The 234,649-nt window shown below is 30.8% G+C and overlaps 3 protein-coding genes across 5 annotated transcripts; 2 read left to right on the top strand and 1 right to left on the bottom strand.

The window, feature by feature from the left end:
• The first annotated feature begins 5,455 nt into the window (after positions 1 to 5,455).
• LOC142331113 (uncharacterized) lies at positions 5,456 to 98,691 on the top strand. 2 transcript variants are annotated; one of them, XM_075376791.1, is made up of 11 exons: positions 5,456 to 5,605; positions 40,313 to 40,424; positions 40,948 to 41,054; positions 62,596 to 62,724; positions 69,082 to 69,245; positions 79,329 to 79,459; positions 82,848 to 83,095; positions 86,768 to 86,902; positions 93,238 to 93,465; positions 95,115 to 95,172; positions 98,308 to 98,691. In XM_075376791.1, the coding sequence occupies exons 1-11, from the start codon at positions 5,495 to 5,497 to the stop codon at positions 98,526 to 98,528; spliced, it is 1,644 nt and encodes a 547-aa protein (XP_075232906.1). In that variant the 5' UTR covers positions 5,456 to 5,494; the 3' UTR covers positions 98,529 to 98,691. The 2 variants fall into 2 exon arrangements, with proteins under 2 accessions (XP_075232906.1, XP_075232907.1); XM_075376792.1 differs by lacking the exon at positions 95,115 to 95,172.
• Positions 98,692 to 102,297: 3,606 nt separating this feature from the next.
• LOC142331419 (uncharacterized) lies at positions 102,298 to 139,253 on the top strand. Of its 2 annotated transcripts, none has more exons than XM_075377308.1 (6): positions 102,298 to 102,406; positions 123,906 to 124,008; positions 126,399 to 126,540; positions 132,199 to 132,284; positions 133,602 to 133,734; positions 136,206 to 139,253. In XM_075377308.1, exons 2-6 carry the CDS (start codon positions 123,934 to 123,936, stop codon positions 136,355 to 136,357), a joined length of 588 nt encoding a protein of 195 aa, XP_075233423.1. In that variant the 5' UTR covers positions 102,298 to 102,406; positions 123,906 to 123,933; the 3' UTR covers positions 136,358 to 139,253. The 2 variants fall into 2 exon arrangements, with proteins under 2 accessions (XP_075233423.1, XP_075233424.1); XM_075377309.1 differs by lacking the exon at positions 102,298 to 102,406 and adding an exon at positions 102,428 to 102,797.
• Positions 139,254 to 207,815: 68,562 nt separating this feature from the next.
• On the bottom strand, positions 207,816 to 221,846 carry LOC142330901 (uncharacterized). Its single transcript, XM_075376368.1, has 6 exons — positions 221,768 to 221,846; positions 219,661 to 219,813; positions 219,434 to 219,568; positions 217,290 to 217,415; positions 213,844 to 214,387; positions 207,816 to 207,862 (listed from the first exon to the last, which is right to left on the bottom strand). Exons 2-6 carry the CDS (start codon positions 219,808 to 219,810, stop codon positions 207,816 to 207,818), a joined length of 1,002 nt encoding a protein of 333 aa, XP_075232483.1. The 5' UTR covers positions 219,811 to 219,813; positions 221,768 to 221,846.
• Positions 221,847 to 234,649: the final 12,803 nt, after the last annotated feature.

Below are 234,649 nucleotides of genomic sequence, written 5' to 3'. Positions count from 1 at the left end.
AAGCTTCTAATCTTTTCTTCTCAGATACTCCGATCGTCCAAGTTTCACTTCCATATAAAGCGACACTCCAAACATACACTTTCAAAAATCATTTCCTGACATTTAAATTAATTTTTGATGTAAACAAATTATATTTCTTACTGAAGGCTCGTTTAGCTTGTGCTATTCGGCATTTTATATCGCTCCTGCTTCGTCCATCTTTAGTAATTCTACTTCCCAAATAACAAAATTCTTCTACCTCCATAATCTTTTCTCCTCCTATTTTCACATTCAGCGGTCCATCTTTGTTATTTCTACTACATTTCATTACTTTTGTTTCTTTCTTGTTTATTTTCACGCGATTGTTCTTGCGTAGGACTTCATCTATGCCGTTCATTGTTTCTTCTAAATCCTTTTTACTCTCGGCTAGAATTACTATATCATCAGCAAATCGTAGCATCTTTATCTTTTCGCCTTGTACTGTTACTCCGAATCTAAATTGTTCTTTAACATCATTAACCGCTAGTTCCATGTAAAGATTAAAAAGTAACGGAGACAGGGAACATCCTTGTCGGACTCCCTTTCTTATTACGGCTTCTTTCTTATGTTCTTCAAATGTGATTGTTGCTGTTTGGTTCCTGTACATGTTAGCAATTTGTTAAAAACAGTTTATTTATATTTGAGATTATTGTTTTTTAAGCGTAAGAAATGATATCTGCGAGACTTATAACGTACGGTTTACAATTTCATTCTAATTTTTTTTGATATCATTGCGTTTTGTTACATTATTCTTTCATTTTTTTTTTATGATTTACTGTTTGTTATCTTATGGATTTATTATTAAAATTTATTGCCTTAGAAAAAACAAATTGAATTTCACGGCCAATTTTTTTGTATCGTCCACTTCATACGATATTTTTCCTGTTTTAATAAAACTAGTATTACCTTCACGAATCGAATATCCGTGATGTAATATTGCAATAATTACTTTGTAAGTGTCACCCTCGATTTTTATCGTTAAATTCGATTTTACCAATCGAATTTATTTATGTTTTCTGTTTTATTAATGGAACTAGCAGTTAATGATGTTAATATAGTTATAGGCCACATACTAGAGCATCCTGGAATAGTCGCTTTAATATTGGAAGGACAGGTAGAAGGGAAAAATTGTGTAGGCAGGCCACGTTTGGAATATGTAAAACAAATTGTTAGGGATGTAGGATGTAGAGGGTATACTGAAATGAAAGGACTAGCACTAGATAGGGAATCTTGGAGAGCTGCATCAAACCAGTCAAATAACTGAAGACAAAAAAAAAAAAGTTTTATTTATTCCTTTTTTTAATAGAACTAGTATAATCTCTTGTAAACTGATACTTTTATTACTTTTTTTAAAGTGTTGGGAATTAAAAAAATTCTTTCATCTTCAGTACAGCATTTACTATTAAAAGAAGCTGTAGTATTTTTTCTTTTAAATTTTATTATTCCGAGAACATTTTCAAGTTTTTCTACGCTACTATCAAGTACTGATATCTAGCAGAGCGATTCATAAAGGTACATTAAAAAAATTAATATAATGACATATTCGAGTCCAACGGTTCATCAAATGGAAAAAACATCGTCTAAAAAAATTCGAGGTAACTGAAATATAATGTTTTCACGCTTACTTTTCCCCGTTTTCATTTCACTGTTAGGTTAGGTCGCGTTTACAACTGTAAACGTACTTTGTTGACTTCGTCGCTTCTTTCCGAATAACTAAAGTACACAGACCTTAGACGAGGAAAACTTAAATTTATTTCTGTTGCCGTGGTGACAGAAATTAAGTTAATTTTTAGTTTTTTTTTTTTATTTAATGAATATCTATAATCGACATTTTCACCCCTCAGAGGGCTTCGTTCTATGGCTAAAACCTTCCCTGGGATTATACAAATGATCCTGCAAATTTAAAAGCAATCGGTCAGCTGGTTCTCGGATAATGCAAGAACATACTAACAAACAAATAAACAGACGGACAAACAAAATACTTTCGGCTTTATATGTAAGATCTTTTTTGATCTCGTGTAAATTTTTGCTCAAAAATAACGAAATTCTTTGTCGTTGGAGTATAATATACCTTTCGTAACTAATAATATACTAATTTTCATTTCTATTGTATTTCGATTCCTTCAATTTAATTTATTTTCAAATAAGTTTTTCTAACTTTCTGATAATTTTCATTAATAAAATGGCGTAACGATAATAAAGCACCGACGCAAACCTAATAATCGATAAAAATAGAAAAACAAAATTACGCATCGGAATGGTAATCCTATCATTAAATTAGAAAAAAATATTTTAAAAATCTGAAACATACTGATAAGAAAAATTATTACAAAATTAACCGCCGAAGGTATGATAGAAAGTGTTATTTCAAAGAAAGCCGGCAATCAAATGCATGACTTTCTCGAATAGGCCGGTTAAGTTACAATATTCAGTTCCGAAAAAACTTAAAAACTTGGGTTTCATGCATCGGGGAATCGTATTTAACGATTAAAATATTCAGTAAAACTGATTTTAAATAAATTAACATCGAAGTTTAAAAAAATATTTTTATTTAGTTTGGGAGTTCCCCCATTAGAAGACGGTATTTTTTTTTTTTTTTTTTTTTTGCTGACTTAATTACTTAACAGGATACGTTTTGAAAAATTAAAGATTTGAAATAACAAAAAAAAAAACACTTTTTTCATTTTATGGGCTGCCATATTCAAGCGGGGAAAGCATTTGGGTAAAATTAATTTTTAAGAAAATAATCTCCAAATGATAATAAATTTGATAAGATAGCTTTTTAAATACAGCGGTAATTTTAAATAAAATTGTAATTTTCTAGGAAGGGGATGAAAACTTTGGCTAATTCAAAATTCAAGAAATACTAAAGACTAACGACTATAAAAAAATTAACATTTTTAAATTTTCGACGGAACGGGTAACTTTCGAGATGGATTTAAATTAAAAATAAATTTTTAAAAATAAAAAAAATACCAGACTATTGAAGTGGGAAGAGAAAATTTGTTAAGTGATTTCAAGGCCTATTGATGTAGAAAATATGATGCAAAAAATTCCCATTAACTCCTTTTTTGAAACAATATATAGATAAAAGAAGAAAAATATAATAATTTCTTTGAGAGGGGTAAATATTAAATAACAATTTTTAGTAATTTAAGATCTTGATAAAAAAAAACTTAACTTATATAAGTAACTTTTTTTGCTAAAGTGCCCTAATAAAAATTTGAAATTCAGCTGAAACACTCCCACCCCCGTTTCCAATTCTTTCAAAAATTTAATACTTTCTTTTCCTTCGCAGGTTGCCTATCAAGTTCAAAAAAAATCGGTCAACGGGGTCCACATATATAAGAACAAATGCAGGTCAATCAATATACATACACACTCACAAACATTCGTCTGGTAAAAAAAAGGCTTTAGGACTTGGAAGCATTGGAATAAAAAAATATTTTTTGCAGATTATTTACAATTTATTTAAATCTATTGTTACTTTCCCATCTATATAGCGCTATACCTCTAGAAGGGAAAATATTGTAATCTGTCCACTCTTCTCTTATGTGGTTTTCACCGGATGTTGACGTTTTGACACCTAAGAAAACCAAAAAACCGAATGGAACTTTTTCGGATGTTAATTTTCGTATATACGCTCGCGCGCGCGTGTGATTGGTGTTGGCCTCTGAATAACCTTATATCTTCAGAGCTACCGGACCGATTTCGACCAAATTTGGTCGATTACTTCTATATATAGGGTATTGATGTCATTAAATTTTCAACTTAAAAGGCCAACAAGGTGAAGCTCTAAAGCAAGATCACCCTCACTATTTCGAGATTTCGCCTAATAAACTTCATAATTTTCTTAGCCACATTTTTTAACAATTAAAAAGCAACAATATTTTTAAAAAAACATTTTTTCAATCTGCACACCTATCCCAAAAAATGCTCTAAACTAGTGACTATGTGAGCATACTGGGTTGCTCACCACAAGGTACTGGGTACCCCCCTGCCACCACAAGCAGCGCTAGGGTCATAGTACGCCAACTTGGAATTTCCATTTTCCCTGTGGGAAATTCTCTTTCCCTTGTCCTCTTAGACCGGGAAATTTGAAATTCCACACAAATTTTTTTTTTTTCACTTTAAATATTATTTATTTTTTAATTTAGTTAATATTTCAAAGGCTGGTAGCACTAGCGCAGTCGTCTGCTATATTGCGATGCCATTGGTGAGCGGTAGAATTAAATAAATGAATAATATTTCATTTGTAAAAACTAACTCGGTCGGCTTCGTCTCGAACTCGATCGCCCGATCTATTCGGTACCCGGTGCGTTAAGCCTCGTGGTTACACCAGTCGGACGATCGGACAAGCGAAATTTGTTCTATATAAGTTATAAAATTACTCTAAGAACACCATATCCGCGAGAATTAAATACGGTATGCGCGCGACCTGTAGTTACAATCATTAAATTAAACGAACAATTATATTTAAATAAAATGATAAATATTTTTAATTAAGTTGTGTGTGTATGTGTGTTTAAGCCACGCATCAGAAACAACCCTCAGTTGTAGGAATTTCCTGGAACGCGGCTTTAGCCGCGTGATGGCTTTGGCTGCTTTATATCTAAGGCAGCAGAAGAACAAAGGCAAGCCGGAAGAAGGTAGTCAATTAGAGTCAGAATAGCCGTTGCCGCTGCCGCATGGTTGTGGGCGGCCAGACGCGTGGGCCGGGCGGCAGGGGCTCTCCGGAGTCGTCGCCCGTCAATGGCCCCTCGGGTACGCTGCCTGTGCTATCCCAAGGTGGTAATAAGAACCCCGGGGTGATCGCGCAGGGGTTGTGTGCATACAATATGGATTAGGTCCGGCCCCTGTGCGAGTAGAAGTAGAGGTTTTTTAGCGGGTGAGCCCCGCACTTGCCGACAGAGTGGGCCTGGCGGCGGGTGGCACAACTTATTTCCTCCCCAACCGAAAACAAAAAAAAAACTGTGTTGTCAATTTTTTTCTTATTAAAAGTAACTTTCTAAATTATATTTCAATTACTTTTATCTTCTAGCGAATTCCACCATTTGATGCTCAATTAATAAAAACTGCTTAAGAAATGCAAAATAAAAAATATAAAAATAGGAATATAAAGAAATAGAAAAAAATAAAAATACTGATGAAACAAAAGAAATATCTCTGAGTTCTTTAACGAAAAAAAGCTATTTTTGTTGCCAAACTTTATTTTTCCAAGTCAGAAAGAAAATATAATTTAATTTTATTCAAAATACGTAAAAAAGATATACCAGGTAAAGAACCATTAACAAACTTGAAAAATATTTATGCCTACATATAATAATTTATATTAATTATTTCCCTAACAAAAAATATAGTTCTTAAAATTATTTGTAACTTAATATTTTCCTGATTCGCTGATAATTTTTATTTTTTTTTTTTTTTACAGACAATTAAAAAAGGAAGATAAATTATTAAAATAAAACAAAAAATAATGATTTTTGAATATAACTTAAAATCAAGTTTTCATGGATATATTCTCATTTGGATCGCATCATTCTTAATACAAGAAAGTTTAACTTTAAATATTATCAAAAAACATCAGGTAAGTTTACTTACATAAAATTTGGTGTTATTATTATTTTATATACATACTGTTATTATTGCTTAAAATATATTAAGATTAAATAAACATAGGTATATTAAAAATTATAATTGTAGAAGTTACATAAATCTATTTCAGATGTTTCATTAAATGAAGGAAACAAGGGAATAACACCGATTTTTTCTCGTGAAATTCGAGTAAATAGTATTCAAGAAACAAGTGCAAACACATTTTGTGTATAACTAAATCTCTGAAATCATTTAATTATTCTACTTCTGATAAAAATTTACGTATTTAAAATAAAATTTACGGAACTGGGTGAATTCGTAGCCTGTTACCGCGCTTTCGCTCCACCCAGTTCCTGACGTGTTAATGTGTTTAGAAAATTAATTACTAAAGTTCTGAATTAGACTTTACCTATACTGCCAGGGTTCTTTCTAATATTTCCTTAGAAAAACCCAATTTTAGCCGATTAAAAATTTTTTTAAATTCGTTTGAACAGAGATATAATTTGAGAAATAGTAAAATTTGAATAATTTGAGGATTATATGAAATAACAAATGTAATTTCAATTAATTTTCATTAAAAATATATCTAGTAGGTCTCTGCTAAAGAACCGATTCTGGGTCTTAAGTTACATGTTGAAATCCGTTTCGATATCTGAATATAATACTGATTTCTAATTGTTAAAGGTCTTTATTTAATTTCATTTTTCAAGGAAAAACATCATACTATAATGGAGCAAATTAGAATAATTTCAGCGGTGTACTTAGCTTCTTTGTCTACTGCCTCGTTCGAAGTTACTAAGATCATTTCCTAAAAATTATAAATTTTATATTATTGTTATAGAATAACAGCTAATTTTTACGAAATAAAGTAGCTTTGTGGTTTAGTCGGCAAACAAGTGAAGACCCAGAGTGAGCCTTGCATAAGTACGCCGGCATGAGTTTTTACTAAATCACTGTTAGATACATAAATTCTTTTATTTTTATTTTTTTAACTGCTACTTTTATTAGAAATATCTTATTTTTTCAAAGTCAAAAGTTTCTTTTCAATTATGTTTTATTACAAAGTGTTATATAAAATAAAACGTTGAGTGATACGAGAAAAAAATGGACGTAAAATATTTTATCATGTGCAGTTTTGCACTGTGAACCACAAATAAATCTAAATTCTGTGAATTTATTATTTCAAATGACTGAAATAGGTATTTTCTTTATTTCATCCTTGTAAATAAAACGGTGCACTAACACCCTTAAGTTAAAAGTCTTAATTATAAGACCTTTAATTTATGTCTCATTCGCTAAATTTATGTTTTATTGGTACCAATTTCTATCTTATTATTTTTTTTTTATTATATTATTCAGAATTTAAGGTAGAATGAAATTTTATGCAGAAAATGTATAATATTTAAGTAAAAGTAGAGGGGGAATAAAATTTTTGTTTGAGAGTACTTTCGGATGTATCAATCAATCTGTTACTTGGTACCAAAATTATAGTTTCATTATTTGCCAACCCATCGGGTTCGTCTAGCGGTGAACGCGTCTTCCCAAATCAGCTGATTTGGAAGTCGAGAGAGCCAGCGTTTAAGTCCTAGTAAAATCAGTTATTTTCATACGGATTTGAATACTAGATCGTGGATACCGCTGTTTCTTGGTGGCCGGGAATCAATTAACCACACATCTCAGGAACGGTCGAACTGAGAATGTAAAGACTACAATTCAGTTACACTCATACACATCATCCTCTGAAGTAAAACTTGAACGGTAATTCCCGGAGGCTAAACAGGAAAATGAAAGGTTGTAGTAGATGAAGAATAATTCAGTGTTTGAGATAGTAAACATACGAGTAATATTCTGCAATTTTAATATTAATCAGATTATTATTTATCCTACCCTACTACAGTGCATTTTGCGTCTGTCTGTGTATGTGTCCGTCCTCTTAGCATAGCACGGAATGTACGGATCACAAGCGGAAAATCTCGATTCGTTAGTACATGTCTCCTGGTGGTCAGGTGTATACCGATATATATATATATATATATATATATATATATATATATATATTATTTATTTTTTTTAAATTTATTTGATTATTGTTCTTCATAAAATAATGAACTATAACCCAAAAGTAGGCACTGGAACGTACCGATCACTAGCGGAAAATACCGATTCGATAATATCAATTTCTAGAATTAAATTTCTAATTTAACTTTCGTTACATCAGTTTTCATCAGTCAAAAAAAATATATATTTTTACACAGAGGTAATCAATTTTGGACACCCAATAATCCAATCCCGAGACGCCGCCGGCCAGAGCAACCCGCCCGGAGGGCCTAGCTGTGGAGGGCGTGCCTCTGCAGCTAGTTTTAATAAAAAAATACTCGATGTTCTAGTTTTACACTTAACATAAAAATAAAAATGCTTTAAATACAACGATATTTAAATTAATTTAAACATCAATTTGAGGGCAGACTGTAAACATATATTTTATCGACATACATTAAAAAAAAATTTTAAGTTAGTATTTCTGTTATTGTAAAGATGTAAATTAAATAATTTTTTAACTAACTTTTTTATTCCTTTGTTCGTAATTCACATTATGAATACTAAGCCAGAATTACTAAAAAAAGAGATCATTTGATTGAATTTATGTGTATATACTTTACCTTTAAAGAAACTAAACGTAAACGGTTTTAATAATAGCTATAATTCTACCTTATAGATTTAATTTAAAAAGAAATTCAGTGTTTTATAATTTTACGAACAATCCGAAACGGTTTTCTTCAGTCGATCTACAATGATAACGACTCCAGCTGGATTATGAACAAAGATTTAAAGCGCTAAGCGAGTAGTGACAGTACGTTATATATTTTTTTGAAAGTAATTTTTACATAGCAAACAAGGCTACGGTAGTAATCCGAGAGAACTAGATAGAGGCTGGACTAGAAAATATATCTAGATTCTGAAAGCATTACTATCGGTTGACCGATCAATATAAGGAGGTTTACCCAAGAATTACCCACAGTTCATCAGGATTCAAAGAAAATTTATTTGTACAAGAAATCAATTTTACAACCCTTCAATATTATAATCCCATCCATGTGCAATACAAGCTCATCATCTGTCTGGCAGCTTTTGGATTACCGTCAGCAGAATTGATCTTTGTTGAGGAATCGAATTTCCTGGGTAACCCGTAGTCGATAAATCTTTCAAACTACTAAAAAATATTTCCTCGAGATGATTCTTTCAGCTTTGAAAAGAAATGAAAGTCCGGCGGAGTCAAATCAGTGCTATACGGCGAAGCCATCTAGCCATCAATATTATCTGGTCACCGATGGTAGATGGCGAAGTGTTTTCCAAGCAAAATCGACGAAAATATTAACGACAGACCTTGCAATATGCGGGCGCGTATTGTCATGAAAAATTGACAAGTTACTGTTGATTTCTTCAGGACACAATTTTCAAAGTTTCAGTCGCAAAACCTTCCGAATAAAGTTTCTGTGGTAAATAGCAGCCACGTAACCACCGTCTGGTACTCTGTACGTAATAATTACACCCTCTTTATCGTAAGCGCAAATCATCACTTGCTTCACTTTTGACTGCACGTGACGACATTTATTTCGTCTAGGTGAAGGATGGCTCTCAAAACACTGCTTTATTACTTCGAAATCGTGTATCCATGTTTCATCAATAGTAATTTTTCGATTCAAGAACTGCTTGCCTTCCCTTTCATATGGTGTAATTTCTAAACCTGCCGCTTTTTACTGCACATTAAGTCGGTCGGGTACTGATCGTGCTCTGACTTTTTGTGTAAATATTCCGTTAAAATGCTGTGCCCTATAGTTTTTGGTATTAGGTTTACAATTTTGATTTCTCTTACTGTCATGACACGATTTTCGTATAACAACGTATCGATGCTTGCGTTGTCAATTGCAGTAAAAGCCGGCCTAAGCGTGGCTCATCTGCTGTCCTCCGTTAATTCTTTTGTACTTCTTTTGTCCTCCGTTAATTGTTTATGCTAAATGCTCTACGACGGTTTTACCTGCAGTAACATCATCGCATACTTCTCACACAAACGACTGAAAAATTACTGCAAAGTATCGCCTCTTAAAATTTCGATTTTGATATATGCGCATCGTTAGAATTTTGTTACGCGATCAGAATTCATTTCTACCTCGACTTCGGACAGCATTGGCATCGTCCATCGGTGATCCTTCCTCTCATATCTGAGAACCGGTGACCCGATTCATATCCCGCTGACAATTTCCCGCGATAGCTCACGGTCCTCTGCTATTCGATTCAATGTGCCAAACGTTTCTCCAGTAGCTTCTTCAATTAGGTCCAGCCATCTTTACGGCGGTATTCCACGTGACTTGTTGCCCTCGATTTTTCCCTTAATGAGACTAGCTTATCAAGATTTTCGCCGGGCCTACGGACTATATGGACGAAAGAACGCAGAATGCTATGGAAGCATATTGCGGACAGCCTCCTCGGTATACCTAGCTCTTTTATAATAAAGTTGTTCGGCCTCTTTTCCGTCCATGCGGCGCGCAGCACTCTTTTGTAGGCCCGCATTTTGAATACATCAAAACTCCTCCGGTCTTCCACCTTGACCGTCCAGGTTTCAACGCGGTATACATGAATACTAGAATGGCCCCTTCGGTTTGAAACAACCCACCCGTTTAATAATCTCCGAACAAACTTACCCGGTCTGCTTAGTGAAACTTAAGTCTACAAACTTCTGGTCTACGCCGCGAGTCGTTCCATGTCTTCGTTTCTGCGCGCATGTGATCGGTACGTTACTTTTGGGACAACCCTCTAGTGATTTATAAATAGACAAAAGATTTTTCACGACTGCCGATTGAGGTTTGAGGTTATGCGTTTGGGTCATACACAAGGACCGCCCGGATTCACCTTTGATTCTTGTGTACGAGCATTCAACCCGATTACGGCTTCTCGAATTCTCCAATCAAGGACTTCTCGACCTTGATTCTTTCATCAGATTTCAGGTAATTCTTTCTACAAATGGTTTACTTCGTCCCACGGATCTGGGTTGATTCCGGTTTAAACATGTTCTCAGCCGGATGCTTCATACTGTTTTCACTCAAATTCAGGACTTTGGATTGTGTTTATGATACTTGCCCCGGTACTGAATGTAATAAGATCAGAGTGATATTTAGTAAATGTTAAATCCGTTTGGTTCGCGTAGTACTAACACACCGGGTTGGTCTAATGGTGAACGCGTCTTCCCAAATCAGCTGATTTGGAAGTCGAAAGTTCCAACGTTCAACTCCTTAGTGAAGTCAGTTATTTTTATACGGATTTGAATACTGGATCGTGGATAACGGTGTTCTTTGGTGGTTGGGTTTTAATTAACTACACACCTCAGGAATGGTCGTATTGAGACTGTACAAGACTACACTTCATTTACATTCATACATATCGTCCTCATTCATCCTTTAAAGAATAATTGAAAGGTAATTAACGGAGGCTAAAAAGGAAAAAGAAAAAAGTACTCGATAAACTACTCTGTTCATTGGATTTTGACTTGGAACTTGAATTCTAAGTGAATTATGTTTGGATTTTTTCATGGCACGATGTAATACTTAGGTAAAAGAAGATAGCTTAAGGCCGTAAAACGTTGATGACTGTGAAATTACAATCGGGGTGCGAATACAAGATACTGTTTCTAATTTTTAATTGTATATCTTACCGTCTTATGTGAGTGGGGCTCTTCTTAATATCGTTTATTTTCTGTGGTTAGAATCGCCATTAACAGAGCAAACGACTAATAAGACTGAAAAGTTTTTTTTACAAACTATTTTCAAAGTAATTGAAAGCGAGTTGGAAATGAGTTCTTTAACGTGTGTTCAGTGCAATGAAACAACGATAAATTTTAATTTAATCTCTTTTTTTTAGGTGAGATATAATAGGTAAATAATAATAATACTAAAATAAGACTTAAAAATAATAAAATAAAATAATAATATATTATAGACTTTATTCGTTATAAAAAGAGCATATTTGACCGATTAGACGAACAAGAAAGTTCATAATAAATTTGTTTTACGGTTCTATGTTAAAAATAGAAGAAAAACTGTATTATTACAGTATTGTAGATTTAATCTTCATAAATTTAAAAAGGCAGATAACATTTTTTTTTAACAATAAAGTTATTAAAACATTAAGATATCAAATTATGATAAACCTTTGAGGACGGTTTAACTAACTCTAACAAGCTATGTTTGTAAACCTGTCGTAAGATATTCATAGCGAGTTCATATTAATAAATATGCGGTATTAATTTATCTATAAAACTGAGAAGAAAAAAATAGAAAATAATGAAATATTATCGCTTTTTACTGATAATTTTTTTTTTATTTTTATATATTTTACATGTTGCGGTTCTTTTATAAATTATATTGGAATAAAAACTGTTAAAACAAATGTTTACTTTTGAATGTTGATTTTTTTTTCTTTATAGAAATTACCAATCAAAATTTTACAAAACAGGCTTAAATAAATAATATATAAAAAAATAAAAATAATTAAACTTGTATTTAGATAAATAAAAATAAGTATTAAAATCGTAAACTGGTTTGTTTTTTAAATTATAAAGTAGCAAAAGAAAGAATAAAATATCATGTAATAAAATATCTCAGGAGTAAAATAATATCTTTTAATAAGCAATTGTTTATTTTTAATTTATAATTTACTAGAAATAATAAAAAATAATTGAACTTACTTCCTTAGCCTTAAACTTGAAAATTGGCTTTTTTTTAAAAGCCAATTTTCAAGTTTGAGATAGAAGCCAAAGTACCGGGTTTTTCGTTTAATGATTTTATCTCTTAAATAATACATAAATATGTAATATATTATAAATCATGATTACAATGTAAAAAAGAAAGAAAGACTTTTCACAGACAGATATTGAGATTAATTCTTTATAAAAATCTGTTCGAACGAGAATATTTTGAAAAATATTTAAATTATTTTTATTAAATGTGTAAATCAAAATTACCGGATTGCAGCACAAATTAATTACCGTATTTTCACATTTCTCTCAAGTATATATTCTCGCAAGTATATAACTAGCTTAACCTTAAAACGACCTTTATTTTCAGTAAAGATGATATCATTAAAAGACCGTTCAGAAAGTATGTACACAGTGTGTCACAAAGAATGTAACAAACTTTCAGGTCGGTAAAATTAAGGATAAATTTAGTGGTTTTAAAACAAACTAGCCAGCCCGTCTATCTAAAACTTGGACCCTCAGAATCCAGATCGGCTCAGGCGAACCCCGAAGCCAATTCAGGGGCTCCTCGGGGCCGCGGAGCTCGCTTCGCTCGCAATTCCTGTATTTTAGGGGAGAATGTCGCTGTAGACACCTGCAGAGCTCGCTTCGGTCGCCATTCCCGTTTACCCTGAAAGCTCCGCCCCCTGGACCCCGCACTCCTTCTTATCCTCACGGTTGTGAGAATAATAGTGATAAATAACAATTATAGTATTCAGGCTTTATAAAATCCCGAAAAAGAAATTAAATTACAAAAGACTGAATAACAGTAACCATGGTAACTAAAGTGCACACACCTGTCACGACGAAAAATTCATTTCTTTGCCACGGTGGTAGAAATATAAGAATGAAATAGAAGGATTAATCTATTCTTTCCTTAATGAATATCATTAATTCACAACTTCGCCCTCCTTCGGCGAGAAGTAATAATGAATATTTTTAATATCTTAACCTTAAAGGGAGAAGGGTCTTGGTCGATGGCTTAAAACCTTTCCTGAGATAGCACGAATGTATTTTGCAAATTTGAAAGCAATCGGTCGGTTGCTTCTCGTGTGATGCGATAAGAAACAAACAGATAATAAACAATATATTTATTACGTATACGTATTTGATTGGTCTAGCCTTCCACGAGGTGCTCGCACACCTCATTGGTCTAGCCTTACGTGCAGTTCCCACGGGAAGTCCATTATTGTTAAACTGAAATTTTTGTAATTTATTTAATATTATTTTATTTAACGTATATTTAATTCTATTATTTTTGTAATATTATTCATTCGATCGATTCGAATCATTCACTTCAAACGCAGCGCACACACTGATAGAGACTCACAGTTCATTAATTCAATTCATTAAGGTTTGTGCTTCAACCGGCAAACCTCCACTAATATTTTTTCTAAATTTTTCGAGATGAAATATATTTAAAAACCTTCTCAGTTATGCTAAGAAACACGGGTAATAATTTGGTTACGATTGATCGAGTAGTTTTTTGTGCAGCCTGAACAAACTTAAACCCTCTTCTTTAAATATAATAGTATAGATCTGGCCTGAAAAAGTGAAAAAAAAATACGATTCAGAACTGTATACTGTATAGTTATTGAGAAATCCGGGGTAAAAGACAAAGGATTAGGGTTGAGAGACACACTATTTTATGTTTGACGTAAAATAACTTTGTTAAACGAGTAATTAATCATTGGATCCTCGTCGTCGCAAATCGGTTGTTAAACAGCTGATTTTTGAAGTCGAAGGTTCCGAGATTTAAATTCTAGTAAAACCTAATTGCATTTGAATACTAGATAGTGGATACCGGTGTATTTGGTGGTCGGGGTTCAATTAAACATGCGTCTCAGCAACGGTCGGCCTGAGTCTAATACTACACCTTATTTAAATGTCGTACATATCATCCTCACCATATCGGGCCGTGGGGAATCACTTATTGTTCACTAGTTCAATAGATTGCAACGTAAACGTTAGGAAAATAAAAAATTTTTAAAAAACACAAACACGTTTCAGACAAAACTTGTTCCTAGGTAAAATGGTACGAATAAAGTCTACAGAAACTAAATACAAACGAAAGAATTTGGAAGTTGTCAGAAACAAAATATATAATGAACAGATTTTAACTACGTATTAAACGAAACAAAATTTTCAATATCATTAAACAAAAGAATTAAATATTTAAAAAAATAACAAACAATAAAATCGGTTTACAAATATTATATTAATATAATATTATGTGACTTTTAATTAAAGTCACATTATATTTTATCTCGTTTAGTTTTTCAGTTTTTAACCAACTTTATATGATTTTTACTATATTTTTAAAGTATATTATCGGGGTGAAAACGAAAGAAGCGTCTTTTTTGCCATGTCGACGGATAGTAATACTTTCATCCGTTTAATTTATTTATTTACTATACTGAAATTTCAAATCATTATTTTTTGAGTTATCATTCGTTTTCTGAAAATAGTTTTCTTTTCTCCGATTATAAGCGATTTATAATGACGGTTGAAGATTCGTTTTGTTCATTTCATCGCAAAATAAAAGAAAATTAGGTCTGGATTGAGGTAGCTTAATCACTCTTTTCTTACCCTCACTACCTCTCCGTCAATCTGTCTCACTCCCTCTTTTTCTAATTCTCTGTGAATGAAGAAAATCTTGTGTGCCAATACTAATCGCATAGTACTTTTTTCAATGTGCTAAATAACGTATTCCATAATTACAAAAAGAAAAAAAATCGAAGGTCGTCTTAATTTAAACCTTAATCACTTTTCTGTTAATCTGTACCTATTTTATTCCAATTTTTTTTTTCAAAAAAAAAAAATTAAAAAAATAGACTTTTCTTTTTTGAATATTAAATCTAACACGATTACATATCTGAAAACAAACAAAAAAATACATACTAATAAGTTAATATTTTTAAATTGTTGTTATAAAGATTCCTATTATCTTTTCTGCTAAGGTCACCTGTATTGAGTACTGCTTATCATTCTTAGCTTCATTTTTTTATCACTTTTTTACACGTTTCGAAACCACTCCGTTGAACTCCATTAAACTTATTAAGTTTTGACAATGGCGCGTCAACATATAATAAAAGAATGAAGCTAGGAAAGGTAAACAATACTCAGCATAAAAATGTAATATTTAATTAATCCTCTCGTCTAGTAAGGGCGTTTATGAACGAACAGTAAGACAGTAATTGATAAGGCATATTTTCTAGAATTATTATGCAACGTATAACAGCAAAGTAGAGTCGACTAAAGTTGAAAATTAATCAAAAATTCTTCAATTTAAGATAACTACGTACAAGGAACGAAATGAAATCGTATAAGTCCACAGAAAAAACGTATTAGAAAATGGAGTTGACCGCTTCCTAATTTTTAATGATGAAAAATAAATGAACAGTTTACTATAATAAAACCTCAGCAAAGATAATACTATTAGTTTTTAAATATAGATAACGGTTTAACTATTTTACAGAAAAACGAACATGCAATGCCAGGCAAAAGAATGCGAGATTGTGAAGTGGTAAAAACTCCAAATTCTCTTCTACCGAGTTGATTATAAATAATTCACATGACCAAAAGCTCATATTTTTAACTGCTATTATTATAAATTTATACCAAGGTAAACAATACTAAGTAAGTGTGTTTTTTTAACTGAATTATTCATTTATAATTTAGTATTTATTTCTTGGCGTATAGCCAGCTCTAGGCCCTATACTGCAACAATGAAAATATGGTAATCAGTCAAAAGATTGGGTATTTGTTTTTTGATTTCTCGACGTTTCATGACCCAGGGACCCCCAAAAAAAGTGGGGGGTAATATTCATATGTATGTACATAATGTTGGCGTGTTTGAATTTTAATAATTTTTGACAGGATCTACCAATTTTTATGAAATTTGGCACAGAGACTCGTGTACGTTTGGGGTCAATATCTCCGAGGTCTGGGATAAATGGTTTTTGCGGTCGATTTTCTCAAAGTAATCCACCGGGCTGGTCTAGTGGTTAACTCCTCGTTGCAAATCAGTTGTTTAACAGCTGATTTTCGAAGTCGAAGGTTCTGAAGTTCAACTCCTAATAAAAGTTAGATGCTTTTATACGGTTTGAAAACTAGACAGTGGATACCGGCATATTTTGATGGTTGGGGTTCAATTAACCACCCGTCTCAGGAATGGTCGGCCTGAGACTGTAAAAGACTAAACCTCATTTATATGTCATCCTAATCTCATCGGGTCGCGGGGAGGGGTTGTTTATTGTTCACTAGTTGAACAGATTGCAACGTACACATTAGGAAGAAGAAGAAATGTTCTCAAAGTTTTGTAAACATAACCCCACTTTATATTAAGCTCAGTATATGGGTACATCTTACCGTTTAAAAAAACTGTCTCCAAATTCTACTCTTTTCCGAAAATCAAAAAAAGTTACCTTTTTATTTATTTCATATTTATTTTTTTTGGGTGATGAAAGTACATTTAAGCTTTAAACCTTGTACATGGAATATGGAACTTAAATTGATTAGCGTATGAAAAATGACATGCCCCATGGGAACTTCCGAATAAAATGCAGAGACGTTACTTCACGATCGATTTTTTAACCGAATCTTTTTTATGTCTTCTTAGCATAATATTAGTGCAAGTGGCTCCCCCCCCAAAAAAAAAATATTTTGGGGACCGTATTGATGAGGGGGAGGAAAAAGATTTAAAAAGTCGATTTTTTTATTTGATTTTTTAAACGTTTTTTAAGCATAATCATTTTTCCAATCTATAAGAATAAATAACTAGTTCCAGGAAAATATACCAACTTCGTTGTCAGGATTTTTTTATATGTACGAGGTTAAGTCAATAATAATGTAGTTATAAATTTTATTGCAATATATATTGGAAACTTACATGTACATCATTTTTCAACATAGTCCCCTTGCATTTCAACGCACTTGGTCTATCGCTGCACAAGCTTCCTGATGCCCTCATAAAAGAAGGTTTTCGGTTGAGCTGCGAGCCAGGAATGCACAGCTTCTTTCACCATTTCATCCGAGGTAAATCGACAGCCCCTTAATGCCTCTTTGAGTGGACCAAACAAGCGGTAGTCCGAAGGGGCAACATCAGGACTGTACGGAGCATGAGCCGGTACTTCAAAGTTGAGTTTCTGGAGCGTTTCAGCAGTGCGGGCAGCAGTATGTGGACGGGCATTGTCGTGCAACACACCTTTCGACAGCAGTCCTCGGCGTTTACTTCGAATTGCAGGCTTTAGCTTGGCAGTAAGCATCTCACTGTAACGCGCACTGTTTATTGTCGTGCCCCTTTTCTCATAATGTTCCAGTACCGGGCCTTCTGAGTCCCAAAAAACCGTAAGCATCAGTTTTCCTAAACTTTTTTTGCAGGGCGAATTTGGATGTTTCCATTCCATACTCTGTCGTTTACTCTCCGGCTCGTAATGATTGTTCCGTGTTTCGTCACCGGTGATGAATCTGTCTAAGATGTCCCGTTCGTTACCGTAGCGATCAAAATGTTTTTGGCAGATGTCCAAGCGCGTTTGTTTATGCGACTGTGCGAGTTGTTTTGGGACCCGTCTTGCACAGACTTTATGATACTCAAGTCTGTTGTGGATGATTTCGTAGGCAGAATCGTGACTAATTTGCAGACGATGTCCCGCTTCATCGATAGTTACTCGTCTGTCTAAGAAAACCGTGTCACGTGCACGCTCAATGTTTTCTTCATTTGTGGCGGTCGTCCGGCTCTTTCGTCGTGCGTAACACTTGTGAGGCCGTTTTTTTAATTTTTCAATCCATTAGTAGACACTCCGTTGCGGCAACACGCTGTTCCCGTAGTGTACCGAAAGTCTTCGATGAATTTCGGCCCTGATACACCTTCCGACCACAAAACACGGATCGCTAAACGTTGCTCTTCTTTGGTGGAAACAGAAAGCGGAGCAGCCGTGGTTAACGGAACTAACCTAGCAGCATCAAACATGCACAGACATAACAACAATTAAACCACGCATGCGTCATCTACGCAACACGACAGTACTACCAACATAAACAAAAGTATAACTAAATTGAGGATAATAATTGACTTACCCTCGTATAATTTTATTATTAATTAAATATTCCTGAAGATGACAGCTGAAGAAACTAGCTGAAGAATAACAATAAAGAAAGAACAATAATAACTTGTGCGATGATTTAAAAATAATATATAGTGATTTAAAAAAAAAATCATTTTAATTAACATATATTGAAAATTGTATTTTCTTTAAGCTTTGAACAACGTACCTGTTTTTAGCTGAATGAAACACGTCTACGAAGCATATTTTCAAAACATCTGAAATCCTATAATTTTAATTGATAATCAAGCTTTTCATCCATTAAAGTTTTATTTAAGTCGGATCAACAGTTCTTAATTTGATAGACTTACAGATTCACGTACTGGAGAACTAGTTTCTAATACATAACAGGGCAATCGTCTATAAAAAAATCGTCTTTAAAAAAAAAACAAAGTTATTTATTTATTTGCTCATACGAATTGCGCAAGTACAAATATTTATTTTACACCATAAGTTTTAACTTCTTTGGTTTTTATATTACCTTTTGTAGAGGTTCAAGTTTTCTTAGTGTTTAAAGCAACTATCATTACTATATGATAATAAAATAAATGCGATAACCTTTTAATTTAATGACACGATTAGCATAATTTAAATTACAAATTACATTTTCTATAAGTGCATTACATAATTTAGATAAAATTAATAAAACCGTTTTGCTTTTTTTAGACTTATAATATTAGCTTACCTCAAAGGGTTATCAGATGCTATCTTTGTGAACGAATTATTATTTTTATTTTATGCATTATTTTATTTGACAAAAATTTATGCAAATACTGTTAATAACATGATACTTGCTTTAATTGAATACATCAACTTTTTTAACCTATATATTAGTTTATCTAAATTTCCTTTTAAATAAATTTGTATGATTTCATCGATTGTCATACAGTAAGTAATCTACATTACTTATTTGGTATACTCGTATTTAAACAGTAAGAAACGAATGAGTTGTCAACAAGTATTAAAAATATAATAGAAGATTGCGGTTCACGTTTTTTTTTTTTTTTAACATCTGTTTGATTATAATATTACTTACGTTTATTTCATTTAAAACACACACACACACACACACAAAACCTTTCTTTTACTTTCCCGTCTAGCGCTATAGCAGAGCTGTAGTTTTAGAATTGAAAGTATTGTTATCAGTCCAATTTGAGCATATGCGGTTTTCATTAGATCCTGACGTTTTAACACTTAAGGAACCCAAAAAACCGGGTTTTTTGTGGGTTCGGTTTTGCACTCCTTATATCTCCAGAACTACTGAATCGATTTAGACCAAACTTGGTCGGATTACTTCTATATATAACGCATTGATGCCACTAATTTTTCAACTTAAAAGATCAAGAGGGTGGGGCTGTAGTGCAAGGTCACCGTCAGTATCTCGAGATTTCGTTTAATTAAGGTCATATTTTTCTTAGGCATATTTTTAAAAATTAAAAAATAATACTTGGAAAAAATGTTTTTGCAAAATCGTACCCCCGCACCAAAAAATGATCTAAATAAACTAGCGGCTAAGCGGGTACAATGCCTCAATAGTACCCTCTCTCACCATAAGGAGCGCTAGTTTAGCACTGACGGACAACTGTTGTAGTCGTCTAATATGTTGTGACGTCACAGATGAGCTGTAGAATTAAATAAATTAATATTTATAGTGTAAAAAGGTATTTAAGTGTAAAGGTTAAAGTGGCCGCCAGTACCGCTACACCCGCGCGAATGAAATACGGTGTACGCTCGCGCTTTAATTAGAATCATTGAATGAAATAAAGAAAAAATATTATATTTAAATAAAACGATAAATATTTTTAATTAAGTTGTGTGTTTAAGCCGTGCATCGCCGGCCTCCATGGCGCGAGTGGTAGCTTCTCGACCTTTCATTCCGAGGTCCCGAGTTTGAATCCCGGTCAGGCACAAACGCTAAAAATAATTTATCTCATCATTTGAAGCAATACCTAACTGTGGTCCCGGAGGTTAAACAAAAAAAACGAAAAAAAGCCGTGCAACAGTAAATAGCCGCGTGACGGGGAAGTCCTATAACTTTATTGTCAGCTTTTCCCGTTTCTTTTAGTGAAGTCTCATCAATAATTCTGTAGATTTGATGTTATTTTTCCTAACTCTTTCTCTTATATACTAATACTTTAACCTTAACCTGCTTATCGCATCCTACTTTTTCGGTTTTCTACATTATGCATTTTAGTATTTTTCTTTACTTTATTTTAGTCTTATATAACCCAGGAAGTTAAACTATGTTCACTTTGAAGGATAGTTTCATCCATAGTCCGACCACCTCTCCATCTTGTCTCTGCTAATGAACATAGCAGTTTGTAAAGTTTTTCTCCTAGTAACTTCTCAAGAAAGATATGTAAGCTGGTTATACATTAACCTTTCAGCCAATTACCAGAAAACAGATCGGTGATCCAGTTGGGTGTTAGTTAGTATAGTTTAGTATCTGCACCAATAAAAACTAAATAACTAATCTTGACAACTATAATTACATAAAAAGCTGATTTCTAAGTAAATACTCCTCCTAAGTATAGATCTCTCTCTCTCTTTCTTTTTCTGTTTAGCCTTTGGAGCCGTTGTAAGATTATACTTCAGAGCACGAATGAGCATGATATGCGTGAATGTAAATAAAGTGTAGTCTTGTACAGTCTCACGTCGACCATTCCTGAGATGTGTGGTTAATTGAAACCCAACCACCAAAGAACGCCGGTATTCACGATCTAGTATTCAAATCCGTATAAAACTAACTGCCTTTACTAAGATTTGAACCTTAGAAATCTCGACTTCAAAATCAGCTTATTTTTGATGACAAGTTCACCATTAGACTAACCCTGTGGGTTAGATCTGGATTTTCAGAATGTAACTGTAAATATGGCAGGAGATGCTTCAAAGATTATTTTATGAATTTACACCAAATATTAAATGTTTTTTTTTTTTTTTTTTTTTTTTTGTTAATGAACATTGATTTAAATAGAAAGTTTTCTCATGTTGAGAAATTCAAATGAAATTCTCTTTAAAAGTACTCCATTAATGAACTCACCTACACAGGAAGGTAGATATCATTTTCACAATCATTTCATAAATGTATCGTCAATAATAATTATCTTTCCTTACCGATGATTTAAATTATCATTTTTGATCAATATCTGTGTCAAAGAATGATTAACGACAATCCACCATTAAAATAATCTCTTCTTATCCCTAGATATATTCCCTATATATTAATTTTGACTAATGTTGAATGTTTTAACGTGCCCGCTAATTAAGTATGCTTGTTTATAAGCAACTATCACAATTTTTCTCTTTTCTTATCCATTTTGCGACTTTTTTTTATTTTTACCCGATCAATACTCCTAATTTTCAATATCCTACTACAAAATCTCATGGCAGTGGTTTCCATTATTTTCCCTTCTGATGTTTTGATTGTTCATCTTTCACTTAGATAAAGTGCTTCATCCAGAAAAAAAACTGTAGAAATATGTTAGAGAATTTTTTTATTAAATTCCTAGATCTCTATCAGATTCTTGCAGACTTAGATCACATGAAATCTTTCCTTTTTCTATCTTCTTTTTCTTCTTACCTCTTCCTGCTTTAAATTTTTCTTCATCCTTCCTTCTTCTCTCACTGTTATTCCTCCAGTTGTTTAGTATCACGAGATGGGCAATGAATTATAGAGTGCAGTCTTGTTCTGTTCTTTCCCCGCTTCTTTTATATTACACCTTATACTTTTACATCCTAAATTTTAATTACCTCTATAATTGTATTCGGTTACTTTTTATCTGTCTATCGTATGATCTCTTCTCATTTGTCTCTCAGTTCAACATTTTCAATTCTATTTTTTGTTTCCTCACTAGACGGTGAAGGAAGAAAACCCCTAACTTCTAACTATTTTTCCTGCCCGTATCCTGTTCGAGAAACATTCAAAACTTGTGATAATCATTATTTCTGCATTCTTCAGTATTTATTATATTACTCTTAGTTGATTTTGTATTATTCTTATTTTTCAAACTAATTTTTCTCCAAGAAACAAATCCACGCCACTCTACATTTTTTCTGAATTATTTTTTGGTAAAAAAAATTTCATTAATGAACATCAAATCTTTATTTTTTCTCTATGTATTTTAACTCCAGTCTCAAAGTTTTCTTTAAATTTCTACATTTCTTTTAATATAGTAATTAAAAAATAAATGGTGTTGGCTAAATTCATGATTCAATCCTTTATGTACTCCAGCTTAACATTCCTCATTTTTTCTTATTATAATTTCCTGATTAATGTACAGATTATAAATAACCACTCTACCAATCTTTGTGGTGAAGTGGTAGCATCTAGTTGTTTCATCCGGAAGTCCTGGGTCCGAATCCTGGTCAGGCTTGGCTTTTCATACGCTAAAAAATTACATTTCTATTTTCCATGCATAAACTTTGAGCTTATGTGGCAAAATCATCAAGCCCAAAAAAACTCCTTTTTTCTCTGTAACTCGATCAAAGTTTTCTTTAGATTATAAAGAAATTTTAAATTTTAACATCAGTATAATATTTTTATTAAAAATATTTTACGAGCGTAATTTACAGTTAAATAGAACATAATATAGATGATGCATTAGAAAAAAAACCAGTTCAATTTCAGGAAGAGCATAGTTATAAAACAAAAGAAATTCTACCTCAGAATAACTTTAGAAAGCAGGTTTATAAAGAATAACATTACCTAAGTGACATTTTAAGATCTGGTAAAAGCACTTCATATTATAAAGTGGAATAAAATTTTGAAAAATTTTAAGAAAATCAAGAATTAAATATCGGAAAAGAAGAGTTATTTATAATCTCCACAAGGATTAAACAGCAGTCATAATAAAAAATGAAGAAAGAAGGCTGTGGTTCAGAAAGGAGTAGAAGGTTGTAAATTAATCTCACTGCTTTTCAACTTTTATAGTGAAGAATAAAACAGAAATTGAAATAGAAATTTACGAGTAGCATAACTATCCAAGGAGGAATATAAAAATGTTGATATTCACTGAAATTACTCTTTTGGCAGAAATAAAAGATATAATAAGAAATACTAAATGCCACTTATATATTGCTAGGAGAGAATTTCAGTCGGGAAATAAACAGTAATTAAACGTGTCAAAATGGCGGATAATAAGGATACATGTGCATTAAGATAAAGAAACATAATGTAAAAGCAGTGGAAGAATTTTATAATTTAAATCGTAAGATTACAAAGGATAGACAAAGTATGTAGACATCAAAAGTAGATTGGCACATACAAGCAGAGCTTTCACGCAGAAAAAAAATTTGTTTCAATCAAATATAAATTTAAGAATTAAAAAAATATTTCCGTGGATTGCAGTACTTTATGGTATTGATAGTAGGCAGTACATGACAATAGTAAAAACAGAAAGGAAATGGAGTGCTTTGAAATGAGGTGGTACTACAGGAAGATATTGAAAATTAGGAGGATTAATAAAATAAAGAAATTAATAGCTTTTAATATGAGCAGTAAAGCAGAATATGATAAAAACAAACGAGGAACAAAGTTGGTATGCTATATTAAGGTAAACCGTGTAGACCAAGTCAAAGAACAGAACATATAAAATAGATAATTAAGGACATAAGATGTAATAAATAGTTAAATTTAAAATGTCATCGCAGAATATAAAAGAATGTAGAATATCACAAACCAGTCAACAAACTGACTGATTACTACAAACAAAAAAGTAAATGAATTTCTACATTATAAAATATCCGCTCAGGTCAACAAATTATTTAAGCGGCCCTTAGTTTTAAGCCTGGCTGCTGAGACTCATTTGAGGATCAAAATGGCCTCCTTATATCTTTGAATTTTATAAACTGAACCAATTTTCAATTTGTTACCCTACCCACACACTCAAGTCATCTCTATACCAACCAATTTAGTATTGAAATATGTGTAACATGTCGGATAATAAAAACTGATTCTGCTTTCTTTATAAAATCTGAGGACTTTTTTTTTTAGTCTGATCAATTCTGCACATATTTCTCTGTACCTCAGTTAAGGAAATAATTCTGATTGCATTTTATCATTCTTATCCTGTCCTGTTTTTGTTTAATTTGTTTTAGATATTAAAAATATTACCCTGTAACATCATAATTTATTTTTCCTTTTTATAAACATTATTTGATAATTTATTTATTTATTTAATTTTATAATCTGTTTTACTCAATCTAATAATCGTTTTCAATTCGTATCATTCAAATTAATATTTTTTTCGGGGGTGCTGTTCATATTCCCAAAAATTTCCTCTTTATTTCTTTATACACTGTACGCATATACCTCTTCATTAAACATATTTTTCTCTAACTGACTGTGCTTTTCCTTCAACCAGTTTTCCTTTGCAGTTAATATTAAATTTATTTCTTAAGGGCCTATCTGTTTTTGACACTTAATTTTTTTTTGTAATTTCTATTTTCAATTTTATATTAAAGGAATTATCTGTTATATTAAAAAAAAATTATAGAGTAACTTTTTTTCATAGATTCCTAAATATACTAATTGTATTTCATAGTAATAGTTATATTTGAACTGAATCATATTAAAACAAATTTTTTTAAAATTCACAAATCTTGAATATTATTAGGATTAATTTTATTGGCTTTTTTCTATAATTTATTATCTCTAGCTCCCTTTATCTACCTGTTTTTATCTTTTTAGATTCTGACGGTGGCAGGTGAAATCTCTTTACCTTGCCAAAACATTGTAGCAACACGATCAAATCCTTTAGTAAAAACCTTCCTTTCTACATTTTTCCCTCAAACCACCCTTTATTCACTAAATCCTTTGTCGTGTTTTCATCTCCCGACTCTGTCACTACATGACTGAGCCGTTTTAATCTTTCTCGTTCTAAGCCATTCACGACGTTTTCTTCAATTTCCGCTCTTTCCTGTATTTAAAAAATCTTCACTTCTCTTTATTGAATATTTAAATTGTATAATATACAAAATATGTTTACAGTAACGTTTTATCATCTCCAATACATGTATTTGTAAATTAACTGTATGAATATCAATCGGCAAAAATAAAACTGTAACCCTCATGATATAAGTGCGTACTGAATTATGAATTGTAGGCTTATTTAACTTACTTTATTATTTTGTTTTTTAAATAAATTTAACCACCGAACTCTGATTTTAAGTTTTTGAAAAAACCCTACTTTTTTTGAAAAAAGTCAAACTGACTCTTTATCGATGAACAAAGCAAAGAATAATCAAAAGTAAAGAAAAAAGAGAATATTTATACAGAAAAAAATCTGTGTGTAGATCGGATATAATTTTAAAAATTAAAAATACATTTAAAGAATGTAGTAAAATCATTCTAGATGGGTCATCAATAAAGAAGACGATTATGAAAGCGGGCAAAAAATTGAAGTGTCAAGCACTTCACAATCTACAAAGCTCTTAATAAAAGTAAGATGGAAACATTGAAATTCTGAAACGAAATCCCTTTTTTAATCTTTAAAACATTAAAGCAGAAATAAACAATTTTTTTGAATTAGTAATGACTTCCTCAACTTTCTTTACTTCAAGTTGTGTTAATAAATTTAACTTTTTGGTTAACAGTAAAAGTCTTTAGTAGTACTTAAATTGTAACAGAATAAGCTCTACACCAAACTTTACAAGATATAACTCCCCCCTTCCAAAAATATCTATTTTGTTATATTAACTTCACACTTAATATATATTGTTATATTAAGCACACACTTAATATATCAGTATAAAATTTAATTGTCAATCTCCCACATACTAAAAAACCAAAGTAAAAGTACACGTATTAAATAATCAGATTATATTTTTTAGTTTAATAAATGAACAAATCAATTACTGAACCGATATATTAATGCATTTTATACAAAAATAAAGCATAGACTTCGATAAGCAGAACAAATATTCTTACGAAAAGATCAAGTAAGAATAAAATAAAAGAAAGAATGAGAAAAGAAATGAATGAGTTTACACTGGACGTAAAATCACGTCAACCGTACATGTATGTTGAATTCTAAGAATATGAAGAATAGAAAAGTACGTCTCATAGCCAAATTTAAATAGTTTTTAAATTTTGTTTTTTATGACCCAAGGTTATCCGTTTTAGAATAATTTAATAAATTATTTATTTGGAGTAATCGATAGAGTTTAACAACAAAAAATCCAATGGACAATAGAAAACCAGAAAACAGAGAACAATGATTTTTTTTAGATGCTGTTATGTAAGAAAATTTAAAAAAAACCAAAAACACCTTGTCCCGTTACACGGCAAAAGCCGCAATCAGGGAAGCAGTGCTTTAGCCTTCATGCAGCTAAATCTGCGTTCTGCGAAAGTCCTACAACTGTAGGTTGTTTCTGATGCACGGCTTTCACACACATACAACTTAATTTTAAATATATACAATTTTATTTAAATATAATATTTTTTCGTTTATTTAATTCAATGATTCTGACTAAAGAAGTTTTTAATTCACGCGAGTGTAGCGGTACTAGCGACGATGGTCGGCACTAAGTAAAATAATGTAATTTCACAACTTACGTAGAACAAATTTCGCTTGTACGGTTGACAGGCCGGTGTAGCCGCGAGGTGCAACGCACCAGGTACCGAGTCAACCGGACGATCGAGTTTGAAACCCAGCCAGAAAGAGTTACTTTTTTACGCTTCAAATATTATTAATTTATTTAATTTAACCATTCACCTGTGACGTCACAACATAGCAAATGACTACAACAACATTTTTTGAGAAGAAGGTGCGATTTTGCAAATAAGCTTTTTTGCAAATATTGTTATTTTTTAATCGTTAACAAATGTGCTTAATAAAAATATGACCTTAATCAGGCGAAATCTCGAGATACTGAGGGTGACCTTGCTTTACGGCCTTACCCGCTTGACTTTTTTAGTTGAAAATCAAATGGCATAATTTATGCCCCATAAATAAAAATAATCTGACCAATTTTGGTAAAAATTGGTCCAGCAGTTCTGGAGATGTAAGGTGATTTTGAGGCAAACACCGAACACATATACGTACATACGAACATTAACATCCGGAAAATTCTCATCTGGTTTTTAGGTTTTTTGGTTCCTTAGGAGTCAAAACGTCAAGATCCGGTGAAAACCGCTAAGTAGATCAACAGAATAGGAAATTTGGAAAGTTTTTAAAATTAATTGGAAAAGAATTAAATTTTTGGACGAAATTTTATGACAAGACAAGGTGATTGATAAAAACACCAAAGTTTAATGAATTCGATTCTGAACTAAATGTAGAAGAAAAAATAGTAAATATATGATGCAGATTTATTGGGAATGCATATATTGAGGCTGAGAGACTGAAACGAATAGAAACTGAAGATACAAAAATATCCAATACATCATTTTTAATTAATAGTTCTTTATATGATTTTATCCCGTAACTTTTAGAAGGTATATCCAGATCACTAAATGCAGGGTAAGCAGCATAAAACCGAACGTAACCGCTGCAGAATCAGTAGGTTATGTTGGAATGACATTTTAAGAATGATACGGATAAATTAAATAAGAAAAACATAAAACCTAATTTAAATGTTGCATTTATTTACCGTATTGTTACAAAAGATGTTCAAAATGGCCACCCTGGGCATCGATGCACTTTTGGGTTGCTCGACTGACCATATTGAGCGTCGTCTGACGCAAAACGTTATTGTCAATTGCGTTGATTTCTCGTTGAATGTTCACCTTCAGTTCATTAATATTGTGGGTATTAGATGCATAAACCCTCACCTTTAAGTAGCTCCAAAGGAAGAGATCGCAAGTAGATAACTCTGGGGAAAGTGAAGGCCACCGTTATCTGCTGACAGCACGTAATTTTGAGAAAGCTGCATGAACGCGATTCAGTGAAACGTTTGATGTGTGACACGTTGCTCCATCTTGTTGGAAGAAGCTGTATTCTTTCGGTTAATTTCGCATAGATTTCTTCGAAAGTTGTGAGGTAATCTTGTGTATTGACAGTTCGGTCAAAAAATATTTGTCCCACTATACGATTACCGGAAACGGCACACCAAACACCAATTTTCTCATCGTGAAGTGAACGCTCGAATATCTCGTGAGGATTCCTAGCCATCCAATACCTGGCGAATTAAAATGGCCGGGTAAATGAAACCGTCCCTCGTCTGACATGAAATACGACATCGGAATTATTTGTTCACCAACAATATTTTCGAGAAGGCAGTTACAATAAAGTCGTTCTGGTTGGTCTGTTTCCTTCAGTCGTTTCACAGTTGTGACGCAAACGGTTTCAATTTTAATTCATGAAGAATTTTACAAGATGTGTATTTAACACCGTGTTGGGATAACTTGCATAGTGATTTTTTTGGACTAGTAGTAATTCTCCTTTCAGTATCGGCAATGACCTGTTGAGTCCTAACGGAAAGTTGACTATTTCGTTTTACATTTGAAACCGTACCTGTTCTACGCCATTTTTTAACTAAATCGTATATGCTACTCTTCGCTGGGATACATGCATTCGGAAATCTTTCTACGAATACTTGACGTGATTCTTCAAACGATCCAGAACGAATATAGCCTCAACTATAGCTATCCTCTGCTGGAATGAATAAGGCATTTTACACGAACACAACTGCACTCACAATACTGCACTGCATCAAAACGTATACTGCACTGACACGTAACCACCTGACAAACGGCAGCAACAATTAGTAGTAACATATACATCCACTAGTCGCGCTAATTGTGTCTTTCATAAATATTATTAGGTAGCGGTTCCATTATGGGTTCGGTTTTATGTTGCTTTCTCTTTATTACAATGTCCAACTATCAATTTGATATAAAAAATATAAATGAAATATGCGGAAAAGGTTGACTGTTCCGTAAATAATGAACGTAAGAAGTAGTAATAAGAAAAGTATAATCAGTTTATATCTTCAAACTGAAAACATAAAATTGAATTAATTCATTGTATAAATACATATTCTAGTTATTTATTTCAACTTTACCGTATAATTTATCTATCGAAGAATTTATAATAACAACAACATCAAAATATAAATTTTATGGACTATTATTACAAATTTATAATTGGCTGATGTTAAAATACAATTTAATATTATTATTATTATACGGATCTCCTTGTTAAATTTATTCTCATTCTTAGCACGAATCAATTCTTAGATTTTAATCCTAACTTACGAATTAAATTTACATTGATTCCCTTTGTTATGTATATAGTTGTTCAACTTAAATCATCTGCATCGTAGTTGTTGTGACATAACAATGAGCTGACCTGAGTTTCAATCAAATTCTATCTTGCGTGCTGAACTTGTAGCAAACACACACATACACGTAAATATTTGAACACATCTAAAATTTACATCACATATCTAATTCTAAGCAATAAATAAATGGTAAACTAGAATTCTTTTCTTTTCATTCTCTTTCTTGATATTTAACAATTTTCTTAAGTACAAGTATACAACAAATACCGAGAATATTTTTATGAAAATTTTTATATTTTAATAAAATAAAAACTGATGGAAAAAGATTACCGTATTTATTCGAGTGCCCCCGCACTTTTTTCTTGGAATTTGAAAGAAAAAATAAGAGTGCGGGGCTTACTTGAAACGTAGCCTTTAGCCAGGATAATTTATGTAGAGTAAACGATTTCTTAGACGTACCTAAATTCAGTCGCATAAATATAGTTACATTTGGCTTTCCTTTATCAAAACCGGATGCCGCTTATACAGAATACATCCTTAATTTTTAACATCCTGTTCATATAATCGATAGGAACGAAGTTACGGTATTTTTACAAAACTGATTCATTCTGTATAGGCTGCATCCGGTTCTAATGACACTACAGTTACAGTATCGGTTACCCATCGTCGTCTTGTCTATTCGCCATAGTCATTGTACTGTTTGTATATGTGGACGGTTATGTGCATTTTATCTGTTTAGTTTATCTTGTAAAGTTTAATACGGTGATTTATTTTAAATACGGTATTAAAATGAGTACAAAAGAACAGTGTCTACGATCTTTTACAGTAAATGAAAAACTGCGCGTTATAGAAGAGGCTGAAAAAATTGGAAATCGGGCGGCAGGAAGAAAATTTGACGTAGGTGAAAGCTGCATCCGAGACTGGCGTAAGAAAAAACAACTTCTGGTGAAAGGCACTGGTAATAAAAGGGCTTTTCGTGGCTTAAAACCAAAATAGACAGACATAGAAAAAAAATGTACGACTTTGTTATGGAAAAAAGGAAATGCGGTTATGCTGTTACGACAGAAATGTGTCGATCATATGCTCGTGAAATCGCTAAATCGTTGAATAAAGTTGATTTTAAAGCAAGCCGTAGATGGATAACACGATTTTTGCACGAAATGATTTGTCAGTAAGACGAAAGTTTCTCAACGACTTCCAGACGCTTATGAACAAAAAATATTACATTTTCACAAATACAAAATAAATCTTAGAAAAGATAAAGGCTATTTGCCTTCTCAAATAGGAAACGCTGATCAAACCCCCGTATATTGTGAAATACCATTTGACTAAACCGTAAACAAAAAAGGTGAAAAAAGTGTTACGATTCGCACCGGCGGTAATGAAAAACAAAGGTGTAGTGTTATGCTTTGCATTACTTCTGATGGATCAAAATTACCTACATTGTTTTTAAAAGAAAAACTCTTCCTACCGTACAAGTAAATGGATTTATTATCAGAGCACAGGAATCAGGTTGGATGGACGAAACCTTAATCGAGTGTGTATGGGAAAAGCGATCAGGTTTACTTAATAAAAAAATATCGGTATGCTAGTAACGAATAGTTATCGGGGGCATACGACTGATAAAGTGAAAGACATTTTAAAAAAGGGTATGACAGACCAAGTAATAATTCCAGGCGGATTGACATTTCTATTGCAACCACTAGCATTAATGATAATTCTGCATTAATAAACCGTTCAATTCTGCATTAAAACAACTGTACAGTAAATGGATGGCTGATGAAAATTTCTTTCTCACGCCTACAGGAAGAATCAAACGCCCAGATTTTAACCGGATTTATGTTTGGATGACGCTTGGGAAGGTATTTCCACGGAATTAATAAGGAAAGGTTTTAAAAAATGCGGAATATCTAATGAACTTGATGGTAGTGAAGACGATCACCTTTGGCAGAGCGACGTGGAGACTACCGGTAACTCTTCTACAGACATTGACAGTGACAGTGATTAATTAAAAATAAAGTCCCATATTAAAAAGCGTATTGAAATGATCCTTTTCAACGTGATACTTTTTTTCGTTTTAGTGGCCAACTAATTCTGAATTAAACTAGTACTTACGGTAATTAATTATTAATGTAATAATAATATTGTTAGGTGAACGTTAAACGCTTTACTTTTTGAATATTTTCGTATTTACGTATTTTTTTATCATATCTGTTGCACTTTAAAATACCGGTATATACTCGATTTTTTTTTTAGAGTTTCGGTCCGGAAAATCGTGGTGCGGGGCTTATTCGCGGGCGGGGGGTACTCGAATAAATACGGTATTCATACTCGTATTTACTACTGTAAGACAATTGTAGCTAGTATTATATAAGTAATACATCGAGTTTAATATTTATGCATTTATTCATATTGAATTCTTAAAATTTCTTATAAGGTCATTAATGTTTAAATATAAACTACTCCAAGGACTGCTTTCTAATATTTTCTTAAAAGTGAGAAGAGCTAAGAAAAATTATCATCTCCATTTGATATGAAATTTATAGAATAAACTAGATACACACAACAAATTAAAAAAATGTAAAACTTTTGGCAACATGAATTTAACATTTAATAATCTAAATAGATTTTAAATTACTGAAATCACATTATCATTTATTACTGGTAAGGTTATTGGTATATACTTACATAGGTAAAATAATCGCGCATATAATGAATAAAATGCTTGTCGGAAATATTTGTTTTTTTTTTGTTTTTACATTGAATATAATATATGTGCATTTCCGTCGCGGCTTCATCCGTCTGTTTGGTTATCATATGGTACTAGATGGTACGTTCTCTTTGTACAAAAAATTGACACGACGGGAAACACGGTCAATCTTTTTTTTATTTAATGTTTTTTAGTCAAGTAACCGGAGACAGGTGCAAACCAGTCGTGTTCGCGCATACAGTAATACTGGCAGTAGCTGTATAGGCGGGACCCCGCGCTGTACACCATCGCATCCCTTAAAAAATAGAAATTCAGAAAAACCCGAAAATGGTTTTTAGATTTGTCTGAAGAGTATTTGCAAGCCCCAGTCTAGTGAATATCTCGTTTAGCAAAGTCGGAAAAAGGCAATCAATTGTTAAATTTTTTTTTACTTTTCTTTTCCCCTTACAAGGTCGAATTTCAAATATCTAGAAATTCTTTTTTAGATAATTCACATGAAGATTACACACACCAAAAATTAAGTTTTTATTTTCAATTGTTAATGATAAATTAAAAAAAAAAAAAAATAGCAAATGTCATTGTTACTCCATTTTAACCCTTTAAACTCGGAATCTCAAAAAATCCTTTCTTAGTGTGCACTTACACCGTAAGAACGTGTATACAAATTCTCATCAATTTATCTTCAATAGCTTTAACTGGGCGTTAACTACGAATGACTCACGGCATGTTATTTTATATATAAACTAGCATCCCGTCGCGGCTTCGCCTGCGCTATGCGGTTACTTGCGTTTCCCGTCCCGAGCAGAGGATATTCAGCCGATCACGCCTCGGTTCTCTTACCCTTCCCGTCTGGCCAGAGGGCTCTGCCACTTGGATCCCGCTATATTCATTAAACTCATGCTTGTGAAAATAACAATGACAAATAGAGATTAAAGCCTGTTCAATTTATAAAAAATATTAATGTACTGTAATTTCTTCAGAACAGTTTGGTCAGTACTGAACCCGAAACTTTGAGCGCTCTAAGAATACGGGTTTCAAAACAGTTGTCCTCTATCTTAAAATATTAGTTGCAACCGGTTACTTGTACTTCGTACGGATAAAAATGTATTTTTCCCCGTTCTTGGCGTTACCCGACAAACACCAACAGGAGGTGACCATACTTCGTTCATTTTTTTATTTTATGTTTTTTATTCAAGTAACCGGAGACTTGATGCAGCCCATCGCGTCGCACATATGTAACAGTGGCTGTGTTGGTTAAGCCAACACTGCCCTTAAAATACCAAAATTTAAAAAAAAAAGCCCGAAAATGGTTTTTATATACATAACGTATTTATCTGAAGAGTATTTGCAAGCCCCAATCTAATGAATATCTCGTTTTGTATAATCGGAAGTAGGGAAAATTTGCAATCACTGTTCAAATTTTTTACTTTTCTTCATCCTTTTCAAGGTCGAATTTCGAAAAATCTACAAACCGGTTTTTATATATTTACATAAAAATTTCACATACCAAAAGTCAAGTTGATATCTTCATTTGTTATCGAGAAATTAGAAAAGTAATAAATTTCATTGTTATTCCATCTTAATCCTTTAAAATCGGGATTTCAAAAAAAATTCTTTCTTCACGCGCACTTCACCGTAAACAAATTTTCATCGATTTATCTTCAGTTGTTTTTGCTGGACGTTGATGAATCAGTCAGTCAGGACAAGTTGCTTTATAAGTAGGAGATTGTGTGTGTGTGCGCGCGCGCAACCTTTCAAGGATGAGTTTTATTCACGGCTGTTGTTAACTTTTGCAAGAAAGAACAAATTAATGAACCAAATGTTGTTATACCACTCATGTAGAGACTATAAATAAATTTTTTTTTAAAACACACATAATACTGATTTTACGCCAAGAAATTTACCACAAAAATTTATTTCAGCCACGAAAATTACGCAGTTATAATAATATAATATAAAAATATTTGTCCTTTATGAAATAATACGCAAATCATTACGAAAATGAAAAAATAATGCGTTTTTGTTTTTATTTTATCAACGTATAAAAAAAATACTTGACTAAAACCAGATGAAAGAAATATATAGGATAGCTGACTATTTTTAAACAAAACCTATGCATAAATAAACAATTATGAAAAAAAATCATAAATACTAATAACTAAAGTACGTATACCCGATGCTAATCGTCACGATACAAGTAGACCTACACATCCTTTTTGGTCTGATAAATTTTTCTTTAAAAAAACAAATTTCAAAACGAACTATATATTTAAATTCGACCTTCAGTATATATTATTGTATACAAAACTTCCAGTATCAAAATGCAAGGAAAATATTCAAATTTACAATGCAGGTATATTTCCGGAGCAAATTGTCAAAAAATTATTTATTAATTTAATATATGATTGTACAGATTTAAAAGAAGATATTCAATATTTTGTATTTTATATAACATTTTATTACATCTCCTGATACGTATTGCAACTTTGTTAATCTGGTTTTTGTAAATAGCTACTTCTCTTGTTTGTGTAATGAGTTTACCAGTAGGTTTACAATTTACTTCATTTGTAAACCGTCGGGCCAAGATGTGTTCTTAATTAGAATCCAATAACAGAATTATGGTTGTGAGATTGTGTCCAGAAATAATTTAATGTAAAGTGTAACCGATCCGGCATGGCTTCGAACTGTCTACCTCTCGCAGAGGGAGTTAACCACCCTTACTATTGATATACGGTTAAAAATAAATTGAGGTGTATTATGATTAAAACTATCAAGAAATGGGATTTAAATATTCTGAAAAATTTGTCGTCAAAATAATAAAAATACAATTTTTACAAAATAGAATTACATAGTTACAATTTCCTGTATTGTTAGCACATATTTTTACTTCTTTTTACGAAGTAAAGAAACTATTGTAATCGCGAAAAATAATCCCCTTCAAAAATTAGAATAGATTCAACTTGAGTAGTTAGGGACTGACAGCAAGTTTATATTAGTAGTTTTCCAACATTTCACCTACTATTATACTGGCTAAAAACATTATAAATTTCTACAGCACATTTCCAGAAACTTACAACATACATACGAAAATATAAGATTAATTTTTATTTTAGCAGAGGGACTTAATCGACAGAACAGAAGGATATAATTCTTTTTTTCTATTTAGCCTCCGGAACCACCGTAAGGTAAGGTATTACTTCAGAGGATGATATATATGAATGTAAATGCAGTATAGTCTTGTACAGTCTCAAGTCAACCTTTCCTGAGATGTGTAGTTAATTGAAACCCGACCGCTAAAGAACATCGGTATCCACGATCTAGTATCCAAATCCTTACTTTATTACGATTTTAACCTTACAACTCTCACTTAGAAATCAGCGGATTTGCGATGACGAATTTATCGCTAGGCCAACCCGGATGTTAACCGGTAAAAAAAACATAATGAATTTTCTTGTTTTACGGGTTAAATATTTTACTCTATTTGTTAAATTATTTAAATCTATTTATTTTATCCTTGATTATATAATCCTTGGTGTCGATGTCCTCTCCAGCAACCTCCGCCTAAGCTCTGTCATATTTAACTTACACCATCCTTTCATAACCATTGCTGTCAAGTCTCCAGTCTTATTATCCATCTATCCTTTTGTTGGTCTACCCTTCTCTCTTCTTCCTTATTACATCCATTTCAAATTGTCTTGAACATCCTAATTTCTGATAATTAACGTAGATTAATCTGTTAAATTTAAATTCTTACAATAACCAATCGTTGTTTCAATATTTAATAAATTATTACTTGTTTTTATTAATAACAATAGTTTTAAATAATCTCGTCTTTCCTTCAAGACCATTAAATACGAGTGAACAGCTTTTACTTCCTTGTACTAATCGCGAAAAATTTCAATTTTCAGACTTCAACGGAAATGTCAAAATGGATTCAGGGATGGTGAAAATGGATATTTTCACCGACACGCCTGGTTTCGGCGTGTCGTCAGTACGTATGCAACTCGCATAACTCAAGAACAAATACACGTGCGATGTTGAAATTTTGGATTTAGGACTGTTTTAACAACTAGTTGTCCACCTCCCATTTCGATTGCAACCGACTGAACCAAAAGTGTTCAAAAAAGCTCAAAATCCACAAAGGTTTGGATTTTGGACTTTTTCTTAACTGCAATAATAATCCCGCATCGAGAGCTTTTCAACGATATATCATAAGTGGTACTTATTTTCAGCGGTTCCAGAATTATACCCAAATAAAATTTTAATTAATGAAATATTTGGTTCTTACGAGGAGAAGGCACATCGGTTCGAATCAGATTTCATCTCCTTTTTTTATATTTAAGTTTATTGATTTATTAATAATTATTAACCTCTGTTATAAAAAAAAATTACGACAAATAATAATTCAATAACAGTAAAAAAAAAGAAAAAATATCAGAAGTTATTAATGAAATAAAATTTTATGTACTTTTAGTATAAAAAAATGTATATAAGTAATTCAATAGGAGTACAAGAAGTCATGTTGTGTCCACATCAGATTTTATAATTTACATTCTTAGGATGTATTTTTTATAAAAATGAACTACTATAGAATTATTGTAAATAACTAGAGTAGAATTTTTTTCACTTTCAAATGGAAGCTCTTTCTCCATCTTTTGAGATAGTATTTTCTGATCAACACATGATCTGAATGAATTCTAGTAAATGATTTTAAAAAAGGGTGGGCACAAGAAATGAAGGAAGTAAAATCTAAAACAATTTTTAAAAAAAAGAGTTTGCTTGCAGGCAATAAATAATTCTGGTACCCGGAGAAACACTGGGTAGTTTAGTTTCATATATATATATATATATATTGATAAAACCTTTTTCATGTTAGAAAATGAGGTAGGCTACGTAATGAATTTTTGTTTATACTAAGTTACATTTACTTAATGAGCTGAAAGTAAGTTGTCACTTCTGCTGTAGTGAACCTTTTTGTAAGTCATTAATCTCTTTTTAGATAAATCCCTTTTCTTTGTAAGGTTTTTTGGTAGATTACTGTTAACATATATTTTATACGATATAGTTACTACGTATAAAGTACATTTAAATAAATAAAATAGCTTAGTAAGATTTGACCTACATAATATTCAACTACTGACCTAGAAAACTTAACTTTTATTCAAATTTTCAGGTTAAATGTATAGGGCCTACGTGTATAAATAACTAAAAATGTCATAACGACATTATTTTCAAAGCGCCTTATTACGTTTGGGAATCTAGGTATTCATATCACACGCGTATGTTAAATTGGATGTAACAAATTATGTTTATACAGTCATGAAATATGTATGACCTCTTCTTTTATTTGATAATAATTTACAAGATAATATAATTACGGTATCGCTACAGTAAACGCATAATAAATTAATAACAATTTTAGTATTCAATTTATTACACAAGTCAAAATTAATTCTGCTTCTATATTTATTTGTAAATCGCTTGTAATATTTTAATTCGTAACTTTCTAATAATTAATTATAAATATATTACACATCTTATAGGAGTATTGAAAATTTAATCTCTATACGACTTTAATAATAAATTATAATATGAAAAGTATTTATATCAAATATACAACTGTGTGAGCTGAACAAAACTGATTTTAATATGAAAAGTTTTCTCTAAACTTTCCACCTAAACTTTGATAAGTTAACAAAAAAAAAACCATAATATAATAATTGGCCTTTGAAAAATCATAAGTCATGTCCAACATCAAAAAGAACACTCTCCCAAAAAGAAAATTAGTACAAAATACGGAGACCTTAAAGTTGGTGGTTTCAAATATTTAGTGGAAAAATAAAATGTAACAGTCCGGATAGAGCGACAATAGAAAAGAGAAGAAACAGATTGCATAAATTATGTTTCCTGACCAAAGATATTTATTATAATAAAATCCTTTCAAAAAGGACCAAACTCGGACACTACGCCAGAGTGGTGAGTTCGGTGATACTATACGGAAATGAAACGTTATATCTTACCGACATGGAACCGTTAAAGAAAATAGAGAGAAGAACACTAAGACCTAAGCCTAAGCCCTAAGAAAACAAGACTGAAATCCAACCGAAAACTGAATAAAGAAATAAAGAATAACGAAAAGGCGATAAAAAGAAGGAAACTGAGATCCCTGGACCGTTTATACAAAATAGAAGAACAGAGACTAAATAAAAATATACTCATTAAATCTGACAACACAAGAGCACCCACGGGTACCTGCCTAAAACCGATTTGAAGGTGACAAAGCAAGCGGCAATTAACTCCTCTACGTTCCCGTTTTATTCTTGCTGGGGCACTGTAACAGGTGCCGATAGATAATGAAATGATGCTTTTAGTAGCGTCTGTGAAAAGGTTCCGCGCCTTACTGAACCCAGAATCTTTGGATGAAAGGCAGAGACGCTATCGCTTTGCTACGCAGATCGACCAGAAACGTTATACAACGTGTGGAAGTAAAGACGTTATTAAACGTCTACCTTAGTACTGATATAAACTGAATTATTCTGCTAGTTATAGCGTTACGTGGCAGAAAATGGAACTATTGTTTTCTTGGCTCCAAAATTTGAATATACGTATTAATATAAATATAAATTGTATAATTTAGATTTAATATATTATTTTCCTAATCCGATCGTGATGTTAAAATTTTACTTATTCATTAATAAAACATATATTGTTACTATTTACTTCCTTGCACGAAGTAAATAAAGTATTGTGATCGCAAATAATTTCGGTTTTCAGATTTCAAAAGAATTTTTGACCATCCCTGAATCCAGTTTTACTAGTTTCGGCGTGACGTCTGCACGTACGTATGTATCTCGCATAACTCAAAAACGATTAGCCGTAGGAAGTTGAAATTTGGGATTTAGGACTGTTGTAACATCTAGTTGTGCACCTCGACTGGACCAAAAGTATCCAAAAAAGCCCAATATCCAAAAAAAAAAAAATGAATTTTGGACTTTTTCTTAACTGCAGTGATAAGCCCGGATTGATATATCATAAGTGATATTTATTTTCATTGGTTATATACTTGGCTATATAAATTTGGCTATATACTTTCTTTAATCTATTATTTTAACTTTTATATTTTATCAACTTTGTCTGTGGTATTAGTTTTGAGTTTTTATTTTGCATTCTTAGCTTGTTTTAGTAAATTTTCATTATATGATTAATATTATGTTTACGCCTTGTACAATTTATTATTTCGGAGTTATTTTACCCTTTTACTAATAGCTACTGGGCGATAATAACGCCCAGGCGTTTTTCGGCCACAAACAACAAAAAAAAATTTTTTTTTTAAACAAAATTTTAATTAATGAAATATTTGGTTCTCACAAGGGCACATCGGTTCGGATCGAACTTCATCTCCTGTTTTTTCTTTTAACTTTATTTTTTTAATTTAAATTTATTGATTTATTAATAAATATTAACCTCCGATTGTAAAAAAAAGTTTTACAAAATTATAATAATAATTTAATAATAACAATAAAAATAAAAAAAATGAAAAAATTTCACAAGTTATTAATGAAATAAAATCGTATGTATTTTCATTTCAAAAAAAATCTGTATATATAATTTAATAGGCGTACAAGGAAGTCATGTGTTATCCACATCAAATTTTTTTTACCAAACATATTATGACGGGAGTTAATGAATTTAAATCTGTTTTATTATTAGTCATATTTTCATGTTTTCTATACAAGCTGAATTTTTATTTATTTATCCACGTATATTAATATTGTCCGCATTTTTTTCATATGTTTCTTTCGCATCTAACATAGATGGAAAAAAAGGAGATAATAAAACATATAAGTAAAAATAAATGTAATATTTATGTTTCAGAACAGCTGCCCTCAAGGTCAAATATGTTTCCAGTTTGGAAGAACAATACAAAAAAATACGCCGGTTCAGCAAAGAAATATCCAAACTATTTTAAGAAGAACGGGTGACATTGGTTCGTTAATTAATTCATCTAATAAGTTAATTATCATATATATTAATACGTATGTCATTTTTAATTCATTATTATAATAATAATGACAACGTAATAATAATAATACATGCCGGAATAAAAAAAAAGAAAAAATGACAATAGAAAGTAATTTTTCAATAGTAAATGCTAAATATATATATATATATATATATATATGTGTGTGTGTGTGTGTGTGTGTGTGTGTGTTCACGCTCACGCGCGCACATATAAACAGATTAAAAGCTTATTCATAAATTATGTTATCACACCACGTGGCATGTAATTAATGATTTAAAATTTGTTAAACTTCATTTAATTTTTAAAGGTATTTCCTGTTTATTTTGTTACAGTTACATTTCTTTAAACTGCGATTCACTCTTCACGCCTTACAAGTTAACAGGATTTTTTTTTTAAATTACTAAGTTCATTAAAAGAAAGAAACTTAATTCTTTTAAATAAAATACGTATATTTTACTTTTAAGCAGTTTTGTTTTAATATTCGCAGGTAAAACAGTAACAGAATGGAGCCAGTGGTCAACGTGTCACAAGGTCAAATGTACACAAACAAGAAGGCGATTATGTTCTTTAAATTGTAATGGATTAATACTCAAGGTTGTAAAATATTCAGTACTTCCTTAATTATTACTGTTTCTTTTTTAATTATATTATAGGTCTAGATTATAAGATTTATACATCTTTAAAAAAAATAATTTCCCATTTTGTTTTCGCTGAAAAAATATAAAATTTAAAAAGTAATATGAAATTTCTATTATCCAATAACAAATAAGAAATCGATAATACAATTCTCTAAATTGTTCATCAAACAAAGTAACCTTTGTTCAAACAAAGTAACCTTTGCGCTTACCTTTGTTCAACAAACAAAGGTAAGCACAAACTTACCTTTTCTGTCAGTTTGCGCTTTAGTTTCCCGTCTAGCACTTCTACTTCCCTCTAGATGGGAAAGTATTGAAATCGGTCCAAATTGGGCGGTTTTCAAGGGATTTGACGTTTTGACACCTAAGGAACCAAAAAAAAACTAAAAAACCGGATGGAAATTTTCCGCATGTTAATGTTCGTATGTACGTGTACGTGTTCGGTGTCGGTAAATCACCTTAAATATCCAGAACTGCTGGACTAATTTTGACCAAACTTGGTCAGATTACTTCTATATACGGAACATTGATGCCATTAAATTTTCAACTTAGAACTCCAAGGGGGTGAAGCTGTAGAATAACGTCACCCTCAGTATCTCGAGATTTCGCCTGTTTAAGGTCATATTTTTATTAAGCACATTTTTTAACGATTAAAAAATAACAATATTTGCAAAATTGCACCTCCACCTCAAAAAATGTTGTTTGTCGTCTGCTAAGTTGTGACGTCACAGGTGAATGGTAGAATTAAATAAATGAATGATATTTAATCTTTAAAATTTAACTCGGTCTGGCTGGGTCTCGAACTCGATCGCCCGGTTGACTCGGTACCTGGTGCGTTACGCCTCGCGGCTACACCGGCCTGCCGACTGTACAAGCAAAACTAAGTATATGTAAGATGCGAAATTACATTATTTTAGTTAGTGCCGATCGTCACCGCTAGTATCGCCACACCCGCGCGAATTAAATACGGTATGCGTTAGTACTTCAGTCAGAATCATTGAATTCAATAAACATAATATTATATTTAAATAAAACGATCAGTATTTTAAATTAATTTGTGCGTGTACACACGTATACACAAGATTACAGTACTTTCCCAAATTAAAATAAAATAAAATAAAACGATCGATCAAATAAAAGGATAAATATCTTAAGTTGTACGTGTAAGCTGTGCATCAGAAACAACCCACACCAGTAGGACTTTCCCGGAACGCACAATTAGCCGCGTGATAACAAAGTCCTACAACTGTGTTATCAGCTTTTTTTAAGAGTAACGAAATCACATAATAAAAATATTTTCATAATATACTGTCTTACCCATTCTCCGTGCGCGCGCGCGCGTGTAAACAACTTGGCAACTCGGGTAAACCGTGAACCACAAAAGATATTTTTTTTTAACGATGAAATTAATTAAATGAAAAAAATTAAAGAGAATTAAACTTTAAAAATTTTTGTTAAAGTAATTTAACATTGCGTTTGTTTTAACCGACTTTAAAAAGAGGTGGGAGGAAATAGTCAATTGGAATCAAATTTTTTTTAATTTACGTATAAACAAGTTTGTTTAAAAATCGAAATTGTTTATTGAAGATTTTTGAATCTTCACTAAACAATTTCGATTTTTTTTATTTAATTTAACGAAAAGATTTTTTTAACGAAAAATTACGTGTCCTATAGATACGATTTGAATATTTATTACCATTAAAAAAAAGGTTAAATGGAATTTTTTTTAATCTATTAACAGTGAATTGTTATCTCGTATTAATATATAGTTTGATGTAATTGATAACCTAACTATTTTCACCTAAAATTAAAAAAAAAATTAAATAGAAAATCTTGAATGAAAATATTAATAAATAATTCCACAACCAAGAGAGCCCTCATGTATTATTTCTACACGATTGTCCACTGGAATGTAATGTATTTAGGGTGTATGTATATATGTTTTTTTCACCGTAAAAACTCAACGGCTGAACCGATTTAGATGAATGGAATCTTTACGTTAACGGGAGTGTCATAGGAGATATATATATATATATGTAGTAGTGGAGATTTACCGACTGAACCGTAAACTTTAATGAATTGAATTAATGAACTGTGAACCTCTTTCATTGTGTTAGTTGGGCTTGAAGTAAACGATTCACATGAATCGAATGAATATTACAAAAATGATAGAATTAAATTTACGTTAAATAATATTAAAAAATGTCTGTTTAATAATAATAGGCTTCTCGTGGGGACTGCGTTTGAGGTTAGAGTGGTGAGGTGATACGAGCAGCTCGTGCGAGGCTAGACCAATCGTCACCATCAACTGGTAACAAACGGGTGCTCCTAGGGCGCTGATTTAGGAGGTGCAATGAGGTTCTCTTATAATTCTCTGCAAACGATCGTCCGATTTTTAACATTCAAACGGGCTATTTGCTAGTATAATCATACAAAATCACGACGGAACCAAACCAGAACAAAAATTAACTGATATACTCAGAAATGGAACTTTTACAATACTGCCCAAAAAGGAGTGTAATGTATATAGGATACGTGTATGTATGTATGTTTTATTCCATCGTAGCTTTTAGATAAAAAAAAGTTATACAAAATTCGAATTTTATTTAGACTAGACCAAATTGTATTATACGTATCAGTTTCTAGTAACTTTTCAAAACATTTCTTGGCATGCTTCTGAACTGCTTTTTTTGCTCTTTTTAGTTCTTCAGGGCTATCCTTACGTCGCTCAATCACATCCGTGATGTGGACAATTAATTTCTCGCGAGAATATATTTTTGTTTTGTATACAATTTTTTTCATCCAAATTTTTTAACATCAATTTTCAGCAGTAAATTTTGGTTTTACAAAACATTACCGAAATAGAATTTGGGTTTTGCTTACATTAAATATGTACTTTTCTGACAAACGTACTGATTCTAAGTAAAACACGAATTTTTCTTACTTTTGTTTGTTTTATTCAACTTATAGTACACTTTATTCAAAATTAAATTCTCTACACGTTTTGTTTAAATTTTTACGTCTTTATTACCCATTTAATAAAGTTATTGTACGTCAAAGATAAAACACAAGGTTTTTTACCCCAATTTATTGGTTGTCACCCTAGATTATTCAAAAAATACTACAGATATGGTTCTGGAACCTATTTTATTCTATTTTTTAAGTCAAAACCATAAGATATCACCAATTTTACCTCTTAATTAACGCCGTATAAATTTCACTACGACCTCGTTTCACCGAGGTACCTGAAATCCGAGCGAAATTTTTCACTAGCCGTAACTCGCAAACGCATTTTGTATATAAACTTTTTCCACTATTTTCACAAGTAGAATAGCTTTAGAAAGTCCCGGGAGAACTTCGTGATACACCTGTATGCGGTCCCCGATCGAACGAGACAATTATTATAAAGGAGTATATTAGACCTAGGATGAATATAATTTCTGATTATTGGTGTAATTACGATGATCTACAAAGTTACAATTTTATTCATCAAACTGTTGTTTAACTTTCGAACTCCAGTTACCAGGGACGCATACACAGTGGAAAATTTACGGGCAGCAGCGAAAAGACTGAATCGCAAGAAGTGTATGATGGATCGAGATCTACAATAGATTTCTATTTATGCGAATTATCTGACGCCAATGTAACATTGAGAGGGACCTGTTCGATAAACCTTTTCAGGATATTGCTTTGTTTTGGTCTCCGCAACAGTGAATGAATATATGTAAGAGTTATTTTTTACTATTACATTAGCGATTTAGGAAATGTGTCCGTTTTCAAAATAAGACTCGATTCTATATTTCTCTTCTTCTCTATTCTTCTTAAGACCTCTTCATCTGTAACTATACCGACCTATTTTATTTTGAAAATTCTCTTTTAAAGCTATATTTCAAGTCCTCTTTATGCTTTTCTATTGTATATCATTAACATAAGCGCACTATTTCACACAAATATTTTCCAAGAATCTTTTCAAGTTTTTTTTTTTTAATTAAAAATTTTACCGTTTTTATACGTCTATCTTTTTTCTTTATCTAATATATTATATGAAAAAAATATATATATTAATTCTTTTTAACTTGAGTTTATTTTTATAATCGTTTGACGAACAAGTTGAAAATAATATATGATCAATTTAAGCACAGTTTTATTTGTTTTCCACAAAACAACTCTTTAATCGTTTAACTAATGATAAAAAGTAATCTAATTTGTAATATTTCAAGAAAATATTTCCAAAAATAAATGGGGCTATATAATTTAATGAGTCGTTTCAATACTGCTTAATTTAAATATTTAAATAGTTATAAAATATTTAAAACGCAGGAAGAACTGTTCGCTTTGATAAAAATTTCTTTAAAATGTTGAATTCTAAGAAAGTATTTATAACAGAGTTCTGTTAGGTATATATAATAACGAATTTCTTACTGGAGTAAAAGAAAAGTTGATAGCCTCATGGATATGAGAAATTATTAAAATGACGGCTACTTGCACCTAAAAAATATGTAGTTATTACTTATTGATTAGTATGCTAATTTTTACTTTCACTGATACGTAAGTACCTACGCACATACGTACTTATTTTTTTTTTTTTGGTCTAGATGAACTAGTTGGACCCTAAAACAAAGATTTTCAAAAAACCCCACTTTTAACACGATCATCATACTTTCCCCTAATACAGCTATTCTAGTTATATTGCCTGGAAATTAAAAACGATATACCGGAAATTAAAAAAAAAAAAACCGTTTCGGCATGCCGGAAAGCGGGGATAGATTTCACCGGTGCTAAGTACGGGATAAAAAGATTTCCACCTTAAAATTAAGAAAAATTTCAAATTTACTCGATACGATAATGGTTGCACGTGAAAAACGTTTCACATTTTTAGCGTAGGTCAAGCCCATCTTCTTATAATTCCAGTAAACTTTTGGTCATCCCTTGCCGTAAGCGTTGGTCATATCAAAAATTTATTTTAGGCGAAGGTTTTAGGTAATGTTTAGAGGACTAATGACCACTTTAAACCGATTCGATACTGTGCCTATTAAGGAAGGTATGATGTTTTTGTCTTTAAAACCCCATTTTTTACACCCCCTGGGTCAATGGTTGGCGATATCAAAAACCTTTACTTTCATAAGTTTTAGACCCTTATTCAAAGAATAATAGAATCTTTAAAAAGAATTGGATATTTTACTTAATAAGAAAGTCATAACGATATTTTGTTTTTTTTAAAAAAAGCCCCCTCATTCCCACCCCAACGATCCGATTTTGTCCATTAACAAACTCGACCGAGATTTTGGGTCGCTATATTTTATGTATCAATCTGAAAGTGATTCGCAAAAAATTACGGCAGTTATCGCGTCCACAAGAAAGCGAAATAAGTCAAAAATATATGGATAATTCATTCGGTTTGAAAAATTGATATTTTACATAAAAATAAAAACAATAATTTAATTTTAATTATTAAAGATCTTTTATTTAATGAAAGTCCATTTAAAACCGCGATCTCGTTTATATTCAACATCGGACTTTTAATTATTAAATATCATGTTTTCAAGGCATTTAAATATAAAACGATGCGTTTATATTAAAGTGTAAGCTGCCCTATCCCTATCCTATTCGTATTATATTGTAATATAATATAATACATATTAAATTTAAACTTGTTAATCGTATTATTATTATTTATTATAAGCCTCTCATTACATGTGTATTATTCGTATTTTTTTATAAATTTTGTTTTTATAAGATAGACATTTTTAATATTATTACGTTCAATTAAATGAAATATTTTATCTCTTTAATTTTTAAATAGCAAATGTAATAATACTTATATTACTTGAACACTCGTTTATAATTCTATTTTTCAATGTCGACATTAGAATATAAACAACAAATACACACACACACACACACACACACACACACACGCGCGCGCGTAACCTATTACTTCAGGATTATTATATTTTTTTCTGTTTAGCCTCCGGAACTACTGTAAGGTATTACTTCAGAGGATGAATGAGGAAGATAAGTATGAGTGTAAATGAAGTGTAGTCTTGTACGGTCTCAGGTCGACAATTTCTAAGATGTATGGTTAATTGAATCCCAACCACCAAAGAACACTTGTATCCACTATCTAGAATTCAAATTCGTAAAAAATTTACTCTTGTCTTTGCTAGGATTTGAACCTTAAAACTCTCGACTTCGAAATCAGCTGATTCGCGATGACGAGTTAACCAATAGACCAACCCGATTACCAATTAACGGTGGGTTTACCGATTAAACCTGGTGATGGTGTATGGCATCACGCTTAGTCCGCTTACACTGTTAGGTAAGTTCTAGGAGCTATTTACGACACCGGTCGCTAAATTGTTTCGAAGCTCAGTAGCCGTTTGTGGCACAGACATTCGGTATTATGCTTTAGGGCGACCGAATGGGATGGTGGTGGAAGAAACACCAAGCAAAAAAAAAAATTAACTGTTACTTATAAATCCTTGTAAGAAGTAAAGGAAATATCTTGATCCCGAAAAATTTCGGTTTTCAGATTTCAACGGAAATTTCCATTTGACCATCCGTGAATCCATTTTGACTATTTTCGGCGTGACGTCTGTACGTACGTATGTACGGATGTATTTCCCATAACTCAAAAACGATTAGGCCTAGAATTTTGAAATTTTGGATTTAGTACTGTTGTAACATCTAATTGTCCACCTCCCATTTTGATTGCAATCGACTGAACCAAAAGTGTTCAAAAAACCCCAAAATCCAAAAACTTTGAATTTTGGAGTTTTTCTTAACTGCAGTAAAAAGCTCTCATTGAGAGCTTTTCAACGATATGTCATAAGGGGGATTTATTTTCATCGGTTCCAGAATTATAGTCAAACAAAATTTTAATTAATGAAATATTTGGATCTTAGAAGGGAAAGGTACATCGGCATCGGTTTGAATCAGATTTCTATTCATTTTTTTAATTTATATATATTGATCTATTAACAATTATTAACCTCTGATTTTAAAAAAATGGACAATAAATAATAATTCAATAATAATAGTAAAAAAATATGAAAAAAAATCTGAAATTATTATTAAAATAAAATTTTATCTAGTTTTCATTTAAAAAACATGTGTATATGTAATTTAATAAGCGTACAAGAAAACCCACCGAGCTGGTCTAGTGATAAACTCGTCATCGCAAATCAGCTAATTTCGAAGTCGAGAGTTCTAAGGTTCAAATCCTAGTAAAGGCAGTTACTTTTATACGGATTTGAATACTAAAATCGAATACTATAAAATACTATAAAAAAAAACTGATGTGTGTCCACATCAGTTTTTTTTTTATAAATAATTCTTGACCGTTTTCTCTTTTGATTATTTTTTCGATAATATCTCTAGTGATTAAAATAAAATTAACATTTTTAATTAAAAAATAAATAAAATAATGAGGTAGGAATAAAGATAACAAATAGTCGAGGAAAAAATATTTAACCAAAAATAATTTATAACACAATATAAAATTCCGTTCATCAAAGGCCGTTCATCTGGCCTAAATGGAAGATATAATCCGGATGAACGAAATCTCGGATAATCCTGAAATATTTTTAGCTTATTATTATTATTATTGTAAAGTTTATAAAAGAGAAACTTACCAGAAATAGTGTTTATGTACCATCAAATAATAGCAAAGTTCATACTTTACTTACAATAAGCTCAACTTTGAAGAAAATATTCACAATTCATTGAACGAGAAACAAGTAAGTTTAAAGCTATTACTACGGCTTTAGCAGTTCAAGTTTCTTTTTAAAGACACGCGTAAACCTATAGTTTATACCCTTTCAATCTAATTATGTAAGATTATGATATATAAAAATTTACCAAATTGAAGAAAAAAATTAATAAACTCAATTAAATAAAGTTAGCCAGGGGCTTCGCCCCCTGAACCCCTGCTGTATTCTTATCCTTATGATTACGAGAGTATTAACGATAAATAACAATTAAAGCCTGAAAAAAGGTGTTTTTCCTCTGACGTTTCACGACATAGAAGCACTCATTCACTTCTGCTGTAGCGAAGCGACACCTCGAGTCTGGGCGTATCGCTGTCGATCAGCAGCTAACCGAGAATCAAGCACTTTAGCTGTTTCAAAGGACCGAGATACTCTCATCGTTTTAGCAGCCTTTGAATAACTAGAAAGATTATTTCTCTTCCTTGAAGGTATAATATTTTTAATTTTTGTCAATCCGAAATCTACAACCGAAATAAATAATCAAATCCCATTACAGTTCGCTAAATGCGCTTATTTAAGCTAATTATATTAATAATAACAGACTAATAAATATTAAATGTTTTAAAGATATTAATTAAAAAAATAATTATTCGTTGAACTCTATTACAGTAAAAGAAATACAACGAAGTAAAATCAGTAATTTTTTTTCTTTGATGAATACCTTTATTAGGAATATCGCGATAATTCTAATCGGCGAACCTAGTCTAAATCTACAAAATTTTATTAAAATCTGTCCAGTTGTTTTTGCGAGATGCGAGTTCACTGCTTAACATTTTATCGTAAATAAAATGTTAAGATATAAATTTTAAATGACTCGTGTCACCGAATCGGTGAAGATAATAGGTCTTAACGAATTGCATCCGGATAAAATAGTACACTACAGTAGGAACAAATAAAGATTGCGCAGGAGCGGTGGGAGGACATACGTCACATATCTTTCAATTTATCTTACTACTGCTGCACTGCAACTGCACTCGAAACTAATTATTGCACCGTAGAAATTTTACGTGGGTAAGATATTTACTAGAATAGAGATCAAAGACGGGTAGTAAAAATAGCTCGGCGAGGAAGATAAAGCATTTTAAGTAATTAAGCTGTCCGTATCACAGAAATATACTTTCACACTTGTGACCTTCAAAATTATTATTGTAGGTCATCGACCGATTACTCCCACTACTTACAAACATCCCCCACTTTTCACAAAATGATATATACTGTTGTAATAATAATAATAATACGACTGGGAATTGCTCCTATTCTATTTCATTCTGCAACCCACGTACTGATAATGAAGAAGAAAATTAATTAATTAATTTCCGTAGGAGTAAAAGATGAAGCGAATGTAAAAAAAAAAATTATTGGCGTAGGTTATAGTAAGTTGGATGGTTAAAGGAAATCTTGTCACATCGTTGAAGTGTAATATTAATTTTACATCTGAGTAAACTCTTTCTTTTAATTATGTCATTATAATAGAAAAATTATAACATCATCAGATATTTTTAAATTTATTATATATAATATATGTAAATATTTAAAAAATCTAAAAAAATGTTTTTAAAGTTAATTTTATTGGCATAATAATCTTAACAAAATCTTGTGAAAACAATTTCACGACTAATCGGTTTCAGATTGGATAAAATTTTTTAGCTATACTGGATTTAATTAATTTTAAAATCAATGACTTATATAAATTTTTTTTCCACAGTTAATAATTAAAACCATATCTAAAATTAGCTGGATCCCCGCCGTGTTCGTTATCCTCACGGTTGTGAAAATAATATTTATAAAATCTATAAACGAAGCTATTTGCAATACGTTGTTGTAGGCTCTTATATCGTTTAGAAAATCTTTGGATTTATGATGGTCTGCATTCAGCTACGCTTCAAGTACCTTCGGCGGTTCTTGAATCGGAAGTAAATTAATCTTTCCTGACGCACAACATATCCCTTTTGGTTCCCCTTTCCATCTCCGAGCACTACTGTACGAACACACCTCTGTCATGGCGCCAATATTTCTACAATCTAATCTGTACGTTAAATAAAGTCGCATCTATTCTTATGCGACCACGGTGGCTCTACAGCGACAGTATGAAATCGTGTGGAATTTAGTGCGATTCGCGTTGCAAAATTATTGCGGCTTGAATCTGGGCGTAGCGCTCTCGATAAGCAACTAACCGATAATCCCGCGCTTCAGCTGTTGTAGAGAACCGAGACACTCTCATTGTTTTAGCAAACTTTAAATAATAAGAAAGGTTATCTCTTTATCTTGAAGGTAACTTCTTTATCTATGATAATAATTTTATAATAATCGCGTATTAGAATATTTAAAAGTATACAGATCTCAACTCGGAAATCTTTGTCTTTTACCGTGCTAACACAAATATAACACAAATATGTTTTCCTTACATATTTTAACCCGCAATAGTAACATCGTGATAATTCTAACTGGAAATAACGATCAAGCCTCTTAGGTATAAATCCACAAAACTTTATTAAAATCGTATCCAGTAGTTTTTGCACGATCCTTGCAAATGGACGACCCTAGTTATCATTTTATTATATGTATAGATTGCTAACAGCAATATAAAGAATAAGCCGTTATAGTTTAGCGTTATATAACATTATAATTTTATAAGAATTTAAAATTTGCATTAAACTGTTCAGGCGCCGTGATGTGTAAAATATAATATGTGTATAAGCAAAAAGAGTATTTATTTTCAAAGAGTATTCATTTTTAATTTAAGGAAGTAAATATAATTTTTATACGTATCGCCTAAGTCTATTATCTTTCAGTGGAAATCTATAATCGATAATTACTTCGCATTATATTGAAAACAACAACGACCTTTCTTTCCATACGCGTCCTTAACACCTGTATAATCTTTAAATAAATAAAAGTAATGCGGGGGTTGTAACAATGTTACGTACCTTTTTAAGAAATAAAGCTAAGGTAGATTTAAGACGATGAAGTATCTTCAAATAAGTTTATAATATTTCACAAAAATTTCGTATTATCTAAACACTCGAAGATGTTAAAGATTTCCCCCGATCGGCGTGTTACAAAGTTTCTTTCTGAACCGGATGATTTTTAGGTTGGCCAGATTTGGTTCGATTAATTCAGACTTGCGTCCGGAGTGTAGAACCTTTGAAGATGTGAACCGTGTCTTATACGTCTGCCCCGGATACATTGATGTGCAAGTTAATCGGAAAACCGAAAGGGATGGAACAAAGTTGTTGGCTTCCTTGGATTCTTAGCCCTGCGGAGGATGGCTAAGGAGGTCTGATGCTGTTATAGATGTACGGATAGAATAGCAACCAGGATGGCTAGGGGTCCGCCTGGGTGCTTACCAAGGCATTTTGGCATTGAGCTCCGGTTACCTGAAATATTCACTGTTAAGATGTGTGGAGAACTTTGTGATAGAGCTGGGTTGTGGGAAGGTGTAGTAAGTATTGTCCTCGCTCCCGAAAGCGGATAAGAGCAGAAAGAAATAAGGTATATTTTCATTAGAGACTTATTAAAGTCGTGAATCTGTTTCTTGACTTTTAAGTAAATCAAGAATACTTAGAATAAATTGAATCGCAGGACAACGATTAACACTTGTTTTGTTGCTAGTTGAGGATGGTATTTTTGGTGTTTACAGACACCATCAAGTAACGATCTGAGCGCATAGTTTAGTTGAAGTTAGATATAGGAAAAGTTTTTGTGTAAAACCTTCGATGTTAGAGGAAGCCGTGGGGGTGCGTTTCCGCGAAACGTTAACTTGATAATGAAAGGTTGTAAGTTTTAGTAGATGGTCGTAGTTGTAAGAGGACATATAAAGGCCAAAGTAGATCGTGTAAATACACCGATGGAAATGTCTGCCGAAGCATTTACAACGGTAACCTCCTGACAGAGGCCAAACTGATGACTGTGTTGTGTTATCGAGTTTAGAAGGTCCAAAAGACGACCTCCAGTAAAGCCCAACAGGGCTGTACGTCGATGTGTTAAGAGTCGTTCTTCGATTTTAAGAATGTACGTCAACAAAATTGTTTGTGGACTAAATATACGTTTGACTTAAATCTAAAGATAAGGTCTTTTCACCTTTTCATCTCAACGGTTTGTCTTTTTATTGTAGATTATTGAATTTTTTTTTAACTCTTGTCTTTCAAAAGGATGAAGTAGTGAAAATGGTTCGTACGGTTGGTATATAATTCGAAACCTGGTCGAACCGGTTGTATTTTAACACTATTAGTTCGATGATACTGACCCAGTCATTCCAATCAAAAATTCTGCTAGTGGCTTCTAATTAACATTACAATCTCGCGTGGCTATCCGTGGATGTACCAATCTGCCGTACAATTCAATAAATGAACAAGAGTTGCAGCTGCTTGTGGACCTTGAATCAAGAAAGCATCATTAGATGTCTGAAGACCTCCGGAATATCATACGAATAAAAAAAGGACGACTGTAAAATTTCAGGACTCTTTGGAACAAGGAAAAGATCATTTAATATTTTACCTCCCCGTTTTTTAACTACAGAATTTTTAGGCCGCATTTAAAAAAATAAATTAAAAATATTTAAATTAACGAACTCATCATTTTTTATTTCCTAGTACGAAGGAAAGGAAGTTTGAGATTGCGAAAAATTTCGGTTTTCATATTTCAACGGAAATATCCATTATGACTAGTTTTGATATGACGTCTGTACCTACGTATGTACGAATGTATCTCGCATAACTTAAAAACGATTAGCCGTAGTATGTTGAAATTTTGGATTTAAGACTGTTGTAACATCTAGTGTGCGTCTCCCCTTTTGATAGCAATTGACCGAACTAAAAGTGTACAAAACAGCTCAAAATCCAAAAACCAAAGGTTTTTGGACTTTTTCTTAAGTCCAGTAATAAGCCCTCATTGAGAGCTTTTCAACGATATATCATAAGTGGTACTTATTTTCATCGGTTCCAGAGTTACAGCCAAATAAAATTTTAATAAATGAAATATTTAGATCTTACAAGGGAAGGCACATCGCTTCGAATCAGACTTTATCTCCTTTTTCTAACTTATTTTAATCTATTTTTTTAACTTTTTTTTTAATTTAAATAAATTTATTTATTAACCCGTGATTGTAAAAAGAAAATAATAAATAATTATTCAAAAATAATAATAAAATATGAAAATAAATCAGAAGTTAGTGAAATAGAATTTTATGTACTTTTAAAAATGTGTATATGTAATTTAATAGGCGTACAAGGAAGTCATGTGGTGTCCACATCAGATTTTTTAATATTTAACTTTTTCTCGTACGCATTTTTATTTTTGTTTTTTAGAAAAAAACCCCATGAAATAATATAGCTAGTACTACCTATGTTGAATAGATTCTTTTCGGAAATGAGAAAGAATGTTTAATTAATATTTTGAGAATACTAAAATATAAATAGCTATTTCATAAAAATTTAACAAAAATTTCTTATTAAATTTATATTTTCAGTAATTAAAAACAGAAATAGGCAAAAATTTTCATAAATCTCACATTTTTTTCTTTAACGAATCCCTCCATAAGCCACACAGAGCGGCTAAATAAATGCGAGATACAATTTAAAAAAATATTATAAATTACATTTGATCTTAAATATAAACTATATGAAATCTCCTTTTACGTTTATATAGGTTGCGTTCTAAGTAAGAAAGTAGTTTGTGATCAATCGGCTTACATAATCGCTCAGCCGTCCGACTTTCGCTTAGAGTGCAGTAGTCCATTTATAATCGATTAAAATACTGTGTAAATCAGATCTTTTATTAATTTTGTGCCGAAAACTGATTTCAAAAGATTTCGTAGAATTTTCCGTGAAAAAGATATTTTACACAATGATTTTAGGGTTTACAAATAAACGATCAAATTATGAACCTAACTTATTTGAAAAATATTGACAATAGTGTGTTATAAAAGGACCGCATAACAGATAATATGATAACTTAAAAATAAATGTCTATACTGAAGCAGATTATCCTTAAAAACAATAATTATTACAAGTATTCATAGGCGAGAGAATATATGTCAAAAAAATTTTGTGGACTAACTTTACATTTTAATTATATCTAAAGAAGAGGTCTTTACACCTTTTCATCTCATCGGTTAGCCTTTTTATTGTAGATTTTTGAATTTTATTTTTAAGTTATAAAGCTTATTTGTTCAAGCGGGAAGGTAAGACCCTACAGATTTTTATTTTTTTAGATTATTTTGTAACTTGTTGTGAATAAAATTTGTGAGCACTTATGCGGGGAGTACACAAGCGAGAAAGAAACCGGTTAGAATATGTTGTTATAGGAAATGAAATCTTGTCAGTCGCAACGGAAGGATCAGTAAAAGGGAAAAGGAAGCGAGGAAGAAGAAAGATGAAATGAAGACTGGAAAATATAAGGGGAGGAAAGAAAAGGCTTGGGACAGATACGGATAGAAACTGCAGTGGCGTAAGAGACCTACCGCCCGGCAGAACACCAGATAATGATGATGATAACTCTACATGAATGATGACTGCATAACAGACTAGAGATAAAAGAGGTTTTTTCGCAGATTCACTGCTAAAAGACTCCTACTCCTGAGATATTATAATAATTTTGAAAAAGAATAAATAATGTAGTATATACTTACCCTTAACAGTAATATTTTTTTTTATCATCTGAAGGCAAATATTTATTGAACGCGGTTGATATCATAAATCTAGCATGTTTTTAAATGCGATTTAGGACTATATAGAATACGGCAAAATAAACCGTCTGAGTTGCGGAATCTTATCCGGTCATTAAAAAAACACTCGATATAGATTTTTAAAACAAATCTTTCCTAAAAATTCATATATCCGGTCAGTCTAGATAAGCGTACTACAAAGGCAATTTAGGAATCGGAAAAGCTCCTTAATCACAAGTAATGTGAAATAAACAGACGCACGTTTGATTTTTACTTTTCAGAATTTTTTATAGAGAAAAACGCCAAAATACAGAGCTTTACCAACAAATACTGGAAAGTATAACGTTTTTTTAAAAAAAGCAAAAGAAATAGTCCTATTTTTATTTTTGGTAGTAAAAATAATTTCTGTTAATCTAATGTAATGGAAAAATGTTTGGTCTCTTTACAGAAAATATCACAATTCTCCAACAAATAAAATATTTCATTACGTTTGAATAATCGTATTATAATAACGAATATAAAATTCCACGACTTCAAATTTAATTTCTTTTTCCGGTTTCTAATTAATACGTTAAATTATGTTTGATTTACGAAATTATTAAAAAAAAGCATTATCAATGAATAAGCTAATTAATATTTATCGTTTACCCAATTCATTAGCTAAACCGACATACGTGAAAAGTAAATAAGCATTAATATAAATTTATAACATTTTTACTATTAATAGATTATTTAAAAATAATTTTCCATTACAATTTATATGAATAGCATCAATCAACCGTACTTTTAATAATAAACTTACCGTAAGACTACGTCAGATTGACGTCATTCGCTCGTAATTTTAAAACAAAGATTCATCTTCGGTAACGTTACTTTATTTTTATAAACTCGGTTCATTATTAAAATACGAAGTAAATTTTTCGTAAAAAAAAAATTTTCACAGTTTAAATTTTTTTAATTTTACGATTTTAAAATGTCACAAAAATATTTCAGATTTAGAAAAAAGATTTATGAAAGATTATTTTTACTTTACTTTTCTCTTATAATTTTTAACGTTCCAAAGAAATTAAATCATTAAAAATACAGATTTGTTAAAATGTGTAAAAGCCCTGATTTAAAACCTTAATAATAAAAAAAATTTGAAAACAGAATCGGTTACAATATTTCTTTATTTTACCAACTTTTATCTAGTGAAACGTTTTTCTGTAATCTACACATGTAAAAGAATGCGTCGTGAGCGATTCATGTCAGCGACCGACAAAGACTGCTGAAGATAAATCGATGAAAATTTGTATGCGCGTTCTTCTTTTTGGTGTAAATGTAAGAAAAGATTTTCTTAAAGATTACGAGTTTAAAGGGTTAAAATGGAGCAACAATGAAATTTACTATTTTTTTTTTTTTTTTTTTAATTTTTCGATAACAAAAAAAGATATTTACTTGATTTTTATTGTGCACAATCCTCATGTAAATATCTAAAACCCCATTTCTACATTTTTCGAAATTCCAGTTTTAAATGGGTGAAGAAAAGTAAAAAAAAACTTTGAAAAATGATTGCAAATTTTCCCCCCATTTCCGAATATACTAAACGAGATATTCGCTAGATTTTGGCTTACAAATACTCTGAAGATAATTATCTAAAAACCATTTTCGGGTTTTTTTTAATTTCGATTTTTTAAGGTGCGAGACGTTTTACGGTGCGGCGGCTCAACCAACACAGCCGCTGATACTGTACGTGCTACGCGACTGGCTTCACCTGTCTACGGTTACTTGACTAAAAAACTGACCTGTACGGGAAATGCAAGTAACCGTATAGCGCGGACAAAACCGCGACGGGGATGCTAGTTAATTATAAATTATAATTAAATGTTTCATTAAGAGGAAGTATATAATTGGCGTTCCTTAATGTTAATAATATTACTGACGTGCGTTCAAAATATTAAATAATACGTAATATCTATTAACGTATAATTATTGTCGCGTTGTAATATGACAATAATATACAATATTGTCGTATTGTGTTCGGCGTTTTCGTTCGGGTATTGCATCTTAGGAGATTATTGAGGCTGAGGTGCGGCAGATTGTTTGCGGTTTTGCAAGGCAAAAGGCTCCTGGGTAAGACGCAATCAACAACAAGAAGCACTTTCAGTGTCGCTAAGAAACCGTGTAATGCCTTCTTCGTCATTCGTAGGGCGATTCACCCCGATCGGGATCTAAATTTTAAAACGACGAAAATTTTGAATAAAAGTGTACGCTAGCGATTATGCTATACGCAGTCCCTGTTTGGGCAAGCAGAACGAGGTATAAAAGTTATCGCGATATTCTGTTTAAAACTCACAGTCTCCTGTTACCGTGACCGGGAGCTACAGGACTATTTCACGTAAGGCGGTTCTAGTTATCGCGGGTGTTAAACCAATTGACGTCACTGCGTCGGAACGTCATCCAAAAATTAATAAAAATAAAGGAATTAATCTACACTAAAAAAAAAAATAAAAAATCAATTACGTTACGCTGCGAAGATGTCGGGAGAATGTCAGTTACATACTGCGCAGCATATTCGGGAAACAGAGGAAGAAGGTTGTGGTATATTTGGTAAGACAGATGGGATGAGACGGCAGATGGCGGTATACGCACGATCTCTTTCCGGACGTAAAAGCGTTGAGAGTCGCTTCATCGATCTCCCGGAACCGACATGTGACTTCCTCGGTTCCTTTCGGGACTAGCGCATTTCAGACAGGCCAGCTCGATTTGGTTTGACTTACTCGGGTCAGTGTCCTAGATGCTTAGTATCGGATGATGCGTATCATATGCTGTATGTCTGCTTAAAATATGAGTTTAGGGGTGCAGAGGCATGTCGATACATGCCTTGCGGCATAACTCGTGGCAGAGCTTTTCCCTCCTCCGACAAAAAAAATTTATGCCTACTACGCATACTAATAATTAGGGATCGATAGTTACTGCCGATCTTTATGATCAACATAACATAAAAATTTCTAAATAATTATATTAATTATTTAGTTGACAAAAAGTATTCTTCTAGATCATCTATTTAAAAAAATATTATTTTTGCCGTCATTTATTTCCGGACAAAAAATTTTAAAAGACTGCCTTAAAAATCTTTTACCATATCTATTTACCCTTCATACGGTACATATTTAAATGGAGCAACAATGAAAGGTGATCTGGCTTGTACATCAGATAGTCCCGGGTTTGATTACCGGTCAAGACTCAAGCATTTTTTCACTTTTTTCATCCACCTCATTTTCCAAAATGTTTTCAAAAGCATCAAGATCGTAGTATTAAAATTAAAAATAAATAATATGAAAAGGAATTGAAGATGCGTAAAAAGTTTGCATGGAATATTGTAAGTGAAAAAAATTTAAATTGGCGAATAAAAAAATTATGAATTAAATAAAAGAAGAATTATTATATATATCTATCTGAATGTAAAATCTTTAGATTGTAATAGTTCATCTATATTTATCTCTTATTAATAAATTTGTTAAAACAGAAATAAAATCTATGACTTTGGGCCCGATGACTACGTTAAAAGAAATCATAAACGTATTTTAAAAGTATAAATATCATAAATACTTGTATAATAAAATAAAAATCGGTTATTATAAAATAAGGTGATGCTGGAATAAATAAACAAAAAATTGTATTACACGATAAAATCTATGAAGCCTAAAAATAGTATAAGAGGATTATTTAAAAATATATGTCTATTTTCTTTTGTAAAACTGTATTATGTGTAGTCTAAATAACTAAAGTAACGCGATGAGTAATTTAAGGATAAAGTAGTTTGATAGAGATAAATAGAGGTATTTAGCTGTTGCCGTGGAAACGCATGCTTCCAACCAATACGGTAAGTCGATGGAGTGTGTTTCTATAGCAATTACTCCCACTACTTGATTCAATCTTCAAGTCTCCGCCTATCTTTGATACAAATATCTCGGAAAAAACTGACGCTTCTAGTATCCTGGCTGCTTCACAAATGCCCTATAAATCATAAGAAAAACCGCGAAAAGTAATGTAAAGCAGCAAATTAATTTACCGTTTCATCTATGAAATAAAAAAAAGAGATTTACCTCGCATGATATTTTATAACTAAATCGATTCTCCGGTGCATAATTCATTTAAATCACTAACGCCGTAATATTGTAGAAAAACTATGAAAATAATTATTTTTTTTTCAATATTCACATAAACCATATCTTTTCCATTATGGATAAATAAAAAGTAAATAACGATTTAATTGTTTTACGATCATTTTTCGTACCTAAGACTGATTTAATCACTTTATTTTTTCAATCGGATATTTAACAAAATTTATTTTTCACAGAAAAATTAATAATTTATCCGACTTACCTGGCGGAATGATAGCCCCTTCCTTCCATTCAGAAGGTTCCGCGTTCAAATCTCAGTCAACAGTGGAATTTTCTGGAAAAAAAATTCACCTCGTTTAAAAAAAAGAAGAAAAAAATTAAAGCGACTATAGTTGAGCATTACTCTGTCATTGTGATCATTAATAAAAAATAAACAATAAACATCAAACGCACAAAAAATATTAAACAAGTTTTTTTTTTATCTTCAGTCATTTGACTGGTTTGATGCAGCTCTCCAAGATTCCCTATCTAGTGCTAGTCGTTTCATTTCAGTATACCCTCTACATCCTACATCCCTAACAATTTGTTTTACATATTCCAAACGTGGCCTGCCTACACAATTTTTTCCTTCTACCTGTCCTTCCAATATTAAAGCGACTATTCCAGGATGCCTTAGTACGTGGCCTATAAGTCTGTCTCTTCTTTTAACTATATTTTTCCAAACGCTTCTTTCTTCATCTATTTGTCGCAATACCTCTTCATTTGTCACTTTATCCACCCATCTGATTTTTAACATTCTCCTATAGCACCACATTTCAAAAGCTTCTAATCTTTTCTTCTCAGATACTCCGATCGTCCACGTTTCACTTCCATATAAAGCGACACTCCAAACATATACTTTCAAAAATCTTTTCCTGACATTTAAACTAATTTTTGATGTAAACAAATTGCATTTCTTACTGAAGGCTCGTTTAGCTTGTGCTATTCGGCATTTTATATCGCTCCTGCTTCGTCCATCTTTAGTAATTCTACTTCCCAAATAACAAAATTCTTCTACCTCCATAATCTTTTCTCCTCCTATTTAAACAAGTACGTAATAATATATTTTTGTGATTAAAAAAAGAAAAAAAACGAGTTATTCCCGTTCCACGGACGTACATTTTTATTAAATGTATTTTAAAATCCCATCTTCTGATATTTAAACAGACCCCAGGGTTCCCACGGGACGCTGTTTGGGAGATGCTATGGGATGCTCTTATAATATCTCTGAAAACAACAGTCCGATTTTTAAAATTCAAAATAAAATTTATTTTTTTATTCCCGAATATAAAGAATTTCAGACAACTTTGAACTAGATATACTTTTTTCCAAATTTTAATCTGAATTTTTAAAAATATACTTACGTTTTTTAACGTATTACTTTATTTTATAATATATAAATGTATTATATTTTATAAAAATCCTAACTTATTTTCTTAAAAATAAATAGAAGTAAAAATAAAAGTTGTAAACAGCGGAACTCAAATCAGATGTTTGGCCTTTGCGGATTTTTTAGTAAAGACCACTATATTTATTTTTTTACTGCTTTTAATTCTAGTTATGCTTAATTTATTTACGGATTTATAAACAAAAAAATTCGCCGTCTACATGAAAAAAATTAGGTTGAAAGATATAACCCACCTAGTCTAGTGGTCTAGTGGTGAACGCGTCATCCGAAATCACCCGATTTGGAAGAGGAGAGTTCCAGCGTTCAAGTCCTTGTAAAGGCAATTACATTTAAACGAATTTGAATACTAGATCGTGGATATCGGTGTTCTTTGGTGGTTGGGTTTCAATTAACCACACATCTCAGGAATGGTCGAACTGAGACTGTGTAAGACTACACTTCATTTACACTCACACATATCATCCTCATTCATCCTCTGAAGTAATACTTACGGTAATTCCTGGAGGCTAAACAGGAAAAAGAAAGAAAAAGGTTAAAAGATATGAAAAAGTAAGAAACCTGTATTTTGAAAAAAATAGAAAAAGGAATGCAGAGAAACGATATTAATTAATCGTTAGCAAATGTGAATTTATGTTATTAATTAATTTTTTTTAAATATTAATACTTCCAGTAACAATAATTTTAAGAAAATGAACAAAATAAAATTTATAACCCAAGCTCCTCAAAGCTTTTAAAAAAATCAATAAACAATAACTACAAATTTTTAAAAATGCTCAAATCATTTAAACATAATACTTTAACCATTTTTTAACAGTTCACTTACCACCCTTTATTAGGCTTCAAATTTAAAAAGTCAAACTTTAAAAAAATTGAAAACCTTTAATCCTTTTATTCTTTATTCTACTTTATTAAAATTTCTTTTTGTTTTATTTCAATTTAAAATTTAGATTAATTTACAAAAACCTGCTCGCCTAAAAAAACTTATTTGTAAAATAACGCAAACATCAGGAACTTGGTAAAAGAAAGAAAAATAAGGTAGAAAAATTGTATAAAGATGTTGAAAACGAGCGTAAAGTACAGCTATTTGGAATAAGAATTATTATTTTTAATTTTAGCTGAGAAATTAGTTACTTTAATCTAAACAAGAAAGTATTACAAATATCATAATGACATCAGACTATGTATCGTTAAGCGTTAAAAGCAATACTAACAAAATCTTCAAATCGTTTATGTAGAAAATATAATCTTTAGTTTAAAACATCTTCCTATTAAATTACATGGAAAACTTACAGCTGGACCACCAAAGAAAGTTTTTCCACAAAATTGAAATAGTCATCGAAAATCGTTCCACTTTTAAAGAGTAGGTCTTGAAAATATATAAGTATATATTTTTTTTAAATTAAAATATATGTAAGGATAGAATTAATTCATTCTTTAAAAAAAAAAAATTTAAATAATTATTATAACGATTATAATCGACGAAAATAATTTATTTTATTTTTTTATATTTTAAGGAAGAAAGAGCGTGCAAAAAAGTATCTGAATTTGGATGGCGTTTAAACTGCAAAGAATACTGGAAAAGGGATTTACCAAATCAACATCTAAGAAATAACAGAAAAAGAAAGAAGCCTCTATCTCGTATGGTCAGTAGGTTATCAGTTAATCGATCTAGATGTAAATTAAAAAGTAAAAAATATATAAAACGGGTATATATTATGAAATAAATCATTTTTTTACTATAAAATAAATAATATCAACAGGTAAATTATTACGAAATAATAATTAATTTTTTTAATATTTCGTCAAGTTTAAACGTAAAATTAAGTTATTATTTATTTAATAATAGTAATAATAATATTGAATAAATAACTCGTTATTTAAATTAGTTTAATAACCGACGAAATATTTAAATTACAAAATTCTATTAACAAAAAATTCAGTATTCTTGGCGTTTAATTTTTTCTGAATGAAAATTTATTTTATTCATAACATATTTAGATGTTTAATTATAGAGAATTTTAATATTTAAAGTACTATTACGTTGCGCTATACACTATTATTCAAAATCGAGTTGAAATGGAAAATAAAATAATTTTTCAACCGTCTAGACAGTATTATTCCCCACCGTATGTGAATATCACCAGCTATGCAAGAACAACACATGCGTAGATAACTCATTGTAATTTCAAAAACCTCAACGTTATAAGAAAGAATTTTGGATGATGAAATTGTGGGGTTCAAAAGATATGAATATGGGGTACCTTTATAATAGGCAATATTTAATCAAAAATGATAATAAAATAAATTATTATCCCCACCGTATTTTAAGGTTCGTTTTTCCTGTATTTTTCTGTCCATTCTGACAATTTATGAAGATGAGTTGGCCTCGAGTTTCATGGAGGGATTGTTGGGAGCGGCGATACCTAAAGACACGGGTAAGGAGAAAAAGTCATTCTGGTGGTCGCCGGAGCTCTACGAGCTGCAGCGGGCTATGAAGAGGAAAAGGCGGAATGCTCAGAGAGAACGTGATTCGGTCCGTCGCGAGTGGAAGTGTGGTGAATATCGGCGAGCCAGGAATAAGTATTTCAACGCAATAAGAACAACGAAAAGAGATTCCTGACGTTCGTTCGTGACGGATCAGGGTAATAAAGACCCGTGGAGTACAGTGTATCGTCTGGTCGCAGGAAAAAAGAAAGAAGAGGTGCTCCTTTTCTCGATGGAATTCGGTGGCGGAATGGTGATCGACAAGAAGTTCGTAGTAATGCGGCTGCCGGACGATAATAAATATGAGGAGACTGCTTACCATCGGCGAATTAGAGAAACTCTACTGGAGTTTCGGACGGATAGTCATTCGGAAGAGATTACAGAAGAAGAAATTGGGGCTGTGGTGGCGTCTCTGAAAACAGGAAAGGTTCCTGGGTTTGATGGCGTAACAGCAGAATTGGTGAGAGCATTACAAGAAGAAGTTAACAACGATTATTTAACGTGTTACTAAAAACTGGCAAATTTCCAGCTTGCTGGAAGTTTGGGATAGTGAAAATACTTTATAAAGGACAGGGAAGGATCCGATCTCGCCAGGATCATACAGACCCCAACACTTACCGGTGTTGGGGAAATCGCATGAGAAAGTCCTGTTTAACAGGATGTATAGTAGGATGAACAACGAAGGATTTCTCCCCGATCATCAGTATGGATTCAGGCCCGGAAGAGGGACTGAAGATTCAGTGTCGTCGTTAGTTGAGGCTGTAGAGACATCTGAGTGTCTGTATGTTTTGTGTGTATTCCTCGATATCTCGGGGGCTTTCGACTGAATAAGGTGGCGGTCGGTTATCTATCATCTAGGAAGACGGGGGACTATATAGGAAGAATATCAATTCCTGTGTAGTTACTTCGCTGACCGTGAAGTGATTCTACGGCATGGATCTGCGGAATGGAAGAAGTTTCTGACGAAAGGTTTTTGCAAGGAAATGTGCTGGGACCCCTTTTGTGGATAGTAGAGTTTGACTCCTTCCTGAGACTTCGGTTACCGGAGGGTTGTCAGCTCTGTTCATACGCTGATGATGCACAGTTGTTGGTGGAAGCCAATTCGCGGAACCGGCTAGAAGAAAGAGCGACAAAAGCCGTCGAGATATTGGGGAATTGGAGTAACATGCACAGGATGGAGTTTAGTGCAGAAAAAAATAAGATGTTGTTAAAGGGTTCGTTACAACGAAAACCGTTGGTAAAGATCGGTGAGAAGAATATTAGGTACGCCAAGACCCAGAGACATTTAGGAGTTATCATGGATGAACGACGTGACGATAAGGAGCACGTGCCTCAAGTCTGTGGGAAGACATACGCTGCATTTAATAACAAAAGGGGAGTAGTCAACTACAAGTGCGGACTTGACTTCCGAACGTTGAGGATTCTCTAAAGGCTTAGCGGAAGGAATAATATTATATGCAGCGTCGATCTGGGCACATAGGATGTTGTTGGTGCACTTTCGAAAGAAACCGTTGAGCATACAACGTTTGATTCTGTTAACGGTCATATGGCGTTACAAGACGGTGTGAAGCCGTTAGACATAACAGCAAGAGAACGGTTGAAGATTAGAGAGTTGAGGAAGTCGGGTGCGTGTGGAGACAAGGAGTTGTTGTCAAGAAGAGAGAAAGCAATAATTGAAGAGGGCTTCGAGAAATGGCAGCAGAGGTGGGATACATCATCGAAGGGTCTATACACGTACGCGATTTTTCCAAGAGTACGAGAGAGATGCAGTAGAAAGTGGCTAACAGGTGAACAATCACATGACGCAGGACTTGACAGGCCTAGGTGATTTTAACAGCAAGTTGCATGGTTTTGGTCTTGTGCCGAGTCCTAATTGTGTGCGTTGTTGAAAGGTGGAAACGGCTGAGCACGTGTTTCTGGAGTGCTAGGGATTCCAGGAGGAGCGGCGGCAGTTCGAACGACAGCTTAGAGAAGTGGATGTTACATTTATCTAAGAAGAGATTTGCAGCGGTAAGATCACCTATAGTAAGTTCAGTCAATACGTAAACAAAATTTTAGAACAAAAGAGTAATTACTGAAGATTGTCCGTGGGCGCGAGGGGTAACGCGATTGAAGATTGTCCGCAAGATCATTGAAGATTTCCGAGGCACGATGGAAAAATAGTTTGTTTAGACATTAGAGGTAGGAAATTGAATGGATTAGCAGAAACAGTTTAAGTAGATTATAAGTTAGGAGCAGGAATTTAGTTATGAAAAATGAATCGGTTAGAGAAATTAAACAATTCGTTAGGTGTAGATTAGGTTAGGGATGGTAGAATTGTAGCAGTTTTTAAAGTCAGTATGCCCTGTAGGAAAAAAAAATTGTAAACGGGAGCATACAGCAAGTAAGAGCGCAGAAAAGAAAGAAGATAAAGCGATCGAGGAATTAAGCTACAGCGTAGAAGAAAATCGTTGGAGTCTCAAAAGGAAGGCGAAATCGAGCGCAACTACTATGCGCAAAAATATACCCGATGAGGCGAGAAAAGTAGTAGCTGATAGAAATATCAGCCTCGGTTTTGATGAAGGCTGAGGGGGGGACATCTTTGCCCAGTGCCAAGTGCAGTGTTGTACAAACAAGGTATAAGGGCTTAAGAGGACTGCTGACAAAAGCCAATGGCTTAGAAGCAGCATGCGTGGTGGACCGCCGGATAAGGTCCATGGTGGGATCCTCTTCACATCATTAAGGATGACCATTTCTGTAAAAACTTCTTGACTCTCATAATGGTATGCTACTGCCGTTTACTCTGCAAAATATAAAGATATTTTAATTTTTGCAACCTCCATCATCCCCATAACTGCCGAACTCACGCCTTTCTCTATTTAATATTCCTTTTCTATGTATAACTTATCTGTTTATCCTTTTGCCTATTTATTATTTGTTATTACATTCATTTTTAAAGTTTATTTTTTAATGATTTTTTTACAACGTACATTTAAAATTAGGTTATTTTTTGAGATAAAGTTTGTTTCGGTAAATTACCTTGCAAAATAGGAAAAAAAACAATATTTATTAAGTTTCTTGCATAAAAATGAACATCATAGTGACTAAAACTAAACAGATAAATAAAAACTAACTAAAGCAATTTTTAAAAATACGAGGTCTGTAAATAAAGGAATGAGACGAGTTTTTTTGGCAGCCTAAGTGGCAACACTGTAAAGTTACTAGTAAACATATGGTTAAATATTAGGTATTAATATTTTTAGTTTATTGGTTCCACGTGCGACGTAAATAAACTTTTCGTGAATCGAGTTTTTGTTGTGCGTTACAAAAATGAGTGATACTAATTATGAGCAACGTTGTGCGCTCAAGTTCTGTGTTAAACTCGGTGAGAATGCTACTGAAACTTTTTAAAATTGAAAAGGGCGTATGTAGGTGACGCTCTGTCACGAGCCCAACCTTTTAGGTGGTTTAAATCATTTTCAGATGACCGGGAATCAGATGCGGACGATCTACGCTCTGGAAGACCGTTAACGTCAAAAAGTGACGACAATGTTAGCGAATCAGAGATATGATACGGTACGACCGGCGATTAACTGTCAGAATGATTGCAGAACAGTTGAATTTGAACCGTACAACAGTCCATCAAATTTTGACAAACGAATTGGAGATGAAAAACGTTTGTGTAAAATTGGTCCCAAAAAACCTCAATGTTAAGCAGTAAAACAACAGGGTAGAAGTGTGCCGCGATCTTGTAGGGCGAATTGAAACTGATCCTGATTTTCTGAAAAAGTTGTTACTGGTGATGAATCTTGGATATTAGGGTACGACCCAGAAACAAAATGCCAGAGCAAGGAGTGGCACACCTCAAAATCACCACGTCTCAAAAAAGCAAAAATGAATGAATCAAAACCGTGCTAATTTGCTTCTTTGATAGTGACGGCATTGTCCATAAGGAGTTTTTGCCTACAGGACAGACTGTAAATCAATATGTTTACCGAGAAATTCTTGAAAGACTGCGGAAAAGAGTTGCCCGCATGAGACCAGCTATCAAAGACAACTGGATGCTGCATCATGTCAATGCACACTGCACTCTCAATTAATGAATTTTTTACAAAGAAAAACATTTCTGTAGATCCTCAACCATCTAATTCACCTGACTTGAGTCCCTGCGACTTTTTCCTGTTTCTGACTTTTAAAAAAATACCTCAAAAGACATCATTTTGGAACAGTAGAAAACATTTAAAAAATGTAACCGACCATCTAAAGGACATTCCTGTTTCTGAGTTCCAACGCTTGCTATGAAAGTTGAGAAAACCATTTGAAGCGATGCGTGGCTTCCCGAGGGAACTATTTTGAAGGTGAGAGTCCATTGGATTGTAAATAAAAACTTTTTCTGAACCAGTCTCATTACTTTATTTTCAGATCTCATAATTGGCTTTTTTATTGGTGCCTAGGAATGCTTAAAAAATCTTTTACAAAAACTAGCCTACATTATTTTGCAAAGTAAAGAACAAGCAGTATTTAATAACTTTGTTTGCACAAAAATGCTAAGAAACACAGGTTTCAATTCAAGAAAGAATATATGTACGATCACAAGTTAAAGGAAAACTAAAATTACTGTGACTAAAAGTAATACAGATAAGAAAACTAGAACAGAACACCCTATTTTATAAAGAAAACAAACATTATCAATATTTCTCTTTTACCATTTCATCACTCTTCATAAAAAGGATGGTGGTGCGTGGGTTTGTTTGTTATATGTGCTCACATTTTTATTTTAGCTGCTATTGGCACAGAGTGGAACAATGGTGGTGCGCAGGGCGGCTGCATCCAGCACACGAACGATTCAAATATTCAAACAGTTTATACTTCTGGAACGATTCATTCATTCAAACGTTATATACTTCTTGTTACAATTGTGTTTGTTTTTTAGAAATAAAAAGGAAAACATTGATGTTAAGAGCCGTGTTAAAAACTCACAACTCAAGAAACGGCTAAAATATTCAGGATTTTGAAGCTTTTTGTTGTAAAAGTTTTTATTGTTGTTAGTACGCTAAATTCATGAAAGTTATTTAGTTTCAATTAGCCAAATCATTTATTAGTGATTGAAATGAATTTATTTATTTATTGATTATTAAAACAATTTTTTTAACTGCACTGTAAATAAACATGTTTATCAACATAGTACAAATAAACCAATAAACAAATAAGTATGACTTATTTAGAGAATAAATTTAGCTATTGTTGCAGCAAAATGATATATAGCAAATACGACTCGTACAACAGTCAAAACCACAAATCTTTTAAAAGAATAATTAGAAGAAAAGTTAAATAATTAATTTAACTGTTACTCAAAAAGATAAATTCTTTGGTAATGGTTAAGTTCTTGGAAATTTAAAATTGATTTACGTTTATATTTATTCACACTTGCTTATTTTTTTGTAATATTTTCATATATTTAATTTTAATTATGTAATATAAAAATATTATACCTATTCGTGTTTTTAATAGCAAATTCTAAATTTTATTGTTGAAAGATTCAAGAATTAAAATTAAAATCTACGAAAATAGTAAATTTTCAACGGATTATGACAGTTCGTAATATTAATGCAACCGAGATGCTAAGAAAAAGGAAGAAACCATATAGTAAATGGAGTCGATGGACAGTATGTTCTAAGTCATGCACAACTCAACGATTCAGGTAAGTCCTTGGTAAAATAAGTAGTATAAAGTCCAACTCACCGATCATATCTCTTTAATTTACTGACGTTAAAAAGCGATAGTAATTCATTCACTTTTATCAAACAAGTAATTAAGCTTTTAGAATGACACCTAACTTAAGTGCATTATTCAATAACCAGATTCAGTAATGTTATAAAATAATAATATGTTTCTGTAGCAGTAGTCAAAACCTACGGTAATATGACAACCAAAATTTACACGATTCATAAAACAGTAGTAAATGAAATTATCCAAATTTTAAACCAATTTTCTATGATTGTGTTGATATTAAATCATTTTTGGAATATATTTTTTTAAGGAACTTTATGCTAACTTACACAATAAAAGTAACATAAACACATATCCTGCAAATTATTTTGTTTTAGTAAACTGAACTCTAGTTCGTAGAACACAACTTAGATTTCATATGATAAGTCATAACTGTGAGATAAAAGGTAACAAAATAAGTCTGCTTAGATTCTAAAGTATAAATTATTTGAATAGATTTGGTACGCATTTAAAATTTGTATTTAGATTATATTTTCTTAATTAAGCTAATTACCCTAAGAGAAGCATCACGAATAAAGCAAGCATCATTTTCATTATAAGATAAATCATTTGTCAAGAAAAGAAGGAACTTCACAAAGGGGAGAAAAATGAGTTCTGTTACAATTTTAAACTATCCTAGATGTTTTAAGTTATCTTAAAGTCATTTAATGATATAATAATTTTTATAGTAAATAATATTCCATATTTTTCCCCTGCTTTTTGAGTGTTTGAGATTAATGTTTTGTTACAGTTCAATTTGTAAATTTTTATTAGTTATAAATTTTTTGATTCGATTTAGGTTAGTTTGAAAAATTTTGTTATTCGATGGGTTTTAACACCGTTGGAAATGTCTTTCGAGGCATTTACATCAATGCCACCCTGATAGAGGTTGCACTGATGACTGAAATATGTAATCAGGCATTGAGGGTCTGGAAGATGACCACTGGTAAAGTCCATCAGGTTTAGGAATGGAGGGGGTGGTGTGGTACGACCAGGATTGTCACAAAGCAGGATTGTCTTCCCCTGTGGGGTCAGGATGGATGGACTGATGCATATTTTTTTTCTCAATATACTTTTATCTTTTAGAATTTTAACATTAATTCTAACATTTAGAAATTTATGAAAATTACCATTTAAAAAAAAAATATACATTTTTCACTGCGATCAGGCTTGTTACTAAACCAGCCAACAAAGAGTACTAAAATGTTTATGTCGATAAAGATTGTGTATTGCTTATATTTACAAAGTAAAGAAATAGCACAAATTTGAAAAAGTTATGTTAGGAAGAGGAAGGAAATCTCAATGAAAATTAAGGTGCTTTGTTGAAGAAAATGTAAAATGTTTATTGAAGACTTGAAAAAAGTACATCAGGAAAATTTAATGAAGCGAAAAAAATTATCAGATGAAAACTTTGAATGAAGAGGATCTGCTGAAAGAAAAGTCAAAGAAAAAGAAGAAAAATTCGATGAAAAAACTAGGGAAAGATAAGGTGGTTGAATTAATTCATAATAATAGATGATTCTACTCATAGTACAAGTAACCAGAATTTTTTTTTGGCTTGATATCACTACATAAAAGAAAGAGAGAGAGAGAGAGAGAGAGAGAAAGGGATATACAGTCATTGAGATACATTTTTAAATGAAAAATGCTCAAAAATGATTTACAAACAGATATCTAAATCCAAATAGTTGTTTTAAATGCTTAACAGTCATCGATAAAAGGGTTACAGAGAAATTACCAAAAGGTAAATATAAAAAAAACTTAAAATAATAATTAAAAATTGGCAATTAAAAGAAAAAAATTAATAATAATAAATAAATAACCAGCACTCATAAAACACAACAAAAAGGATCTTTTCCTTTGCTTATAGAATAAATTAAAAAGCTGAACTGTAACTTGTTGAACAGTCCAGGTTGAAAGTAAAACTTCAGCTAAAAGAAAAACATTTGAAATAACTTAATGTACCCGCTGATACTGGCTGCTCCACCGTGACGTGTACCTCTAATATAGGGTTTGTATGACAAAAATTTATCTTAACTTAAACTAAAATAGCAATAATCTTTAACCAGTTATAGAATTATCTTCTACGTTAAATAAAATTTACACGACATAACTTTTAAAGTTCTTAAAACTATCTCCAATGATTTTTTTATAAATTTTAAAAGTCTAATAGAATATTGGTCTCACGATAATATTCAATAAAGGATTTCTCAACCGTCGCTAATTAATAAGTTTCCCACCAACTACCTTGCTTCCTTTTAATACAGGCTTTTTAAAAACTTTGGTCTCTAATAAACTTACTTTATGACCAGTTTCTAATCAATGCTGGGCCACAGCCAATTTCTCTTGTCTTCTGTACTTTTAATGAACTAAATTTTCCTCTCTAGTTTCAATTTTTCTTTTCAGTTTGCCCCGTGTATTCTAGACTCCAATTATAATAGTTATTCTTTTAAGGCAATAATTGCAATTTAGGATATATCAATTTTTTTTAAATGCCCAAAAAACACGTGAAAGATAAATTAAAAGAAGCAAAGGAAGAAAGAAAAATTGAAAATTTTTATCAGTTTTTCTTATATTTATTTCATAATTTTTTTTACCTTTACTAGTTCTTTTACATCCATTGATAATGACAGTTAAACAATCAAAATATGCATTTGGCTTTAAATTTTTGCACAATAGATGGTTTTAAACATTTTCTAATTATTAACAAAGACGATACAGATCAAATACTTCAATATTTTTTAATGTAATTTTGACCATATTTTATTATTAGGATTTGCTAACCGCTTCAGGATGGGCACCACTAACATTTCCAAGTATAGTAACTCCAGCAATACGGAGCTATATAATTAAGTATAATTTTTTTTAAAGTATCATTTTAAAATGAATCTATAAAACATTTTAAATAATTTAAAACTGTTATATTTCATCTCACTGATCAAACCATATATTTTAATTTTGCAATAACTTTAATGTCTTATTTTGTATTACAATGTTATTCTATTTTTGTGACTACTAATTTATATCCCATACATATTTATATGTGTATATTTATATATGTAACTACATATTTATATATGTAACTACATATTTATATATGTAGTTTGGATAAACTACATTATTTATAAATAGTAAAAAATGTACTATTTATAAAATTCATTAAATTATATAAATATATATTTTTAAATATATAAATACTTACATTTTTTAACTACTTTTAATAAAATTCTACTAATCACTGACCATTTTACTGATACTGTCAACTGTAATGAATACCAGAAGGTTAAGGTACTGTAGTAATAGTAGTAGTAGAAAGTAGTAGTAGTAGTAGTAGTAGTAGTAGTAGTAGTAGTAGTAGTAGTAAGAGTAGTAGAAAAAGGAGGACTTAAGTAGTGTAGTTTATATTGGACAGAAAAGAAATTACTTCAACCCAGATTAGAAGATTGAAGAAAGGAAGACAAAGAGGTCAACAACAAAAGAACAGTGCAAAAGAAAAAGGCTCTATATTGCACAAGACTCTGATTAGACAGATTACTACCTCACTCAACCAGTAACGTTTTGCTCGCACAACTGCTACTTTCTTTACATCAGAATGCTTACCTTAAAATCATCAGTATTGTTTCTAAAATACATGAAAACAGATTCAAGTTTTTACGTAAAGTTAATTATTTTTTACGGATAAACTGAACTAAACTAATGCAACATTTTAAAAAACTCACGTCAAAATGTTTCAATTTCTTTTGAAGCCATACTGTAAATCATAAAAATTAACACAGATTTTCGTTCATGAACGCAACACAGCAGAACTTAAATATGATCCAGCCAACAGAATTCTATATCACAGTTTAAAATGTTTTTAACAGATTATATCAAACTCTCAAAACGTTTCCTAAAGCAAATCTCTCCATTCTTCAAGTCTTTACAAAAATATTACAAATCCAACATTCCTTAGTTGTAAATTATCAAAATACTACTGTTTATAAACTCACTCAAAAACACTGACAACACATTAGAAAATTCATAAACATAAATTCTAAGTTGTTTTTAAAAACGACCAGACCTCATAAAACAAATAAAACTCATAATTCAACATAAGTATAATTTGACAACAAATATGTATATTAACATTCCAGTAGCAGAGATATTTTCCCATCTTAAAAAAGAATAGTAATTCAGTAGTAATAAAATAAATGTATTAAAAATTAATCAGTATTATTTTTATTATCAAAGAAAAATTTCATTATGTTTCAAAATTAATAATACACAATCCAATGGCCTTCCTATGGATTCCCATATTTCTAGCTGTAACAGAAATATTTTAGAATATAGAAACACGTGTGCACACATGCCCACACACACATACATACCTGCTCACAAACAACAAACATAATCACAAAATAGTTTAACTGAATAGACAAACACCATCATATTATACCAAAATATCAAAGAAATATAAAAAATCTGTAGCATTCACAAATAAATTACATCATGAATTTAAACATTACAGCTGAATATAAACTCAATAAACCAATATATTTTCTTAGCTCTTCATTGAAGAAAAACTACCAACTAAAGCACACTTAAAAAACATCCAAAAAAAAACACATACTGAAAGAAACTGATTTGCAATACCTTAAACCACCCAGCTTCACACACAATTTTATTCAATATCATAAAAAAATCACTGAGAACTCAGCATTACAAAATATCCCACACAAACACACATAAAATCACACTCATTGATTCATTCCTGTACAAAGTAAATAAAAAATAAATCAGAATAAAATATGTATTTAAAAAAAGACTCAAAGAGAATAGCTCATAAATTTAAGATAATACAGAAAATAAATAATAAAAGCAATATTATACACCAAATTTGGAATATTATATACTTGTCTAAAGAAACAGAACCCAGTTTCAAGCAAGGATACACTAATTTAAAACTATCCAAAGTAAAATAGGATCATTTGCTAACTTTCTCGAATTAATCGTAAACTACTATCATTAATAACAGCACTGTTTGGAATCCAAAAAAATAGTAGGATTACATTTTAACAAACTTGAACGTTATGAAATAAATAGAGAAACAGAAATAAAAACTTAAAAAGTGGGCTAAAGATTCAAAACATTGTTTTGAATTTACAATGAATTTTATAAGTTGGCAACAATAACGCATTGTTTAAAGAGTGGATGACAAATGGCAGCACAATACCAGAATAAAGCATTTAATAGTAGATTAATAAAAACATATAATAGTAGCATAACTGTGGTGTAAATATTTTGGTTCTACTTACAATATCCACAAAAGAGAGCAGCATTCCGTCATAGAACAAATGCTATCAAAGAACTTCCCAGTTCACAAAACAATTGCTGTAATGACAGACATACATCACCATAATAAACTTTCTATTCAACAATAAGTTTTGTTGGGTTTCACTCCTTTAATATACAAACAACAAATGGCAGAATTCTGTTCCTAATTGGTGCAAGTCACAAGTGGAACACCGCCTTTATAGTTCTGCTACATCACCATGTTATACTCTCATGCTATGCTGTCACTTGTTAGCAACTCTTATCAATTAATAACAATTACTATTCAAAATTATAATTTTATGTAATTTTTTATTGCCAAAATCATGAACAAAAATATCACTAATTTTATGTTTTTAATTACAAACAAATCGGTTAAATAAATGTTGTTCACAATAATCATTTAAACTGGCTGATGAGTTGGGTTGGTTTACTTGCATTGTAAATATATTTATTAGATTATGATGTAATAAGGATCGATTGATTTCTTGGTGTGGTTATATGAAAGTGGATTTTGTAACGTGGTTGAGAAAATTGTAGTTGTGCTATACTGGTAGAAGAATCAAATATGTTGAATTTTTTGAATTTATTTTGAATTGTATTTTACTTGTATAATTTTGTACATCCATCTACACAAAAAAAAGATTAGTTGACTTAGAAAAAAAAAAAAATAGAATCATTTATATGTTTTACACTGTCGGCACAAAATAATTTTTTTAATTTTACAACATGAAGGACAAAAGATTTATTTACTACATTTTCTTATATTACAAGATGACGTTCACTTGTATACTTCAGCATTCATGGATATAACTTTCGAATCCTAATTTTGTATTAAAGAAAAACAACCAGCAGTATGTTTCTAGATTAAAATAATCACACAACCGAGAAAAATATTAACTATTATTATAAGTATGACCTTGTCTTTAAATCAAGCGTACTCAAAATAGATAACAAACATACCTTTATAATACATTGAAAACCCATTATTTTAATATACTTATCCACAATATATCAAACCATCCCATGTAGCAGAAACATGTTACTTACATTAATTTCATCATCTAATACACAACCATTCATCAATTGACAATTACACTGAAGAACTGAATGCAATAAAATATCCAGTAAAAGTTAATAGTTTAACTAAACCTAATTATGGATAACATGTTACAAAACTAAAGTCATAGTTATTGACAGAAAATTCATGATATTAACAGTCACACAAATTTTTTGTAAGAAAGACATCACTGTTTTGCTTTCAAAACTAACAAAATTTGCAAAATCATATTGCTTTCAAAACTAACAAAATTTGCAAAATCATAAACAAACTAATAAATACAGTAACCCAGAAGTATAAAAAATAAACTCAAATGAATCCATTAAGACAATCTAGATGAACATTCACCTACAGACACAAGGAAAGAGATGCAATAAATATATCAATTTCTGCCAACCAGAAAATAAAAACAGAACACACAAAGAACAAAACATCACAACATTCAGATAGTAAAAATAGCACATTAAAACCAAGATGTCAACTTATTTGAAAAGTATTGAATTTGATTATTTGGTTAAAAAAAATAACAGAATGAATACAACATGGATTGACTGTATTATTTGATTGCATACATAAAAAGGTTCTAAGATTTCTGAGAAGATTTCATTAGCCTCAGTTCTATTGCAAACTGAAAATGGTGCTAATCATTAGCTTTAAAAGAAAGAAGTGGATCTATTTTTTGAAAGTGAAATCATTTAAAAGTCTTAATAAATTTTAAACAAATCATGTCTTGACGAAACATTTGACATCATTACTCGTAAAGTAAATATTAATGGATTTATTTTGACTAATAATGGATTAAAAGCCATAAGAAATAACTTTTAAGTACTCTTTAAGTTGTGATGTAGTAAAAATATTTTAATCGCAAAAACATAAAATTAAAGCTTGAATTTTTTTATATCAATCTTACCAGTTGTATGAATTTTTATTATTACACATTATACCTTATTATTACACCTTATATGGAAAACTAATTTAAATTAATTTGAAAATAAAATTAGTTTTCGATTGTACTTTGATCATCATAATTAATGGTCTGTCTCAGTTATGCCCACCTGACTAAACAAGATCAAACTATTAAACTTTAAATTGGGCTTAATCAGTATTGAGAAATCACATGCTCAATGTAAAGTAAGAAATTAAATTCCTAGTGGAGATTTAATAAAATATATTTTAGTATGCAGGACTGGTAGCTGCAGATGATGTTAAATTGATAAAAACAAAAAAATTTAATCGATGTTAGGCTAATACATAGATATATTTAGTTTATTTTTTATAAGTTTTTCTCACTTTTATGTGAGAGTACTTTATAGTCCTACCTGAATCATTTTTATGTTTATTCATTCCACTCTGGTAAATTACTAGCTTATTTCCTTTCAATTTTTTATAACTAATTAATTTTATAATGTGTAAAAAAATGTTAAGCCTGGCTGGGATTTTACCTCAGAATCTTCTAGCTGAAAGGCAGAGAAACTACCAGTCTGCAATATCAATCGTTGTAATAAACATTATTAATCAATTATTTTAAATATGTATTGGTTTCTAATTTTATTTTTGTTTTATAATTGCATTTATTTAACTTCATAATTATTAAAAATTGTAGACAATTAATTTCCTAACCAAATGAAAACTGCGTTTAGAGGAGTCTCTAAGTTTAGAGGAGTTTAAATGAGAGTCTGGTAGAGACCCCTTTTTAACAGAATTACCAGTGGCAATCCAATAAATTCACCGGTACTTAAGAAACTACTATTGTAACTTTAAAGAAGAAGAAGCTCAATAATTACCTTTGAAAGTCCACAGGAAGAATAATTTCCATATGGTCCATAAGTGGATCATTCAAAATCTATAATAACTTCAAACATTTATTATCTCAGTTCAATTATGTATGCACATTCTCAGAGAGTTTTTTATGCCTATATCATTTATTAATTTTTTATCAGCAGGGTCCAATTATGACTCCTTACTGTTGTTTCTTACATTTTAATTCACATTATATTATCAAACTTTTGGTCAGAAATATCCCAAATAATCTAAAAGTATTTAGTGCAATGTCATTAGTAACCTATAAAAAAAAATTAATGAATGGCTCTTAGAAACTGTACTACAAAAATCAAACAATATCATCCACTCAATAGAACTAAACATTTTAGCTCTGATAACGATTTAACTGGTGATATACGTTAATACTTTGTATAACATACTTACTTTAATTTTGTATAGTTAAGTAATGAGCAGTTTATAAAATAGATTCTATCAATATATACATACTGTTACAATAACTGTTCATATTCTTTAATTGTTTTATAACTAATTCATATAATTATAGCATTGTAATGTATACTTCATCTGTAAATACTGTAACTGATATGTTTTTTGAATGATTATGAATGTAATTATGTACTACTTTTTGTATAGGATTCCTATCCAAGCATATACTGCTAGGCACATTTGGATAGTAATTCCATTTTACTTAATTAGTTATATTAAAAATTATTTTACAAAAATTACATCTTAAGTTAATTTCAAACTTATAAAAATAGAATTAATTAATTTAAATGAATGAGAATTATGATGTAAAACTATTTATTTTAATGGAATAGATCTGATTTATAGTTTTTATACACTTATTTACCACTGTTTGAAAAAATTGTATAATATTTTTCTTTTGTTTTTTTTTTGTTTTAATGCCGCAAACAAAATCATTTAATCTATATTTAATAAATCTTTATCCATTTTTACTTCCTTGTACAAAGTAAATAAAGTATGAAAGTATTGTGATTGCGAAAATTTTCAGTTACTAAATTTCAATGGAAATACCCATTTTGACCATCCCTGAATCCACTTTGAATAGTTTCGGTGTGACATCTATAAGACTGTATGTATGTATGTATGTATGTATGTATGTACATATGTATCTCGCATAACTCAGAAACGATTAGCTGTAGGATGTTGAAATTTTGGTTATAGGACTGTTGTAACATCTAGTTGTGCACTACCCGTTTTCATTGCAATTGACTGAACCAAAAGTGCCCTTTTGGACTCTTTCTTAACTGCACTAATAAGTCCTCATTGAGAGCTTTTCAACGATATATATCATAAGTGGTACTTATTTTCATTGGTTCTAGAGTTAAGCCAAACAAAAATTTTAATAAATGAAATATTTGGATCTTAGGGGAAGGTACATCAGTTTGAATCAGACTTCTCCTTTTTTTATTTATTTTTCTTATTTAAATATATTGAGTTATTAATAATTATTAACCTCTCATTGTAAAAATGTTTTACGATGAATAATGATTCAACAAAAAAAAAGAAAAAAGTATCAAAAGTTTTTATGAGATAGAATTTTATGTACTTCTCACTTAAAAGAAAAATGTATAAATGTAATTTAATAGGCAAACAAGTAAGTCATGTGTTCACATCAGATCTTTTTCGGTGTTCAGATGAGGAGAAACCATTTTGGTCGATCACTGAAGTTAATAAAAAACCTTTCACATCTTTTATTCAAATTATAATTTTTCTTTACCTAATTATACTTCACTGTTATTATTAGTATATTTTATTTTAATTATTTACATTTGAAATAGTATTCTAAAAAGTATTTTTCATTAATTAAAAGTATTTGCTAGATTTTTTTTTTTTTTGCAGATGGTGCAAAAAACCAACTGTATGTGGAAATGATATTATACAAGAAACAGCATATTGTTACATAGAAGGTACTTTTTGCCAAAAATGGATTCAGAAAAAAATCGAAGAAAATCAAGGCGAAGATAATGAAGGTGACATGGAATAAAGGTTTATAATTTATTTAATTTATTGCACTAAAATTATAGATTAAACATAAACTATTTTCCCAATATGTTCGGACTAAATGACAGCTTTTTCAATATACAGTAACTTCCTCAGATGTTACATACAAAAAGCTGTCATGTTATCGAAAAAGCACTCATTTTCTAAATAAATCTTGTGAAAATCAAAAAGCATATTGTTTTCATTCTCCGATTTGTTATTATGAATTTTCACCAAGTATGGAGATGGTAGGAAGTCCCGCTCTCTCCATACTAATAAATAAATCCAGCTTAATTGGGCTCTACTGCTACCAATTCTCATCGGTGACATTGTTCACTGCTGCTGGAAAAGATGGGGGTGGATAAGCTATAGTGGGAATCATCTGGTGTGTTCATTCATGGTGGTGGGTCGTAGTCAAGTGGGAAATGATGGTAGATACAGTGTATTTACTGTCAAAGAACATTTGTTAGTTTTTTGTGTGGATCCACAAACATTCACACACTGTTAAAACATTGGAGAACATTATGAATGACTTTTTTGTGCGTTTTGGGAAATCGTCACAATCACAGCAAACATTACTTTCACGGGAGAAGAAGGCTTTTGCAACAGGAAGTGTTCTTGATGCGCCATGCAGTGGAAGGCCAAGCACTCGAGCTGAGACATGTGCTGCGGTGGAAACATCAGCTCAATGGGATCATCGATGAAATCAATGCACAAACGTTCTGCAGAATAGACATTCCAAGATAGAAAATGTGATACCGTATGCAGAAGAACTTAAAAGTTAAATGTTTTCGTCTAGCCACAGTTGATGGGTTGAGTGACAATGACCTTGATCAATGTATTTATCCATGTCAGTTATTGCATGAACGCTTTCCAAGAGCAAATGATAAAAAGAATATCATGTTCTCAGATAAGTTTGTGATTTATCAAAGCTCTCTTAACTGAAATTTGTTTCTGTGCAAAAGACAATCCTCACTTTTTTGAGGAACAAACACCATCCGCTCATGTTATGATTTGGGCTGGGATGACAACTGAACATCTCCTTGGTCCTTATTTTTTCAATGGTACAGTTAATCAACACAGTTATCTGAAAATGATCAACGAGTAGTTAATTAACAGTAAAAGGGATTGCTGAAATCATTACATTCCAGCAAGATGGTGCTCCAGCGCATTTTGCTTTGAATGTCCACAGAATTGCCTTCACCATCAAGAAGCCCTAATTTTACCATATCTGACAATGCACTCTGGGGTTTTGTAAAAGAAGATATCTGAAAACACAGATATGTCAAAAACGAGCAGCTCTAAGACGCTGTTCATTCAGCATTTGAAATTATTACTCCTGTCATGCTGTTGCAAATGAACAACCAAACATAAAGGCGCACATAGCTGTGCTTTGAACATGAGTTAACTCTCACAGACATTTTAGATCCATAGAAGATAAGCTGCACCTATCCTAATAATTTCATAACTATTGTAAAGGAACTTTCCACCCAACCACTAAAGGCACCATCCATTGATTAATGCATGAATTGACAGTCAAGGTTTTATTTGATAACTTTTTATGTTAATTTTTGTTTACATAAAAAGTAAATACACTACAAAATCATTATAGAATTTATGTCCATTTAGCCATCTACCAATTTTCACCACAGTTCTTGTATGTCACATTGGATCATCATGAAATTTTCAGTTCAGCATGATCTCATAAATACCCCTGTTGAGTTAAATAATGAGTCAAGTCCACTGTTAATTAACTACTTTTCTTTTTCTGTTTAGCCTCGGGAACCACTGTAAGGTATTACTTCAAAGAACGAATGAGGATTATATGTATGAATGTAATTGAAGTGTACAGTCTCAGGGTGGACCATTCCTGAGATGTGAGGTTAATGAAACCCAGCCACCAAAGAACATCGGTATCCACAATCTAGTATTCATATCCATGATTAACGTGTTAACTACTAACTATTAACAGCTAATTAACTAGTTTTACAGTAGATACATACATGTATAAAATAATTCTCTCTGCAATTTATGAAGGGAATTTTTACTTCAACTTTGTAGCATCTTGCTGGCCAAATGCAGGTGTTTTTTAAAAGACAATTAAGTTTAGCATAAACCCAATTTTTTATGATAATACAACATTTGTTTTTTTTATAAAATCTGTAAAATTATTTTTATTTATAAAAAATTTATTTAATTTTGAGTATCTCTCTTATAGGTAAACATTTACTTTTTTAAAATACACATAACATTCAATGTAAGTTCAGTCTATGTTACCTCACAATCAAATGGGTGCATTTATTTTCTGTTTACATTATCTTAGCTGATTTATCTGTCTTTCTTATAGCTAAAGTAAAAGTTACACAAAAGCTGCTTTCTCTAAGAATAATGAATGATATTCAGAGTACACAATCAGTCCCTGTCATGTACAGATAAAGATGTCACTTTTAGGGTTGAATATATCCTGTATTTGGTTATGCTGGCATGTTAATATTTAAAAATATATTAAGCTCAGTGAAGAAGAAAATAGGGAAACTGTTTTATTTTTCCTAGAAAACCTGAAATGGAAAGCTTGCTTTTCTCGAAAGTGGCTGTGTTGTTAAATACTCATATATCAGTTCTTACTTTGATTGTTATTTTTCTGAAAACATTAATATTTTAAAAAATTTTATCATATGAAATAGCATTTTGTTCAGAAATGTTGGTATAGAATTGATATAATCCTGCAAAAACAGTTTTTAAAAAAAAAATTTGTATTGCAATGAATTATTTTTATATAATTTTTTTTTTATTTTCCCTCATTCAACTCAGTTGTTTTCAAATTATTCCACACTCAAGATAGACCTACATAAAATTAACAGTTTCTATGCTGCTTTCATACATTTACTTTAAAATAAAATAGCTGCATAGTAACTGAAATACATCGGCCAAGAGTTGAACAATCAAATGATTTTCAGCTGCAGTGACAACTTGCTAAACTGTATAACATCGAAAATTGACTTATTAGACTGCACAGAATGGAAACTCTCAATTGGTACCAAAAATAAAATAACTGAACATGAGTTAGTGATCCATAGATATGTCAATTAGTTCGAGCCAAAAAAAAAAAAATGTATTCAACTTTGAAAAAATATATATTAAACTAATGAATGTTGGATGTAAACACTGCAATATTAAAAATAACATTAAATTGTAGATACAAAAACATATTAATATCTACATGAAATGTTCTTACCTTCTGCAAGACTATCGGAGTAACTGAATACTTTATACTATGTTATTTGATGAAACAAGTGAACACAACTTTTTTTTCTTTTCACATAATCATTTTCTTATGACACTTTTAGCATGCACCTAAATTATGTTTTTTTTTCACAGCTAATATAAACTTCAACGTTGAATATTTTACAAAACCAGAAGAAACAAAATTGAAAAAACCAAAACAACCTAATCCCGCCTTTACCGATTTTGTGATACAAAATGATAGGAGAATATCTGATTGCGGAGCAGTTAACGTCAGTATATTTACTTCTGCTGGTGTATTGAATATGCTGAGAATTATTGGCGGGCATCCAACACAAAGAGGTCGTTGGCCATGGCAGGTTGCTTTGCTTAACAGATTCAAAGTAATTTGATATTTTATTTCATTATATATTTTAAAATTGTTAATATACTATTTCTTGGAAACTTCTTGAATACCTTTGGTACTGGTGCCTTGAACAGGCCACCAGTGCCAATAATATATAGTGAAATCTCCTTTTTCGCGCTTCCTATATACTAGATTTCGTTATTCGCGGTGCAATATTTTTTGATGTCTTTTCTCCATTCGCGGCTAAGATTTTCCGTATTCGCTTACGTTAAATTATGTAGTAACATTAAAAAATAAAAATATTAAAAGATTTAATGGCGCAGGTAGAGTAAGAAGTTGAAGAGATAGAAGATACGATCCATGGAAAACAGTTAAATGTCAAACTTACCGAAGACATTAAACAATCTCGTGATCTTACCCGGTTTTTTGTAGATGCTGATCCATCTTTGAATAGAAGATTAATCTTTAAGCGCAACATTGAAGATGCCATGTAAGAATACACACGGATTTAAAAACAAAAGCGAGACAAGGAAAAATTACAATTTTTTTTAAATGCATTCTAAAATATTGCAGGTTAGTTTTGTAAATTTCCTTTACAGTAATTTTAGTTTTAGTGTACGTAGTACGGCAGTGATGTTTTCTTGATATTTTAAGACGATTACCGAGTACGATTTGAACATGTAATACAGTTTTCTAATACAGCGGATACTGTAGTGAGATTTTAAATCAAACAATTCGGTAAGTGGTTACGAGTAAATTAGGAATTTATGTATATTGTATTTTGTTAAATATTTTTTGCGTAGTGTACCTACGTACTGCACTAAACCAATGCTTATAATTAATGTTGCCGTCTGTATTTCATCAATAACATCGCCCTAAGTTAGTACGCTTTATTTTTATTTTTTTTCATTTTACATAGAACCTAACCATTATTCCATAAATTAGTATTAGTCCCGTTACATATTCGTGGTTTTCTGTATTTTTACGCTCTCTAACCTCCGCGAATAAGGAGATTCTATTGTATTACATTAGAATTATGATATTTGAATATATCCTTGTCACTGGTATATTTTGGTTAATAGGATTTAATGGTCTCTCCTAGGACTATTGTCTGAGACTGATTAAGACAAATAACCAAACTCTTGTAAGGTGGTGTCATTCCAAAATAAATAAAAAAAACAGTTAGAAACTAAAACTGTGTGATGATTGTTAATAAATTCATTCATGTAACGGCTAATAACATAAAATTCCCCAGGAGGTTCCATACTGCAACATAAAATTCCCAAATGTTACATGAATTTATTTTAAGGATATGGTAATCTTTGCAGTTTTAAGAGGCATTTGTGCATATTAAACTGAACATATTTAAATATGACCAAGATTACATTTAAAATAATGCAAAATCTGGAAATTCAGTCTAAATTAATGAGCTTGTACTTTATCTAATGTAGTTTCTTACTCTAAAGGAACCAGGGCTCAGCATTACACAATGACTTGAGGGAAATGAAAATATATCACTGGATTACAACAGAGAAGTGGAAGGGATCCAAAATGACCACATAATGTTACATTAACACCTTCAAGAGGGTTGTTTGCAGCATCATTGTGGCAGAAGTTATTATTTTTATTGTGTAATATAAAAAAGAAATAAAATGGATGTGGTTGTTTATATCTGTTTTAAAGTTTAATTTTAAATCAAATAGGAGAAAAGTCAATAGATACCTTGACCAATACAGGCCCTTGATCTAGTTGGTGTCAACCTCATCAGTATAGTATCCTCATAGTAAGTATCATCCTCATTGCCACATTGTTATTTATAAAATTATATTATAGATCAAATTGTGCAGATTACATCAGAAATGGGTAGGCATACACTGTTTCACGTAGAAAAGGAACTGCCCCAACATTTACTCTCGGAAAAGGTTCAAGGTTTTCCCAAAGAAGATCAGAGTATTTCCATTATCATCCAATGTGAAGTTAAAAAATAAAAGTTAGAAGTGATTTTAATCATTATTAATATTAAATAATTGCAATGAAAATAGCTGTTAAAATATAAAATAGTAAGTAAAATTTATTTATTAATAACAATTTTAAAATTGAAGATATTAAATGAAAAATGTTTGATAAATTATTTGTACATTTTAAATGGGAATATAGATAATTGGGGTTTATTTAATTACTATTAATTAAAAATTCTTCAATATAATAATATTGTTTTCATAAAAGGAAATCATTTAATTTAACTTTAAATAAATTATTTGAAAGATCTTTAATATAGTCGGGTAATTTATTACAAATGGTAATGAAGTAAAATTATTCTACTTTTTTGGTGAATCTGTCTTCTGATTGTTTCAATATGACCTAACCAAGATATTTATCTCTTCCATATTATCTTCATCAAATTCTGCTCCTCTTCTATTCTCAATACTTCTCCACATTTCTCATCTTGTCTATCTTCTAAATTCTTCTTCAATATTAAATTTTAAAACTATATAAGTAACTTCCCATTCTTCTTTCTGATCATCCAATGATTCAGATCTACAAAATACCATATTTCACACATAGTATTTGCCAAATTTTTTCCTCAGTTCAATTAGGATTCTTCTTATTGTAAGTAATCTTTACGCCTTTTCAAAACTTCTTTTCTTCCTAAACATTGTGCTTCTTTCTTCCTCCACAGAGCTTTTGTTCCAAGTCATCAAACTTCCCAAATATTTTTCTTTCCTATGTGTATGTTACAATCTGTTCAACTAGTGATCAGAAAGCTACCCTGCCTAGGCCCAATGATGATGATATATATGACATAAATGAGGCATATCTTATAAGACTCAGGCCAACTATTCCTGAGACGTGTGGTTAATTGAGCCCCAACCACCGAAGTACACCGGTACCCACCGTCTGTATTCAAATCCATCTAAAAGCAACTAACTTTTACTAGGGTTTGAACCTCAGAAACTTCAACTTTGAAAATCTACTGTTCAACAATTGATTTGCAATAATGAGTAAGCCACTCGGTGGGCTAAATACTTAAATGACCTTATATGTTTTCTAATCTTCCTTCCAGCAATATTTTAACAATTTTTTTTTCCAACTTTTGCCACTTTAGTTTTTCTGCATTCATTCCACACTGTTTCCCCATTTTTACAATATTTTCCACCTGAATTGCAGTTCCTCCTCTGATTTAGCCGACACTGATTGGTCATCTGAATATTTGATTGTTTTTATTTTTTGTTCTGAAACTACTATTTTGTTTGTTTTTTTTCTAGAGAGAGAGAGTCTGCTCCTTTTACAGAGAATTCCTTCTCTGTTAATTTTGCAACATATATATTGAAAAGTGTTGTTAATTAAGACATCTATATCTTACATTCTTCTTTCATTGCTTTTCATTTCCTACTGTAGCTAATACTTCCTGCCATTAAATACCACTTTCACCCATTAAATAAAACATATATACATATTCCTGTTCATTTCTAATTCTTTTTCTGTCAACTCGTCAGATACCCATTCACTTGTATCTCATGTCCTTTTTCACACATACTAAAGCCAAAATGATGTCCCATATTCTTTTATTCTCCTCAGTTTGTCTTTCTGTTTTCTTCAGAATTAGCCTTAGACTAGATCATTAATTGTAATGTATTAAAGTGTGTAATTTTTCTCATTTTGTGTTTTAAAATTACAGCGTGTAAAATGTTTATTATTTATATTTTAGGAAGCTTTCTGTGGAGGAACATTAATATCAAATCAATGGATTGTAACTGCAGCTCATTGTGTAAGAAAGAGATTGTACGCTAGATTAGGAGAACATGATTTATATTATAAAGAAGGAACAGAACTTGAATTTAAGGTAGATTTCTTGCATTTACTTTTCTTTTTCTATTTACACTTTTAAATAAAACTTCAGTTTAAGAGTTAATGTCTGAAAACACTTTGTTAAGAAAAAATTTTAAAAAGTTTCTAATTGATAGGTTTAAACAGTAAAAGTAATTAATTTTTTTTTTATTCCAGTTTTTATCAGTCGGTTTATTACCACTATATCCTACTTAATGAGTTGAAAAGATTATCTTAGAAAAAAATAATATGGAGTGAAAGCCTCTAACCTAACCACTGGATTTCTAACCATGTGTAAGGATTGAAAATTGTACCAACCTTATAATGTCCCATTTTTATTAAAACAGCTAAAACATTTTAATGAAAAGAGTGAAAAATAAGAAGAATTTCCAATTTTTATGAGTGATAATATTTTTTTTTTTACAGTAATCAATAGTAATATTTACTAACTGCGGGGCACCTCCGCAACTAGGCCCTCCTGGCAGGCGGTGTTTTGGATTGGGATTATTAGGCGTCCAAAATTGATTGCCTTTTTTTTTTTTGAATGATGAAAATTGATATAACAATAGTTAAATTAGAAATTAACTCTAGAAATTGATACTAACGAATCGGAATTTTCCGCTAGTACATTCCGGTGGCTAAATTTTGGTTATAGTTCATTATACTATAAAGAAAAACTGTTTCATAAATAAAAAAATAAAAATGAAAAAAATAATTTTAGGCCCGCATCTCAGAATGGATTGAAAACAAGCTTTGATGATGATATGTAAAATTATGTGAGTCGTAGCTTTTAAATTAAATATAATTATGTTTTGCCAATTTTTTTTTTATGCGTGTTTGCACCCCACTCTGTACACCATTCATCTCGCATAAGAAAAAAATTGGCAAAAATATCAAATTTTTAATTTAAAGCTATGACTTTCACATAATCTTACATATCACCATCAAAACTTGTTGTCAGATCCATTCTGAGATATCGTTATAAAATTATTTTTTCCGTTTTAATGCGTTTAATTTAAGTGTGGTGTTTTAAAAAAAAAGTCTTACATATTTTTTTTTCTACTTTTTAGTCCATAACTTTATACTTAAGAGCTGCGCTAGCATACAGGTTTGAGCGTATTTAGCGAAAGATCGGATCGGTACGTTTTAGGGTGGTGAGTGCATCCCAACCCCGTAGGAGGAAGACACCCGTCTTATGACGCTTCCGATCGCCACTACCCCGCCTACGATCTTAGGCCTGATGGGCTTTAACGGAAGTCGTCTTTCGCACTCTTGACCTTTTACATTTCATAGTAATAAGCCAGGCCTCGTTGGGATGCCGCCGATGTAAATGCCTCGGTAGACATTTACATCGGTGATTTTTAAACTCAGCTTTTGCCTTCGCTTTAAGCCGCGTCCGGAAATCTTGAATGCCGTACATCGTTGCCCTCTGAACTAGCTAACCGAGCTCGCGGAAGCACGAACCCCGCGCCTAACTTTTAACGAGCCAATTTCTAGTAATTGTCTCGAAATTGAAGGCAAATTAACAACAACATACCATCAAAAATGTTGATCGCAACAACGAAATTTAGCCATAGTTCCCTTGGTGAACTCTACTTCAGTTCATACCCCCCCTCTCACCATCCCTCTCTCTTTTCCTGTGTAGCTTCCGGTAACTACCGTTTAGATAATACTTCAGAAGATGAATGAGGATGATATGTATGAGTGTAAATGAAGTGTAGTCTTGTACATTCTCAGTTCGACCGTTCGTGAGATGTGTGGTTGATTGAAACCCAACCGCCAAAGAACACCGGTATCCACGATCTAGTATTCAAATCCGTGTAAAAATAACTGGCTTTACTAGAACGCTGTAACTCTCGTCTTTCCAAATCAGCTGATTTTGGAAGACCCGTTAACCACTAGACCAACCCGATGGATCAGTTCATACCCCTGACTTTAGGTTAATTTACGGACTTCGGTCTGGTTTACAAAGGAGAGACAGACAAACCTCCTACTCCCACTCAGCTCCATCGCAGAGTACCGCGGGACTGGTCGATGGAAATATTTTCGGATACTTTCTTAAACCATCGTCGAGATGCCGTTACACTTCATGGCTGCATGAGATCCATGCCCTCGGGAGTGCAGTCGCCATCCCGCCGACAGCGTCGTGTGCTCGTTCAAACTGCTCTCAAAAAAATTCAACTGCTCGTTCAAAACGGTGCTACACCTCACGGCTGCATGGTAACCCGTGTCCTCGGCAGTGCAGTCGCCGTTCCGCCGATTACTAACATTCAAATAATCACCACAATTTCTATCTAACCGTGGCTCGACGCCAATCCTCCTACCTCCGGCCAATCAATTGGTCCACAGTGTCATCGATCCTACAGTCCGGACACAAGCCGGAGTCAACCAAACCAAAACTAACCAAACTATTCCTAAAGGCACCATGTCCCGAAAGGAATTGGGATGTATACCGATTGACGAAACTCAACTAATTGCTCGCAACTCCCTAACATTTGGAAAGATACTGTGCGTGTATCGACTAGTAGAAGAATCGTTCCACCTAGCTTGCCAAGAGTCATAACCTTGGTCGTCAGTTTCTCGCATACGCCCAGAAGTAAGAAGGTCTTCCTTCTTAAAAAAGTACCGGTTGCTACGTTCCGTAGCTAGAATATCAATGGGTTTAATGCCAACGATCATAGACTGCCTCTCTTGAGACAGTTCTGTAGCCACCGATAACAGCTAACAATAGAAGATGCTGGGCTCGCAAAAGATTGTTCCTATAACATTGGAATTGCAGACGATGAGCCCAGGCGGACGCAGCGTACAACATTATGGCCTCACAGACGCCTTTCTAAAGAATACGCATGGTACGATAACTTAACCCCCGATCGGGATGGATGACTACGGACACCAAAGAAGACATCGATGGCCTTCTTTGCAACAAACTGGAGGGGCTTCTTGAATTGAAGCCTCTCATCAAGGATAACGCCCAGAAAACTCACTTCTGAACGGTAACATACCTAATCGGAAGGCCGTCCATCACAACCTGCGGGTGACGGGTCGCGGCTAGACGACCTTTAAGAAGGATCATAGTGGTTTTCTCCGCACTGAAAACCATCTTATGCTGAAGACTCTACAACCTGAGAACCTTACATGTCTGCGTCACTTTGAGCTCTATCTCGGCACGCGAGTTGCCCTCGGCCAGCAGCAACGGTGGGTGAGTGTAATCAAAGCACAGGGCTGATTAAGGGCTGATTTTTGATGTGTTAAACAGTTAGCGCTTGACCGGCTGATGATAATACGCCGTTTGAATCGTGAAAATCGGACGAGCGGTTGCCGAGATATTACTGTGGCACCCTATCGCATCCCCTCCCCAATTTCCAAACGGCGCCCCGGGGACACTAGAAATTATTATCATGCTATAAGTACACCGAGAGCGGGTGGGTATTAATGAGGGGATCAAACAAATTTTTCAGAGCGCTAGGACCGATTGTTTTGGAGATATTTGCGATTTTCATCCGAAAATTCGGATCTGGTTAAAAATTACTAAATTTTCCCAAAACTTCGATATACAACGATATCTATTTGGCATATAACAATAATATAACAAAACATAAGTACACACCTGACCATCACGAAACGTACTAACGAATCGGGATTTTCCGTTAGCGATCGGTACATTCCGTTGCTAAGCTAAGGGGGACGAACACATAGACACACATAACAAATGCCGTGTAGTAGGATTTTCCGTTAGCGATCGGTACATTCCGTTGCTAAGCTAAGGGGGACGAACACATAGACACACATAACAAATGCCGTGTAGTAGGGTAGGATAATGGAATTCTGATGGTAACATTTTTTTATAAGTGAAAACTCATGTAAATAAAATTTTCATAAGTTCATTTTTTTTTTTTTTGAATATATAGCACTCTCTTACCTAATATTTTGAAAAAATTAATTGTATCAGTTCTCATAGTTCACAAGCAGCTGCATCATTGTAGATCAATTCTTACAATACCACATCATTTGGCCTGGAAAATGAGTATCTTTTTATAATATTCTATTAAATACTACGTTATTCCTTAGATACATAATGCTGTCATGTTGTATCATATGAAAGGAAATTTCTTCTACTTTCGTTAACGTTAAGTGTTTCAGATGTTATGACCGCTGTTTTCCTAATAGCCGATGCACTTTAAAAAAGACTTTTAAAAACAGAATTTATGATTTTAAATAGTTTTGATATTGTTATTTGTTCCAAATATTGAGAACCAATTATAATGAATTATTCCTGTGCAAATATAAAGAGCGCAATACCGGCTACAATGTGGGCGTTAGAAACACACATTTAAACAAAAGCAATTGATACCAAAATATCACACCTACTCTCTATGCATGGACAAATAAAAAAAATCTTAGTTCCATTATTGCTTCTTCAAATTCTACCGGAAAGTATTCTAGTAATTATTGAAGATAATATTCTTTAAATTTCAACAGACCGTGCTCAAACATAGTCCAGCAATTATTTAGTTCATTTTTATCAAGAATGCATGGACTATGCAAGGGTACGGTAAACTAGACTATTTTTTTGTGAGTTTAAAAGAGCTCAGTGTGGGGTTAAAAAATTAAACCATTCTTAATAATCAAGTATAATGGAAGATAAATACCGGCTTAGAATAAAGCAGATGTTTATAAAATAGAATGTTTATATAAGAATGGTAACAAAAATTTTAAAAACTGTTTTCAAGAACATTTACTGTCATATAAATGGATTAAATAAAAATTTAATTGCACTTGCCGTATTAGGTATTACTTGACGTATTAAACTTAAAATAAATAAAATGTAATTTTTTAGTACTTGAAAGTATTAACAACATTTTAAATAAATATTACTTTTATTAGTTCATTAAACTAAAATTAAACATTGTTTTAACTAAAAATTAACAATCAATCCGTTACTGAAAGCTGAATTAAAAAAAAAATAAAAACTTATTTTATCTTCGCATGAATACAACAACCCTAAAAGAAAATTACTTCGTAAAATGTATTTATGCAAATGCAAATAATTTTTTTTTTATATTACACTAATCGCTATTTAAAACAACATTTTTTTTAAAGACATTAGATGGTAGTATATATGACTTTCATCCAAAATGTCCTGAATTCAAATCCTAGTTAGGCTAGGAATTTTTCGTTATACTACAAATTTTACCTCTCGTAAATGTAAGTACAAATCGCTATTGTTCATTCAGAAAATAAGTCTAGTATTTATTTTATAAAAGCGTACAATGTTTTAATCACCCAGAAACAAAAATGTAAACAAGGAAATTCATTCAGCTGATAATACTTTAAAATAATGTTCACAAATTATTATCATTCAAAATGTTCATGGTAGCCCAACGGGCCGGTCTATTGATTAACTCATCATCGCGAATCAGCTGATTTTGAAGTTGAGAGTTCTAAGGTTCAAATCTTTGTAAAGGCAGTTAGTTACTTTTATACGGATTTCAATACTAAATCGTGGATATCGGTGTTTTTTGGTGGTTGGGTATCGATTATCCACACATCTCAGAAACGGTCAACCTGATACTGTAAAAGGCAATGCTTCATTTACATTTATACATATCATCCTCATTCATGCTATGAAGTAGTACCCTTATGGTGGTTCTGGAGGCTAAACAGAAAAAAAAATAGAAAATGTTCACGGTAAAGTTTAATAAGTCATATTTGGAAGTATGTAGATTTTGCAGACAACAATCTTAACATGTTCAAAATATGTATTCTATACAAATGTGTTTTGTACAATAAAATTGTCAGTCAGAGTGGTATATATTTGGTGAAATTTATTTCACTAAAGATTTTATGGTACTGTATTAAACAGAGACAAATTTATTAAAAATATTTCAGTGTGAATTTTCCAGAAATTGCTTGTAAAAATCATTTGATTTTTGCTCTGTTTGTTTTCTGTTCATTTGTTTAAATTATATTCACAAGATTGTATTTTTCCGCTATTCAACTTCTAGAAGCAATAGCCAAACAATTTTAGACATCTTGAAGTGAAATAAATAAAAGTCACATAATAAATGCTTATTTTTAGATTTCATGCCAGGTTACTAGGGAACATGAGGAGTGAATTGACTAAATTGACTTGATCAATCCAGCAGCTTTCTGGCCTTCTTCAAATTAGCTGATTATATTGCTGTATATCAATATGCTAAGCCCATTTCAATGTTGGTGATATTCAGCAATCAAAATGACACCTTCATTTTATTCATCATATACACTGGCTGGTGGTTTTGGACGATTATAGTTGTAGCAGAGACTTTTTCTGACCGCTTCACACTTCTTATAAGTTTTTATTTATTTCAGGTTGTGAAATCAGTTAAGCATCCAGATTATGATGCAGATACAGTTGATAATGATATTGCGCTTCTAAAGTTACCAATGTCTGTTAAATTAAATCAGTACCAACTTATACCAGCATGCCTTCCCCAACCATATCAGCCATTACCAACTACAAAACTTTGCACCATAATCGGATGGGGAAAACGTAGAACAACAGATGCATTTGGAACAGATATACTACAAGAAGCTCAGGTAATTATTTTTTTGAATTTAATATTAGCATGTTTGTGAGTAAGTGAAATAAAAGCACACCATTACTTTGATTGTATGTATAGAAAACTCCCTTTTAGGTTGCATGTAATGTTAAACTATGGCCAAAAAATATTTATTTATTTTAATATTTAACACAAAGCCTCTTATTATTATTTGTTACATTTGCAGTAATTAAAAAAAAACAACAGAAAAAATATAAATAGCTATAAATACAATAACTTTAAATCAGTAAATTACGATTACTTATCAAAAGACATACACTTTTATCAGGATAAATTAAAAATGTGTTGAAAGCATTAGTTTTAGGACCCCCTACCACCATTTTTAAATTGACAGCAATTCACTTTAAGGTGAAAATTTAAAAACTGCTGAGTCTTGAACTAACCTTTACTTAAATCAAGCTTCTTCAGAAACTGCTGTCAAAAGTGTCAATTGTTTTTATACCACTGAACATTCAGACGAGTGTTCGAAGTACGTTTTGATGTATCTTTGTTTTTATTGTTAATGTATTTGAAAAGTGCTGTTATTTTGGTTGTGTTTGTTCATGTAGAATATTGTTTCCCTTTGTTTGTTTATATCTAGCTTCTAAAGTATATAATATTTGACCTTTATTATTTACGTGTAAGATTTTCACATGGTAGTTTGTGTACATGTATGACTGGTATCTACAAGGTGCATATGTCTTGTTCATAGAAATAGATTCAGTGGTGTAGTGAAGTTCTTTATTATGTTTTTTACTGTTTTAATACTTCACCCTATTAATTCTATTTACATCTTATTACAGTTATTGCATTCAAGCTGTAGATGCCAATTAAATCAAATTTTGTTGATTGCTTGTTTGAATTTTTGTCTAAATGTCTATTTTACCTTCTTGGACAGTTTTTTCCTTACTACTATTGTTAACCTTAGTCTATATTCAAATATTTTTTTCGTTGTGGTAGATCTCCCATCCATTTCTAATACACTAAGTTCTGTTTTCAGAGTTATTATTCTATGACTAGCAGTGAAGATTACACGCAAGTAATTTTTTTTTAATGATAAACTTGATCAAATTTAATTTAAAAATTGATTTTTACTCACTTTGTAATATTTTTTAATTATTCTTAATTAATGATTGTGAATTTAAAACATAGGAACAATTCCTCTTACACCAGCTCTTCTAAAGCAGTACTCAAGTTTTCTTTATCTTTGTGATCTGCAGTTTTAAAGAAATCATAATAATTACTGATGTCATATTACAATACCATTCTGAAAAGTCTGTAGCAAATTTAGAGTGTGATGTAGAAAAATCAAACCTTTCTGATCAAAACTCCATTGCTTTTGTTATAAAAACATAACCTGACGTCTATGTTTATTATTAAATTGATAACTGAAAGTATTAGTTACTTATTATAACTGTACTAACATAAATCTGTATATCATTAATTTACCATCTTTTATTTAAATATTTCTCTGATTCTCTTGGATTTGGAAAAAGATATTAGAATAAATTTAAAAATAACAGATTGAAGTCACGTTCACTTATCAAGTTATAACCAATGCCATTCATTTTAATTTATTAAAACACAATTATTATTAGTCTATCAATAATATTTATGACTATTAAATACATTCTTTTTTATATAAAGGTTCCAATTGTTTCAACAAGTGACTGCAGAAAAGTATATGAGGATTATAAAATAACAGGTGAGAATATTCTGCTCAGATGCAATAAATTATTGAAATAATAATAATAAAGTAGTATTATAGTGGATTTTTAATTTTTAAAAATTAATATAAAGGAGTATTCTTATCAACTCAATTTCTGGTATCTGTAAATTATTGACTAACAAGATAGTTTTGAGTTTTTGCAAAGATTAAATTTAAAGATTAATAAAAAAATTGTCAACGTCTCTAATTTTCAGTTTATGTTATATGAAAGGATTAAAATATACACTTGCTTTATAAAAGTTTTGATTTTATACTGTAAAATTGAAAGATATAGAAAACTTTAATGTCTGTTTACAGTAGCATTAAATAAATTACAGATCAATCATCAATCAGCATTTAGATGTAGATAAATATTGTATTTCAGAATGTTACCATCTCATTCAATAGGTTAGTATTTAGAAGTCAGCTAGTCATGTTTTAACGGTAATGTTCATTATTATCCCTAATAATCATTATGAAACTAAGTAATTACCAATATATCCAGTCCTGGTGATTCATGGATGTAACAAGTTAACAGGTACACACATTGTACAAGCAAAAGATACAGTTACATTAGTCGCTGAATCAAGAAAGGTGGACTGGATATCTGGAAACGTCCAGAGTATCATACAAATCAATCTCTAAAATAAAGTTTAAATTAAATCTGATTTATTTATTAAAAATATTATTGTTGTTAAAATTATTCACAATGTTATTATTTTTATATTTGGTTTGAATTTTTCATTTGATGAGATTTGTTTATAATCAAAACTAATATTAAACAAAGTAGCAAATTTAAGAAATATTTGTCACTATCCATGAAACAAATCTGTTGTAGTGAAGTTAATCATTTTTAGAAATAACAACGAAACCCACCAGGTTGGTCTAGTGGTTAACACATCTCCCAAATCAGCTGATTTGGAAGTCGAGATTTACCGCATTCAAGTCCTAGTAAAGCCAGTTATTTTTACACGGATTTGAATACTAGATCGTGGATACCGGTGTTCTTTGGTGGTTGGGTTTCAATTAACCACACATCTCAGGAATGGTCGAACTGAGAATGTACAAGACTACACTTCATCTACACTCATACATATCATCCTCATTCATCCTCTGAAGAATTATCTAAACGGTAGTTACTGGAGGCGAAACAGGGAAAAGAAAAAAGAAAGAAAGATACAATAATGACATACCCAATTTATTAAACTCTTCAATTTTAAAGCAGTCATTTTGAAATGAAAGCTGCTGATTTACAAATGAGATTATTGTTTTAAATTGTACATTCTTAATGAAACAAAAAAGGAAATGAAATCTAGATTCTTTTTCTTTGCTTTCAATATGCTAACAGTAACACAATTTGACTAAAGGCTTAAATCATACAATATCAAAGTAATATAAACTATCCATTATAATGATAATGTGTTCATAATCATAAAGTGTCCATTGATAAATAAAAATAAAAGACTTGAATAAATCTGTTCAATGAGATAAGACGAGTTAAGTTTTAGAAATAATTTTAAGATGACTATTTTAAAACATTTAGAGAAAATGTTCTTTGTGTAGCATAGTATCATTTTTTGCATATAATGGCAGCCAAACTACGTTCTTTTTTTACCAACAATTTAAGTTTTTTTTTTTTTTTTTTAATAGTTAATGATCTTATTCTTCATAAATGAGCCTTATCTTTTATTTATCTTTACATTAAATTTTTTTTAACATTTAATTTTCCATTATTTACATAATGGTATGCCAAAATTATGCTGGATATCACAAAAAAAATATATAGTGGCACCTGTACGATAGAAAAGGGTAATATTCATATGCATACTGTCTCATATGACATCATTTTATCCTTAATCTTTCCGGTTTGGTCTTCCTCATGCTTCTTCTAAGGATATCTATTTTTGCTGTCAAAAATCTTTATTGTATCCTTCATTTTATGTTATCTGATTCTACCCCATAAAGCATTATACTCTGTACCAGGTTTGCCAGATCCTTTTTTCCTCATATGTTACCTTTTTATTCCGATTGAAGCTTCTAGCAATCATTTTAATTATCTTATAATGATTCCTCTCTTCCTAATTAAATATTATCCCCAAATATTCTGTTTTACATTGGTACTATTTCCGTCCCTAACTAGTCGATTACTGTTCTTGTCCTATGAAATGTGATAATAAATAGTGGACATTTTTTTAAATAAACCAACCATATTTTAATAAGAAAAGAAAGCCTATAATATTTTCCAACAAATTCTGATGAGTAACACCGCTTAATTAGATAGAGAAGAGTCAAAATATACCAAATGCAAATTGTAACAATAAATCACCTATCATGTCTTGCATCAGCAAGACATGATAGGTGAGACATGAATAGGTGATTTATCTGCAGTCTGTGATTTATCTGAGAGTATAAAGTGACAACTGCAAGAAATAGAATTAAAAATATCTTATTATTAAGGATGTCAAAAATATCTCCCAGTATCTATTTGGCTAGGATTTTATTCCTATTCCTAATAATAATCCTTAATATATAATTGTTAAAAATAAATTCAAATAGTGAGCAGAGCAGTTTTCTAAGTAAAAACAATTTCAAATTCAACATTGAGTGCAGTTTCAGTGCATATTTTTGGCAATTATAAAACAACTGTGATCATGAAATTAATGTCATTTAAAATTAAAAAAATAAATAAATAAAAAACTGTAGACTCTCAGTTCACATCGCTGAATAATTTGTTTTTGTTGTTTTTGTTTGTTTTTATTTACAGAACAATATTGAAAAAAGTATCACTCATTCTAATAATTGTGATTATTGTTTTTTCTGTAATACCATTACAGTAAAATCCAGTATATTAAATTAAATAATTAAATTAGTGACAATAAAATTTTATACTTATCAGGATTTTTACCTTGTAAAGCTAAATACTTAGTATATTTAATTTTATTTTCAGCCAAATAACTTTAACTGCTTTTCTCATACACTCGATCACTGTAAAATTAAAAACTATTAATAAAAGTGCATTTCTTTAATTTAGAACATTGATGAATGTAGTATGTTTTTTTTTAATTTTACTTTATTTCTAAAAAATGAAAACTCATGAAATTATATTCTCTTTTTTCCACATTTTTACGTTAGGTAATATGTTTTGTGCTGGTTATCGCAGAGGAAGAATGGATTCATGTGCTGGAGATTCTGGAGGCCCGTTACTTTGCCAGAATATTCAGACGATGCAGTGGACTGTATTCGGTATAACCAGTTTTGGTGAAGGTTGTGGTAAACAAGGAAAATATGGAATTTACACAAAGTTACCGAATTATATAAACTGGGTTAATAAAGTTATTAGAAATCATTCATGATATCGTTATTTAAAGATCAACTGACTGAAATTATTTCATCTTTATTTTCCATTGTATTTCACGAACAAGGATATTTTTTTTAATGATGATAATTATGCACTGTCATTTTTTGTCTTTTTTTTTGTTAAATCATTTAATATTTTTTAATAAAATAAAAATTTATTTATTGTAATCAGGTTTTTTTTTAAATTTCTCCTTTATAAATCAAATTCCTTTAAAGTTGACATGATTATAAGCTTCATTTATTATCATTTTAATCTCTGGAGAAACAATTTGTCTACCGCTTCTGTTTGTTATCAGTTATTTACATTTTTTTTTAATTATTAGCCTCGTCTGTAATTTCTACATCATTAATATTCTTTTTGCCCCATTATTCTCCCTTATAGTATACTTTTACATCATTATGTAATCCTCTACTTTTCCAGATATATATTATAGTATCTTTTCTATTGTTCTCTAATAATGCCCCGATTTTCTGAGATCTGTTCAAAAATGAATGTTTAGAAAACACAATAATATCCTTTAATGGTAGAATATATTGGAATTGTATAGCATTATCTGTTATTCATTATATGATTTTATGTTGCTTAGCGTATTTATAAATTTTTAAGTGAAGTGATGCTCAATGATTAAGATAATTTCTTCAAGTACAAAAATTACTATTTTTTAAAAGCAGTATGTTTCGTGTAAAATTTCATATCAGAATCACTTGTCAGTTTATTTTCTCAAGCAGCAATAGGCTGTTACTCAATAATTTCAGTTACAAATAATGAAATAAATTTTTCAGAATAAAATTTGGGTTTGAATTTAATTTTTTTTTTTTTTGATAAAAGACTGAGATCATAACAGTCTCTCAAGTAACCGAACACAGACAAGTGAGAAGAAAATATTAATTTGAAGAGTACATTTATTTGGAAGATTATCAAAATTGCATTCCGTAAAGGTTGAGGAAGGTTAATAAAGGTTAAAGAAGGTATTCAGGGAAAAACTGAAATATAGTAAAATAAGGCATTGACGCTAAACCACAACACTGAGCACAACTTTTCAGATTTAAAAAATTATTTAAAAATTACACAAATCATATATGTGATAATGAAAGGGAACAACTCGGACATTTATCTGGATGTCAAGCAAAATAGTAGAAAAATCCTGATTAGAGCAACAGGAGTATAACGTTAAAAACTAAACTGATAAAAATGAGACGTGGTTATAGTCCCATTAATTACTTTTCTTTTACATTTAACAGAAATTTACAGTTTCTCCTGTAAAATAAATGCTGTTTCTCATTTAGGACAATAGTCTTATATCAGTACACCAAAAAAATTATAATTATTCAAAATAATAATGTAGCAATTATGTTAAAGTATTAAATGAATAAAACTGATAGAGAATAAAATAATTGTGACAATTTTATCACAAATTTAAGTTTACATTAAGTGAATTTCTAAAAAAAATTGAGTTCATCTAAACAGTAGTGTTTAAAACTCAGAACAGTAATTTGTTTACAAATGTTTTTGAATTTTGGTCTTTTTTGGACACTTTTGGTTCAGTTGATTGCAATCAAAAAGGGAGGTGCATAACTAGATGTTACAACAGTCCTAAATCCAAAATTTCAACATCCTATGGCTAATTGTTTTTGAGCTACGCAAGATACATACATAGTACATATTTGTATACAGGTGTCATGCCGAAACTGGTCTAAATGGATTCAGGGTTAGTCAAAATGGATATTTCCATTGAAATCTGAAAATCAAAATTTTTTGCAATCATAATGCTTCCTGTAAAAGAAGTAAAAATAAAAATGTTAAGTTTTGCCGATAACATTGTTCTTTTGGCAGAAAATTAGGAATGAGTTATTAGAAGAAATCATAAAGCACACGGATTTACTACCAGAACAGAATTTCCTTTCAAAAATAAGTAAGAGAGTAAGAGTAAAGTAAAGATAATGATTATAACAAAAGGGCGATAATAAGAATGAAATATTAGGATACAGGAACTTTAATACAAACTTTTTATTTACAGTTACTTTTATACAGATTTGAATGCTGGATCGTGGATACCGATGTTCTTTGGTAGTTGGAATTCAATTAACCACACTTCTCAGGAATAATCCACCTGAGACTGTACAAGACTATACTTCAAAAAATTTACATTTATACATAAAATCATCCTCATTTATCCTGTGAAGTAATATCTTACGGTGGTTCCAAAGCTAAACAGAAAAAGAGAGAGAAATCAATATAATAAACAGATTTAAAGGGTGAAAACTGTATGGAAAAATTAAGACTGGAATGTATAAAGCAGATAATAAGGATGCTAAATGTAGTAAGTATGTTGATATTAAGATTGGCACAGAAGAAAGATGTATATATACATATATTCAAAAAACTTTCGGGATATGCTTTACTGGTGAAAATAAAGAAGAAAGTTCGTATAATATAGGTTCAAAAATGCTTTGTTAGCAAGTGTCTGTTGGTGAAATAATTCCCCCTGATAATCTGCATCTTCAGTTAATCTAGCCAGACCTGTTAATTAAATTACTCACCGGGTCGGTCAAGTGGTGAACTCATCATCGCAAATCAGCTGATTTCAAAATTGAGAGTTATAAGGTTCACCCTAGTAAAGGCAGTTACTTTTATGCAGATTTGAGTATTATATTGTGGATACCGGTGTTCTTTGGTGGTTGGGTTTCAATTAACCACATATCTCAGGAACAGTCGACCTGAGACTGTACAAGACTATATTTCATATACATTCATTCACATCAGACAAAAAAACAAAAAACCAGGCCCACAATAGTATTTTTAGTAGATATCAAGAAATCTGAGAGAAAATGTAAAAGATCAGGGTCAAAAACACTATTTTATGTTTGGAGTAAAATAACTTTGTTAAATTTGTAATAAACGCATCAAATTTTAAACAAAACTTGTAGAGAATTTGATTTTGAGTAAAGCGGTATGAATGAAGTCGTATATAAAGTCGTTTGTATGAAAAGTCTGTTTAACACACAGTTAAAATCTGCCGCATTTTGTTTTTTATAAACTTTGAAATTCTTAGATTTGTATTATTTTTTTATTATCCTTTTTTAACCACACCAGGTCAACCAGTAACCGCCTAAAAGACGTTGCCTCAATTGAAGGTTCGTATTTAGTCCACAGAACTTACAAAAGGATACTATACTGTATTGACCAAGTGATGGGACATGATGATAGTAACCATTTAAGGTAGAATCTGGAGCACGATGTTCTAATCAGTAGAATCCTTCCAAGTCATTTCATGATTAGTTAGCTGTTTTATCTATTTTATATTTGATAAACACAATTTTTTTTAATAAATAAATAAATTAAAAGATGTATATTTAAGAAAGTAGTTTTGGATATATCTGTTTTGGAGAAAGAGAAAAGTATTTCAAGACATTTAGTCGATTTAAACAAATTAATATATATATATATTTAATCTTTTTCCAAAAAATGGAAAATATTAAAAATAAATATTAAATTTAAAATAAAATAACTTTTGGAAAACGTATAGTTTGATACTCGTAAATAATTAAATTATCATCGCAAAGTAGTGATCTATGTTTTACTCTTGAGGATCGGATCGTAAAGATATCCGGGGATATTTATACCCCTACTAATCGCAGAACTGGACAGTGGTCTCTTGCTGCTAGGTTTTTCTAATTATTGGGCGGGTATTTGATTGTTTAATGGCGATAGGATATAATCTTATATAGTTCCTCGTTAGATCAGAGGGCTCTGGGGTAGGAGTAGTTCGAGTGTGTGTCATACAGATAGTGAAGCCAAGACGTTTCTTCGTAAACCGCCATTCGCAGTGTGTTGAGTTTGTTTCGCGTTATTTCTGTTGTCGGTCTTGGTTGAGTGAGTATCAAATTAAACGTACTAATAATTTTGTATTAATTATCTAAAATATGAGAAATTATAACAATAAAGCGATATTAATTATAATATATACGTACATTATTTAATGAAATGAAACGTAGCGGTAATGTAAAATAAGGTTGAGTTGTTCATATTTACGTGTTTAAATTGGAAATGTTACACTTATTTCATATCGTATATCTGGAATTGTAAATTATTAAAACCTTGTACTAACAATTATATTAATACATTATTTTATGGATTATTATTCCGATTTAGAAAAATTATTTCGTCGATAGACATTTTATTTTTACTTATTCTAATATTTCAATCTGTTCAACTAATGAACAATAAGCAACCTCCGGACTGCCCGTTTTGATGAGAATGGCATGTAAGTGAACCTGTAATTTAAATAATCCAATATTATTTGTTTAATTCCTTGTATATCGCTGTCATAAGGTATAGTCTAGTTCAGATTCAGGACGACCATTCCTAATACGTGTGGTTAATTGAACCCCAACCACCAAAGTAAACCGATATTCTCTGTTTAGAATTAAAAAGCGACTAAGTAATGGGAATTTGAACTTCGGAACCTTCAATTTTGAAAATTAGCCTGTAAATAACCGATTTGCGACGATTAGTTAACAACGGCTAGACAGGTTAGTTATCACTAGGCGGGTGAGCTGCCGTTAGACTTAAACAAAGAAACTATTAATAATTAAATGTTATTAACTTTGTTATTTATCGATTTGTTATAAAAAATTTGATCCATTAGTATCTTATAGTAATTTATTAATTTTTCTTTTAGATTTTAGTCGTTCTGTTTATGATTGTTGGCGAATAAATATAATATTTATTGATTATAGAATGCATTAGCAGTCTCATTGAAAATTATTTTTTTGTTTTATACTTCGTTAACACAGTGTATCTGATTGATTATCAATACAAACCGGATTATATGCATTTCCATATACACTTGCATATTGATCCCATTCTCACCGGTTATTGCACATTTTCGCTATATTTACAATACTTTTCGGTAGGGTACCTTGTTAATAACTGAAATCATACTTTGTAGCCGACCAGACTTATTAGCTGCAGGGCTGTAAGAGCCCTGCAGCTACTTAGTAGCCGCAAAAGATATCTCTGATTTTTTGTGTTGTTTATAAAAAAAAACAAAATGTTAAATAATTGTTAATCATAGAATTTATCAATATGTTATTCAACTATTTACTAACTGTATGCTGTTTTTGAAATAAGGGAATTAAATTTACTATTTTTTTATTATTAAATGTTGCATATTTTAACACTTTTCATGCATATTTCAAGCCCTTTTTGTTGCATATAATCCGGTCTCTAATCATCAAGATGTAAATGTTAAGGTAGCTTTAAGGTCAAGATGTTAAGGAATCTTTAGATTTGTATCTAAAGCTATGAATTAGAATATAATAATTTTAAGAAAAAAATTTTTATGTGGACAACACGTGATTTTTTTGAACGCCTATTAAATTACATACACAAATCATAAAATTTTATTTCGTTAATAACTTCTTATATTTTTTCTTTTTACTGTTATTATTGAACTATTATTTATTGTAATTTTTTTTTTGCAATCAGAGGTTAATAATTTATTAATAAATCAGTGTATTTAAATAGAAAAAAAAGTTAAAAAATGAAAAGGAGATGAAGTTGGATTTGAACTGAACCCTTCTGAGATCCAAATATTTCATTAATTAAAATTTTATTTGGCTATAATAAGTGTAAACCAATATAAATAAGTACCACTTATGATATATCGTTGAAAAGCTCTCAACGAGAGCTTATTACTGCAGTTAAGTCCAAAATCAAAAAAAAAATTGGATTTTGGGCTTTTTTTGGACAATTGGTGCAATCGATTACAATCAAAAAAGAAGGTGCAAAACTAGATATTACACCAGTCGTAAATCCAAAATTTCATCATACAGCTAATCATTTTTGAGTTATGCGAGATATGTACGTACGTACAGACATCTCCCCGAAACTAATCAAAATGAATTCAGGGATTGTAAAAATATATATTTTTCTTGAAATGTGAGAACCGAAAATTTTCTCGATCACAATACTTCCTTTATTTTGTACAAGGAAGTATTGAAGTATTGAGGAGTCATCACTAATTTGAAATTTCAAGAAAATTTCTTATCGTACTTGTTATTTCAAATTTTTTATCTGCAATCAATTATTTTTTACAAAAAATCTGGGACCTTACACAGTTTGTTCTACCCCAAAGTTTTTTAATGAGCTTTTGCTATTAAAGTTAAGCACGGTTAATTAAAGTTAAATTAAAAGATATAGTAATCTTAAGGATCTTGGACACACCCATCTTATATTCCAACCCTGTTGGGGGAAGACACCACCCACCTTGTGACGTTACCGTCCACAACACCACCCCGAGCCCTGAGGGGCTTTACCGGATTTCGTCTTTAGATCCTGTAACTCATTACATCTCGCAGTCATCGCACATATTACAACTCAATTATTCTAAAAATTTTGTTGACTCCCAAACTGGTGCATGTACAAAACACATCGAATCAACACGGCAAAAGAAAAGCATAAGCCATGTTTTATTTACTACAGAGAACTTTGGCAGTCACATTTAAAGGAATACACGTGGAGTAAAAAGTTTCCTGAGAAAGGATTTTTTTATTTTTGTAGAAACGTTTCTGAGGAATATCCTTGCAATTAAAGTTTTGTTTGATGTTTATATTTTTCAAATAAAATTTTATTAATCAGGTGTTTCTGTTTCAATTTAATGAAATGAAAGTGAAGGCTCACATTGAAAATGAATGTTGAACGTCTGTAAGTGAATGTTGCGCTTCTTAATTTTTTGGAAAATATATTAAAAATATGGTTTTCATTAAACGTAAACCTAAATGTTGTAATTTTATTAGATTAAAGCCACGGATGCTAAAGGTAATTTAAAGTCTGTTAGAAACGGCGAAAAAAATGTATAATAAAAGTCAAAATATACAACCTCTTAATAGTGCCGTAGTTAAAAAATAGAAAATCTACAGAAATATTTTAAACTCTTTGATTAGATATAAAAATAGTTATTATTCTAATAAGATTATGAATGCTAAGGACAATTTGGAATCTTATATGTTCTAGGTTAGTATGAATACTTGTAATTGTACTCTGCTATCTTTTGTCGATTCTTTTAAATATCTTGGGATAGATTTTGATTATAATCTGAAGTTTAATTCCCATATAAAGAATTTGGTGAACAAGGTTAAGAGATTCTTTTACAAGTTTAGGATTGTTAGGCATATTTTGCCAGATATTACTCTCGTACAGCATTTTGGTGGGGAATATGTTCGACTATGTATGTATTCCACCCTCTGTTAGTTATTAAAAATTTATCTCTTTAAACTATATATTTTTCCTAATAATTTGATTTATTCTTTGATGGTGATAATCTTAAAAATTTAAATGTTAAAAATGTATTATTATTTCTTTATAAAAATAGCATTTTTTAAAATTATTATATAATCATTCCTATATAAGTAGACATTCTTTGACATGTAATATTTGTATACCTCTTGCTAGTACAGTTCTATTTAGAATGCAGCTAGTCAGTTATTATTAATGCTTGTTAATGAATGATTTGGATAATTTTGTTTCTATGCGCTTGTCATTCGAAGGATTTTTCTGTAATTGACGACTGTGATTTTAACGTTGCATTATAATTATTTTCATTTAAGATTTTTAAATTTTATTTCTCGTAGTGATCTTTTTATGAGATATTTTATTATATGCTATGTGTATTGTACATATAATAAATAATATTGTATTTGATTTATAGTATATTTTGTTTCCTGTAGATTATTTCCTTTCTACTTGGGTGGTTTTGAAAAGTAATATTGTTTTAGATGCAAATTTTGATTTTGGTAACATCTATTATGCGATTCCTTTCTGTTTATCATTACTTCTGTTCTCGACTCGTGTTTACTTTTAGAGCAGGCTTGATGTGCATTGTTAACAGTGATTTATTTTATCTATATTTTAGCTGTTTATTATATTTGTATTATCGTATATACTATATCTATATATATATATACATATATACTATATCGTATTATATCTATTCGAGTGAATTTTAAATAAATAAATAATTAAGAGTTATGAAACAATTAAATTATTATAAGTAATGTTTGTGCTTCAAAAGGTGATGGTTCAAGATGGAACAATTATATTCATTCATTTCAATGATAATAGTAAATTTTCAAGTTTAATTTTTAGTTCAATATTACTGTAGTGATATTACATCCGCCATATATATATATATATATATATATATATGGCCATGCATTATTCACAGACTAAACAAACTCATTGTGTTCATTGTTAACAAAAATAAAAATAATGAGTTGTCATAATCGTCAATTAGCAGCATCATATTTGTTCATTTAATATGTACAGTTTTATTTTTTTATCAATCTGAAGTCAAGTACCTTGTTTATAAAAAGAAAATGATTGCATTCATTATTTTTTTGTAAATAGTACGTAAAACTTGATTATTCAGAATTTTTTTATGTACTTACATTTCATCAACCGCTTGTTTAAATTTTTTTTTATACAAAAAACTTTATTCCGTACTGTCATTTTATTGTATTGGTGGTCATATCATTGTTTCTTTATTGTTGTAATTTTTTACATTTTATCTTTTAAATATTTTTACATACATTTTAATGTTACTTTTTTTGTTAATAATTTTAGTATTGCATATTTATTTTTCTTATTGATTTCAGTTTTATATTTTTAATTGATTGTTATTATACATATTTCCCTGGACACTTCTTTGTGTGTTTATGTGCTTTTTTAACAAGGAAAATGATTCGGATGGTATAATCTAAAAGTTAGTTGCATCATAACCACTACATCGATGAACTGATCTGTTTAATAATCGTTTTGAAAGCTTGGGTTATGTTTTATAATTATTTATTTTATCAATACAATCAAAATAAGAATATTCTCGGCGAATTTTCAAAGGAAATAAATGCAATATAGTTTTCCATTATTAGGAAAAACACTTTTTAAATTGGCTAACAAAATTTACATTAGAGTTCAAGGAATGGACCGGGCAGTAAGATTCATAAAGATCAAGATTTTACAATTATCATTTCCAGATTTATTCAATGTATTGTACTTCAAGGATTAGGAGGTTCGTCTTTACCAAAAGCTCTTGGTTCTTTTCTGTTTCAACCCCCAACAAGGTTTTTTTAAGAGTATCTATTTATACTTATTAGGAAAATAATAATTGTTATTTTTAAGTAACTTATCTACTTATTACATTAAAAATTAGATTAATACATCCCATTTAATGAGTACATTCTTTTTCGGGGATAGCCATGTTTTTCAATTTTTTCTTTCAAATCGAAATTATAAATATAATGTAACCAAACTTAATCTACGCTCGCTAGTCAAGGTTGAAGGGTGCATAGGTTAAGTTTGGTTAAATTATACGCGTTTAAATATGGGCAATTACTAATACGTAATGTAAAAAAAAAAAAATATTGTGGGAAAACAGAAAAACCCCAATCTCCTCAATAGTATGCTTATTATGTAGCCTCTGGACAGGAGGTAGACTCCTTGAAGCTCTGTACATTTCAGCATTTGTAGTATGGACTTAGCAGGGTCAAAACGAAAAATGAGAAGAAGGGCAAGGATAAGGAAAGAGGCTAGCAGTGAGAAAGAACAACCTCTACGTACTTTAAAAAAAAAAACAGAAAGCACTCTCATTCCAAAATGAGGAAATCACACCCAGAGAAAATCTCAAGGTGAGAATACCCATCCATAATCCCTAAGAGAATTTTACTGTAGTCCGTCTCAGGAAACAGTTCAGCAGATATAAGTATGAATTAAGCATGTATGAGTGATATCTTAGTAGTTTAGGACGAATCGGTCTAACCCATCGAGTTGGTCTAGTGGTGAACGCGTCTTTCCAAATCTCCAGCGTTCAAGTCCTAGTAAAGTCAGTTGTTACTTGTATACGGATTTGAATACTAGGTCGTGAATACCGGTGTTCTTTGGTGGTTGTGTGAGATGTTGCTGAGACGTGTGGTTAATTGAAATTAACCACACATCTCAGCAACGGTCGAACTGAGACTGTACAAGACTACACTTCATTTATACTCATACGTATCATCCTCTGAAGTATTATCTGAACGGTAATTACCGGAGGCTAAACAGGAAAAAGAAAGGCTGAATCATTCTGTCACACCCACGTGCCAGTGCAATTATTGCTTTATGCGTATAACAATGTACTGTAAGTTATCACTTATCCGGTCGTGGCACGACGATGATTAAGCAATTAAAAATCGTTGTTGAGTCTTTGTTTGATGTTTAATAACGATAATATCATTTGTAATGCTTCATAAAATTATTTAGTTCAGTGAAAAAAAGTATTTCAATCTATATTATCGGTTTACTCTTCGATACGATACAATTTTATGCTTCATTTTTGTAACGGTTTTATTTTCATTAATTCTAATTTATCCTGTGCTTTTGTGATAATCAGGTTTTAACAATGATTGATTCTGTCGTGAAACATAAACTGGGAAATCCCTTAGGTAGCTAAAAAAAAAAAAAAAAAAAAAAAATAAGGGACGTATATGTAACCTTAAAATAAGATCTGTGGAACTGCAATCGGAAAGCAAGTAGTAAACAGTCGTTACTGAAAGAACAATTTTTAACATAATAAAGAAAAATTACTGTAAATAAATATGCTCCAAAAAAAACCCAACGTGAAACGATTGAAAAGTTGGAAGTTTTACTAAAATGTCTATAAAAAAAATATTTATTCATTTTATTTCAATAACGAGCTTCCATCTTGAACAAAATATTAAATACCATGAAAACGAATACTGAATTACCGAATTTTTCCATGAAAAAATAAACATGGCCGCCATTTTGTAATTTGCGAAGGTATTTAATTCCTGATTTTTTGCTAATTTTAAAATTATTACCAAGACGCTTACCAAAACTTAATGTGATTCCACTATTCGAACTTTAGATATAAATGTTTATATAAAAATAACAAAATGGCGGACAGTAGGAAAACGAATATTCCAGGAATATATATTCACATACATCCTGGAAATATTTATTCAATACATATGATAATTAACATATCAGACCTTCATGGCAAAAAACTTTCATCTCTAGATAACATCTAGAAGATTCTGGTTCAATTCCTGGTATGGAACGCAGTAATTCATATGCCAAAAAATTGAACTGTTATTCGATGTCACCGTTTTATTGCAGAGAATAAATAAAGTTGTAATTGTTCAGTTAGGTTTTGATTGGAAGGAACCGTTAGCCATTCGTTAGAAAGTTTAGTTTTATCTGCTGTTCTTTCTCCAAAACGACGTCTGTTTCCAAAATTGATCCTTGCTTCTGATATCCAGATAATAATGCTGAAATTTCGTATAGTCTGTATAACATTTATGATACTAATAAGGGTGATCTTCTGTGAGAGTAATGATATTCATCGTACACCAATCCCTGCAGTGAAGAATATGAAAGTGTTAAGGGCCGAATATCACCAACATTTTTACGTGTTTGGCACGTTACAACAGTGTATATGATTCTCTGAAGAAAGCAATAATTTCTCACGACTTAGTAAGGCGGGCAGGGGATGATTATTGTTCTTAGAAATTACTATGCCGTTTTTTAGGATTGGTTTCATTTCGCATCAGGTCGGCTACTAACGTAACGGTTATGGTAGTTAACAAAAGACAATCTCATTTTGCGCCCGCCTCAAACCCCCGAATAGGTGGATCCTACTCTGGGGGTTTGAGGCGGGCGCAAAGCGGGATCCGAGTGACGGGTCAAGACGTGCAGGCCTGTTAGAGTAAAGGACACTCCCCTGGGCTGTGTAATACTTAACTGCAGGGTCCCAACCGGTGGAGAAGAGGAAAAATAAGACAATTAAAATATTAAGACATCCTTTAAACTGTGTTTTAGCAGGAAGTTTGTTACTATCACACTGGGTTAAATAGTCTGATTAGCATCTACCATGTGAACTTCGAACAACTTGATTTTATTATTGACGCTAATTGAATATGAATAGAGATATTGATCTGATGTTATTTATATTATAAAATAAACTATTGTTGATAACGTGTGAGTGAAATATAAACATATAAATGTCAGCACTCAATATGTTATTAATGTCTATGCTAATAGTTATTGAATATTTATTCAGGCTATTTTGAGTTATACTCGATGATGTAATATATAATATGTTTTTTCGTACTGACTTGTTATTGAAATAAGTAATATAAATATGTGATAATTGATTCGAATATTTGTTCATTCCCTTTAAAATACGAGACAATCGTGGTCGAAAAAAATTAGAAGAAAATATTTTTGCTATATTTTGTATTGAATTGGTTCCTGTTTTTATAAAATATGCATGAAATTGTAATTTTGTATAGAATTACTCAAATTGGATTACAATTTCATTTTTTATTTAGCAAATCAAAGTTCAGTATTAATGAATCATGATACTTAATATCACTTATGACCGGCTGGCTAGAGGGCCGGCCCTAGGAGGTAGGCAAAGTAGGAGCGGAAAACCGCCTGATCAGAGCGCAAAAAGAAATAAACCCAACCCACAAAAATATATTCGTGTACTTGAATCTAGAAAATAATATTATTTACTATTTATTAGTATAATAATATTATTATTGTACTCGTTTTGTTTTAAACGTATAGTATGTAAATTACTTCTGAAAATAGTAGGTACTAGTTTTAACTGTCGTTAGTTCGTTGAAAATGTAAATTTTGTTTTTAAATAAATCTATACTAGTATTATTGTCTTAATTCAATTATATATAATTTTTTTGGTTAACATGGTTGTTTTATAATTCTGTTTTTTTTTTCAAAAGTTCTAAAGTTTTTTTTAAGCTTGGGGGGCGTCATTTTTTGGGTTTGCCTACGGCCGTAGAAACGCTAAGGCTGGCTCTGCCGGGTACCTCTGGCTCTCCCTAGACCTCTGTCCTGTATGATTGAATTCAGAGGCATGTACTCGTCTTGTGATTGATTTGTTAGTGAATCTGACTAGAGTTTACGATCGTGGGCCCTCGATTATAAGGAGTTGACGTCAAAACGTTCAGCCTATTTTTAACCCACCGGGTTGGTCTAGCGGTTAAACTCATCATCGTAAATCAGCAAATTTCGAAGTCGATAATCCTAAGGCTCATATCCTAGTAAAGGACGTTATTTATACGGAATTGAATGCTAGATCTTGGATACCGGTGTTCTTTGATGTTTGGATTTCAATTAACCATACATCTCAGGAATGGTCTACCAGAGACTGTTAAGACTACACTTCATTTACATTCATACAGATCATCCTCATTCATCCTCTGAAGAAATACCTTACGGTGGTTCTGGAGGTTAAATAGAAAAAAGAGAGAGAGAGCCTCTCTCTATTGGGCTCGTAGAGGATAGTGGTGGCTCTTATCCCATGAAGAAGTTAGCAGGAAGATTGTACTTCCAAAATCGGTGGCGGAGCCTGCCCACCGCCCGGAATGTCTTTGTTTCAATCTTTTTTTTTTTTTTGGTTGATGGTTCTATCTTGTGCCTCTGCAATTCATATTCTGATTATCACGTCGTGTAGTAGATGGCCTCTTCTAGGTCAGATCTGTGTGGGTTGTCTGTTCATCGGCGAGGCTGATCCGTCTTAAGCGGTAAGTCGGCTGGCGTCTGATGACTGCTTCAGGTTAGAGTTTGATTTAAATAGAATCCAGTGTCCATCCCCGAACCAGGACAACTTGTAAACGACTAGACCGGTTTCGAACACGTACCCGATTCACAACATTTTCACACTTTCACAAGCTACAGCTCCAAAACGGTAAGTCGTACAAGAAAATTGTTTAAATAAAAGTTGTCTGTTTTTTTTGAGATTAACAAAAAACAAATGTTTCCGGTAAAAAACCGAAAAAACACGTTTTTTGCAACTTCAGCGCCACCTAGTATTTAAATTTCAAATTATACGGCATAACTTCAAACATATTAATTGTAGAGGAGAATGACCTCTACATTTTTTTGTTTGAAAAACTGTTCTCTAAAATGCATAGATTCAGAGAAAAACTCATTTCAAAAACTTTTTCTACGGGAGGGGGATGTTAAAAATCTGGAGTTAAGCTTTCCTCATCACCCCCAACATATGGAAAAACCACAATCGGTAGGTAAGGATTTTCAAATAAAAATACAAATTGACTACTATTGTAATCACATTGGAAGCCAGCAGTGGTAAATATATCTGCCTGAGCAGCCTCATTTATCTTAGTATTTGCAAAAGTGTAGCAGTGCTACAAAATTTGTTGAAGGTGCTCAAGGCTGATGAAATGCAATTAACCGATTAGACTTTAAAGAAATATTGGAAGCCAGCAGTGGTAAATATATCTGCCTGAGCAGCCTCATTTATCTTAGTATTTGCAAAAGTGTAGCAGTGCTACAAAATTTGTTGAAGGTGCTCAAGGCTGATGAAATGCAATTAACCGATTAGACTTTAAAGAAATATATCGACTTGTATAATGAACTAACTAGTTCTCTGTAATTACTTGATAAGTTAAGTCAAATCAGCGTTTAAGATTGAGAGTCCTAATATCTGTCTCTCGGCCCCAAACGGTTAAAAACCGCTGGATCCTGATGAAGTTTGAAACGTGAGGCCACCAACGGATGGAGATAAAGATATATGGAGTGCTGTGATAATGCCGTAAAGCGGGCCCAGCATCCCATCTTATAGAGGGAGGGGTTTTTATGGGTTGGCCTGCAAAGGAGAGGATCTTTTGCAGGTTGTACTACGGGGTAGTACGAGACAATATGTCTGCCCCTAAAAGGTTTCTCCTCCGAAGAAAAAAATCTGATTTTATATTCAGTTCATTTTATTTACCCTTATACAAAATTTGAATGAATTTTTATAATTTTAACCGCTAGTAGTTTAATATTTTTATTTTTATCATTTTAATTATATGTTTTTTAATTTTATTTCTGTTAAAGGATAATATTTTGTTTAACCTCTTATGTAATAGAAATGAGTTACGAAATTAATGAAGATCCTTGCATAAAGTTGAGATTGAACCGTTAAACTTATCTTTATTTTTGTCTGTAAAGCTTTAATATCGGTCCAACAATAACTATAGAATATGACAGGATCATAAATGTCAAGAAGTTACAGGAAATTCCGTTTTTAGTTAAAATGTAATAATAGATAACTCATTACAACCGACTGACCATCATTGTTCAAGATTAACAAAATAATCGTTATTTATTATCAGATTACGATTTGTTTAATAAAACAAATGTTTAAGTTGCTATTTTTATTTGTTTTATTTTACATTTAGGACATAGTTTCTTTTGTTTTTATTTTGCAGATACGTTTTTGTCTTTTCTTATAAAATAAATTATTACGTAAATTGATAATAGAAAGAACCCGTATGTCCTAAATTGTCAACTAAATAAAACCATTTTCCTTTTCTATGCTTGCTCGAGATAGAAAGTTTTATTTTCACTTTATACTATTCTCTTTTTGTTTTATTCAAATGATTTTTTTTTATTGCGAGTAATGAGTGTGTTGCCTTTCCGGATGTTTGTTTAATAATAATATTCTTTATCGCATAAAGTTGACATTTTGTTTATAAATGTATGCTTGTTGCACCAATAAAGAATCTTAATCGTAAATTACTGTATATTACTCGTTTTTAAATAAATCGCTCTTAGTAAACAGTTACGAATTTCTTAATATCAATAAAAAAAGGTTAAAATTAAATTTATAAAATTACAAAACGTACAGCCTAATAATAAAACAAAAATTATAGACTTTGCCGTTGGTGAGGGGGCTTGAGTGCTCAGGGTTACAGAGTAGCTGAACCGAAGGTGCAACCATATCGGAGAGGTATCTGTAGAGAGCCAGACTAAGGAATGATTCCTGAAAGAGGGCAGCAGCTCTTTCAGTAGTTGTTAGGGGCGTGAGTCACAATAACTAAAACGGCCATATCAACATCACTCAGTCCTCTGAGTACTGCGCAGCTGAAAGCAATGGAAAACTACAGCTGTTTTTTTTCCCCAAGAACATGTGGCTCTGCATTTTCACATATACAATAATGGAGGCGCCTTCCTTGGTAAAATATTCCGGAGGTAAAATAGTCCCCCGTTCGGATCTCCGTGTGGGGACTACTAAGGAAGGGGTCACCAGAAAACAAAAAAATAACATTCTACGAGTCGGAGCGTGGAATGTTAGAAGCTTAAAAAAGGTTGGTAGGCTAGAAAATTTAAAAAGGGAAATGGATAGGGTGAATGTGGTAATAGTAGGAATTAGTGAGGTTCGGTGGGAAGAGGAAGGCGACTTTTGGTCAGGTGACTTTAGAGTAATTAATTCAGCGTCAAATAATGGGCAGGCAGGAGTAGGTTTCGTGATGAACAAGAAGATAGGGAGAAGAGTGGAGTATTTCAAGACGCATAGTGATAGAATCATTGTAATAAGGATAAAATCAAAACCTAAACCGACAACGATTGTTAACGTCTATATCCCTACAAGCGCCCACGATGATGATGAGGTGGAGTGTGTATACGAAGAGATTGATGAAGCAATTAAACACGTAAAAGGAGATGAAAATGTAATAATAGTTGGAGATTGGAATGCAAGCATTGGAAAAGGCAAGGAAGGAAATATAGAGGGTGAATACGGGCTGGGCAAAAGGAATGAAAGAGGGGACCGACTTATAGAGTTTTGCACGAAGTATAATTTAGTAATTGCCAACACCCAATTTAAAAATCATAATAGAAGAATATACACTTGGAAAAAGCCAGGCGATACTGCAAGATATCAGATAGATTATATCATGGTTAAGCAAAGATTTAGAAATCAACTCGTCGACTGCAAAACTTACCCTGGAGCAGACATTGATAGCGACCATAATTTGGTGATAATGAAATGTAGATTGGGGTTTAAAAACCTGAAGAAAAGGTGTCAGATGAATCGGTAGAATTTAGAGAAGCTTGAGGAAGAGGAGGTAAAGAAGATTTTTGAGGAGGACATCGCAAGAGGTCTGAGAAAAAAAGATAAGGTAGAAGATGTAGAAGAAGAATGGGAGAATGTTAAAAAGGAAATTCTTAAATCAGCAGAAGCAAACTTAGGCGGAATAAAGAGAACCGGTAGAAAACCTTGGGTTTCAGACGATATATTGCAGCTGATGGATGAACGTAGAAAATATAAGAATGATAGTGATGAAGAAAGTAAAAGGAACTATCGGCAATTAAGAAATGCTATAAACAGGAAGTGCAAATTGGCGAAAGAAGAGTGGATTAAAGAAAAGTGTTCAGAAGTGGAAAGAGAAATGAACATATGGTAAAATAGACGGAGCATACAGGAAAGTTAAGGAAAATTTTGGGGTACATAAATTAAAATCTAGACTTCAAAAAAAGTGTTATAGTCATCATACCAAAGAAAGCAGCGGCAGATAAATGTGAAGAATACAGAACAATTAGTTTAACTAGTCATGCATCAAAAATCTTAACTAGAATTCTATACAGAAGAATTGAGAGGAGAGTGGAAGAAGTGTTAGGAGAACATCAATTTGGTTTCAGGAAAAGTATAGGGACAAGGGAACCAATTTTAGGCCTCAGATTAATAGTAGAAAGAAGATTAAAGAAAAACAAACCAACATACTTGGCGTTTATAGACCTAGAAAAGGCATTCGATAACGTAGACTGGAATAAAATGTTCAACATTTTAAAAAAATTAGGGTTCAAATACAGAGATGGAAGAACAATTGCTAACATGTACAGGAACCAAACAGCAACAGTAACAATTGAAGAACATAAGAAAGAAGCCGTAATAAGAACGGGAGTCCGACAAGAATGTTCCCTATCTCCGTTACTTTTTAATCTTTACATGGAACTAGCAGTTAATGATGTTAAAGAACAATTTAGATTCGGAGTAACAGTACAAGGTGAAAAGATAAAGATGCTACGATTTGCTGATGATATAGTAATTCTAGCCGAGAGTAAAAAGGATGTAGAAGAAACAATGAATGGCATAGATGAAGTCCTACGCAAGAACAAAACAAAAGTAATGAAATGTATTAGAAATAACAAAGATGGACCACTGAATGTGAAAGTAAGAGGAGAAAAGATTATGGAGGTAGAAGAATTTTGTTATTTGAGAAGTAGAATTACTAAAGATGGACGAAGCAGGAGCGATATAAAATGCCGAATAGCACAAGCTAAACGAGCCTTCAGTAAGAAATATAATTTGTTAACATCAAAAATTAATTTAAATGTCAGGAAAAGATTTTTGGAAGTGTATGTTTGGAGTGTCGCTTTATATGGAAGTGAAACGGACGATCGGAGTATCTGAGAAAAAAGGATTAGAAGCTTTTGAAATGCGGTGCTATAGGAGAATGTTAAAAATCAGATGGGTGGATAAAGTGACAAATGAAGAGGTATTGCGGCAAATAGATGAAGAAAGAAGCGTTTGGAAAAATATAGTTAAAAGAAGAGACAGACTTATAGGCCACATACTAAGGCATCCTGGAATAGTCGCTTTAATATTGGAAGGACAGGTAGAAGGGAAAAATTGTGTAGGCAGGCCGCGTTTGGAATATGTAAAACAAATTGTTAGGGATGTCGGATGTAGAGGGTATACTGAAATGAAACGATTAGGACTAGATAGGGAATCTTGGAGAGCTACATCAAACCAGTCAAATGACTGAAGACAAAAAAAAAAAACTAAATAAACTGAACATATAAACAAAAACTAAACTATCCTTAATACAAAACACTAACTTAATAAACAACAATAATAATCAAACCATATGCTCCCCTTATTAACGTTGTCTTTGATAGCATTCAGCAGAGTTTGAATCGATCTGACAGCAAGTTTAACAACAAAATACTCGCTTTTTTCACGACCAATTTCGCGGAAAAGCAATGACAGACGGTATCAGTTTTGTAAAAACACAGCGTGTTCATTTTGACATGTCTTGATTCCTGGTAGAATACCATACAGTTAATAGACCTCAACGGCATCTTGTTCGTTAGTCGGCAAATTCCAAACATTCATGTTAAACATCGATAGCGAAATTAAACTTCTTTCTTTTTCCTGTTTAGCCTCCGGTAACTACCGTTTAGATTATACTTATGTATGATACTTATGTATGAGTGTAAATGAAGTGTAGTCTTGTACAGTCTCAGTTCGACCATTGCTGAGATGTGTGGTTAATTGAAACCCAACCACCAAAGAAAACCGGTATCCACGATCTAGTATTCAAATCCGTGTAAAAATAACTGGCTTTACTAGGACTTGAACGCTGAAACTCTCGACTTTCCAAATCAGCTGATTTGGGAAGACGCGTTAACCACTAGAGCAACCCGATGGGTTTAAGTGACGCTGTCCTGTTGCAACCAACAGTCACGCTCATCCTATGCAGTAAGGCTGTAACTGTTGGACATATTGTCGAGTGATAAACGGTAAAGTATTTTGTAACAGTCTCCAACTATTCCCTAAATCTTCCCTATTGAGCTGTTGTTTTAGGTTAACCCATGACACTTGATTTAGGCTTTCGTGGGTAGCTTTCCACAAATCTAAGTAACCGATGCAATTTTCGTAAAAAGCTCAGGTTGTCTCCTTTATAAGCAGCAAATCAAAGAAAATATCGAAGATAGGACATATTTATGTCTCCGATATCCTTTTCTGAAGCTCTTTTACTTTGAAAGGAAGAAAATATGTACCTTTTCTCTCTTTTAAGTTACGAACGCAAATATTCGTTAGCTGTCTCAGGAGAAGACACTTTTTACTCTTTTCATTTACATAACAGCTTCGTTGAAGGTAGCTGCAGCCTTGTATAGAAATCATCATCAAACCTCTGCATTTGTATTCTCAAAAACATTTCTGAGTCTGCTGCGGATCTTCCAATCAAAAAAGTACGTTTTAAGTGGTTTGGTCGTTTGTGGTAATCGTACTAAGGCAAGCAGAGTCTAAGCCAACGTGTTTTAAACCACGGATTTTTTTTATACTCAACCTCCACAAAATCGCAAAACTGCTTCAACTGGGCCACTCGAAATGAGTAGATGTGGAAAAATTTAAAAAGCATTATGATTATAATTTAAGTATCAAGCGAAAGGTTACTTTTATTTCTTTTTCCTGTTTAGCTCCGGTAATTACCGTTCAGATAATACTTCAGAGGACGAATGAAAATTGCTAGGTATAAGTGTAAATGAAGTGTAGTCTTGTACAGTCTCAGTTCGACATCCTGAGATGTGTGGTTAATTGAGACCCGTCTAACCTAACCTAACCCGACCGCTTTGATCTAAAGCTCATATTTTATTAGGGTCCAATGTTAGCACATCTCAAGATCATCTGATGTCAGACGTGTGCGTTACATATAAATCTCGTATCTTATGTACATCCGATGGTAACACAGTTCAAGGTCATGTGACGTCAGAGCAGTTGCCAGCTGGAGCTGGCGATGGCGATTAAGATATGAACTTGATGAAGACACTAGCGCTCCGGCATGTTAGATCTGAACTAAAGTAGACACTAGCGCTGGGGGTGGGTTACAGCAGAACTAAAGTTGCCGTTGTTAATTAAAATAATATAACATAATCATATATAATCATAATCACTTTCGCCACGAGCTCAGTTTTACGTGAATCGTCTTTATTAATAAGCTTTCTCGTTGAAGATGTTATACTACTACTACTACTATAACAGTAGTATATAGCAGTATATACTATTTACTACTCGTACTAATCACCGCTTGATGTTTCAGTATTTGAAATGAATCAGTAATTCTATGCAGTGGTGGGGGCAGGCAGAGGCAGTAAAATTTCCCGATCAAATTAGAATTTGATTTAAAACATATAAAGGGCCTTTCCGATGAAATTTGGGACTTTCAACTGCTTTTCCGGACGCCGGTGCCCTAAAATTCTAGATGTATGGTCACCGTATTTATACATTGCATTTATTTTAGTAAATTACTGAAAAAATTGTCACTTTACTGGTCGACACAAGAAATCATTATCTTGCTTGACGGTACTGGGATTCCGTTCAATATTTGAAAGGCCTCTTGAACTAATATTGATATAAAAATTGAAAATCTTACAAATGCATTAGACTCGTTTCTTCCCTCTGCGGTGATTTGATACTTTGCAGAAATATCGTAATTAAATTTACAAAATCTTCGCTTCCATTATAAAAACTAAGCGACAAGATTTTTTCGGTTAACCTAAATTTACTTTAGATTGAGTAAAAAGGCAAAAATTGCATATTAGTTCTTAAAAACAATACGTATCGTTCACCGTAAGAACAAATACTTAATTGTATCAATTGAATTGCTTACATTAAGTGATATACTGCTGCTGCCGTTGCGGCGCAGGCAGTTGACAACGGACAACATAGAGCGTCATAGTACAGAGTGGCCCACGAAATGATCCAACATTCGGTTTTGATAAAATATATATATTAGAATGGCAATACAGAAAATTAAAATACAACCGCGTTTACTACATATCTGGAGATTATGTACTGCTTATCACATGTTCAATATGACCACCATCAGTCTAGCAACTTCAACACGAACTCCTATGTTGTTAGTAAGTCGACGACACACATCCTCGGTTATCTCTTTGCACGCCTCGATGATCAGCACTCGCAGTTCCATCACTGTACGATGATGTTTAGGAAAAATGTTTTCCTTTGAAATCCCCTAAGAAAATAATCACACTGATTTAAATCAGAACTGTTCGGGATCTAGTTCTGGCCACACGCAAAACGATTACGAAATCTGTTTGAAATGGCATTTGGTTAAACGTTTCATGCAGAAAGTCTAAAACAACAATAGCTATGTGCGGTTTGGTTCTATCCTGCATAACCACTTGTTTTCTAATTGAAACTCTTTTACCAGAAGCTAAAGAACAAAATTACTACGCAGCATGTTTAGATAATATTCACTGTTTATTACCTGTTGAAAAAAGAATGGCCCTTACACCTCGTAACTTGAGATAACGGCTCTTATCGAAATACTTGGAGCCTGATGTACCTTTTCATAAAGCACGTGTGGATTTTCAGAAGCCCAAAAACGCACGTTTTGTTTATTAATGACCCCGTGTAGGTGAAAATGTGTTTCATCTGAAAACCAAAATTCAACGATACGTCTTGGTTCACAGCCTATTCAGCGAATACCATTCTTTGATGTTGACCGTTAATTTAGGCAGCACTGTTATTTTGTACGGATTCAAATGCAAATCTATTTTAAAAATTCGCTGCACAGATCGCTTAGAAATCCCAAGTTGTGCTGCTGCTTTTCTTGTTGATTTGCCCGGACTCCTCGGCAACGCTGCTCTTGACAGCCTCGACATTCTGTTGAAAACGAATATCGGCAGACCATTCTCACTTATTCTCAAATACTGAACCGTCACTATTAAATTTTTCTTAAAGTCTACTTATTGTTTGAAATGAGGTCGACCCCGAGTTTGAAAATGCGCACGAAACCGTGTTTGTGTAAGCACCACACTTTTCGTTTCATTAAAAGACAACACAGTCTATGCGCTTTTCAATATTCAGTCTTCCTTTGTCAGCCATCTTGTAAAGATACACAAACAGTGCTCACGGAAAGAGAAGAAAATATTTATTAACTGATCCCATAGGGGAAAACACCCGCTATGTACGCCACGCCACCTCCTCCGTTCCTAGCCGTGGGCTTTACCGGAGATAATCTTCAATACCTCGGCAAAAGGCATATCTCGGCCTTGATTTTGCCTCAGTCAGGATGCTACCGATGTGAATGCCACATGTCTGACATTCCCATCGATGTACTACTACCTAAAGAACTCATAAAAACAAACAAAACACATCTCTTCAAGTCTTGAACAAGAATGATTTGACAATTCCCGAAGGAACTGACCTACTACCCGAAAGTGTATAAGGTAAGTTCAACACGCAACAGTAAACTATACTAAAACAAAACGTAAACGAATCACAAAAACATAAAACAGGAAATACTAAGACAAAACAACAGGGCAAACTCTAGATCCCCTACTCAATCCTCTCCTTTGCCGAATAAACAAAATTGTCGTCCAGCTGTCCACATTGCAGACCCATACTAGAATCCACCAGGCCGCAGTCTATCCCTGAAGGCACCATTCCCTTTTTTTTCTGGTGCACCCCTGGGACGGGTCCGCATCTAAACAATTGAAGTCGCATCCCAGAGAGGTGTACTTCTGACTAACTGTCCTCCCCACCTACCTACCGGCAGTACGTCTGGCATGGCAGGTTAGCCCGTTACGTCTGGATCAAAGACGAACTTCTTTTGGAAAAAATGTTTTTCTCCTTCCGTCGCTTTTACCCCCTCACCTCTGACCTTGTAAGGGGAAGCCCGGCCCATCTATGCTGTTCCTGGAATCCCAACCGCCGGTCGGAATATCTTTCGGCTCTTCTCGTTAACCAACTGTCGAACCACCAATTACTGAGGTAATTCGCTAAGTCTCATCCATATCCATAAAGAAATTGCATCACATACCTGTTCGGGTTTACCCAAGAGATGCCCGGCAAACCAGCAATATCTGGAAAGAGATTTTGTATAACGCCCATTGTCCGCCTCATCCTATCTGGTCTGCCATAAAGCATTGCCATATTGTTCAATTTGCCAAACTTTATCCAAAGTCAACTCTCCTGATCTGTTAGCAACATAATTCAGTTGCCTCTTAGATGCAATCAGGTCTATCGGTTTCACTCCTGCAATTATCAAGATAGCCTCCTGTGAAATAATGCGGTAACCTCCTGTTACCATTAAAAGTATAAAGTGTTGAGTCCTTAGTAATATATACCGATAGCTTTTTAATTTTAGCCTATCTTCCCAAACAGGTGCTGCATATAGTATAATATTTATGAACTGCTGTCACTTCTGCCAACATAAAACACATTAATAATTATTACCCTAAACAATTATTCTCAAAACAAATGTCGGATCATTTTGTACACCACTCTGTATGGTATTAAAGATTATTAATTTTTATTTATAAACTATAGCTATCAGAGTACACTATCGGAGTAGTAAGTTTATAACTGTATTCAGTAATAGTTAGAGTCAGGATATCATAAATCAGAAAGTTTTCTCATTTACTTATGAAAATACTTTTATTATAAATTTATTCATAATGATTTGTAATTTTTTATGAAAATCAAAAAGCCTGACTCCTTGAAGAAACGCCTGACATATCAGGAGGTGAAATACTGACCAATCGTAAACCATAGTCACCTAAGCGTAACCTTTATTATGCTTCATAACCTTAACTTGCATAAGCTTTTAGGTTATGACAATTAATATACATACAATCCCTAACCTGACAAAAATATTTTATACAATTCAACTGAACCATATATTTTAGCCCTTTTCTGCAATATAAATAATTGACATTTGGCATTTTTTGCCTCTCTTGAATGTTTGGAATAGTAAGGTCCATGCTGATATTATCTGCAAACATTCTTGTGATTGGCTTTATCTTATTTTTGGCTGCTTGCTGTATATATATCAAAGGGTTGATTTTAATACTGTTCACCATTCCATAAAAAATGTAAAGTATCTTGCTCATCACAGTCTTCCCTCAAGTTGAGAAAACACTTTGTTTATGCCAAAACTATTTAGTATATCACCCATTGTCACCAAATATATTTAAAAATTTAGATATTACTAAAACTAATGAAATAATATAATTAAATAAAAACTACTGTTTGTATATTTACACTAGTGAGAAAGAACTAACATAAATGGTAAGGTGTAATCGGTCACTTGATGATGGTCTCACTGGTACTAATGGAATGAAGTAAAAAGGTAGGAATGGTGACCAATATTGACCCGGAGTAGAGAAGGAAATATATTGGAGGTGTGATGCCGTCATCCCTTGAACAACTTTTTGAGACCAGTTTTGTTCAGAGAGTAGGCTGAGAGACTATGCCTTACCATTATAGGAATAATACTGTCCCCAGCCTCCAACCATTCTGTTTTTAGGTTCTAATTAAGAAAAGTATTCTGGTCTGGCAGTCCATGGATGTAATAATACACAGGTACTCTTATAAACAAGGAATCCATCTGTCTGCGGGTCTTACACTAAGAAAACTTCACTGAACAACTGAAGAATTCTAGATTATCATAGAAATCAATCGGTTAGTTATGAACAGTTTTATTTCTAATACAAGCAACCTTCTTATGCTTAGTAAGACATGTATAATGAAAGTGATGAAAACCACCAAGTTTTCTCCACTCAGCCCTGAAATTAAATTAATCACCTTTAGTCTACAGCTCTATACTCTTTCACTAGATAAGTGTTTTATAATTGTTATTGTTTGATGGCTTGTTTGTTTTTCTTTTCTTATTTATTTGAAGTCTTATGTTGGGTTAATAAAATAGGGTATATTTAACTATACAATTTTATTTACATATTAATTTTTTTCTAGATTTCTTCTAATTGAAAAAATAAAAATCATGGTGCTTGAAAAACTTCTTTTTTCTCCACCAAGTGTTAGATCTGATACGCTCATAATTGCTTGGAGTTCAGCGGTGAGTATTTTGCATTTCTTATTGTTGATTTTATGACTGATGAAGTGTTAGTCAGCCAATCAGAAAGTGTCATATCAAAACCAGATACTTCTGTATTTATTATAACATTTTTAAATCTTGTAGCAAGTTAGACCGGTATTATGGTTTACTATAATGTATTTTCTAAGAACTTTTGTAATTCTGTATTAAATAAAAATATGTTAATGCTGTTTACTAAAAAGAATGTTCACTTATTCTTAAGTGTCCTTCTACTCCAAACCAGATAGTGGAACAATTTTCATATAACGGAATACAATACTTACGAGAAAGGGCCCTTTTATATTTCTGTTGCGTTTAATAAATTTGAAGAATCTTCTCACCAATTTGTTTAAAATACAGTTCAAAGATTTCCTTTTTTGGAAATAATATTACTCTGGTTGATGAATTTTAAAAAATAATAATATAATAATTAAATTTAAAAAAAATAACATGTACATAAATACACATATGCACTCAAAATAATTTTTAATAGTGGCTTTTGAATTGTGAATTATTTTGTAGTAATTTTATATATTTATTATATTTACTTTAATACTGTTTCGTTCTGTTTGTTTCTAAATAATTAAGATTTTAAACTATTTTTATCTTATGATTTGTTTTGTATATTGATGTTATCTGTATAACATATTCATATGTTCCAGACAGAATAAAAATCAAATAACTCTTCACCACTAGTGGATTTAAATCAGAAATGGTCATTTTTTAATTAATGATGTGTTGATAATTCCCTTCACTATTTTATTATTTTTATTATTATGTACATGTTTATACATTTATCAATTATTTATAATTGATAAATGTAATAAGCACAAGAAAAACAGAATTTTGTTTTTATTGCACTATCACTTGATTCTTTTAGTTCTAATAAAATCATAAACCATTAGTTTTAATCAAATTATGTTTACAAGTTAATCTTGTTTTGTTTGTACTATTAAAATGATTTTATTTCCATAATTAATATTTATTTTTATTTTCAATAATGAAATGCAGACCATATAAAATATATAGCTACTCACTTTACAATTACGACATTGGATCTTAAAACTAATTTACAATAATTAAAATATGATGTATTTTGAATCAGACTGGTCCAGCTTCTGTAAAATTTTAAATGACTTTTTTTAAGAAAATAATAGTGAAAAGAAATATGTAAGAAAACTGCTGCTTTGAGATTAATAAACATATAATTTAATATAAGCTGGAGTGTTTTAATACTGTCTGTTAAAGAATTAATTAGAACCTGACTAATGTAGAAAATATAAATAAATTTTCATTAAAATTTAACAGTATTTTATAGATCAATCAACAAAGTGCAGACGTATACTAAGTAAAGGCAAAAATAATTGGAAGTTGAATGGTATATATATATATATTGCTGGACACGATGCTATAAAACAAGAAGTGGACTTGTTGTTATGAATCAACACAATTTTGAAGAAGTTGTCTGCTTGGAATTGTTATAGGTTAATTTTTATTTTCGTAGCATACTAGCAGGGAAGTCGGGCGATCTTTATGATCACTGATAATAAAGAACAAAGAGTATCTATAAAGTTTTGTTTTCTTTTAGGAAATCAGCTGATGGAACTATTTTAATATATCAAGAAATAAGTTAAGTTACATGTGGTATTCATATTTCTAACCAAATGAAATATTACTTGAAGGAAAACCAAGATCTGGCCATTCTTCAAGCTGAAATAACAGATTTAAAAAGGTATTTGACAATCCATGAAGATTTTTGTTGGATCATTGATCAAATTTTTTATTCATGTCAACAATGTTGTTTGAAGACATTGAAAAGATTACATTACATGCAGAATAGCAGTGATTGGATGGTCATTTGGTTAGTATTGCATCATGACAATGCTCCTGCCCACATTGCTTTGAATATGCAGCAGTCTTGTCAGAATTATTATGATTTTCCCCTCATCAGGAACCGTTTTCTTTCCCCATGTACAAAACACTACAAGAAAAGGAAACTATTGCTGATGTTACGAGTTGCAAAATAAATACTGTAGGCCATCAGTTAGATCAACACTAAAGATATCGAGATATTTTTCTAACTGTGGGAAAAACATTGCGACATAGCAAAATTATGTCAATCTGAGTATTAATTACAATTGGAGAATAGGTGACATGTTCTTTGTTCGTATTACATTATAAAAAGTAACTATGCCTTACCATATACATAATACCCCATTCCTAAGGAGTTAACGAAAAAACTCCATGTTGTGCCGTAATATTCTCTCTATTTCATGTGATAATCGATTTATTTCATTCTGAATGTTAGGTACAAATATTTACATCTATTTTTTATTTTATACATATTTTTTATTTCATTTGTTTTGCTGCAGATTGTATCAATCATTACATCTGTGTATGCCATGGGAAAATTGCTTCCACTCTTAACATTTGAAAATGAATTTCATTATAGATACAATTTTGGGGATGAGTTAGATGAATTTGCTAATGAATATATAAGGCAAATTAAGACAAGTAAGTCAACATTTTGTATCTGGTTTTGGTCATTAGTTGTAAATTATCTATCTGCAAAAATCTAAAGAAATAAGTTTTGTATATAATCCATGAATAGTGAATGGTCTATCTATTCAAATCTCAATGTTGAAATTTGTAAGGAAGCATAAAAATAATTCACTATTGATCAATTACATTGCTCATTTCTTTAGACTTTGAGGTCTCTTATATACAAAATTCTTGGTGAATATCTCAATAATAGAAATTTTGTTCCGGATGGGTTTCTTGATTAATGTCTGAAGAAAAGAATAAAATTAGTGGTACAAGCTTTAACATTTTCAATTTATAAAAGGAAGATTGTGAAATCTTCCTTAATTGTGTTGTAAATGTAGATTAAACATCTGTCATAGAATTAATGAAAGTAAAAACCAGTCGGTAGATTCATTTTCAGGAAACCTTCAAAACCAAAAAATTCAAACAAATTTTGACCAAAAGAACATGATGGAAAGCATTTGCAACTGGGAAGACCTAAACATTTAATTGGATTTTTTGCGTAGCACAAGATTAATTACACTAGTCAACATGATTTTTGTCTCACGAGTACCAATAGGTGTACTTATTGCAGTTTTTTTATACTGTCTTCAAATGTGTATTCAAAATTTCTCCATCACCCGCAGTTTTTTCGTTATTTTAATTCTTTTAAATATTTTTAAACATTTTTTTGTCCATTTGCCCATTGTCAAATAAAAGCATTGTAAATATGATGGAACCAAATGAGCTAACTCAAAGGGTAGCATTGCTACTGTTGTGTAGGTGCAGACATGTACAAACATGATCTAATGTAGCACACATTCATCAGAACCGTGCCAGTTGTGAGATAGTAGTGAACCAGTAAACACGTCATTGAGTGCTTTGTGTGTCTGAATTATTGTGTTACAACTGTACATTTCTTTTAGTTGTTAGTTAAAACTGCCTAGAGTTTGTTTAAATTATCCTAACAATTTTTGTTATGTATGTGGTGAAGTGACGCTCAAGTCCCAAAGGTAAAACCTTCACTCCATTGGTAAAAAAGTGTTATGAACTTTATTTTGGGTCTAAAGTCAGGAACCAAACAAGGTACTGGGCCCCATATATCTGTTGTTTGTCGTGTACTAGGTTTCTCATATGGAAAAATGGCACACACTACATGCTGTTTGCTATATTTGATTTGAAGGGAAGGCAAAGATCATTCTTCTGACTGTCATTTCTACTTAACAAACATTAAAGGGATTACGTCAAATCAAAACATACAGTGGTGTACCCTAACTTGCAATCTGCAATGAGACCAGTTCATCACTGCAAAGAATTGGCTATACCAAAGCCTCCAGAACATGTGACATTAGATGAAGAGAGCTCAGAGTTTGATGTAAATAAGGAAGAAGAAGAAGCAGATTCTGGTGATACAACTTTTGAACAAAGCAGTTAATCTGAGCCTCATTTACTGACTCAAGAAAATCTTAACGATTTTATACAAGATTTAAAGTTATCCAAACAACAGTCTGAAATGCTTGCTTTCCGGTTAAAAAGGATGGAATTTTCTTCAAAAGAATACAAAGATATGTATTTATTGTAATTGTCATTCTCAATTTAAAGACTACTTTTCTGAAGAAAATGGCTTAGTTTTATATAATGGCATTTCTTCTCTTATGGAGACACTTTGTAATGAACATAACTCACCAGAATGGAGCTTGTTCATTGATTCCTCTAAAGTTACTTTAAAAGTTGTGCTTCTGCATAATGGCAATAAATTTCTATCAGTACCTGTGGCTCATGCCATTATGAAAGAAAAATATGAAAACTTTATATTGGAAAAACTTCAATATGCAATGTATGAAAGGATTATTTGTGGTGATTTGAAGGTAATTGCACTTATTCTTGTTCTGCAGTTTGGTTACACAAAGTACTGTTGTTTTTTGTGTGATTAATAATGACAGATTAAACCATTTCATTAGAAAAGAATGGCCTACACACAAATTGCTCATTGCTGAACAGAAAAATGTGAAACATGACCCACTGTGTAATTCTAACATACGTTAGAATGTTTCAATATGAGCCCTGACTGGATGGTTGCTTTGCAAACATCCAGTCGGTTATCAACTTCTGCCCAGATCTGCTGGATCATTGCAGGTGTAACTCTGTAGCAATATCAGTGGTGATCTGTCGTCTTATATGTTGTAAATCCCTGATTTTTTCACTGTAGACAATGTTTTTAATGTATCCCCATAGAAAAAAGTTTAGGAGTGTCAAATCTGGACTTCTACAAGGCCGAAGCACAGGATCGGCCCTACCAATCCAACAGTTAGTGAATCTTTCATTGAGACCACATCAAACGCATAGGCTGAAGTGTGGGGGCGCACCATCTTTTGAAACTTTACAGTAATGTTACTTTTTTGTTCAATTTGGTCAACTTGTGGGAAAACGTACAGTTGTAGAATGTCTAAGTAAACATTCCCTATGATAGTGGGCTCATGAAAAAAAAAAAACAGGCCAATCTCACGATTGGACATCAAATCACCACATGATTATTTTTTGGGAATCTCTGACGTACTCAATGATCTCATTGGGTTGCTGAGATTCCAATATCCTACAATTACGCCAAAACATTTAAGGCAACAGATCACCGCTGCTGTTGCCACAGTTTTGCCTGCGATGCTCTAGTGGACCTGGACGGAAGTCAATTACTGGCTGGATGTGTCCAAAGCGATCAACGGAGCTCATATTAAAACATTCTAAGGTATGTAAAAAACGGTTATTGAGTTGGTGAATTTTTTTTAAAAAATACTCATTTGATTATCTAATAGTTTCTGAGATACACAATTTTTATAAATTGCTGCTACCTTTTTCGATGACTGTAAACATATTTATATTTTTTAATTATCAGTAGCTTTAGATTACTGCAGTTTTTTACTCTCTGGATGAACTTCATATGATTGAGGAAATTTTTAATATTAAAAAAATGAATCGCTGAAGAAAATTTTAATTTTTTTGTCACAAATTTTGCCTCAAAATTTATTTCATTTATGATTATATAAAGAAATTTTGTAGTAATAATAATGGATATAAAGAGGTTACTAAAGAAACATTTGAATCATTTTGTGATAGTATTTCCATTTTACTTGAAATATAAACAATTTTTCATTATATTAACAATTTACCAAAGTTAACCTCATCTACAACCTAACAAAGTAATTTTACCTAAGTTAACCTAACAACATAATTTACAAAAAAAATGTGTTTTCGACTGCAGTTTTTGTAGTCTTTACAACAATTTTCTCAGAAGCTACTAGAGATTCAATTGTGGAGCCTGTTTTATTTGATTTTCCTGTTAAAACGTGACTACTTAATTTAGGTCCCAAGAATTCCAACATATCCTCATTTTACCCTTAAGCAAAAATCAGGGCAAGATATTTTGCTAGCTGTAATTTGAGAACAAACCATTGTGGACCTACATTTATATTTTTTTTTTAGGCCTAGCTAGAATCACTTCCCATTATAGTGTCCTTTCCCTTTGGAACAATCTGTGTACATAAATATGTATATAAAAGATAGCAATATAAAAGATTTAATTTATAGACTGAAAGTAGATATCTTTAAGTTTCTGTAAATGAAGTAATCAAAAGAAGTTAGTAATAAAAATGAAAAATTTAACAAAGAACATCATCTGCATAATTATTTAGAATACTATTATCAGTGTTAAGTGTGTGGTGCATGCACCCCACACACACACACACATATATATATAATTTATTTATTATTAATCGCCTATTCTAATTATTTCAATTATATTTCAAACTATTTTATTTTCAGATTATTTTTTTATGCAACTTTCATCATTAAAACAATTGTTTTTTTATAATTTTTTTGCAGTGTATAATAAAATAAAAATTTGATGTTAATTAATTAACTGCTGATCTGATATAAATTAATTATAAATTTTAATAGAAGTATTTAATGGGTTATTAAATAACTACATTATCAAATTTCTTAATACATTTTCTTTTGTTCTTTTTTTTCTTATTTATTTCTTTTGTACATATATTTAAAAAATGTATGAAATATGATAAAATTGAAAGAAAAATATATGAAATTGCTTCCCAAAAATTGACGTGAGTCAAAAGATTTTTGTGTAATAATGAATAATTAAGACAACATTAGCTGATGTATTGAAGTCTGAATAGTATTTTTTTGTATTAAGTAAAATAATATTTTACCTAATTTTATCTTAGAATTTCTATACTTTCTGTTGCCAGCATATTTGCAATATTTAAGCCTATCAAGCAGCTATAATCTGTTACTTGAGTATACTATTGTCCTACTTTTCTCCTTTGTTTCTAAATTTTTAAGTTCAAATTTATTGCATTTAATGGCTGCAACTTCCCTAGATTGAGCATTATGGTAATCATCTTTTAAGTGTTATGAAGGTAAAATCTGTTCTCATTCAGATCTTTAGAGAAAGAAACATAAAGACACATTTGAGGTACAAAAGGCAAAAGTCAGAAATATTCTCTCAGAGCAATAATGTTCACTATATAGCCAGCCAGCTTCTATGGTCAACTGTGAAGATGACACTTATGTTGTTAAATATCATCTCCACTACAAGGGGCTTGATCATTTTTGTGTAATTTTGTATTCAGCTTCATGAAAAAGCAATTAGAAAGCATTTGACAGCTCACTTTTCTTAATATCCTGGCATGCAATTTTATGTTTTAGATCGGTTATTTTTTTTTGTTGAAATGTCTTGAACCTCATGTATAACCATACGGTTATGGCAATTAACATCTATATATACAAGTAACTTTAAAGTAAGGATAAAAATCTGATTTTGTAACTATTATTGTAACTATTATTTAGAGAAACCTGATCAAACGTAAAAGCGAAAAAGTTTGTCAGTATATTTTAAAAATTAATGGTAAGACAATTCCAATGATTTAAACTTTTAAAAACTATTATTTTAAAGACATTTCCAATGATTAAAACGTTTAGAAACTGTTTTTTTTTTTTAATCTGTATTAATGTATTTCAATTTATCTGTTTTTGAATAAATAAGAATTTAGTTTGTTTAAACAAATTTTTTTTAAATATTGATTTCACAGGAATTATGCATTTATTGGTAAATAAATCATATGTATCTAAAAAATAAATGTGGTGTATTATACAAATTCTGTTTTTAATTCAATACACAAAAATTGGTTAAAATCAGTATGTACGATTCCAGAAACTCAAAAAAATGTTTTTTTTTTTTACTGGTGTTTGTTAAAAAATAAGAGTTAAATATTTCTATCTGTTGCCAGCACTCATAAATATTTATAAATCCATAATTTAATTAAATGTATTCAGTAAGTACTCAGGGTTTAAGTTTTTATGTTTTTATTTTGTTTGTTTTTAGTTGAGTGTGTTGTAAAATTAGTAAAGTGTTATGTGTTCAAACAGTTTGTTTTTCTCAGTTTCCATCAAAGCAAAGATGCTTATTGTTGTATTTTTTTATTTTTATTAGTTGCGTAAGGCAAGGTGCTTTGACAAAATTTATCAATGACATCTGCTTTGCTGATTTAGATAGCTTCTTAAAAATTCTCAATTTTAATTAATCGGTTAATTAGATAATGTAAATTATGTTTTTTTTTTTCAATTTTCTTTTTCCAGGTAGATTAGCTGAGATCATTGGGGCTTTGACTGCCTCATTTGCAATTTTATTTTTTTCAGTTATGTTGGCTATTGGTGTGTACAAGGTAATATGGATAGTTTACAAATTAGTTACTTTAAATATCTGAATAAATTACTTTAAATAATATAAATGTTGAGCTTCATCATATCATTTAGTCTTTTGATATATGTTTTCTTATTCTGGATCTATAACAAACTATTTGAAATGTCACTGTCAATTTTTATTTTTTAACTTTCATCATATTTAAAAGTTTACATACAGTAAGCTTTTACTAGAATCCTAATATTGAGATTAAAAATGATGATAAATATACTGACATTGTTCAGTGTTTATTTTTTTGTTATTTGCTAATGATTTTGATAACTGAAAAATAGTGCAGGGATTTTGAAAATTAATAACTACACAAATACTGACTATTAAGAATTTATTTGTACCTAAGAATGCAAAATATTGTTAAGTCTTTCCTATGTACAGAATTGACCACATGACTTTTAGTTGTAAAATGTGTACAACAGATTAGTCCATGGTCACTGCCTCTTAGGTGTCTGTTCGTGGATCGTGTAACCTTAAAATTTAAATAAGCAGGAATTTCCAGGTTAAAAAAAATTTATTATGATTAAATTTCTCATGAAAGTTTGGCTAATAAATAAATTTATCTGATTATGGTCATTAAGATTGATAACAATGTAAAATATTACACATAAAAAATGTAGACATGAAAAATTTCTGCAGTATAAGTCTGAAACTTTCTGTGTTTTGTAGAGTTGATGTCTACAGAGCACTATAAACATCACAATTGCAAAATTTGGGGTCTTTAACAAAAAAATTCCAAAAGTGTATTCAGGTTCTCCAAAATTAATTGTGTGGTGTGGATTACTATATTCAAAACTTACAGGTACTTTTTTCTTGAAGTAGAGTTCATTAGTAGGAACATTTATTTAGATGTGCTACAAAAGCTGTATGCAAAGATTATACAAAGATAAACTAAAAATAAATGCTAGTGGCTAAAGATTTCGCCTAATGAGCAAGATCCTATTAACTGAAACTTATAATTTGATTAGTTTCACAGAATGCTTTGACATTTATTAATGCTGTGTGCGTAGCACTTAATACTACCTAAAGTTATATTTTTTAAATATTAGGTATCCGTAGACCATAAACAGTAAACATTTATTATCTTTCTTTTTTTTTTTTTAATTATAAAAGAAGTTGGTGAAGTAGTGTGATGTTTCAGATTATGATATATCATTAATTATATTATAGCGTTGAAAGCTAAAAGTGTTATTGTTATTACAGTGTTAAAAATTAAATTACATTTGTTTTCCTCCCCATTGTTTATTTATTTGGTATTATAAATCTTTTCTTAATTTTTTTATTTTAGAAAAAACCATTGCTGATGTACCCATGGATCTCATTTATTTGTATCGTATTAATTACGAATGTACTAATTGGATTTGGACATGCCTGGAACTATGGTATTGATCAATTTGCATTTTGTAGAATTGTTAATAGTGGTAAGTTATATAAGTTAAAAATTCATTTGTTTTTTTCTAATAATCATTAATTATTTAAGCGTTTTAAAATTTTCATTCTTTTAAACTTTTTTTTCTTTTAGTATGTATTGCAAAGTTAAAATAAAGCAGTTTATTCTTAATCAGTCTCGTTGTGTACCTTGCTGAATAATCTAAAAACACTGATAGACAAAAAAAAAATGTTTTAATGTTTCTCTAAGTGTGATACATTTCTTGAATTGCTTTTTTGCGTACATTAAAGATCTGTAAAAACAATTTTTCTATCGGCCTTACTTTTAGATAAATGATGCTTAAAAAAAAAAATGAAGGAAAATATAGTTCAAATCCGTAAAATTTATAATTTTGCATGGTCATACCTGTGTTAAAATGATTTTGCTGCTGCTTTTCTTTTATAAATGGCCTCAGGCACATCCCGAATTAATGCCCAACAGTAGTCGGTTGCAAGTTAGTATTCCGTTTCCCTTTATAATGGCTTTCATTCCTTGTGATTAAGATGTGGCTTATTGGAAGATAATTCAAAATCAAAGTCATTGTTGTTTTCTTCAGTACTGCCTGATACTTCATCACTGCTTTGAAACACATTCACAGGTGACTCAAGAACTGGAATAATTTCACTGTGAGGTACAGGCCTGATTGCAATGAAGGATATTTTACAGTATGTTTAGATTTTTTATAAATTCCAGACACTTGTTAAGCAAAAGTAACAATCGGTTACATGATCCTTTAGTTCACACCAAACCATAGGTACATCAAATGGCAGAGCCTTCCATGTACTTTTCAGCCATCCTCTTAAATTACAGAACAATTATGCATCCTATATGAGGAGTCAACATCTTATCCTGATCACCAATTTTACACTGATAAAATTTTGTACAAATAATATGCTTTTTTAATTAAAGGTGTAATGTTTTTTCTATTTGATTTTACAGTAAACTCACAACATATATAACAAAAGACATCCACATTGTTTACACAATTTTGAGGCATTATGACACTGCAATGTTAACAAACTTAAGACAGCAATAAGACTGAACAAAATTAATACATTCTTAAATCCATTGCTTAATACAAACAATAGAGCTGTGTTTTCATCTACATATTTTGACCTGCACAGACATGATCAATCTTGTCCATGAAGGCTCACTCTTCAGTATTAGATATGATGTCATAATATGTGACTATGATATGATTTAATTCTTTGTCTAGTATTGTCTATTTATAGCTTACAAATTATGTTAACAGAGTTAAACAATAAAAAATGAGCTAAAAAAATACAATAAGGAGTTTAAAATGCTAGCTAGATACTTATGTTCTAACTGGATACCATATGCAGAGAAGAGGAGACAGAAAAATTTGTGCAGGTGAAATAAGGAAAGTGAAAAATGAAAGGAAATTTTTGGATAAGACAAGTAGAAATGGATATGGGAGAGGATTTGTGCAGTGGTGGGGGATTAATGGCTAATAGCAAAAATATTTAATGCGGACAAATGCACAGTAGTAGGATGCTGCCATCTAAGTAAAAGAGCTCTATTTCCTTATAGATTTTAGATAGAAGTGAGCTTTCTTCTAGATGGTAGTTTTTTCTGGAGGCCTGGATCTATCCTATTAGATTCATGTTCAGGGTGCTGGGAAATGTAGAACCATTGCATCTTTGGTGTGATATGACAGAGCCTGCCTTTGGACTAACCTGACCATTATTTTTATGAACGAGTAGCTTCATAGTAATCTAATAGCAAATAAAGGCAGATCAATAGAAATTGATTATTACAAAGAAAATCTAGGTATTTTTGTAGATTGAATAATTATTTACGTGGTTTTATCTCTTTCATTTATTTGCATTACACTTAGCATTTCAATTTGATATATACAGCTTGAGGTCAGCAATAAAAAAAAAGAATTGTTATTACTTTTATTTTAAATATTTATTACTAAGCTGTTGATTAATTAGTCGGATAATCTTATTCTTATCAGAATAAGATAAATTACATACATAACATTAAAATTGCTGTTTCTGTTATTTTATGAGTTTTATAATCAAGTAAAATTAGTATCAAACAATATACACATGTTCATTTGCAATGTATTTGTTACTTAAGTTCCAAGAAGTACAGATACTTCCTTAGCCAGTTCTTATAACTATAGCTAGCAGATCATAACTAAAAATAATACTTAATATAATCATTTATTGTAATTTTAACTTGGCTAAAATAATCAAATATATATTTTTTTAAAATTATTATATACAATTAAAAGTTTTTATTTGGTAGATGATTATGACTATAATAAAATCTAAATTATGAATTGTCTAGTTTTCCTGTATTATTTTTGGCAGAGTATTTTTTTGTCTTATTATCCATATTTCTATTCAAACAAACTGATAAACCTATTCAGAAATTTTTTTTGTTAATTATTTATTTTTATTTACATTTTTAATTTACTTTTTTCTTTTTCAGCATTAGTTCTTTATTCTTTCCTTACTGTACTCAGTCATTGCGTTCATCTGACTATCAGATTAAATGAAACTGATATTGTTAACCAAAAAATATTGGAACATGAGTGTAAGCTGGCTAATAATGAACCAATTAAGCAAAATTGTGTTGCATAGATAAACATCTGGTTAAAAATATTATAATTTTTAAAATATGAGTTATTCAAGTAATGTATTTATTTTTAATCACATTTATATTAATATTATATTTTTTGTTTATTGTCACATAAATACTTAATATTTGATAATTATATCTAATTAAATATGAATTTTTTCCAGATAAGTTAATTAAGCATTGTCAATGTATGATATTTGTAACATACTGTTTTTTTTAATTTGTCATTGTTTTTATTTACCTTCCTTGTTAATAGTTCTTAATATTTTTAAAATTGTTATATTAATCGATTATTTAATAATGTTAGCTTAGAAGTAGTAGTTAACAATACAATTGTGGCTAGTGGGTTCAATTCCTAGTGGTTCTTTTATTTTTAATATTTCTTAACTTAAATCCTTATAAGATTTTCATAATTTTTTAAGCATAGAAAGATTTTAACAGTAATTCATTCAAATATATATATATAGACTGAAATTAAAAAAAAGTACTACCCAAATGGTTTTTTGGATGTACTGAGCAAAGGAGTAGGTGAATTTTAATTTTCTTTTCACCAAAATTCATTATTTTTTTCAGGTTGTCAATAAATGTAATTAAATGTTTACCATTGCCATTTAAGATTTTTGAGTTGTGGTAGGTGTAGCAGAGAGGGTGGGTTCATCCCTTTAAAAATAATCTTGAAATGGTTCCCCTTGAGGATGGTGTGCATGCCTGCAAACAAAAATATGATGCGACTGATAGCTGTTGAATAATAAATGTGGTAACTTTTCAAATGATCACCTGGTATATTTGGTTGTGAATCCAGTAGAAGATAAATATTTCACCCTGCAGAACTAATATTGCTGTTTGATCAGCAGTCACGACTCCTTTACTTGATATGAATCACATATTCACTAAGTAATATCACAACTGCTTTAAGTGAAAAATCAATCCAGTCGAGCTGATTTTCCATCTAATAATAAAAGAATTATAGTCTTATTATAAGACTAGTTGTTTCTCATTATGAAAAGTGGTTACATTAATTTAACATATTGACTGTTGTATTTTTTGTTAATTCATGTCATTTTTTTTACATTTTAAGTCCACCATTGTCTAACATTCATATTTCCATTAGTTTCCACTACAGGATACTCGTATTTTGTAAGCTTTTTCACCTTCACCTCTTCTAACACTGTCTATCAGACATTGAAAGCAGTATTTGTGAATTCTATATTCTAATGTAGTATCAGTTGCCCAGGTTTGGTAAGAATATAATCCTTCTAACATCAGAATTTAATATTTAGAATTTCTCAGTGTGATCTAAAAAAATAAATGAGGACAGTTGAAAAATGCACCTTCTGCACTGAAGGAAAATCGAGGGGGAAATCAGAGTGCCAAACCATAAATGCTATTATAACATATATGTAACAGGTATCGCAGTCAATATCTTAATATTTTATACTGTCAGTTTCAGTCTTTTTTTATGGCTGCATCAAAGTTATGGTTTTTTCATGTGATGCAAAGGAAGCAATTAAAGTACAAGAAGACTATGTGTATTTCCCTTTAAGAATAATGATGATGTTAAATTTATGCAGTCTCTGTGATACTCTGAAAGTATTGCTTATATGGTTCAATAAAGAAAGGAATTGGAAACCACTCCTTATTTTTCCTAGTAGATTTGCATGAGAAGCCTTTCGTATTCATTATACATCTGTTTTATTATAATGTAATTTTACTTTAATACGGTTTCACTGGTTAATGTAGATTGCTTTGTCGGTTGGTTGATTGGTGTCTTTGTTAGTTTTATTGTATATTAATTTTTTTCTCATTATGTAAACCAAATAATAAAAATAAATGAATTAATTTTATTATACTATTTTCTTTATAGTCCAATGCTGAATTTTATTTTTTTTATATCATGTATGCTTTTGCTAAGGCATTTGTAATACGAATGTTATTCATTACTCATTGGAGTTTAATTAATTGATTGTATTTGTTTACTGTTATTATTTATTACCAATTACAGTTTGATTCATCAATGTGCACAAAAATTAAATTAAATTTGTAATTGATCATCGTAATGTTACAGTAATTTTATTTATTTTATTTAACTATGTAATGTTAGCACAGCTATTTAGTTATATTATTTTTGTTAAACTGTTGGATTTATGTATGAAAAGTACAGTCAAGGTTATTTCTTTACAATCTTACACTCATTTCTTCCAGTTTTTCTTGGTTAAGTTTGGAGGAGGGACTTCAACATGATTTTTGTGGAAGGATATCCTTTTTGACACCACTCTTAATAGAGAGAATGTAGAATAGAAATTTGTTGCATGTGAAAAATATGTAGCTTATCTGAGATTTTTCCAGTTTTCCTGGTGAGAGATAGAAATGCTACTATCCCAAAATAGAAGTCAGATGAAATGATAAATGAAAATATGCTAGGGATCAAACCTAAGAATTATAACATTGAATATTAAAAAATAAGTATTTTATTGGAGTATTCTTCAAAGAAAAAAAAATTAAATTGGAAACAGCATATGAAAATTAAAAGCAATAATAAAGTACATAATATTTGTTCACAATAAAATTCATTAAGTAATAAAATTGGTGGTTTTTTTTTATTAAATCTCTATTACTTCCAGACTTCTTTTTTTTCTGCTTAAGCTCTGGAACCACTGTAAGGTATTACTTCAGAGAATGGTATGTATGAATGTAAATGAAGTCTTGTACAGTCTCAGGTCGACCATTCCTGGGATTAATAGAAACCCAACCACAAAGAACACCGATATTCATGACCTAGTATTCAAATCTGTATAAAAGTCTAGTCATTGCCTAGCCTTTACTAGGATTTGAACCTTAGAACTCAATGATGAGTTCACCACTTGACTGACAGACGGTTGACCACTACCAGACTATTAACTTATTTTCTATTAACTTAAAATATTAACACAATGATTATTATTAGCAAAATTAATTAAAGTTAATTTTAACTTTTTTTTTTGTTTCATTTATACAGTTAATTTTTCTATTTCAATAATCTTAGTAGTATGTCTTTTTCTAATAATATTATTTTTGCTTATTTTAATATTTTGTGATCTAGCTCTGTTAATTTTTAAGAATTTTAATTAATTTCTTTTTAGTTCTATAAAACTGAGGATTAAAATTTTGTTTTTCTTAACTTTAATGTCATTATAAGAATGTGAAAACTTAATTTTACTTTTACTAACTGAATATTCTGAATAATTTTTTAAGGCGATACAATGTGAAAGTGTATTTGTTTTGTAATCAGATTTTAAAACAGACTGTTAATAATAAAAACATAATTGTCATTTTAAAAGACAGGTTTACCTTTTTGCAGTTTTTCATATATTTTTTTTTTATTTACATCCATTAAAAGAAACTTATGTACAGCCAGTTTTTTTATTTCTTAAATGACACATAGCCCATTATAAAGATTATCATTTGTGAAATACTCATTTCAAAAAATGCAACTTCAATCATTTCTAATTTCATCACTTCTGAAGAATTACAAGTACAGTACTTAATTTTTAACTTAGGATGTACATACATCTAAAGTAAAGATTATGATACATATTATAATCAAATTAAACAGGAAAACTTAATTCAAGAATTTCATACTCGGTTATTTTGCCACTTAATCAATTCTTATTTGAACTTATTTTAATTAAAAAAACAATTTTTTTCTTTATTTATGTGTAATCACATACATTCAAAAAAAAAGGTAAAAAAATTGTACTTATTCCTCATGATATTCCTTTTCTTATTTTTCTCTATAAGTTATTTCTTGCTTCTTTGAGTACATTTTTTCATTCATACAGAATTTTTATCTAATCTTACCCACATCTTTAATAAAACTTATTTTAATGAAATCTATTTTAAATAATCACACTCAAAAGTAAAGGCATTTTTTTTTTTCAATTTTTACTTAAGTTTTGATTTTTTTAAGTAAGCAACAAGCCCCAAATTAAGTGTAGTTTTTTTTTTTTAATTTGGTATTGATGTCAAGACATCAGGATTTTTTCTTAGTATGTTTAGTAAAACATGTTTAGTATACTTACCTAATACACAAATTAGACGAAAATTGTCTCTATCAATACCTCTATCATTCCATCCAAGATTAAAAACAGTGAGAAAGTATAAAACTATTGCTACACCAGAAGCCCAAATCCATGGAAACATATAACGAGGTTTCCTCTATAAAAGAACAAAATACCATTCAAAACTTATAAATTCTATAAAAATGAACCAGATATTTTTTCTAAAAAAAGAAGAAACAACAGGATGTACATGTTTCAGAAAAATGTTACTATATTACATTGAAAGTTTAATGTAATAAACTAATATTTAATTCTACTAGTTGCATTAAAAAAAATGTTGGTGAATGTTATGGTAGTACATTCCTACCATTTTTAATATCAGTAGAAGTAAAAATGAAGCTCCCATAAACATAGGTCTGAAAGCACCTTTTTATCTGTTTTTCCAATATTTTGTGTTTTTTAAATAAAACTTTACATCTCTAGAACAAACTAAACTATTTAATGCAGTTGGCATAATTTTTTTTTTTAAATTAGTAATCTGTATGAAATAAATAAATATGGAAATGTGTATTCATAAATTTCAAAATTGCAGCAATATTAATTTTTTCCCTCTACGAATTAATAATTTTAGGAATTAATTGTTTATTAGTTAAAAAGAATTTTGTGAACATTTTTATTTTATTTTGTGTCGCTTTACGAATCAGACTTCAAACAGCCAAATTATAATAAAAAATGTCACTCTAAGTCTATAATCAAATTAAAAAATAATTTTTTTAATATATCCCCATCTCGTTCTTCTTCCTAATTGCATTTAAACAGCATACTACCTCTATGTTTTCTTATACTATTTTTTTACTGTTTACTAAATACCAAACAAAATGAAGGAATAAAGCACATTGTCATATCCAACTCTGTCTTAAACCGCCTTGATCTCAATTTTTGTCTTTAAACTGTTCTATTCTTACTAGATATTACCTTTGTTTATATTTCACTAATAAATTTTGTATTTAGAGATTATAAACATATCCACATAAGTAATTTAAAATAAAAAGTACTTGATAACATATATCAGTAATTCTGTTTTTTAAAAACATCGTTTTATTAAAAAAAAAGTATTATAATAAAAAAGTAAATTAATCTTCAAAAAACATCTCACCAACTTTTATAAAATAGCTCCTAAAACTAATACATTGTCTCTTGAAAAAATGCATCTAATTAAAAAAAGGTATTAATATTACAAATGAACAGGTGAAACTGAATATGATGAATGGATTCAACAAATAGTAGAATTCGTATAATTATAACTTCATCTAATAGGTAGCATTATATATTTATCAGCGATAAATTTTCCTTTAAATTACAATTTAGCAATCTGATTATGAAGGGTTAACATCCTTCTTTTTTGAGTTTGTTAATTCATTTTTATTACATCTGATCAAGCTGTGTACACTGCAAAAGCGCTAATTAGAATGTAAAATAAATAAGCAGTAAGTGATATTTTTATTTTGTTTTACGTTTATGAGAGTACAAATTTAATATTATTTTGTAAAAAATGTTCATTTATGTTACCTTTTGAATGCCAATAAGTAAAAACACTGAAATAATTCCATGGATTATAAATAATATAAAGTACATTCCCATTTTCATTTTTAATTTTCAGCAATATAAATTTTAGGATAGAAACTAAAGTAAGTTTGCTACATGCAAACTTAACTAAATCTAGTTATGTTGATAGTTCCAAATTAATGAAAAATTTTGGTAACATTTTTTTTTTTTGTAGTATTTGTTTGGTAAGTAATGATATTTCTATAGTTATAATGAATAATATATCATAATTATATCATCATAGTTATGATGATATAATTATGCATCTCTATAAACATTTTACTACATAAGATATGTTTTCAATCTACAGCGTATAAAAAAAATAATAAAAAGTAGAGTTAATATGGAAGAAATTTTAAGTTCAGTGTGGATAAAAGTAACCCACAGGTTGGTCTAGTGGTGAACTCGTCATCACAAATCAGCTGATTATGAAGTTGGGAGTTTAAGGTTCAAATCCTAGTAGAGGCAGTTACTTTTATACGGATTTGAGTACTAGATCGTGAATACCGGTGTTCTTTGGTGATTGGGTTTCAATTAACCACACATTTCAGGAATGGTTAACCTGAGATTGTTCAAGACTATAATGTATTTACATGCATACATATAATCCTCATTCATCCTCTGAAGTAATAACTTACAGTGGTTCCACAGGTTAAACAGAAAATGAAAGTGTAGATAAAAGTTGTGAAAGTTAGATTTTAACAAGATCATTGAATTAATGTGGAACTATAACAAGGGCATGGCTGCTCTGCTGAGGGTACGGTAGTCGATGCAGCTGTGATGTGTAGGACTGTCTTGCCAAGAGCGGTATCTGTATGTGATAAAGTAAATGTCATGTGAGACTCTGTGATAGAGCCGAGTGGAAGAAGGAGGTCTGTCCTCGACTCCCTGGTGGACCAGACCAGAGTCCATAGTAGTTGCTAAATTAATGAGATAAACTTGATCAGTTGTGACCAACTAAGAGATCAACTTAAAATTACTGTAGTTGCAAACAACACATTTTGTGGTACGCTTTATGGCATATTTAAAACTCACATTCTGAAGTACGACACATTTACAATAATTTACATTTACCTAATTTTAGACAACTAGCATATATAAACAAATTATTAAAAATTAAAGATACATTTGTTTCCATATACCAAAATGCTTTTGTTGTTTGTAACAGTGTTAACCAGGTACAGTTGTTAGATCGGGCGACACAGAATACAGTGTCAGGAAAGAGAATGTAAAAAGCTAGTAGTGGACTGGATTAATGTAATTAATTTTATTAACAGACTGAAATACCAATGCACATGCAAACATTAGTACTTGGAAGACTCCTTTAAGCCTGAGAAATGGTACAGTAGCTGTTATGTAAAGCTTGGACACTAATGATAGGACATATTTAGAAGGGAATTATGGATAAATTCCTTTCCTCCTGAGAAGCATATACTGCTGAATAATGATTTCATTCAAAAACCAAATGTAAATTAAAATTAACATCATCACTAATTGAAATTAATTACCATCACTGTAATCTGATGGGTTACATTCTGAAGAAAATACAAAGATCTCTTTTCATAAGATTTTCTATAACTAATGGAAAGAATTATTTTCAGAATTTAGAGATTCCACACTTCTTAGGAGAGGCTTTTTTTTTCGTTTTGCAAACAATATAGAAAACATACACTAATTCTTTTTACTGTTTTCTATTCCTAATATATATGTTGCAATCTATTAAACTTATAAAACAGTAAGTAAATATTTTTATCTTTGGATTTCTTTACTGTTTTTACCCTTTGCACCTTCTATAATCAAATTTTCAACTGTGAATTCAGTCAACCAACGTTCTCCTTTTCACAAGAAAATGCAAAAAACATTTCTTTTTTAACTTATCTTAAAACCTCTTCATTTCATACTCTTATCAACCCACCTGATTTTCAGCATTCACCAGCATATCTAATTACAAAAGCCTCTATTTTTTTACTTTTCTCCCATTCTTATTGTCCATAATTCATAGCCAAGTACTGCATTTCAAATAACCTTTTTAAATTTGTAAATCTACATTTAAAATGAACAGATTATTTTCTTTAAGTTTTCCTATCTAGTATACTATTCATATCTTGTTTACTTCATAAATTCTTTATGATTTTATGAATATATGGTAAAATTCAGTAACTTTGGAATATTGCCTTCTCCTCTTTTAATATTTGCTCTCTGTTATTCTTTCTACCTCAGCAGCATTTACTTTAAATCCAAGCACGGGAAAATAAAAGTAATCATGCTGCAAAACAGATGGTGGTAACAACAGGTACCCTCCCGCCCATTCTTAAGTATAGCCAACTCTTGACAACTTTTAAGGTTATACAGGTAGATCATACTGAAATAGAAATAAGTAAACTTTTATGATTTCTTGTTTGGATTGTTTCTTTCCAATCTATATGAAATGGAAGTATAGTTAGTTTTTCATTAGTTTTATCCTAATATTATGGATGAAAAAACCTCCAGATACTTGTGAATAATGATTTTTACCAAAATAAACAATTGGGAAAACTAGCAACAATCTTGAGGTGCGGTGAGGTACAAGGTGGTTTATACTTGTACTACGTACTACAATTCTGATAAGAAACCAAAATAGGTAAGAGTAAAGTGCCACCTTGTAAAAACCAAACTCTTTTCCAGTACATGTAATTTAATCAGCATCACGAATGGTGGCAGTAATTAATAATGCTCTTGAATGTAACAAGATTATTGTATTAACATATAAAAGGATTAAAGTAAAGAGAATTACTGGAAGAATTAATGAGAATGGCAAATCTAGATGTAATGACATGGAATAGAGGTCCTCAGTAAAACAGTACGCTGCATACGTTACAACACAACATGGTGCTTCGCTTAGAATGTTTTAGAAATTAGAATCCTGAAAGGTAAAGAAGAATGTTGAATGGGAGGTACAATGAAACAGACCTGAAGAATAAGCTGGGAAAGCAATGGTTAGTTAAGTTTTGGGAGGTTATAAGCCAGAAGTATAAGGATATTGAGAGAGATTATGAAAGAAGAATGATGAAACATCATTCCACCACCACTTGACTGATTAACTTTAGTAAAGGGCAAAGGAGATTTGGAAACACACAAAGAAAAAGTACAAGGGTCATCCAGAAAATAAATCCAGTTTTGTTTTATATCAAAATTATATTTATGTTATCTTTAATATATGAATCATAAAATATGATTTTTAAGTTATAATCACCTCCTAAGTTCAAGCATTTGTCAATTCATAGCACTAGTTTTTGTATTTAGTTTTCAAAGAAGTCGATCTCTGTGGCAGAGTGGTAGTGTCTTGGGCTTTCATCCGCAGGTCCCGGGTTAAAATCCCAGTCAGACATGGCATTGATATCATCAAGAAAAAGAAAAGAAGTCTACTGCCAGTCATGAACAGCTGCCTTGATATCGTCATTACTTTCATAGTGAATCCTGCCAAGAAACTCAATCAATTTTGTAAACAGCTGGAAATCACACGGAGCAAGATCTGGACTGTGATAATAAAAAACAACTCCCCAAAACCTTTAAAAAGTTCACAATCTTCATGTGGATGTGCATTGTCATGAAGCAAACATACTTTGTGAGCCAAAATGTTGGCTGTACTAATGAATGGCTGATAGGGAACTTGTTAATTCCTCCATCTGTTTTGTAGCATGAATGCTTTTATTTTACTAAACTTATACGGAAGACTCCATGGTGATCCCAGAAAAAATTGTGGCCATCATTTTGCGTTTGAATATTATTGGCTTTGAATGCGATCAATAATTATGCCACTTAAGCGACTGATGTTTACTCCCTGGTGTGTAGAGCAAAACCGATATTTTAGCACAGTCACTATGTGTGATGTAGCATTTTATCGCCATTTCTATGGTATCACTCCAGGAATGACAGAGCAGTAGACAGGTTTTTTGTGTGATTGTCAGTCAACATCCTCAGAACCCATTGGGTAAAACTTTTATGGTAATTTAGATGAACAGAATTTCATGTAACATACAGCAAAAATATCACGAAATTTGTTTAACATAAAATGTTCTCTTTAAAATGTCTGTCAATCTGTTCTTTCAGCTGTTCGGTAATGAAAGTAAGGCGTCCTGAGCATTGCTCATAATGAACAGATGTTCTCTTCACCATAAATAAACAATGCCATTTCCTTTATTCATTAAACTGTCCCAATATTTGATTGTGGCAGTAATCTGACAATGAATTTCCACAAGACGAACACCTTGCTCATTCAAAAAAACATATGACTGATTGTACCTCACAGTTGGCATTCATTATAAACACATGCAAAGTCACTCTGTGTCAACAATACAGCTACAAATTTTATACAACCCTAGAAGAACAACTGAGATCAGCTGGCCTTGACCCATTGTTGTGACTGAAGTTGTGTGCAGCCAGTGGGTAAACGATACTTACTTTCTGGACGACCATAGTACTTTAATCCTAAAGTAAGGATAAGACTGCATAATAATCAGAGAAATAAGAGCAGATATGTGCCTTTTCTCAATCCAAGATGTTCATACTTTTCCATTTTTTTAGTATTCTTTAAACAGACTGGTTGTACCTTGACTTAATCTTTTTAAATGTAACATTAATTAAATCAAACACTGCAGAATACTAAAACTTACAATAACATAAAATTTGAAATGATTACTTATCCAAATAAATCCACTGAAAAAAAAATCAAGTATATAAAGAATAACTTACCGTTTCTCCGATATGCAATTTGTTCCATTTGTCTTTCTTTCGTTATTGACTCTGATTCGTAACTACCATAATCAAAATTTTCATGAAAATAAGTGTAATAAATAAGGACTACTGAAGAAGCTGTACTAACAACCCCTAATATCTGAAAGAAAAAATTACTTTAAAATTTGACTCGCTCATATAATACATCTCTAGTAGTACATTTGATATCATAAATTTAATAATAAATAATTCTATGTACAATATTATTTTAATGACACTTTTTAAATTGTGAGCAGTAATCTCAAGGCTCATGGTTCCAAACACTTTCTCATTTCCAAGTAATTTTAAGGAAAATTAAGCAAAATTAGATTTTGGGCAAGAATGTATGTAAACTTCTGATCAAAGGCACTCTCTATAAATTCATTCTCTCTCTCTCTCTCACTCTCTCTCTCTCACTTCCCTCCCTTTTTATATTCTGTCTTTTTTAAAAGTTCTGTGGAAATTGGGTCAGTCCTGATTGCATCTGTGGTATTACTTCTAGTTGATGGCTTGTGCCGGCTATTATAAGTTGTTAACCCATTAGATTAATAATTCTCTTTTCTTTGTGTTTGTACTCTGTTTCATAAAAATTCAAACTAGTGACTGAGAAAATGAGGTCTTCTGTTCTTCATATGTAATAATTTATTCTAGAAAAAAATTTCTAAGACCAGAAATTTAATTTTGTAATTTACAATACTGTTTGGAAAAAAACACTTTCTGGAAACTTTTTGCAGTTCTCTATATTACCTCTTATTATGATTTCTTTCATTTCAACACACAGCACAAGCTGTCAAACAAAAACTTCAAATCCTAAACTATTTACAATAATTTTATCAAAAACCTTTTTTTTATTCTAAGTGGGAATATTCCTCTTATTAAAAATTGTTGTTGACATTTTTATAGTACAGATTTAATTTTGTTGAACAAAATTATTAACTGAAGAAGCATGAGTAGCACGATTGGTTATATAAAACACAGGACTGAGTAAAACAGCTACTTAAATTTAAATGTATAAGTTACTTTTGCTCATGAGAATTACGCAAATAGACATTTTTTAAAGGAATATTAAAAAATGTCATAATAAAATATTGTCTATATGTTAACACAATGAGAGTACTATTATGCAATATATAAAAGTAGTTGATAGAACCCATACAAGATGTAAACAACTACAGTGAACAGATTAATCAACTGATTTACACAACAAAAAAGTAATAAAATAAACAAATGAAAGTAAATGAATAAAGATTATTTATTCTAATTTGGTTTTCCTAACACATTTAAATTAACAACTTCATGACTAAACTGCTGTTGACCTTGCATTATTATATGCAATGTTATCTCTTTTACCCTGCATGAAAGATTTCCTTATTAAGGGATGTAACCAAATAAATGGATTAATAAAACAACAGTATTTTATAATGTAATATCTTAAAGAAGATAGAATTTCTTAAATTTTTTTGATATAATATCCCATTTTGAATATATATTTATTTACTATTTTTTCACTTTTTTAAGAAAAAGAAATTACTTCTTAATCATTCATTAATTAATTCTATTAAAACAACTTTTAAAAAGCATAATTTCAATATTTCACTGGATGAAACTACATTTGAATTCCAATCAAACACTACAACCAATAATATCATGAAAATCATTGCATGCGAATATAAATTCCATGAAATATTATAATTTTTTTCACAAAACCTTCTGAGGATAAGAAAATAATAATGAAATATAAGCATAATGTTTAAATTTAGGTTTCTGAGTAGGTGTTAAAGTTCTTCACTAATAAGGAAATACTGATTTATTTTAATTTTATGTGGGATGTGGGTTAAACTGATTGACAGATTGACATTAGTTTAAATGGATGCTACAGTATGAATTAAAAATAAATCATAGTTCTAAACTTAATTTCATTATAATCGACAAATATAATAATGGAATTAAATAATAAGAAATATAAAATCTTTATTTTATTCTATTACTGGTGTAATTTTATAATTAATTATTTGTATTCATATTTACCACTGACAGCCATGAAATGAAAAGTGATCCTGTTCTAAGGCTAAAGCCACCACAAGTCTCTTTGAGGTATTTTCATTTTTGTTTTATCTTTTTGTATCTGAAACAACAAAGAAATAAGAAGTGTAAACTGTAATACGGTTTAACAGGAACAGGACTAAATAAAATGGTTACATGAAACATGAAATAAAACGAGTTCTAGGTAAACTGAATTTCTTATAACCTCATGGTTCTGCAACACCAGGAATTTTTCAGGAAATAAATCGCAAATCTAAAAGAAAATGCCATTAGCCTAAGCTTTATTTAACAAAATGGTTTCCACAGATCATTGATCAAACAACATGGGTGCAGTTTTCCAGCACACTAGTGGCTACATTCTACTGCTACGGTTATTAGTGGCTAATGACCGTAGCAGTCAATGACACTTCTATATAAAATAAATTCACTTTATGCTAGGTACTGTAGTACAACTTTTTTGATTGTTTTATTAATCTGACTTCCACTCCGATTGAAAATTTTATTTAAATGTAAAAAATACTATAAAGTCAATTTGAGGATATTTTTGTTTATGACAATTATTTAATACTGAATTATTATAATATAATTAGGCATAAATATGCAATAAGGAGTTAACCCTCAAAAAATGAAAATTTTAGATTAAATCATTTTATTGTTCTATTTAGAATTCCTAAATATTTTGCAATAATGATTCAGTTCAAACAATAATAGTAAGAGAAATACATATAATAATAACAAAATCCCTTTTAAAAATTTCTTCATTTACAATATTACTGTTATGCAAAAAAAGAGTTAACCAGCTATTAACCATTGTGTTTATAAAAACTTCTTAGATCTTCTTTTGCAAAAATAATTTATTTGCTGAAGTCTCTTTTAACAGTAGAAACGAGTAAAATTCAAAATGAAGTCAAGCAATAAATTTTTGAATGAAAATATTTCATTCATGTTTTTAAATAAAGCGAATTTTCTCCATCAATTATTAACAAATTAATATTATTTTCTTTACAATTTTTACAAAATAATTTTAATTTTTCTAATACTGGTTCTTTATTTTTTATAAAAAAAAAGATCTTACTGTATTTAAATTAAAAGAACTATTTTACAATCATGGTATTTATTATAAGAAATTATATATACGAAAAGGTCGCTGTCGAAGAAAACGTAAAACCACCTTAAAAAATGATATTTTTATATGTAGAATAAGTAAAATTAATTCTCAGAAAAATAGTTTTGAATTGCAAAATGATTTAGAATCAGCTGGTGTAAAAATCCAAGATTCTTCTGTACACAAAAGACTTCTGGAAAGCGGTCGCAAAGCACTAAGACCTATAAGAAAGCAACTTCTTACGGCACCATGAAGAAGAAAAGGCTTCTTTAGGCCAAAAAATACTAAAACTGAGTGTTGAGACTTGGAGAAAAATTATTTTCTCGACTAGTCATTTTCTAGTCACATGTGCAAAGAAGCGATGATGAGCAGGTTTTGCCAAAACACATCAAACAAGTTGTAGAGCATCCTTTAAAGAAATTGTTTTGGGGATGCTTCAGTTCCTTTGGAAGTAAAACTTTAGTACCCATCTCTGGAATGATGAACAGTGAAAAGTACATCCTATTACTGGAAAATAGGGCTCTACCAGAACTTCAAAAACATGCAGATTTACTTGGAGCTAAAAACACTGATTTTCAACAAGATTTGGTCTCCTACCACTCATCAAAGAAAGTTAAGCTTTTCATATCTCAAAATGAAAATTAACAAATCAAAAGTTAAACATTTAAAAAAAAATTGTTGTTTATATTAGTCAAAAAATTGAAAATTAGAATTTTCTTAAAAAAATTTTGGACAGCTGCTTTAAAAAAAAAACGACTACAACTATAGAAACATAACACAGAGATGCAGTTTAATAAAATAAGTCAATCACAAATTCGTTGTTTGAAATAATGTGATATTATACAATATCATATTATATATTTTTATTTTTACAAAACTGTTATCCTAACAATGAAACAAACAAATTAAAACAAAAGTTACAGTATTTATAAAAGCATTACAATTTTTATCTACACGTACTAATATTATTGCCTAAAAATAATTCTCAAAATAAACTCTCCATTTTTTATTACTTGTATGTTTGAGTGAGGTTAAACTTGAACATTTAATAAATTCAAAAGTACAAATAATTTGCAGCAAACAACTCTTTTTCTAGGTAAACTAGTGAAATTGAAAGTAAACATTATAAATTCTTTACGAACCAAGCAAGGGCTGTGTCATATGGCCTCACAGACAGATTTAATGTGACCCACATATAGCGCAAATGGCAATCAGTGTGTAAATATTATTTGCTTGTTCTTATCTTTTTTATTAAGAAGAAAGATTGCATCAGTATCAGATATAACCACATTAAAGCCATCATAGGGAAGAGAGTAGAGTATTTCAAAACGCATAGCGATAGAATCATTGTAATAAGAATAAAATCAAAACCTAAACCGACAACGATTGTTAACATTTATATGCCTACAAGCGCCCATGATGATGATGAGGTAGAGTGTGTATACGAAGAGATTGATGAAGCAATTAAACACGTAAAAGGAGATCATGGTTAAGCAAAGATTTAAAAATCAACTCGTTGACTGCAAAACTTACCCTGGAGCAGACATTGATAGTGACCATAATTTGGTGATAATGAAATGTAGATTGGGGTTTAAAAACCTGAAGAAAAGGTGTCAGATGAATCGGTGGAATTTAGAGAAGCTTGAGGAAGGAGGAGCTTGAGCTTGAGGAATGAAAGAGGGAACCGACTTATAGAGTTTTGCACAAAGTATAATTTAGTAATTGCCAACACCAAATTTAAAAATCATAATAGAAGAATATACACTTGGAAAAAGCCAGGCGATACTGCAAGGTATCATATAGATTATATCATGATTAAGCAAAGATTTAGAAATCAATTCGTCAACTGTAAAACTTACCCTGGAGCAGATATTGATAGCAACCGTGATTTAGTTAAAATGAAATGTAAATTTGGGTTTAAAAACCTGAAGAAAAGTTGTCAGATGAATCGGTGAAATTTAGAGAAGCTTCATGAAGAGGTAAAGAAGATTTTTGAGGAGGACATCGCAAGAGGTCTGAATAAAAAAGGTAGAGTAGAAAATGTAAAAGAAGAATGGGAGAATGTTAAAAAGTAAATTCGTAAATCAGCTGAAGCGAACTTAGCCGGAACAAAGACAACCGGTAGAAAATCTTGGATTTCAGATGATATATTGCAGCTGATGGATGAATGTAGAAAATATAAGAATGCTAGTGATGAAAAAAGTAATAGGAACTATCGGCAATTTAGAAATGCTATAAACAGGAAGTACAAACTGGCGAAAGAAGAGTGGATTAAAGAAAAGTGTTCAGAAGTGGAAAGAGAAATGAACATTGGTAAAATAGACGGAGCATACAGGAAAGTTAAGGAAAAATTTGGGGTACATAAATTAAAATCTAATAATGTGTTAAACAAAGATGGTACACCAATATATAATACGAAAGGTAAAGTCGATAGATGGGTGGAATATATTGAAGAGTTATACGGAGGAAATGAATTATAAAATGGTGTTATAGAGGAAGAAGAGGAAGTTGAGGAGGATGAAATGGGAGAAACAATACTGAGATCTGAATTTAAGAGAGCATTAAAAGATTTAAATGGCAGAAAGGCTCCTGGAATAGACAGAATACCTGTAGAATTACTGCGCAGTGCAGGTGAGGAAGCGATTGATAGATTATACAAACTGGTGTGTAATATTTATGAAAAAGGGGAATTTCCGTCAGACTTCAAAAAAAGTGTTATAGTCATGATACCAAAGAAAGCAGGGGCAGATAAATGTGAAGAATACAGAACAATTAGTTTAACTAGTCATGCATCAAAAATCTTTACTAGAATTCTATACAGAAGAATTGAGAAGAGAGTGGAAGAAGTGTTAGGAGAACATCAAATTGGTTTCGGGAAAAGTATAGGGACAAGGGAAGCAATTTTAGGCCTCAGATTAATAGTTGAAGGAAGATTAAAGAAAAACAAACCAACATGTACAGGAACCAAACAGCAACAGTAATAATTGAAGAACATAAGAAAGAAGCCGTTATAAAAAAGGGAGTCCGACAAGGATGTTCCCTATCTCCGTTACTTTTTAATCTTTACATGGATCTAGCAGTTAATGATGTTAAAGAACAATTTAGATTCGGAGTAACAGTACAAGGTGAAAAGATAAAGATGCTACGATTTGCTGATGATATAGTAATTCTAGCCGAGAATAAAAAGGATTTAGAAGAAACAATGAACGGCATAGATGAAGTCATACGCAAGAACTATCGCATGAAAATAAACAAGAAGAAAACAAAAGTAATGAAATGTAGTAGAAATAACAAAGATGAACCACTTAATGTGAAAATAGGAGGAGAAAAGATTATGGAGGTAGAAGAATTTTGTTATTTGGGAAGTAGAATTACTAAAGATGGACGAAGCAGGAGCTATATAAAATGCCGAATAGCACAAGCTAAACGAGCCTTCAGTAAGAAATATAATTTGTTTACATCAAAAATTAATTTAAATGTCAGGAAAAGATTTTTGAAAGTATATGTTTGGAGTGTCGCTTTATATGGAAGTGAAACTTGGACGATCGGAGTATCTGAGAAGAAAAGATTAGAAGCTTTTGAAATGCGGTGCTATAGGAGAATGTTAAAAATCAGACGGGTGGATAAAGTGACAAATGAAGAGGTATTGCAACAAATAGATGAAGAAAGAAGCATTTTGAAAAATATAGTTAAAAGAAGAGACAGACTTATAGGCCACATACTAAGTCATCCTGGAATAGTCGCTTTAATATTGGAAGGACAAGTAGAAGGAAAAAATTGTGTAGGCAGGCCACGTTTGGATTATGTAAAACAAATTGTTAGGGATGTAGGATGTAGAGGGTATACTGAAATGAAACGACTAGCACTAGATAGGGAATCTTGGAGAGTTGCATCAAACCAGTCAAATGACTAAAGACAAAAAAAAAAGCCATCATAAAACATAATACAAAAACAGTTATTAAGGAATTACAGAAGAAGTGTTTATAAATAAACAGTCTTTTTTAATCTTTTTTTATTATGAATATTCATTTTAATTTTTGTTTCTGTTTTTGTTACAGATAATGAATGGGCCTGTAAATAATACTTTTATTAATGAAGCTCTGCCTCTTAATTAAGTTATTAAATTAGAGACTGAACAGGATAATGTAGCAGAAATGATATGCTTATTTTTACCACATGAACTGAAACTGATACTGATACATCATTTGAGCATGTAAGTTTTATTTTAAATTTTTTGTATGTTTGGCCGACAGGTCCGGAAGCAATATTTTGCATTTATTTCTCTTTTTTATTTTGAATTTTTGCTCTTCTTTTTCTGATGGAATCTGACATTTTCTTGGTTTCATTGTATCTGTTAATATATTTATTACATCTTAATTTGTATCCATTTTCTTGTATTCTTATTGGTCCTAGGATTTTTCTCAAGTTTTTACTTTCTTTTTTCTATTATATTTTTTCTGATTTCAAACTGAAGATGTACCTGATCCAAAGAGGTACTCTGGTTTGACTACCGAATTTTGATGCCAGATTTTGTCATCTACTAAGGTATTTGTTTTGTTGAAAATATCTTTTCTTAGTTGGTAGGCTAATTTTATTTTTCTCATTCTTATTTGATCGACTTCGTTATCTAAACGATTAATTTTGATTTTTTTTTTTAAATACGTATGTTTAAATTTAAATTTGTTGACTATTGACTTTTCCATGTTTTGTTTTATGGGACGGGAGAATAAAAGCATAACCTAAAGTTCTGAACAGTTAATATTTTTAAAATTGATAAAGAATCGCTTAATAAAATTTACCATATTTAATGACTTACTTTATAACCAATGTATTCATTGAAGAATAACTTGCTATCAAAATATAAACCCAAGTCTTTAATATGAGAGATACTGTCATTAATGCAGTATTATTCAGTAAATAATTATATCACCATTAGCAAATCTTCCAAATTGAACATGAAAAAACAATTTTTTTTTGTTAGAAGATATACTATTTAAGTTACACTTTTGCTCAGAGTTCAAGTTGATTTGAAGTAATTAAATATAAACTAGATTTGTGATACACTTAAATAATTTCATATCATCCACAAATAATAAATAATGTGAATAGTGTATAATTAAACCAATGTCATTTGTAAATACTAGGAAAACTGGTGAACCCAAATGCATGCCTTGTCTTACTCCAGATCTAACATAAATAGGCTGAGATAAAATTATCATTTTTAACATACAGAATTCTTTTTGAACAAAATGAATCTAACCAAGACAACAATTTATTATTAAATCTATATGTACCAAGTTTTCTAATAAGTAATTTGATATTAACTACATCAAATGCACAACAAAAATCGGTATAAATTCATTAAGATAATAACAATCATTTAGCGCATCAACAGCATTACCCATACGTAGACACAAGTTTGTTTGCGTAGATCTACCTTACAAAAAAACTGTAGAATTATAGATTTCTTTATGCAAGGTATTTTTTCATGCAAACTAACTTATCTAAGAGTTTGGCAAAAACTTTGTATTTGCTGAAAATGCGATAATTATTGATATCTGCATGTCAGTCTGAATTTTTAAAGAACGTATTTAAAGTATTAAAGAACAATTTAAGAGCTTAATTAAAAACTGTACAAAAAAGGCAATGCATTTTTTCTTCTGGGCCAATCAAAAAATTATCATTAGTCAGTAAATGGCCTCTTCAACTTCATTCTCAGAATAATGTTTACTGTAGCAATCATTGCAGTTAAATATAATTTCATACTGAAAAATCATCATTAGTATAGACACTCCCAAATTTTTTAGTGAAAATTTTTACAATATCAGTGCCCTTATCAACATACTCATTTTCAAAGTGCATATGAGATGGAGAAGATCTATCATTATTTTTGTTAGAAATTTAAAAAAATCTTTGGAATCATTAGATAAATATTCCTCAAATTTAACAGTAAAATTTAATAATAAATCTTTATGTCTAAGAGTATTACATACATGCTTTGTTCTTAAATAATTTCTAATAATTAGTAATCTACAGTTTTTGAAGCTTGGAAGTTTTTCTTATTAATAATTGCAATAATGAGTTCATTAGAGAACAGCTTCAAAAATTTCATTTTTGTTATAAGTACTTTTTGGCACATGACAATCAACAATATTTTTAATACATAGTTGCAATTCCTCAGCAAATATTTCTATATCATAAACATAATCAAATCCCAGTCAGGCATGACATTTTTCATAAGCTACAAAATTTCATTACCATGAATGCACAAGCTTCAAGCTTGTAAAAAGAAAAAAAATATTATCAAACTCTATATCAATCAAATTCTCTTTTAGTTATGTTGAATCTTACAAGATTGATATTTTTATAATCTGTTAAGTATAGCATGCGGCATATAGCTGTGCACATTGTGTGCAAGAGAGATAACTGATAGGGCGGGGTGGTCATTCCTGTATGAAAACATCTCTGTATATATATATTATATGAAGCTATATGAGTTTTCGTAACGGAATGACTAATCTTACACGCAGTGTGAATAGTTATATTACACCACCGGTTATATTTGGATGATAACATTTAGCAAAAGAAACGTTTTGTAGGTTTTCCTATATAAAACCTGGCACATTAAAGTCACCTAATAATATTAATTTTACAGTGGCTGCATGCTAATGTGTGTGGTAAGTGAATTAGAAATACAATTTATTTTTATTTTATAAATTCCACAAAAAATCATAAAATATTTACTTTGTAGCATTCATTTATTGTTTTTTATTACAGCAAGTAGATTTACTATAACTGGGATTGATGAAACAATTTGTAAAGGCTCTTTGTAAAGAAGGAAAGTGTTTTAAATACGTATGCCACAAGTCTCCATAACTGCCAGAAGCCAAAGTGAAAGAAGACGTTTTCAATAATATTCGTAAATTTTGTAAAGATGAAGTCTTTGAAAACAAAAGAGGACATTGAAAAGAAGCATGGAAAGCATTTAAAGAAGTCAAAAAGAAATTTCTTGGGAACAGTAAGAACCCAAATTTTAAGTGTGTATTGGAAATCATGCTAATGAGATTCCAAGACTCGAGTTGTTTGATGAGCATGAAGGTTATATTTTCTGCATTATCATATTGATTACTTCCCTGAAAATCTTGGTGATGTAAGTGAAAGATTTCACCTAGATATAAACGAAATGGAACGCCACAGAATCAGGGAAGGTGGAATGTAAACCTGATTGCAGATTACTGTTGGTGCATCCATATAGATGATCCGCAAGCTGACTACAACAGAAAATGTGGCCTGAGAAATGTTGAAAAGAAAAGAAAAAGGCAGTACAAGTCTTCATAGAAGTAAGAAAAATAACCTCTTCATAGAGGTTACTTTAACCTATTCATAGGTAAAAAGTCCTTTCTTTAAATCTCATTACATTTTTATAAATAAATGTTTTCGACGAGGAATACATACACAATATGCCTTTTTTGCATTTTCTTTTTTTAGTATTGTTTAAAAATCACATTACAAACAACTTTCAAATTACTTAATTTTGCTGACTTTTTATACAAAAAAATCATAACATATTTGCATTGTATCATTTGTTTTTGTTTTTTATACAGCAAGTAGATTTACTACAAATTAAAGAGAAACCGCTTGATGTTATTGATGGTGATATTGAAGATGATCCTTTAGCAGTTGAAGAGACCAACTTAGTTAAATCAGAAAATTTTAAAGTTGAAAATGAAGAGGTAAGGTTAGATTTTGCATACAGTGAACACTAATTATGCAGATGTATCTTTGCAAAGCAAAATCTGGATAATTGAAAAGGCTAATTTAAAAAAGATTTATCATATTATACACTGCACATATCATTTTAATGTTTACTAGGTAACATACAAGTAAAATATATATAAACAAATTTATTTCAGTAAAATTAAAAAGAAATTTATGACATTTGTACAATGTAAGAAAAAAGAGATACAATAATACGGTTAAAAAAATACATTATAGGAATTTGCTTTTATAGTTTTACAAAGGCCAAAATATATATATGTTTTTGCTAAATAAATTGCAAAAGAGTTAATTAAACCCCAGAAAAATCAAAGATTGATAAAAAACATTCCTTTGGAAGCAAAGATTTATTTGAATAGTGTTAAATTTTTCAAATAACGTACTAGTTTTTTTTTTAAGTTGTGTAGTCTGGATTTAAACAGTTCCAGTTAGTTGGACATGTGGAAAATTGAGTCCCACTGTATTATCTTTTCATTATAATTTTCAAATGTGCAAATCTTAGATTATATACAGTTCATTTATTAACTCATATTTAGCCCATCAGTGGTTTAGAGGTTAACTTATCGCTAATCAGTTGTTTAACAGCTGATTTTTGAAGTTGAAGGTTCTCACATTCAAATTCTAGTAAAAATTAGTTGCTTTATACAGATTTTAAAAACTAAACAGTGGATACCTGCCTGGTCTCAGGAATGGTCGGCCTGAGTCTGTACAAGAATACACTTTGTTTACATGTCATACATATGATCATTATCTCATTTGGCCATTGTAACTAAGTTGACATGTTGATGGCTGAAGGATGCATGTATATACATACATCATTCTATATTTTTCTCATAATAAAAAAAGCATTTATGATATAAATTACCTTTACCCTAAAATTGCTGTTAAATTTTTAATGAAAATAGTTCATAAATATATATGAATTTAGTTCAAGATTACACTAACAACATACATTCACATTTGCCAATTCACAGAGCTGTTACTATATATATTTCAATTCAAAACTATTTATAAATAATTACTTTTTTAAAATGAATTTTAATGTGTTTGAAATATAGAAATGAATTAAGAAATATATTTTTATTCCTTTCACATTCACAGCGATAATATTGTGATTCCTTTCTTTGCCATTACGAACAACACATCTTGTTGGTGTAGGTTTTTTTTCTGTATGTGGAATGTATGACAAGAAATGTTGTTTACAGATTATGAGAGGATCATCTACAGAGGGCCTACCTGTTTTAGGAATGACTTTATGATAAATTTCTACAATTTGTTCAATAAGGGCTTCTCTGAATTGAAGAGGAGCGTACTTGCCTCCACTTTCCTTACGTAAAACAAGAGCATTGAATATAGTTATATTTAAAAGGTGGCAGAATTGCTTTTATACACACTTATACTCTTTTTCATTTGAGTTGGTATGCGCTCAGCATTTGATCCATCCAATTTGTTCCACCTATAAAATTATTATAATCATTGACAACATTTGGAAGTACTGCCTACTTTCCTTTCTGTACTATTTCTACACAATCTAATTGTTTAGTTCTCATACACAAGACGTCTTGTTTGTCTTGTCGCTTTAACATCTCATCATTTTTCCCTCCTTATCACACACTGCATGAATTTCATTTTTATTCAATTTTTTTTGCAGTATATCTTTTGGAATACCATGCTTTTTTTTTGACAATACCCACTGAGTCATTATTTCGCTCGTTGAAAGTTAGAGCAAGTTTGGGATGGCAATAATAATTGTCAGTGCAAATACAGTGATGTTTGTCTAACAGTTTATTAGGTTTTAAAAGTCAAATCATGATTATATTAGTGGTGCAGCCATGATTTGGGTTTTTATGTCTGCACCTATATAAACTATCAAGTTATAGAAAACCTGTTTCTGATTCTGAAATAATGTAAGTCTTTATGCCAAAGAATTCCCCTTTTTATTCTAATAAATTGAATGAAGCTTAGCCTAGCTTTTTGCAGTGGTAAACTTTCATCAACCACTAAATTTTTTCTGGTGTATATACTACTTTGAATCTGTTAACAAGGTTTTATATTTTGTAGATATGTTAATATTTTTATAATCATTAAAATGGAGAAAACATACTTTAATTAACGTACGTACACAAGTTTAACTTTTATGAGATAAAACTTTTCCAAATCCAGGAGTAATTTTGGTTTGCCCCACCACCACCCCATTTGGTCTCCCTAAAGCATAAGACTGAATGTCTGTACCACAAACGGCTACTGTGACTCAAAACGGTTTAGCGATCAATATCCGAATTAGCTCCTAGAACTTACCTAACTGCACGAGTGGAATAAGCGTGGTGCCCTACAAAACTTGTTTGCATGTTCCACCCCTCACTTGTCATATATTACTGAAATGGCTAGGCGCACCCTGTCTACATACTAAAATATATGACTTGTCCATAAATTTTAATTTATGGACAATAGATAGTAGCACTCAACCAATAATGGTGCTAATAGAGGCATTGTTAAAGATGACACTCAAATAACTGCAGTTCCAGCTTTCTCAGTTTGGTTTTTAAATTGCTTACCCTGTGTATGTGAATATATATATATATATTTAAATATTAATGGATATTTCTCCTTGTCTGATCCAACATCCAGGGAAGCATTGATCAGGAACATGGTAACATCTTGAAGATAAAGTGTGATCGAGCACCATCTTTTTGGAAACTGAATCCTGCAGTAATATGAGGAACAGTAAAGTCCTAAGCATGTCGAGGTATTTGTGCCCTAAAAGTGTGGGCTCCATGAAAAAAAAAATGAACTGGTGATGCCATTTTTGTTCTGTCATAATCAGACATTAAGTTTTTATGTTTCATTTTTGATTGTAATTATTTGTTATTTTTAATTTTACAGGTTATTATCGATAAAGGAACTAAAAGTTCTGCTTTAAAATCACATTTAAATACTCATACAAAAGAGAAAAGTTATGTTTGTAACTTCTGCAAAAAGGTTTTGAATTGTTCTTCTAATTTAAAAAGACATCTTAATATTCATACAAAAGAGAAAGATTATATTTGTAACTTTTGTCAGAAGTCTTTTAATAAAAATTCATCTTTAAAATCACATTTAATATTCATACAAAAGAGAAAAGTTATGTTTGTTACTTCTGCCAACAGGCTTTTACTGATCTTTCTAATTTAAAGGCATATTATTAATTTACACACCAAAAAGAAAAATGTTTGTAATGCTTGTTAAAAATCTTTTAATGAGTTATTTTAGATAGTAATAATATTCGTATTAGAAATCATATTATTAGACAATTTGAAATTTACTTACTATTAGAAATTTGATTAAGAAAAAAAACGTTCTTTCAAGTATGCATAATTTAAAACTAGTATAACAAAATTTATTTAATGTTAAATTGTTCTCATTTCTATATGTTACAGCTTAAGGTGGGAGGTTTCTACCTTTTATGCTTCAAATACAGGCAATTTTTAAAAAGTTATTTAAAAACCTAATAAAAATGCAATTTTATATATGTAATTTATATATATTTATTGATTAAAAAAAATTACCAAGTTTTATGATCGATGCAAAGATAAGGAGAACAAATCAGTCAAGGTATCGCTGAATGTGGTGGTCGATTGTGTAAGGGCTAATAATTATTGAAGGAATTATCAGAAATTAAAAGTTGAGCAGTTTTATAGTAGGTAAGCATCAACACATTTACCCACCGGGTTGGTCTTTTTTTTATGATGTAGAACTACCATTCGGTATTGCATTAGAGGATTTGAAATGGCAATTTTGTGGAACATGAAATATGCCATACCTGATCGGGATTCGAACCCAGGGAATCTGGATGAAAGGCCGAGACACTAAAATTCTACCACAGAAGCCAGTTAAGGCTATAAACTACTTCAAGAAAAAAATGTTGGATTTATATATTACCCTAGTTTATAATAAGTGAATGATGTTTATGAATATTTTAAGTCAGAACCTTGCCGATTGGATAATTTGGTAGGTGCTGAGGGATTTACCATTTCCTCTATTCTTTTATGAACACAATAAAAAGCGATCAGAGTCAACAGATCGTTATGCCTTTTTTGATTTTAATCGTTCCTACAATTCCGAATAAATTTAACTTTAGAAAAGGCATTGGAAATTGTTTTTTCAGTTAAAGTTAATCGTATACCATTTTAAAATGCAATTACGTGATTCTTGTATTTGACCATTCTATCAGTTTATTAATTTTACACAACCTATATGTTCCACACAAGAGTTCTGCTCAAACTACCCTGATATATTCTCCAAGTTGTTTGTTGATGTGCTCTTCTATTCTATTCTCTTCTCTTCAACTTTTATAAGATTTTATAGATTACTGAAAGGAGAAATTCCTCTGTAATTATTAATTTCCATTTTGTCTCCTTTTTTGTGTAAAGGATGAATTAGGGCAGACTGCAATTCGTATGGTGTTTTTCCTGTTTTCCAAATGTTTTCAAATAATTTCTCTAATAGATTATTACTTAACTAGTGATAATTTTAAAAGTTACACCATTACTGAGTCCTCAGTGGATGGTTTCTTATTTTTTAGAGATCTGATTAAATATTGTCTATTTCTTGTTTATTCGGGGATTTAAGTTCTCTAGTTTATTTAATGGTTCCAAACAGTTCAGCTTTTCTTTGGTTTTTTGCAGTTTTAATAGTGCTTCAAAATAATTTTGTAAAATTTTACTATTGCAAGTTTATATGACTTCAAAATATTTTAAAATATTTTTTTTATATTATCTATACATAATTTTTTAGAAAATAATTTTCTTGATGAAATAACTATTTTATTGTAATAAAAACTACAGTTTATTTGAATTTCAGTTTTAGAAATACGTTTATAATGTTCAAATTGTGATTTTTTATGTGATGTATTAATAAATACCTGTATATGTTATTAATAAAGTACATGTTCCTAATGTAAATGATTTTAAAATTATGTAGTTTGATTTTATATTGTCTGTGAAGTCAAAAAGTATATTTAAGTGGATTAAATGATAGTTTATGTATTTATTTTATTTCAAAAATTGTATTATCAATAAATTTTCAAATGTAAATTCTAAGTTAATTATTTTTTAATTTAATAAACAAAGTTCTACAGAAAACTGGTTGATTTTTATTTAAAACTTACACCATTCTTTTTTAAAAAAACAAATTAATGTGTCCAGATGCAAGTTTATTATTTATCTTTTACTATAATGTTATTTTTGAATAATGCATCATAGGCTGTTTAGTGGGTAGGTGAGCCCTTGTGGAGGGAAACACTTTGCCTAGGGAACATTGGTCTTGAAAGCCAACTGTAAACTAGTATAGCAAGCTAAACATAACAGAGATTCCAATTCACTCTTACCTATTTATTGGCTGTTTTTAAAGTTACATCTTATAGTGTTCTGTTCTCATATTTGTTATTAAATATACTAATATTTAATAACAGTATGTTCTTCATTAATCTGACACAACAAATTAATTAAGAAAGAAGCATTTGGAAAAATATAGTTAGAAGAGACGAACTTATAAGCAACATATTAAGGCATCCTGGAATAGCCAATTTAATATTAGGTAGAAGGGAAAATTGTGCAGGCAGGCAACATTTGGAATATGTAAAACAAATTGTTAGGGATGTAAGATGTAGGGGTATACCAAAATGAAACAGCTAGCACTTGTTAGCGAATCTTGGAGAGCTGCATCAAACCAGTCAAATGTCTGAAGACAAAAAAGTAGTAACATAATACCCAGAACAAAAAATTGAAATTAAATGATCAGTGATAAAAAAAATTGCAAGTAATTTTAGAATTTTTCATTTTGATTATTTTAGAATTTTTCATTTTGATGGTTTCTTATGTTTCATAAATTGAAAATCCGAATAAAACAGGTCCCAGAACTTAATCTCCTGTAGTTTTCATGATATCCAATGTAAAACAAAAAAATTTGATTACGAAAAACATATTTTTTTAGGTTTTATGTATAATATCTTTGATAAATTATTAATAAATTTTATTATCAAAACTTGTAGAAAATTTAATTTTGAGAAAAAACAACAAAAATCAACTTTTATTATTAAAACCAAACAAAAAATATATTTTTCCTAATGTTTATGTTGAAACGCTTCGTTAAATTTAATATTATTTGCCGTGTGACACTGACCATCAATTTTTAATTGTGTTCTATATTTTATTCTAGAGCTAACCATTCTTAATATTTTAATTTTAGTTCTTTATTCTTTTTATTGTCCGAGAAGGGCCCTTTGTACTCCTCTGACATCACTAAATTTTATATTTTTTATGTTTGCTGTTGCTTTTAAATAAAATATGCATAAGGTTTTAGTACATTCTGTGTATATTAAGTGTGATACTAGTTGTAAGTTTTTTATATCATTTATATGTTTGTTTTTGACAAAAATAACGCGAAAGGGTTTTTCACCAAAAAACAAAAAACTATTTGTGAACACCTCTGTTTTATTCATGAATTCTCTAACATGCCTTGCAAACAGGTTTTTTCTGCAGTGAAAATCAATAAGTCTCAAAGACAACTCTTAAAAAAGTGGCAGAATAGATGTAAGGGAAGACTGTATCTCTCATGGAAAGTTTTATGTATCATGCTCGAGTGTGAGCAGTCCAAGTAGTATTCTGTTCAGAAAGACTAGTAATGTAATTTACAAGGAAGTAATAAAATCATCCCAGAATCTACTCTAAACTGAAACAGGACTGACACAATAATACGCTTATTCATTTGCATTTGCTGACGAAAGATACATTTACCATTCGCTTACATATTTATATATGCATTTTTTTTTCTTAGAGTGCTTTTTTCAACTCGTGCACATTTCGTACTATTTGTGTTTATTTATTTTTCAGATAATTTCTATATCTGAATAATTACTCAATTTTTGTAATTAAAAAAACCTTTACATTGAGCAATTAAGCTATGTATTCTTGTTAAAATTCCAATTAAGTATTCACGAGCGAAATATATAATCAGAATCAGCCATGCGGGATATGCATAGTAGCATAGACGGACTGTATGTAGGTTAGTGCAGTGATTCCCAAGCTGTGCACCACGACCTCTTCACAGGGACACTGCGAAATATTGTAAAAGCTTCATAATTAATTGAACAAAGACATTTATAATTATTAATGTAATGTTAATAAAGTAAAAAATTAATGAAGATACACGAGTTTTATTTATTTTTATCTCTTATTTATGAGAAAATATTTACTTAAAAAAGGGCACCACGACTTGGAAAAGTTTGGGAACCACCGGTTAGAGAATAGTATTTAGCATATGAAATCGTTATTAGCGGTATGTATTTCTGGAATAGTAGTTATTCTAAGAAATGTTTATTGTATTGAAGGCATTGTTTCGTATGTAATCTTCTTTAGTCTTGCACTCATTACGTTAGAATGAACAATTTATGTAAAGCCTTGTAATAACAAAGTTAGAATAAACATTTGACATCATATTAAAGTCTTAAACTCGGTTTGTTGGAAGGTATATTTGACACAAGTCCTGTACTCATTCTGTTACAGAAAGAATATCTATATGCAAAATAATTAATTTGTAAAGTAATAAATTGAAGTTTGTTTTTCAAAAATATTATTCATTAAGAAATATAATTATATACATACACCTGTGCAGATTGTTTCTAAAACGGTGGGATGGCTATACTTTGTCGAATTCTACTTGTAAAACTAAACAAAAAATATCCTTACGAAAAATGGCAATTTTTCCTTGGTTCTCTCACTGTCTGCCATTTTGTTATCTTTATATAAAAATTATTATCTCAAGTTCGGCTAGAAGAATCTAATTAATATTCGGTAAGCATCTTTTTTGTAATAAAGTTTTACGTAATTTGTACGAGTCTAAAAATGTAGTAAGAAATTTTTTTTGGGGCAAGGGTTCAAAGGGTGTCAGGGATGACATGAAATGTCTAGAAACAAACAGATTTGGCCAGGAAAGTTTTTTGGGGGGCGGATTTTTTTGGGCTGGGGGTCAGGATATAAAAGAGACCCAGATTGGTGGAGATCCGGGAGGATTTGGGTAAAAAAGGAATCCCCTTATAATTGAGACAGCTAGGAAAATAATTTAAAATATTTTAATATTTTTGCCTCAAATGCGAAAAATATTGTTTACTACAAGTAAGTCTTTGTTTACTACAATTAAATGACGGCACACATTTGTACCGTCTTGTCTTTCAGCTTAGAATAATTTTAACCGATTAAGATTAAATACGACCAATTGGAAAAAACAAAAAATTGAAGTAACTAAATAGTCCATCTGAAACTCACCAAATTACGTGTCCATATCCATTAATCACATACCAACAAAATCCAGTCCAAAGAACCTTAAAGATCACCAAAACCAGCAAAGCAAAACTACACATCTTTGATCCCTTGTGCAATCCCAACTCAAGATTTCCTGGGAAGTTTTGGCCAAACTTACAGGGCATTTGAAGTAAACAGAAAGTAGTCAAATGCCATATCTCAGTTATTTTCTCTCTATGCCATCTTCTTTGTCAATAAAAATGTACAGCTTAGAACTGATGAAATTTGGTGCACATGTAAATTTTAAAAAGTTTAACCGTTTAAATTTTTTAATCAAATTATGTTTTATAAAAATAAAATCTTAAGCTTCTTATTTCAAACAAAATAGAATTTCATTTGTTCAAGTCTGTTGATAAACAGCTGATATAAGGCAAAAATTGTTTAATGTATGTATTAAAAAATTTAAATGGCTACTACTATTTTGAAATTTTTCCCAGCTTACTAAGTTGTAAAGGATGTTAGGTACATGTACACAAAATTTCATCAGAACATCTCAATTCATTCTCAAGATATATATATATTTTTTTAAAAAAACAGATTGGCAGACAGAGGGAAAATTAAATGAGATAGGGCATTCATCTGTTTGTACGTTTTTATTTTGATATCTTGAATCTTTTAACATATCCTTGGGCAACCCAAGTAGACTTGTTACAGTACTGGTTGTTTACATCTTTAATGATATCCTGTATGTATTTTTTTTTTTAATTCTGAAAATCTTATTATTAGGTAAGTGTCATCTCTGTGTAATGGAGTACATAAATTATAGATATTTTTTAAATTTTGTTACATTTGCAGTTCAACAAGCATATTGAGATAGCACATGTAAAGACAATAAACAAATGTAATGTATTTAGTCTTAAATAACTTATAATGTACAAAATATAGGTCAATCATAAATAAATAAATAGATAGTAAAATACAAGTCTGATTTTAATTTAAAGTTTATAATACCGCTGAGAAACTAATACATAATTAACAAGAGATTATAACATTAAGATAATCGCAAAGTCAACAATTTATGCGAGAATTATTCATTTTTAATGTTTACAAAAAGAAAGCGGGTTATACTTTTATAAATTAACAATGTTACTTTGTCATCTGTTCACAAAGAACTTGCTGAACAGCTTTTCATTCTCATCACAGATAACAAAATCCCAAAACAGAATATTTGTGACGCACTCTTTTCTCGTTTGCTTACTGGACACTCATTCCAAATGTCCTCGCACACTTTCCATGCGCTGAACAGAAACTGCTGGTTCTTGGTAGTATTTACATCTCTGGGCCTAGGGTCTGACTTGGAGTACCAGTACCTGACTTGACCTTTTGTTTCTTCAAATGTAATGATTTCTATTGTCCACACCTACTTTTGTTGTTTCTTTTAGATTTTTCTTTTCACTTTCTGCAAGCTTCTCTATCTGTTACAGTGCGCCTTCCTTAAAGTTGTTGTTCATCCTCTGATAAAGCACCAGGTTGTCCTCATCAACTATGATCTTCATTCTTGAATTAACCAGAATTGTGAAGACTACATTGTTGATTTTGTTCGATACATCCATTTCAGACATCTACCAACTTCCTTCCTTAGACGGTAGATGCAGATTTTACCTCCTCCTTGAAATCCAGATGAATTTACCTTTAGGTAGTACCTTGCTTTCGTGCAGTCACTGGCCATCTTTAACTGTTGTCAGTCATAATTGATTTCTGTTAGGTAATTAATTGATTCCATATTGTACGGTTTTACAGGTTGCTATTTTCCAAACTGTAAACTGAAGAGCAAATCACTTCATAGCCTCAGCTCTTTCCAACATCATCTTAGCATGACAGCTGCTCAGTAAGCCATCAAAGAGAGGTAGATAGTTTCTTGTCCTGGTCGCACTGATTAACTAATTTTATTTTTCATAGGTACTACTTTGTAATTTCATCTACTGTTCTAGTAGGTCATCTCACTGTGGATGAAGCAGCCAGATATTCCTTTTGTATACCAAAATGTTCCAAAAGATGAGTTTTGAAGTTCCAACCTTGGTCACTGTGATTTCTCTCAGTACCATGAAAAATCAGGAGAATTCATTCACCAGAGTGTCAACCGCTGATGATGGTTCTTGGTTTGGTAAAGCGTAGACTTCTGACCATTTTGTGGCTGGAAGACTACCCTTTATTGCTAGTAATCCATTGTTACTAGCAGATACTTATTTCCTCAGTTGGTGACTGGGAAAGGTCCAGCTATATCGATGGGGATACATTTGAATGATTCTGCCCACGTTATATATATGCACTCTGGGTCCTCGACTTACCACCATGTTGCACAGCTTACACCAATTTTCAATGTTGCCTTGTTAATAGATCCAGTAGTAGCATTATCACACCTTGACTAACGTTTTATAAATACCTAAGTGACCTCCCAACGTTCCATCATGAGATTCTTCCAGAACCTCCCTTATTTTAATGTTTAGGAATACAGTGCACACTGTCTTCCATCCACTGACTACTGTTCCCAGTGTAGGACGCCATCTTTCATTATTATAGAATTCAACCTTGCCCAATAACTTTTGTGCACCAGACTTCAAATTTTGATCTCCCACTTCAGTCTTTCCCAAACTTCTTTCTTAGTTTATAGAGGGCCGATATCTACACCTGAGTATATGTCTCACATGTCTCATATGTCTGAGGAAGAGTTCCTGCACAGCAGGAGCTCTTCTGGCACAGAAAGATTGACTGGCCTAAGTTTACTGATATTCTCTCGTCTAGACTCCAAATTTGGAAGTCTAGATGATATTCAGTTGGAGGATTTGGCAGAAAATCTTGAGATCGAGAGACAGAGTTACTGCTGCTTGAGTGCATGATTGAATATATTTTTATCTTCAAAAATCAGTAGTGGTGGTGACAGCAAAGAAGGTGCATAAGGTATTGAGAATTGCAACAGGGCCAGTTGAAAAAATAAAAATCTGGCTTCAGGGGCAGGGACTACAACTGGCATCCAAGACAGAAATCGTATTGTTGGCAGGGAGATGGCGAATACTCCAATTTTCTATCAAAGTGGATGGGGAGGAGGAGATTGCCCCGAAGGATAGAGCTAAGTTCCTGGGAGCATGACTCCACAGGTCGAGGGACTTTGACTTCCATATGCCATGAAGGTGGAGGGAATGTCCTCGACAATGATGAGGCTGATGGCCAATATCAGGGGTCCCAGGGCAACTAAAGGTACAATGTTAGCATCTATAGTGGTGTTGGCCATATTATATGCAGCGCCAGTATGGTGGGAGGCCTTCAGGATAGGGAGAAATTCCTGTAGTCTGAACAGCATATATAAGAAGTTGCCAATCAGGGTGGCCCAACTATACAGGACAGTCTTCCTGGATGCTTCACTAGTGGTAGTGAGAATGCCACCGTTGGACCTCATGGCCAAGGAAAGAAGGGACAGGACCACAGGTGGCAAAGAGGAGATGAGAAGCCACATGCTTACTGAATGGCAGGAGAGATGAAGGAATGCAAAAGAAAGACATTGAAGCTATATTTTGATCCCAGAGGTAGTTGCATGGATCAATAGACCGCATGGGAAGGTGGACTTCTAGATGGCTCAGTGGCTAACTGGTCACAGGTTGTTTTGGGTCTACCTCCCAGGATTGGAAGGAGCCGTACGAATCAGTGTCAGTATTGCAAAGAAACAGACACCGTAGAGCAAACCTTTTTCGTGTGACCCAGGTGGAAAGAAGAGTTGCCATGTGACGATTTGGACTCAACAGGGGAATTCATGCAGTTGATGAGACGTCCGGTGAGGGTTGGACCATGTGTGGGTAGTGGTTTAGAAGAGTGCTCCACCAGAAGCTAATGAAGGAATAACGTGAGGAGGTCAGCGAGGATGTCAGCTGTAGGTGGGGGTGCCTCTGCATTGTCGTCACCAATGGCTCCCACAGGACGCATTCCTGCCATCTGAGACCAGCACAGCTGTGTGGGGTTAAGAAGAATCCATGCATATAGCGTATATACTGAATTGAATTCTAGTGTGAATGTGATGTGTAAATATTTGTACAAATGTGAGGTGTGCATGTGATGCATGTGGTGCTTAGCTTATGTCTTTATGTAAGTTCCAGCCCCACTTTGCATGTGGGAGTGGCTTTTTAGTGGGTCCCACTGCAGTAGGCGGTGAACCCTAATTTAGGCAAATTTTCCTAGGTTTAGGGAAATTTTCCCACTTTCAATTTAGAACAAAAAATAGTATGAAATTTTATGGTTCTAATAATAGAAAAAAAATACAAATTTAGTAAACATTTAATTAATTTAAACTTAATTTTTATCAGATTTCCAAGTTTTTTTTTTTCAATTTAAGGAGTACATCTTATGGCAGTAATGAACTATCTTGTTTTGCATGATATGCGTAAGAATCTACGAAAGAAAGTGCCTGGTGTGATTACAAAGGGACCCAATATTTCCAGTTACAAAGAAGTGAAGCAGGTGTCGTAGAATGTTTCAGACGTACTGATATTTTTTTCTATGACGAAGCCTTCCAGGCATTAGTTAAGTGCTAGGATAAAGCAAAAATGTATGTGCAAAAATAAATCCACTTTCCAACTCCTTGAAATTTGTTCTTTCTTGTACATAAGCCCTGGATTGACTTGAATATCTCTTGATATATAAATAGATAAGAACAAAACTATTTAAAAATAAACAAGGCTATTAATAAGTACAAATAGTATTCCCTTTGTTTATTCATTCAAAATTTTAATATAAATCTCACACCATGCCAACATAACCGGAATACCTCCTACATCACTAACAAATGTTAAGTATTAAATGTACTATAGCCACCAGCTGATGCCTCTGTCCATGCTCCTTTGAATGAATTTTTACTTTGTTTCCCAAACAGATGAAAGATTGAAAAGAATACAAGGTCATGATAGACAAGGATTTCAATTTCTCATATTATTCAACACCTTTTATTATATGGAAAAAATCATTTAAAAAAATTAAAAGGTAAATGGGAATACCGAAGTACTAAGCCTACTTGTATTATAGAACTATCTATTTCAACATTGTTTCCCCATTCAACCTGTTATCCTGTAAGAAAATTTATTTGTGTCAGTAGATAAAGTAAAAACAGATATCATTGATTAAAATATAGATATGTTTTGTTGGCAAGGTATAAGTAATATTTAACTTATCTCTCACCTTCATTTATTTATAATGATCAAAATTGAATTATATTTCTCATATTTTTTAATTTCTTCATTTTTTAATAAGTAAATATGAAATATTTACTTACTTATTTATTTTTTCTCATAATTTACATTTTCCCATGTTAACGTGGAATGTGACCCACACAAGCGACTCCAGAAAAGGAGAGGAAATGGCACACACAGAGTGACTCCAGAAATAGAGAGGAAAAGGCACACTCGAGCCACCTCAAGAACAGGAAACAGCCCACCAACCAACTACAGGACGGACTCCGTCCTGGAGTCATTCAGGAAGGTCGTGTCCTCACACATATATACTTACACACACACATTCACTCAAATATGCATACCCTTCCCCAACACACACACACACACACATGCATAATCACACACAAATATACATACATATACCCCAACACACACACACACATTCACTCACACATACATACAACACACACACACACACCCCCCCCCTGACACACACACTTTAACTTACACATACATACACCTCTGCCAACATACACACACACACACACACACATTCATCATGAAGTTTTTTGTATGTGCCTGATCCTCTAGTGCCTGGAGTAGCTCTGGTGAGTCGGATCCTCTTCGTCCTTGGGTAGGTCGGCTCTCTCCATACTTGCATGGCTCCAGGGGCTGGTTTTTCATTAAAACATGAATGCTAAATATTTTGTTATCTGTTTTTACAAAATATTTCGTCATTCTCCCATTTTTCTACATTTTCTACGTTATCATCTTTAGTAAGACTTCTTGCGATGCCCTCCTCAATAATCTTCTTTCTTCCTCTTCTGTATGCTTCTCTAAATTCCACATTCATCTAGCATCTTTTCTTCAAGTGTTTAAACCACAATCTACATTTCATTATCACTAAATTATGGTCTCTATCAATGTCTGCTCCAGAGTAAGCTTTGCAGTCGATGAGCTGATTTCTAAAAATTTGCTTAATCATGATATAATCTATGTGATACACTGTACTAAGAATGATAAAATACTTTTCAAGAAAATCTTAGCAACATTTGTTTTCTATACAAAATGAGTGTTCGTTTCTAGTTTTTTTTACCTGTATTACTTTTAGATTTTAGTTTTCCTTTAAGTTGTGATCATACATATATTCTTTGTTAAATTGAAATCTGTGTATGTTATTATTTTTATGTAAACCAAGTTATTAAATATTTCTTTTTACTTGGCAAAATAATGTAGTCTAGTTTTTGTGAAAAAGTTAGGAATCATATGTGCAAGCCAGTTATTTTAAAAAATTGCTTTAATAAGTTTTAATTTCTTATTTGCATTATTTTTGTTTACTGTGATCATTTTTATGCAAGAAAATTATAAAATAATTTGGTTTTTTTTTGTACTTTACAATGTAATTTACTGAAACAATTTATCACAAAAAATAGCTTATTTTTTTCGTAAAAAAAAAATCATAAAAAATACTTTAAAAATGAATGTAATAATAAATAATTAAAAAAAGGTGAGTTGGGCAGCAATGGGGTTGGTGGAGGTTGCAAAAAATAAAATATTTATGTATTTTGTAGAGTAAATTGTTATAGTATCCATTATTGGAGTCAGGAAATTTTTACTAAATTGTTCAGTAAAAGTCAAGAAAAACGAATCCAAAAATTCAGTGGGAATTCTGTTTATAAAAATGTCTACAATTCCTACCTCTTGGAGATACTTTTTAATTGCTTCAATCTAATCTATTTTGGTTTTTCTTTCAACAGAAATCTGTTAATTTCTAAAACACAAAATAATATTAATATTCAGAAGTTGTTGCTATCAGTTACTTGATTTTTATTTGTAGATATTCACTTCTTTCTGTTACAAGGTGCATAACTTGACTTAACTGAGATTTAATTGAGTTTAGTTATGTAATAGTTCATTTTCCTTGATACCTCTTTTCCATTTCTTTCATGTTCTGATCAAATTTCTCACCCATCTCTTCGCTAACGGCACCCAGATTTTCAGGAAAATAGTCTACATGTGAATTTAGGAAGTGAATCTTCAAGCTTATAGAACAGCCTGAATTTTTGTACTTCTGCAGCGTGCTGTCGATGATTGAGTTGAAGTTCGGATCCTTCTCATCGCCCAGAAACTTGGTTACTACGTCTTTAAAGGCATCCCCCAGGCTTCTTTTTCTGCAACTTTCATTTGTTCTCAAAATTACTGTGTCGGAGAAGTTTACTAATGTCAGGACCATTAATGACACCCTCTTTTAGTTTGGTGGTTGATAAGACTGGAAATTTGTCACAGATGTATTTAAAACATTTACTTCTTTTGGTAAGGCATTGACAAACTGCTTCGTTAAGCCTAACTTGATATGCAGAGGTGGAAGGAGAACTTTATTCAGAACTATGAGCTCTCTGGTTGCAGGTTCAATGAAGCTCTTTTTGGCCAATCTTTCCTTCTACTACTGTCTCTGCTACTCCATTCACACAAAAAACAAGGAAAATTTGTGTATCCTCCTTGCTGTCCTACGAGCGTTGCTATTATTTTGAGATCGCCACTTGTAATCTACTTATGATTGTTGTATTTAATTTTATCGAGAACGAATTCAAAATTATCATAACCCTCATTTAAATGGATAGAAAGTCCGACTGGTATAGACGGGTATGTATTCCTATTGTGAAGGAGGACTATTCTGAGGCTTCTTTTGGACAATTCTATGAACAGTCTCTAATCAGTACTTTCATAAGGAATGTTAAATTGAGTTAAGAGTCCACATATATAAGCGCAGAAGACTAATTGTCTTTCTGTAAAATATGTACGAAAATTCTTTTCTCTGTACCTTAAGCAGAAAAATGAGGTGTCAGGTGCTAGCAGGTTCTTTACTTTAAGCCTTGAACCAAGCAATTCTGAATTTTCTTTGGTCAGATGTAATTCTCGAACCAAATCGTTTAGTTCAGACTATGAATAAAGCTCTGGCGCACAGTTATCTTCATTTAAATCTCTTCTGGAACCATGTATTTCAGGTAAAATTTCTGGTGGAATTAGCACTGATACATAATGGACCATAAGGAACCAGACGTAAGAGTGTATGGCAAATGTAAATAGATGATTCTTTTATTATTCTTCAAATTGAAACCGTGAACACCAGTCGAAAAAAAGTAACAATCATCGGCGTGATTTCATGGCATCACATCATTGAAACGCCAAAACTGAACGCCTTGTTTCCTTTGACTACCGTCTAAGGACTTCAACATATGTGTAGCAAATTTATTGGGATGCCCAAGTTTTGTCTTGATCTTCTATTTTCATTCTGAAATGAGACGTATACTTATCGAACGAAACTTCTTATATTTCCTTTTTGCTTTCCCACCATTAACTCGCCACAATTGTAACAAAACGAATCTGCAGCCTGTTGAAACCATTTGGAAAACAGAAAGTTTGCTTTATGGCCTGAAAATATATTTTCCACTTACAAAAATGCATTTGATCACGGAATATGGAAAAAACTCTATTTACACACGCTAATGGTTGAAACAACACTGATAATAGTTGCACGATGCATGAGTGATGCCGATAGCTGTCAATAAATATTACATCTTGTTAAGTTTTATCATAACCTGTTGACCAAGCTCTACCACCGTCCAAACCCCCTCCCAACATCCTCTTCACACCACTCGGCTGTTTAGCTATAAGAATGCTTAGTATAAGCCAAAAAAATGAATATATTAATTTATAATAAAAAAAGAATGTTTTATGTCTATTTTAGAGTATCATATTTTCAACATTTTACAAATTCTGAAATTTGCGAAAACTGCTGAAGCGACAGAAAAAAATGGTTATTTTCGGATTTAACGCAAAAAAAAAATAGGAATCAATTATCAAAAGTTAAAACATTCCAAGTTCAAAATTTTGCAGGCCTGTGTTATCATACAAATTGTTAGCATAGAAATACCCGATACTTTCTCGGTTCAATGTTAAGTTTTAACAGATTTTCTTTTGTGATGTTTCTGTATTGTTTTAGGTAGATTTCATAAGAAAGCTACGTATTGTAATGGGTACCATGATTTGACTTGGAAAAAAATGTTGACATAGCTTCACGTTTCACATCCCCCAGACCCCAAAATTACAATCAGCTCAAAAGTTTATATATATACAGAGTGATTCAAAGAAACGGGAAATTAAAAAAAAATTAAATATATATATATATTTCACTGTCTCGTGGACATGATAACTGTTGTAATTTTGTACCAATCACTTTCAAATTGTTCCTTAAACATAACTCATCCCAAAATCTCGGTTGAGTTCGTTAACGGCCAATATAAGACCATAGAAGGCGGAAATCAGGGAGTTTTTCATAAAAACAAAATATCGTTATAACTTTCTTATTAAGTAACACATCGAATCCGTTTAAAATTCCTACTATTCGTTGGATAAGGGCCTAAAACTTATGTAAGTAAACTTTTTTTTTATCACCAACCACTGGCCCAGAAGGTTGAAAAAATAAAGTTTCGAAGACAAAAAGAATCATACCTCCATAGTAGGCGCAGTATAGAATTGGTTTAAAGTGGTTGTTAGTCATCTAATCATTAACAAATACTTTTGTTAGAAACAATCTTTGAAATATGACCAACCCTTATGGCAAGGGATGAGGAAAATGTTGCTAGAATTGTAAGATGGGACTTGTCATTAGCAAAACATGTGAAACTTTTTTTCACATGCAATATCAGTGTCGTATTGAGTAAATTTGAAATTTTTCTTAACTGTAAGGTGGAAATCATTTTTGTACCCTCCTTAGCACAGGAGAAATCGACCTCCACATTCTGGCGTGCAAAAAAAGAATTTTTTTTAATACAATGTAATCTGACCATACGTAAGTTTGTAAGTAACTTTTCTTCTACTGATGTGTCTTTATCTGAGAGTTTTATAATCTGTAACATCAATTTATTGTTTTTATAATAAAATTTACATAAAATAATAAATGAAAAAAGCAGTTAATTTTTTTTGTAAAATGATTATACATTTCTCTTATATTATGTATATGGCCTCCTCTATGAATCATGAGACCTTGCCGTTGGTGAGGGGGCTTGAGTGCTCAGGGATACAGAGTAGCTGGACCGAAGGTGTAACCATATCGGAGAGGTATCTGTTGAGAGCCAGAATAAGGAATGATTCCTGAAAGAGGGCAGCAGCTCTTTCAGTAGTTGTTAGGGACGTGAGTCACAATGACTTAACGGCCATATCAACATCACTCAGTCCTCTGAGTACTGCGCAGCTGAGAGCAATGGAAAACTACAGCTGTTTTTTTTTTCCAAGAAAATGTGGCTCTCTGCATTTTCAAAAGCAATAACGGAGGCCCCTTCCTTGGTAAAATATTCCGGAGGTAAAATAGTCCCCCGTTCGGATCTCCGGGTGGGGACTACTAAGGAAGGGGTCACCAGAAAAGTAAAAAATAACATTCTACGAGTCGGAGCATGGAATGTTAGAAGCTAAAAAAAGGTTGGTAGGGTAGAAAATTTAAAAAGGGAAATGGATAGGGTAAACGTGGATATAGTAAGAATTAGTGAGGTTCGGTGGGAAGATGAAGGCGACTTTTGGTCGGGTGACTTTAGAGTAATTAACTCAGCGTCAAATAATGGGCAGGCAGGAGTAGGTTTCGTGATGAACAAGAAGATAGGGAGGAGAGTGGAGTATTTCAAGACGCATAGCAATAGAGTCATTGTAATAAGGATAAAATCAAAACCTAAACCGACAACGATTGTTAACGTCTATATGCCTACAAGCGCCCATGATGATGATGAGGTAGAATGTGTTAACGAAGAGATTGATGAAGCAATTAAACACGTAAAAGGGGATGAAAATTTAATAATAGTTGGAGATTGGAATGCAAGCATTGGAAAAGGCAAGGAAGGAAATATAGTGGGTGAATACGGGCTGGGCAAAAGGAATGAAAGAGGGGACCGACTTATAGAGTTTTGCACAAAGTTTAATATAGTAATTGCCAACACCCAATTTAAAAATCATAATAGAAGAATATACACTTGGAAAAAGCCAGGCGATACTGCAAGGTATCAGATAGATTATATCATGGTTAAGCAGAAGATTTAGAAATCAACTCGTTGACTGCAAAACTTACCCTGGAGCAGACATTGATAGCGACCATAATTTGGTGATAATGAAATGTAGATTGGGGTTTAAAAACCTGAAGAAAAGGTGTCAGATGAATCGGTGGAATTTAGAGAAGCTTGAGGAAGAGGAGGTAAAGAAGATTTTTGAGGAGGACATCGCAAGAGGTCTGAGTAAAAAAGATAAGGTAGAAAGTGTAGAAGAAGAATGGGAGAATGTTAAAAAGGAAATTCTTAAATCAGCAGAAACAAACTTAGGCGGAATAAAGAGAACTGGTAGAAAACCTTGGGTTTCAGACGATATATTGCAGCTGATGGATGAACGTAGAAAATATAAGAATGCTAGTGATGAAGAAAGTAAAAGGAGCTATAGGCAATTAAGAAATGCTATAAACAGGAAGTGCAAACTGGCGAAAGAAGAGTGGATTAAAGAAAAGTGTTCAGAAGTGGAAAGAGAAATGAACATTAGTAAAAGAGATGGAGTATACAGGAAAGTTAAGGAAAATTTTGGGGTACATAAATTAAAATCTAATAATGTGTTAAACAAAGATGGTACACCAATATATAATACAAAAGGTAAAGTCGATAGATGGGTGGAATATATTGAAGAGTTATACGGAGGAAATGAATTATAAAATGGTGTTATAGAGGAAGAAGAGGAAGTTGAGGAGGATGAAATGGGAGAAACAATACTGAGATCTGAATTTAAGAGAGCATTAAAAATTTAAATGGCAGAAAGGCTCCTGGAATAGACGGAATAACTGTAGAATTACTGCGCAGTGCAGGTGAGGAAGCGATTGATAGATTATACAAACTGGTGTGTAATATTTATGAAAAAGGGGAATTTCCGTCAGACTTCAAAAAAAGTGTTATAGTCATGATACCAAAGAAAGCAGGGGCAGATAAATGTAAAGAATACAGAACAATTAGTTTAACTAGTCACACATCAAAAATCTTAACTAGAATTCTATACAGAAGAATTGAGAGGAGAATGGAAGAAGTGTTAGAAGACCAATTTGGTTTCAGAAAAAGTATAGTGACAAGGGAAGCAATTTTAGGCCTCAGATTAATAGTAGAAGGAAGATTAAAGAAAAACAAACCAACATACTTGGCGTTTATAGACCTAGAAAAGGCATTCGATAACGTAGACTGGAATAAAATGTTCAGCATTTTAAAAAAATTATGGTTCAAATACAGAGATAGAAGAACAATTGCTAACATGTACAGGAACCAAACAGCAACAGTAGAACATAAGAAAGAAGCTGTAATAAGAAAGGGAGTCCGACAAGGATGTTCCCTATCTCTGTTACTTTTTAATCTTTACATGGAACTGGCGGTTGATGATGTTAAGGAACAATTTAGATTCGGAGTAACAGTACAAGGTGAAAAGATAAAGATGCTACGATTTGCTGATGATATAGTAATTCTAGCCGAGAGTAAAAAGGATTTAGAAAAATCAATGAACGGCATAGATGAAGTCCTACGCAAGAACTATCGCATGAAAATAAACAAGAACAAAACAAAAGTAATGAAATGTAGTAGAAATAACAAAGATGGACCACTGAATGTGAAAATAGGAGGAGAAAAGATTATGGAGGTAGAAGAATTTTGTTATTTGGGAAGTAGAATTACTAAATATGGACGAAGCAGGAGCGATATAAAATGCCGAATAGCACAAGCGAAACGAGCCTTCAGTAAGAAATATAATTTGTTTACATCAAAAATTAATTTAAATGTCAGGAAAAGATTGTTGAAAGTATATGTTTGTCGCTTTATATGGAAGTGAAACTTGGACGATCGGAGTATCTGAGAAGAAAAGATTAGAAGCTTTTGAAATGTGGTGCTATAGGAGAATGTTAAAAATCAGATGGGTGGATAAAGTGACAAATGAAGAGGTATTGCGGCAAATAGATGAAGAAAGAAGCATTTGGAAAAATATAGTTAAAAGAAGAGACAGACTTATAGGCCACATACTAAGGCATCCTGGAATAGTCGCTTTAATATTGGAAGGACAGGTAGAAGGAAAAAATTGTGTAGGCAGGCCACGTTTGGATTATGTAAAACAAATTGTTAGGGATATAGGATGTAGAGGGTATACTGAAATGAAACGACTAGCACTAGAAAGGGAATCTTGGAGAGCTGCATCAAACCAATCAAATGACTGAAGACAAAAAAAAATATGTATATGGATAATTGGATATGAGTAGAAAGCAGAAATATTTATACTCTCAGATTTCTTAAATAATTACCTCATCAGAAAGAGAAACCCGACAAATAATAAACGAACGACAAGAAACATTCATTCTTATCTACATTACACCTAATATTACACATCCCCAAAGATTACTTTAATAACTGCCTTATAAGAGAGAGAAAGCCGAAAAAACAAATGACCTCTCTTCCGTATCTCAGATTAGACCAAACATTCAACGCCCCTATAGCTTACTTCTTCAATAACTACCTTATCAGAAAAAGAGAGAATAAAAATATAACCAATGAAAACAAACATTCTCTCTTCTGTATCTAAGATTACACCTAACAATCAACGCCATCACAGATTACTTCTTGTGTAACTATATTATCACAGAGAGACAGCCAATAAAAATTTAACCAATGAAAAAAGAATTCACTCTTTCGTATTTCTGATTACACCTAAAATTCAATGCCCTCACAGATTACGTGTTCAATAACAACCTTATCAGAGAGGGAAAGCCGATAAAAATTAAACGAATGACAAGAAAATTCACACTTCTGTAAATCAGATTACACCAAACATTGAACGCCCTCACAGATTAATTCTTCAGTAACTATCTTATCACAGAGAGAAAGCCTATAAAAATTTAACCAATGAAGAAACATTCATTATTCCATATCTCAGATTACACCTAACAATCAATGCCCTCACATATTATGTCTTAAATAACTAACTTATCAGAGAGAGAAAGCCGATAAAAATTTAGCCAAAGGCAAGAAATATTCACTCTACCGTATCTCAGATTATACCTAACATCCAATGCCCTCACAGATTACTTCATCAGTAACTACCTTATCATAGATAGAAAGGCGATAAAAATTAACCCAATGAAGAAACAATCACTAATCCGTATCTCAGATTACAGCTAACATTTTACGCCCTCAAAGATTACTAGCTGTATAACTATTTTATCACAGGGAGACAGCCTATAAAAATTTAACCAATGACAAAAAGAATTCACTCTTTCTTATTTCTGATTACACCTACAATTCAACGCCCTTATAGATTACTTTTTCAATAACTAATTTATAAACAGAGAAAGCCAATAAAAATTAAATCATTGAAGAAACACTCACTCTTCCGTATCTCAGAATAAACCTAACATCCAACGCCCTAACAGATTACTGCTTCAGTAACTACCTTATCATAGATAGAAAGGTGATAAAAACTTAACCAATGACAAGAAGCATTCACGCTAGTGTATCTCAGATTACACCTAAGATTCAACGCCCTGACGGATTACATCTTCAGTAACATATCACAGAGAGAAAGCCGATAAAAATTTAACCAATGAAGAAATATTCACTATTTCGTATCTCAGATTACACCTAACAATCAACGTCAACATCTCACATCTTCAACGTCATATCTCACATATTACTTCTTCAATAAATACCTTATCATAGAGAAAAAGCCGATAAAAATGTAACCAATGAAGTAAAATTCACTCTTCCGTACGTCTGATTACATTACACAAAATACCGTATCACATTACACAAAATATTCAACAAGCTTACAGATTACTTCATCAACATTATCCAAAAATGAAAGCAGATAAAAATTGAATAAATGAAAAGTTACATTCTCTCTTCCGTATCTCAGATTACACTTAACATTCAACTGCCTCACAAATTATTTCGTCAATAACTACATTATCAGAAAATGAAAGCCGATAAAAAATGAACCAATGAATTGAAACATTCACTCTTCTGTATCTTAGATTACACCCAACATTCAACCCCCTCACAGATTAATACATAAATAACTACCTTATCAGGGAGAGAAAGCCGATAAAATTTAAACCAATGACAAGAAACGTTCATACATCCGTATCTCAGATTACACCCAACATTCATCGCCCGCAAAGATTACTTCTTATATAATAATATTATCAGAGAGAGAAAGCTGATAAAAATTTAACCACTGAAGAGAAACATTCACTCTTCCGTATCTCATAATAAACCTAACATCCAATGCCCTCACAGATTACTTCATCAATAACTACCTTATCAGAGAGAGAGAACCGATAAAAATTTAACCTATGACAAAAAACATTCTCTCTTCCATATCTCAGATTACAGCTACAATTCACCGCCCTTACAGATTACTTCTTCAGTAACTACCTTATCAGAGAGGAAGTCGATAAAAATTTAACCAATGAAGAGAAACATTACTCTTCCGTATCTCATAATAAACCTAACATTCATCGCCCTCACAGATTACTTTTTCAATAACAAATTTATCAGAGAGAAAAAGCTGATAAAAAATTAAACAATGACAAGAAGCATTCACACTACCGTATCTCAGATTACACCTAACATTCAACGCCCCCACATATTACTTCATCGTTATTTATCTTAGACCTACCTTATCAGAGAGGGAAATCCGATAAAAATTTAACCATGACAAAAAACATTCTCTCTTCCGTATCTCAGTTTACAGCTACAATTCACCGCCCTTACAGATTACTTCTTCAATAACTACCTTATCAGAGAGGAAGTCGATAAAAATTTAACCAATGGCAAGAAACATTCTCTCTTCCGTATCTCAGATCACAACAACATTCAATTATTATTATTATTATTTAGTTTGCGGCCAAAATTTGAAAAAACAACATTATGTAAACCTTCTGTAAACATTACAAGATTTGATTACATAACAAATTTGAATTTCCGTACACTAAGATGAAGTTCCATCTTTAGTCTTTGTTACAGCTCATGGTAAAATTGACGAAAATGGTTGTTTTTACCTGTTAACGAGTTAGAGAATAGTCTATTGCTCAAGAAAAATATTTTTTTTAAATGTACAAAAATATTTTTTGGCCGCTACAAATTGGGTAGTTATTATATGCCTAACATCATCAAAAATAGTGATGCACTGATAACTTGTTGAATTAAAATGAAATATCCTACAAATAATTTATTTGTACATATGTGCATTTTGCTTCTATGAGGTGTTAGGTTGTATTTCTTTCTGTTAAGTGTAATTCCAATACGAGCTCTCCTATTGAATTTACATCCAGTCTCCGAAGCTGTATTTAGTCAGATAAAACAGTTTTATTTTTATTTTGCTCATTTGCGGTGTTTTTTAATGAATGGTTTTTGTCAGTAATTTGTATGAGTATACACGTATTTTTAATAAAAAATGCATTAACATTCCTGAAAATTTTGTAACTTATTAAAAATTTTATAAATTATTATGTTAACATGTCGATGATTATAAGCGAGGTCGTGTTTTCATTAAAGTATGCCAAATATTATAAGTACGTTACGCCGTCTTAAAATTTATTTTATAGCTGCTTTATAATAGTTTTAATTTTTCTTCATTAAATTATATATTTCAGATTTTTAAAATTTCTTTTTGATGTAATTAAATCAATAGATAAATCTTTAATTATGATCAGAACATAATAATACATTACATAGATCACGTCAAATAAATTATAAGATAAAGTTAATGAATTTAAAGCCCATACTAATTATTTAAATACAAACTGTGAAATAATGTTAAAATATAAAATATAATCAAAATATGAGTATATAAAGTAAATACATTAGTGTTAAGTCTTTAGAGCTACTATGGACTGTATTGGTAGTTATAAGTCGCATTAGACTAAGAAATGCATGACCACACCAGATGGGATTCTTAACTCGAATGAATGTGTAAAACTGACTCGCAAGCCAGCACTAATAGAAACTAGAGCGCAGCACTAGCCGGCTCAAACTAGGAACAGTTCGGGACATCTGTCGAGAGGACCCAACTCCTCAAGGTGTAAGGAAGCGGCCTCACGCCGTATTGGACGAACCACGGTGAGGATGCGGTGCAGGAGTCGAAGATTGACAAACCAGGCTTGGAGGCCTCCGTATCAAATGAACTGCAAACGGAATAACGCATTAGATTTCCAGAATCGCGAGTGAACATTTTTTTTTTTTTTTTTTTAGTGTAAAAAGTAGTAATAAACAACGAGCTGTACCATCTCACTGAGAGACCATGAAAGGTGGTAAGTTTCCAGATCGAGAACTACTGTACAGACAATTTTTGAAAAATTGGAGCCTTGCTACAATGCCGACAGAGGTAAGGAGTCGAACAAACGCCGTTTGGCGTCGGGAACGCGCTTTTTTTTTTTCGCTTGAGATATATATATCTATAAAATAGCGTGTGTGTGTGTTCTGTTTCTTATGTTCCAGATATCACACCCACCACAGTCAACATAACTGGTTTCTTCACTGCAGCCACGGCCCCCCAAACCCTTCCCGTACCCACATGTGTCTGGAAGATTAATTATTATTGTTGTGTGAGCAATCTGCTCTTACTTTGACAAAAGGCGAATCATGTTTTACCACAATTTTAAGTTCCCTACCTCCTTTCCTTTCCAGAACGAAGAAGAAGGAACAAGCCCAGCAGCCACCAACAGCATAGAAGAACGAAGAAAGAAGAAACCTGCACTTTCCCCCGTTCAGCCCTTTAGGGGCACGGGAACATCAAGGTTACCGGTATGTAATTTTGATTACTGCAGAGTCTCGGAAAGTGCAGGCCAAACCACCCAGAAATGGGTGGTTTGAGAACACTGGTCCAAACGGATATGGAATGCTAATCATAAATCCGTCCATAAAATATAATAAAACTTAAAACTTAGACCAGTCATTAAAATAAACCCTTAAACACGCCCGTTTACAGAATCATACAGCAGCAAGGGACACTGTCCAGGCTCTGTGATTCGAAGGGAGAATTTGTGAAACTCCCGCCACTTTTGTATTCCATTCCATTTCCTAGGAACAGAACAATTAGTTATAAAAAATGACTTCTTGTGTCTGCTGCTAATCTTATTTACCAACTATTTAATAAACTTTAAAAATATGAATAATTCATAAAATGTTTTATATATTGCTGAACATTCCAAGATAAATTTCTAGCAGTTTTACATAATGAGAAATCAAACCCCTTAAAAATTCTTCTTTAAAAGGATTTGGTACAATCCAATATCTGATAACGATTGTGCATAAATCGGCTGGCTATTTTGACAGAAATACCAACTTAAGATGTTCAAGCTTAGCCCTTTTTTTAAACGATTTATATTTTTACTATTGATGTGTTTGTCCCTTTGTTTGTGCATTGTGCTCATAATTATATCTACATATATTAAAATTAATACGGTTACAAAATAAATAATGCAAATATACACTATTGTTTATTCTATTGTTATTTATTTACTTATTAAAATTTGATTAATATATTATATAAAATACTATTACAGATCAATAAAGGAAAATGTAACTACTGGGGCTTGGTTAACTGAGGTTATATGTAATTTTGAATTTCAGTATATTATATATTTGAGGTTAAGTTTCAGTTTCAGTAAATGTAGCAGTATATGCTCAAGAATATATATATGTACATATAATTTAACAAATATTATATCCACATGTTCTAAAATAATTAAAATTATGTATTTACCTGATTTAAAGGTAAATACCTTTAAATCAGGTATTCCTTTAAATTTAAAGGTAAATACCTTTAAATCACCAGTACAATAAAATTTATTGTACTGGTGTTAATTAAATACTTTTTCCACATCATATTCACCATTAATGTTTACTGAATGATAGAACTCTCATTTTGTTATGCATTTTCACAAATTAAACTCTACAACAAAACTGAATAAAGTGAAAGATTAAAATATAATATAGAAGAGTATTTTTTTTCTTTTAACCACCGGGTTAGTTTAACGTAGCACTTGATGCATGCTACACGTGCAGCCCAGGATTTATCTTGGTCTCGAAAGCGACAGTCAAAATAATGTTTGTAAGCAGTTTTCAGCAGATTCGATACTGGTTTTCGTGGTGAATTCTCTACACACATAACAAAAATATTTGGAGAATTTTTATTCATCGTAAGATTAAAATGTTTTAATGAACGCAAGTAAACTGAAACGTTACAGAAATACTTAATTAAAAAAATAATTAAGTTTTAATTTATAAATATTTAATACAATTGTTTCACCGTGTAGTGCAATAAAACAAAAGTGACTTTAACAAATCTTTATGTTCAATAAAATATTACCTAAAGTTACTCTGTCATAAAAATCTTTCACTAAGTTTAAGGCATCACTTATGAAACAATCTTTATATGCGTACGATAAAATCACTACCACAACTATAGAACACAAGTCATACAAAGAGCTGAACTCATACTGAAGAAAATTTCATCACGTTGAATTACTCATTAGTTGACTCACGACATGTCTGGCTCGACATGAAATAACATCATTCGATCGTTACGTATCAAATACAGGTCTACAGCGCACATCGCAATATAAATCAGACAGGAATAAGCAAGCGCATAGACATACTAACTTCGTAATACACATTTAGATTCACCATATAAAATACTATAAAGAACGCCTACTCCCTTTTCAGTTCCAAATTTTATGTTGACCAATGTAATCTGATGTCATCCGGTTACATAGTACAACCAACCAGGCTCGCCCGTCCCTAAGCCAGCCAACAGTTTTGTTGACAACATTAACAATTTTCTGTACTAATCGACTCATTTATCAAGTATATAACGTAAGAGAGATATGACAACAAAAATTTGACTAAAAAAAGTGTACAACATCCATTTTTGCAAAAACAATTCCCCCACTTTTTTATTTACGATTTTGATTTCTTTGATTGTACAGATTAAAACTGCTAGTATTTCACTGTAATTTTATGAATTTGTGTAATTACTGAACATAACTCATTTTCCAGCAATTGTTACTCCATTATTCTATTAAAATATGAAAACTTCTTCTAGGCATTGAGAAGAAAACTATTTCTTTTATCACATCTTTTTAACAAGTAATAATAGAATACTGAAAAAAATTAACAGATTTTTGTAAAAAGATGCAGTAATAACTATTCAATCGTTAAACATAAAAAATGAAATTTTTATAAATGCTACAACCTCAAAACAGTTTTTTGATATGAGGCCGCTACACTCAAACCCAGAAGCAGATTTAGAAATGTGCTGCCACACTCTGCCACCAAGCAGCCCATTACCGCTGTGGGCTGTAGCCTAGCTAGCCTATTTAGAAATCTACCTCTAAGGTAAAACTAAATCTATCTGCTCAAATCGCCAAGGTTGGGACGCTAAAAATTTTAAATAAAAAAAATAAGGTTGCACATAACATTTTTAAAAGACACTGATACAAAAACACTTCAAGATAGACAGCCTGACAAATATTTGCAGGCACTTACAAATAAAAAATTCAAAACCGACCTCAGATTCAAACCCCAAATCTGGATGCAGACGCACATTAGTACCACTTTCACTACGTAGGTCGGACAAAGCGGGTACTTTTAGTGTTTATCATCATAATTATTACAAGATAAATAAAATTGCATCCGGTCACATTTTAATACAATCGATTTGTTTTTACGCAAAGGAACGGTATAGGTTTAAAATAAAGAAGCAACCTGTTTTCTGTGTAACTTTTGTTTATTACATTAAAAAATAAATAACTTGGAATGTACATTTGAAAATTAATCGATAATCCACTTAAATATTTAAGCGGATGTTATAATACACTTAAATATAAAATCAAACTGCATAATTCTGATATTGTTTACATTATGAACAAAATGATATTTATTTACACCACATAAAATCAAAATTTATATATTATAAACATATTTCTAAAACAGAAATTTAAGTAAACTGAGCTTTTTATACAATAAAATAGTCTAAATTAAAAAAAAAAAATGAAATTCATACTTTTAAATGTAAATCATATAAACCAATAATAGTAAAATTTTAGCAAATTATTCTGAAAAATTGTTAAACTCAAAAACCTAAAGAAAAGGTCAACTGTTAGGAACCAGTAAATAAAATAGTCCCCTTTTAATCTGTAAAAAATAATAAAGCATCTGGGTGAGAACCCAATAACTGTCCAATTTTTAAAATTATGATGATTAGCTAATTGATGAATGATCTATTAGAAAAATTATTTAAAAACATCTGGAATAAAGAAAAAATCCCACAAGAATGGCAGTCTGCCCTAATTCATCCTTACACAAAAAAGGAGGCAAAATGTTGCGTATAAATTTCTGTTCTTTCAGTAACATTACAAGTTACAAACCTTAAAAAATCTTACAAAGGTTGTAGAGATAGAATAGAAGAGCACAACAATAAAAAATCTGTAAAATATAACAAGGTGGTTTAGAAAGGGAAAATTTTATGTGGAACTAAAGGTTTGTGTAAAATTAATAATCCGATAGAACGATGAAATACAAGGATTATGTGTAATTACATTTTAAAAAGATAACAGGCTTAAATAATAAACTTTTTAACTGAAGAAACAATTTCCAATGTCTTTTCTTAAGTTAAATTTATTTGGAATTATCGGAACCATTAAAAATAAAAAATCTAATGCGGACACCACATGACTTTCTTGTATGCCTATTAAATTACATTATACACATTTTTTGCTACACTTCATTTGAAAGTGAGATGCAATCCTCTAATTTTTTAATAAAGTGGGCAGTTACACAACTGCTAAAACTAGAGAATGTGTACACAAATTAAGATCAAAAGAATTATGAATTATATCAAACAAAAGAAATTAAATGATTGGTAACAAAAAATAAATAAATAAAATTATGATCAACTCTGACTTAAACATCGGGTATGTATGTCTTAGTGTATTTGTTGTTCTTATGAGGATCTATTTTTCAGTCACTCAACTACAGAGTGACTTTAATGCAGATAAAATTAAACAGAAATTAAACTAGAAAATCCAAAAATAATACAATTCTAAATTATAATTTTCAATTAATATTAAATAATCAGATGTTTCACAAACTCTACTACATATGTACATATGCAGTAATGCCTATTAAATTACACATACACATTTTTAAAAGTATATAAAATTTTATTTCACTAATAACTTGTTATTAGTGATAATATTGTTATTATTGAATAATTATTTATTGTAAAATTTTCAACATCCTCTGGCTAATAATTTTTGAGTAATCCAAGATTAGTCAAAATGAGACATTTCTGGTGAAATCTGAAAACCAAAATTTTTTGCGATCACAATATACTTCCTTTACTTTGTACAAGGAAGTAAAAAAGGCATAAGGTAATAAGACTGTTGATTCTGATCCCCTTTAATTGAATTCTAGATAATCATAAAAGAATGGAAGAAGAAAACATTGAAACTAAATGTGGTAGAAAAAAAAGTTTAGGTTACAAAAAAGACAACCTAGGAAGAGATTATTCTTGCCTTTATGTATCGCAGGAAAAACACAATTATCTATTTCCTATGAAAAAACAAATGTTTGAAGAATATTAAAAATAAACTAACACCTCTAATAACTAATTATCATAGAAGTAAATGAATTGATTCCCCTAGTCAAAAAAAAAAAATAATAATAAAATCATATACAACGTGTGTGAGAAAAGTAATGAGATTGGTAACACACTGCGACCGATCTGGCAATGCTGTGTCTACCGGTTTGTTCATCCCTTCTACATGCTCAGTAAGAGTTTCAACTCTGTTCAGCCAACACATTATTTTTGACAGCGCCATCAGTGATGTGTTTTTGTTACGTTACGAAAATGGAGCATCAGAATTTAAAGCGTTGTACAATCAAGTTTTGTGTTAAACTTGGGGAATCTGCGAGTGTGACCTTTGAAAAGTTGAAACAGGCCTATGGAGAACATTTCTTATAAAGAGCACAAGTTTTTCGCCAGCACAAATCATTTTTGGAAGGCCAAGAACATGTTGAAGATCAACCTTGCTCAGCGAGAACTTCGACTTAAAAATCTGATGAAAATGTTGAGCGTGTGAGGGTTCTTGTGAGATCAGACCATCGTTTAACAATAAGGATGAGTGAACAGTTAAATTTTTAATTTAAACGCTTTCACAGTACATCAAATTTTGACAGACTATTTGGACACGCGAAAGGTTTGTGCGAAATCGGTGCCGAAAAACCTCACAATGGAACAGAAGAACAATCAAAGAAAGGTATACCTTGAGAGAATTGACAATGACCAAGAATTCTTCTATCGTGTGATCACAGGTGATGAATCCTGGATATTTGAGTACGATCCTGAAACAAAGCAGCAAAGCGAAAAATGGCAAACTCTGTTATCTCCTCGATCGAAAAAATGTCGAATGAGCAGATCAAAGATCAAAACCGTGCTGACTTGCTTTTTTAACAGAAGGGGTATCGTGCATAAAGAATTTATTCCTCCAGGACAAACTGTCAACAAAGTGTTTTTACAAAGGTGCCCTTAAAAGGCTCAGGAAAAGAGTAATTAGCATGAGACCAGACATTGCAGACAAGTGGATGCTTCATCATGAAAATGCCCCATGTCACACAGCCATTTCAATCAGGGAATTTTTGAACTCAAAATGCATTCCTACAGTTCCTCAACCCCCCTATTTACCTGATTTGAGTCGTGACTTTTTCCTTTTTCCGAAATTGAAACTTATCTTAAAAAGATGTCATTTTGGAACTCTGGAGAACATTCAAATGAATGTGACCGACCAGTTAAAAGCCCTACCAGCTGAAGCCTTCCAGCGCTGCTACTAAGAGTGGGAACAACGTCTCCGCCGGTGTATAGCTGCCCAAGGGAACTGCTTTGAAGGGGATAATATTGTTGTTTGAAAAAAATAAAAACTTTGGTAAGTAAAAAGCCAGTCTCATTACTTTTTTCACACACCCTGTATACAAAGCTGTTAAAATGAATAACCAAAAATGTCTTAAATATATCAGAATATACCAGTGCCAACAGAGTATTTTTTTTTAATTTTAAACATTCTTAATTTTTTTACGGAGGTTTTACCTTGGGCAAAAAAAAATTTAACATCTTTTTACATTTTCTGACGGTATATACTTTCAAAAATGTCTGTAAATTTTCATAACATTTGAGAAGTTATAAAAACTTAAAACTAGCAAATACACTTTCAGAGTGTAGCATTAGACCTGGCATCTCAAGTGCTCTATTGCTTAAGTCTGCACCTCCTGTCATTTCCTTTCTCTATTGTGAACAGAATATATTTGAGAATATAATAGGACTATTATGATGATTTGAGAAGTACATTTCAAAATGATAATTTTTGTTTATTTACAAGGTTATTGAGCATTTTTAATCGTTTCTGTTAGCGCAAAAGAAAAAGAGGAAAATAATTAACAACCAGGAGATAACAATAAGACATTTTTAAAGAAATTGATATATGAAAGAAGCAGTCATTTTTTGAATTAAAAAATAATATAGATTTTGAGGCCAATATTGATAACAACAGGCACAGATATCAGACTATACTCTTCTTGTATGGGTTTAATATTTGAAAACATTAATAAAATGTCAACACGTGTGATGAGAAGTAAACTTTAATACAAAATCAGAACGAGGCTTTAGATTTATTCAAAATCAGTGTTATTTGTGAAAATGCATTTGAGAAAAACAATGTTAAAGTAAAACAAATGTAACTTGTAATTTTTATAACATATAATTCTAAGTTTCACTAGTGAATTTTACACACATCTTTTCTGCAACTCTTTTCTTGAACTGGTAAAATTCCTCAGCACCAATCAAGTTATCTGATTGGCATGGTTCTAGGCTTGAAATGTTCATAAACATCACCTACAGTAACATATAAATCTCTGTTTGAGGCATATAAGGCAGAAAACCTGCCTTAATTTATAACATATAAAAATGAGAAAAATGTAACATTAAATTATACACATTAAATAAATTTTGTTATACTAGTTGTAAATTATGCACACTTAATGAATGGTATTGATTTTTTCTTTAATCAATTTCCTTAATATAAGATTTTTAAAGGTCAAAATGACTAATAAGGATATCATTAAGATGTTTTGTTAAAATATAACTGATTAAAAGATCGTTGACAAATGTTAAAAACATTCATTTTTTTCTTTAGTGTAGAAATGAATGTGTTTACATAAATCACAACTGCAGTTAAAAAACTTTTAACAAATTTTATACAATCTTACTCTTTGCTGTGTAAATTATAACCTTTAAAGTAGAAAACTACAAAAAACGTTTTGTCAGAAGTTACAAATTAATTTTTCTCTTTGGTATGAATTTTAAGATGTCTCTTTAAATTGCTTCTGTAACTAAATGACTTTTGACATAAGTTACAAATATAATTTTTCTCCTTAGTATGAATATTTAAATGCGATTTTAAGTTAGAAATTTGATAAAAACACTTTTGACAAAAGTTACAAATATAATTTTTCTCCTTAGTATGAGTATTTAAATGTAATTTTAAAACAGAAATATCATAAAAAGACTTCTGACAAAAATTACAAATATATTTTTTTTCTTTTGTATGAATATTAATATGTTTGTTTAAACAGCTTTTGTCATTAAATGACTTTTGACAAAAGTTACAAATATAATTTTTCTCTTTTGTATGAATATTAAGATGTCTCACTAAATGGGATTTACTATTAAATGACTTTTGACAGACATTACAAACATAATTTTCCTCTGTTGTATTATTATTATTAAAATGTCTCTTTAAAACATTTTCATAATTAAATGGACTTTTGACAAAAGTTACTAATATTTTTATTCTGTTTAGTATGAATCCTTAAAGAACAATTACATCTGAATCTTTCATTGCAATATTCACAAACCAATTTCTTTCCTTTCTGCTCAAGCAACTTGTTTTCACTACTTATATTCTCTATTAAATTTTCTATTGTAACATCACCATATGCACAATTACATTCACTGGAGTTTTCACATTTATAATTCCATCATTTAATGAATTATTTATGCTCTTACAAGTAATAAAATTCTTGGTACTTCCCTTGATGGTTCCTTTATCCATAGCAACCTGCAAATTAAGTTATTTTTTGTTATAATTATGAATTAATACAAAATTACTTCAATTACAATAACATTAATAAGTGTTATATTTTAAAAAGCCATTAAATACATATAAAAATTGAATAATTTAAACATATATTCATAATCAACATGGTTTTGAATATTAATTAATCATAGAGTTAACTTTAGTATAATAAAGGAACTTTACTTATTTTATACTATGTTTATACTTTTGACTGAAACTTTATTATCATCAAATGCATGATTTAGGAAAACCAACAAAACTAACTATTTAGCAAATTTATAACAGGTCACAACACACTGCCCTGGAGACAACCCTTGGTCAATGTCCTACTAATTTCATGGCTGTCTCCATGAAGCAGCGCATCTTGATGAAATGAATGTTCATCTGAAATAACTTTGCAGAACTTGCAACTCATTTTCAGTCACATCACAAGGTCAACCTCTCATTTACCTGAAGATACAGAACCTTCTCAAAATCTTTACCGTAAACTGACAGCAACATCAAGGGCCTGTAAGAGGCATCAACAGTAGCTTCCTTGTCACCGCATTTAAATAATAATTTAACTAATCCTTTCTTCCAACAAACTGGAAAATACCCGGTAAATAACTATCTGCTGAAAACCCATGTGACAGTTCTGACACAAACTCCAACAGAGCAAACAAGGAGCTCCACTGTTATACCATCAAAGGCAGGGGCCATACCCTATCCACAACTACAAATAACCTGACACACTTCAGCCTCGGTAATTTCCAAAGATAAAGCAACCCCATATACATGAGCGACCTCACGACACACCAGTAATTATATGCAGACTAACAACCTGCTTTATCATCAGACAGTAAATCATCAAGTAGTTTTTTTTAATATGTTAGTTTTGTCTAATATAATTCCATGCCAAATTGAGAGAGCGGACAGAAGAACATCCTTTCTACGTTTGTGTCCCAAAACTCTATATACTACTCCTCACGGGTCTTTATTACCGTGGTGCTGCACAAAAGAACACCACAAATCTCTTTTGGCACTACATAGCTTGTGAAAGTAATAACTCCTGCGCTCTATAATTAGCAACAAATATGATCCGCCGTCCAGGATCACATTCTCACTGAGACGCCCTTCTTAAACAACAGAAAGACTGTTTCAAATTAGTCAATTCCCTATTCCACCACAGCACTTGCCTCTATCGACTGGAACTTCAGAGTATAGAGCACTCACTCAGCAGTGTCAATAAAGGATGCCGACAATTTTTCTGCCAGGTTCTCCAATTCCAAATCATTGACACTCCCGTCCAAAACTTGAAGTCTAACCAAGAGAGAATCCACAAATTTCTTCCCGTTTCTCTTAGGATCTACTCTTATGTCAGACTTACCTTTAGAGAATCAGTAATCACTTTGAAAGTATTCTCATCAACTTTAACTACCACAAGACCAATCTTTGTTTTTCTTATTGTTTGAATCTTCAGGTTTGACCTCTTACTGCGAAGGACTACCTAAAACTCATCCTTCATGTCTTTACTTTTCTTTCTTTTTCCTGTTTAGCCTCCGGTAACTACCGTTTAGATAATACTTCAGAGGATGAATGAGGATGATATGTATGAGTGTGAATGAAGTGTAGTCTTGTACATTCTCAGTTCGACCATACCTGAGATGTGTGGTTAATTGAAACCCAACCACCAAAGAACACCGGTATCCACGATCTAGTATTCAAGTCCGTGTAAAAATAGCTGGCTTTACTAGGACTTTAACGCTGGAACTCTCGGCTTCCAAATCAACTGATTTGGGAAGACGCGTTCACCACTAGACCAACCCGGTGGGTTTTCATGACTTTACTAGTTTTACTAGATGTCACTTCTTTCATAATCACAAACACAACTTCTGGCTGTCGTCAGGCCAGATTAGCTTCGTGTCTCCTTTACCACCACTTCTCTTGCCACAACAGGCTTAGCAGCCAACATCTCTTATCCTTCAGCAAGGGCTGCTACAACTGATTTAAGATCCCTCAGCGAGGGCTCCCACAACTGACTTAAAATCCCTCACTTTAGGAAGAATTTTATCCCGCACACTTTTGGAGACACTCCTTTGATCAACAATTAAATCATAATTCTCCTCAAGATTGCCTTTCTAAAGGTTTTCCCCGATTCCTGAACCAAAACCTTATCCTTTCCAGCCCAGGTCGATGGCTCAACTTATCCTCCCCAGAAAAGGAGGAACAGCCATCAACCTGCAACACCTCCCCAGGTTTAACCCACTTGGGCTTACCCTGTTTCTTAATGTCAGCTGTGTCAGACATACCCTCAATCAACAATCCACTATATAGTGAACTAAATGGGTAAACCCACAAGTACAAGAAATTCGCACCACTTAACCCGTGTTGAATCGACTACATGAAAATTCAGGTAAGAAATTTTTGCGGAAAATCTCAGATAAAAGTCTAATAGACGTACCAACAGTCATTATCTTTGCTGAACAAAGTGGGTGCACAATAATAAACACACAATACAAATGAAAACTATCAACATAAAACATAAACAAACCGTTGCCAATGTGACAACAACTGTTCAAATTAAACAAATGCATGAAATTTCAACATATCAAAATTAGCGGACCACAAATTATTAAATATAACAAAAACCAATAACGATAAAAATAAACTGAGTAGCAGACAGTCCCTGTGCCAGTAGAGTAGTTCAAAGAAAATAAACCCTAACTAAAGATAGAAACCAAAAACAAATACCAAACCCTTACAAACAACCTAGTATAATAACCTCTGAATATTTTCAGAAACTTCGCAAAAAATAACCAAATAGACGGAACCCACACAAACCAGACTGTTGACAAACCAAACAAAAATTTTGCTCCCACACACGTAAAATTTATTATTTATACACAGCATAAGTCAGTATTAATTAAATAAACTAATAAAAATAAAAATAATTTTTTTTATAACAGAACACATAGAAGTAATATAATATACATATATACAAACACACAAGCACACACACACACACACACACACATATATATATATTTATATATATATATATATATATTTATGAAATAAACAAGAGAGAAATCATATTTAATTAATACTTACATGACCTGGATGAAACCCCATCTCTTCTTCTATCTTCATCGTGCGTAAATCATTTATTTGTTCATTGGTTCTCATATTAAGATTAGGTTGCGATGAAACAGCATCATTCAATAAGATCTCAGATTCCTTTAAAAAAAAGATAATGAAAAAACCTTACAAAATGTAAAAACAAACTAATATTACATCATTTCTTTTACTCTATCTGCTACTAAATAATACAATTATACATATCATAAAATTCAATTTAAAATAGATATTTTTGGTAACAAATACCATTAAAAATCTAAGTCTAATTGCTAAAAATGATACAAAAATCAAGAATTAAGACAGATTTAGACCAAAAAAAGTTGTTTTAATTAATTTTTATATAAATTTTCATTTCTATCAATGAAATACAACACAAGTTATTATAAATATATACAGGTTTTATTTTCTTAATACACCACCAAGGCCAAATGAAACGCGGATGATATATATGTAATGAAAAAATAAATAGTGGGGCCCCAATTTTCCAGACGTCAAACTAACTGGACTTTATAAATTCAGACTAGGCAATTTAAAATAAAAACAAATACATTACTATTTGAAAATTTTAACACTATTCAAATAGATCTTTGCTTCAATGGGAAGTGTTTTTATCAATCTTTATTTTACTGGGTTTTTTAACGGACTTTTCTTCAGTTCATTTGCATTTATCAAACACATATATAGATATAGGCCTATGTTAAACTCATTATAAAAGCAGATTTCTACAGATTGTACTTTTTCTAACATAATATTGTTTACTTTTTACCATATTAATTTTTTCTTACTTTGTACATATGTTCAAAACTTATTTTTAATTTTACTGAAAAACATTTATTTTTATTTTTACTTAGTTACCCATTAAACAATAGAATATGTCTAGTATAATATGATAAACCTTTTTTTTAAATTACACATATTTGGTCTTGCAAAGGTTCATTTGGATAGTTGATGTTCCACTGTATGCATAATCTACCACGCTTACCGCTTCACTTTCAAATTTTCTGATATAACAAAGTCGTTCTCCTTAATTGTTAAAAGATTTTTTTTAATATTACCATCAACCACATGAGTCCTCTTTCAGTTGCAATAAATCTACTTGCTATAATAAAAAACAAAAAATGATTCTACAAAGTAAATATGTTTATGACGTTTTGTATATTTATAAGACAAAAATAAATTGTATCTAATTCACTCACCACACACATTAAGAGTGCAGCCACAGTTAAATTATTATTAATATTAGGTGACTTTAATAAACCAGGTTCTGTATGGGAAAACATCAAATACATTTCTTTTGTTAAATGTTATCATGCAATTTAAATGTTAAAAATGCTGCTATTCACCTTACAGATTATTCTATAAATTGTAATTTTTGACAATCATATAATACGCTAAACCGCTGCGTTAATTTTCCTGATATAGTTTTTTTTAATCTTACTGATGTCAATGTTAATATTTCTTATGGTAAAATTTTTATCATTAACCTACGCCCGCTTCGCTAGCCAACCTCTTACGTATTAATGTCACCACAGCTACAGCTTTATTTAAAAACAAAGTAGTCAATCGGATTTCGGTGGATTAACATTAAGCACCGATTTCGGTGCTATAACATTAAGGTTATATTATTAAATTGTATATATTATGAATATTTAATGTTATTTATAAGAGGTTGGCGAGCGAAGCGAGCGTAGGTTATATTTAGTTAGGTTATTTTGACATACGTACAATTTGTCAGTACACAAAGTCAACAAACAGCAGCTGTAGCTGCGGTGGCGTTAATACGTAAGTACCAAAATTTTTTTTATGTTTCAACTAAGTTCCCTTACAATTTGATAATTTACATAGAATTTCCAACTTTTTAGTATTTTCAGTATGATGTGATTTGTCTAACTCTGTGAAGTAAGCAGTTATCCCACCTTTTGTATAATTTAAAATAAATCTTTGTCTAGCAAGCGATTTTTTCAGGTTTGGGAAGAGGAAGTAATCAATAGGTGTCAAATCAAGTAAATACAGCACATGCTTCAACTTGCCACTGTCAAAGCGTAAATTTTCATGGAGTTTTACATCTACAATCCGAGACAAGTGTACACGCGCATTATCATAATAAAAACAGTCATAATGTTTTGGACAATGTGGAAAAACATTCAGAAGTGTAATGGTCCCTGTATATGAAAGTTAAACTTTTAAATTCAAGAATTACTAAAGAAAGAATCAAAACATGATAGAAAATGCAATGAAGTCAAATTAAAGAATCGACATTAAGTGCATACATAAACTTTCATTCATATAATACTCTGATGAATACACTCTGAGATGGCTAGTATAAACTTCATACATCACTTTCAATATAAAATAAATGAACAATAAAACTTACCACTTCATTTTTAATTACATGATCTTCAGATTAAATTAACTTGATCCCTTCAAACGCAAGGGGATCAGTTACTTCATTATAATTATCACAACCATCACCAAGTGCCTCCTCTTTCACTTGCAAAGAATCACTATCCTAAAACATAAAATCAACATTTTAATGTTAAGTTTAATGATGTGATGACACTTCCTATATGACATAAACAAAAAACATACATCAAATTATACTTACACAGTCAGATATAATATCATCTCCAATTGGGTGATGTGGTAAAAACAAGCATAATGTTTCCTCTGTCGTATCATCTTCAATTTCTAGTTTGATACTGTTAGAGGACAGAGCTTCAAATGTGTAGATATTCTTTAAAGGTACATCCATTACCTTCAAAAATAAAAACATTCAAGTTACAATAAGTATTTATAATGAACACAATAAAATCGCTGCAAACTGTAAAACATTTCATTCATTGAAATTTTTAAACTAATTTATTTATAAATATATATTGTTTCAATATTTATGAAATACGATTTTGAAACAGCCTGAGAAAAAACCCGTCTATATAATCTGGCTTTTTTATTTCTTATTTCATTAAACACTAAATTTACAAGTATTAAAATTTCAAAATGCCTCAACCAATTCTTTTTAAATTCAAGGGTGAAAGTTAAAAATTCAAGGGTTTGCTAGGCTCTCACTATGCTTCAGCCAGGTATTTGCTTTTGTATTCACACATTAAAAACGTAGTGTTACACAAATTTTCACAGAGCATCAAATACCTAACCTAAAATGTTTAACAGGTCTCCTACTAATAATAGATATGCTTAGGATTAGTTAAATACAATATCTAATTGATAAATGGTTTGGACAGCAATGATCTGTACAAGGTAAAATTCAAGCCGAGGATATCAATATTTTAGTCAATTAACAATCAGTTTTGTGAGTTATGGTGACCTGTTAAGATGATAATCCATTCTGAGTAGAGAGGGTTTATGGTTAAGTGTAGAATTCTGTGGAGAGAGGTTACAGTTTTGTAGTTAAAACTATGAACTACCTTAATAGTTACTCAGTCAGCTGAAGATGACTGATGCCGATCTTTGTAAGGTGATTATCCATTGTAGACTCTGTAATAAGTATATTTCCATTATAACAAATACAGCCAATTTTCCTACAAGACAGAGTTAAGTATCACCAAACTTTGGTAAGTTATCCCTAAATTCTATCCACAAAAATCTAACCTTAACCCTAACCTCTCTCCACAGAATGGATTAATATCTGATAACATGTCTCAATAACTCACAAAACTGATAGTTAATTGACTACAGAACCGATAATGTGGCATGGACTTTGACCTTGCATGGGTCACCTGCTGTCCAAATCTGTTTTCAAAATTTACATCTTGTGTTTTGCTGATACTAAGCACATATTAAAGTATAAAACAAATTAATGTTGATCAAATACTTGCTCAGGATTACCAAATAAAAAGAGCCAAATAAATTACCAATGACGTTCACAACTTTGAAGAAAAAAGTATTATTGCAATATAATCTAGAAATGATTAAACAATTGTCTTGTTACTTATAACATACAAAAGGAAAAAACAATAAACGTTTAAAAATAGGTTGAAGAATAAATTATTAAAAAAACAAAATAAACTATAAATAAGTAAACTAAACAAAAAGGAAGAACTTCATAAATTTTTCTTTGAAACTGTATTTTTAAAGAATAGAAAAAATATAAACTACAGTAGACAAAAAACAATTATTTTTTATTAGTAGTCATTAAATATTAATATTAGCGTAATTAACTTACGTATTATACACAAGTAACGAAAATAAATTACGTTCACTTGCAGTTGTTTTAATTCAACCAATTTCCTAACAGACGATTACGACAAATCAGTCAGACCGACAATGCCAACATGAATTTTAGCAGTAATGTAAATGCTGAAATATAAAATTACTTTTTTTAGTGTAATTTCCAAAAAAAAACAAAAATTATTACATTATAAAACAACGTTTTAAATAGTTTAAAATAAAAAGAAGAATAAAATATAAAAAAAATTGTTTAGCCGATTTATTGGTACTGTATAAATGTGTGGAAATTCACAGAAGACGTTATCGAAATTTTCCACCTTTAAGAGATAATAAAGGTTTTAGACCTGTTAAAAGTTAAAAAACTCGACTGCCAAAAAAAAATGTGCCGGCCAGAGCAGATAATTACACTTAAGTATTATGCAGAATTCCAGAGCCCCTAAATTTCGGACTTTTGCTAATAAATCCATGAAGGCAGTATATCAATATGACTTTTTCCTGTTTAGCCCCCGGTAATTACCGTTCAGATGTTCAGATAATACTTCATAGTATGATATATGTATGAGTGTAAATGAACTGTATTCTTGTACAGTCTCAGTTGACCATTCCTGAGATGTGTGGTTAATTGAAACCCAACCACCAAATACACCGGTATCCACGATCTAGTATTCAAATCTGATACCAATATGACTGAATCTCATCAATATTACGCATCAACAGGTGAACGTTTTCAATGACATTATCAGGCTCAACAGCACTTTGGCGTAAAAAGTCACAAACAGAAACATTTTGCTGACTTTTATGTAACTCTTCAGTTGAGAGTGCGTATAACTCATAATCGTTGGTTTGTAATTTTTTGTTACTCATTTCCCTCAATTATAGGTAGTCAAGTGGAGTTATGGGCACTGACCAGTATTCTCTGAATCCACTCTTACGCTAGAAACAGTTTGACTCATGCCAATTCCTTTGCCCTTTGTTTTCTCCTAACGCCTACGGGAGTACCTATTTTACGATTTAACGTATAAGTAGATATCGGACGGTCGTTGGTAACATCAGAAAAAATAGAGTTCATATTTCGTATACCGGTGTCAATTGACATTATACTAATGGTAATGATTTCACCGTCACACATATTATCAAGTAAATCGCCACATTCATTCTCATAATTTGCAACAACCTGCGCTTGCGTTTCATGAGCAGTAGAAATAGAGTCTCCAACAAAACACACACTGCACTGATGGAAAATTACAGATCTCTTAAGTTCTGTGCTTGTAAGATTATTAAAAGATGTCTGTACAGCGATAAGTCTATTGTGAAACGCATCAGCATTGACGTTTCTTTTTCACTCGCAGCAAACCATTATGGTTCTCTCAAATAGGAGGCAAAGATATAGAAATCAGCATTATCCTTAAATATAGCGTCTGAGTATTGGTTTTGATAGATTACGATCCCACACTCCTGGCTCTGGAAGAAATTCCCGACGCACGACTCTATATTGCTAAAGTAGCCCTCTGATAATTCTACAGTCGCAGTAGGCTTGCTAAGTCAATCAAGCAGTTGAACTTGCAGGTTCACCGATATTCACACGGGGCTACAATTCTTCGGTATTCAGGTAGTCTGGCCTACCTATAAAGTGCACCAACCATTGCAATAAGTAACTGGCTCCAGCTAGCAAAACTCTGTTCAACTCTGATGACGACCACTCAGGCAGAGGCTTCAATGACGGTTGTAGCATTTGGCGTACACTGGCAACTGTGATTCTGCCAAAATCTATCGCTATATTGTTTAAAATGGCTGTAATACAACCTTCCTGTTACCTATATCTTGAAAGTTGTTTATTCTATCGTAGCAGCTCAACATATAGCATATATAAAAAATAAAAATTTCAAATTTTTTAATTTATTTTTTCAGATATATATATATATATTTACTTACGTAGCCTATGACACTAATACGCTGTCATACATCTAAATCTGTTCAGCCGTTTAACTGCTAAACTGGAACAAACATATTTCCATACCCTAAATACATTTTAATCGTTTTTGGGCATTCTTGTAATATGTATAGATTTATTCAGTTGAACCAAACTAATATTTATATTTACTTAGAATATTATGAAGTGTCAATAAACATATATACATATACATATATGTACACAAATATTTTTGTAGCCTACACAATTCCTGGTAATTTAAGGATTCCAACACAGGGAATCGGTTCAGCCATTGAGCTGCTACAGTGGAATAAACATATACACTCATACACCCTAAATACATTACACTCCATTTTGAGCAGTCATGTAAAGACTAAATTAGCACATGCTTAAATAATATTTGGTCAACTTTACATTACTTTTAGTGGGGAAAAGTGATCAACCGGAGATTGTTACAGATTGGCCTTCAAAATAAAAATAACGCTGCGGGTTCTTATAAACCGTACAATCCCATTGAAACACCTTATTAAGGTATAAGTTTAAAAAACCCATTCTTATTGACTTTTTAATCTTATATTCATAATATGAATTTTTCATTATTTTTAATATTGTTAAATAAGTATGTTTACTTATTTCTTATGGTGGCTATTAGGCAAATCTGTCAGATAACCATTCTTGGTTTTCACTTGCCGCTCTACCTGAACCAGACTATTGAGGTGCTATGTCAGCGTACCTTACTTTTTATTTATTTATGTGTGGTCCCCACATTTGCTTTTTATGCTGATGTGGATACCATCAGTTGAATCTGGCCATTTTTTTTATCAAAACTGGCGACCTACAGTTTGCAAGCACCCAGGCATTTTGAATTCATTTTATGGAACATGGTTCAATTAATCATTTAAATTACAATCTTAATGTTTCAGTCAAGTCCTTTTCAAATGAATGCTTACTTAGTCTCAGACAGATTTTTCTGGAAACTAACTTGTGTAATGAATGTCCAAAGTTTTATCTTTGCATTTTGCATGCATGGTTTCATCAATCTTAACAAATTTATCCAGACACCATACCATATTTTCAACATAATTACTGGTTTGAGGGCCAAAATAAAATTTCACTGTGGTACATCGATACATTTCATAAATCCTATCAAGCTATGGTAGCTTCCCACTCTAGATTAACAATTTCTTTGCTCCAGCAATATAGGAAACAAAGCATTGATAAGAATCTTGTCATTCAGAACTATTTCCTACTTTAAAAACACTTCTGAAACATTTTTTCTGGCTGTACTGCCTACATTGGTACAGCTCAAAGTAATTTGAAAGAATGATTATTGCCATACATGATATTTGTGTAAACAATATCCTGTTTTTGGACTAACATAAGAACCAATGTCACTCAACAATTTACTTATTTCTGGATTATAGATTATAAAGTGCCAAATAAAATCAAAATAAAGATAACACTAAGTATGTTATTTTTATTTTAGCTTAATGTACTTGGGAATATGTTACACATGTATTTAATAAGATAGCGAGGTAAACTGTGAGGTGAAAAGATTTTTAATCTTTGCCAGGAATCAAATACAACTTTAGTTACTCTGTAACCTAATAACTACTACACTAATCTGGCTAGCTTTCTGCTTTGGTTCCATTACAGACAACAGTTTCAGTTGTAGAAATCATAATAAGAAATAGTTACATTTTTCTAAATAGATTTAATTATATTTGGTTTTACAGATCTTTCAATAGATGTTTTTGAATACTAATATTGAATTGGAGAAAACTGGCTTTTATTATTTCTATGACAGATTTCTTTTATTATATCTATAAGGCAGAAAAAAAGTTGTAAATTTGGTGTGGCAAATGTAAGATTGGTTTCTGTAGAGCTTGCTCTTTTACTTCTTCTTCTTCTTCAAGTGGCATCTCCTTTCAGAAGGTTTGCAATCATCATCACTATTTTGACCTTTGAATAGGCAGCTCAGAACAGTTCAGTGGACTTTGTTGAACCATTACCTCAGTACTACCCTACCGTTCAGAATGAAATCCCTATTGTTACAAAGTTCAAAGAGCAAATACAGGAAAAACTACATGTAAATCTATTATCTACAATTGTCACATAGTGAAAAAAATTGGTTTTTGTTATAAAAAAACTGAAGATGATCAATATTTCTAGATGGAAAAACATATTATATTAAAAACAATTGAATTTTTAAACAGATTTCACAAATTAAAAGCGTCATGTGATGATTGACGTATATTTCACATAGATGAGATGTATGTTAATAAAAATCATTCAGCAAGATTCAAAGAAAAATGAGATATTAAAATTAAAATACTCATCAGAAAGGCAGTAAATGTCATGCAGTGGCAGTAGATGTCATGCAGGTTTAGCTAAAACAGGGTTCATTACAGAAAGTAAATGCGTTTTCTGCAGTAAATTGAAAGCCGGTTCTTCATTTTATCACTCGGAAATGAACAGGGACAGTTTTAAAAATTGGTTTACAAATGACATTTTGAAATGCTTACAAGAAGGGGCATAATAATACTGGATAACACAACTTATCACCCTTTTGTGGGAAATAAAGTTACTATTAACACCTGGAGGAAAGGTGAAACCCAACAGTGGCTTAAGTAAAAGTGGTTGCTTGTAACTGCTTTCACACATTTTTTTTAATTTTAGCGTTACAATAAATTGTATAATGTTTATCGATATGATTTTAATGCTTTTATGTAATCTGTTATTCTTTTTACAGAGATGAGTCTTTGATAGAAATATTGCAAATAGTTGTAAAAATAAAAATCAATGAAAATAACACCAACAGTATAATAATAATAATTACATTAATTATAATTTATAATATAATATTAACAAGGTATAAAAGTAATGTGAAAAACTGTGTGAAAGACAATATTAAACCATACCTGCATGTCGCTGGTCATTATAGCAACAAACAGGATACACGATCAACTTCTAGTTGCAACTGTATTTTTTTAATGATCTTTTCATACCTTTTCAACCTCAATTCAAAACTAAATATTAAATACTTATTCAAATTGTTTCAACGATTACAATGATGTGTTTTTTCCCATAAAATATTCACTGAAACTAAAGATAGCTTGTCTCACAAAAAACACTGCACGCTTCAATAATACTAGTTTTGGGCTAAATCTTAATTATAATTATTGAGAAACAATTGTTTAATATACCTCCAAAAGTAGAAAAAAAATGCAAAAAATTGTTTGTTTTCCGCTTTGCACACCCCTAATTTTCAAATGAATGACTAAATAAAATTGTCTAAATCCAGTTAGCGAAAAAATAATTGCTCTTTCCAACAATACCTTCATTTTTGTGCAATTTTTTGTAACTAAAATACAACAGTTTAAACACAAGTGCCATCTGTCGTAGCGACTACTATAATATTGTCATACACCAAGACTAATTATAAAAAAATGTAGTTTTTGAAGCAGTTCTCTACTAAAATTATTACCGCAATTACTAAAAACAAGTTCCATATTCTTCAAAAACAACATAGATCTACTTATTATTAAGAATTACTTTAGAACAAAGTGTAAGCAATACTCTTTTAGTCATAAAGATTTATTATTAAATTAAAATGTTAGAGTTGAGGAAAAAATGATAAAGATTTTTTTTAAATTTGCTAATGAAAATAACTACAGTAGATCTTATGAATCTTGTATGCTTTTTGAAATGAGTATGCTAATAAGGGCGCTGACATTGTAGAACGTTTTCTAAAACTAAACATTTGGAAGTGTCTATACTAAAAATGATTTTTCCTTAACCGAAACCACATTAATAGTAATGATCGCTGCAGTTAGACATTATTTTAACTGAGAATGATGTTGAAGAAGCCATTTGACATAATGATAAGGCTTTGACAAGTCCAGAATATATTCATGCTCTTTTAGTGAAGAAATGCTATGCCTTTTTTGTACACCTTTTAACTAAGCTCTTCAATCATTCTTTAAATACTCTTCTTTTTCCTAGCGTTTCAAAAATTTGTTACATATATCCTATTGAGGTTTTTCACAATCAGTTAGGCAGTGGAGGAAGTGATTGACGTGTGAAGACTAGTCACCAGCTGACTGACAAAGTCTGCTATGAGTTAAGAGAGATTACACGCCTTCCTACGGCCTCTGTTACTATCAGTGTAGCTCATAATCTGTAACTAAAAGTTTAATAATGTGTCGTGTGTGGTATTAATAAATAGTCTACACTTCAAAAATTTAGGTTTTTATTTCACAACATAAGCCAAAACATGCCCATTATTTAAAAATGGTGACATTCAGATATCAATAATTATTGCTCTTGGCAAATGCAATTTTTTTGCAAAGATCTTAGGTTAACTTGTATGAAAATCACACTCTGCATAAAGAAATTTACATAGTTCCTGAACAACATTGTTTTTTTGGAAGGTAAATCTACACGAACAAATTTGTATGTATATATGAAAGATACTGTTGATGCACTAAATGATGGTAATTATCTTGATGCAATTGATATTGATTTTCGTTGCGCATTTGATGTAGTTAATATCAAGTTACTTATTAAAAAACTTGCTGTGTGTGAATTTAATAAATTGCTGCTGTCTTTGATTCATTCATTTTGTATAAACATAATTACAGATTAAAGAGAAGACTTAAGAAGTGGAAAGAGAAATAATCATTGGTAAGAGACAGAAAATATAGGAAAGTTAAGGAGAATTTTGTGGTACATAAATTAAAATTTAATGTGTTAAATAAAGATGGTAGTATACTGATTTATAGTACAGAAGAAATGGTCGATAAGGTGGGTACAATATACTGAAGAGTTGTACGGAGGAAATGAATGTAGTGCTATATAATAGTGAGATCTGAATTTAATAGTACATTAAAAGATGTGAACAGAAAGGCTCCTGGGATAGATGAGATACCTGCAGAAACTACAAACTGATGTTTAATATTTATGAAAAAGGGGAAATTCCATCAGACTTCAGAAAGAGTGTTATTGTCATGATACCACAGAAAGCAGGAGCAGACAAATGTGAAGAATACAAAACAATTAGCTTAACTACTCATACATAAAAGATCTTAAGTAGAATTCTGTACAGAAGAATTGAGAGGAAATTGGAAGAAATGTTAGATGACCATTTGCTTTAACGAAAGGTAAAGAGAAGAAGGAAGCAATTTCAGTGCTCAGATTAATAATAGAAGGAACATTAAAGAAAAACAAACCACAAACCAACATACATGGCATTTACAGACTTAGAAAAGGCAATTGATAACATAGACTGGAATAACATTTTCAGCATTTTAAAAAATTTAGGGTTAGTATAAAGATAGAAGAACAATTGCTAACATCATTTACAGCAACCAAACTGCAAAAGTAATAATCAAACATAAGAAGGAAGCTGTAATTAAAAAGGGAATCCAACAAAAGTGTTCCCTATCCCCATTACTTTTTAATCTTTACTTAGATCCAGCAGTTAATGCTGTTAAAGAACAATTCAGATTTAGAAAAACAGTGCAAGGTGAAAATATAAAGATACTATAATTTGCTGATGAAGTAGTATTTCTAGCAAAGAGTAAAAATAAGATTTAGAAGAAACAATGAATGACATAGATGAAGGGCTTACGCAAGAACTACTGTATCAAAATAAACAAGAACAAAACAAAAGTAATGACATGCAATAGAAATAATGTAGATGAACCACTGAAGATAAAAATAGGAAGAGAAAATACTATGGTGGTAGAATTTTGTTGTTTGGGAAGTACAATTACTAAAGATGGACAAAGTAACAGCAATATAAAATGCCGAATAGCGCAGGGGAAATGACTGGCACTAAAAAGGGAATGTTGGAGAGATGTATCAAACCAGTTAAATGACTGAAGACAGAAAAAATACAATAAAATTGAATGGAAAACATTCAAGAAAGAAGATAAAATGTTCTATTATCATATTAATAGTACAAATATAGAATAATGAAAACAATAGTGGACTATTTTGAAAAACAAGTTGAGAGAGGAATTGGAAAATAGCAAAATTGATGTTGTAGAAAAAATAAATCATTCATATTTCAGTTATAATAGTTTATTGGACATTGATCGTTTACAAGCACCTCATTATTCTATTGTAAAATGAACTAATTAGCAACTGAATGTATTTCTGTGTACTACTCACATGTACCTATCTGTAATCATAAGAGAAAGACCTATTAACAGCAGCGACTTTTGCTGAAAAAAATTATGAATTACGCAAACTATTTTACAAAAAATATCAGAAATTAATCCCCTTTTTTATTTATTATTTTCATGTATTAAGTTGGACAGGTTACAAAATTCAAATATCTTATTGGTATTTTAATACAATACAAGAGCTGAAAGTTTTCTACTCACAACTCCTGTGCCTAGTGTGCTAGTCACTGTATTGTACTAGACTGTTGTATTTGCATTTTATATACAAATTTGTCATGTTATAAGTAATTGGATGATGTCAACTGGTTAGATAGTACAATAAACCCTACTCATTCACCTTGCCTAAGTCAGCGAACAGTTTGGTCAACAAAGACGGGGCAAACCTTCAGCTCACTAAGTGTAATTTGTGAAAATACTGAACATTAATCATTTTACAGTAAATCATTTATCCATCATAATTATTTTATGAAATAAATAGTAACTAAATGCATTTCTATGTACTACTCAGTTTTATCTGTCTATACATATGAGATATAAATTTTTCTTGCTCCTAATAACTTATTGATATTTTATTAATTGTTGTAATACAGAAAAATATAGTAAGCAGCAGACAAATCTATTTATGTACATCACTCATGTGTACCTGTGTATACGTAAAGAGATTTATGACAAAACCATTTTTACTGGAAAAAAATATGAATTATAATCATCCACTTAAAAAAATAAAAATGTATCCCATTTTTTTTATTTATTATCTCAATTTATCAGATGTTACAGATTATACACTGCTAATATTTGACTATTTTATGAATTTGTTTCATTGCTGAACATTAATCACTTTCCAGCAATTGCAATTGCATTATTCTATTAAATATGAAAACGTTTACCAAGGATTGAGAAGAAAAACTGTTTCTTTTATCACATCTTTTTAACAAGTAATAATAGAACACTGAAAAAATTAATAGATTTCTACTAAAAGAAAAACAAAATAAATTAGATTGAAGAAATTAAATAGGATGTCCAAGAGGTAGGAATTTTAGAAAGATTTTTAAAACAGAATCTCTTTAGATAATTAATTTTCAATCATGAAAGAAATAGAAAAAGAAGATGGCTGCAGAAAAGACTGGAGAAAAGAAAGAAAATGAGTCGACATAAAAAAAAAAATGCTAGAATAAATTATCTTTAACACTGTCCATAAATGTCTAAATAAGAAAGTAAAAACATTTCATTTAATGTGCTAACAAATTCAGAATCAACCTGAGATTTCAAACACCCCAAAGATGCATATAGACACACATTAGTAGTACCAGTCTCACCATGTAGGCTGGAAAAAGTGGACAGCTTTAATTTAGTTTCAATCGTCATAACTAGTATGAGATAAATAATAAACATGCATTCAGTCATACTAAAATACAACTGATTTGTTTTTAAGGAAAGGAATGATGTATGTTTAAAATAAAGATGCATCCTGTTTTCTGTGATCACAATTTATATATTATAAACATATTTCTAAAACTGAAATTTATATAAATTTAGCTTATTATTACAATATAATACTAATTTTCTAAAAAAATTAAGTCCAGATAAAATATAAGAAAAAATATTTTTAATTTTAAGTCGTATAAACTTGTGATAGTAAAATTTTGGCAAAATATTATGTAAAACTTTTCAAATTGCAAAAAACCCCAAAAAAAGATGCATTTTTTGGAACTAGTAACTAAACTAGAAAACACATATCTCCCAAATAAACAAGAAATAAAGAATATATAATCAGATATCAGAATATATAATCAGATATATAATAGATAAGAATCCCACAAGTCTGCCCTAATATATAATCTGCCCTAATTCATTCTCTACACAAAAAAGAGACAAAATGGAAGTTACTAATTACAGAGGAATTTTTCTTCTTTCAGTAAAATCTTACAAAAGTTGTTGAGAATAGAAGAGCACGCCAATAAACAACTTGGAGAATACATCAGGGTGGTATAGAAAGGGAAGATCTTGTGCGGAACAAATAGTATGCGTAAAATTAGTAAGCTGCATAAATTATAACCTTCTTAACCGAACAAATAATTTCCATTGCCTTTTCTAAAGATTAATTTATTATGAATTATCAGAAAAAGAATTTAAATTACCAATAAATAATTTAAGCATGGTAAAATACGTTAATGAAACCATTGATTCAGATGTCTTTTAATTGTGTTCTAGATAGACATCAAAGAATGGAAGAAAACAATGAAACTAAAAGTGGTAGAAAAAAAATTAGGTTACAAAAAGGACAACCTAGGAAGAGATTGTTTTGCCTTTACAGAAGATCAGGCAATAACTGCAGACAATTTTGAAGTAACAAAAATTCAAATAGAAACACTAAAGTAACTACAGAAAAAAAAGATTATATATTTCCTAAAAAAATACAAATGTTTGACAAATATAAAAAATATATCAAAATCTCTAAAAATTAATTATCACAGATTTAAATGAATTAATTCATCAGTCAAAAAAAAAAATCTTAAATAAAAATCGCTTAAAATATATAACAAAAAATTTATTAAAGAAATGTATCAGAATACTACCGGTGGCAACAGAGGATTTTTTTTATTTTAAAGATTCTTAATTTTTTGGGAGGTTTTAAACTTGTCAAATGTTTAAAATTAAACATTTTTTTACATTGTCCGGCAGTATATACTTTCAAAAATATGTCTGTAAATTTCTACATATAAATTCATAATATTTGAGAAGTTGTAACAACTAAAACTAGTAGATGCAAATAGAATTTCTGAGCGCGGTGAAAAGACCTGCCATCTCAAGTCTCTGCCCTCTTATTGTTAAAATTAGCAGCTCCCATCCTTACCAAAACCAAAATCTTTTCTATTGTGAACAGAAGTTGAGAGAGTAATAATATTTAAATGATTAGACATACATTTCAAAATGTTAGTTTTTGTTTATTTATGGAGTATTTTTAATTATGCTTGTTGCTGCGAAAGAAAAAAAAATTATTTTTTAAAAAAGCTTTTATTTAACTAATATTAATAAAAAAAAGGAAACAAATTAGAAAAACCCTCTAAAAAGTAAAAAATAAGAATTAAATCAAATTGAGAATTTTACACAAAAAATATAATATATTAAATATAAAAATGCACTGAAAAGTAAAAAATAAATTATATAAATATCTAATAAATAGAAGTAATAATAATTAAATTTTAAAATTAAAAGTAATGAAAATATTAGATAGTTATATAATATTTTTTACTTTTCAGTGCATTTTTATATTTGTTAATATATTATATTTTTTTGTTTAAAATTCTCAATTTGATTTAATTCTTATTTTTTACTTTTTAGAGGGTTTTTCTAATTTGTTTCCTTTTTTTTATTAATTTTAATATTAATGTTAGTTAAATAAAAGCTTTTTTAAAAAATAATTATTTATATGTAATATAAATAATTATATATGAAATATATAATTATTAATATAATATTATAAATATTATAATATTGTTATATGAAATATATTTCTGTAATTTTTTTTGCTTTTTGTATTTTTTTTCTTATTTTTTACTTTTTAGTCTTAATGAACAATAAACACTTTTTACATCCAAAAAAAAATATTCTTAATAATATTTATATCTGAATATGATTGTTTGTTAAAACTAAAAAAAAAGGAAAAATATTTATTTTTACACATCGAAGTTACATACATGTACTAAATTTCAATCATTTTCATACGATATCCATGAGAAATGAAAATTTTCAACTAAACGCATGAATTTATCATAGGGGTAGAGCGTGGGGGCATTCATATCAAATTCCGACACGGTAGTACTGCATTGTCATCTAAGTTACATACGTGTACCAAATTTCATTGATTTTCATACGACAGATCAAAAGATATAGCAGTTGCAAGATTTGATCATAACTAAAGCAAGTTAAATAAAAGCTTATAAAAAGAGGAAAATAATTCACAACCAGCAGGTAACAATAGATATTTTTAAAGAAATTGATACATGAAAGTAGCACTAATTTTTTTACATGTATGTTGGTAAGAAATTAAAAGCTAGTAAAGTTTTGAGGTCAATACTGATAACAGGCACAGCTTGTTTGGTTTTAATATTTGAAAACATTACTAAGATGTAAGACACACGATGTGAAGTTAAACTTAATATAAAATCAGCATTATTCAAGATCAGCATTATTTGAGAAAAAAAATATTCAAGAAAGACACATGTAACTTGTGATTTATACAAGTCTCACTTGAGAACTTTACACAACTTTTTTACACCAAATTTTCTGATTGCCATGGTTCTGAGCTTAAAATGTTCATAAACATACTCATCATATATTATAAAATACAGTAATATACAAATCTGCGTTTGAGGCATACAAGATAAAAATTCCCCGCCTTAAGTATTAACATACAAAAATTAAAAAAATGTAATGTTACATTAGAAAAATTTTGTCATACTAGTTTTAAATTATACACATATGAAAGAATGCTATTAATTTTTTCCTTAATCAATTTTCTTAAAAGGTCATAACAATTCTCTAATAAGTATATTGTAAGATGTCTTTCCAAAATATAAATCTGATTAAAAGATTTTTGATAAATGTTACAAATATTAATTTTTTTCTTTATGTGGAAATAAATATGTTTTTAAAATCACAACTGTAATTAAAAGACTTTTGCAAAATTTACATACATAATTTTTCCTTTTGGGATGTAAATTAATACGCAACATTAAATTAGAAAAATGATATAACATCTAAATTAATTTTTCTCTTTTGTATGAATATTAAGATGTCTCACTAAATGGTATTTAGTATTAAATGACTTTTGACAGAAGTTACAAATATAATTTTTCTCCTTAGTATGAATATTAACATGTGTCTTTAAAAGGTCTTTACGATTAAATGACTTCTGACAAAAGTTACAAATATAATTTTTCTCCTTAGTATGAATATTTAAATGTGATTTTAAATTAGAACTTTGATAAAAAGACTTCTGACAAAAGTTACAAATATAATTTTTCTCTTTTGTATGAATATTAATATGTTTGTTTAAAGAGCTTTTGTCATTAAATGACTTTTGACAAAAGTTACAAATATACTTTTTCTCCTTAGTATGAATATTTAAATGTGTCTTTAAAGGTATTTACTATTAAATGACTTCTGACAAAAGTTGCAATCATAATTTTTCTCCTTAGTATGAATATTAACATGTGTCTTTAAAAGGTCTTTACGATTAAATGATTTCTGACAAAAGTTACAATCATACTTTTTCTCCTTAGTATGAATATTAACATGTGTCTTTAAAAGGTCTTTACGATTAAATGACTTCTGACAAAAGTTACAAATATAATTTTTCTCCTTAGTATGAATATTTAAATGTGATTTTAAATTACAACTTTGATAAAAAGACTTCTGACAAAAGTTACAAATATAATTTTTCTCTTTTGTATGAATATTAATATGTTTGTTTAAACAGCTTTTGTCATTAAATGACTTTTGACAAAAGTTACAAATATACTTTTTCTCCTTAGTATGAATATTTAAATGTGATTTTAAATTGGAACTTAGATAAAAAGACTTCTGACAAAAGTGACAAATATAATTTTTCTCTTTTGTATGGATATTAATATGTTTGTTTAAAGTGCTTTTGTTATTAAATGACTTTTGACAAAAGTTACAAATATAATTTTTCTCTTTAGTATGAATATTTAAATGTGATTTTAAATGAGAACTTTGATAAAAAGACTTCTGACAAAAGTTACAAATATAATTTTTCTCTTTTGTATGAATATTAATATGTCTGTTTAAACAGCTTTTGTGATTAAATGACTTTTGACAAAACTTACAAATATAATTTTTCTCCTTAGTATGAATATTTAAATGTGATTTTAAATTAGAACTTTGATAAAAACACTTCTGACAAAAGTTACAAATATAATTTTTCTCCTTAGTATGAATATTTAAATGTGATTTTAAAGTAGAACTATCATAAAAGGACTTCTGACAAAATTTACAAATATATTTTTTCTCTTTTGTATGAATATTAATATGCTTATTTAAACAGCTTTTGTCATTAAATGACTTTTGACAAAAGTTACAGATATAATTTTTTTCTTTTGTATGAATATTAAGATGTCTCACTAAATGAGATTTACTATTAAATGACTTTTGACAGACATTACAAACATAATTTTCCTCTGTTGTATTAATATTATTAAGATGTCTATTTAAAACATTTTCATAATTACATGACTTTTGACTAAAGTTACTATTATTTTTTCTCTCTTTAGTATGAATGTTAATGTGTCTCTTTAAAGAACAATTACATCTGAATCTTTCATTGCAATATTCACAAACCAATTTCTTTCCTTTCTGCTCGAGCAACTTGTTTTCACTACTTATATTCTCTATTAAATTTTCTATCGTTACATCACCATATGCACAATTACATTCACTGAAGTTTTCATTTATAATTTCATCATCTAACGAATTATTTATGCTCTTACCAGTAATAAAATTCTTGGCACTTCCCTTGATGGTTCTTTTATCCATACGCACCTGCAAATAAGTTATTTTTTTGTTCTAATTATAAATTAATAAAAAATTATTCCAATTATAATAACATTAATAAGACAACAAAACTAGTAAATATATAACAGGTCAATATATTTATTACTTTTATATTCATATTGATCAGATCTACAGACCCATATATTTTATATACATGATGTCTGGGGTAAAGGTATCTAAAACTAATGGCCTATATTTAGGAAACCAGTCCTTGAAATCTCTTACAACATAAGTTGTAAGAGATTCACCTGAATCTGAGATACTCTCAGATTCACAAGTGCAGACTACACACTCTCAGCAGAATACACAAGTGCAGACAAGCCGACTCCAATGCAACTGTCAAAATACATGCTTTGGTGCACGTTTTGCAACTTCAGTGCACGCTTTGGTTAGTAGTTTCAATTAGTTATGCATGTTCAATGGCTTGTACAAACTGAATTAAATATCAATTCTCCTACATCCAAGACATTATATTCCAAACATATGACTTCAAGAGAGACTGGAAGCTTGGTTTCACAAACTGGAAATCAAAGGTTTTTTAGTTACAAGAGACTGTGAATCAAGTAAGCGATGCATTCACTGCCAGTCTAGGTAAGTCTATTAGGTGGTCTAGTTATGAACTGCAAATTCCTCCTTCTACTGTTCATGACATTGGTAATATGCTCCATTTGCAAGTGTACAAGTTACAAATACATCACATTAAACCAAACATTTGCTGCCAATATCAGTTTGTAGCAGAGGTAATCACCATATTGAAAACAATCCTAATTATAATGATATTTTATTTAGAGATGAGGCAACTATTCATACATTTGGGATAGTTAAAGACACAATTGTCAAATGTGGTATAGTGAAAACACCATACAGTAATAAAAAATGAATGAGACATACCGAAAGTCAGTATCTGTTATGATGAGAAAAGAATGGCATCATTGGGCAGTAGTCCACTGTTACAGGGCACACGTACACCATTACAGGGCACCATTACATGCTTAAGAACTTTGCTGTTGTTCAGATTCCTGCAGGATTCAGCTTCCAACAAGATGGTGCTACACACCACTTTTATCGACATGTTCCTAAATAACACTTCCAAGCATGTTAAATCAGACAAGGAGGTCCTAGTGCATGGCCACTACATCTCTAAGATATCACTCTGGACCTTTTTTGCTTGAGGGTTTATTAAAAGTTATAACAAAGAAAAGTTTGTGATTTAAACGAATTAAAACAAAAAATTGTTAAAGGCTCCTTTAACAAGCGAACAAGACCAAGAATATAAAACATGAGCACTAATACCATAACAAAACAACAATTGGAAAACCCAAGGGGGAACCTACTCCACACACCTTCAGCAGTCCTTTCTTTTACAAGAGATCCCATATGTTCTTTAATGATGGTTCACTCGGCCTGGTTTTTCCAATTTTCATGGAAGTCCAACGTCAAAGCAACTAAGCAAAATATCACTGTTGCCCCCCTGAACAAGTACATCAATCGAATTCACTCCGGCAATCACCAAGATTGACTCATGTGAAATCATATGGTAGCCTCCTGTCACCGTTAACAGCAAGATGTGTTGGGCCTCAATAATATATACCAATAACTTTTAAATTTCATCTTATTCACCCAGATAGGCGCAGCATATAGCATAATTACCTTATACACACCCTTCTACAGCGTACTCATGGTCTTAAAATTAAGAACCCCATCAGGATTGACCACATGTCAAACACCACAGAAGGCACTACAGGCCTTCTTTGCGACATAATATAAGCGCTCCTTGAATCAAAACTTCTCATCAAGAAACACCCTGAGGTACTTTTGAACCTGAACATATTTGATTCGCTGGCCTGACATCAAAATATAGGCTTGTCGCCAAATGGACTTTTAAGGAATATCATCGTGGTCTTTTCCAAACTGAACTTCATCTTATATTGATGACCTAACGGCTCAAGCTTCCTACAGGCCCAAGTGGCTCTGAATTCAACCTCCCTTTGTGAGCATAGTTTGACCAGCAGGAGCCTGCCATCTGCATAAGCCACCACAACACCCGCTGGACAACCTAAGCCGCAGAAGAGAATCAAACTCTACCACCCACAACAGAGAACCCAACACACTGCCCTGGAGACAACACAAACCGTTGCCAATGTGACAACAGCTGTTCAAATTAAACAAATGTATGAAATTTCAACAAATTCAAAATTAACAGACCACAAATTATTAAACATAACAAAAACCAATAACAATAAATAAAAACTGAGTAATAGACAGTCCTTGTGCCAATAGAGTAGCTCAAATAAAATAAACCCACCCACTCATACAGATAGCCTAGATAACCTACCTAGGCTACTTATGTAACAAAAAATTTGAAATAAAATACCCAAAGATAGAAACCAAAAACAAATACCAAATCCTTACAAACAACCTAGTGTAATAACTACTGAATATTTTCAGAAAGATAGCAAATAGTAACAAATAAGCGAAATCCGCACAAACCAGACTGTTTCCGCTGACATTGCGTGTTTATCTCTCTGTGTCGGGTCCGTTTTAAATTGCTTACCTGGTAAAATAATCTAATTTTACAAGCGGAACAATTAACAACAAATCACCCAGAGCTTATTGAAATGTGAATTGTATCATCAGATTATAATACACACATTTTAGTTATCACCAAATTTTCAAACAAAAATTTCACTCTCACACACTGATAATTTATCATTTACACATAGCGTAAGTCAGTATTAATTAAATAGAACTAATAGAAATAAAAACTTTTTTTTATAACAGAACACATAGATGTAATAAAATATAAATACACACAAATTACATATATATATTTACAAAATAAACAATAGAGAAATCATGTTTATAACATGATCCAATAATTAATACTTACATGACCTGGATAAAACCCCATCTCTTCTTCTATTTTTATCGGGCGTAAATCATTTATTTGTTCATTGGTTCTCATATTAAGGTTAGGTTGTGATGCAACATCATCATTCAATAAGATCTCAGATTCCTTTAAAAAAAAGGATAATAAAAAAAACCTTACAAAATATGAAAATGAACTAATATTAAATCATTTTTATTATTGTATCTGCAACTTAATAATACCATTATATACATCATAAAATTCAATTTAAAATAGATATTTCTGGTAACAAATACCATTAAAAATCTAAGTCTAATTACTAAAAATGATACAAAAATCAAGAATTGAGACAGAAATAGACCAAAAAAAAGATAAAAGTTGTTTTAATTAATTTTTATATAAATTTTCTATCAATGAAATATAACACAAGTTATTAAAAATATAAACAGGTTTTATTTTCTTAATGTGTAGGTTGCAATTTGTTTAACTAGAAAACAAAAAAGCAACACCACCAAGGCCAAATGAGACACGGATGATATATAAGTAATGAAAAGATAAATAGCAGGGGCCCCAATTTTCCAGACGTCAAACTAACTGGACTTTTTAAATTCACTCGGCAATTTAAAAAAAAAAAAAAAAAAAAACATTATTATTTGAAAATTTTAACACTATTCAAATACATCTTTGCTTCAACGGGAAGTTTTTTATCAATCTTTATTTTACTGGGTTTTTTAACGAACTTTACTTCAATTCATTTCCATTTATCAAACACATATATAGACATAGGCCTATGTTAAACTCATTATAAATGCAAATTTCTACAGATTGTACTTTTTCTCACATAATATTGTTTATTTATTACAATATTAATTTTTTCTTACTTTGTACATATGTTCAAAATTTATTTTTAATTTTACTGAAAAACTTTTATTTTTAGTTAATGTTACCCATTAAACATTAGAATATGCCTAGTATAATATGATAAACCATTTTTTAAATTACACATATTTGGTCTTGCAAAGGTCCATTTGGATAGTTGATGAAAACTAGTTGGGTTCCTCTTTCAGTTGCACTAAATCTACCTGCTATAATAAAAAACAAAGAATGATTCTACAAAGTAAATATGTTTATAACTTATAGTATATTTATAAAACAAAAATAAATTGTATCTAATTCACTCTTCACACACATTAAAAGTGCAGCTGCAGTTAAATTACTATTAATATTAGATGACTTTAATAAACCAGGGTCTGCACGGGAAAACATCAAATACATTTCTTTTGTTAAATGCTATCATGCAATTTAAATGTTAAAAATGCTACTATTCACCTTACAGATTATTCTATATATTGTAATTTTTGACAGTCATATAACATGCTAAACTGTTGCGTTAATTTTCCTGATATAGTTTTTTCTAATCTTACTGACGTGAATGTTATTATTTCTTATAGTGAAATTTTTATCATTACTTCATTTACCTGTAGAGAAAATACCTAATATTTTAAATTCTAATCTTAAATCTTATGAATACATACCAGATAATAAATACTAATTAATAAACAATAATTTTATAAGTCAATTAAAAACAAATATAGGGGTTGTTCAGAAAGTTCTTGGTCTAACAAACAAAACCGAAGATTTCAAAGAAATTTTTTTTATCTTTCAACTAGGTTCCCTTACAATTTGATAATTTACACAGATTTTCCAACTTTTTAATATTTTCAGTATGATGTGATTTGTCTAACTCTAAAGTTAAGTAATCAATAGGTGTAAAATCAAGTAAATACAGCACATGGTTCAACTTGCCACTGTCAAAGCGTAAATTTTCATGGACTTTTGCATCTATAATCAGAGACATATGTACACGGGCATTATCATAATAAAAACAGTCGTAATGTTTTGGACAATGTGGTAAAGCATCAGAAGTGTAATGCTCCCTGTACGTGTAAGTTAAACTTTTAAATTCAAGAATTACTAAAGGAAGAATCAAAACATGATAGAAAATGCAATGAAGTGAAGTCAAATTAAAGAATCGACATTAAGTGCATACATAAACTTTCCTATTTACTTTATTCCTATAATACTCCGATAAATACACTCTGAGATGGCTAGTATAAACTTCATACGTCACTTTCAATATAAAATAAATGCACAATAAAACTTACCACTTCATTTTTAATTACATGATCTTCAGATTTAATTAACTTGATCCCTTCAAACGCAAGAGGATCAGTTACTTCATTATAATTATCACAACCATTACCAAGTGGCTCCTCTTTCACTTGGAAAGAATCACTATCCTAAAACATAAAATCAACATTTTAATGTTAAGTTTAATGATGTGATGACACTTCCTATATGACATAGAAAACAAAAATCAAATTATACTTACAACAAAATCAGATGTAATATCATCTTCAATCGAGTGATGTGGTAAAAACAAGCATAATGTTTCCTCTGCGATATCATCTTCAGTTTCTAGTTTGATACTGTTAGAGGACAGAGCTTCAAATGTGTAGATATTCTTTAAAGGTACATCCATTACCTTCAAAAATAAAAACAGTCAAGTTAAAATTTAAGTACTTATAATGAAAACAATAAAATCGCTGCAAACTATAAAACATTTCATTCATTGAAATTTTTAAACCAATTTATTTATATTTATATACTGTTTCAATATTTATGAAATACAATTTTGAAACAGCCCGGGAATATTTTAAACCCGACTAAATAATCGGGCTTTTTTATTTCTTATTTCATTAAACACTAAATTTACAAGTCTTAGAATTTCAAAATGCCTCAAGCAATTTCTTTTGCAAAATAAAAAATTCAAGGGTTTGCTAGGCTCTCACTATGCTTCAGCCTGATCTTTGATTTTGTATTCACAGATTAAAAAAGTAGTGTTACACAAATTTTCACGGAGCCTCAAATACCTAACCTAAAATGTTTAACAGGTCTCCTACTAATAATAGATATGCTTAGGATTAGTTAAATAGAATATCTAATTGATAAATGGTTTGGACAGCAATGATCTGTACAAGGTAAAAATCCAAGCCGAGGATATCAATATTTTAGTCAATTAACAACCAGTTTTACGAGTTATGGTGACCTGTTAACATGATAATCCATTCTGTGGAGAGAGGTTACAGTTCTGTGGAGAGAGGTTACATTTTTGCAGTTAAAAGTATAAACTACCTTAAAAGTTGTTCAGTCAGAGACTCAGTGTCAGCTGAAGATGACTGATGCCACTATTTGTAAGGTGATTATCCATTGTACACAAGACCAACAGTGTAGAACATGTAGAGCAGTCTCTCTCTCTGTAATAAGTATATTTCCATTATAACATAAATTATGCCAATTTTCCTACAAGACAGAGTTAAGTATTACAAAACTTTGGTAATTTATCCCTAAATTCTCTCCACAAAAACCTAACCCTAACCTTAACCCTAACCTCTCTCCACAGAATGGATTAATATCTGAGAACATGTCTCAATAACTCACAAAACTGATAGTTAATTGACTATAGTACCGATAATGTGGCATGGACTTTAACCTTGCATGGGTCACCCGCTGTCCAAGTTTATTTTCAAAATTTACATCTTGTGTTTAGCTGATCCTAAGCACATATTAAAGTATAAAACAAATTAATGTTGATCAAGTAATTGCTCAGGATTACCAAATAAAAAGAGGTATGGTAATGGTTTTTAGTTTTAAAATTAATAAAAATAATTCTGAAATAATACACATGAAACTTTATCAGGACTGCAATCAATAAATACAAAAACAGAAATTGATAAATAATTATATGCACTTTTAAAAACCTTACAGCCCACTCGTAAGATATTTATTCTTCAACTCTGGCTGAATATAATTTCAAATTAGCAGCAACTTTATTCAATAAGTAGTGGAAAAATAAAATCATTAAAAAAAGGGTTTTGTTTACATATGCATTTATCTGTAAATTCAGTTTTTTAGTTCAATTCTTTGTTAATGAAATACAAATCTGGGTAAATGTGCAAATAACTAAAAAAAAATCATACAGTAAGCACAAGCTTGTTTCCATACAGTCGCTAATTAAAATATTAATGGTAAATAATTTAACGTGTAATCATGTTTAATCATGCTGTTCCAACCTAAATATTAATTTATAGAATAACATTGACAAAACCTTTTCTCCTAGACTCTTACTATAATTTTTTGTGTATATTTTTTAAGACGTTCACAACATTGAAGAAAACGTATTATTACTATATAATCTAGAAATTATTAAACAATTGACTGTGAAAACAAAACTATTGTTACTTATTACGTACTTAAAAGGATAAAACAATAAAGTAATAAACTATAAATAAGTAAACTACACAAAAAGGACGAACTTCATAATTTTTTCTCTGAAACTGCATTTTAAAAGAATAGAAAAAATATAAACTACAGTTGGCAAAAAAGACATATTTTACATTATTAGTCATTAAATATTAATAATAGCGTAATTAACTTACATCGAATAAACAAGTAACGAATATCAACTATCGACAATCAACTTACATTAACTTGCTATAGTTTTAATTCAACTAACATAACTCACAAACAAATGAATACGGCAAATCAGTCGGACCGACGATGCCAACATGAATTTTAGTAGTAATGTTAATGATGAAATATAAAATGACTTTTTATAGTGCAATTTAAAAAAAAAACCAAAAATTATTACATTATAAAACAACGTTTTAAATAGTTTAAAATAAAAAGAGTAAATTAAATAAAAATGTTTAGCCGACTTACCGGTACTGCTTAAATGTGTGGAAATATACTCACAGAAGACGTTATCGAAATTATCCACCTTTAAGAGATAACACAAATTTTATATCGGTTAAAAGTTAAAAAACTCAACTGCCAAAAAGAATGTCCCGGCCAGAGCAGATCATTACACGAAAGTTTTATGCAGAATTCCAGAGCCCCTAAATTTCATTGATTGATTTCATTGATTAGTCACAAGTGGATCATAATGTTATTAAATACAATGAATTGAGAACTTAAAAATTATGATGAAAATTTTTAAAACTCAGAAATTAACCTGGATATTTTAAATTATATTCAGAAATTTAGAGTAAGAATTGAATTGTTGAAATCGTGTCACTAAATTTTTTATTGTATTTTATGTTTTTATTTCTTGTATTTAATGACACAAAAACAAACTGTGAAGAAATATTTATCATTACTTGCCTATTTTTAACATTTAGCCTAAATAAAATTGTATAATCTATTATTAATAATTGAACAATAATTATAAAAAGCCCTAACTATGTAATTTTGTTATGATCCCTTGTTTTGTTATTTTATTACTATTTCAATACAGAGTATATTCTGCTCATATATTTAATGAATTAAGTACATAAATTTTACATACTTAAATTTTCCAGGTTACTGAGTAATGAATTCCTTGTGATATGTTTTTATAATCTTATGATATATATTGTTATATTACCATTTCACCTATACACTGCCATTATCAATCTTTATATGTAGTATTTTAACTAGAGACTTAGGTGTGCAAGTACATCGTAATTAGATAGTATATAATATATAAGAAGAGAGAGTCTTGGTGTTAAATCACAATATTTATTGTACTCGTAGATCAAAATGAGAAATTCAGTTTAAACTTTTATAATAATAATTATAAAATGGTTCATTTTCTAAATTTAGAAAATGAGCTGTTTTACATTTATTTTATCAAAAGTTATTGTAATATTCTAGTCATATATAGCCATTGTAGAAATTTACTTTAATAAAGTTGTGGAGGAGTTCCTTACCATTTAGCTCTAAAGATAAGTAGTTCTATTGTGTATATCTTCATCAGCACAAAATTGTGAAAATTATTATCATTCTTAGTATTACTGCAACATAGTTGATAATAATTTGTATGAGAGCAGTTTGCCTTATATTTGGTCAAGTTAATAATATCCATTCCAGGAAAAATACAAATTATTTAATCCTTTCCTCAAAACTGTAAATTCATTTTGGATGACATGTAACTAATTTAGTTACAATCTCTCATCATCCTGAGTTCCATTTCAACTTTTTCTGTATAACCATGAATAATAGTTATGTGTTTTCATTATTTCTGTAATTTAAGGTCATTTTTACTGCTGTGCATTTTATGTCATAATTGCATGCAATACAGTGTTGTTTCTTGGTTTACAGTTTATGTGTACATTCATTTAAATAAATATGTTACTTACACTTTTTCAGCCTCTTGTGAAGGTGAGCAAATTATGGCTTCTGCTCCAATTTTAGTAAACATACATACAATTCAAAATTATTATAAAATACAAATATAGATTCTTAGTTGACAAATGACTGCATCTTTTTTTTTGTTCAGTGAAATTTTTGGTAAATCTTTTCATTAACAATATATTATAAATATCTTTTAAATTGCTGTATTTAAAGAAAATAACATTTACTGAATATAGCATACATAACCAAAATAGATTAATAGAATTTTACTTTACCAGCTATTGTTATCAACTTTTAAGTAAAAGTATGGTAATCTGTTAAAATTTGGGTGGGGATTTTTGTGAATTTGATTTAATTAACTAACTGAAAATCACAAAAACCAATTAAAAATTATAGGGTGTATGTACGTTGTGTATCTATGGTGGCCTGTATTTTTAATAAATGTCTCCAGACTACCTGAACATTAAAACTAAATTTGGCTTAAATATTTCTATAAATTGGACATTAATGCCATTAAATTTTTAACTTAATCAGATAAGGAGTGGGATGTTTATACTTTATTACTTTTCTCACTTCAATTACATTTTGTTGTAGGGATATCAATACTTTATTTTTTCAATAAAGGTTTTTTCATATATTTTGAAGTCAAGGTAGAACAGAAATTACATGATGTAAACATTGCTGCATTCGATGCTCACTATCACCTAGCAAAATAAATTATTTTCTAAAATTGTTTTCCATTTTTGATTAATATTATAATTTTAAGTAATACTAAAAATGTTTTAAAATCTTGGGGCTTATTTGAAATAGAAATCTGTCAAGTATGAAGTTAGGAACTTTTTTTTTACATTATTTTTACAAAGCTGTGTCTTAGTACATCTCAGAACCAATACATTAAATACTTAAATCAGTTTTTGTTAAAAATTCATATTTTATATAATGTCCTATTTTCATATATAAGATAAGAAAGATGCAGTTAAGAATAACAGTTTTTTTGTAAGTTTTAAGGTAATTTCTTAATTTATGAATGTTTATTGTAATTTTCTTACCTCCACAACAGACAAAAAAATGAAAGCTCTGCCTCATTGATCAAAATTACCTTGTATACACAGTTTCTGTAGTTTTTAACATGTAGAGTAGTTATCTAAATTTCATGGTATCTATACATCTCATATAGTTTTAAAATAACTTTAAGGTGCAAGTTTGAATTGAAAACTGATTAATTATAAGATTATATTAATGGATACATTTTTTGTAATTAGAAACTCTTATCAGTATTATTATTTACTATTCTGTTTGTAATTATACTTTCAGATAGAACCATAATTTCTGGTTTAATATCTATATTTGTCTTTAACTATTACAACTTATTCAACTCCAACTGGAAGTTAACTTGGCTGAATTATACTGTTATAATTGTATTACACATACATGTCTATTTTATAAGTTAGTAAACATTAAAATTAATAAGTCATTACTTTTTTTATCCTATTTAAAGATACTGTATATAATTTTTATTTTTAATAATTACTTTTCTCTTTTTGCTATGCCAGAAATGCCTTATATTAATAGAATTTTTGACTTTTTTTATTAACAGTATATGGGTACTTATAAGTTAGTATGTACATCCCTTAAAATATTAGTTCTTTAAGTTTTTAAAAATATGTGTTTACCTGGATTTCTTGCTTAATGAAAAAAAAAAATGGAATGTAGTAAAAAGTGCATATATATTTCTTTTTACGCAAATTTAGCTTAAAACATACAATGGCCACTACTTTGTACCATAATTTATTGAAACAATTCTGATAATATATTAAAGCTAGTTTATTACTTAATTTAATGTTATAGCTTATACAAAAAGGAGTCCTTAACAGAATTGCACACGATTCCTTAAAAGTATTTAAAATAGAAATACTAATCACCAGACAGAAAAATATTGAAATAATGAAATTTACTTAAAAAATGTATAATATAAATTTGATAAATTAGGTATTCAACATTTTTATGTAAGCCATGTTTATCTTAAATCTACTTGAACCTTCAAATTAATTGTAATCATGTAATTAAAGTATAAATAAATAACAATTTAAAAAATCTGATTACAACTTACTTAGTAAGTAAATGATAATTAAAATTTATCTTAAATTTTTTCTCTGTTGGAGGTTAAAATTATATTATATTTACAACTGCATAAGTAATAAATTGAAGTACTGCATATACCCAAAAATTTAAGTATTTAAATTATTACCCAAATCAAAAGAGAACAAAGCATGTACTAGTTTGAATTGATTGTTTATATCAGATGCTTTGTGTTATAAATGGTTAGTTTTTTGTTATTAGAGTATGAGAAATGTAGTACTATGATTTCTGACATAAAATTGAATGTAAACTGAATTATATATAATCAATGAACTCAGAAAATTAATCATTCACTATTTTCATACGCACTTTAAACATAAACAGTGCCATAAAATTAAAAAATAATCTTACTACATTTTTTCATTTAAGTAATTCTATGCCTATTATAATTTTTCATTATTTTGTAGAAGAAATTTCAGTCAGGTGTCCCTCATTCACTGACACACTGCCAATAAGTGACATTTTTATAATACAGTGTATATGAATTTTAATGATGAAGCAATTAAACACGTAAAAGGAGATGAAAATTTAATAATAGTTGGAGATTGGAATGCAAGCATTGGAAAAGGCAAGGAAGGAAATATAGTGGGTGAATACGGGCTGGGCAAAAGGAATGAAAGAGGGGACCGACTTATAGAATTTTGCACGAAGTATAATTTAGTAATTGCCAACACCCAATTTAAAAATCATAATAGAAGAATATACACTTGGAAAAAGCCAGGCGATACTGGAAGGTATCAGATAGATTATATCATGGTTAAGCAAAGATTTAGAAATCAACTCGTTGACTGCAAAACTTACCCTGGAGCAGACATTGATAGCGACCATAATTTGGTGATAATGAAATGTAGATTGGGGTTTAAAAACCTGAAGAAAAGGTGTCAGATGAATCGGTGGAATTTAGAGAAGCTTGAGGAAGAGGAGGTAAAGAAGATTTTTGAGGAGGACATCGCAAGAGGTCTGAGTAAAAAAGATAAGGTAGAAAATGTAGAAGAAGAATGGGAGAATGTTAAAAAGGAAATTCTTAAATCAGCAGAAGCAAACTTAGGCGGAATAAAGAGAACCGGTAGAAAACCTTGGGTTTCAGACGATATATTGCAGCTGATGGATGAACGTAGAAAATATAAGAATGCTAGTGATGAAGAAAGTAAAAGGAACTATCGGAAATTAAGAAATGCTATAAACAGGAAGTGCAAACTGGTGAAAGAAGAGTGGATTAAAGAAAAGTGTTCAGAAGTGGAAAGAGAAATGAACATTGGTAAAATAGACGGAGCATACATGAAAGTTAAGGAAAATTTTGGGGTACATAAATTAAAATCTAATAATGTGTTAAACAAAGATGGTACACCAATATATAATACGAAAGGTAAAGTCGATAGATGGGTGGAATATATTGAAGAGTTATACGGAGGAAATGAATTAGAAAATGGTGTTATAGAGGAAGAAGAGGAAGTTGAGGAGGATGAAATGGGAGAAACAATACTGAGATCTGAATTTAAGAGAGCATTAAAAGATTTAAATGGCAGAAAGGCTCCTGGAATAGACGGAATACCTGTAAAATTACTGCGCAGTGCAGGTGAGGAAGCGATTGATAGATTATACAAACTGGTGTGTAATATTTATGAAAATGGGGAATTTCCATCAGACTTCAAAAAAAGTGTTATGATACCAAAGAAAGCAGGGGCAGATAAATGTGAAGAATACAGAACAATTAGTTTAACTAGTCATGGATCAAAAATCTTAACTAGAATTTTATACAGAAGAATTGAGAGGAGAGTGGAAGAAGTGTTAGGAGAAGACCAATTTGGTTTCAGGAAAAGTATAGGGACAAGGGAAGCAATTTTAGGCCTCAGATTAATAGTAGAAGGAAGATTAAAGAAAAACAAACCAACATACTTGGCGTTTATAGACCTAGAAAAGGCTTTCGATAACGTAGACTGGAATAAAATGTTCAGCATTTTAAAAAAAATTAGGGTTCAAATACAGAGATAGAAGAACAATTGCTAACATGTACAGGAACCAAACAGCAACAATAACAATTGAAGAACATAAGAAAGAAGCCCTAATAAGAAATGGAGTCCGACAAGGATGTTCCCTATCTCCGTTACTTTTTAATCTTTACATGGAACTAGCAGTTAATGATGTTATAGAACAATTTAGATTCGGAGTAACAGTACAAGGTGAAAAGATAAAGATGCTACGATTTGCTGATGATATAGTAATTCTAGCCGAGAGTAAAAAGGATTTAGAAGAAACAATGAACGGCATAGATGAAGTCCTACGCAAGAACTATCGCATGAAAATAAACAAGAACAAAACAAAAGTAATGAAATGTAGTAGAAATAACAAAGATGGACCGCTGAATGTGAAAATAGGAGGAGAAAAGATTATGGAGGTAGAAGAATTTTGTTATTTGGGAAGTAAAATTACTAAAGATGGACGAAGCAGGAGCGATATAAAATGCCGAATAGCACAAGCTAAATGAGCCTTCAATAAGAAATATAATTTGTTTACATTTAAAATTAATTTAAATGTCAGGAAAAGATTTTTGAAAGTGTATATTTGGAGTGTCGCTTTATATGGAAGTGAAAAACTTGGACAATCGGAGTATCTGAGAAGAAAAGATTAGAAGCTTTTGAAATGTGGTGCTATAGGAGAATGTTAAAAATCAGATGGGTGGATAAAGTGACAAATGAAGAGGTATTGCGGCAAATAGATGAAGAAAGAAGCATTTGGAAAAATACAGTTAAAAGAAGAGACAGACTTATAGGTCACATACTAAGCCATCCTAGAATAGTCGCTTTAATATTGGAAGGACAGGTAGAAGGGAAAAATTGTGTAGGCAGGCCACGTTTGGAGTATGTAAAACAAATTGTTGGGGATGTAGGATGTAGAGGGTATACTGAAATGAAACGACTAGCACTAGATAGGGAATCTTGGAGAGCTGCATCAAACCAGTCAAATGACTGAAGACAAAAAAAAAAAAAAAATGAATTTTAACAATATATAAAATTTGAAGTAATCATTACTATCACATATTTTGTATTTTGCAGTTAACTGAATTGTTTTCATTAACAGAAGCTTGTTTTATTTATGAGGGAAGTATTTTTGTTTTCGATTGGAAAGGTTATCAAAAATATAATTTAATATTATTTTTAAAATATATTTTTAGTAGCCAATGGGTTTACTATTTATTTCCTTGTTTTATTACTTAGGGATTAAGCTCAGTTATCAGGTGAATCTAAACATATGACCAAAGGCTCAAATGTTAGATATAGCATGAAAAAAACATATCTACATAAAAGAACTATTAAAATTTACCTGCGCGCGTTTGAATGAGGGAACTTGGGCAATTAAAAAAAAGCATAACCATAATTACTGAGGTTATGCTTTTAGGAATTATGTTACGTTTTTTATGGTAAATTGTTAAATTATTTAGCAATTCAATCATACTACTTATGCAGCAAAAATCAGAAATATAGAAATGGTGATCTTTTATAGGCAAACTATATATAATTGGTAACAAATGAAATAGCATACAAAAGGAGGGTGGTCAACAAAAACATAATCATAAATTGAAAGTTAAAAGAAAAAATAATCCAGAAGGAAGTTAAGATTCAAGAAAAAAGAACTAGTAGAAAAAATAAAAGCACAACTGATCAGAGCAATAATGAAGTTATTCTAGTAAACACAATTTTCTTCTGGCAGCATTCTATCAAACTTAAATGTTATTTCTGAAAAGCAAAGGAAGATACGTTCCATCACGAACATATCGAATAATTAACAAGGATCACAGCATTAGTCAAGGAGAAAATGGTTAAAAAACAAATTGGGGAAACTTTTGAAAGCCTCAAGACGATGAAAAGTAAATCTTCCGTTAAAGAAATTAAATAAAACATTAAGAAAGATATACTTAGAATTGCTTAAGTACAAATTGAAGAAAACTTGAATAAGCTAAAGTAAAAATAAAGGTAACTGTGCTGAATTAAAATTAAAAGCTGTGTGAAAAGAAAAGTACAAAGAAAATGCTAAAGAACTATTATAAAAATCAATACAGTAAATGGCTAAACATGCTCTCTCTCTCTCTCTCTCTCTCTCTCTCCAAAATAACTTTACTACGTCTACTAACAAACAAAATTGATGCCTGATGCCCTAGTACACCACTAGACATGAGAGAATACAAAAGGCAATAAAGTCAGCAGCAAAAATAGAATAGGGAAAGTGACAGCAAATTAAAATGAATAATTTTCAACAAGCTGCTGAACAAAAAAAAAAAAAAAAACAACAAAAAACCTTATATTGAGCAAAGTAGACCAATTGAGAAGTGGGGTGCTCTTCAGATGATGAGATCATAGCAAGAAACAGGGACAGTATTTTATAAAGGTATGCAGAAAGTGTAAAAATTAGCTTCAGTAGATGTTAAAAAAATATCTAAAAGAAATATTATTTTCACTTTTATTATTCAAATTTAAATTAACACTATTATCATTGTATTATGAATATATATATATTAATAATTATATTACACTGCTTCTCTATAAGAAACAATTTTCATAAAGTTGTAGGGATTACTTTTATTAAATTAAAGTAAAAAATTATTTATCTGAATTTACTTGCTTAAAATAGAGTACGTGGGAATAATTTTATTTTTATTTATTTAATAATTACTTATCATTTATTTCATTTTTTTTTACATAGAACCTGGGCAAACGTAGGGAAATTTACTATTAAAAAAATGACAAAAACAGGTTTTAATGTAAGTAATAAGTCTTCACTATAACTACCAACAAATATTTTTTCTGGATTTGCTGTGAATCGCTTATAAAAAAAAGAAAGAATTTAGCTACAGCAATCTAGGAGAGTGACTTTGCAGGGAAATGATTGAGTATCAGTTCCAATCACTTTTTTCTCTTATTTTCTTTCATTGAATATTTATTAAAAGAAATCTTATGTTCAGAATCTACTAAGTGGTTTGTATCAAAATGTAAGACTGAAACTCAACAACCACTTAGGCAACTGTGTGTCTACATAGACTTGTAGTTTTATTATTTTGAACAGCTGTTAGAAGTGCAAATGTCAATTAAATCCACCTAACCATGGTTACATTTTGTTTTATAACATTTAAACCGTATATGTAAATAGTAATTTATTTACAAAGGTGAGAAGTAGTTACCAATAGTGATTTGCAAGTAATGTATTACATCAATTAAAGCAGGAATCCCAAATGTGTACAAAATTTTAATTTAATATTTAATTATGACAGCCTAGGGGATTAAAACAAATAAGAAAAATAAACTTTTGTATTTGGCATTGTGGTGGTTATTAAAGATTTTTAACAATTTCTTTACAAATTAGATTTAGTTTATTTTATCTAAAATATTCAGAATTTATTAATATGAAATCCTTATTTATTCATTTTTAATCAGTACTGGTATTCTGAAAAATTTCACACTGCCCATATTTTTACAATATTTCAATTTTATTTACTTAAAAGCCACAAATTCTTCTCCTCACCTATTCATCTTAAGACCACTTCATTATAGGCCCACAAAATTTTCAATTTCCTTCTGCAACACCATCATATTTCAAAGTAGAATATGTTTCATTAAATTTATCTAAATTTTTCAATCAATTCTTATAATCTGTTATTAGTTTCACCATTAAATTTTTAATAAAATAACCAAGTTATAAATTATATAATTTTAATATAAGCTCATTAAAAAATAATGGCTCTGAAATAAGCTCAGAAATAGTAATAATAATAATGAAGTAATAAGCTCAGAAAATGGCTCAACAACAAAAAAAATAATAACTCAAGCCAGACGTAGCTGTAAAAGTAAAATAATTTTCCCTTACAATTGAATGTTCAGTTTTTTTAGTGAATGTCTTGTTTATTAAGTTTTATTTTGTCATTGGAGTTCTATTTCTGCTTTTTTTGACAACTTTTTAGGCAATGATAGTGAACAATATACCTTTTTAATGCTATTTGTTTGTGAATAAAGTTAAAAAAAAAAGAATTATTGTATGTTTGTTTTAGATATTTATTAAATAATTTTACATTTTTGTCACTTTAGGCTCTAAAGATAATAAACAATGTTTTTACATTTGAGTTGTTTACATACTATTTTTAAATTTTGAATAGGTAAAAGTGCTGCTGGTCATATTTAATAATCGGTGATTTTATACATTGGAGTTAAATATTTTAGTTAAAGAAACAGTCTGTTTTGTTCGTAAACACTATTATATATATATTAAATGAAATTTAAACCACCAAAACACAGTAAAGAGAAATTATTCTTACCATATTAATTCCATGAATCGGTTTTTGCAGGATCCTGGATCTTCAGTTGGTATTATTCTATATTACTATAATAAATAGTTTCCATATTTTGTAATTTGATTTTGTTAAAATGTTATTAGAGAGCTTTGAAGTTATTATAGAAGAATATGCAAATTCTGCTGTTCGGTACTGGAATCTATATACATATTTAAAAATAAATTATATATATATATATATATATATATATAATTTTTTGAAAATTCTATATATATATATATATATATATATATATATATATATATATATATATATAATTTTTTGAAAATTCAAATAAGTCATTAACATATTGACCTCTGTGTTACTAATAAAATTTACTATTATATGAAATATAAACCACCAAAACACAGTAATTAGATATAAGTTAAACTTACCATTTTAATTTCTAATAATTGAACTGCAGATGCAGTTCAATTGGTATTGACTACTATACATTAAAACATATTCATTTTACAATTTGTTTTCTGTTTTAATATGGTAAATTTAACTTATCTAATTACCATATTTTGATGGTTTATAATTCATATAATATTAAATATATATAAAATCAAACATTGTATAAATTTATTAGTGAATTTTTTTATTCTTTTAAGATTGTTACTGTAAAAGAAATAAAAAACTATTTCTACTAGCAAGGTAAACCATTTTTATACAGTTTTCTGTAATTACATTGATGTAAAGAAAGCTTGCACAATTAACAAGAGTTTATTCTTGTGTTTGGCAAACTTTTATGTACAGCAATGTTAAAATTGGTGTTCAATCATCGCATCTTTTTGTTCCAAATTTTTTTATATAGAAAGAACAAAGTCCTGTGTAGTAGAAGTGTAAGTCCTGTGTAAGTGAAGAATGAGCGTGTATCTTTTTTATTGAATTTGCAAGTTTCCTTTAATATAAGCCTAAAATCTACAACATCAGTTAATAATAATGAATGGATTGTTGCAATGTGTTTATTTTAATACTTAGCCTCTAACTTAGGGATATTCTTTATAACTTGTTTTTTTTTTGGGGGTGTAAAAAACAACAGAAAAAGTAAGTAAAACAATACCAGTTTTAACATTGAAATATTTTTCAATGAAGTTTAAATAATGCCTTTATTTTACCTTAATATGGTATTATCTCAAAGGGGCAAAAAATAGATATTTAACTCCAATGTATTATTAACTTGTGATGATATTATAGTATTTTAAACTTTATTTTGCTATTCACTTCTTCTTTAGGTCATATCAAGTGATCTGAAGATAGATAAGTAGAGATATTTTGTCTTTAAATTATATTTGTTTTATTTTTATATTTAAATAATTAAGGAAATGTGTCTACAAAAATTATATATTCTGAACTGATATGTTCAGAGCTTGTTATAGCAATGCAAGTGGATTTTTAGTAACATTTATTAGATTCAGAGTGTTTCAGCATACATATATATATATATGTGTGTGTGTATGCTGAAATTGCCTCATTCTATTTAATGAACACAGAAACCAGTACTGCAATTAATTTTTCCAGCGTACCCACTACAGCAAATAGTCATTTTCGATTCCTATTACAGCTAATTTTCTGAACTATTAATAAAAGCAGAGGAGCTCCTATCATGCTACTGTAATATTAATATTTAATGAACATATATTTTATAAATCTTTGACTGCAGTTTTATTAGTTTGGTTTGTCAGATCAAACAACTATAATAATGGATCAAGATTTGAACAGATAATATTGATTGTAAAAAAATAAATAGTTGTTAAAAAGTGTTTTTAATTGCAAATATAATATTTAAAACATTTTATTACCTAAGAATATGTAATATTATTCATGGCTCATTATTCTCAGGTCATATTATATCCATTTTACCAGTTGTTGTTTAAAGCATTTGTAAGTATCATAGAACAATATGCGTTTACCATTGTGTCTCATCTTATACTAATTATATAACAAAATAAAAATTATAAATATGAACCAAAATCCAAATTATAAATTATTTTCTTTCAGAGATTACTACGAGAAGGAAAATTAATAAGAATTATACTGAGATAAGTATAAGGAGCCAAACAAAATCCTATCCTTTTACCATGTATGTTATTCAATATATATGTTTTATATGAGTTTACTGGTAGTTTCATCTAATATGAATTTTTCAAATACTTATTACTTATGTATGAGAAAAAACTAGGTATATTTTCTCTCTTAGGAATCCTTTATTAATATTGCTATTATTTCTGATGGTTTTTCTCTTTTAAGAACACAGTTTATGAACTTATTAATAGTATTTTTAATAAATTTAAAAATTTAATTTTTAACATAATAACTTTGAATTTGATGGTTGATTCCAAACAGATAAGCAGAAATCTACACTTGTTCTACAGAAGGGGGACCCGTTAAATGCATTGAAAACATTCTGTGGTCTACTGCCAATAGTTTTTTGATAAATAAAAATGAATTAGAAGTTTTTTAAAAAGGGAAGAAGTATTATCTAATGACCCCTTTATCAATCATGTTCTTAATTCGTACTGTATTTTGTTGTCTGCAGTTTAAGTCTTGTGTTCATGGTTAATAAAATTATAATTTTTTTTTTTAAACTTTTTTAGAAATGTATACATTAGTTAAAGTTGTGGTTACCAATCATCAATCTTTTTTTCTCAGTCTACATTATATGGCCATAATTCATACTATGAACTAA

This window comes from Lycorma delicatula, chromosome 10 (assembly GCF_047948215.1).
Source record: "Lycorma delicatula isolate Av1 chromosome 10, ASM4794821v1, whole genome shotgun sequence".
In the NCBI taxonomy this organism is placed as follows: Eukaryota; Metazoa; Arthropoda; class Insecta; order Hemiptera; family Fulgoridae; genus Lycorma; species Lycorma delicatula.
The sequence above is the reverse complement of the archived record's forward strand: the minus strand, read 5'-3'. Positions and strand labels throughout refer to the sequence as shown.

Bases quoted from the DNA above. Each gene is read 5' to 3' on its own strand.
- LOC142330901 (XM_075376368.1), bottom strand. From the start codon at position 219,810: ATGGATGTACCTTTAAAGAATATCTACACATTTGAAGCTCTGTCCTCT. The intron at 214,388-217,289 runs GTAAGTATTAAT...ACTTATTTGCAG, and splicing joins TGGGGTTTTATCCAGGTCAT to GTGCGTATGGATAAAAGAAC. The intron at 207,863-213,843 runs GTAAATTTTGTC...AATTTTTTTCAG, and splicing joins AAAAGAGAAAAAATATATTT to CAAAAGTCGCTGCTGTTAAT.
- LOC142331419 (XM_075377308.1), top strand. From the start codon at position 123,934: ATGGTGCTTGAAAAACTTCTTTTTTCTCCACCAAGTGTTAGATCTGAT. The intron at 132,285-133,601 runs GTAATATGGATA...TTTTTATTTTAG, and splicing joins TGGCTATTGGTGTGTACAAG to AAAAAACCATTGCTGATGTA. The intron at 133,735-136,205 runs GTAAGTTATATA...TTTCTTTTTCAG, and splicing joins TTGTAGAATTGTTAATAGTG to CATTAGTTCTTTATTCTTTC.
- LOC142331113 (XM_075376791.1), top strand. From the start codon at position 5,495: ATGATTTTTGAATATAACTTAAAATCAAGTTTTCATGGATATATTCTC. The intron at 5,606-40,312 runs GTAAGTTTACTT...TTTATGTTTCAG, and splicing joins ATATTATCAAAAAACATCAG to AACAGCTGCCCTCAAGGTCA. The intron at 62,725-69,081 runs GTCAGTAGGTTA...TATTGTTGAAAG, and splicing joins AGAAGCCTCTATCTCGTATG to ATTCAAGAATTAAAATTAAA.